Raw genomic sequence first — 279981 nt, 5'->3', positions numbered from 1 at the left:
GGCATCACCAGGATGGGCTGGTGGTGAAGCTTCTCCCCGGAGAGACCCATGGCTAGAGGAACTGAAGATACATCCTGGAACTCGACATACGCCAGACCTTTTGAAAGCCGTGTTTTGTTGTCAGTGATGATTCTCACATCCTGCACCTGAAAGTGATGGAATGGATGTTTTTAAACTTTTGCTTCAGATTATTAAATGTTGTCAATTTTTATCAGATGACAATTCCTATCGAAAGGTTGATCATCAGCAAAACATTTCTCCTCTCCACAGCATCTATTCCAGAGAGTGACTGGAAGAATTGCCAGTTGTGAAATACTAACCTTTCCAACAGAGGAGAAAAATGTTTCAAGGTCCCTTGGTCGTATCTTTGGAGCCAACTGCATGATAAACACGGTCCTGGCATCTCTTTCTTCGGGGGTCAACTCATTGTCAGTTCTGAAATAAATGATAACATGTCAACTTTGAAAGAGCAGGAAAGAAGGGCATTGAAGTATCACTGTGATCTTATGGCAACTAAGCACCACTTTGTCACAGCAAAGGTACAAACAGATGTGCACTTACCTGGCAGCTAAGCCTTTGTCCATATTCAGAGTCCATGTACCAGTCTTATTTGGTCCAGTTCCGCCCCTAGAAACGACATGAAAAGAATTTATGTGTGGGTAGGAAAAAACATCAGTTTCAAATCATGGACGTCAAAATAACGTCCAACAGGCAAAGGAGAAAATTCAGAAGTTATAATGTACAAGACAAATTTCGACCAGTACCTGGGTGGTGAGTTGGATCGACGACCTCCTCGGTTTCTCCAGGCTGGAGGTGATCTACGTCTGAAATCTCGGTCACGGGACCTACTGCGACGACGGCGGTCCCGGTTGATGTCACGGTCTCGGCTACGACTGCGCCTACGAGTGTCACCACGGTCACGACTCCGCCTCCTATCCCTGTCTCTTGACCTTGACCTGAAATTGAAGAGGGATGGTTAAAACATCGCAGAGATCACATAAAGGAGAAGGGCGAAGGAGAGGTATCAAGTCAATCTTTATTGTGCTTCGAGCAATTGTGTTTATCACTGTAAATTGTATAACACCTACTTCAGACTTCAGACCGATAGAATTTTTTTAAAGATTCGAGTTGAGTCAACCGCATGTGGCACACATACTTAGATCTTATTTCGCACAAGCATTCAGCCACCGAGTCACACCTAGACACAATTAGACAGAAAAGTACATGGTGATGTTTTAAGTCATGCTTCAGAATATAAAGCGTCATCAAATCTTATCAGACGGCAATTCCTATCAAAAAGGTTCATCATAAGCACAACACTTCTTTCTCACAAGTTATTTATTTTAAGTGGATGAAGCACCTAAAACAACTTGGAACCTACCTCCTCCTCTCCCGACTTCCGGCCCTTTTCCTATCACCGTCTCTGCTTCGGCTTCTCCTTCTGAAAGCCAAGATAACAAGACATGTTAACTGTTGAAGAAATCACCAATACGAGAGCCCCATAATACAAACTGTGGGGCAAGACTTGACACTAAGACCGGTGACCAAGGAAGAGTCCATCTGATCAAGAATAGATCAACCAAAGTCCACCAGCAGCTTATGTACTCACAGCTGGTCACGTTTTGTCTAGACAGACAGGCAGTGACTGTAGTACACATTGTGATAATGTCTATTGTTGTGGTGCCCTGCAGAACTCCCAGTACAGAGCGTAAAAGAAACTCCTCACTGAAGTTTGCTTCTTGGTTGGTGGGGCAAGTTTCCTCATCCGGCTATCACACATCCTTTGTTGATAGACCCCGTCTCGCATCCATGGACTTGGGTTGTCATGACCTTAGCCCTACAAGGGATATAACATCAATAGATGTTTCTGAATGGAGCAAGCTCTGTCGAAATTTGTGACGCATTCCTGTGCGCAATCTCAATCGTTGTGCTGATGCAGGGCCAAGGTCAGTGACTGCGGACAATGAACCGGAAGTAACCATCCGGTATAGTCATCATCATCTGCCGCCTGTATAACATACCTGTCTTCAGTTCTTGGTGTAGAAACGACATTCCTTCGCAATATATTGACCAAAACCGTTACCTACGATTTACACAAATTAGCAATACTTTAAAATTGTGCTACCAATTAGATCTAGTAATGAAGGTTTCTTGAATTACTTTCCGTAATGTATTTTACTGATCATGTTGTGTGTACAGGGAGAGTCTTGATATCAGAAAAGAAAACCACCACATTTCAGTCATCAACAGACAATGTTGAAATCCTTACCTAGACGGTTATATAATCTGAACTCATGGGCAACTAAAAATATTGGCCACTTTAAAGTAGAACTAAAGTTCAAAAGTTTCCTTGACAATGAAAATGATACTGTGGTGGTTTTCCTGTCTGCTGGTAGATATGTCATCAGTCGTCTCCAAATCTGAATAACCAGTAAGTTTATTTTTAAGGTGTTTAATTGGCAGCAGCAAAAAAACTGAGTATCACATAATCTTGATGCAGACATTTCATCATATAGACGTAATGAAATAGTAAAAGACATCACTTACTTCCTGTCTCGATCACGATCTCGGTCTCTGTCACCACGATCCCTGTCACGTCCACCTCGATCTTCAGAAGACCTCCGTCCGTCATCCTACGATGGCCAAAACAACAAAGTGATGAAAACAGCAACACACCAGACCAGCCGCAGGTTCGTCAAAACAAAAGGGGAAATAATGGAAGACTTGCATTAGTGTGATGTCATAATGCTAAAAATGACCACAACCTTTGTTGGCTGAAGATTAGTCAGAAAAGAAAAGATACGTAGCCACCAACTTAATTCTGCCACCATCAGAACATGTCACTGGAAAATTATTCAGCGTAGTTGGAGCAGTTTCTATGACCCAGACCCAGTGACAGTGTTTATCAATATCATCGCCTAAGAATATACTTAAGCAATAACCCGAAGTCCACGCATTCCCCTAGAAAAAAAAAATACTGTTAAACTCGAACTGGAAATAACAATAACAGTGACTGTAATGTTGAGGTGGCAAAATAAAATTTGTCAGCTGCAGGGACTTGAAAGGGTCATAAAATTTAGTTATAAATGGTCCAGTTAAATTACCTGTATGCCTGTTCCTGGGTCAGGTGAATGGTCGGGGCATAGTGTGGAACTCGAGAAGACATGTAAGATAATGCAGTACACCAACCAAATGCACCAAACTGTGGTAGTGTCAGATTAGGGCAGATAGCTGTGAGGTCCCTACCCATAAATCCCCTGGAAATATGCGTGCCACAGACACTGACTACTTAAGGCACACTTCTAAACACCAGTGTACCTTTTCAAACACACCCAGTACACTTCTTGTTCTATCTGATCCAGAACAAGTCTCAGAATCCATGGTGTATGTTTTGATCCAATCAGCCAGGATCCTCTAGGTGGCTGCCGTAGTTTTGACCAAGCCGGGATGACCGTCCACATCTCTTAACCCGCTGCATGGCTTACCCTGGCACGAGACAGGATTGACAAATATTCAGAGGTAGGTTTGAAATAGAGGATTATAAATGACTGAATAGGAAAGAAAACAACTGGCATTATCAATATCATGGGATTCATGCAATCTTCCAAAAGATTCTTCTTCATCTAATCATTCGTTTTACACAGAAATTTTCATACAGAAGTTGAACAAAGGAAAAATTCAGCTGTTTCATTTTAAACAGTACATGCAGTAACATACACCTACTCCTGTCCTATTCAGCCATTTTGAAATGTAAGATTTGCTACTTTTTCAATACATTAACTAGTGGATTATTTGGGTACTGTTTATATTTCTTCAGTATCCCTATTTAAAAACTCACATTACAAATATGAGTAGGAGCAAAGTATCAGTTATATTTGATTTTCTTGTGTGCAGTTAATAAATGCTATTGGAGGAGTAATTTTTACTGTGTAAACCAACCCAAAGATGGAAGTTGAGTTGTAAATGTTTTGTTTTATGTACGAAATGGAGCTGGATTGAAAGTCATATCAATATTCGAATGGTTATTGTACAACTACAAATAACCTTTTGATAAATATTTGAAGGCACCAGAAGATAAAGCGTTTGTCTTGAATGCGCCAGATCGACATCCTAGATTCCAACATCACTGTACCGACAAACCACACATCTGTGTCACTAATGATGAGACTCAGTATACCTGATGGTCTTGATAGAACATCAAAAGCAACAAAGAAATATGCTGATGTACCTTATCTCATGTTGGCGTGGAGACAGCCACGGGCGGGCTGTACCTACATGTATTTGGTATCTACGGTAAGAATAAAAGGGACATATCAAGTGGGTTATGCCATCATCACCTGTCAAATAGAGGCAAGGTAAAATATGTACATCTGGATGTAAGTCTAGGGAATCAACAAAGGAAACATCGAGATCCTGTGAAGAATAAACTGAAATGGGTTTTTTTCGAACTAGCACAGGGTATTTAAAAAGATGACTGGATTGGACACAAAGTCTTAGTGATCATGTTCAAAGACCCTAATCCGCACAACAAAAGTCAAAAATATCTTCAACAAAGGTTCAACCAGCACGTTGAAAGGTTTCCTGTCCTGAGAAGCAAAACTTATCACACAAAGAAATGTTTAGCATCACCATCCACTCAGTTAAGCCGATTTGGGCTTTGAACCTTGCATGCAACAGACCCTCCATTACTATGGTTAAGGTTAGGAAGTTAGCTGAAGCACAACCTTTTGCAACATTTTGAAATCCTTGATTTATTCCGGAAAAGTTTTCACCTTTGCAAAAGGAAACTTCTCTTTCAAACCCTACCAAACATTTTAGCAGAACAAAACACTTATTCATGGCAAGCTAAGCAAGAGAAGCAGCATCATCGCTCTACACGGAACTTTTGACCAATCATCAACATACTGTGCCAATGTGCAACAACGGACCTCCTCAAGGTAAATTTTAGTGCCATTTTGGCCTTGGAAGAGAGGGCATGAAAGACATTTTTGATGGGTGCCAACTGCCACGGCAACTGCAGTTAAATTTGAAGCCTGCTCCTCCTTAAGTAGGGATAAAGTAAGCAGTTCATTGGTTTGTGGGTTGCTATTTATTAAGGATAGCTGTTCTTTAGCACACACTACCAAGCTTTCCCCATTTGGTGTGAAAATTTTATAGAAAATATTTATGTAATTTGTAATTCTTCGAGTTTTACTATTCTGCCTTCTGAATGCTTCTGTTAAAATTAAGAGTTAAAATGATTATCCCCTCAATCCTCACCTCTTTCCGATATGGAGCTTCAAGCATTGCCTCAACGTCAAAATCATCAGCCATTTTGGACTAGTAGTTGCACCAAGCTGAAACAAAATTGGAAAAATGTTATACACTCCCAGAAAAATACTTTTACTGATAAACACAAACAGAAAAAAGAACTAACATATGGGTACTCACTATCATACAGACGAGAAGTTTATCTCAGGCCGCGTTCACCGGCAAATGAAAATGAACTCTGGTCTTAACATTGCAAAAATTAACGTTTCCAGTATTTCAGGACTCCTCGGCACTACTGCAGGATCCCTTACAAAAAGTATAACCCTAACCCTAACCCTAACCCTTGACATGATGGTTTCACTGAATAAAAATGTTTTTGTAAGGGATCCTGCAGTCAAGCCGAGGAGTTTTCATGGTAGTGGGACCAACCACATTATTCCCTGCACCAGCCTGGGACTTGTGGAGGTGACGACGGCCACATCATCACTACTGTCTACTACATCAGCCATCACCATCATGATCATCATGGATCATCATCGCATTGCAATACGACAATCAAGATGTACAGACCGGGGGAGCTGGCTGTACGTACCCATAAGTCTTTGCGGTAGTCTCGCGCGTACCGGATAGAACCTATCAAGCTTTTCTCCTTCAGAGAAATACTGCGTTGCGCTCAACTGCCAATTATGCATTAGTCTGGTGGACACGAGGTTGGCCTTAAACTTGCTTGAAATCGAAAATTTGGACAGCACACGTGTACTACAGCGCAAACGGCAGCATTCTGACATATAGAAACATGTGGTCTGATTCTATTTTTACTTGTCATTTAGTGATCACGCGTCCAACCTCGTATGCAGGGTAATGTGGCTTTCTCATTGGTCGAACGTTAATTTTGTTCACAGCCTTATAAGGCACTTGAGCGCAACGCAGTATTTCTCTGAAGGAGAAAAGCTTGATGGGTTATATCCGGTACGCGCGAGACTACCGCAAAGACTTATGGGTACGTACAGCCAGCTCCCCCGGTCTGTACATCTTGATTGTAGTATTTGCATAGCAGATTTGGGCATGCATTTGAGACAGTAGCTGACATGCGACTGATCAGAATGGTATTGAAGCAGACTGCAACACTGTGCTGTAGGGGTTAACAGTCTTGATGAAGCAAGAAAGTTCTGCGGCCTTGGCCTAGTTCAGAATGTGCACACGAACACATCCGATTGTCGGATATTTCCCATGGAAAACAGTCGGACGATGCCATTTTCTAGAAAACAACACTAAAATACCTAAAATATTCACGCACCAGACAGTTCTAGAACACACACGCAATATATCTGTTGATGTGAGGTGATTTGTTGTGAACACTGAAGCGCCACAATCGTCTTTTATTTCAGCAAGAAAACGTAAACACAACGAATATCCGGGGGAGGAAGTTCAAACAACATGGCTTCCTGATGTACGGGGCTTGATTTTCGTAATGCACGGAGGATTAGTTTATAAGCTCTGTGTAGATGGCAGCAGTGAAGTCGGCCCGATGCAAGTCAGATGCTGCCACCTAATATTTGGTTGTCATACTAAAAGTTCATGCTATGTCCTGAATGAGAGACAAGACCACAATTGATTTTTTAAGCCTTTTAGCAGTTAAATTGTCAATGTTCGACCGCGACGCATCAAATACTGCGTGCGGTTGTGAATCTGAAATTTAGATTATGTTATTCCGGACAGTCGGGCAAGTAAATGGTGAAAAATAAACTGGTGATTGACCACGGAAATTTTTTGATAATCGACAAATTAGACAGACTTTGATATTTCCACTCTTTTCAGCCAACTGGCAGAAAAAACTCAAAACACGCCCCCTATTACTGAATTAGCAAAATTCGAAATTAATTTTTTCATCAAATAATTTCTTTATATCTGTAGACTTGCCACAGCAAATATTTTTTTCAATACCTCTCCAAATATGTACTTGAGAGTTAAAAACATGCACTCGTCTAATTGATAGGCCTCCAACCTATGAATATTCATTAGTGGTCTTGTCTCGTGAAGAGTGTAACCCTGGCCATCTGAAGCCTAATATGAGGAAGGCTCAGGCCTTGATAGGGAGCTCTTCGTTAATAGGGCTGGTGAGCGAGAAGACTCGGGTGGTGGTGGTGGTTGGGGGTGGTGGTGGGTGGTGGTGGTGGTGGTGGTGGTGGTGAGGGGGGGGGGGGTATATAGCTGACCGAAGAAGCAGTTGGCTAGCACGTCAATGTCAATGATGGCGAGTAGTTGGTGGTTGGGAGGGGGGGGGGTATAGTTAGGATGATGCCATCATGGCAGTTGACCCAATAGACGCTATCGCAGTATAGAAAATAGGTGGGGAGAATTCGGGAAACTAAACACAACAGGAGAATGATAGGTATTTTTGCCCGGAGATAAGCATAATGATCCCAAGACCCAAGTGTAGGATTTGAATTCAAAAAGACATTAGCCGACCCGCTGTCCTGAATAGTTTGAGGTCTCACTAGCCAGTGGTGATCAGGTGTTAATCTTGAAGTTATAAGGCATAGAGGGATTTTTTTTCAAATTTGCGTTATACAGGGTGTCTCATGCATTGTGCTACATCAGTCGTTGCATGACTGTATGTCTAGAGGACGTTGAAACTTGGTCAGATGTATTCTACAAGAGACAAGCTATTCAGAAATGTATAGGTTTGTGTGAGAGTAACGTACTGCCAAGTCTACAGCCGCTGGAACAGGGGTATGCATGAAATGACGTCGCGTCATTTTTGGCGGCAGGTAGGCCTGGCCTCCGCACCGGCTAGTGAGACCTGAGGGTAGCGCGTGCGTTTGAGTTAGTGCGCATGCGCTTTCTACGGAAAATTGAAAAGGCTAGTGTTGTGGAGGAGTGGTTTGAGGTTTCACAGTAGGATTTTGTCTTGGAAACGGGAAAATAGACATTGAGACCAATGTGCTTTCAAGATTATTGCATTATAAATGGGACCAGACCGTCGACAGCTTCCTACACCCCATGATATTGACGAAATCGTCGTCGAAACGGGCAGCCCCGGACCGATCATGTTGGTGCGCATGCGTACTACGGAAGAGTTAGCAGACGGAAAATCTTTTGCGGAATTTTGCCAGTTCAAAGCACGAGTTCTTCGCGGAAAGAGAAAAAAAACTCTGGCAGCGATGCAGGCCAGAGTCCTCTATTAAAACATGTGTACATTACGTGTACATTGTTGTGCATAAGTTTTGGTAAAAAAAGTACTCATTGGACCAATCAATCTGCACAAAATTTCAAGAAGAACCCTTTGCCAATAGCATAATAAAGTTTAAAAACATTCCAATACCGATTGCATGAGAAAAAGAGATTTCCGTACACCATATCCATCAAAACGTCACTTGCGCATTGATATGGCCCTGTCAAAGTACAAGTTCTAAACTGACCAGTGAGACCACATTTTTTATCAAAAAGCATATTTCTGTGATGTCCTGACTCTGTAAGAATCAACCACAGATTGAGAATTAATTCCACTTTGGTCCATCCCAGCCATGTATTTACCACAACTTGACATTTTGATAAGCTCTATGTGACTCTGCCCTGCAGATTGTTGTTTAATGCATTTCGATTCGCCCCAGGGTATCGTTACACTTTGATTCGGCCCTGTTTTGACGAAATCTCCAACCTAACAGTGGCTACTCTGCGTATAAACATCATCGCGTCCCGCTGAATTGTTTGGAAAAGAAAATCTCTCCCCAGGTAAATTGCTGTGCATTGGCGTATACGATTCGCGTGCAAAAATGTCACCTGGGCGTGGAGGTTTTCTGGTTCCGGGTCAAGTTTTTTCGTTGACGGTATACACACACATTCGACTCTAACCATATAGCTCGCTCAAGAGCTCCCTATAAATCGTCCCCCGCCCTAAAAAACGGGCGTAATTTTTTATTTCAAGAAATTGCCTGGTTCCACTTTCTTAGCTCAGATGGCAGCACCTGCTAGCTGGGCTCCTGTCAAAATCATTCGCCTACCTGAGGCTGGTGAGGAAACTCACGAAACACTACAGGGTGGCCCAGAAAGGTTTTCCCTTGCCAATTAGAATTCTATTGTCTATTTATTGTATGAGGGAAAATAATTCTGGGCTAAGAGGAACGTGGTTGGTGTGAGGTGATAGCTAGGGGCATCCTGGACTAACATGCCGTACCAGTCGCTACAATAAACAACTCGAATTTTTAGTTCCAGCCTCACCCGAAATTCACCTCATTTTCCACCTTTGTAGCGACTGGTATGGTATGTATAGGAGCGATCCTATCGGCGATTTCGTGTAACTTAATCTTGCCTATACTTGCCTATCTTGGCTGCTGCCTTTAGTCTCCCTTTATGGGTCAGCTAAAACTGGCTTGATTTTTTTCAATAAACCAGTCCGGACTGATTCCAAAATGTTAAATCCAGTGTGGTCAAATAAAATTTTGGCAACAGTACAAAACAAACTTTTCTGCAACTAGGAATTACATGCAGTTGGCAAGAAAACGCATCTAAGCACTTTTGGCAGTGATCGCCGGCACATACAGTCCCTTTTCATAAAGGTTGCACCCCTCCTTCCTATAATCCTGGATCCGCGCATGAGCTACTGCAATACCACTTTATCACATAGCCCTGAAGATGCGTTCACGTTTTCCGGGCGTCAGATAGGGCAAGAGGGCTGAAGTGTTGGCTTCTTTACGCCTTTAGACTCAGTACGGCCCATGTTGTCTCGGGATATCGATGGTACAACTTGTAAGATATAGAAATATATCAAAATATCATTAACGCTGTATTAATATGTACGACCAGTTAACTTAAATCCGGGTTTACGAAGTTCCCTCCATGTGAACGGCTCACGTGGACATGGATACAAAAAAAACCGTGTGGTAAATTAAGAAAACAATAAACAAAATAACAACAACAAAAGGTTCTGCATTCCAAACAACACGAAATTGCTTTAAATTTTGAATTGGATTTGGAAACCACTCATTGAGGCCTCTTATACACATGGTGTCCGACGGGGCGATTTCATTATGTTAAGGTTAGACAGGTTGCGCTCTTTGATCCGTCCGAATGGTTTATTAGTTTGCGCTACTGGATTTTCCGGTTCAGCACCCCCATCATTTAAAGTGTGCAGCGAGCGGGTTAATCAGCCTCCGTTCGCGGGAACCAGGTGTGCCAATGATTCAGTCCTTAAGAGAAGACGACTAGTGAATTCTAGCAGACGATCAAGGAAACTGGTACCCGCAAGTTGTAACCAAGAATATCTCATTAACCGCCACACGAAACAAGGAGCAACGCATATCAATTTAAAGTCTCGTTTCCTAATTCTGTATTCAATATAAAGACGGTTGGGACAATGAAACGTTTAGCACGACCCGTTTTGAACGATTTCCGCAGGAGGAGTCTTCGGCATTCTTCCAAGGCAACTGCAGAAGAGGAGACCGATGTCACAGAATGTCCAATGCACGACAACCGCGCTTCCTCCCACGCCGCCGGATGCCCGGTGAGACATGACAATCATGATCCGGAGAATACTCGCGTACCGAGCCACAACCAACCGATCAAAGACTTCACCGATATCCCCGGCCCAAAAGGCCTACCTATTCTTGGGTCGGCACTAGACTTTATGGTTTCTACGAGACATAAAATACTGGAGAGGAACCGTGCGCAATATGGTCCTATCTTTCGTGAAAAAGTTGGTCCGATGCAATCAGTAAATCTTTGTGACCCTCAAGATGTTCGAGAAATGTACAGAAAGGAAGGCTCCTTCCCTCACAGACTGGAGGTGCCCCCGTGGAAACTTTACAGAGAATTGAAGGGACTTCCTTTTGGAATTGTCATGGGGTAAGTTTGATTCTTTCTGGGAATTCGGATGCAGGTGCAATCCTTTAGCGTCTTTGTCAGAGAGCCGTGGCAGTTCTTAGTTCATAATAGCCTGCATTGGCTGGTTTGTTCAAAACAACGTGAAAATTGAAAGGGATTTAACTGAAAGAGATAACGTCCTTTAGGATACAAAGTAACGTAACAGTTAGGGATAACGCTGGGGATAACGTGACATTTATGCTTTCGAACAACCGGGCCCTGGTCGAAAATTAGGATCATGACGCTTTTTTGTAGCATCTTGAACAAATGACATAAGTTATCTTCAGGCTAAATACAAATCTTTAAAAAGATCGTCTTCGAGTAAAATAGTGCCTATGGATATTAGGGAGCTTTCGCAAAGTCCCCGAAACGCCAACGCGAACGCCTATACCATTGTTCGAGTTCCTGATCACGACGTCGAACAATGGTACAGGTGTTCACCGCGTGAACGTTTCGGGGACTTCGCGAAAACTCCCTTATGTCCTCTCTATCTATGCATGAATATCTTCTGAAATAGGCTAACATTAAAGATTCCTGTCCAGTTTTCCTACAGCTTAGATATATAATAGATGCCATCGCGGAATCACCAAGACTCAGTGATACGTTGATCGTAAAACGTAAACGGTAAAAACATGAACCTTATATAAACTCCAAGGGGTGCTATCATAGCACCCAACCAGTACTGAGGGTGCTCTGGAGCACATTATTAGCAAAGAGATGCTTTGAAGCACCTTCATCATGGAATCTCTCAAGAACCCTTTCTTCTAAGACTGTATGCCAACGTACACTTCCTTTTGAGTCAGGCAAGGAAGCCAATGTCAACACGTTGCTACCCGACGCGACACTGGCCTAATCCCTTTCTTGCATGAATATAATTCTTTTTAAAACGTATTTCTGATCAAAGCAGTGCACTAACAACAGCTCAGAATTTGTGTGAAGACATGAGAGTTTTTATATTCCTAAAGCCATTTTGTTACTCTTCCTGACGGAAATGGTAGATATATCAATTTCATGGTCATTAGGAAGGGAATCACAGCAATTCTGATATCTGATTCAAATATATTTATTTCCCATATATATTTTGGATTGAAGCAAGATAAACATTTTTAGATCAAGGTCAATACCTAATTTTACCACATGTCTTATGCCATGCTATGCAAGTTCGACCAGGAAAATTCCGAGGGAATTTCTGTGACAGATTATTTAGAGGATTTGTTAAACGGACAACTCGGGCATGAGAATTATGTTTCATGCCAATTGGATAGCTTCGTGACCGACGAATGAGTTCGGCAAAGCTCAAATCATTGTCGTGTGATTGTAAGATACTGGCATACTGGGCAATTTAGACACGTATCATCGAGGTTGGAATGCTTAAATAGAAATAACTTTACATTTCCAACACAATGTCTTTGAAAGTTCAAATTAGAGAAATTATGCTTTTATATCGAACTACGATAGAGGCGATCGGTTACAAAGTGTAATCTCTAATCGTTTGAGGCAGAATAGTCCTTGTGAAGTGTAAACCGTTTACCCCCTGCCCCCTCCCCGGCGACGTTTTTGTTCACGGTAACGTTTCTGGGTGTTCTCTTTTCTGAATGTTTCTCTCATTGTTTGAGTGAACGCTGAAAGACTGGCTGACACGTTTTTTCCTTGAAAATTCATGGTCTCTTCAGCTGTCTATTTAAACACTGAAATATGGGGGAAGAACTACGTGTAAAAACATTACAAAAGTTGACAGCAAACATTTACATTAAAACAATGAGATCTTCGGAACTATTGATATTCCTTCATTCCAATGTCTGCGCTCGTTTAGCAGACGATACGCAATTGACTGACGTGTGCAAACATGCTTTTTATTGAAAGAAAGTTGGAGAGTATTTTTAATCGTTTCTACTATTTTCTGTAAAGCGTTTTTCCTTGCTTTGTGTGGTCGTCAGATTTCTCTAATGCGCTCTATTCCGTAGCAAGGAGAACCGCTCAAGTGCAAATAACTCGTCTGGAAGCCAAATGAATCCCCGTTTAAAAAAGACGGCTATTAAGTCTTGCGTAAAACCATAATTTCCCCAATTCCCGCAAAGTTGTCATTATCAATCAATCATATCTATCTCAAACCACTCACTACAACGCAGTGATCAGTGGTGATGTTATACGATACCAATGCAAGAATGTCCTTCATTTTGTTGAATAGCGTGTGAATGTCATAGACGAAAAAAACACCCAAATTCAATGTCAATGGTTCACACTGATAGGGGGTTGGTGGTGGTGGTATAGTAGTGGTGGTGGTGGTGGGGGGGGGGGGGAGCTTTTGCTTTCGCACCTTTTTTGGTCTAAACAGCATTATAATTGGTCACTTGATATAATCCCAGATGAGTGACTTTTCAGGACAGGTTAGGCAGATGATATCGTTACTGAAATCGACACCCGATTTAATGCAAAAACATTTTTTTAAAGTGTTTTTATTGATACACTCTGTACATTATTGGTATGCGAAAACGTCTATACTTTTCTATGCTGCATGTATTTTAGATTGCAGATAACGAAAAACGTCTATACGCTAAGAATATAATACTTGCAAGACCGGTTTTTGACATTCTGCGAGAGCAGACGTATCAATACTTGCCGATAAGCTAATCATGCTGCAGACGGGTGAGGTATACTGAGATGAATATCAGCCAGTGTGGGTTCGCTTTCTTTTATCTTTCCCTCATTAGGCGTTCATTGGTAATTGAATGCAATTGTAACGGAACCGGAATGACCTGAATGCACTCATACTCATATGATTGCTGGGGGTTTTATTTTAGCAAAGTAGCCGACAGAAACTTACTAATGATGGCTAGACTATGTTAATCAAACAACCGCTAGTTTTTCCGACGCAAACATATGATTTCTTTAGTTTGTTTCGTTAATTTTGTTGATTAAAAGCCGGCGCTTTCAAAGCTATCATGCAACCCATTTCTCTTTTGACGCGTTTAACACAACCCTATGATTGACTCTTTATCTAAAAAAAGTTGTCAGAATGATCTACCTTAAACGAAGGCGAAATATCTTTTAATTCAGTTGTGGATCAGAGGACAACTCTCATCATAATGGTATTAGCGGTACCGACTTCCTTACGAGGTTTGTAATCAAGCCACAGACGGTTAGAGGTAGCTCTTAAACATTAGTGGCCACCAAAGTAGCCTTTCTTCTTCGTAATGAGATGTTTAATTGACGGACGCGGAGTTAGTTATCTATATTTTCAGCAGCCCTTGATTGGAAATACTCGTATTTTGCAGGTTTAGGAAAGTCACTGCCAAAAAATAAAAATTCCAGGAAGCAGTGAGTCTGTGCTGCGCTCCTTTCATATCAAACGTCTTGAGGATATTTTTGATAACACGTTTTTGATATACATGTACTATATCCGTCAAAAAAGAGGGGAATTGATGCTAATTTTGAATGCAGACATATATATTTTCGCCCATAATCATCCGTCGAAATGGACTGACCGGACACTTTTTCCAGAGGGACAATTTCTTCATCTACAGCGGCCTTGTTGAGGTGGCCGTCTTGTTCAAACATGAAGAGGCCCCTGCATACATGTGGCCGAGTTTCAAGACACACCGCCGGTGATATCACTCTCGCTGAGAGTAGCCTCCTATATCATCATCAGCGCTTTAGAAATCAGTGTGAAAATCATGCAAAATTCGACAGACATGTTTTACTTCCTCTCGGGTTAACTTCCGCCGTCGATATAAGACTTTGATGTTCGCTTCATCAATGCTTTATCTGCAGTAATTCAGTAATAAAACTGCAACTCGGCATCATAACATGTTCGGAGAAGGTAGAGTTGGACTAAATCCCGACTTTTTTTAGCGTACTTGGATTCCGCCGACTCCTGTTTTGACGTTAGTCGGCCCTTAAATCATACAGCTCTCTTTGTCAGCGGCTGCTCTTCAGCGTTCCTCTGCCATAAACTTATAAGTTATGTCCATCGTTTGGTTTTTATTGCTCCCTCTCTTTACCTAGACCACACAGGTGTATAACCCAGTTAATCAAGGCCTTTGGGTGCAAGATGACTTTCGCTTACTTCGATTACATAACACGGCTTATACACCGCGATTAAATAAGAGAAAATGACTGTGACAATGAAAGTGTCAGTTCAAATGATATTTACACGCCCCGCCCAACAACGCACTAACAGAATGATTCTGACGAATCATCTCACTCGCTTTGAACATCGGAGAAAACCAAAAGGTTTTTCGGCCAACACAAATATGCATCCAGTAGAAGGTTTTTCGGAATAGAATGAAAAACCAAAAATGGTTGTTGAGATTGTGAAAATCCTCTAACGCTAAGGGCTTTTCACTTCGTTGAAACACCTTTATTTCTAAGATTGTCGTCCTATATCCTGTAAAAAAAGCTTTTGTCTGTGCCACAGGTAAATAGAACACTGTATACATTTTAAACCATTAGACATGTCGACGTGACATATTCAATGTCAATAGAAAAATCTAAAATTAGATCTAAAATTGTGATCGAATGTCACAATTTGCTCCGTCGTTGATGCTTGCCCGGGACGGGAGGATGGAACTTCAGTGGTGATCGTTTGGTATAGTCGTTACTGGTGATGACTAATCAAGAAGCTGGTAAAGAGGACGGGGGTATTGTTTTGCCTACAGGTGCCTGACCACCAGCGCAAGTCGGTAGAGCTCTCACTCATATTACCACGCAAACTAATTTTTCTTCGAAACAAGCGCTATCCGATTCACCAGCCTACATAGATTTTGTTAATTTCCTCTGGTCTGCTTAATGAGTTTATGATGTCACTTCATTCCTGGTATGCCTTTCTATAGAGGCCTCGTTAAAGTTCCCCCGCAGAGAGTCTTGTGCTGCACCTCGGTGCAGAAAGATAGCATGACCGAAAATGAAACCTCTCCATTTCTTTCAGCTGTGGATTCAGAGACCACCTCCGAATTTCCTCGCGGGATGGGCCTGGGCTTTTTTAGTGTTTCCGCGCTTCTGTCTGTTTCCCCTCATTCGACAGCATCGCATTGCAAAAGATCCGAGGTTTAGAAAAGTCTAAGGATGCATGGACTGTCTTGGGCTTGGACCGTCAAGCTGTCTTTGACTAAAACGATACTGGCCTATATCTAGCCCATTATAGCCTCGACCCGCTACGCTGTACATCGAGCTTATGTGCTACCTCGAAAAAAGCCAGGAATTCCAGCCCAAACGCATTTAAGCTTGAGCCATAATGAAAAACAGGAAAACCCCTCGGTGTAAAAATAGTTTGACGTCACAAGGCTAGCTAACCAATCAGGCCATTATTTCGTCAACCTATCATACCTCGCACTTCGTCCCTTTTGGGGACGAAGCATTGGTCTTGCCAATATCGACTAGCCGCACCTTGATTGACCAACAACGGGGTCCCCTTCCATCGCGGAGGTCTGCCTGACGGCTTAGCTAACTTTCTAACATTGTATTCGGATTATACGGATTAATCGTCCTGAAAAATGACCTCGTTTAAACAAATCTCGTATGAATAGGAATCATCATACGGGTTTAGACCGGATTGGGACACCTCTGGACATATCATCTATAGTGCTCTGGTATACGTAGGGGTATACAGGTCCTATTCCATAGCCCTTTGAATGAGACGATGTCTGCGTGAAAAAACCTCGACTTTAGTCGATCGTTAGGGGTTAACTATTGATGAAAACGAGCTATGACTAGGCCTGTTTTAATTGCGAAACTCGGCTCGCCATTCAAAGCGCCGAGTTTACGTTTTAGCTTCTCGTTTTTAACCAATAGGTTCACCTTAGTACAATAATTAGCCTGAACAGTAATTGTTTGCCTATAGTCATCTTCATTTCAATGTTCCAGACGTTCTATAATAAGAACGGAGAAGATCCAAGTCTTTCGAATTAATTGTTTCTCGAAATATTACGACACTTCAGACTGGAACCTTCACGCTCATGGGTCGATCTTATTTGGCGTCTTTTTCTTGGCCAATCTAATCATTCTAATTCAATAGTATTGCGAAATTTCAATTTCAATTAATCTCTTTTACAAACAGATGACTTTAAAGGACCATTGGCATTATCAAGGGCAATAATACCCAGCTGTCGGCTGCCCAGTCACCTCCTATTCTACATAAGTAGTTTCGATCAACAAATTGTACAAAAAAGGAAAATTTCAAAAATCTGTCTGAATTATCGCGCTTGTCGTTTCACGTGGAAAGGGTCGACGCGTCCTTCAAATGATCACATGCGGCGCTTTGAAATGTTGTTTTTTTTACATTTACTTCATAATAACACAATGGTTCATAAAATATATATCTGTAGTCCGAGCCGTTTAACACAGGTCATAGTTTTTTTATCATCGGCGAGACGCCCGTAGATGTATCGGCAAGCAAGGTAACACAAGGTTGAGATTCGCTCTTCTTGTCTTGGCAGAGTTCCATCGTTTCTTCCTTCACTAAACAAACCAATGCCAAGATCAGAGATGCCGCCTTAACTTGCGCACGCGCGTTATTATTACCCTAGGATGTTTATGATTGACATAATCCCGTCAAACCCGCTGACGTTTATGACCGGGGAAATTGCGCAGTGGAAAAAATTAGAGTTGCAAGTTGCCTTTATGGCTCGTTATTTATTCTGTAGAATCGGCAAGTAACCCACGCTCTACATTACAACCACGATTGCTGTGATGACGCGATGACTTCGAAATAGGCAAATAATAAAAACTACTGAATGGGAAACTCTAACGGAAATTTACTCAAGTGTGAAACTGCGATTTTATGACTTTATGAGAATTCAGTATATAACTGGACTGTGTTGTTGGCAAGGGATATAAACGTGTCGTCACGCAGAATCACCATTGTGAACGCTGTGTTGATATCAGCCAGAGAGTTGTAAGAGACATAACCTGATATCGGCATTGTAAAATAAGTCATATATCTGTTACTTTGACAGAATTTGGACATAAACCTAGTTTTCGATTTGAATGAGACGGCGCCACCTTTGATCATTTGACTGACCCCAGTCCATGCAAGTGGCCGGTCATTGTGTAGACGCGAGTTGCATAACTCCATCACTCGGCTTTAACCCGCGGCCATAATGGCGGCTTTCTCAGAAGCCATCGAGTGCGGTGCGCGGTAAATATAAACAAAAGAAGAAAAAAATGTACAACCATGTAAACAACGGGACTAAACGCACCAAAACCATTGCCCATGAACCGCGAACGCATGTAATAAAATAATTTGAAAAGCAACTGCGATATTTTACCGGGAGCAACGGGATGATTAAGGTGCCCACTGACGGCGGTATAGATGGTTTCACACTTCTGTTCCGGCAGCCTTGCCAAGCTCGCCTTTTACCTGAAGCCGCCACACAAATAGTCTGCGCCGCCGATCCATTTGAATGAGTTGGTTATGTTGATAAATCAACAGCCGGGAACCACAACAGTTCCTTCATTCTTGGGAAAACCAAGTTCACTCACCCTTCCGCGTGCACTGACTATGATTTTCCATTCATTCTAAACGGATACTCTTCTTCATAATATTGTAATATTTATTGGTGGTTTTATCCTGAAAATTATCTCCCAACGCATGCACTCCCATCGCATCATGACCAGGGTGGCCACGGGCCATTTTGAAGTGCGTTTCTTTTCCAAGTGAATTAACTATAGATGCGACTGTTGCAATCCCACGCCACTTAATCGAGACCATTTAGTAACGTTTTAGTCATAAATGTATGGTGGTGCAGTGCGGTCCACTGCCGACACGCTGAGTATCGACCAACACCTGTTACACCCTTGAAAAATAAAAAAAATTGAGCTAACGAAAAACTTTAACGGGTTTTTCGGCCAACACAAATATGTTAGCCTAAACAGTGAAATGAAAAACCCATTCAGGACCTCAAAACCATTTGGGGCTTTTCATTTCCCTTAAAATTGCCGTCAGCAACGATCGTCATCGGATCTTCTGAACCATCGACATACCCATAGTCCGAGCCAATGAAGAACGATCATCTTGACTTCTGCAGGTATTTAGCAGTACAAGTCTTGGCCTATACCGTCTGCTGAGGACTGTTTTCGCCTAGTCAAGAAAAACATGAAATTAGTGACTCGAGACGCTCCCCCCCCCCCCCTCTCAGTAACGGCCCTTTATGGCTGGATCGGCCTTGCTTTTACGATACTTCTTCCACATTCGAACAGTGGCCCAGCGACTTACTTTCCAATTACCTTTCCATGAAATAAAAGAAGAATGAATGTCTCAGGTAAAAGCATTCTTCGTCGATACCTGTGGATCTTGGCGAACCTTCATTTAGATCGTTGTTTCGTAGAACCAACTCCGTCACAACGTATCGTCATCTGAACGCACTGCCGAGAAGCAAAAGTCATTGTTTTTTTATATGATTCACTTCCAAACGTCATAATACCGAGCTTTGTTCATATTCCAGAACAATACCATGATAATGTTACATTATGGATCTTTTACTATTGATACGATATTAAATTCCATGTTGAAAAATAATCATTGGTATCACAAATTAATAAAGAATTCCACACCTTTTTTATTCAGAAATGGCCCAGAATGGCAACATGCCCGTAGCGCAGTCAACAAACCCATGATGCGACCAAAAACATTACTGAAGTACGTCGACGAACTGAGTCAAATAGCGGACGACCTTGTTGAGAGAGCCCGAAGGCGGCGGAGAGGCAATACCATGGTTACCTTAGATCAAGAGTTATTTCGGTGGTCCATCGAATGTAAGCATTTTATAAAATTCTCACACCTCGTTCTGCATGGTGCATTGTTTATTGCAGTTTTCCTAGAGAAATCACGATCTTGCTAGATGCCATTTTTGTATGAAAATGACCAACATATCTCCTGCCCGAGTTGTCCCTTTAATATGATGATGAGTGAAACTACTGCTGTGAAGAAGAGTCAGCGATTGTAAAACGGACGGCGTGTGACCGGTCATTGAATCACGCTGCATATTCCATCCTTTTTCAGCGGTTGGCCAAGTGATGTTCGAAACGAGGTTGGGATGCCTTGCTTCCGAAGATAAACCAGAGATAGCCGAGTTCATCAGAAGTGTTAAGACAATTCTCTCTCCAACAAAGCTCCTCTTCGTTAATGCGCGGATAGCACGGACACTCGGATTGCCAAGCTGGACCAAACACGAGCAGGCCTGGGACAATATCTACGCAATAGGTAAAGATCTCGATCGAATGTCACAGGCAATGTCAAAGAATAGATTCCCATGAAGATCATCAGGAAGGGACCTATACTCATGATCTCGGCTCAAGAATCTGAGAATCTAAATCAAGAATATGCGTCACAAGAAGGCGTCCGAATCAAAGTTTCGGCAATGCTGCATGCCGTGCGATCGTTTCAGTTCCACGCAATACCAAAGCTACAAGCAGATGTGCTTAATGCCAAACAAGGTATAGTGGTAAGCCTGCAGAAATATTGTAGGACGAGGCATAGGCGAGTTTGTCGGGGTTGCCAACGACGCCCCTCCGCGATGAGGCAAAACTATCTCCCCTCTCGAAATCCTGGCTACGCCTATACCTGACCAACTCATCACTCCCCTGCTTGCTGTTGCGACGTAAGCAATGACGAATATAACTCAGATATGTCTCTTTATTGGCTTTCAGGAAAGCAAATGGTTGAGAAACGTACTAAAGAGATTTCGGCCGAGACCAAAAATGGCGTCGAAGTTGAAGGTGTTCTGACGAGTTTGTTACGGAACAAGTTTAGTGAAGACCCCATGGAACTGAATACACTCGTGACCGACCTGTTTCTTGGGGCAGTTGATACGGTAGGTAAAGTCGGGGGAATATACATGTACCTCGTTAGAGGAGAAGCGGCGCCACTGAGACTTAGAGAAACCTTTTTCGGCCAACACAAATATCGTATCACAAACCAGTTCTTTTTTCTCAAGATTTATAGACATTTAGATCGATGCATATCTTTTTTATTTTTAAAACAACCCATCTTTACTTTGCAGTCCCCCAACACGATGCAATTCGCGTTGCTGTTACTTGCCAACCATCCTGAGAAGCAGCAGCAACTTCGAGAAGAGGTGGATTCGGTGGTGCCCGCTGGTCAACCCATCACCGAGGAGCACCTCCAATCGTTACCCTATCTGAAAGCTGTGTTCAAGGAGACACTGCGCATGTACCCGACTGTGCCGGTCTATGGCAAGGTGACAGAGGAAGAGCTGGAGATCGGTGGATACAGAATACCAGCAAAAGTAAGGCGTATTCTGAGGCACCCCTCTGCATTCATCTATAGATTCGATCGCCTGGGAAGGGTAAAGGTTGCTGCAGATGGACCATTCTAAAGACAAATGTTCTCAGTGATACATGACAGCAGGAATACAGCAAGCATGTGGAAAGATCATAACCTCCCTCTTCATGAAAAATAGAGTGTCAGCCTACTTGATATGCTGATACCATATCTTTTTTTAATCATTTTTTACAAATACAATAAAATTTACATCTTTAGACACTCTGTCATGGCTGCTTTCTTGCATTTTAGACGATGATCAACGTAGTATGCTGCGCCATGGGTCGGGATCCAAACCTGTTCGAGGAGCCAGAGGCATTCAAGCCAGAAAGATGGCTGAAGGAAAACCGAGAGGAGATCCACCCATTTTCAAGTCTTCCTTTCGGACATGGCAGGCGATCATGCGTTGGTAGGTATGGACAATTGCTAGTCAGTCTTTCGTGTGAGAATAGGCATGCTTTTTTATGGGAGGCAAAAATCAGTCTGATGTTCTTAGGCAGAAGCCAATGTTGTCTCCTCCACCTTAACAGGTTTCATTATTTTGTTCAAACAGGGAGAAGAATAGCTGAACTGCAGATGTACTTGCTGATGACAAAGCTCATGCAATCATTTGAGATTGAACAAGTAGCTGACAGGCCGATAGAAGCCAAGGTAAAACTGCTGATGTTTCCCAAGACGCCACCACGACTCAACTTCATCGAGAGGAATGCAACCAGCTGAACGTGGAGAAAGGCCGGCCTGAAGTACTGTGATTGCGTGCTTCCGCTTCGTGTCAAACTATCGTAGTTCACAAAACCGGTGTAAACTGCCGAAGAAAGAAATAGGATCAGGAACCGTGTTCTAGTCACAAAGACGAATTCCACCCTTCTTGCACTTGAACAAGGAACGGCTCAGCAACACGAGACTGTCTCCTCAAAACACACTCATATCGCAAGGTACCAGTGTAGTGATGCCAGGGGAATATCTCGAAACCAACAACCAAACATTTTCTCAGATTATGTGGAGCAGAATGTGGAGAGCAAACGGCAATATACTCCCGCATTAAAAACGGACGGGCATGATTATGATAATAGTAATAACAATAACAATAATGATAATGAAATTGAATATAATTTATTATAATAATGAGATAGGACCTTTTGGCCACCTTACATCAAATGGCGGTCAATTTCATATTCATCCAATGTGTAGTTCATAATAACTCACTCGTCATCCCGCTCGTCATGAGGCAAATGCTGGATATGTAGACAGAGTGATTTCGCCGTTGACATTGTCATTGCATCCAGGGATCACTATTCACCAAAGACACATCATTTGTGATGTAATTAGGAGCATTACTGTCGCATTCTTGCTATACATGTAGCCACTTGTAATGTTTTAATGAAGCTCAATTTACCAGTACATGTCATGATGTGTCTTTTACAATATGTAAGGCAGAATGGGACTTGTAGACCCGGTTTATTTGTAGTCGGCCCTGCATCGTTTGATGCATGGGGATATCAATCAAATATCAAAAGGGCAGGGGCTACAATTAAACTGGGGCGACAAATACCCCATTCTCCCTGATATGAATGGCTGCCATAAATACCTATGAGATTGATGCGCAGAGTACATAGAAATGTAGATTATAACATCATTTTAGAAGCAGGGATAATCGGAATGACACTCTTAAAGGGAAACTATCGGCAGAAACTAGGCAACCTCGCCCCAGGGCCGAAATTTAAAAAATTCAGACACTGGAATTGATCAATTGCCGCCATCTTGGATGTCAGCAACCTGAGATTCAGGGTTTTTGACAATCCTACGTCGTCGCCAGTTCAGCCTGTAAATCTTATTCAGGCCGAATAAGTGCCACTTTCTCTCATAAAACTTTTTTTTTAATTAATAAATAACAAAATATCATCTTTATGAATAAAATTTGTCACTTACTAGTGGATTTTAAGATGATTGAACGGAGAACTACAAACGCAGCGAAGGGCATTGCGGGCTTTGTGGTGTTACAATAGCCTCACAGCAATAAGAAAGATTCTTTCCTGATCTACATCCGCGGTACTGCTTTTCAAGATGGTGGCAACCTACTAGTTCCAGAGGCGTTGAAAGAAACGAAATCAGCGCCTCTAGTGTCAAGATTTATAAACTAGGGTGTAGGAACGTGCCATATACAGGCGACCTTGACATGCAGTCAGGGGACTAGGTTGCATTTTTAAATGCTTTCCTCTGTCTGATGGGAGAAACACCTATTGCGACTTCGTGTCACATCACTGCCTATAGACTCCCTTTAAGCGGAGACACACGTGGTTCACTCCAGATGGAGGACATGAATTTGTCAACTCCATCTTTGAGTATACAATTCTAGTCATTATGAATTCAGATGAATATAGGGCCTATTTAATATTTATTGTAAACCAAAATGTTTTGTCAGCTAACTGGAATGAAATGAGACAAGGCGGTTAATGTGTCTTCCTGACGTTAAATTACCCATATTGGACTGATTTTCCTGTAAATTTTTCTGTACATTCTGTAAAAAGAGTATTTAAGTTTATTTTATGCATTAATTCTGCATATTCAAGAAGTGACAACTAAATCAAGCTTCCCTGATTGAAGCAGGTGTCCACATCAAATGATGCCACAAAAAGCTGATAAGTTGTGTCACTTACGTACATGTACATTTATAATAAATGATGCCCGGTGGGTAGGCTTTAAATACCCTTTTCAAATAAAGCAATAAAGAATATAGTTCATCCAATATACCATGTTCAGATGTTTTTTTCTTTCCATTGGCATTCGCGAGTGATAACTCACGACTCATAACTGCTAGTTTCGATCCGATACTCGCCATTCGTGGAGTAGACAGTTACATGAAGACAGCTTTTAATTAGACCAGCCACGTCTGTCCCATCCTGATGTAACCAGTGATTTTCAATATACTCTCCATCTCAATATAAAAACATCACCTTGTTACCTTATCATTGGGGGACAGCAGCCAGTCAAATTGGGGAATCCACTCGTGGGAAATACAGTGGAACCTCCCTAGCAAGGACAACCTCTCTATTAAGGACACTAGTTTTGGTCCTAAATTGGTTGTTTCCATTCAATTTGACCTCTCTAATCAGGACACCTCCCTACAGCATTTGTCAGTCCCGAGGGTGTCCTTAATAGAGAGATTCTACTGTACCTAGGTACATTCAGACATAACTTAAGGGGCTGAACTTGATAAGCCAGTCCATGTTCTGCCTTATAAATCAATGATATTGATGGCAGTCGTTGTTTTGCATTTTCCTGGTTCTTATCTCCAGCTGGGTCCCTGACTGAGTGAACCAGGTTGCCTCACAACCTGGCGAAATGTAGTAAACAACCCGGTCAATATAGCCTCTTTTGCTATTGATGTGGAGAAATCAATCAAGAGTTGAAGAGCTGTGTCTGAGTACAAATCCAAATAATTAACTTGTTTTCACTGCAGCCATAAGCTGGGTCCTCTTTCAACATCACCATCATGGTAAGAATTGGAAAACTATCTGCATTTCAAAGTTTATTTCATAACACTAAAATAGAATTGATGCGACCCCTCTGTTGTCATTCAGACAGAACACATTGATATTTCTACATAATTACAAATTAACTGATTTACACTTTATCATGATGGTTCATGATATTCTCTTGTCAGTAAAATGTAGGTGCTGAACAACTAAAGGAGGCTCAGAGCAGGAAATAGAGGTTTAATTGATGGTCTTTAGCTGACATGTGTATAGTTATAAAATGGAGTCTGGTTTGATATTAGCCCAGATGATTATAAATAAACTCTGGGTTCTCGGGTCTAATGTCACCATGGTAATATGTTCCTGTTTATGCCCCCTTTAAAAGAACACCCCAACTTTAAGGCCAATGATGTTCATGTACTGCATTCTACTTACTTGTGCCAAAAGTAAAACTAAATTAACACTGCCACTCAGGCTGTAGCCTACCTGACCAGACACGTGGGGAAAATTGTCTCACAGATAACTGGAATAACTATAACAGTCTACACTGTTGCACTGTTGAAAATGTTAAACAATGAACAACATAGACCTTCCACAACAATCAATCGCATATCTCGACCAGGCTTTTGTCTTTCTACGCTGTGTTGCCTATGAACAAAGGCCTTGTAGATGATATGTAGGGTGAAAGTATATATCAGATATATATATGATGTATATACAACTAAAAAGCTTCTAAACTTTGTTTTAGACAAAACATATTGTGACCTGCAAACAAGCAGGGCCACATAATACATATCCCTTTATAAAAAATATACAACAATTAAAAAACTACAGTCGACGGCTTCAATTTTGGAAAGGTTTCATGAAAGGACTATTTAAAGCAATAAACCCTTTCCATGAAGCAAACCTGTACAACAATTTTTTTCTCAACCAGGAAAATCCTGTTGATTGGAGTGTATCGAATGGACAGAATCATTTTGCAATCAATGTACAACATATGCAATCAACAACATGAATAAGGAATGTTTGAAGCTCCAAAACAAAAATATAGGATTTTAAAGATGTTTGTGAGATGATATCGCTGTGAACTCCCAGCTTCACACCACAGAAATATAACAGGACGGAGGAAAATACAATGACGATTAGGAATTGACAACTACATGTAACTATTTCTTCAGAAAAACTCACTGTAAGCCTATTAAAGCTTCAAAATATACGAATCATTACTTGTTAGGAAAATATATTTTGGGGGGATTTTTACCAACTTTGCAAATGGGGGGATTTCTACTTGAGGGATATTTACCTACATTCCTTTCTGGTCATGTAGTGGACCTACATGTACACAGTTTAAGATGTAGAAAGGTTCAGAACTCACAGTGCCAGTGGGTTCTATCAAGGCTTGGTAGGAAAGGTAGTTAGTGGTGGGAGATTTTCAGTGTCCATTTGGACATGTTCTGTTATGCTGTTTACTTATTTTTGGCACCCGAGTTATCAGACTGCAAGGCATTCCAGCAAGCACTTGGGCACCCAATTTGTTTAGCCCTGCACTGCCGCTGTCGGTGGCAATTAGTGTAAAACCATTAGACAGGCGCTCTTCAGAAGAGGGCTTTAAGTGTCATTGACACAAATGCTTCTGAAATGAGGTAAACACTTGGGCTGAGAATGGTCATGACCTGTAGTATATTATGTCAATAGTGAGGTTACGCTCTCAATGAAAACCAATTCACCAAGAATGGCTCTTGTCCCCTTCACCTCACTATTATTACCAATCATCTTCAAAGAACCAAAGGCTCCCACTCTTAACAATAGCATGGAAAATTGCATTTTTTAAAAATTCTATAACATAAAATTCTATAAATGTTGATGTGACAGAGGAAAGCAAACTGAGCCACTGTGACCAGAAAATGTAAATTCATCAACCACCAAATTTTCCAACCTCTTTTTATTTTTATTCACAAAAAAGAAATTTTTATTAGTCACATAGGTTTAAGTTTGGATATGGGAGCAATTCAGTCAGACACAGTCAAATCAATGTTACGTTGCAAAATCCCAGACAGCGAGATGGAATTTGTAAACAACATGACATCTGCATTATTCGTCAATAACTTTCCAATAAAATCAGAGCTGCTAGTTAATCATAACAAGAGCATGTGCGTGTAAGCATCATTATGGACTGAGGAAGGTCAAGGGACTAGTGAATTGAACATGCACGAGTGGATTCCGGTAAAAAATCAATGGTGCACAATAAGGGACAACAAAACAGGTCCTTCAGACTTGAACCATTCGAACTATTCAAGAAAAACAAGTATCCAGTTACTCGAATTGGTCACTGGATTATTTTCCAACAAATTTTTGAAAAAGGTTAAATGGTTCGATAAAAAAACATAATTTCATGGAAAGGCCAAGGGCCATGTGCTCACATAGTGTCAATGGGAGGAATTTGACAACCATTGTGGTCACACTGAGTTTGACCTCAGTGACCTTGGAAATGATGTCAAGCTCCAATGTTTCAGCCACTCTATCAAGCCTGATAACGAATGACCTACATTTGAAAATCATAGTGAATGTTCTTGCGATATGGCCCACATCGGATTTTAAGACCTACATGGAGACCTATTTACACTTTTGAGGAAGATCAAACTGTCCTAAATCTTTGTCAGTGCGTGTTGATGCCTAATAGGCGTCTACATATCAAATTTGAAAGAGTCTGGGACAATAATGACGAAACTCAACACGGTGGGCTCACTTAAAATAACGCAAGACTTATGGCCGCTGTACACGGTCAATCATTTTCATCAAACTTTTTCATCAATCTTTTTGGTCAAATTTGTATGTAGAGGGTCCCGCCATACACGGTCAATCATTTTCATCCAATCATTCACAAAATGGCTCCCGTGCAGTCAAGACTGCTTGTGGCCGTTGCTGCGTCAGCTGCCGTTGCTGCTATGGCAATAGCCATGGCCGCATTGAAGAAGAAACGACGACGACGACGCCGATATTGGACACGGCCATGGATCCTTCGAAGAGCATCCAAAGGGGCATATGCCATGCTAAACGAGGAGCTCAGGCTGGAAGACCCCGCTTCTTACAAAAACTATCTGCGTATGGATGAAGAGATATTTGCTGATCGTTAAGAAAGAGCAGCTTCTGGAACCACCATACGGTTGGCTTGTGCACATCCTTTGCCGCAGCACCACTTCTTTTGGTCTTTTTTATCTTCTCCATTTCCCAAGCAAAGTTGCTACGTAGCCCGTTCATTTTTTTCTTCACGTCATCAACCGTGCAGTCACTCTTTTCCTTGCAGACATCCTCAAGTACCTCTTGGTAGGCCAGTTCCTTCTTAACGCGATTGTGGTACAGGGCATCTTTGGTGTTGTATAGGATTGGGTGGGCCCTATACGACTCTATCATGATTTCCACTGCCCTCTGCGTCCAGCCCATGTTGTCGTCTATGAGAGGCAAACTGTGGAATCTAGGCCTTGCATTACAAATTGCATAACCACCGTCATCATGAAGGAGGAATGGACGATCATTGATTTCGGTGAACCCACGAACAATTCAATTCAATAGGGTTAATTGTTCAATAAATATCCATGCCCGCTGTACACGGTCAAATTTTATCAATTCGTCATTCAAAAATAGGACCGGCTCTATTCCATCAATCTTTGATTGATGGAAAATATTTCATCCAATTTCCCACCATACACGATCAATCTTTTCGGTCAAATTTTTTTCATCCAATTTTGAGGGATCGTGTACAGCGGGCATTACCTGTTAGTTGAAGTTTGATTAAGATTCTATTGAACCCTCAATCAGGAATGAAGTAATAAGGTTAACAATGGTTACCTAGCAGTGACTATATTGATGGGTGAAATAGAAGACAGAGAGTGAGATAACATCATTGTTTTTTAGAACACAACAAGTTTGTTATGCAAGGCGAGCAGTTATTCAGTGCATTGCCCTCTCTAATAGTGGTTGAACACGCCCAGCCTGATAGCCCATTTATTTTTAACATGGCCTTGAAGGTATGTCAGGTCCTCAAGACCTTTGTAGGATCAGACTACTTCAAAATAAATTGAGCCCAATTGAGTGTTGAAGTTGTGGAATAAGAATGACTAGGCCAGCTGCAGACATCATAACAGAGATGTGAAGAGTATGCCTTGGTCAACTTGAAGGCAAGACAGGTCGTGACAATTTGGCGATTAGCGTGTGGGTTCGTGGGGATGAGATTACTGAAGAACAGAACATTTTCGCGAGTCAAGGCAATATTTTTTTAACAAAATTTAAAATGTTCTGTTTTGAAATAGAGCACAGGGTGAGTATACATGTGCAAAATATTTCTGTTCTACAATATGTCACATCACAAGTAGGCCCTATTCTATCAAACAGGTCTTCTCGGAACATTTAGTGGCGGCTGTTATCAATAATCTCACAACATTGTCTCATGCTCTGGGCCATATAAAGAAAGCAAGATGAAATGCCGACAGGGCACATGAGGGATTATGCCATTTAAGATACCAGAGCTTACACTATCAAACTATTGAGATATCATTTAGTGTGTTAAATCACTTACAAAGGTTGGCCACTGAATTTTCCACCACAAGTGCTGCTGTCTATTACTGAAATAGTAAACTGCTTTTTTGATTGCATGCTTATGCAAAGATTTACCAACCAATCAAACTGCCTTACTTAAAAAAAGTTTGTAACACACAAACACATGTGAACTCATCAGAATCAGCTCACAAAATCGCCTGACCTAATATAGTGACAAAGAAATATTGATAACTACATCTATTTCTTTCCATCCCCGATCCAACAATCATACAGCATGTAATACTGGTCATGTCACAAAAGACAACTGAAAAGTACATGTCACATTTGAAAATGAGATTCATATATAACCCCAGACTCAGGTGACCTAATATCACTAAAGGTCTTTCACTTCTACTCACGAGTTGGGTCAGCGGAACCCGCAGCAGTACCCAATAATAGCACTTTCTCACAACAGCAAATTATTTCCATAACATTTAAAACGCAAAAGGCATGAAAAACATATTACAATTAGCAAAGAGAGCAAAAATACTGTAAATTAGGAATGTTGTATGTGTTATGCATTTTTCACAATAAACAAAATTCAGGATTTAAAGTGATACTATGATGTGATTACAACTTTGCGGAAATTCGTCCGTTTTTAATAGTTGATCACAAATGTAAAGCTCAAATTTTCCATTTTTGATTAGATTTATTATAAAATCGCTGAATGTAAACCACCGCGACCACGAAGACGTCATCAACGAAAACGTCGTCAGCGTAGCGCAATTTCAACCATCAATTTCTAGAAAATGTGCATTTCGATTCGAAAACCTTACCGATTTATGAGAAAGTGACGTAGTCATGTGTCAAAAACAGCTAAAACATTATAATGGTGAAATTTGACACGAGTTACCCTTTAAGCAGACAGATTCGACATTAAACTGCTGTTTATACACAGCATACAAATGCTAAAAGAAATCGAAATGAAAGCTACAATTTCACAAATCACTAAATCACTAAATCACTGACAGAGTTCCTTAAAGATGAAGTCAGAATTAGAACAATATAAACTCTGACAATCTTAAACCATCTCCTAAATCTTAGCACAAGCCTCTAAAAACGAGACAATTAACAAATGGTACAAAATCTTGCGTATCATAACCCCATTTTCAAAAAAATCTTCTCTGAATCATTTCAATTGTACCTTTTATGACTGTCAATAAGCACCAATGATGTAATGCCCAGAGACATGATCCTTAACTAAGAAATAAGAATGTCCCAATAATTCCTAATAAATATATGAAGTGCTTTTCTAAAAGAATTACCGAGCTGAATGTCAACAAGGACATGCTTCAATATTTGCAATCAAAGACAACAGTCATTTCCCTTTGGGCCTATACTATAGTGCTCGGCTTTAGGCCTCACATGGGAAAGTATAATTCATGTGTCGGCTTAAAATATTAATCATTCAAATCAAACATATGAGGCACTAGAGCCAATATCTGATCCAACATCTACAGCACCTTGACTTGATTCCACAAATGCCAATGGAACCCCATCTTCCGAAGCAGATCCTCTCTCCTGTATTGTATTTTGCCCTGAATCAGGACATGGTTCTCCGAATTCCTCTGGTTTCGTAGCATCCATCAATCTTTGGCCTGGCTTAGATTCGGTTGACTGAGAGTCTCCACTGCCTGGAATGTGACTACGAGGTAAGCACGCTCCTGGTCTTGGTGCTACTGGTGGACGCACCTGACGGGTGTTGGACGCCTGATGTCCGTTTGAGGAACCGATCCTTGGGGCTGTTACACGCTTCCTTGCTGCAGTAACGGGCATAGTCCCTTCTGCCTCACAACTCTGCAAGTTCGTATCACACACCGATTCATGAAGCAGCGACGGCAGTAAATGCTGCCGCCCTCTATTCGATAAATTCAGAGTTAGTTGTTGGGGCTGACCTTGACTTAATGAATTTCCATTGTTCGAAACAGACCCCTCACGAGTATCTTCCGAATCGCTAGACCTACTCAAATTTGACAAACTACTGTGGAGTGGCCTGTTACGGTAACGAGATAGTCCTCCACTCAAATCCCGAGAGTTTCCATGATGCACAGGACGACTTGCAACAGAAAATTCTGATCCTGCTCGTCGCGCAGGAACTGACAGCACCTCATCTGCCGATGGTGTTCTGTATGAGATACTCCGTGAAGGACGGTATGGCGCTGGCACAGCTCTATCGTTGGTGTTCCTTTCTCTGTCCGGATTCTCTTGATGCTTCACCCTACTCACAGGATCATTTTCAGGCACATGGCCAGCATCATTGTGCACATTCCCTCTTGCTGAGTCCTGGCGTATCCAAGGAAGTGGCAGTCGTAAGTGCTGACTTCTCACCATTCCAGGAGAGTTAGACGAGTCAAGTGACGCCGACCTCCCATGAGATGAACTGAGCAGGCTGCTGGCAGAGGCACCCTTATGATCACTAGAATTACATCGCAGCAAACGAGTGGGTTGTGGAGACGGTTGTCCATATGCTTCCACATGTCTTGAATGATTCGACTCCGGTTGATGCAAGTCTCTATGACCAACCAAATTAGACTGTTCTTGACCTGGACTAATTCGACCTTCACTATTATTTGGCCTTAGCCCATCTGGGCATGACCTTAGGGACACTGACCGAGATGCATCATTCTGCGGCAGGTGTGCCCTAGAATCTGAAAAAGATCCACGTGATATTGTAAAGGGGGCATTCCCTTGGTTTCTTGGAAGATCACCATGCACTCCCCGGGCCGATTCCAACGGATTTTGTGACTGAACTTGACCATTAGACACTGTTCCATTTCCTGCATCATCAGCACCTGACCCACTCAACCGAGGCATCATGGTCCAACGTGAGAGTCTCTGCAGCAAAGTTGGTCGGTCATCATTAGTTTCTCGATTCTGTTGATTGGCACCAGGGTTCGCAGCACTAGGTGATCGACCTCCTGAAGTCCCATCAGCATCTGCACTCAGGCGTTGAGTTTCCGAAAAGAGTTGGGTTTGAATGTGGAAAACGCTTTCATAAGCAGGTGGTGGTTCCATGTCTACAGGCTTCGTTTCAACCTAGAAGGGAAAGGTCAACAAAATACATTCATTATAACTCTTTGACTCCAAAGTTACCGCCAGATGGCAATAGAGGACGGTCAGTGTCATGATTTGGGCATCGATTTTGGATGTCAATTCAAACAAAATCTGAATAAACTGTTTGAGCTCAAAAGAGACAATAGTGCAGAAGTGTTTGTTACTAAAAATGGCTTTGATAATATACATACGACAGAGAGCCTGTAGTTGCTGGGGTGGCTCAGCACTGCACGGTACGACGGAGGTCGATCCTGAAGAAAGTATTGTTCTCGCTCATCAAGTGGCGAGACTAGTGTATGATATGATGGTGGTGGGATTCCTCGCATCGTTGGGGTCACATGGTCATCGATGAAACGCGAAGTACCAGGCCGACGAAAGACGCCATCATCTCCAAGTCGAAATGCTGGGTTGTCATGGTTTTCTCGGTCACGATTATTGGCATCTAAAATTACAAAAAAAGAAGTAATCAAATGGTGTTGATGATGATGATTATCCCTGCTCATAACACTGTAATTAGACTTACATTGTCTTAATAGATTCCGCCTCCTTCGAACGCGCTGGTCTACTCGCCGCTTGACGCAGTGTTTAACGATGAGGAAGATGGGTATAACAATGATCGGTACACCCAAGAATAGCACAATGACTGGCACTATGATCTGCACGTTGAATGAGCCTTCTCCTTGATTGCTATCTGTAAGTGTAAGAGGAATAGAATAACCAGTCTAGACAACACATTATATTGACTAAAATCGTGTTTGCTGCTAAAGGATTTATGGTTAAAGTGATACTATGATGTGATTTACAACTTTGCGGAAATACGTCCGTTTTTAATTGATCACAAAGGTAAAGCTCAAATTTTCCATTGATTAGATTTATTATAAAATCGCTGAATGTAAACCACCGCAACCGCGAAAATGTTCATGTTGTGACGTCATCAACGAAAACGGCATCAAAGCGAGCCGTCCGGGCGGGATTAAACCATCAATTTCTAGAAAATGTGCATTTCGATTCGAAAACCTTACCGATTTATGAGAAAGTGACGTAGTCATTTATCAAAACAGCTAAAACATTATAATGGTGTAATTTGACACGAGTTACCCATTAATGCATTTGAATTGAAATTTTCATGGCTTTTTTAGTTTGCAAATTATCACTCACAAAAATTTCATGGTTTGCAGTCAACTTCAAATGTAAATCGCTTGAGATTAATCTATGCTTGGTCACACCTTACCTGCAGGACAATTCTCCTCATCAGCTTTATCAGGACATTGAGCAACACCATCACACCAAGAGTAGCATGTCTTCCCGTCATTGCATAACCGTCCCCAGCAGCTAAAATCTGAAAACATTAAAGGGGTACGCCATTCGTACTTACTGTTGGTCCAGGAAAATAGAAATGCAGTTAAAGTAGCGGTGTACACAATGCCAAAGTGCTGTTATAATGCATACGAATTTGCTGGAACTTGGTATCTCTAGTATCGACAGGTGTCAGTTAGAAATGCTCAGGATATAACAGAGACTGAGCAGCTCATCTGAGTTCTGAATGGTTTTAAGACGGACCTGGCTTTATGTCTTTAGTAACCTCTACTGCAGTTGATAACAGATTATAAACCCAAAACTTCAAACCAGACAATAACATTTCTTTGTCCTCTAGCCAGACTCTCGAACCACGTACTCACCTGTAGCTGTAGGCCGTGAAGTTATTCCACATCTCTTATCCCATTCAGTGCTGGACAGGGTATCGGAGACACAAACACTTCCAAAGTCTGTACAAAGCACAGTTGGAGCAATACAATGGCCTATAACAAGAAAGCATTGGTCTAAAATCAAGGGCGTTGCCAGGATTTTCAAATGGGATTGTTTTCCAAAAGCTAGTCATTAAGTTGCAACAAGGGAATTTCAAAGAAAAGAAGTAACAAATGATGCAATCCAGCCTTCTTTTGCCCTGTCACCCATCATCAATCCAACATAAGACAGGTAACCATCTTGACTTCAATCCAGCCTTCTTAGCCCGGTCACCTACCCATTGTTAATGTGACATAAGACAGGTAAGCCATCTTGACGTCGACCCAGTCCACTTTTCCTTGTAGGCGGATGAACAGCCCATCACTGGTTGTGCGGCGTGTATCAATGATGGACAAGGGCTCATCCACCACTAGTGGCATGCCATTCGATGTCATACCACCGTAGATTGTCATCGTAAGTGACACTGGAACAAGACAAAAGCAAATGAAAAGTCGGTTGCATTTTTTATTGTTTTTTTTCATTCCCCTCAGGCAGAAATGTGCATTACTGCTATTTCTAGCACAGTGATAAGACCCCCTTTCCAGCAGACTTCATAAAGCTAATAAACTGAATCTCATCAGAAGCTTTGAAGTCAAATAATCGGGTTATTCATATTATTTGATACTTACAGTGCCTTTCCATGACCATGGTGAAGTACCTCGCTCAAAGCACTTTATGATGATCATTATCTTACTCTCAACAGAAAACTTACTAGAATTTCAAAGAGATGCTGGAAAGAGCTCATTTGAACTCATACAATAGGTTAGGGAACCAAGCTGTGGCTCAGATTGGAGTCGAACCCATGACCTCTCGATCTAATAGGCCAAATCTCGTTCACCGCACAGAAGCTGCTTCTCATGTCTTGGTGAGGTCATTTACTAAGGGATCACTCACAGGTGCATTCAGGCTCACTCCTGTTCAGGAGAACAAGAAACAAACAACTTACTGTAGGATGGTGAGAAAGAGTATGATTCCATCCTGACCATGAGGTTGGTGAACGATGGTGGACGAGGTATGACCCAGACACAATCTATGTAATCACTCAGCCTGTTCCTGTAGAGTTTGATCTCACCACCATAAGCTTTAGACATCGAAAGATATTCACCACAATCTGCATGAAATTGATGTCATGAATTACATCCGAAGCATGAATGATGAAGCCACAACGTCCATGCATGCCACATTGACACTCACATTTGAAAATACTGAAGAATCAAGTTATTATGCTTCGCACATGTATTTCTGCATCGTGATTCCAAGATGACAATGGCGGAAGAGCCAATCTGCCCTACTCCTTATCACTCATTGCAAGAGTACAGGCTTTCTTGATATTACATTATGGTTTTGAAGTTTTGTCACTCACAGATTAATTTTTAAAGCAAAAAACGTGTCTAATATAAACGGATGCTGAATATCCAGCTAATAAAATATTTACCTGTCTTGGGGAGGTCAACTCTCATAGCTGAAAGCAAGAGAAACCACATGAGAGGAATAAGAATCAAAGGTTGGTGCCAAACAGGAACCATGACCTGACTGCCAATCCATAAGTCTTACACTTACTAAATGGCACTATAAGTTTTCTTGGACAAATGCTTCATTATGTTTTGAAGAGAGCTTCACATCATAAATGCTCTCAGAATGATATCAGTCTCCCTGATAACAGAAGACTGAACTCAAATTCCTTTGAAATAAACCCATTTCAAGGACAGGCCTGTTCAAGTATGTTCAGTATAGCGAGCTGCAGTGCATTACCGCTCACCACGATTCCAGGCTTGACTGTATCAAGAACTTACCACTAGTGAACTCGTACTGAATCTTGAAGCCATAGTACTTGTCACCACCGCTTAGAGAGCCTTGAGTGGAACCAGCAGAAAATGTCAGATTCACTTGGTTTCCCGTAAGAAATAACATCGGACGGAAGTCTTTGGCATAAAATGTTTTATCAAATGTGCTGAAACCATTGTTGAAAGATTCAACCTAGAAGGAAATTTTATATCATAAGATGTAAGGGTATTTATATCTGTAGATGACTATGATAATAGCATAGTCTTGTGATATATGTTCAATCATGTCAAAGTAAAGCAAAGTTAGTTTTTCTCACAGACATGATAAAAATTTGAAAATACACACCTCAAAAGACATTCTAGGCATCATTCTTGGCATTTTAAGCCCAAAATAATATTTGTGCACATTCGTTGAAAGACCAGAAGGCCCTATGCCATTTGTAATATAGAATATAACAGTAGCCAAACTTAGGTTCCTACGATGAATAAAAACCCCTCACTGAGATCATAAGGCTACAAACCCGAAGTTTGCTGTCGGCATTATGGTTTAGTTCCCAATCAATAAACTTGAGGACGGCATGATTTTTACTGCCTGGAGACTCGATCATGTAGGTGTAGATCTCTTTCCTTGCATAATAACCAAAGGGAAAGTTTGGCGAAACAATCAGGCCATCATCCGAGTGGTATAAAGTTTCCTTTTCTGAAAATGTAACAAATATTGCATTTGATATACATGGTCTCATGTCAATCACAGTGGCATTACTGACGAGGTTTGTGGGGATGATGACTGGAGGCAATCAATCAATGCAAAAACTAACTGAATGCAAATGACGACCACCAAATTTCAACTAATGTTTTGTTTCTCATTGACACTCACCTACTGTATAGACAGTGATATTAAACTTCACATTTCCACTCAGTAGGTATTTACAGTAGTCTAAAGTGATGAAGTTGGACGTTGTCAAAAAGATGCTGGGGAAAGCTGCCTGTCCCCCCGACACACGGACGGCTTCTGTATCGCGGTAAACTGTGTCATAGATCAGTAGGGTTCGGCACCTGTAATGATGATACGTTTTTTGATAATAATTTTTTTTCTCAACGTCAAGATGTCAATGTGTCCCCCTTCGTCTATTCACAGTGGCAGGGATGATACCCTGTAAGGGACTTTGCTAGTAATCAAGCAGAAAAAGATCCAGAAATAGACCTGACTGTTTTTTACAGCGATAATATATGCAAAAATTTGACCCAGTTTGGGAAGTGGAGTACACAGATGAACTGTCATTATATAGGCCTAGACCAATTTCAGTTTAGATGTAGAAAAAGATCACACATTTACCGTATGTGCATCTGTACATCCAAATAATTTGACATTTCAACATACAAAAACATGCAAGAAAAGGTGTGTATTACAATAGTGAAAATGATACATATTGATTGGTGACATTTACGATGAACGATATTTTCATTGATCAGGTTTTAATATCTACAGGTATGGTTCGTATGTTATAGATACATATAAATGTCAATGAAAATGTTCATGAATGTTTCACGTCAATGCAGTGGGTCCATTGAGCTCTGACAAACCCATGACATTACAATTTTCAGGGCAGGCAACTTCTTTAGTAGTGAGGTTGCCCTACTGGCAACCAGATATGACTATTTCACTTTTTTCCGAAAAATACATGATTAGATGACTTCCTGGTTTGTAAGGTAGGACAACCAGCATGACTTGGCAAGCTGCCTTATTGGCAACTAGACCGAAAGCCTTATTGTTGACACCTTGGCCAGCTCTTAAGCAAAGAAATGACTTAACTGAGTACTGACAATTTATTCTGTAAAGAAGGTGGATGAATATTTTAAACTCTCTCAAAGCACACACAGGAAATTCTTAAGAACTCTTGGATTGAAAAGGGGCTATAAAGCTAAAAAGAAATTGTAATGTAGATCATGAGACTCCACTCACCATTGTTGCGAGCAGATACTTTTGCTTGTTGTGTGAGGGCCAGTGTTGCACACTGGGAAGTCGGCACGGATCTCTACTCTGAATCGACACCTCAAACATGATTCAAGAGTGATTTTGCAACCAGGTTGTGGGATGGCAGTCTCATAGTCTGGATATCCATCTGAGTAAACGCTGATGACGTCTCCCACTTGTTTCCCTAGGTAGGCCCCATTCTCACTGCACGAAACCTGCATCGAAGTTCCTTCAGAAGAAATAGAAAGTTCATGAGTTAGGGTGTCAGAATTGATATCGTGGCAAAATAGTTTTGAATTATGAACATAACTTTCCAGAATGGAAGTACATTGGAATAAAAATTTAGAAACCCAGGAAAAAGGCAAATATTTGCTTTCAATGAAGATATCAAGTGACCTCATGTGATACCATGTTCAGTTTTTATTGTTGAGGTGAATGCCTTCAGTTGTACATCGACCTTTTCGAAGAAGTTGGTTAGGGCGCTGACCAGTCATGCGTTTCACCTGGAACAAAGGATTTCAGTGGCTTATGGCATGATCCAAAGACGTGTCCTGAATGTGAGCATTTGATTTGTTTAGGCTCTGATTTGTCTCGGTTGAAAAAAGGCCTATTCAAGAGAGAAAACATCCATTGGATCTCACCTTTCTGGCCATCCACGTACTGTACTAGGAACAGGATGAGAGCGACAGTAACTACGGTGGCCAATGACCTCCTCAAGCTTTTACCAAGACTCATCCTCCCAAGGATCAAATCAGCTCCAGCAGCAGCGGGCTCCAGTTATATCACCTCAATCATGCAAATTGCTCCCATTCTCAAAAAGTTCCTTCTACGAGAGCTTGATTTCAAATGTATGATTATTCATAATGTACATCACAAACCAAGGCAGTACTAACTAAATATATCGTAAGTTATCAACTTTTTCTCCAGGCTTTTAAACAATCTGAAAAAGAATAGAAGGTTGGTCGAATCAGTTTTTTTAATGGTACAGTGTATGATCACAAGCCAAAGCATTATATAGGGTTATTCATGGCAATGCCCCTCACTGAGTGTGAGCATTTGTTTTGTTGGATGACAGATGCCAGATAGATCAGATGGCCCTGGCCAGCCCCTGTCTTTGTCATTGTATTATATGTAAACTGTCGAGTGCTGTATAATTCACTTTATCTTTTCGCATGATCTTTTCGAGTTATTCTTTTGTTTTCAGTTCAGTAGACTTTATCTACAACAATGCATGCAACCTGCATCTCATGATCTCATGACATTGTTAATGTTTTGTTTATGTTTGTATGCATATTGTGTTGTGATCATGTCATGAACAGTTATGGTTGTAGTGGTATCAGGCTGTTTCGCTACATTGCCAGTTCGCTACAAGTCGTTTCGCTACATGTGGCGGTCGTTTCGCAACATGGTAGGTCGTTTCGCTACATGGGTGGAGTCGTTTCGCTACATGATGGGTATGGTCGTTTCGCTACATGGAGGACGTTTCGCTACATGGGTGGAGTTGTTTCGCTACATGGATGTAGTCATTATTTTTACTCTATTTTACCCTACTATAGTTCCCGGTGGTGACTACAAATTTATTATAGCACAGTTTGCCGGTAAAAAAACTTATACGGTTTGATGGCGCGCAAGGGGTTCTTGTCGTTTGTTCGCACTTGAATGGACCAGTAACCTCATAGACATCCATTCGCGTTGGCTCGCTCAATTACGTACTTATTATTGATTGACAGGGGTCATTCAACCGCACTTCAACGCAGATTTGGAGGCCTTTGCAAGGCCTTCGCATTGGCTTGCTCAACCGTCTGTATCCGTGTATACGTACTTATTATTGATTGACAGGGGTCATTCAAACTCACTTCAACGCAGATTTGGAGGCCTTTGCAAGGCCTTCGCGTTGGCTCGCTCGTCTCACCCATGTAGCGAAACGTCCTCCATGTAGCGAAACGACCATACCCATCATGTAGCGAAACGACTCCACCCATGTAGCGAAACGACCTACCATGTAGCGAAACGACTTGTAGCGAACTGGCAATGTAGCGAATCGACAGTAATTCCTTGGCTGGAATGAAGACGACATCGATGATGTCAATCTATGGGATGCCGCCGATGGACATGTTGGATGACCTAATGAAAAGTACATTCACGATAATCTTTTGAAGCATTGTCCAACCTGTGTTCACTTATGTGTTACGTTCCTGTGATGTGTGGCGAACAATTAGATTTCAGAAAAAAGATCAGGTTGGGGGAAATGACAAATGTGTGCATTAGCCCATGTCTGATTGTCGGATGCCATTGATTGAATGACCAAATGTAGTCATACCAAGTGTGTATTATGATTGTAGAAACTACGTGAATAATAAGTTATTGTATATAATTACCAGATTCGATGCATGTTTGAAAAGATCACCGTATATGGGATCTTTACAGAGTATTTCAACTCGAATCTTATATTTTTTAACAAAACACGAGCCGCTTATTGGCGGATCATTCTGCAATGTTCTGTGGACAGTTCCAAGGACAGACGATGAAGTATGCTCCGCGGTGCTGAACGGGTGGGGATATATCACTCAAAATAACACTAGAAACAATAGAAATATTATCATGCTAAAGCTAAACAAAAACGTAATAAGTGCCAATAAACTCTCAAACTTGCTGTGCCACAAACTGCACACTACGCGAGACATTAAGATAAACGAAAAACTACTTGCAGTCCAGGATGTGGTGAGCGTTGACGGACTGAGGAATTCCCTCTGTCGTGTCTGTCATGTGACCGTCCCATTCTTCTGGCGGGAAACTCTGACGCACGTGGCAGTACTGTAAATCTGATAGGAACCGTAGTTACTTCATTCGTTACTCCATCCGTTACTTTCAAGTGGAATCACTTGCAGTTGAAAGAATTACATCTCATGGGCAGAAAGAACGGTAGGGTGGAGTCCTGATGCATCCTGTTGTTGGTCTTTGACTGGAGATCATAATCACTCGGGGTAGTTCTGTGATCCTTTTTTATGATGTGAGCATTTGCACAAAGACTTAGTGGTAGATGCCGCAGGGAGGGACAATGTCACAACGTCTGATGATGCTCCAGGGTAAACTTGATGTGGATGCATGAAATCTCGACCCCCCCTACAAAATGAGTAGTCCTTTGTGGACCCAAACTGTTCAAGCGATGCTGCAAGGACAATGTTGCCACCTGTGGACAGCCCATGCTGGTGTTGAACAGATTGTGACATTGTCCCTGGGGGGTTTGAAGCTGAGAAGCGAACATTAACCCCCGATTTCCTCAGAATGAGATTTCGGGGAACACGATAATCTGTATCAAAACAAAGGGACTTTTTTTAGCATGACTAGGATTGTAGTTCGGGGCTTATCTTATAATGAATGCCACTGGTTTTTTACCCAGCATGAAAACAGCTCGAGTGGTAGTGAACTACCATGCAAACAAATATTATGATCAATGGACTCTTCCCCTTGGGTGCAAAGGTCAGTATGCGCTTGTAGTCCAAGACAGTGGTTCTGGTCGTTGCAACCTTATGCATAATCCACTTGGTAAGATGACCTCGGGGGGGGGGGGATTTTTTATTTGACCAATTTTTAAGGTCAATATCTGGTAAGCACAACAGTGGCTCCGATGAAAAGTTTCGATTAGTGATGGTGTGTCAACAGGCGAGTCAATAAGAAAAAAAATGTTTCTCTTTCAAAAAAACTTTATTGCTGTACATTACAAAGAAAACAGATGACGATTTGGAATGTAGTGTAGGAGGAAACCCGCATACCGGGAGAAAACCTACGCAGTCGGAGGGAGTCGCCATCTCCATCACACAGGTGACAGGTGCTTATGTTTGAAATGACTTAATACATTGTATATTATAGTTCATACAATGATCGTAGTACATTATTTTTTGGCTGCACCACTCCGAAAGCCCAATACAAGAAGAGGACCGGGAGATATGATAGTTTTTCTATCCCTTTAAGACGTGGTCAACTTCTTTACAAGATGTCACAAAGAAACACTGATAAGTGTCCTTGCAACACAATGCTAAATTGAGATAAAAAACAATAGACTCAACTACATGTACTCCACCACAATGGTTTGAGTTAGCACTAAACCTCTCCATGCATTCATCATGTTTATAATACATGAATAGCTATTGTATTAAAACCTATTGTTCATGCCTGAGGTGAGCCATGTGAGCTTACAATAGATTTGGTCACTGCTGATGATTTGAATAACAAAGGAACCACATTTGTCATGGCCACTGGACAGAGCTGGCTGCCACTTAGCATAACAAAGGGAGCAGTTATGACATGTCGTTTGCATGACAAAAGAGGTGACCTCGACAGGGCAAAGATTAAAAGTTGGCTTTGCAATACTTATGCCAAGTCATGGAGTCTAGATCTCATTAGACATTTTACAAAATATTTACATGCAAGATTTACAAATACATTCATACAGGACAAAAGTTTTAAAACGTCTAAAAGTTGACGTTTTTAAGCTACACTTTTCTCAATCAATTCAGTATCATGTAAAAAATTGTCATCAAGGAACCATTGTGATCACTCATTGCCCAAGGTGATGTACCCATGGACAACATCATCATCAACAATTTGGGGTCCCTGGTAAGCCATAACAAAACATGCATGCATGCCACCATTGTCGAATGACATGCTTTGACAACGGCTCACAGTGTGACCACTAGGGAAGGATCAGTCTTTAAATTTCGAATAAAACAGTGAGAGTTTTAAATCTGACTGTTTTAGTTCAACTGGAAAGATGTTTTGGTATTTCTTCAAGGAGGAAATTCAAATTCAACAATTCACTGTTGGTCATTTGTCTCGAACATGATAGTACATGTATTGAGCAACTGAACCAGCCAGTGTGATGTAAGGTCATGGGCATCAGAGCCCAGGCCATGTCAGTTGATTCTGTGGTACTGATGAGATTGAGAAACAGTATGAAAGGCCTACAGTTCCATCAGACACATGTGTTCTTGTTTCGTGGGGTCAGCGAAACAAGAACACATGGACCCCATGTCAAAAGTGATGGATATACCAGTAAATATCTGATGAATTCTGTGATTTTTAAGCATACAAATAACTTTTGCCTGAAAAGAATTTCAGGGTCCTCATCTGGCAGCTTTTGGCTTCTCTGGTAGCCACAAACAACCCATCCCCCAAATTGTTATTCCTTCTTATCTTAAGAACAAAACTTATCTTGAAAATTATTTTGTTTGGGTTCTGGAGCGACTTATCATTGGCTCCCTTGTTAGCCATAAACAAGCCATAATGATAATTTCAATCCCTTCTTTGAAAAGTGTAAGATTTTGAACCATGGCACAAGTCATGATCATAACCAAACATAGATTAAAACAATCTATGCTTGTCATAAGCAGAGTAAATATTTGCCTTCTCACCATCAGAAAAATTTGAATTTTCATTAAATCACCTTTCAATCAGATATTTTGCTAAAACGATAAAGCCTACGGTGACAAAATACAATCTAACCATCGTACTGTTACTTGACGGCGATGGGAGCATGGTTGGGATGTGCTGGGTCAACAACATCCTTCTCCCTTCTGTGGGACGGCTCATCATGCTGAAAAGAAAAAGACAACATAAAATTAAGGTTGTTCATTCATGCTCAAGTTGATAATTCAATGTCAAGGGGCCGGGCCATTGTGCTGACCGTATAATCTTGTGGTAGTAGACAATTCATGCTGGTTAAGAAAAGTGCTATAGGTTTCAGACGAAGAACTTTTCGAAAACATCTTCTCTATTAAACCTTCATTTAGGACTCTCACGCTGAGCGCTGCTTTGAATGAGCAAGAGACACAAATCTGTGTTCCTCCCCGACATGCCTGATTTCATTACAATGACTAATTCTATCCTTAATCAGCAGTTTCAGAGGGAGGTAAAGGACTAGAATTTGGGAAGTTTTGTCAAAAGGGCGGTTTGGTTAAGGAGCATTTTCCAAGTCATTATTTTGAGCCGAGGTTTAGCTCCACCCTTGTGGTTTTGGTTAGTCAATCAATACCGACATTGCACCAACCCAAGCGGCCTAACCATAACCGCTGAACTCAAAACGAGGCTTTGTTGGCACATGGTGCATTTACACAAGTGCGGTTCATTCTAAATCCAGGTATTTTAGAATACTAACAACGCGATTTTCATCAGAATTGCACAGATGATAGTTTTAACCATTCTTTATATTGAGTGCAAAAAGGTGTTGCCATAATACTGCTTTTGTAATAAAACAACACACTTTTACTTTTATTTAATACTTGCAACCAGACCCTGACCATCACTACCAAAGGGTTTCTACCGAGTCTTCAGCTATTGTTTATCAGCAACAGTTGATATTCTTGCTCATTACAAATAAGTGCCTGGGCAGCTTTCCAAAGAGGAATCAAAAGGCAGCCGCAAGGTAGGCAAGATAAGTTTAACACAAAGTCACCAATAGGGGTCTCTCACCTCTCAGAGTATGTCGAAACTATTCACGCTGTATGAGGGATACATTTAGTGCTGAATATAACCTGACCCAGTGCTCTTACTTTGCATATTAGTCACCTGAAGATGGCCAATTTAACCCCCCCCCCCTCCTGCTTATAGTCCCCCTTCAACGTGATTAAAGCTTTTGACTTTGCATGTACACAACTAAATTATCCTGTTTACAACCAAGAACATTCTTTATCGTCCAGTTCTTTTTGCAACATTTTATTGTTTTACTAATTGAGATTGGTCCAAACTATCATCACCGCGAGTTTGATGAAAATTGCACTGTAATTGGTGTCGCAAAAATAACATTTGAAAATTGTTCCTCAACAGAGAGCTCACGATCTCTAAATCAGGCCAATGGCTATACCTAAGGGGGCTAAACTTTAGAATCCCCGATCGGAAATGACGTAGTTTGATCGCATTCAACTATAAATCCATTGAACAGTGGTGCTTGGTTAGTCAACCGATGACCTTTTTTTGGGGTGTGATCGGGGATTGTAAACTCGTTCCCCTAAGGGCATTTGAAAAACTGAAATTGATTTGTTTATATTACCGTGTGATGGCATCCTTCCGTAGGTATGAGATAGGCTGTCCTCATGGTGGCTGCAGGGTATCATGTCAGGGCTCTATGTCCGTAGCTTTCTGTAAGTCCAGAGAGTCCCTTTCGAGTTAAGATTGTCATTCTAGTCAATTAGAATATTGTCATAATAGTCTATTAGAATGACGGACATTTAAGTGTCCTTCCCATCCACACAGTAAACACGTTCCCTTCTTCATCTTAGCGAAGGTTCTCCTTGAATTGGTCTGTCAAGGCATCGTTTGCTGAACTGTGGTTCATCACTCCTGCACATGGATATCCCTCAGCGCAACCATTCGATCCACTGAATCCACTCGAATCTCCGTCGTCTGCCCGTATCTGTGAGCGACTGGAAAACAAAATTTAAGGTTACTCCATTATCCTACCATGATTGATGCATGTGCCGTAGGGCCTTTCATTCAGTTTTAACAAATTTACCAGTTAATTTTCTAAAAGGCTTAGAATACTGACGACCACAACGCTAGAGTACTTGACACTTGATTAGCAATTCAATTCCAAACTGAGGTTGCTCGTGCAGTTTGAAGATAAAATCAACCATTTTGCGACTTGATGAAACGAACTCAGCCCATGGCGTGTTCACCCATTTACCGTCTTGTCATCTGTTTATATTTACCATATATGCATTGGATTCCTTTGTCATCCAAAATCGTTGAGAGTCACATCTACCATAGCACGAATTGTAGACTGTGGTTGAGTGGTTGGATCTTCTCGACAGCCATCATCTCAATCTGCAGAGGGCTAGATAACAGGAAAAATACATTCAAGGACCTATCTCAAAATGAATAGATTGAAACCAAAAGATTTTCTTCTTTTCATATGGCCGAGATGGTTGTCAGTTGACAGCGTTTTCTTGGGAATAAAATGTTGATCGGCAAACTCTTTGGCAGGCGTAATCTTCATGAATCCTGGCCAATTTCATTTGTTGAAGACATGAAGACAGTGTCTTCAGTTTTTAGTCATAATATTAATAAGGGGGTAGAGGGTTCACAGAAAAGAAATAATTTCTTTTGGCTTCAGTCTATTTGGGATGATTCCTATGTATAAGTTGACATTAATTTCAATGACACCCTTTAAGTTCTACTTCTTTTTTTATTATTTTTCTCTGATCGACTCCTAATTATTTGGTCGTCAAGATTCAGATCAAAATTTCACCCTGTAGACTGCAACATCGTCTTTTGTGTCCCTTGTCCCTGTGTCCTTCATGTCCTTGTGTCCCTTGTCCTTGTGGCCCTTGTACAATGTTGGCTCGGGCTGCCTAAAAAGAATCATATATTTTGTTGAGGGGTTTATCTAATTTCTGTGTGTTTCTACTGCATGCTGCGTTCACACTGAATCCGATTTAAAACTGTTTTCCAGAGAGCACTCTCCGGAATACGAATTGGCTACACCAGTTTCGAAACGGCTGCACCACACTTGGCCTAATGCGCATGCAATTCGATTTGAAAAGTGCAACTCTTGCCACGTATTGTAGTAACGTGCCTTTCGCGGATGAGTGTCCCTGCCCTTTGTTGTAATTAGTAGATAATCAAGACAGAACACAAGCTTGTGTGCATGACCCCTGTCAACGGACTGTTTTGATATGTATTAACGCGCACACCACAAGTTTTAATGAGAATCAGTCAATACGAATTCAACAAAGCACATTCAATTGCATTCTTGAACCAAATTGGTTGAAGAGGTTTCAAAACAGATTGAACAGAATTGAGTGTAGCACCCCAATACGTATAAAGTTGAAATTGTACGACAGATTGATACTTTTTTCAGAGTTATTTTGACATCTTCTTTTAATCCAGACATAACTGACGACTAAGTGATGCTTACCCTGTATGGCTCCAACATTGGCAGCAACATCTTCTTGGGGTCCATCCAGTGTCTTCTCGGCTGACGAGTTGGAGGCCGGCTCTCCTTCTTCATCGCCGTCTTGTCGATTTCAGGGGGTGTATATTATTAGCTTTGTGAGGCACAAGGAGGTGAAGAACACTGTTGTTATCCAAAGAGCCCAATGTCTTCGTTATTTGTACTAAACAGGTTCAGCACAAGTCCCACACGGACACGCCTGACATTTCATCCGACGAAATTCCGCAGGTTAACAACAGGTCTTAACCCCAGTCATTCCATCCCCCTCGAGATCAGGTAGGGGATCGCTGGCCAGCTATTGCTTACTATTGTTAACAGTCGTAAGACTTATCCCGCCAACACTCTAAAACAAGGGGACCAATTGAATGACTAGCGACACGCAACTGTTTATTCCCCCCATCAATCAACCACAATGACTCAAAGGGAACACGTACTTTGAACCTAAGTCCATGTCATCACCGTCTAAACTTAGATGAGGACCGCAGAACAAAGTGGCAAGCATGCCTGGGACCCAGCCACCGCGCTTTGGACATGAGATGAGATAGACTCAAGTCGCCAGTCACGATAACCAAATACACCAAGCGTATAGCTTGAATCGAACCCAATCTATCATCGTCATTGGTCACCTGGCCTGGCCTGGACAACTGAAAGCTGAATAGGTTCAAATAGATGATAAGCAGGAAACAAAAGAATAACAACTATAATAGCTAGATAACTACGATAGCTAGATAACTACGATAACTACTCTAACAACTAGAATAACAACAATAGCTACAAAATGAGCAAGTCGGTCATCAGACACACTTCCAACTCTCACAACAGTCACCATAGTCTCTCCCCCCCGCCCCACATGACCTCCCGCACCCTTTTCCTATCCCGTCTCAAACACACACACACACACGCACACACACACAAAACATCTTACTATGGTTACAACTTTTGAATAACCCGCCTGATTTGGAGAGAGAAGTGTCACTGTCAATTCATTTTTAATTACATGACCAAAACATGATATGGAAAAATTAGTACCGAATTTATTACGGCATTTTATAAACATTTCTTGGTATAAAAATCTTTCATTTTGAAATTCAAATTATGGATATGTTGAAAGTTTTAATATCTTTGATTAGTTAGGAGAGTGCACATAATAAAGTTGCAATGGCGATAACAGTTAGAATGTGTTTCGTAATTTGTATTCTTCATGCCAAAATAAATTGTTTCATCCTTTTTCCATATAACTCGCCAATTATAAGTCTGGAATATTTTCACTGCCTTGAGGATCTGTGGGAGTCAAGTTACAAGTTTATTTTACCAACAATAACACAGATTTGACAGTGGCACCTCTGTTGACAAGGCAGACGAGTCATAACCAGATACTATACCTACCCTTCTTCTTGGAAATCAAACAAGAATCTTCGAATGCAATTGCGGACAAGGTTGTGTCATCTGAAATAATAAATTGGCACAAATGTGTTATAAAATTACAGCATTTCTGCTTGTATTTGTATTAGTACTCAGCAGTCATTATACTAAATGCCGAAAAATTATGGTTGAATCTCAATTTTTCACATGATTTGCTTTCCTTTGGCAGAGGTTGACCTTATTATGGAAATAAATGTGAGCTAGGTCATGGCATATCATGCCGATCCATCGTCGTGCTGATATACATACCCTTGCGAATCATACAAGATTCTTCAGTTGCAATCGCGGAGAGGGTTTTTAGCATCTGGAATGAGAAATTGAAACAGATACATAATATCATCAATTCTACAAGAAGTCATGAAAAAAGCAACTTTCAGCCAGATCCAATGAAAGTACCAGATTTTGCCTGATTCTCTCATGCAATGACTCCTAAAAATACATATTTTCCACAAAAAAATAATCAAAGGAAAGTTGGGCTCTCTTCCAAAATCCCTTTTGCCTGTAAAACGATATAATGTCAAGATTTAGTAGGTGACACCCACCTTTTGGAACATTGATGCTGAACACATGTAATTTGGCTATTTCATCATAATGTTGAAATGAGTCAAAGTGTGCACACCCTGCCAGAAAGAATATTCTGCTTGCACTGCATGCTTGAACCAAGCATTGGAAGGTATAAAATGTGACAGGTAGTGGTTTTATGTAACAAACGCAAACTTTCCTTCAAGGTTGACTGAGTCTGTTGTTGCCTTAGATAACCAAACAAAGGTGTCAGATGTAATACACTGATAGGCCGTGAAGCCAGATTGGTAATGAGATTGGCCATAAGCCATGAATAAATAACCTTTTTGATTATTGTGGATTGGGTCTAATAGAAATCGTATGGGGTATTAATCACAGAGTGGAGTTGCTAGTTTTTCCTAAAACAGATCTTGCAATGAAAACTGGTAGAAAAAAGTCATAATGGTGAACTTGGTGGATACCAACTTTTCGAATTCTGGTGAATTTAGAATAAAAAACCCATAAAAGTCCTGTAGTTTCATGGACGAGGAATTTCATCACATACAGATTTGAGAACGAGAAGTTGAATACACCCTTAGAGTTCATACCGTAGAGAATGCTATTATAGACCAGTCGTAGTACCAAGCACTCAGACCAAAGTATTAAGAGGGCACGTCATCATTGCGTAAATTCAGGAAAGAACCCTTAAGATGGAATGACAACATTTTCATGAGCTCAGAAACAATTAATTTCATATTAAACATGACTTAGCTAGGAATAATTTCCAACAAATATCTATATGATTATGAAATACGCAATGTTGGTGAACAGAGCGCCGTTCGAAACAACAGTGAAACTCGGCTCCTTTTCATCAAATTTGGTAACTCATGACAACGGAGCCTCAGAGGTGTCCTATTTATAGCGAATCCAGTCAGACTTTTAGCACATACGCGTACATTCAGGGAAGACTCCCTAACGAGACCCGAGGCGAATTGGCACTGTGATCAGTCGTGCTGTCACCTGATCACGGCAACACTGGACGCTCGTGACTGCGCCATTCATCATTAAAATCTATATCTTTACGCATCTGTTTGACACAAAAACATTGTTGCTGTTGTGAAAACTATATCACACATGCACGACATCCTTAAACTGTCTTTTATCTATCGAAACATAACATTAACAAGGAGGCTTTACATCCATGTTACAAGCAGCGCACTATGCCTAGGCCGACTATATATTAATATAGGCTACACTGGATCAGTGTGTGGACGATCAAACTCATGGATTGTAGTAGGCCTGGAGGGACTATATGTGAGAAATTCAACGGGTGTAGGCCTACTGTATCAGTGTATGTAATTTTCGACATTGTACGGACCGAAGATCGGGAGATTGTTAATTCACACATAACACACACACCGACACAGGTGACAGTGTGAGCACTGAGTGAGTGACACTACTGAAGTGAGTGTACAACAGTACATAGGCCTACACGTCACGGTATCAGGCTGTTTCGCTACATTGCCAGTTCGCTACAAGTCGTTTCGCTACATGTGGCGGTCGTTTCGCTACATGGTAGGTCGTTTCGCTACATGGGTGGAGTCGTTTCGCTACATGATGGGTATGGTCGTTTCGCTACATGGAGGACGTTTCGCTACATGGGTGGAGTCGTTTCGCTACATGGATGTAGTCATTATATTTACTCTATTTTACCCTACTATAATTCCCGGTGGTGACTACAAATTTATTATAGCACAGTTTGCCGGTAAAAAAACTTGTACGGTTTGATGGCGCGCAAGGGGTTCTTGTCGTTTGTTCGCACTTGAATGGACCAGTAACCTCATAGACATCCATTCGCGTTGGCTCGCTCAATTACGTACTTATTATTGACTGACAGGGGTCATTCAACCGCACTTCAACGCAGATTTGGAGGCCTTTCTTTGCAAGGCCTTCGCGTTGGCTCGCTCAACCGTCTGTATCCGTGTATACGTACTTATTATTGATTGACAGGGGTCATTCAAACGCACTCCAACGCAGATTTGGAGGCCTTTGCAAGGCCTTCGCGTTGGCTCGCTCGTCTCACCCATGTAGCGAAACGTCCTCCATGTAGCGAAACGACCATACCCATCATGTAGCGAAACGACTCCACCCATGTAGCGAAACGACCTACCATGTAGCGAAACGACCGCCACATGTAGCGAAACGACTTGTAGCGAACTGGCAATGTAGCGAAACGACAGTAATTCGTTGTAGTCATGCAATGCATGCAAGACGGTAGACCACTCGGACCACTCCCACTTCAGGCAGTTTAAAAGATTTATTACAACCCTACCTAACTTACAATATATAAGTATATATACTTCGGCCTATGTAAACTCACCTTCAGCTCGTAAAAAAAACAGGAATTTCACATGAAGCGAGATAAAACAAGAGTTAGACTGCTTAAAACCATTAAACATGATTAACCTAACACTGTTTACGTTTACGCGATATGTTACATCCTCGATGTACACGCACACATTGAGGGATGTCCGAGTTTTTCTAGTAATACCGCCACCTACTAGGTGACGCCACCATTACAACAACGCGGGAAATACGAATGCGTAGGTATGGCCTATAAAGGTGATTTACATGCTGAAGAGGTTTTAAAAAGGATGCCCGCTCCGTAGGATTTGTAGGATTTGTTACTTGTAAAGAAGGGGGTCCTGAGGAGGGATGAGGAGGTCCTAGCATCCGCCCATGGGCTTCTGTTGGCCACGATTCATACTGGTGATAAACCATTCAATGGGAACTCAAGTTCTGAGGGATAAGGATTCCTACAGGTGATAAACCATCCAATGGGACGTGTGGTCATCTGAGGGATATGGATTCATACTGGTGATAAACCATTAAATGCTAACTCTAGTGAGTGGAGTCATCTAAGAGATAAGTATTCGTACTGGTGATAAACCATTCAATGGGAAAACTCAAGTGAATGAACCAGTTTGTGGACCTGACGTTGCACTGTCAATACTTAGTCAAGAATTTATATAGCGGATTTTACTTTTGAGGGGCACGAAGTTGGGAGACCCATATTGGTCCCTGATGTTATCATGTTGGTCCCTGGATGCTATATGGCCCCCCAACCCAACCATTCGAGGCGCCTGGTGCCTAGATTTGAAACTAATTTAACTGGGTTTCAACGTTGGGACCAACTTAGACCTCCTACACACGTGAGAACCTCGTGTAGGTTCCCAGACAATCAATTTTGTGAACTATTAATCCCTCCTAGTAGGGGGAGGGGGGGATCCAGGTCAATCCCAGCTTCCGGATGTAAACCTGAGGGGTGTGGGGTGTGGGGCAAATATTTCCAGCAACAAAACCATAGACACTTTATACGACTTCGCAATTTATTGCTGCTTGATTTGAGGACACCGAATTCGATTTGATATTGAGGGAAACATCCGTATATCCTGGAATGTTATCAATGTTAAACCTATTTCTGTGATGCACTCGGTGTCTAACCTTGAGGTTGTATACTTAACCAAGAGAAATTTTGATATGGGTTGAAAGTCTTATCGAATCACATGCTCTCCATCCATGGCACGAAAGCGATGAAACGGACCATGCTTTTTCTGCTCCGCATAAGTGTAGGATCTATGAAAAGGCACCTAGAGTGGTGCCTTTATTTTCAGGCCATGCATAAACAGCAAAAATTCGTACTTTTTATCACTTCCATCAATGGTTACATATTGAGAAAAACAAATTCAGCAAAGTCGAATGCGGAATGGAAAATACCTTGAGGTCTTTCAAAGGTAGTCATCACCTAAATGTCCAACACCATAGCTTTAAAATGCTATTTTTGAAGAAATGTAACACATTCTACAATAAAAATGGATAGAAACTTAAAGTATATATATACATGTATACACGTTATTACCATTAAATCATGTATCTGAGGGAGGCGGAGCTTATTGCTATTAGACGTTTGTACGTTTTCGGCAAACCTATCGTTCTGTTCGACGCCAAAACTACTTTCAATAGTCAGGCTCTATGTGGTTAAAACATTGTACTGTATAATGTGATACAGCTGACAGATTTCAGTTGTTCACCTTTTTTTAAACTATGGTTTAGAACAATAACATTAATGTCATACTTGTGATAAGATGCCTTACTTTGAGTTGTCTACTTGTGTTTATGATCTATCCAATTTTCCTATGCGCCCATCCGCTAAGGTAGCCATATGTATCTAAATGCATGGTTGTTCTGATCACAACCAGAACAAAGGGTGACTTTTTCTTCCAAGATCTTCGGCAACAAGGACCACAGAACCTGGCGAACCTCTCGTGCATAAGCATAGCCACCTCCAGGCGGCGGAGCGAGGTGATGCATTCCCTGTAGGTGGAGATTAGTGTCATGTTTTCCATCATGACCGCGACCAGCAGGTTGACCAACATCACTGCCGACAGATACCAGAACGCCTGGTGAATGAAGTGAATATAGAATGGTGGGTTCGGGGCGAAGTCCATTGTTCCGATATCCAGAAGGAAGATTCCATAAAATGCTTGACCGATGTTGGCGAAGTTGGACTTGTTGCCTTGGTAGCGCGTGCTATGTAGGAATATCATGAAGACGAAGTTGATGACGGTATGAATGGCTGTGAAGTATACCAAGGTGACAATCATCTTCTGTAGACAAATGGCGAAACCCGAAATCCCCGGGAGCATCTCTAGGATTTGCAAGAAGCAGAGGAGAGCGAAGGGGATGGTGAGAGCTTTGAAGGTCATAAAGACTATCTCTGGTGCGCGGAAGATGACAAGGAAGAACTGGGTCAGGCACAGGACACACAGAATGAACTGGGTGTATCGGTAGAACGAGGTGTGGGTAATATAGGGTACACTTCCCTCCAAGTCCATGTGGACAAGTCGCCTGTCCTTATCGCAGATGTTGATCATGAACTCGACTATATCAAATATGATGATACAGATAGATATGATCCCGAGCATGATAGCAAGGACAAGGATCTCAAGTGACGGACTCTTCATCCGTGCCTGGTCGTTTGCGTACGAGGGAGAGGTGAAGTTGCTTGACGCCTCTCCGCTACCTCCGCGACCCTCACCTGCTGTAGGATCATGGTGGTGATCGTCGTGATGGTCATGATGGTCATGATGGTCATGAGGATCATCCCTCTTCCTACGGGATGTTTTGGTACCGGGGTTACTCAAATCAATGGAGCCCAGGTATAATATCAGACAGACAAAGATTAGACGAAACAGGAACCACGTGATCAACAACGGCAAACTATGACGCATTGTCTTTTTCCGCCATGCCTTGACGAGTGGGAAATCCTGCACCTTGTTTTCCTGATAACTCTGGAGATGAGAAGATTGAACTAACGACATCATTCGCAGCGGGTGTCGAAGGTCTCTTGTGTGGGACACACGGTTATGGTATTCCGTGAGGTCATACTTGACCAGGGTGTGTAAGCCTTGTTTACCAACAATTTCCTCATGAAGGTAGACGCCCCTTGTATCCAAGATGGCACGGAATAGGCCATAAAGACCGCGCTTCGCCGCCAACTCCAGCGGCCTGAATCTATCAGCTTCCTCTCCATAGAGAAGCTGCTTGCGAACGGTCGCACTCAAACCGCTCATGACTTCAACATAGATCTCCACATACTTGGACTCAATCGATCTGTGTTCGAAGGCAGCCAGTATCATAGCGTGGACGAAATTGGCCCTGCCTTTGTCAACCACTGTGACGTCTACTCCATCTTGAATCATCCTCTTCACCACATTAATGGAAGTACTAACGCAAGCTAGGACAAACGGAAACTCGAACGCACATTGGTATTTTGGGTATTTCCCTGACTTGGCGACACTAGGATTCTGAGGGTAGAGGAATCTACTGTGCAGGAAACGCTCTTTTTCAAAAGGGTCGTGTTTGCTTAGAATTCTATCATAGGCGTCGACGTCATCTTTCTGTATTGCAAGGAACCAATCCAAGTGTTGGGAATAGTCAAGCTCAGCAGTCCTGCTGGATGACACCTTGTAAGGCATGGGGGCTTGGTATGTTTGAGTCACCACCTGGGCGGTACCTCCATGATGCACCGTTTTCTCAGTCCAAACTGATGTTGTGGCAGCACTACTTGGCGCTATGTGGTGAGACCTTTGAACATGGTGCATAGTCCTGACCGGTGGTGCTGTTTCAATTACGTGGTGCGTCTTCTGTGTATTTGTATGATGCAAAGGTTCCTCTTCCTTGATGGAGAATTCAGCACTCGGAGTGATAGATTCCGTGGTGTAATTGGTTTCTCTGGTGACGTCCACGTGATGCAAGCCCAAGGCGGTATCGGTATGAAGATCCGATGTTCTGACGGACGATGTCGCTGATGTCACGGAAGGCGTGACCTGCGTTTCGCCGTCAACACAATGGACAACTTGGGCTGCGATATCAATGTGCTCCGCTCTTTCAGGGACAAACACCGTCCTTTCATCAATGACTTCATGAATGTGGACAGGCTCTTCTTCTTTGGCAATGACATGATGAACGTCCTCAACTCTGGGGGAGACATGATCTACCCTGGCGACGCGAATAGTCTCCTCCGTCTTTCGTTCATGAATGGGGCTGGGACTGCTCCCTCTCACCTCCAACGTGGCCGTGCTGTAATGATCGCCATCATGGCGACTCCTGTACGTCTTATCAGTAACATTACGATATGGAGTCTCGAGGGTGGAGCCATGTTGTGTAGGACTTCTCCTGTTATCATCAGCAGTTTGATAGCTGACGTTCAATCGATCAAGACTCTGGTAAAGACGATCAACTTCTGCATCGTCGCTCTCATGTTGTAAGTGGGGGCTCGAACTTCTGCTCCTGTTGGTCTCTAACACGTTTTTAACTTCATTGACCTTAACGGACGATCGACCGTCACTTCTGTCTATGATGACAAAGACCTTCTCTATATCTTTGTGTGGAGAATGGTTCTCACTCTTTCTCAAGCTATGGTCATGATGAGAGACATTCTCGTAGGTGTGGTCATCATGAATATTAGTAGTTGTCTCCGTGACGTGTGTTGAGACAGATACCCCATCCATCGCAAGAGGCAATTTCACTTCTTCCGGGGTATGCAGCGGTCTTTCCGCCAGGTCAAAGATGTGATTATAAGGATGGACGACACTCTTCACGCGGCCTTCGGACCCTAGGTGGACGTCATGACTTGTGGATCCGAGGATGCGTGGAGACGACCTTGCCAGAGGTGATGGGTGGTGAGGGACCTGAAGCTCGTTACGGTAATGGTAGCCAGACTCCGACCTCGAATCGTGAGGATAGTGTGTATCTCGAGTATCTCTGCCAATATGGCGCCAGGCTCCCGGCTGGCCTGAATCTGAGGCGGACATGATCTTCAATCCAGCAGTTTAGTTTGGAGGAGAAGGTGGAAAATTGACGACTGTAGTGTAGAAATGAACAATGGAAAATGATCCTTACTCACGAAGTCTGTCAAAGTTGTTTCGACTTAACGATGCACTTTTACACAATAATGAGTCCTTATCCTAAATGAAACACTTCTTGAGTGAGGGATTGCTGAGAAAGTCAATTAATGGAAGTCCAGGTTAATTGGTCACGTCTTCATATTGCCGCAAAAGAAATGTTGTGCTATTCGGGGTTATACCCGAACTGGTCTCAGTTTATAACGTTTGGGAATAAAAGTCCAAATAAATCGTCACGAATGTTATCCGAATTAATCCACAGCCTCGCCTTTCTTCAAGCCATCTGTTATTCCCTTCATAGAAAGAGCGATTCTCTACATATATTTTGAAATCTTGCCAATGTGACTTTGTAAGAGAAGGAGGAAAGTCGTTACGACAACGCTCTTCATGAGCAGCACATAACTGATGAACGAAGAAAGGCGTTCGCTTTGTAGCTCCGCGTGGAAAAGGTGTGCATCACACAGTAGGAATATTCATGAGATAAGTTAAGAGGCTCACCTGCTCGGAGTATGCAAAACTGGCCCTTCATACCCTCTGATATAATACAACATGCTTAATCGATTCCTCCGAAGTAAGAGCCGTCAGCCGTTTGACAGCAAATGCGACCGTTAAAAATCTGTTAAAGGGAGAATATACTCATGCGCAAGTTTTTGAAATATAAGCCCCGGCGTATAGATGCTACTTCAGGCCAATGCAGAAAATCGTTGGATCGCATCGCACGAGCGGGGGCGGCGAAAAGGGAGGGGCTGGGAGATATGCTCTGCCAATCCCCCTCCCGCCGCACTCCTCGGTCTTCAGAACTTTCACATTCACGTCTTCATCCGAATATGATGGGGTAACCAATGACGTGCTCTTGGAGGTTTTCAGGACTGCCACAATCACGTCTCCATCTAAATTATTGTTGTTGGGAATCAATAACCAGCTCTGGAAGGTCTTCAAGACTGTCACAATCACGTCTCTATGTGATTATGAAGGGGGATTCACTTGATGGAGAATCAATAACCAGCTCTGGGAGGTCTTCAAGACTGTCACAATCACGTCTCTATGTGATTATGAAGGGGGATTCACTTGATGGAGAATCAATAACCAGCTCTGGGAGATCTTCAAGACTGTCACAATCACGTCTCTATGTGATTATGAAGGGGGGTTCACTTGATGGAGAATCAATAACCAGCTCTGGGAGGTCTTCAAGACTGTCACAATCACGTCTCTATTTGATTATGAAGAGGGATTCACTTGATGGAGAATCAATAACCAGCTCTGGGAAGTCTTTAAGACTGTCACAATCACATCTCTATGTGATTATGAAGGGGGATTCACTTGGTGGGGACAACCCATCACCTCTTTTTAGGTTCAAATATAATAAGTTTAACATTAACAGCAACCTAAATCACTATTTCTTCCACAATACTCAACATAAGTTGATTTTTATTAAAAGACCCGCATTAAAAATGGTGGCAAGGCGCCTCAGGTCTGTCCATAGAGCGGTCACGTGATGAGTTGACCTGAAGTCTAATGTATTTGCTCCATGCATCCTGAAATCACAGTTACAGCAAAGCTAAGTCTGTAAATTAGCTTTTGATCAGCAGACAGAATGCTCCACAGTTGGCCAAGAGTCTACAGCAAACAGTACTTATTTATTCCAACCTTAAGATTTTGGCACATTTGTTGTGATGCGTATACCATGCATGTCCTTTATTTCCTCTTTTAATGCCTGGAAAACAAAGATCAAGAGTTTAAGGTCCCATATACTCTATAAATCAATGGTTTTAACTTTATAAATATCTAAATGACAACAGTTTTTAGCACCAGTATATATACATCAAATAGATATTTATCCTGGTGTCCAACAGAAAGGTAGGTAGTCAATAATTACCATCCATCACGGAGATGGTGTGCAAGCAAGACAGTTTAGTCCAAATATCAGACTGAGAAAAATATTGCAAATATTTTTCATTAAATATGCTTTCAAAAAATATAAAAATGATGCGGATTGCTCACCTCGTTAACCATCCTATGCTGCATAACAGTTCTTTTCCCTTCAAATTCGGGAGATTCTATGAGTACTTCGAACATGGCACCACATCCCCCTGCAAAAAAAGTTTTTTTTAATCACCCTTTCTTTCAAAACTCTTGGGTAAACTTCTGCGCCCCAGAGTTGACATCTTGCTAACTTTTACTTGGAGTTTTACTCTGTTCACCTTTTGATGATAATAATGTGCTTCATCATACTGTCTGAACTCAAATATTCACCGGATATATCTTGAACTTGAATAGCTGTGGCCATCGGAAATTTCGTCTTGAGCAACTGGGATAGTTTCTGTTCTCCCTGCGTTAATCTGGCAGGGGCGTCACAGTAGAATCTTCTTGACACTGCAAGGGCAGGTCGTAACTGAAAGCATAGTAGTAGCAGTGTACATACAATGTAGAAGACATTGAATATACACCAGTCAGAGGAAGTCACTGCCACTGAGTGCCAGCCCAAAAAAAACCCACCTAAATAAATAATTCACAACCACACTGTCCACAGGAGCGTGAAGTGAAGTGTACTTTTTACCCTCCTGCGAGCACAAATTCATAAAAAGCACTTATTTGACTTAAATTTCAAGCTCCTGGGGGCACAACGAACAAAATAACTTATGGTATGTGAACAGTGGTCTTTTGTTAGCTGCTTACAGCTTTGTAGCCCCGTTTGTTGTAGACAGAAAAAGCATGTCTTCTCTAGTGAAGCAATCTTTTTAATTTACCTTCGATATCACCGACTTAAACATAATTGTATATTACTCCTTAATCGATTCAACATTTAAATGCAAAAATTCCAACGGTCAGCATGTAATAAAATTTACATAAATAGGATTTTGTTACGAAATTCTCTGAAGGTCAGATATGATCGGCCATGTTTTGTAAGTCGTGCCGCGATTGGAAAGAAAGTACCAAGGCTGCAGTCGGGAAGGAGATGGATTTCCATACCTACCCTCGAGTCTTTCAATTTTCTGCCGCGAGACAGCGCCACTGTCGCCTAAGACAATTTCACATTGTGTGTCCTGGAATTGATTGGTTTTCATCCCTTTGGAAGGTCATCAGTCTCAAACAAAGCGAATTTGATAGAAATAATTACTAAAGTTTAAGTAATTACAGTTACTCCTTTATTTCGTTTTTTGTCTAAAGTAACTAATCACACTTTGACATCAGTGGACCGAGTACGAAATGAAAGGACAGGACATGTTTATGTTAGAAAATCTATCCATTGTGTCAAATCAATCGACAAAACAAGAAAATTTAAAATGCAGGCACGAAATCCAGCACATTCATCCAATGATAAAACAGATACCACTGTGAATGATAACATATTTTTGTACTGCTAAAAGCAGGAAAATTCTGTCGTGCCCTTTCCCTAACAAAGGATGCACTTTTCTGAAGCTGAGCTCAACACTTTAAACACTGGGCCATGGTAAAACCGTAGTGCCAACAAAAACACACCTTTATCCTTTCATCGATAATATACATTTTTATGTCAGTGATCATGATACACACAGAGGACAGTTTGGACACAAAAACCTAAGAAAACAGTAAAACTTATCACAAATAACACAGAGTTTAAGGCCAGCCAAAGACGAGACATGTTCATTGCATGCAACTGGAAATGAAAATCACAACCAATGCATGTTGGCATCATCAATGACATCATCCAAAAATCTCTATCCTATGTTTTTAGCTTCTGGTATCATACTGTGACATCATCACAAACACACAATAGAAAGATTGTTTAATATAGAATAACTTCTTGCTTTATTTGTGATGAGGAACTGTCATGTCAGAATTCTGCTTCACATAGTTATTTTTGCATGTGATGAAAATTGCTAGTCAGTGGCTGGCTTAAAACAACTACATACACCCACTAAAAATAAAACAAGGACAAAGTCACACCAAAATACTAGTAACATAGACATTTTAAAGAACTCTCAGGGATAAAAAACTCGAAATTTCTTTTAAATTTTTCTCTACTTCAATAATACATGGTTCAAGTTGCTTAGATTGGAGTTGTCACCCTCCAAAAATCTCGAGACGCACTTTTCCAGGTGGAACTAGAGATTTTCATCATATTTTTTTACTTTGAAATGACCTTTAGGGCCCTAAGAAGTCATAATTGATAAGTTTTTAAAAGTTCAACAAAACAACTGACGGGTCATTTTCGCCTTCAAGTTCTTTCAAAGATTACTTCCTCCCGACTCTTGACAATTCTCATCCATAACCTCAAGTGTTTTCCAAACCACCGATTTTGAACTGCATTATAAGAAGCACCCATTTTCAAATATTGAAGCCTGATCGCCATTGATAATAAACCCGGTGATAGAGGTGACCATGTATCTCCCTTTACCCCAGCTATGATTCAACCATCACCTTAAAACGTGTGTTATGCTAATGCATTTTGATATTTACAGGAGAAACCATTGGCTTGTCTCCTGTCGCTCAAAGTAGCAAGCTTACCGGCTGATTTTTCAGTTTCACACAGCTTTCCCTCTCAAAGATACTTTGGCACCGTGTGACAAACATGCTTGGATATGCAATTAAGTAAAATGGCCATTTGTAGCACATTCCTGTCAATGAAAACCCACAAATATGCTGTTTTTATGAATTATGAGGAATGAGATTCCACAATTGTCATCAAAACAGCCTTTTTATCCAGCTTTTCAAAGGATCTCTTTGATATATTGCTATGCCATTGTGATCAGGTTCAACAGGAAACACACGGGTACAGGAGTTGTTTGGATAAGATATTGAAATCATTTCCATCGACCAACCTCAACCATAAACCTTGTCGGCACACTGCGCATTGCAATGCTATAGAAACTGGTCACACAGAGTAGGTATCTCTTCATTATTTGTTACCTAATCCTCAGGAAGAAAGTGATTGCCTTGCTCATTACACAAAAATAAGGTTTTATGCAATCATCTTTTCACCCAGCACCAAATTACAAAATGGTCATTGGATACACACAGACGATGGGTTAAAACTTACTCACTCAGATCTAGCACCCTCCAATTCATAATGGTTATGTGGTATCATTTTAAAAGAAATTGAGCACATTGGTAGGTGCAGATGATGAGACGGAACTCTTCATGAACTAAATGTAAACTATAAAGCGAACTAAATCTGTGTTCTTAGAATCCGAACCAGACGCCACATTGGATTTTAACAGAGCGTGGTAGAAACTAGACCAACACAGAGCTGATCCTGATTCCAACTGTCGAGTGGTTAAGGCATCGAACTCATGAACAAAATGTCGAAGGGTTGGTTGGCTGCTTGAATACAGGGCACAAATGGCCCTCTCGCAGACACCTGGCATTATAGAGATGGAAGTTAAGCGTCTCAACAGCCAAATCTGATTGCCTTTCATTCGGGACGACAACACCATAAACAAATGTTTTATACACATTGTTACATTTTTCTACAAGGCACCAACACAGTAACCAACCAGTGAATAATGGTGAAAGAACAATTTTTACACATTTTCACCCTACATGTGGGATTTTAAACTTTTTGTACAAACTATTTACAAAGCGACGATCTGGCAATGCATATGAATAGTTTCACCCATCTTAGATTGCTGTATTCTTATAAATACTAAATTATAAATCATCACAAAGGCCATGATGGAAAATGATGTCATTACCATTAGACCATTTAGTGTAACCAAACTTAACATGGTGGATGAAATCAAGTCATGTGCATCTTGTTGGTCTTGACTTCAATGTTTGGAAGCAGTCTTGCATTGTAGATCGGTGAAACTAGAGTCTATACATTGTCCCATACATGACGCAATATTGGAAGATATTGATTGATTTGATTACCAGGTCTTGGCTTACTGAGGACCAATTTTTCACTTAAAAACACATTTTAATGGAGAGAAGTTTAAAACTTTTAAAGACAAAAAGAAAAGCTGCCATACCTTACAAACCTTCCTCCTCTCTCAATCTGTTGCAGCAAAAAGCACTCCAGATCAAACTTTCAAGACAGGGCCAATATACAATATACTATGGATTGGGCCACTATACAACTTCTTTTAAACTATATCAAGTACCTGGAACTTGAGAAAGTTGCAATGGTTATCAGCATATCCATACCGGCAAAACAAGCTGTTAAACACCAAATGTCCAACAGAACTACATTTAAACATTATAATTTTTTTTTTCTTACAACTATCAATATCTCCTGAAAATCATTACAATTATCGAAGTTTGATTGTTGTTTTTTTCTTTTTTCATCTTTTTTTTCTTCTATTTTGTATCTCTTAAAAAATTTCAAAATGGGCATTGTTATTTGACATCAACTACTGTAAACCTGGAAAATTGCACGTGTTATAATTTTGCATTTTTCGCAACCCGAGATTTAGCAAAAATAAAACTCTGCACAGAACAAAATCAAATGACTAATACAGCGTTCTCAAACCCAAAGTTAAAACTATGCCAAAAAAGCAATTTCACGAAAATGCAACCTATAATAGCCACAAATATTTCCTGGTTTACAGTTACCAGCAAAAACCTTAGAATATGGGCACCAAGGATGAACTATCACTTCAGATATAATGATGGAAAAAGGAAAAATACATAGGAAGGAGTCATCTTTCTGAAATATACACCAAACTGAGCTTGAACTTTCACAGAATAATCCCACAGAGAGTGGTAGTACATATGTCTCTTTCCATAGTTATGTTGACTTTGTTTGGGAAACAATGGATCAAGACTGATGTCTCAAGACCAACCTCAGAAAAGTATCCTGGTAAAAATGACATCTTTGTGATGCTTTGAAATGTTTGTAAAAAGTACAATTTTGCGGCAATGAAAGAGTTCAAAACACACATCGCAAAGAATGCAGATGCAATAACTGAAGACACAATACAGGTTTTAATTCTTTTTCATCAGTCTGGATAAAACAGGTTCAAGTTTTATGCCGGTTACAGTTGATGTCCTTGCCTGTTCTCAAAAGCAGTTTTGTCACTAACTCTGGCATCAACTGGATCCAAGCGCTTGCATGATGGAGGCAACGCGGCGTTAATGACAGTGTTAGTGACAAAACTTGCTTTTGAACCAGGCCCTACTAGCTGCTAACAATCAATAAGAGAAACTGTTATTTACAAAATATATGTACGTACATTAACAGCAAAAAATGTCCATTTCCACCAAGTCACACATTATGATTGTTACTTTTGAATAACTACCAAAGACTAGCAGCAACTACTAATTTTGAGAGGTGGAGTCAGAAGATGCCAACCTATCATAAGATAGCATACTCGAATATCATTACAGTCACTCAATAGCTACAGCGTATTTCCATTTCCAAAGAATGGCCAATTAACCACAAAAAATGGAAAATTCTAAAGTTGGACTGAGGTTGTTATTCAAAATTTAGAACCTATGGTAATCATATGCGCGCAGTTAGTATCAACAGATGAGCAATATAATATTCATGACAGGTGTTATAAAATGATTTGAAGTTTCTCTATCTACATGTATAAATGATATACAAACAGTATTACATATATTTGATACTTACAAATGAGAGTAACAGGGACCCGATGTCTCCTTTCCCCAGGAGGGAGTGCATCCAGCCGTTCTGCATTTTTTCTAAAACTAGCCAGACTGGCCTTTTAGTTTGCAACGTTGAATATGAGATGAGGCAAATTGGTTTTAAAATGGTTTAGGTATAAGCACTATACATTTGATATCCCAGCGCAGATGGGAGTATTCTAGTACTTGCATGTCCTCATGCATGGACAAATTAAGTAGCTGATGGAGGGTGATATTGGTTTATATGAACAAAGACTATAGTTTGCCCCCAGATGATGAACGTTTGTCAACATCTTGGATCATTCAAACTGTAGAAAATGCTTTTTCTAAAAACTAAAAGCATTAACTACTTGATGCCTTTTATTAATTTAGTATCAGCTGCAATGATGCAGTATATCTCAAGCCATGTAATAGTAAAAATGTGATGGAAAGCAGCAGTGGCAGTGTTCGAGTACCGGTATCAAGAGTCTGGCTTAAAAGCCAGGAAGGTCAGATCTGGTTCACAAAGTCACCAATAGGGGTCTCTCCTATTTCACCAAAAAAGAGGTCAATACATCTGGAATAACATAAGCGATGCTATTTATAGAATAAAAAAATAATGAACAACTGTGCCACTGTCTGGTGTCCTCAAAACTGTTCTAATTTATAAACAAGATCTTATCAAGACACTTTTATGCTTTTACCTGGCCTAATTTCCTGACCCATAATTAATTATGAATGACGTACTCCTTTAATCGTTGAAGTTGATCAAGTTAGCACTTGCATAGGTAGGAGAATACTGTTCTACACGTCTCTAAAAATACACCAGCCAGCGTATAAGCCTGATAAACAAATTGCATTGGTTGTGCAGCTAGAGTTTTATGAAGAGGAACTATTAAAAAAAACAGTTGTATTCATGACGAGTGAACAGGGAGCAGAATGGGAAAGGGTTAAAGGAATCCTGCAGGCAACACTCATCTTTCTGGACTTGTACGCCGATAAGGTATGTTGCAGCTGAGAATGAGATACGCATCCTTAAGACGTTTAAAAAATTTAACATTTTTGTTGATGTTTAGAAATCTCTCACAGGCCTACCATTTGTGAATGTAGTTTTTTGCTATGACAATAGTAAATAAAACGTAGTTATTACCGCTGAACAGTAAACAGAAATATCAAAGTAATGAAAATTGACCTGCAGAGTATATCTTTATTGGTGAACATTTATTATATTCATTGCCTTTTGTTAAAATATATAAAATCAAATTTGAAATCAAATTTTGAACAATGTTGGCCTTTAAACAGTAACAGCCGAGGAAGTTTTTTAGAAACTGGGGCAATCATAACAATGGTGAAAGACAAACAGAAAAAAACCCAACAAAACAATAATAAAGGATGAAAACCGACAAAATGTCTGCGGGACACTCTGTCAATACTACTCAGAAACAGACTTAAATCGGAATAACTAAAGCAACCTCTTTGCTCAATGATATGATGGCCATCTCCCACGTTTGAGTGCTTTACCAAGTACAGGTACTCCCTTTCCTACAAGAATAACAAGAATTGACTGATGAAAATACAGTGGAACCTCTGTTAGCGGACACCTATCTATTAAGGACAACCTCTCTATTAAGGACACTAGTTTTGGTCCCAAATTGGTTGTTTCCATTCAATTTCACCTCTCTAATCAGGACACCTCTCTATTAAGGACAGCACTTGTCAGTCCCGAGGGTGTCCTTAATAGAGAGGTTCTACTGTATTCTACATAAAACACTATCACGCTATTACATTTTTCCTGATTCTCTGTCAGCATCAGCCATAACCTTTTTTCATAACAGGTATCATCTTATACACATATTGTTCTCCCATAACCAAATAAATGACCTATCTTAGAATAAATCATCAATTTCTTTACGAGTATGAGGATTTTCAGTTTGATGATACGTAGCGAAAAAAACTTTCTTGACCACTAGGGGAAGAACCAAGACACTTTCTGAGAATGTGACTTGACTGGTCACGAAATGTCAAGATAAAAATGTTTTAACTGTTTCGTGAAAAGAAATAGACTTGGCTTATTTCCTGCAGGCTGGATATAAACAGTGGACAATACCTTTAATGAGGACATACATGTACAATGCATTGTAAGGCACAGTTAGCAGATTGGAATGGGTCATTCCAAGTCATTTCACTCATGTCATTAACTGGCAAAACCTGAAGTTGGAAGCTTTAACTACCACTCAACTCATGATTTCTAGGAACTGAATTACGATTGCTTCTTGAGGTAAAATTACTGTTGTGCATGGAAAATGCCATGGATCCTGTACAGTGTCGATATATTGGGTGATATGAATAAAGACTAGCAAATGCTTTTATCTAAATCTCCATGTACATTTACACTAGGCCTTCCTGTACAAAACCGGAGTAAAAGCATTTGCTAGTCTTTATTCATATCACCCATTGTAAGCTCTTTGAGAAATATGCTTATCCTACATAATATCGAAGAGGATTTTCTTCCATTGTTCATCCAATGACTTTGCAGCAAGTTTTTACCAACTGGCCTTCTGTTTACCTGGGAAAGCACTCTTTCCTCAACATTGTTTTTTGTACTGCGTCGCATGTAGCAATATCTGTACATGCTTTACATAACAATGAACAGGAACTGTGCTTCAGTAGGCAAGGAGGCGGCAAGTAAGTAAAAATTGGCTGCCAAGTCAATGTTTGATAAATAACAGCAGAAAATCTCAGATATCATTTAGAATGACCTTAATACCTATTCAAAATGTCCCAACATGACAATAGGAGATTTCTTTGTCGTTGTCAAATTTTGCTGGAATTTGAAGGGTCTTCCATATGGTTTCCCCGACATGTATGCGTATCCATGTGACAGTGACCTAATTTTGCATTGCCCAGCCATCCACTTTCAAATCAACCATGGATTGCAGGTAAATGTACAAAATTAAGCCAAATTCTTTCATCTTGTCGTACAAGAACATATTTTTCGTAAAGGATTTTGTTTTCAAACAGGAAAGGCATTTTTTATGGACAGCAGTACAGGATTGTTACACACTCTGTGGTTTTTCTTGCATAATGAATATTGACACAGAACGACCCACATATGCAAAAAAAATCAATCATCATCAAATGTCACTGTTAAACTGCCATTGTCCAGCCGTGGCGTATAATTCACTGTCAAGTTGTCATCCGAGATGATTGACTGATCGACCAAATCGGGCATAATTGCAGAGGTTGATTGTGTCGTTCCACCGGTTGCACTCACAGCTGCCTTTGCGGAGTCCATACTCATACAACCAAATCTTCTGAGGACAGCTACAAGGGGGATACTAATAACTGATGAACCAACAAGAAGAGTGATGACAATACCACACCACCACGGATAGGGAGCTTCTTTCATCAAACCCTGAAGAAAAAAGCCGAGTTGTAATCACTACAAAACTCTCACAGATTCATGGAAAATGCTTTCACAACTTTACATTAAATTTATATGTGACCTGCTCTGGTAAAGCAAGTCGAATGTTGCCAGGGAACATTCAGAATAAACTGCAAATAACCTGTTGTCATTCATTTGCAAATTGGTAATGCCATCAGGCTGCTCTTTTTTGAAGCCAGATGGGAGATAAGTGGTTGGAGCGCTTGACCCACTATCAAGAGGTCAGGGTTCGTCTTCCAGAAGGATCACTGCTGTTTTGTCTTGGTGTCAATGAGCAAGGCACCTGACCCTACTTAGGAGTAAATCGGTAACTAGCTGGCAGAGATAGCCAAACGCGAATAAGGACGATGATTGGTACTTACGACACTTTTGTCATAGACAGGATACGTGACTGGGACGATAATCTTGCTTATCACGGATGCTATAAGGACGGTGAACATAATAATTGGGGCCACGAATCGCCACGTTATTTGCCAATACAATCCTGGCTTTTCACCGGTAATGAACTCGATATCCTTATTAAATCTGAAAAGATGACAATAACATTCGAATAAAAGTTTGAATTTGAAAAATTAAATGCATGAAGAGTATGAGTGAAGAATAGTCCACTGATTTCTCTATTTTGAATTTTCTAACCAAATATACATTTGGACATAAGATGAAAGGATACTTACTTATTCATTCCCCGCAAATACACCACACCAATAACTTCAAAGAAGGCTATCGTCATGAAGGGAAAACTGCCAGCAAATGTGTCAAAGAGTTTAACCCAGTATTGGCCACTTCCAAGAGTGAAAATGAACCCGATCAGATACGAAATGATGCACAGAAAGGCTGAAAAAAGACAAACCCAAATGTACTTTTTCTCGACATTCTCTACCGACACTTATGCTATCAAATTAGTACTACATGCTTGTACACTGTCACACCATTTGAAGCATGTATTTCATGACAAAAATCAAGCAACAGACAGCAAATAGCAGAATTGGCCATTGAATAGTTAGTCGATCGCTATGATTCTGGTGTCCTCACGTACCAGTGTCTAGTCCACAAACTGTAGAGCAGCGGATCCAAAATGGCGGCTTGCCGTGGCAGTCACATACATGTAATGATGTAGAAAGGTGACTGTGTAGGAGAAGTGTCTATCTAAAGTGTTAGCCTGAAGGTTTTACTGAAATCTTTGACAATTACCTGCAGTTAGCTCTTTTCGCTTCATCCACTTGAAAAGCTGAAGATCACATAAGGAGGTTGATACCCCTTCTAGAGTCCCGAACTGACTGCCAAGTCCTAACATGAGCAACATAAGGAAGAACATGACTGACCAAAACTGTGATCCTGGGAATTCAATGATGGCCTGTGTGAACACAACAAAAGCGAGACCGGTGCCTTCAGCAGCCTGAAATGTACCAAGGTGAAAAAATTATTTATATATTATTGATGAGAGCCATGTCACATGTGACGTCTGGTGGAGACCTCGGAAATGATTGCACTGCAACGAAGCAATTTCACCATTCGATGACAGAAACAATGGAAAAATTGTAACCAAACGATTTCATTGTATTTGCCTGATCCTCTTTTAAATGATTTTTCGTATGTAACGTCGTTGCTCTGCATAAACTTTATATTTCTCAGAAAGACTTTGTGACTACATTATCAATTGTGGCCCTTATATCATGTTCGTATCATATGGTATATTCCTAGAATAGACTAATTATGTTTGAGCTTTGGGTCAATTATGACTTATAAAATGTGAGATCTGAGGGATTGATTCCAAGACATGATTACTCGGTCCCTTCCAATATACATGTACAATTTTGAATTCTGACGAGAAGGTGATTTTCGCAAAGGTCTCCTTTCACTTACATGCTCGAGATTTTTTTCCAAACTACAGGTTTTCAAATGCAGTACTTTTGAGATGTTGGTTAGATTAAAGTCCAAAACATATTGGTCAAAGCTGTTGTTATGATGGCCTTGGATATCAATGGAGGTATTCCACTGGCTTTCAAGGTGCGCAGTGATTGTGGCATTGTTGCTGAAAATAAAATTAGTCAATGATATTATTAAATTGCAAGGGGCCAGGGCCAACCGTTCTGACAACGGATTCCCCGACATACCGGTCCCCAAGTTTGCCACCAGGTCCCATTTAAAGTAACAGATACGGATGCAAGTCAACCCTAACCACCCTGATAAAGCATAGAGGAGCAGAAACATGTGTCATTGGAGAAAATAAACAGCCCAACAATAGGGACCAGTGGCAGTGTTGTAAACTACAGTTAAAATATCCAGTTTTACTCTACTCCGGGAAGACCGTTGAACACAATGTTGATGAATAACTAGAATCACACACTGCAGACTTTCTGATGTGGCAGACTGCCAAACAGCTGCAATGTGTCTGAAGGCCACCAATGCGAGCATGTGAACACTTCGAAATAACAAGATTAGTCTGAAACTCATACTTACTGTTCTTCACATTTATCGAAGAGAAGATTGGCTTTGAAGCCCAGGACAGCAAAAATGATGATACTGGCGAACAAGGAAGTACTGCAGTTTGTCACAGACACCATTAACGCATCCCGCTTGCAGTTGTTTTTTGGAGGGTTATAACTGGCATAAGCAATTAGGCCTCCAAATGCTAGACCCAAACTGTAAAATATTTGAGTTGCCGCATCAAGCCACACTTGAGGATCTAGGAGACGGTGCATCTGCAATGAAATAAATTAGTTGAAATTACCTAATTTCTAGCTGTGCTCAAGAGGACTTTGACTAAGACATGCAGGAGTTCCTGGGTTTATCTCGATTGTTTGTTTGTTGACTTCCTAACAAACCTACCTTGGGCGTGAACATGTGTCTCAATCCATCTCCAGCTCCTTTTAATGTCATAGCTCGACCAAAAAATATGATCAGCACCACGTAAGGGAAAGTGGCCGTCACATACACCACCTGCAAATAGAATGAACTGATACAATAACCATGCGTTTCAGAAAGTACTTTAAACTAAAGATACACTTTGAAAGTCTGGAAGTGGGACATGCCAACTTTGGGAGTCAAACTATTTTTTTTCTCTTGTTGTTTTCATTGTGTACTGTTCCATTTTATTTATTTTCGTTTTAGGATGCTGAAGGTCTGAAGAAATCAGTAATAACCCCTACAGTCTAAGAAATGTGGATTGTTGCCTCTAGACCAAATCACCACTGTAATGTGAAGGGTAAATAATGAAATAGATTGTACCTTTCCCTGAGATTTAATTCCCCTGCACATGCAGAGGTACACAATAATCCACGCCACTGTCAAAGCCACCAGAATCTTCCATTTAATCCCATCAGAATGTTCAATGCCATCCGAAATATCCAATGTCTCGCGATACCAAAAATATGATGTTGAGTCACTTATGTCACATTCCTCCACTATTTTAGTTTGGTTAAACTCGTCCACATATTTCGGGCATTCAGCCCACGGTAACACGGTACGGAACGAGAAAAACAGGTAGTAAAGACACCATGTTATAATGACGTTATAATACAACGAGACAATGAAGGAAACCATGGCGCTGGCATAGCCTAGGCCACCGAGATAAGGGTTAATTTCATCCCATACTCCAATTGAACCTTTCCTCAGCCGTTGTCCAATGGCAAGCTCCAGGTAGAACAAGGGAATACCCTCGGCAAACAGCATGATGACATAAGGGATAAGAAAGGCACCTGCAATAAAGGGCAAAAAATAAAACCTGCATTGAAATGAAAATATGGGCATGCAACATGGATGGATGGATGGATGGATGGAGTGGACCTTCTGGGCAAGGAGCTGCGTGATCAGTTTAACCAAGTAACTTTTCAATCATCCGTTTACCAGTACCTTTTATATATTGTGTGATTTATAACAGTCTATTGGAGTTATTTGTCGCTCTCTGATATACTGATCACCAACAAAAAAGCCTGCTGTGTAATAGCCAATTACATGCCTTATGCAAAGCATCTATTCTAACACAAATAATAGCAATTTTGACAAATTTATATTGCCTACAGTAGAAATGTCACAAGGTAATAAGTGATTAATTCAAAGGGGTTTGTTGCAACATGACCTCCCTATTGAATTGAGGACACCAACCCCAATACCTGAAAAATGAAATTTTCACAGATGAATTGGCATTTTAACTGGGCCCGGTAGCATACTTCTGGGGATGGAAAATTAAGGTGAAATAGCTGAAAACCACAACCGTGCGGGTGACAATACCCTTCTTAATCTTGATGAACAAATTCTTGTCTCCAGGTAAGCATTCAATCTATGTACAGTGCCTGGAATGGACATAAGGTTCCACATGGCCTGGATACTAATTTCCAACAGGCCTTGTGTCCAGGCCAAGCAATGTACATTTCATCACACTTCCACCTGGAACCAAGAATTTGTTTATCAACAAGGGTGCCTATGGCCTAAACTGGGGGATTGTGTGATTGGAGGAATGATATCATAACTCGGTCATATACTGATCAACCCCACATCAAATAAAAATACCATGGCAATAGCCCAAGTTTCTTGTCTGGGTTATGTGCAAGGCGTATGACGTGTGTAAGTTCAGCTTGTATACAATAATGGCGTACAATGTATACGTAGGCCGATACGATAAATTCCAGACATCATTTCCACAATGCATACAATGCACAACGTTCCTTCACATTACCTCACTCACCATGATCATGATTGGCCACGTGTGTTCTGCGATACCGAACGAGCAGTCATCATAAATACTCAAAACAAAAGCCAGACACACCATCAAGCTTCCTTTCACAGCAGACATCTTGACAATGACGAATCAATACATGAAACCAATATGGTGAAAAGGGGAAAATTAGAGTCTTACCCCCTCCATTCTGCTGGCAGAGGTACGGAAATCGCCAGACATTTCCAAGCCCAACAGCGTAGCCGATTACCGAGAGTAAAAACTGGACTTTACTGTCCCAAGCAGCTCGAGGTGCCCCTCCATTTCCCTCGTTTTCACCTTCCAGATTGAGTGGACTCAATTCCATACCACCTTCATCGGCATTTTCTGATGAATTATCATCTGATGATTCCCCTCCTCTATTTTCCTCGCTCATCTTGCTTTCGTCAACAATACATTCATTCAATGGCTGCCACTCGCGCAAGCGAGGGGTGATAGGTCGGTGCGTATATCAGTATAACGCGGGAAACATGATGGCATTGGTTATTGCAAGGGTTTCCAACCCCAACCCCCTCCCCTGCTTCTATTTGTTCTGTTAGATATACCAGAAGATCTTGTCTTTTGCACTGAGAACTAAATTTCAGAATAATCCGACCATTAGTTCGCACTCCAGCGCCCGAAAACAAATATTCATGAATGAAAGGACTCAGTCAGGAAGAGGCTCGTTTACCATACTATTATCAGGTCTGTGGCAGCATGTTATGGCATGGTTGTTGCAGTGGTATCTGCTGTCTCATCAGGTCTGCTGTTCTGATTTCATGCAATCCCTTATGAAAATGATTAGACTGTGTTCGCCATGTGAAAATGAAACACATTTTTCCCACCCTGTACAGGGTGGACCTTGCAATAGCATTCCGCGAAGTTACTATTTATAGCTCACAAGGTCATTTGCATAAGATATTGATGACGTTTTAGTCACGTGACAGTCGGACATCGACACTTATTTCACGCATTTGAGCTTATTTCAAAGTCAATTATCTTTGACCCTGCATTGTTTTTAGCATGAATGATACCATAGAGTCAGAGAAAGAAATATTCAGAACAATTATGTAGTATTTCCAACACTCGGACATGTGCCAGATATAATCTAACTGCCCTAGTTAGAAAGCCTGAATCCATTACGAAACCGCATGTTTGTCCGACATTGCCTGTAATTCAGCGATGGGGAAATAGAGGGCAGCAGCTGCAGTAACGTCATCTTCGCGGGATGCTATTTCCTTAAAATTTCGTTAGTTGTAGATATTTTGGTAAAATAAGGTGTAGATTTTTCTGTGTTACCCTGAGCTTAACCTTCAACAAGTCCATGTTGTTTTAATTTGTACATGATGTTATATCATATACTGTAAACAGTGTAATCATACTTTGTGTATGGAAAGTGATTCCTTCCCGATTGCAAACGAGTTTCGTTCAACTATCAACCGCTAGGTGTCTCTTTGGCAAGTGAACAGTAATGATATCCAGCTACATATATCAATAATCTCATTGCTAGTTCATCATCCATCGATCGAGGCTTGTTCGAGGTATTTAATGATCATTTGGAACTGAAGAATAACCTGTGGTAAACTTCCCATACTGTGATCTCAGTATCTCTCTGTGTCACTTGATTTGTTGGACATGACGTTGGTCATGGTGACGTTTCAATGTTTCAATGTACAACCTACAACATGTACAATACTGTAAAATTACTGTTACTGTTACTGTTGTAATGATTGTTAGGCTGGCAGGTGAGACTGGTTCCCAGCTGTCTCGGCAAGGCTACTTACATACGATCGGAGTAATAAGAAGAGTAAGAGCATAAACTGACAAGGCCGCATTATAGGCTTATGGCAGGTAGAGGGAACCGAGGCTAACCGTCCTTGTTTAGATAAATAAATTCAGGCCCTTTATAATATGTGGTGTTCTATGATATTCATTCCATCATGTTCATTGACTTTTGTCCTGGTCCATTCATGTACTGGTACATCTTTCTTAATCTGACAGGTCCTGAGATTCAAGACTTTTGAACGGGGTATTTAATTCTCTCTCACTTTTGTGGAAGTAAAGATGGCCGATGATCACCACAATATATCCGTCCAGCTGAGTGAAGAACGGCTGACTGAGTTGGTGGACTTTGCTAAAGATTATGCTGTTGGACATGGTATGTAATCCCTATTCATGGCTAGAACCGGATGCCAAGTTGGTCCTATATACAGTGGAACCTCCCTTAGCGGACACCTCTCTATTAAGGACAACCTCTCTATTAAGGACAATAGTTTTGGTCCCAAATTGGTACTTTCCATTCAATTTGACCTCTCTAATCAGGACACCTCTCTATTAAGGACAGCATTTGTCACATCAGAGGGTGTCCTTAATAGAGAGGTTCTACTGTACTACGAAAGTGGCTGTTTATTGTTGCCCTCTGGCAGTGGGCAAAGAACGTTGGAGGGCGAGCACTTTGACGATATGACTCAATGTCAGTGTCAGTGATGTCATAGTGTTGGGGATACTAAGTAGTCTCATGGCGATGTCACTATCACTATTGTCCTAACTTTCTGGCCTTCTTTTTTCAGGAGTAATCATGAGATTACAAGACCAACAAGACGAACCGGAGAAAGTGACCATACCACCAATGACTTTATTGCCTTCACCAATCAAACGCACATTGTTCAACTTTGGTAAACAGATTCAAACAGACTATAATCTGTTATATCACAGGGTTGCACATGATTATGACTTTCTCAAAGATGCTTTTGGGAAAATTAGAGAAACTGATGACTTTATTCGAAGACTTTTTGAACTTTACCAAATTGTTTTAGACGAGGGGGGTATGCCTTCTATATGCTTGGAAATAAGTCGTTCAGATTATATGGTTGATAGAAGAAAGGAGGATGGACCGGGTATGATAAAGCAGATAGAATACAATACTATAGCGTGTTCAATGGCGGGTCTGGCCACAGCAGCCTATGACTGTCACAAGTAAGTTGGTCTCATGTGACTCATTTAGCAATCACTGACAATATCAATTGTGTAAGTTTGATCCACTTGTTGCCCTAAATGCGAATTACTACTCATTTGGTTGTGTTGGGTCACATATCTAACCAGTCTTATCATATCACCGTATTCATTTATGAACTTTTGTTGACAGCTATAATCTTTCTGGAACAATGGCAAGGGGGGGGGGATGATCATGGGAGAGATAACCCTCTACCCAGGAAATTTACATTACATCAGCACTGGTCCAGCTGTAACTGACTACGCCATCTCCTTTGAAGTTTCACTTCAGCCACACAAATTTTGTTTTTTTATGGTGATTTTTTCTTCTTCAGGTTCCTTTTGGAAAAGTTAGGTAGAAGTGGCCTGGCGACACATGTAAGTTACAAGGCAACAAATTTTATAATATTAGTTTTGTCTAAATAAATACAAATAGACATGGCTGTTGCTGCAGATAGTCAGTAACCAAACCAGCCCTGACAATGTGGTGAAAACTGACCTAAAGAGTTAACTATATCAGTGTACATTTCAACTTCTTAAAAGTAGGCATTCAGGAAATGGCAATCATATACATTACGGAACGCACCATTCAATTCTTATTGAGAAAACTCCTCTATTATATCGTAAAGATACATTTCTAAGGATAAAAACCATTAATTTCTGTCCTATAATTGTTACATTTTCAGCTGCCAGTGAACACAGCAAATGATGGTCTGGCTGAGGGTATGGTGTCTGCTTGGGAGCTATATAATGCTGAAGAGTAAGTAATTAAAAAAAGCATAATTATAGCATTTATTATTTGCAAGACAAATGGCCAATACGTTCAAAAGTTATCTTTTACCAAAGTAAAGGGAATACACATCTCACAAACACTCCACTGACTAGAGTAGCCATTCTAAGAACAATAATAGACCGCAAGTAGCATGATGTAAAACTCTTTGTTTGTTTTCAGATCTGTGATATTGTTTTTGGTAGAACCTTTTGTTTATAATATTTATGACGTGCAGCAAGTAGAGACAGCAATCAAGAAGGTGAATGAGAAGGTGCAAGTTGTCCTCGCAACATTTTTAGAAGTCAACGAAAAGGCAACCCTGACAGAAGATAAGAGACTTATTTTGTGAGTGGTTTTATTTTCTCTCTTTACATATGACTTGTTTCTCTGATGTTTACTTTTATTTAGTTTGATTGAATGACTGTACCATACAGACACTCACACATGAATCAAAATCATCCTATGAAGAATACAATGTATACTGAAATTGTTTTTCAGAAATGGACAAGAAGTTGCTGTGGTGTATTACAGAACTGGTTATGTCCCACAAAATTATTGCACTGAAAAGGTAAGTTATACCACTATGCTGGTTTAACATTGAATTCATTGCTGCAAAATTGACTTGAAAGGAATTACATAATTACATCTACCTCTTACATCTGTCTGTCTCTGAGTTCTAGAGCCTGCTTTTGAACTATTCATGTTACATGTTCATCAGATTTCCGATGAGCTCACTGCAGTAGCTAAGTCATTACTAAGCAGCCATCAACTATGGTAATGTTACTTTTTCTTACAGGAGTGGAATGCAAAGACGATGATGGAACGCTCCAAAGCTGTCAAATGTCCAGCTGTTAATTATCAGCTGGCGGGCATGAAGAAGATTCAACAAGTGCTGTGTGAGCCTGGCATGGTGGAGAAGTTCATTGAAGATCCTGACGCTGCGTCTGATGTCCGGGAGACGTTTGCTTATCAGTATTCATTAGATGCAAGTATTTTTTGAATGATTATTGTGTAACCTTCTTCTGTCGTACCTTTAGCTAGCCCAGAACTGCCATGTCAGTCAGGATTTTTATTTCCATGTTGGCGAGAAATCACAATATTATTCAAGTGGTCGTGTTTTTCTCTTGCCATTCCAGGGCCCAGAAGGGGACAGTGCCATACAACTTGCCATGGAAAGTCCGGAAAAGTATGTGTTAAAGCCCCAGAGAGAAGGAGGTGGTCATAACATCTACAGTGATGATATTCCTAAACTTCTCGACAAGATCAAAGACACAGAGGAGAGAAATAACTACATTCTAATGGAGTTGATCCATCCATTAGAAAATCACAACTATATCATGAAAGCAAATGCTCTCGCGTATTCTGGTGATGTTATAAGTGAACTTGGAATATTTGGAGTTTTGATAAGGTTAGTTGTCATTTTAGCCTCTTGCAGAGAAAAGATTCCTTGACCCCTTGAACTAACATGTACTTTGGAAACCACATCTGAGTGAGAACGGGTACAAGGGAAGAGAGTTTTAGGGAAATAGTTTATGAATGGAGCAGGAGAGAGGAAAGACTCATTCAAGCAATTCTACTTTCCAGCAAGACTTCCAGCTTTACTCTAGGTAAAAATCTTTAAAAAGACTTGTGGAGAATTTTGACCAAACTGTTGCAAAGTACTATTCTTTTGATTATCGAAACTTCACGGTATTCCCTTTATTCTTTAGTTCCGGTGATACAATACTGAGGAACAACACCGTGGGGCATCTCCTTCGAACGAAACCAGTTGGTATATCGGAAGGGGGAATCGCTTCAGGAGCTGCTGGACTGGACTCGCCTTATCTTGTTTGAACTGGATTCATGGGACGCTTCTTTAACAGGGTCTACCCTTTATGCCTCATCTAGATGCAGGTTTGGGAATGTTCTATCGAACCTACATATGTACAGTCAAAGATCTACGCCATTCTGTAAAAAATATGAAATTTGAAAATGACTGTTGAATATGAATTCAATGTGACTTTGCTGTTTTATACAACATTCGTATCCTCTGATCTTTACAGGGGAACTTTTATTATGTTGATATGTCTGCTTACTCTAAAGCAGCAGTGTTGATTTGTATTTACTTGTGGCACAGACAGAATCAATCTACAATGTACGAACAGCATATTTCTTTTCATGCCGATCTGCCGGGTGCTGTGCAGGGACTTTATGACTGATGCTCACCGCCGGTAAGTCAGCATGATGGCTTTTAGGTGTGACAATATGCACCAACATAATTATGCTTCCAAGAGTTTAATCTGTTGACATGGTTTGCGGCAATCGAAAGGGAGTAGTCAGAAACTCAAAATCGATGTTGATCTCTGTAATTTGAAATCGTGAAGAATTATGTAGGATTGAGCTGACCTACCTATGTGACCTATTGACCTACTTAAATACCATCAGAGCTGCATGTAAGGTACATGTAATGTTTTGTATCTAACTTTGAGCTTATAAAGTGTAGGGTTGAGCTGACCCGCTGACCTCCCTGAAGGCTGTTAGCCCCGAGTCCATCATGTTAAAGCCTCTCAAGAGAAGCACTCAGATTTTATGAATTTCTCACTTTTACCTTTTAACCCATGTACCCATGTACGGTATTTCAGTCGAGTGCCAGGTGCTTGGACCTCTGAAAATAATAATGGGAACTAAATAGCCAAAGAATGTATGTGTGCTTCTACTGTATATTATCATGTGCATTTTCATTTGAATATACACATTGTAAGTGGATGTCCTAATAAATAGATGTTCGCCTAAATGGTAGTTTTATTTTAGTGTATATAGGTTTGAAACCGAATGGGATTGTTTCTGAAAGGGCAAGGGGTGATCGTGCTCAACTCTTCAGCCTGGCACAACCTCGAAGACACCACTTCCTCAGTTCAAAATCTGGGCATCCACATTGACTATGTTTATAGCTGGCTTTATAGGCAGTGGCCAACTGCTTGGGGAGAGATGGTTCCAATCTTTGATTGTTTGTGGCAGAAAGTTTTGGTCATATGTTGCAGTGATGAACATCTCCAATTGGAGAGGTAGTCCTGCCAGGCTGTTCACCAAGGGAGGGTCCACTGTTAAAGCACATTATCGGGGAACATTCAGCAATTTTGTAAAAATGCTATGGATTCCTCCAAGCATGATGAGAATGGGAACCGAATGAAAGAGGTTTGAGAACTACATATACACAGACAGTGGGCTAAAATGGAGTGTGCATCTTGTCCATGCGAAGTACCAAATAGAGTTGGATTTCATACATATATCTTTCTGTGGGGCCAGTGCGGATATGAATGACCATAACACCCTCATCCTGATTTGGCGCAAACAAAAGGTTTGTAGTGTTGTCAGCACTGTGCTGACCAGTGTAATTTTTATGAACTGTTGTAGCAACATATTAGTCAAGTGAAAACTGAAGACCCAAAATTGGTTACGTAGATAACCAAGGCCTGGGAGATTTCAAAGGTTTGACATTTGACCCCAGTGACTTAGATGATTACCCAATTCTAAAGAATGAAGAGCTGATTCAGCTACGACGTACATGTACAAATAACATAAAAAGACTACACCAGTGCATATCTGCTTAACACCATATTTTATTTCAGAAATAATTTACATGTCAAGATAATGTACTATAATTTCATTAAGTAAAACTGCAATAGCACTTTAAATGACTTATCCAGTCAGGATTTAAATGGGCACCTACGTATACATGGCAACATACTGAAAATCGTCTGTTAAGATGTGCAAGAATTCTAGACTAAGAGCAGATTTTTTAGTTGAACAATATTGCATAATGCACCTAACGAAGACAGAGGATGATAAATGATTCTAAGAATCCAGGATTCGTTACAAGGTTTGCTTATTGCAACTGTATCATGTTGTAGCAAATAAAGTCAAGAGTCCTTTTGCATACTGAATCATCTCATTTCCTCCAAGTTTAGATTCTCCATAGACACGATCCACAAACGTGATAGGTACCTGAAGTTAAAAATAAGATGTTTAAAAACTGATACTGACTAGTAGGAAGATGTGCGCCTGAAATAAACTAGATAATAAAAACAAAACTGTGCCAAGCTCCTGCAGTGGCCTTTTGTTCGTTCAATGTTCAATCTCCTTCTCATCCCACAGAATAAATAATCGCTGGCAAGTTTTCACAGCAGTGTTTCCCTCACTAAGGTCTCAGTTACACACGCCACCAAGGCACTCGGGAGTAAGTCTGGCCTTCATCTTACCTCCCCAATCGTGAATCCAAACTGCCTTGCTCTCACCAACAACTCCATCTGAAACACATAGCCTTTGGAAACACAGCTGTTGACCAACTTCTCAAGCACTTCTTTCCTGTAAAGTCTGCAAAGGAAAAAATAGATACATACTAGCAAGTATTCATTATGAATACTTGATACTAGCAAGCATTTTCTTGGAGCTGAGACAAGTATTCGATTGCAAGTATGCAAGATTGAATACACAAAGCTGACCTTACCTAAAACTGCCTGTCAAATCTGAAGCACCAGGTCGCAACAATATCTGAGCAAGTATATTTGCTCCTCGGCTGAAATAACAAGAGACATGTTGACATTTTACAATCAGGCACTCAGGGATCATATCTGGTTGTGGTTGGCATTGGTGGAACCAAAACCGATTTTTTGTTTTTTTCATCCTTTCGGCGAAATTCACTTCACCATGGTCAAGTTCATTTCTAATTTAATGATATAGTCAAACATAAATGGCCTTGAAAGTCAGAACTGGCTGATAAGAGACATCGTTGTCCGATGTGTACCTTATAATTTTTCTTTTCAAATCCCATCCATATACACCACCATTGCCTCTATAGCGTGTACCAGACACCACATCATAATCTCCCTCCTTCTGTTTGCTGAAATTTTTTAAAGATTGCTGAATATGTGCAGTAGGATTAAACATAAGAGAGACAACTCATCTGGGATAACAAAATGAATAAAGATACTGGAACTCCCATATTTAACTAGTCATTATTATGTAAAGTGTCATCGATCGCTTAAAATGACAAGATCCCAATTTCAAACCGTAATACATGAGTGACTATTCCATCTTAATTTCAATCACAACTTGCTGCTCAGCAAATCAATACTTACACAATCAACTCCGGAATAAACTTTGGCTAAAAAAGAAACAATCAAGTCTGTCTTAGTTTATAGTTTGTAAGGCAAATGGCTATGTTGATCATAACATTAATATAGCAAGACCTATTGAGGGAATCAAAGTACATTGGTATGGAAAGCATGCAAATCAATAGTTTTGTGGTGCAATAAATCCACACGCCCTAGTTCCCATACATGTATGCAAGAGCAAAAGTCACAGCTGTGTTATGTCAACAAACCGGATGGCAAAGCATGTCAATCAAAACAATTGTAGGTTTGAAGTGACTCACATGATGAGAGAGATCAGCATCCATGATGATGATGAAGGTACCAGTAGCATACTTCACACCATGAATGTAGGCAGTTCCAAGGCCCAACTTCTTCTCACGAGGACGCAAAACCTGTAACGTAAGAACATGCAACTTTCACATGGGTGAACCAACCAGTATACTTCAAATGAATGAGGACACATCTGGATATTTTGCTCGTTTAAGTTAATGGAAAACGCATCAAATTGCGGTGATAAACCTATTGCACTGCACATTACTTACTATTTTATCATTTCCATAAATTTTTTGCAACTGCTTGGCAACATCCAAAGTACCATCTGGGCTCCCATCATCGATTACAATGATCTCATATGCAATGCCACTAAAAAAGTACAAGGACCACAATTACGATTAGCCTTAGCAAAATTAAATGTCCCTGCATGGGTCATTGTGCTCAAATAGGGCAAGAAGAGACAATTCGGATGAAAGTGTGCCAAGATAAACAGAAAAAAATAACCACTTTCTACCACTCAGTAGTACTGCAGCGCCATCTACCCAATTCAGACGAAACTAAAAAACAAAATTTCATGCACTCTGCGAGATTCCTGAGAAACAAGGGTGACCTACAATGGTTTTTAGGTGGGGATGTTGGACACGCGACGTGTACCTTTCGTTGAAATACTTGACAAGCAGCCAAATAATGAGGGGAAGGTTTTCTCGCTCATTATATGTCGGCAAAAGAACAGAATATTTTTCCTTCGACAACATAGTTGTTGTTCCAGTCGCTTCAGATAAACTGTTCATCCCAACTGACCGTAACCATGTGCTATACCTGAGAGCGCATCTCATATTACGCCTCCCGAGGATTTTATCTATTAGTTGAAGGGATAACCAAGGAGATTTATTATTCATTTATTAAAACCTCTTACACATTAGAGACCAATAGGTACAATCGTTACACAACATTTATGGAGAGAAGACCAAAAGACACAGGCCTAAAGCCCGGGGCTAAGTTTCTTTCTCGTCAGGTCCCTACTGCTGGCCTAGCTAAATCCGGATTGTCTGTTGAGTTCATCTTACAATGCGTGAGGCCTACAGTCCAATCTTACAATGCGCATGCCAGTAACTATTTTCTCGGGACCTCGACCGTTAATCTCTCAGATCGACAGGCACGGTCTCTAAAGAACCATATTCCCTAATCCGTCACCATTCAACAGGGATGGACAATCGGGGGACCGCATAGTAATTCTTCGCAAATGCGCCTGCTGCTGAACCGGGAATTCTTACAACACGTATAGTCAAATTTAATCGCCACGGCATGGGCCAGGGCGATTTACTCCGAGCGTACCATGCAAGTGACGAGCACTGCACTCCTGACTTTGGTATGTGAGGATGGTGACCAAGGATCTGCGCATAGGCCGACGACGTATATATTAGCATTGGAAAAGTGATTGTAGTCGACGATGTGTGGACATTACTCCGCTTTCAACCAATACGCTGGGCAAATGAGTAAGGTTGCGACTTTTATTGCGAATAGGCTACTGACCTCTGAAAGTTTACAATGCACCTCAACCCATCCGAACGTTTATGACAGCTTGTTACAATCCATTTTATCTGGCCAAGAGAAGTTGTACTGTTTTAGCACAGGGAGGCACCCAGCTTTAGACCGCTCACAGAGTTGCCTGCTTGGGTGTCGCACCCGGCCGTTGCGACATTCGGGGACGTAGAGACCACACAAAAACTCTTTCAGTTCAGGTGCACAGTTGATCTCGATCAGGGGCCAGAATTGGTGCACTTCGCTGGCCGCCTCCTCCTGCGTCTCGTGTCCGAGACGATTGGGGAACTGCGTGAACCTGTAGCCTATATCTCTACACATTGGCACACGAATCCTCTGGCAGTTCCGACCAACTTTTTTGTCTTCCTTGCCGAATTTCTTACACTTGAATCTCCAGCGCAACCCGAAACGTTTCATTAAAGGTGCACAGCCCTTCCTTGCCCGCTTGCACATAGAGCGAGAAGGTTTCTTGACCTTACCATTTTCACATCTCGGAACATAGACGCTGCACAGAAACTCTCTTAATTCTGACGAGCAGCCGAATTGTATGATTGGCAGAAATTCGTTAAGTTTGAAACCAGCTTCACTTTGTGACTGGTGTCCGTAACTGTTTGGCATCTTTGTGTATTCGTAACTAATACTGCGACAGGCTGGTAGTTCGACGGCCTCACACTTACCGGCTGTTTGGACTACCTTGTCCTTTGGTGAACTGTTATAGGTGTACTTAGCGCATTCAAAGGGCCATCGAAACCCAAACTTATTCATCAAAGACTCACAACCGTTTTTTGACATTTCACAAAGCGTCCGACTCGGCTTCTCAACCTTTCCCCCGTCGCAGCGCGGCGCGTAGACGCTGCAGAGAAACTTTCTCAGGTGCGGCGAACATTTGATTTTCACCAATGGAAGAAATTGTGTTATGTCCAATCCTGCTTCGTACTGAGACGAATTTTCGTTGAAATTAGGAAACTTCGTTCGATGGTATCCCAATGATTTGCACAGAGGAATGGTCATCTTCTGGCATCCATGACCACGCCGAGTGTCTCTATGTTTTCGTTTCGCCTCCGAACTCTGAAAACCCGCCAACACGAAAATGGCCAGAAGCGCATACGACCACAGAATTGTTTTCACACGCAACATAATATATTTGAGTCCTGCTGCCTTAAAATCCTTGAAACGACATAATTTTAATACAGGAGACAAACATTCATCGGGTCCACAGAAGATTCCACAGGCTGAAAGACTTTCGGACTGAAAGACTTGCGTGATCCTTCCGAGTACGACGATTCTTTCGCCTTGTCCAAGGGTGATCCTGAAGTCTTGATGTCCACTCCCTCACAAATTACTGAATTTTATGATGATTTCAGAGATGTCAACTCGATGGTATTAGTATGTCCCTTCATTTTTGAATCACCTTTTCGTCGTCTGCGCCTGTTTTGGAAGTGAGAACAAAGATAACGTCTTCTGCTTCTTTGGAAACTGAAAGTGAATAGAGCCTTCCGATTATGACAAATGTTGCGAAAAGTTTAGCTGCTAGGAATATATATCGAACTCACAAACTTCCTTTCGTCCGCTCCAGGCAAGTATTACGTAGTATTGCAAGCCAGAAGCTAGAAAACATTGAGTGCGGTCGACAGTTTCTTCTTGGTTTTAAGGTAGAAAGAGGCCTACGCAAAGTGCACCCCGAGAACAGCATGAGTAATGACGAACTAACGAGGGTTGTTCATCAGCTCTATAGCTCTAAGATCGCGAAGCTTCCTGATACCTAACCTGATGGATATTCTATTAGTATCTAGGAGCTATTAATCTTGGTCATGTTGGTATGCCTACAGCAGAAAACACCGTTTAAGGTGACAGGCCATGGCATCGCAATGGATCACCGGGTGCGAAATCGTTTACCACGAGAGTTCTGACCACCGTTCACCATCACTATTTTAAGCTCTAGCGGACCCCGGTAGCGGACTGTCAACGTTGGTTTGTTACTGTCATGGTAATCCTAACCATCCTGAGGAAATTAGGGGTTAATGTTCGCGATTTCTTACAGGGCCGGAGAGGCGATCATTAAATAGCTAGATCTAGCTACGCAGTGGACCGGCCTCGTCCTGTTGCTCGGTTGGATACATAAGGGACGGTCATGATAACGAAATGGACTGCCCCGGGAGTCTAGCCAAATAACAAGTCCTCTTTCTTTTCTGGAATGTCAGTTTAACGAACGGGTAAAAGTAGGCAATGAGGACCTCCATGTTTTACACCAAATGTACGGATGACTTGGGAATATTCCTATGGTCTTACCTTTCGAATAGGCCCTTCACTCATTCCAATGTCCGTTTAATCAACTACACACATCCCAGATCAAAACTGTCCTATTTGTATGACAGTTACAACGACTTTAATCAAATTTGAAATTCCTATAATCCCAAACTATGTCACAAGCCTAGAATCATATTAACCTGTTGATAAGTGGCAATGATATTGTCTTCTAGCAATTAAAATGTTTGATTCTTGATAACCAAAATGATATCACATTGCCCTACCCTTGGGACTGACAAGTGCCGTCCTTTAAAGAGAGGTGCCCTTATTAGAGAGGTCGAATTGAATGGAAACAACCAATTTGGGCCAAAACGAGTGTCATTAGTACAGATATTGTCCTTCATTGAGGGTTGTCCGCTAATAGAGGTTCCACTGTAATTTGTCATAGAAGCACCTCCTGGAGTTGTTATTCAGTTAGTCAGAGAAGGTGAGCAATGCGTTTAATGTTTCCTTCATCATTATTTACTACTTACAAGTGGCCATACCTCGTCCCAGTAATGAAACCTAGATATTTTCATATTTCAGTGGAGTTTATGTTAGGCCTACCAGGTAGGGATATCATCCAGTCTTTGGAGATTGTGATGGCTCCTGGCAGAGTTCACAGCTTTGTTCTCCTTCAGCTTTGATGTGCACCGACGATGAGTTATTCTCCAGAGTGTTCCTTCTCCAATACCCTAACATCCCGGGATTCATGGCTTTATAGAGGCGGAGTGTACTGAAAACCCCATATCTAGTGTACGGAGATGGTGCCCTGAATGTAGGAGCAGCAATATCTGCAACTATTAGGAACTGATCTCAGCACCCCAAGGAGTACTGAACTATGCTATCACAGTGCTGCACTCAATGAAGTGCCTTGATAATCCTCAAATTTAAAGGAATTCAGGTCATTTTGACTACAGCAATCACTTTTCATCTTAGTCCCCAAAGGACTTGGGCCCAATCAATAATTTATCCTGGGACATCAAGTAATTGGCACTCAACTTGATGGACCCTGGAAATGTATATAAAAAAACAAAGTTTACAAAATATTCATTGTTTATTTTGCCCTAACACCATGGCTTCTTTATAAATAGACTTCACCATAACCAATACATGCATTCCTTCATATCAGGTTGGGTCGAACTAGAGAACCCAACTGTACTCTCGATTGTTTTTGCACACAGCCAAAATTTACATCAAATTGTGCAAAATCACTCCACCTTAAGCACTCCACAAATGAGTGATTAAAATCACTGCTACCTGCGATTACAAAATCAAGTTTGGGGGCGGAGCTTAAGAAAAGTTGGGTTCTCGAGTTCGACAGAGCTGCATATATACTTAACAAATTAAAATAGGATAAATAAAATTTGACAAAATCAAACTGTAACCCAGCAGAAGTTCTGCAAGAAACATTTCAGGCACACCCTGTAAGGTTTTTAACACTGTTGCTTTTGCATCTGAACTCTTCAAATGAACTTTAGTAAATGAATTTAAATAATTGTAGTTGCACTCTTTATTTCTTTCAAAAAGATGTGAGAATCGGCTAACTCTCTGATCCTTTTCCTTTCCCGGACGGTTCCTCGATTTGGACAAGTTTATTCCGCTCTGCATTTCTACTCCATGCCTCAACATCTCCATCACTCTCATCCGCAGAACTATGGGATGGACTATCCACATACGTCATGTGACTCGTGACCGTTGAAAATGGCGCTCCAAGTTGTTGGTATTTCGTGCGGGATCGATTTGTACCACATTTGGAATAGTAGCACACTAGCGATATATTTACGACGAGACTAATAGCAGCAATCACAGAGAGGCAGACAAGACTTATTATCCACAGTCTACAAAATAAAAATAAGTGGTCTTAGTCCAAAAAAGATTAAACGTAACCATCACCATTGAAAAGCAGAAAGATTCAGATATAAATGCAAGTATCTTGGAAATGACCTGAAATGGGCAAAACTTCAGAAAGTAATTCGTGAGAATGTCTACTGAGGTGTTTGTCAAACTGTGTCTGTGGTACTCTGACAGCCAATCTTGAAACATTCCACTGGAAAGAACATAATGATTACATAACACGTAAAGCAGCCTTCACCTCAAGAGCGCTTGCCCAACTCAATAAGATATTTCTCTAGAATTCAAAGTCTGGTCCGTCCGACATATTTGTGAGCGACTCCGGCAGAGAATGTAGCGCCACATCAGCAATATATTAAGGACAATGCTAAGCACAGCCACCACACTGATACAAGAAACCGTCTCAACCCAGTGGCTAAAAAATAGAAAACAAGAGATGCTTAGCTGAACAGGCGATCTGAAATAATCTCAATATTCTATGATGCCAACACTCGGAGGCCTTAAGTTTTACCAAGTATTCATGACGACTAGTCTTTATGAGTTGTTGGGTTTACTCTATGGAACAAAAGCCACAACCCTCAGCCTAAATAAATCCAACATTAAGTACATTTTTCCCATTCTTGGTGTATTTTGTGAAAAAAGAAAATGTTTCCTCTAGTGGAAAGGATTCAACATGCAGGTAAAGATAAATCTTACGTACTTATAATCTGGGACGGTTCGTTCTCTCACCAAGTGTTCCTTTTTAATGATCTTCTTAGCAAGGCACGCCCCAGCTGAAAAACAGTCAAACTGAATTTGCATGGCAATTTTAGCATATTTCCTCATTTCTGAGCATTTTTCGTCCGTGAATGTGCTGATTTTTATCATGTCAGGCAGTGACATATTTAAACCCCTTCAGTCAGATTGGTCAACAAGGTGTGATGGTACAAATTTATTCACTCACACTTACAAATACAGGCATTCGCACTTACTTTGAAGGAATGTAATATCGACCAGTGTTTCATTGCAGGCACCAGTGAAGGCATCACAAATACAGGTATCTGGGCAATAGCATATACCACGACACTTGGCTCCATAGTGACCATGAGGACAGGCTAAAAGAAAAATAAAACCATTCACATGCCTACAAAAAAGCAGTTGGACAGCCACTTCATGTTGCACAGCAAACAAACCATTCATGGTTAACAATTCAAGTGCCCCCAAGTTTGATTAGGGCATCTAGATAAGCAAGACAACATATTTTTGCCTCAGCGATAGTCAAAAGAAAACACAGTCAAAACAACACTGAAGAGGTATCTTTTGACAAGAATGTAATGATAGTTGAGAAGAGGCATCAGATAGACTGTGGTTCAGGTAACTTACGCAGCTCACATCTAGGCCTGGACCAGCCTGGCTTACAGTCACAGGACCCATCAGCAGGATCACACTTTCCTCCATTGGCACAGGAACAAGTCATATTGCACTGGACACCATAGCTGCCAGGCGAACACTTCTTATCACAAAGTGATCCTGCCCAACCAGCTTTACAGGCACAGCCATCTAGACAACAAACAAAATGAAAGTTGAATTTTGCAATTCACATACAAATATACTTTGGAGTCTGGCATTGTGTGAGAGGAATTTGTTGAAGTCATTTGGAATTACAGAGGCAAAATTTTAGAGTATGAATCTGTTATTGCTATCTCCACCAAAAAATTACATAGTTTTTCCCACCTGCTGTACAGTCACCGTTTCCACTACAATTACTCGCACACTTGAGGACATCACACGCAGCACCAGTCCATGGGTATCGACACACACACCTCCCAGCAACGCAATTACCATGGCCGCTGCAATTGGCTGACGGCCGACATTCTGGTTCATGTGCGCACACGATGGTCGTGATCTTACGATCGCAGACAAAGGGATGGGTTGAACTGAAAAATATACAGATACGTGGGACCGATTGCTGATGTAAAGACAGACTGTACCTTTAAAGGGTCCTTACCCCCCCCCCCCCCAAAGTTTATGGAAAGATATCACAACTCATCTTTAAAATTGCGGTGTTGCAAGGAGAGAGATTCTGTGGTGTTGGAGCCAGGGTGGCCTAACCTTAATTCTTACCATTCATCCGAGGGATAGTTAATGGTTGTTCCATTCAGTACCATAGATGCTGAGCCACCTCCATCAAGATTGATGGCATTATACACACCCATCTTGATCAGGAAGTCGGCATACTCTCGCAGGTTCACCCTAAGGACAACAAGAATCATCTTAATCCTGATATCCATGGAAGACAGAGGAACTAGGCTGACATGGTACAGTACTAGACACAGCATAATGTGCATCAGTAGTGTGGATGACCCAGTTTAGTGCCTCATTTTAAAACACCTTGGGGACAATATCATGGTCCTGTTAATAAAGCATAATGCACTGAGCCTCATTTTTGCTGCAGCGGTCTTGGATATGTGCAAAAGACTGTAGAAGCCAAAATTCGTTACAGTTTTTAGTTTCAAAATCAACTAGCTTTGAATTGAGTGATCAAATTGGCTGCCAGACATGCTAATAGCTGCTAGAGGGTCTCTTCTCTAATTCTATCGCAGATAAATCTCACCCAGCTTGATCAGTTTTTCCCTCTACGGTCACCATGATGATCTTCCCAAACTTATCATGACCAATGGACGTCCTAGCTGACACAACATCAACAAAGCGCTGCAACGTACCTGAAAATTAACAAAAGGGCAAAACATAATTTCACCAATACTAAACACATTACTTTCCTAAGTTTGATGCCAGGATTTGACCAAATTTCAATTTCATACCTGTTTCTTCCGTGTCCTGACATTCTACCTTCATTGACTCATCGACGTAACTCTCTCCTCTCCGTACCAGCCATATAACACCGCCAACAAGGTTTGCAAACTTGAATCTGGTCAGGTCTGCCTCACTCATATACCTGAAAGAGGTGTAACCAGTTTTTTATTTTTACTTGTGCTGTCAGATACAATGAAGGTAATTTCCGATAGTCAAATACCAGCCTAGGTAAATTATTTCAGGTCCTAAGCCAAGATCCCCGCTATTAACAACACCACTCTGTATTCAGGGCTCCTCAATTTCGGCATGATGTCTGTCCTAAGGTCATCAACGACCTCATTTTACATGTACTTGGCCAGAGCCAGGTAAATTTTTCTTTTAGCAAGTTAACTAGCAAAACTGTTCATGTACATGCATCTGACATTTTGCACTGGACTCACCCAACAAATATTTTACCATCTTGTGTAATGCCAAAATGGGCATTTTGGATTCCATTAGAACTTTGGACAAGTTTTCCTTCAGAAAACACATTACCTGAAATACAACCAAGCAAATTTCTAAATTGAGAAATTTTATCGTTAGCACAATATTGACTGATGACAGATCAGAATGCAATGGGTTAATAATATGTTATGTGAACAAATGCATTTCCAATAAAAGACGTAAGTGCAGGAAAACCACTTGTTAATGATGTACTGCCTGCACCATACTAGTCAATATGAATATGATCAATATGACTAATGGGCTCACAATATAAATACTGGGCCAATGTATATGAATTATCATTAAGCTATGAGTGTTCTACTTTGTTAAAATATAGTTGAAATGGTCAAGACAATTTGTTCATTCTACCTACATGTACTTAAAGAAAAAGATAAGCTTTAATGATGAAAGAAAAACTGGTCATCTAAAACTCAACTTTAGCATCACATGGTGCCTATACAGTGCAAGCTCCCTAATAAGCAGACTGGCTCTTTATCCATGTGTCCACACCTGTCACTGCACTAAAATTCAATATTTGCCATGTAGTCAGTTGTACTTCATCCTTACTTAGAGGACCTATGAATTCAACAGCAGCTGGGATCAATTACAGTGGGTCTGATTACAATTATTACCTCTAGGCAAACATATTATTTACTCATCTGTGCCTGAAATGGCAATGCTTTGAAAACGTACATTTAGTTCTAGCCAGGCCTAGTTTGTCAATGTAGGTTCTCTTGAAAAGTAAAATAGCACACCCGAGGGGTAGGCGCAAGTCAACGAAAGTGAGACATCGGTCATCCCTCTGCTCAATTCATTGGCCACCATACCAACTCACCTAAACAAGCACCAGTTTTGGTATTGAAAAACCCTGCATTAGTTGAAACAATGCACTTTTTCTTCTTTGCAGTATTTTTGACAGTTTCTCTAGTATGATTAGCACAACCACCTGGTCCCCCAGGTTCAATTACAGACAGCGTCCTCTTTGGATTATTTACATAACTAATGTGACCGTATATCGTTTTTTGATGATAATACGGGCCAACTTTAGTCCGGAAATATTTTGTAGTGACTATCGGTAGGACGACTGTGCCATTGCTTGTGCCATGGGCGGCGAAAAGTTCATGGGTGACATTTTTGTATTTGATGTGCTGACAATCACGGATTTGACGGTGGAGAAGTTTTGATCCATGTCGTTTGTTGATGTTGTATGGAAGGAGCCAGTCTTCTTTACCCCATGCCTCCCTGAAAGTGAAGTGAGAATTAGATGTAGTGAATGTTATGCCACTTCAAAGTGGAAATGTGACGTCTCCAAGCTATTACTAAAGGCGTGTTGTTGGGCGTAGCACGCTGTAGCCCGTTGTAATGCGCAATATTGTATCGCCACATCGTGAGAAGACTGTGCGTAATATCGCCACTTTTTGAAGCGAATTAACATCATCAGTGACGTAAATACTAAATGATGAAATAAGTGCCGATACGTTTCAACAATACACGCATCCTCATCAAGACTGCTGCAGAAAATTTCCATTGCTCTTTCTTTAATTAGTGTGTGTGTGTACTGTATCCAACATGCTCATGCTGGTCTCCCAAAAGCCGATAGGGAAATGAGGAAATGGATCAGATTCTCACTCAAATACATAGGCCTACATCAGTACATGGCCTAGGCTAGCCTACTCAGTCATACTCATTAGGCCTGCGCCTAGTCACTCTAATAGTCATACTGCCTTACTGGGCGTTTGGCAAAATCCAAGCCATATACACATTACTTAAGTTAGGGGTACTTCTGATTCTACACACCCTTCTGAACAAGTTATGACTATTGTCACAATAATTAGAACGGCAACAAGCACTGAATTCCAAGAAAGTTTCGTCTGCAAAATCGCCATCTTCCGTCATGCTGTCTTCAAATTCAAATTCAAATTCAATGATTTTCAGTTCTACCAATTATCGCCAGATAGCACCACTGTACGGGCACCTGTTTCGACCTTGACCTCAGTTTGACCTTTGAACCTGTGGCGTCACATACCAACCACCATTGCATCAAAAATGTCTGACAGAAATCAAGAACTCGCTCTTCAAGCGGCAGATCCCAAGACAATCCAGGATTTAACTGGATATGTAAGTATAGCACCGTCTTCCTAATTCACTGAAGATCCAATTGAACCGACATTTATCACCAGAATACGTAATCTGACTTGTTGTGCAGTAAATTGCTGGAGGACCCAACCAAAATGAAGACCAAAGTCCAAGTTAAGTTGCCACAAGTCAGTCATGTACAGTGAGTGGAGTCCGCCCGTGAGATTGAGCGTGCATGCGACAATCGGACGATGAAGAAGGCCTACGTCCCAAATATTACTGCAGTTTTTTCCGTCTATGTTGTTCTTTAATGAATTTCTGCCACATTAGATTACAGGAGATATCTAATCTAGTACTATTCTATATAAGCATTTATGATTTTATTAGTTAGAATTTGCATTAAGGCCGACACCTTTCATGTTCTTTGCGATGTATTTTCCTTGTGGCTCCGGTGTATAGAAATAAACGATAGTGCAGTGGTTTCCTCAGTTTTAAACAAGTCCCCATTTTAAATTTACTGTTCTATTTCACTGTTGGTTATTTTCAGTTCAATTCTTTGTTAACCAAATGTATTATCCTTATTCAAGAATCAACACATATTGTGTTCAACCTGTCCAAATCAATTGTTAGTGCTCTTACTGTTTATTTAGCCATTGAAAGGGTATTTGCGCTAATCCTAATCTGGGTAAATTCAAATATGGACAGTAAGAGTAGAAGCAAGCCTGGACAAGATGATTCTAATCCATGCATGATATAAATGGGTCTGTGTTGGTCTGTAAATCTAATGTGTACATGGCTCTAGCTGTCCTAATAGGTTGAGGGAATACACTTGGGGCAGCAGTAGTGCAGTGGAAGAGAGGCGGCCTCATGATCAAGAGGTTGTGGGTTCCCTTTATGGCCAAATCACTGCTTGGTTCCCCTGCTAGTTGAGTTCAAGTGAGCGCCTTCTATCTTGTTACTAGCTGAAACCCCTGTTCTCAGCGATGGATGTTCCCAACATCAGCAGGGTGCCAGTGTCAGTGGAATGAAATGAAATGAAAAGTTGCTAAAATTGTCTGACAATACATGTGGTTTTCTCTTCGTTGCAGGTCCAAACAATGCTACAACAGATGCAAGACAAGTTCCAGAATATGTCCGACAGAATCGTTGATAGAAATATCCTTTTTTAAACAATCATGAATTCATCTCGAAGGTTGATCAGCTCTTCAATGAAAATCTAAACGATGATTCCAAACTATGGCGACAGCTTTTAAAACATTCGTGACCAAATCTTTGCAAGTGCTATTTTGCACTCTGATTCCAATCTGTAGTGACAGCTTTAAAAAAATAATTCTTGCACTTATAATATTTTTCTGCTTTGATGATATCAACTGCTCTCAAGTATAACGAAGTACAAATTAACTTATCAAAGAAAAATTCCTGGAATTGAGGTAAGACATTTAAAACTAAAGGCTTATTTGATTTATTTGCTTGAACTTGCGTGTTATTTCTAGTATAGTATTAAATTAGTATAGTAGCTGCATGTGCATGAAATCGCAACATGTAATCTTGCATGATTTTGCTTGCTTTGTCTATCATTTTCTCAAATTCAACTTAAAGAAAAGTGTTTATTTTCACCACCACCTTCCACAACTCTTCTTTGTTAACATATTTCATGATTTAGGTCTGATAAGGTAATCATAAAGCTGACTTAATACTCTGAGCTGACACATGACCATGGTGATGTCCATCGGTGTTGGACATGTGATCAAAATCTTTTCGCCAATCGCCAATCTCAATCTCGGGGCCTTGTTTTCATCAACTGGGCTCAGAATAGTAAACATCTTCCTTAACGTTGGCCACTGGACGACGTCGGCGGTAACATCGACAAGCTGGAGAAGAGCGTCGCTGACCTGATGACGCAAGCTGGAGTCGATAATCAATGATGAGTGGAGCGGTGGCTTGTCCGAGGAGATAAACGTTATAGACAATCTTATTCATTCAGGACTTAGTAGAATAGATGTTTTTGTTCAAGTGTCAAATGTCATCTTTTCCCATCAGAGTTAACAGAATGCTGGAGAAGTCAGTTACACCAGGTTGTTGAAATGAAATATTATGGGAATCACACATGCTCAATTCTGACGTACGCATCTTGATAACTCTCAAGCAAGGAAAGTTGTAAATGAGTTTGACGCTTTTGGGCTTGAGACGCCTTGAAAGACTCAGTGAATATTTAGCCATGTTAGTATCCGTAGATTCAACGGGTCTGATAGATTTTTAACAGAACATTACTATCTTCATCAAAAATTGCAAGGCTAGTCTTTAGAATTCGTGGTTTTAAGGACATTAGAAAATCATGTCATGTGGAATGTAAACAACAAAATGAACATCTGAATGATAAAATTAGCACGAGGAATGGCTTTGTTTATTCTGAAACGTGGAAAAATTAAAATTGAATAAAAATCTTGCAATTTCTTGTAAATGTAAATTTTGTTGTGATGTTGAAATCACACCTACATGATTGGTGTTTGTCCAATGTAATATAAGTCTCGTAAATCTCAAAAGAAAGCTTGGTCGTATATTTTGTAAGTCGTATTGTAAACTTCTCAGTAATAAACTATAGACTTTTTATGTTTCGTAAATATTTGTTTCTTTGTTTAGTCTTTCTAGTTTCTCAAAACTCACTGCTGTGCATGTCATTTAGTTAGCCTATTGCCGTGGTGGTGGTGAAACAGATATTTTTCAAGCTTTTAGTTTTTAGTTTTAGTATCTGTAGACCACATTGGTGCTGGGCTGGCATTATCTCATTAAAAACCAAGACACCTTAGCTAGAATCATGGCAGGAGATTAAATCATATTGCTTGCAATAAACATGAAAAATCCTTCATGAAAGACCCATGTCTTTCATGAAGAGCCCCGTGAACAAGTGTTTTTGTCTGCTACCTGCAATCATGATGGCATGCAACAAAAATTGTCTGCCTACTCTGCACTTCTCTGTTCAAAGTAACTAAATACAGCCTCACCCCACAACATCCTTAACCAATAAATTCGAACCTCACTTTTAAAAATCTACCCTCTTTATAACAACACTGTGTTTTCCTTAACCAGTAATCACTCGACGTAATGGGACATAACATCGATGACCTTGAAAAAAATATCGCTGATCTTATGACACAAGCCGGTGTCGAGGGGGAAGGATATTAATCGACGCTGCTGTGATGTCATCGAAGAACTGACCAATCAATTCCATCGCATAATCGTCGTCATCTTGCACATTATGACATCACTATTTCTACGTCAAGACGCACCTGTCCGGACAGCTGGACTGACCATGCATCACTAGTTACGGAACAGCACTGTCATATGACATAATGAGACAGTTTGACAGCATCACAGTCTGTCAATCATTCGTAATCGCAGAGAATACTGTCCATTTAGACTTACATTTTCAGGGGCTTTTGATTAGCTGAGTTTGGCCTTTTGCTGCTTTCGTCCTTATAGACGCAGTGATAATTGTATTATTTCAGGCCAAATAGTCATCATTGATCAATGATGTATCCTTCAGTGTCTCGGTCATACTGAGACATGCTGTGTCAACTTGTTTTTATAAGTGAGTTATCGGTCATCAGTTTCACATAGGCCTAGGTCTACTTTACAGGCACCATTCAACCTGCGTAAATACATCGACACAATACATGCATGTAATGGGATGTATTCGGAGGAGTGCATGCAGGCCTTCCTTGCTTTAATCAACCTGTACCAGCATTTCATTATAGTGAGGTTATGGACTGTATTGCTGATTTTTGGCTCACCGTAGGGGAGTCTATACAATACCGCAGTGTCCGTCGTCGTCCGTCGTCGTCGTCGTCGTCGTCGTCGTCGTCGTCGTATCCTAGTTCAAAAACAGTGGCACGTTTCTTAACCGCTAGGCCTATGAACTTAAAACTTTGTACACATGACCCCCTAGGTCAGATGACCCGTGACACTAAATTTCTCTCCGATCTGATTCTCTACTTGGCCACCAGGGGGCCAAATGTGGATATCTAAAAAGTGTGATATCTCGCTTATTAGTGACTTGTTTTCGATGAAACTTTTGTTGTAGGTACTCATAGCAAATATACATCTTATATCATACGGGTTTTTAATTTGACCTACTTTTCAAGGTCACAGAGGTCATATGGCGTAAATTGGCCGTTAGAGTGTAAACTATGGCACGTTTCTTAACCACTAAAGCTATGAACTTGAAACTTGGTACATATAACCCCCTATATCACATAGCCTCTGGTGCTGAATTTCAGTTTGATCTGATTCTCAACTTTGCCACCAGGGGGCCAAATGTGGATATCTAAAAAGTGTGATATCTCGCTTATAAGTGACTTGTTTTCGATAAAATTTTTATGGTAGGTATCCTTAGGAAGAATACATCACATATCTTACGGGTTTTCAATTTGACCTACTTTTCAAGGTCACAGAGGTCATATGGCGTAAATTGGCCGTTAGAGTGTAAACTATGGCACGTTTCTTAACCACTAAAGCTATGAACTTGAAACTTGGTACATATAACCCCCTATATCACATAGCCTCTGGTGCTGAATTTCAGTTTGATCTGATTCTCAACTTTGCCACCAGGGGGCCAAAAGTGGAAATCTAAAAAGTGTGATATCTCGCTTATAAGTGACTTGTTTTCGATAAAATTTTTATGGTAGGTACCCTTAGGAAGAATACATCACATATCTTACGGGTTTTCAATTTGACCTACTTTTCAAGGTCACAGAGGTCATATGGCGTAAATTGGCCGTTAGAGTGTAAACTATGGCACGTTTCTTAACCAGTAAAGCTATGAACTTGAAACTTGGTGCATATAACCCCCTACATCAGATAACCTCTGATGCCAAATTTTGGCTCGATCTGATTCTTTATTCGGCCACCAGGGGGCCATAATGGAAAAAGTAAGAAGTGCAATATCTTGCTTATTTTTAGTGATTCGTTTTCAATAACATTTTTATGGTAGGTTCTCCTAGCAAGGATACATCACATATCATATGAGTTTTTGATCTGACCTGCTTTTCAAGGTCACAGAGGTCAAATGGCGTAAATTTGTCGTTTGATTGTAACTATGGCACGTTTCTTAACCACTAAAGCTTTGAACTTGAAATTTGATACACATGACTCCCTACGTCATGTAACCTCGGACACCGAATTTCGATCTGATCTGGTACTCAACTCGGCCACCAGGAGGCCAAAACTAAAATAGGTAAAAAGTGCAATATCTCGTTTATTATTGACTTGTTTTTGATGATATTCTTATGGTACTTACTCCAAGCAACGATACATCACATGTCATACCGACTTTGGTTTGACCTATATACTATACATGTACAATGTTTCTTAATCTGGATGAATTACAAAGCACCAAATATCTATACGGTGAGCACAATGGCCCCTGGCCGTTTCATTTCTCTCAACCACTTGTTTGACAGTCTAACTATATGTCAACCTCGCGATTAAAGTCGGGTCTATATTTATGATGCTATATTGTGCAAGATGAAGTTATGATTTACTGTTCTTTCATAAAAATTTCTCTGGTGGTCATCCATGTGAAACATGTCCTTATCAATTGTATGTATGTTTATGTAGAAAGAATAGGAGAACAAAGAAATATCAAATCATTGTTTTAATTGTCCATGTATAGATTATGAATATGTGTATTTGTATTCAAAGTTGAAATGATAGAATTTAGTCTTAGAATCTCCAAATGTGTTGGGTGCAGTTTTTGCCAAAAAGTTGTTGTTCCTGATCAAATCGCAAATTAAACCACGATAGGAGAAGAGCTTTTCACATCATGCTTAAAATAATAGAAGTTTTCTCAACTTTTTATCCATAAAACTAAGAACTAAGAAGGTCTCTTTGTCATTCGCAGTACCGGTATTTGGCATTTCAGTCCTTTGGCCCTATAACCCAAAGGTCCATGGTCATAAAATATTGCCGCAATTTACGCTCTCCAGGCATTTGACACGTTCTGAACGACAAAGATACAGGTGAGCTATTGGCTCCAGTCCTCTGCTTGTGGAAATTGAGCGTCAAATTGAAATCATGGCGATAAGCACTTATGGAGATGGCCCTTTTCAGGGAGGCAGGAAAGATTGAAACGCTTGGATATGCATGGCACTGGTCTGCTGGTCATTTTGGTATGAAGATCGCCTGTAGATATTGTTGTATCGGATATTTGAATGGAGAAATAAAGTATTTACTAGTATTAGTGATATAATTATCGTGTTGTGTTGTAATTTTGAGCCAGGGAAGCTTGGTTCACTTCCCTTCAAACAAGATGGTCTTGCTGATCAACCATCAAGTGTAGTTGTCGTCTCAAAACAAGGAGACTACTGTCTGATCTGAAAGGAGACTACTGTCTGATCTGAAATCCAACCCTTGACCAAAGGTTGTGAAAGGCATTGATGTTCGCTTCCACCAGTCTCCGATCTGCTCCTGATAGTCACACTGCTGTAGGCCTTTAATGCAAGCATTCCATATCATTGGTCTTGTAGCTCAGTTTCGGGCCATGAGAAAATCTGAATCTCCAGCTAACAGACAACAATGAACAATAAACTTTTGAATGAAACAAGTTTATTTTTCCAAGTCTTCTGGGACATTTTACAAAACAGACAAAGGACTTTACATAGATTTGAGGACTCGGGGAAACCCTGTGCATATATCTGGATATCATTCAAATAAGATATAGCAATGAATAAAATTGAAGAATCGTTCTTAATTAAGTTTGATTTCACCGGATTCATCAGAAAGATCGACTTTTATGGAATGAATTCAGCCTCAGTTTATAATTGCCTCATTCATATACGTGTAGATTGAAAATTGGTAAAGAAATGGCAGCGTTCAAGCAAATTGCGAAATGTTTCAGTGAACACAAAGTGTGTTGCAGTGACGAAGCCTTTACAATGCTGTCACAGCCATCGCCAATATCCACTGATTGAAAGCGATGCTATCCTGATGAAACTGGTGCAAATCAAGTTAAAAACTTAGTCGATAAAAGCTTATTACAACACAAAAGAACTTCTGGGAAGGGTATAATTCACACAGAAAAATAAAAGCTAGTTTATGGACCTTCCATCTGTAAAAAAAAGATTAAAAATCATAGCCAAATTTGTTCAAAATTTGATAATGTTTAGTTGGTTTCACTTCAGTCTATTATATATTTTCCGATTTTGTTAACTATGCATTTTCTTAGACTTTCATTTCATTCAGGTCATTTTATATCTCAACATGGACACTACAGGAGTAAAAGCTAAGTTGTGTACATTAATAAAATAAGAGGATTTTTTCTTTAAGAAACTCAACACATTTTCAAAACATTTCCTTTGGGTTATTAACCTGGAGCAGAAATATCATTTTATTTGTCCCAAATGTCTAATAAGTAGATGCACTGGCATTTTTATTGGAAGTTTTCGATTGGTACACCTTATTTTATGAGTAAGTTCATGCAATACGTCAAAGTGAAAGAAAACTTTTGGAAGCTATATGCAATTTTCTCATGCGAGCAATCCAGAAATACAATTGATTTGAACTGAAATCATATACGACCACCAATTTATCCTTGCAGCAGATTTTTTTGGTTTGTGACTGACTCAAATTTATTTGTGTTTTTTTTTCATGACATATGAGTCTCCATAAATTCATTTTATAGATTTTTTACTTTTGTGTTTTCTTACCATAATTTATGTACATTTGGATAGTTATCCATAAGTCACTAAGTCTTCCCCTGTGCTTCTGGTTTATTGCATTTAATACTGTAGTCATGGTAACATATAAGTACTTGAGTTCAAGTGACAGTACACAGACCCAAAAAACTGAAATTATGAATAATACTTTTGGGGGGGGGGGGGCAATGGCATTCCAAGTCTGTGCTGATGTTAACATTCAAAACGGTTGTTTTCAGTCAAAGGAATTATTAGGCTATTAAAATATTTCAGAGCAACCAAATTACACAAACAACTTAGTTATACGTAGTATGCAGATGATGCAACCTTTTTCTGCTTGTTGGCCAATGAGATTTCTTAATGATTATTAACAAAGGCATATGGATGACTCAGGAAACAGACAAGCTCTCACCAGAGCAGTTCCGACAAACCTTTAATGTCAATGCCAATTCTATGAAACATTTTTCTTTCCTCCAAATTTAACCCTCATGATTATTTTTAAGCTCCAACACATATTTTAAGACATAAAATCTAGCATTTTTGAACTTTTTTGTATTTTTTTTGTTGTTTTCTTTTTATACTTTTTTTAAACGGAATGTTTTAAAAACATTATGCACCTTCAATTATGTGACATGTTCATACACATACAAAATGTACAAAAACGACTACAGGTATTTAAAACACGCTATTGAGTTTTTAACAGAAAGTATCGCAAGTTTATATGTCATACATGTATATTGAAAACTGTAGTCTGCACAACGAAATCTAAAACCAGAGCTGCCAACTTTATTCTAACACTCTCCAAAACCAAGTCAACAAGCACTGACAACAGAACCCTACCCACCAGTGTCTCAAAAACTTCTCAGAGATGGATTAACTCCCAGACGGCACTACCCATGTCGTCAGTGACACTTCACACACATCAGGACAATGTCAACCACAATTTTTTTGCCAGTTCTTATTCTGAAACCATGACAAGTTTTACATCATCTTGCCCCGTTCAACTGTACATTACGCAACAGTCATTTAAGAAAATCTTAAAATATATACAAAGATATTTTACACATGTACAGATTAACCCAGTCTTTAAATAAACTTGACAAAATCCCCTGTTTACATGCTAAAATCCAAACGATGAGCAAGTTTTAAACCACATATTTTTGCCGGTTGGCAGCTCTGCTGATAAAACCACTGACTTGGTCTCAGAAACGAAACGCTTCACTCATTGGTGAACAACATTATGGAATGATGAGAATTGTAACAATATCGCTGATGAAAAATACAATTTGAACATTTATTGTCACTGTGGTGGATGAGGTTCAAAAGACAGGCATGATAAAGGTCCGAGAGTGATACTAGGCCTTGCTATTGCACAAGTTTCATCCCATCTTCTCTTTTAACAGTGATATGGGTACCTTACATGGGGCCAGTTTTATTTCATTATTCGCATCACTGGTCTGAAAAATGCATTTCCCGCCGCCAAAAGTTTGTTTCTATGCCTTGTTACATGTCTCCTGGGATTAAGAAGCAGATCTGAAGTCCAATAGGTGAAAAACTTGCTTCAGAGAGGGAAATTTACCTTCTAAATTTGACACAGAGGTGGCATTAAATGCTGTGAACGTCATGCAATTGAAAGACATGGATATGCAATCACAGACACCTAGAATGCTGCATTTTTCCTTTAAAAACGTGCAGCTGGAGTGATATGGGTACATATTTTTACATGTAGTACAAGAGGTTACAAAATAATACATAGTCATGATAAAGAATAATAGTAATACTAATGTGTAATACAGGTATTACAAGGACGAGCACATACGCGTGCAGCTAAGTTTTTCCAGAACTTCCCAGCTCAACTGGGACGGTATTCTGGCATCGTAAGTGAACTGTACACAGGAGAGATATTCTGTGTACAACCACAGGGAAGACACTGACCAAATGCAACTGTGGGAATACTAAGTACTGCAACATATCCTGTCCTGCCCTCATCCACCAGAGCAAATAATAAACAAACAGAACATAAGGATGAACAGGCGTCAATCTTTTCCAGACTGGGACTTTCTCCAGCAAATAACATGAAAATAACAGTTAGTAGCTTTGACATGTACATGGCTGAATGGTTTTGAGGTTTCCTCAGTCTGGAAAAGGTTGCTATAATAAAAATGCATCTTACATCACAAGAAGCAAATGCAGTACAAGAAAGATCTTACGTTATGGCATTGTTTAGCCAAGGCATATGGCCGACTGCACCCTAGATTGTCTGAAACCAAAATGTGGCAAAATTTCACACAGTTCCCTTAAAATCTTATAACATTTTCTACCAAACTTAGGTTGCACCAAGCCACATATATACGATCTGCCGAATACCTCAGACGGACAGCACACATTTAGGAAGTCAGACCAGGTAGTCTTGTTTTTGGAGCACATACCATGAGAGCCTCTGTCTACACTCACTTTAAAGGCAATACACTGCCTCTCTTTACCTGTACCTGTTCACCTTTTTTTCGCAATTCTTCTTCATGAACTGCCCCCACTGGCATCCCACAAACCCCTTGTCCATCATTCCTGCCATCTAAAGAAGACAGTTTATAGACTATATAGAACATGATTGACTTATGGCTTGCCTACCTCGAGTGATACAAGAAAACAGACATGTCTCCAGTTCTCTCCACCAAAATTATTTTCGGCTATAAATCAATTTCAGGAGTTGGATTAGCCCTGTAAGGGAAAATCTCAAAGCAAGGTATACATTTGCTTGAGAGAAGAACGCAATCACAGTATGGCAAGCAAACTAAAAAATATCACTGCAATCAATTGGACAGCAAGTGGCTGCGTGTTTATATTATCAACAAGCTTTGCGACCAAAGAATAAAATAATACCAGCCACAGCCAGCTGTTTTAAAACACTCAAGAAGGGTCAGTCTCAGCTTGGCCCGTGGATGCAACTCCAAGATCTAGTCTAGTTGATAGACTTCTACTGGAATGCACTTTCCACGAGACAGTCAGCCAGATGAGGCCAAACTGTCTATGACAGATAGGACCTTTGATCACACTTCCCAAAATCCCAGTCTAACACTGACAACACTTCCCAAATCCCAGTGTGTCAGACGAGGTGTGTGACCACTATTCCCAAATCCCACTTTGACACTGACAACACTTCTAAAATCCCAGTCAGACACTTTTAACATGAATCAAGCTCAGCAAAAAATCGCCATGGAGTGTTCAGACAGAAATGGCCAAATGGACCCGATCCTTACACAGTCATAATGTGACGAAAGCTATTTACACCAACCATAGCAATAGCTGCAGGCCCTGTATCTCTTTTATTTACACTTGGAAGAGAACCAGCGAAATTACTTTTGTTCATTTTTTTCTGCAGCATAAGGATCAAAGAGTTAAGTTTACAACTTTTAAATGCCTCACTTGAAACTTTTTTTGAGGGATATCCTCCTTATTCCTGTAGGGTTCATGGTCAATAAAAGCTCAAGTCCAAGATACTTTGCGGAGTGAGGCCTACGAAATTAGGACTTGAAATTGAATGACTTTACCGACAGCACCTCCACTTCCGCTGGCAACATGCTGCGGAGGCGACCCTAGTTCATTCTTGAAAGAACTACTCAGCTCCATCGCATACAACTCATTCGCGAAATTCTGCACACGTATCCAAACCAGGCACCATGGAACGTTTCCTTGCTGCTCGATTTCTCCACAAACATTTCCTCAATCTGTCCACAAATATACCAAACATTCACTCAGTATTTGGAAATCACCGAAAGATCACAAGTTTACAGTCAGAACTCCTTACACGGAGAGAGCCACAATCATCGGACACGGTTGCGACTATTTTCCCTGCTGTTTTTCCGTCGCTTACCGCCGTTGAAGGTTTTATTGTCATGGGAGGCCCCCCGTGCACCACGGTTCGTCCAAACAGTGTTTGAATTTTTAAAAGGTTGTGTTCTGACCTCGTGTAAGCTGCCAGTAGAGGAGTGACTGTGACTCACAGTGCGCTGCTGGGGCCCGCCCCGATAACTACGAGCCGAGTGCGAAGAATTCATATTCTGACTACGATTGACGTCATTGTGTCTTGTCGTCTCACGACTCCTAGAGAGATCTTTGTGCTGAGGCTTGTTTTCACGTACATTGCCAGATGGCGCTACGTTCCGCTTCTTCTGAATATCTGTGTTTGCATCAGAATCCTGGAAAGAGAGAGTAGACGTTTGGGGTTTTCATCATGTAGCGAATAAGTGTACATTGACGTCATTAGGGTCTAACATACAGGAAACTAAGTTTGATGTCTGTAATGTTTTGGAGCTACCAATTAACCACCATCAACATAAAAATATTACGCAACATAACGATTGTGTGAAGATTTTTAAAGATGGGGTTGAAGAAATGCTGCAAAAAGGAGATGCCAGGTACAATAACATACGAACAACCAAGAAAAGGCAACTTGCAAAACGAAAAGATACAATTGAAAATGCACCGCCAAGAAATCACTTACTGTATCACTTGAACATGTAGAAATACTAGAGCTCGAACTGGAGCCTGAACTAGCAGAAAAAGATGGCGAGGAAGCACAGATGGAGCTACCGCTGCAGTTGCTGCTGTTGTCAGACTCTCCCTCACGCTCGCTCAGCTGCTGGCTGCTCTCAATGCTGAAAACACAATGAAAATGTCAGAGAAAAATGTTGCTGTGAAATTCCCAGGTAACCATTACACTACAGGGGTTATAAGGATGCCACAACAGTGATTTACACTACTTGATTTTTCTTTCAAATGATGACCAACTTAAGATCTACTGATAGCATTTGACAGCCTACTCCACAATTTGTACAGAGATACCATGGATGGTTTCCAATTAAAATCAATGTTGTTCAATCGTCGTGTGAAATAGACTGAATTACCTCTGTTTCTCTTCTCCTAGGCGGTTATTATTAGTTGAAGTGGCAACACTGGCATAGGAGCGCATGTTATTGTTGTTGACAACTGGGTTATCCTGTATCTTTTGGGAAAACTGCGACTGGATCCACTCCCTGTACTGAACTACCTCACCTGTCACGCGGACTATCCGTCCCAGTATGCTGGAACAGATAAGGAAATAAGTGAATTTTTTTCTGACAAAGACACTTGCGTCTCATGAGATGTCTAAAACTAAAGGCCATCCTAATATTAGACCAGCCAAACCCTGACTGATCGACTTGCTTACCTATCATTTCTGTTATAAAGATGTTTGTTGGTCGGTGTGACGGCATAGACGAGCGAGAGAAATGCGTAATCAAATGCTTGTTTAACTTGTAGAGCACCATAAGAACTGCGTCCAATGTCGTTACCTGCAACACAACAAAATTGAGTTAACGTTGGATCTACAAACTCAAATGCTTTGTTAACAGCCAAACTTATAAATACAATCAGCACTAGACACTGATCCGTGGATTCCGCGGCGATTATTTTAAACAAGATAATCGGACATAATTGGTCTGCAATATTATGGGTTCTCCCTGTTTTAAGGCCAGTTCGGTAACGACCACACTTGAAAATGTGAAGGACACTGTTCCACTTCCAATAATTCAATTATTTAAGTATGACTGCTATTATCAGAGGACAATCCTCTGGTACATGTACTGACTGCCTTACCAGGTGTGAGTGGGTCTTCAATGCAGAGCAGAGAGGGCCGGTGTCCATTCTCCATGTCTTTCTGCATGTCGTCTTTTGATATGTAGCTTCCACCGCCTTTTATACGGATTCCCGTTTTTAAGTAATTGAAATTTCGCCCGTACAATTCGAAGAACTCAATCAGCAAGGTTCCGAGATTCGCATCTGAAGTCGTGGCATCTATTCTTGGATGCAACTTAAAAGCACCAAAAAATCAATTAAATACGATATGAACAAGAGCGGTGATGGGTTTCATTTTACATTGAGTCACTCCTCCCAACCACAAGACAAAAACGTTTTTACAGAAGGCGCAGAAGTTGTGGTGTAGGTGTCCCCACTTGAAACCAGGCTGTAAAAGAGCCACTCCAACCTTTCAAACAGCCATCTCGTGCTGCCCTCTAGTGGATGCTACTTGTACTTACCTGGAGGAAACTGATAGTCAGTAGAATAAGGCTGTAAGAACTAATGCCACCCGTGAACACTTCATTAAGGTCTCTCTGCAGAAGGAACTGCTTCAGCACAAGGACGAGGTACTTCAGGTTTGGGAACTTCTCCATGTATTGCTGCAAAACACGAACATTTATCATCAGTTTTTCTGGCAACATGGCAGTCATATAAGTCCCTGGGCCATTGGAGTGTTGCAGTGGAAAGATTAGTGCACCGTCTCCTCTGAGGTTCGATTCTCTGTTGCTCCCAGTACACTCATGTGATAAAGAGGGCGCCTCAATTTCAATGGTTGTAAGTTGAACTCACATATATCTGATATGGTAACCCTGTCAGAAACAGACTTTTAAAAGACAATTTTTTAGTATGACTTGAACTCAAGACCTCCTAGTCTCTCACCTTTATTAACTTGGCACTCTGTACACCACTGTTCATGTTGAAGCTGATATCCACTTTTACTTCTGTTTTCTTGTCGGTGAGTTTCACAATCGGGACGGACGCTTTGTCGAGTACTTTGATATCAGACGGTTCGGCAATCCCCTTGTCCAGCACAGCTTTTTCGAGCGTTCTCAGGGGGAGGGATTCCCAGTTTCCGAAGACAACTAGATCTATGTCACTGAAAAGATGGAAAAATCAAAAGTTCAAAATTCTGAAAGGTATGTGTCATGGAAAAGGAGATTTTCTTTGTCATGTACCGAGTAACTTCTGCCTAACTCAAATATTTTCTTAGTTGGGCAATCACCCAGCATGATACATCGTATATAGTCATCAAACTATTGCTTGTCCAATAGGCCAACACACCAACTCACCTTGTAGGGAGAAAAAGTCCAGTTTTGAAGCTGCCAAATATCTCAACCTGAAAAAAGAGGAACACAATGAATATGACAATGTGTAGTTCATGTTTCATGATAGTACAAGTTATCTAGTCGACATAGACAGCAGGCGACTTTATATCTTAGTAACCTGCAATTATCATTGAGCTGCAATGAGAGATGATACGTCAGCTTGTCTGGTGGTCCAATGTAGGTCCTACAGTATGTAGTATCTCTCATTGCAGAGTGATTGCATGTCGTATGCACCAGCTAACAAGCCATTATTTTTGTGAAATAATACTTTCTTTACTTTTTTACTTCATTAAGATCTTTCCATTTTACAAATTGTTATGGCGAATTTGTTTGACAGACCGCCAAAAACTTGGGATTTGTGCTTCTTTAAAAAAAACCGGAATAGACAATGCATGCAATAGGCTTCTCTATTTAAATTGATGGCATTGGCAATAATATGACCTACATGTATGCATGCTTTTAAAACATTTTGCTCAATTTGCATCAACATGTAATGATTTTTTCTCATGATTATGACTATTTATCACCTGTGACAGTCACTGTCACATTGAACTGATTCGGTGAATCATCTTCAATACAATCAACCAGATTCAGTGAAACCTGTTGATTCGGTGAAACCTTCATTTGTTCATACATGTATAAAATGCTCATCGTCGAGATCAATGAACCAATAGGGACAATTCTCGCACAACACAAAAGTTACTGAATTTATGGATTTGCACAAAAACTTTTTTTACAATGCACTATTTACACAGTAGACTAGAAGGCGTCTTGCACGAACTTTTTTTCAGTGCCGACAGATAATGTACAAAAATGCGATTTATGCAAATTTACAGTTTCTGACCAAATCTTTTCAACTTCCAAAATATTCCATTCCCGCAATAATCAGCTTAGTTTCCCTTCGAACTTGCAGTTTGAGATTATCACTATCAGGCAATGACGTCAATGACTAGGCCTATGTTGCAGGCCTACATGTACATTATTGATATAACACTAACAGTCCAACAACCATGACATATTTACTACTACTTCACCATTGAAAAATGCACTATGTCATAAATGTATGTATAAGCCAGGACTTCGGGGTTATTCCATTCAATCAATCAATGAGTGAATGGGTACCAGGTACGTCACTGTCGCCTTCCCTGACCCTGAGCCATGAATTTATATTGCACAACCCAGTTCAAATGAGCAGGAGTGTACAAAATTTGGGCAGACAGAGGGCAGGGCCTTATTTTTTGGCATTAGATTGATTTATTCTGAATGAATATTGCTCTAAATAATGCATGTATAATGAGAAAGAAACAATAAGTCAAGTTCAGACAATGACTATAACAATAGAGGTAATGCCAGTTTGGCTAATGTAAGGATCAGAGATTACAAATCTCAACAAGTCCAAGAAAAAAGACATATTTTTGCTCTCACATTTTAGAAAATGTCGGCAGACAGGGTTATTCTAAAGCCCTTCTTATTCCATTCAGTATGTAAGGTAAAGAGACACAACTATAGCCTTCAACAGTGTTGTACTAGTACAGTTTCTAATCTTATCCAATATATTTCCCTCCGAATAAACAATACCACCACTTCCAACCACCACTACCCTACAAAATTCCTACAAAGTGTAGAGAGCACCCAGTGAAAATGCATACATAGATTCCAACCACATGCCTGAAATACAGCGCCCACCTTACTGTTTCAGGTTACAGAAAGTCTTCACTGAACCCAACCTGTAGTGTAGCAGGCTCTGCTTTTGATCCTGATCGGGCAATTTCTTAGCAGCCAAGTCCAGACAAGATACCAGACATTGCTCAGACAATAGAAACTTTCGATTCAATTCATAAAAGCCAAGGCCTAGCTTTTGAGCAAACTCACCACATTAACATTTGATGGTTTTGTGGGTTTCAAAATTTATGTGTATGATAATTACCTCGTAAACTACTTCGTGACACTGACAGTGACAGTAGGACACTAACCACTGTTGAAAAAAACATTTTTGAGAGATTGTCTGAAGAGAACTGTAACAACCCTTATTTTCTTCACAATCATGACAGTCGTCTTGAGACATTGCATTGGGCAATTGGTAGTTTGTCCTGGTAAAGAGTTATATGTCTCGGTTTCTATTTTGTAAACCTGATTATTTTAAGGTCAAGTTTGTACTCGACCAGAATAAGAAAAGAACCCTATGAGATCATTCATCCTCCTACAGCAGGTACTTGCATCGTTTCATTGGATTCTATTTTAGTCTTGAAATCTATGTGTGAGAGTATGAAACAATCAAAAGCCTTGCTATAATAAAGGATAGTTGAGATCAACTTTTAAAAGTTACCTGGGCAGCTGGCCAAAGTTCGCTGATGATGTTCTTGATCCGCCTGACGACGCTATCCCGCATGGCATACTCTTCAGGACGTGGGGACATGAACGCGAAAAAGTCTTTGATTTCATCATGTAAACTGAAAGTGAAATAAATTGGAGGATCATGGTCAATTTTGAGATCTATTTATTGAATTGAGGAATGCTATATAATGTTGCAGGAGTGGATGTTTAACTGTTCAGTAGTGACTTAGAAGATTTTAATCCAGCCATGAGTATGTACATACAGAACCAGACAGACATGGCTCCAAAAAAAGAGGTTGTTTGTGACCCAATTTCAGATATTGATGACAAAACCTGACAATGCATAGAGAATTAATGAACATGTAGGGGCCTACACATACATTTAAATATGCCGACGGATGGGCTGCAATCATGCAGGCAGACGAGGATGCTATTGCTACTTTTACTACTTGCTGTAAAACAAAATGTAGGGCCAATTTGTAAAAAGGCACACAGGATCAGGAGTATATCTCATTAAATCTATGATTCTTAACGTCATCTCCCGTCATTTAAACCATTCCAAAACTTCACTATGACAACGAACGCTCCGCAAATGATGACTTTTGCCTTGACTAAGGCCTTATTCTGATGTGTTCTGAGTGAGGGCATTTCATAAGTTTGGGCTCTTGTTTGTTTATGTCGCAATCATCCATTGTAAAATGTGACCCGTCACAGCAAAAGCAGGCGCATGTCGCTCTGAGCTTGGCAGGTTGAGACGGACTGTTTGTTCATTTCTCTATTGTCTGCCTATTGTGAAATATGAGCACATCAATTTCTTCCATTATCTCCTGGTGTCATTTAGGCTCATCTTCTGTGCGACATGCGCCTGGTTTTGCTGTGATGGGTCACAAATCGTGAAGAATAGGACCGAAAGAAACTTAGGCCTAGGTAGGCCTACATCATACATGTAGCAGCAGTAGCACAAATAACGCCACACTAGAAATCGACAGATGTATTGTATAGTGAAGCAAAAAAAACCACATGTCTGCGACACCCATGCACTAATGATAAGAGATGAAAGTGAAAAGTCATTATGGTCCAGCAGATATAATATTTGGGCCATACATGTAATGTAGTGTATGTGAAGGTCTGCCCTGTACAGCGCTAGTGTACATTCGTGTACATCGTAAAGTGTACAAATACACTGCCTGGTGCTGCTGTTGCGCCGGTATACGCATGCGAATTTTGCCCGTTTTATATTGAAAACGAAAGCTACAGGAAAATTTCAAAAACAGATTTATTAGATCATACTGTCAATATGACTATGATTGAATTTGAAGGTATTATTTCAAGGAAAACTCACCGAACGCAGGGTTCAGGTTGATAGAGTTTTGCTGACGGCCTCCAGGGCGTGAGACCGCCGCCATTTTCTCCCGTCAAAAGATGAACACAGGACGAATGATTCAAGCCGTATGTACTGGCCCTGTTCTCTTTTTTATGTCTCTCTTTATCCTGACTAAGTTGCCGCTGTCTATTTGAAGGACCCTGCTTTTGGTCCAGGTTGTTCGTGTAATCCAGAGGAATAAATTCCTGTGCTTTTTGCTCCAGATTTGGATTCGAGTTGTTGAGACTCACGTTAGACCTATCCATTATCAGTTGTGTCTCCCAGATTCTAGTCCACACTTCGTGTGATTTTCCCAGTTGTTCGGGTGGACACCAAGCAATTCTTGGATCCATGCACCTAGTCTAGCGTTGTCACTTCGTTTCTCGAAATCAAATTGGCCAAATATCCCTGTCAAACCGAAAAATAAGTGGCCGACTTTCAAAATCGAGAAAGAAGGATTGACGAGACGCGCATGCGCTAAGAGATGTGTGTCGCCGTCTATTGAAAGTGTGATGAACTCTAAAAGTTCTGGAAAAAACCAGATGGTCCCGGTGTAGAAGTTTAAAATGTCCTAGGATAAAATGTCCGGGAACAAAGGATTCTATTATGCGCTTCAATCTCTGAGCTATTGACGGTTAGGGTCTCTATAGAACTATATTGCAGAATACAATAGGGCCGGACACTTTTTCCAGGGGGGGGACACTTTTTACTTTTACACCGGTCCTCAACATCCAACAGTTGGTTCAGTATCAGCATATTATTGTATTGTGTAATGTGAAAGCCAATTTATTCTAATTATTAATTCATTCCAATCATTCCTAGACCTTTCTACGCAGTGACAATGACTCATTCCAATGCGACTCATCCGTATAAAGCCGAAGTGGCACCTACCCGAGTTTACAGTATTTAACGACCACATCGTTTGAGGTAAAATTCCCTATTGACTGTACGGCACCCGGTTACATGGGTTATGGTTCTAGGGACTCAAGCATTTTAATACATCAGAGATTAAAAGCTCATAAAATGTAAACCATTTGTCCTGGTGATGCCTAGATACATGTAGTTATATTTTCCTGCCACACGTGCCAAGGGATTGTTGTCGCATGGTCCTCTTCCATCCAAGTCTTGTCTTCGTCTTAGTCTATTCCAAGCTTAATTTTGAAGGATTTAAACCCCCGTAAAAGATTTTATCTACTGTTCTACATTAAATATACAGTAACTAAGTACGGTAACTAAGAGCTGTCTTGGAAGCGATGTAGATTATCGTGGATTAATCCTCACTTTGATTCAAAGTGTTCTTGTCCAAGCAGGTCACAACCTGGTCACACCTTGAACCGTACAGTGGCGCCATCTATTCATAGCTATAGCAGGTGTCCGGAAGTAAAACTGAAACACTGAGCAGGCGCAGAAGGAAACATAGCAACGTCAAGAAAGCAAGTCAAAATGGTAAGTCTCTCACAAATTTGCTTTTTAGACCAAATTTTATTATTTTTCCCGATAAATTCTTTTGACGTATTGGTAATTTAAATGTTCTAGAAAACAGTGATATAAGATTTATGTCGATTATCTTTCTCTAATAGAATATAATTGTTCAATAAATCTCTTGAATTTTTGTGTTGTCAAAACATTCCTCATTCCTGGCCGGCTGTGTGATCTACAACAATGTACAATGCAATGCACTGCATGAATTCTAGATAGTAGATGTCAGATGTCTACTATCAATTTGGCTTAAAAAAATACAATTATTTGATTAACACTGAGGATCACAGGTTACAATTTTGAAATGATTTTACGGCCCCAGTCCCCTCTTGGCCTCGGACTCTGTGACTAGACTAGTAGTGTGAGTGTGTGAGTGACTTTTCCCCCCCGTTTTGCCAGCCCATGGCCGAGGGTCCGTACGGCGTAAGCACAAGATCTTTACAGCTTTACTCAACAAACTTTGTCTTTTTTTTCAGTCTGAAGTAGAAGAGTGTCTCAAGAGGATCCAGGTCCATCGTGGGGTGACTGGAGTTATTGTTGTAAATTCGGATGGTAAGTAGTACTAAGTTCATGAGTTTGTGGGTTTACACTACAGTAACAATACATTCATTCAAAAGATATATCACGTTGGACTTCTTGGTCCTGGTTATTGTTGATCGCTATGATGATAGTACATGTAAGTTTCACAATTCTTGCTATACAAACAGAGGGAATTTTTGATCTGAACATTTGAGTAATTTGTTCTATTTTCACAGGAATTCCAATCAAGACCACTCTGGACAATTCAACAACAGTGCAATGTGCTGGGCTAATTCATCAGCTGACGTCAAAAGCTAAGGCTACAGTGCGAGATATTGATCCACAAAATGACCTCACATTCCTGCGAATCCGATCGAAAAAAAATGAAATCATGGTAGCCCCAGGTAAGAAAAATTGATCATTTCTGACCAATTTTACATGTATGTAATTTTGTTTATGGAGTGTGACATGAAAATTGTGCTTGGCAATCAAAATAGAAGTACATCATACAAGAGATTGTTGTTCTTAAGTCTTCCTCAGTGTGTGAAATTCTTTTCTCTAGAAAAAGAGTTTACATTGATTTGCCTGAAAAGTGTAACGTAGTACAAATAAAAAGGTTGGTGTCTGTGGATACACTTTACGACATATTCCTACTTGTTTATTTTTGCTTTCCTCTTGGTTTGGTAATTGGTACTTTCTATCAGTTTGTGGCGGTCTTCATACATTGTAACTGGGAGAGTTTTTTTTATGTATTTTGAGTTTCCTATGTTGGCATGGTTACAGGAGACTTGGGTCAAAGACTTTTATGGATTATTTCGTTTATTTGAGAAATAGTTGATGAAGATAATGTTTCTATTATTTTGTCGGAGAGTTTGTGGGTTTGAATTACAGTTGTTCTGGTCGGGTATGCCTTACGTGGAATTTACAACGTCCCGGGTTAGGTTAGAAAGAATTCTGATGGATTGAGAATGTCATGATCTGAAAGAGAATACATAGATTTCTGGAGGAGCTTTCCTTTCCAAAATTCTGTTTCTCTTGGGCAAAGAAACCTGCTTTAAATTGATACCGTTGTGTAGCTTGTCTGATGATCGATTTATTTTCGAATTGGGTTACTGCTCGATATGTTCATGTTTTTAACCCCTTTCTCTCCTCTGTCTTTCAGAAAAGGATTACATGCTGATCGTTATCCAGAATCCAATGGAATCATAAACAGCATGCGATATAGGACAACATGACAGACATTTTGTAAATAAACTGCTTTGAGATTGTGGTCCACAAGGGATGAAGGCTTTTGTAGGTGGACCGTGGTGATTGGAATCTAAGGTGTTTTAGAGGAAACACGTGACTATTCTTGCAGTCTTGGTAATGGTATTCAGCTTAGAGAAATCCTGTCACCTGTAGTCATCTTTAACTGGGCGAAATAGGGGGCCTCTGTTGTATCTGCAAAACCATTAGCAGTCATTTCAGAAATTCTGCATGAATAAAATCTTTCTCAAGAGCAGTTATCATCTGTAATATATTGTATAATGTTATTTTTTATGTAAAGTACTTGTGGGATTCACTTTGGGCGGGTGGGAAATGTATGGTGTTTTCATTTATGTATTGTTGTAGTTGGGTTTGGTTTCGTTAAAATCTCGTACTTAATTTAATTTAATCTTTAAATAAAATTGGGTTGATGGAAGTTATTTTGTTGTTGTTCTGTATGTTCTATATGTCAGGACAGGATGATGCTGCTGGAACTATTGCACCAATTTTGCAACTTAAATTCGTCCCATTCCCCAAGCAAAATTAGGAGACCAGTGGAAGTACTCTTATGACAAAAATCCCGACCAGTATGGTCCCAGAAGTGTTGGAATTACTTTGAACTTTTTGAATATATGAATTGAGGACAGACATTTGTATCGGCAACTGTCACTCTTGGAAGCGCAGCAGTAGTGTTGAAAAGTGTCCCAATATCTGCTCGAAACGTCATTTGGTTGAAGGCTTTGCCAGCGCCACTCTGTATTTTTAACTAGTCGTAAGGCACCCAGTTACCTGGACGATATAGTACAGCTGTTGGTTCAAGATCCTGCTCCTGCTCGTCGTGGGAAAGGCACCCAGCTACCCAATATGGTATAACTGCACCATCTAACAGCACAGGTTGACAAGCAGCTGGTCAGCCGCTGCAAATCTTACCCTTTACACATTGCGTTATGGTACTCTTGGTGATGGGGTCTTGGCTCCAGGGTCCGACAATGTAAACTATCCAGAAACGAGTAAAATCTCTTGAGCACCTTAAAACACTGTAAAGTGCTCTTGGGCTGAAGATTGCAACTGATTGATTGATCAGCCAGCTTAAGAACAGTACTAGTCCTCATTGACTGAAGACCAAGGTACAGCAGCAAATTGGCCAGTGAAACTGGACCAGTCATCCTGACATGAAAGAGAATGCAAGACAAGTACATATATTTTGTGGTGTGTATCCTCCTTTATTATTAATTTATCACGATACAATATTACCATAATCGCTACGAAAACTATCAAGTTAAACCAAGAGGAATGTCTTTAAAATGCTAACAAACTGGCTAGCAATGTCATAGGACTTGTGGCCTTGGAATCATTTTGGAACAACAAGAACTAAAGGAAATTGAAGAAGGAATGACCAAGGTCAGGTAACGCTGTAAGCAGTAGTAAACGTGATGGTTTACATACTTTTAGCGTAAGAAGCCTACATAGAGCAATTATAAGATACCACTAACTAAAGTGTACCCTTTATGGACATATAATAAACTTGAATAAAATATTTTTTAATGAATTGATGAAGAAATAAGCAGAAATTGTTTTTGAACTGGAATGGTGTGGTTAGACTTTTATGAATGATGATACTGATAACTACCGGTTGAAAGCGAAACCCTACGGCAACATTTTTGTGTCAACATCTCTGGAATTTCTGGACAACATGCCAAACTTTTAAGGTAGTTCACCTTATGTTGCACATTTTTTGTAGTAGGATGACACATCAACCAGAGGTACTTTTCTAATAATAATATGGGGCGATGCTGGATGCCTTGTGTTATGGCATACTATACACCCCAAGCCTAATGAATATATATGGACTGAAATATCTACATTTGGAACACTTTGTCGGTGGTGGAGAGCCCTCTATATTGATGTGCGATAACTACACATCTCGTTATTGGATGATTGGTACATTACATTACTTGTGGATTATTAGAATGTAGTAGTGTTGTGAGTCTATCAGTTATGATGATGTGATTGGAACAAACCCTACTCTGTGAATTGTGCCTGTTTTTCTTTCAACCAGCACTTCACCAGCTTACGCTAATTCCTTGTCTTAAGGCACATGCCATTGAAGTTTTTTATCAACTTTTGGTGCCCACATTGATAGGGTCTGGCCTTAAGATTCATAGACACTCAGTTCAAATGAACAGGTTGCAGAACTGCAGCACAGGGTTGGGACCAACTATTACTATATGGTATGGAATCGTATAATGTTGCCAAACATGGCCACAAGATCATGCTACATAAAACAAAGTACATTTCCTTGTTCACTCCCAATTCTAGTAGTTCCAAATGATGACCATAGACTTGGCTGAAATAAGCCACAATTAAAGTTTGGTGAGTTTCCTTACAGCTACCACTAGATGCCGTTGACAGGAAAACGCAAGCATTGGTAATTTCAACAATATATCTCTACATGCAACTAAATTGAGTAATACACACTTTGAAAATGAGAGACATTTAAACATTATCACATACACAACAGTAACCCTATCAGGCTAGCTCCATGGATACATGTATCTGCCGGTTTTGAAGACGCAAAAACACAAACCACCTTTTGTGGAATTTTTGGAAATCCACCCCAAATAGGCTCACTGAGAAGCAGACTAGATAATATGATGATGAAAGATATCCCATTCCCATCCAAGACATCCCATTCATCCGTCTTTTACCAAAACGTTTAATAAACAGGGGCATAGCCTGGGCCAAGTCATGAGGGTTACATCTTAGGAAGGTCAAACACAACTGAAGACTAAGCATGAAACTTCGTGCTGCCGCCCCCCTGCCCCCTCAACCAATTTTTTGAATGGCAACAGGAATGCCAGCAGATGTTGGAAACTGAACAGTAAGAATAGTTTGTCACTACCATTAACTGATAAACTAAATTTCATGTTTGCTTGATTAGCACAATAAACTGGACTTGACACCTCATCAATGACGAACACTAACAGCTATACTTATCTAAATAATTCTACAATGTAAACCCCTTCATTTTTATGGCCCCAAATTGAAGCGAAAATGTAATTTTCAGATTTCAAATGTTAGGGTCATGAAAACAGAGGAGTTTACAGTTCACATTTAACAATTTCTGGCTGGAATTCCCAGGATATTATGAATTCAGTTGAGACAACTTAAGGGATCAAGCCGCCCTATAGGGCCTGTTATATTCAGGCCCTAATCATCACAACACACTTAGTGCATATAGAATAAATATACATCAATATATACATTAGTATCTGTTTGTGTCCGTCCATCTGTTCTGCTACCAATACTATCATTTAATATTTGTTCAACATGTTCAACAACCAAAAATTTACATATTTACATGCACTTACTCTAACACATATTATGAAACCTACAGTCACTATTGCATTGTACTAGTCTGTCGTCAAATTAACACATAATTCTAATTACACTGGTCGGTAGGAGCAATGTTAGACGTGTTTTATTTTGAAATCACACAGAAAAGGACATACTATTACACTTCAACTTCTCATAAGGAATTGGGGATGAGAACACGTTCTTAAAAGTAAAATTTCAAAACTTCCCAACAAATAGCACCGAATATTACAATATAGGAATGTAGCTGTCAATTTTTGCTCGATGGCGTTGGGCGACACACTCCGATATCCAGATGATATTACGACATTCCTGCTCTTTTAATTTGACGTAAGAGTAGAAGACGCCGTGATGGAACTGTTGCAGGAACGAGTACACGTTCAACTTGACCTGAAAGTGGACAGAAAATCATGTCAGGCCTCAATGTGTTTAGTGTCAGATCATAGCAATGCTCACATTGTCATTTATCAAATACTCACCGCTATTGTGAAATGCAGTGGCACGACTTCAACCAAGACCTGATCTACACTTGAGTGCCTTGGGGTATTGGCTTGCAAAAATAATGCAAGAGAGAAATTACTGGCAATAATTCCTCCAATGACTCGGCAAGAGTTTGAAGCGGTAAGGTTGAACATGAAACTGTCTTAACTGCTCACCTCATGTTCGAAGAAGCGATCCTCAAGTGTTTTCTCTCCCGGGTTGTTGCCAGCTCCCTCAAACAAGGCACGGTACTCCTGCAATAATCACAGGGACATCAGAGATAAGCAATGCAATCCAATGTTGACAGGAGGACTCAAAACTACACAAGTTACCCCACTGGTGGGATCTTTAGTAAGCCTGTGCAGTCAGGTTATGCTGATCTATGAATTAAGTTTCACTTTGTCAAGTTCATATAGAAACAACTCATCTTTTTTTCTGAATAATTTCTTTGGCAAAATCAAATGAATTCATAATAACAAATAACGAAATACATACAGCATAATATTCTGCTACTGCTCTGACTTGATCTTGATCATCAGCCCGTGCGAGGGCCGCCAGACCATCTGGGTAAAGCTTGCCACATGTGGGATATAGCTTATTGCGGTCGTCCTTGGTCAGTTCTGTGCCAAACGAGTTGATCGTGATGATGAATGCCCTGCGATCAGCCTCAAACTAAAAGGAAAGATGGATTATGATAGCAAGGTATGAGAGGGGACATTATTGTCGCTGATTACAACAGACACCGATGTTAATAACGGCCGCCTAGGCCATCCGTGGGTAATTCTCAAGCAAATAAATGTAAACATAAAACCTTATGATCATGTTACTTTCTCATCAAGGCACACAAAGTGATTGTTGTAGTTTTACTTACTGCAAGTATTTCACACATGGTGTCACCCGTTGACCCTCCGATTTGCTCACAGAAGTTGTAGAAGGCCTCTAAATATGCCTGAAAATAAGAAAGGCCACGCCAATTTTAGTAAGTGGATAGTTTGGGTCCAAAAAAAACAAAAAATTGTTGGTATTTTTTATTAAATAATGAAAAAAGACCTGACCTACCAACCGATTTCATCTCATGTAGACATCAGCAATTCTGGATATTGCGCAAGAGCCAACACAGAAGAAAAAGATGAACTCGGCACGATGAAGGATAGGAGAGGCTCACCTTATATAGTGTATTCCTAATGATCTCAATATTCATTTCATCTAAATCTTGCTCAGATATGCAGTCAATGAAGTAGGGAGCTGAAAATTAATCAAAAGACAGAAACTGTTACACCACAAATTCTCAAAGTCAAAACCTCATGAGGAGTAGAAAGATGTAACTTCTTTTGGCTGTCAAGTGGAAGCTATAAAGTTTCTCTCCGATTCTGAAATTTAGATGCTCCGAGTCTGATGATATGCGAGTTTTGTGGAACATATCCGACTTATTCTCTCACTCCTAAAATTCCTACTTCTTACCTAGGGGCGTATCAACAAGTACAGCGTTGTAAAGTTCAGCTGGAGTGGCTGCAATATGGATGGCTTCCATTTGTTCGAAGCTTCCAAGCGGGTGACATTTTGGAATGAGTTCGGATATAGATCGCTGATGTAGCGTGCCAGTGATGAGAAGGATGATGTTGTCTATCATGTAACTGTACCTAAAATCAAGCAGATTGAAATTTGGTAAAAAAACTAAGTTGAACAGTAACCAAGCTTTACCAAGACTTCACCAAGCTTGTTCCGTCTGTTTGTTTGCCTCACATTTAGACTCAGCAAATATATAGTTTTTACTGCCATTACAGATGTAACTTCCTGGGGTGTATCAGACATGACAGATGACATCTGCTTGCCAACCAGCTGTTGTTTCACACCTTTTGATATGTCAATTCAGTAGAATTAACCTTACGTGATGTAGTCAAGGAATGTGGCAAGTGGTTCCACAGCCTGGTTTCTCATGTGTTGGAACTCCACAACCAACTTCTCTTTTAGTTTATCATCGATGACTGAGACAGAGAGAGGACTGGCTTCATTTGCAAGAAATGTGCCATAATCTGTGCTTTGGAGATGAAGTTTCAGGTCTGAAATGATAGAAGTGGTTTTTTAGTACAATATCCATTGAAATATCAATCAACTGGAAGAAAAAAACCAAACATGCCTCTCCTTGAACACCACCAATGTTGCGATCCTGCACATTTCAATTGTTTTGTTTGGTCCCTTGAAGACAAACGAACCAGGGCCATGTTCATTTAGTGAGCAGCAACATCAGGCTACTGCAATTATCATGTCTGATGTCATGAGGTCATCATGTCTCTTGCCAGTATTTGCCTTTTTTGACTGGTTAGTTACCTTCTAAAGACTCGCACTGGACCAGATTGAGATAATCGGTCTGTTTCAAGATTCCTCCCTTGAATCCTCGAACAAGGCCTTCCAAATAACCGCAATCCACATTAAAATATGCCTCTGACATGATAAAAAATCTTGTTTTCTTCCCAAATCTGTGAAAATTTTGCTTCCTGGTTGAAAAATGGCCGAGTTTGCCGGAGTCACATGACTCGAGCAAAGGTTCGTAGAAGAGCTTATAGGATTGGCTGAAGTGCTGAACAAGGAGCCAATCATTCGGTCTTTTACAAATCTATGCTAATGAGCACAGCATAAATAATGGTGAAACTTTGACTCTGCCTCTCTTTAGCATATTCCATTGCCGAGGTCAGATCACGCCATACAAAATGCCTTCAGCACCAGGACCCGGCGATAACAAGCCTCCGTTCAAAGTTGGTGAGAACACCGATATTTTTATATGTCATTAATTTTCAATGTTGTTGTCAATATGTATTCCGTGTTTAAATTCAATACCCATCGATCAAAGAAATGTTACTTCATTATTTTGCGGAAATTTAGTGGTTGAAAAATATTGATGATGCTCTCTCTTAGTCTGTGTGTACGTGTGTGTGCACATACATCATACATGTACATTTGTATGTGCTTCATACACTGTGAGATTTGAGTCCTACTTTGACATTTGTGTTCTGTAGTGGAATGTCGCTTTTGCTACTAGGTCAGATAGGTGGGTGTGATTAGGCCTGCCTTATAGTTGTAAATCATTCAAACCGAACCCAGCTTGGCAGCTTGACGGCCATCGTCATTCATCATCAAGGACGGTCGACGAGTTGTGATGTTATGCTGTCATCCGACCACGTCATCATGCCATTACCAGCCAGCCAGCCATGTGCATGCATGCCGTGGTCTTCTTCCACTGTTCCTGATGACCTGTTAGTGTTAGCGCTCAGAATGTTGTGCTCGACGTGGCGACAATGTCTTCATCAGACGTCGGGCCAATGTAGTAGGTGTATAACTATAATTACTGCAGTCTATAGCCCACCATTCTTTATAAGACCGTGTAGGCTTACAACACACTCAGTGGGCGTCGACGCGACCTCTGACCGTGTTATCTTGCTGCCTAGCCACCAGCGATGTCGGGGACGCTGGTATCGTTATGTCATTAGCAGCAATATTCCTGGTTTTTGCATCCTGCATGAGGACGCCCTCGTCCCAATTAGGTTAGGTCAGGTGGATGTCCCTAAACTAGACAGAAATTTCCGACCCATCCCAGCGTAACGAAAAGTCTTGTCCCAGTTATATGCCTGTCTGGTGTCAATCAAGCTGCTGGGGTGGAGTTGCTCCCCTGAAATCTATTCTGATTGGCAAGCTGTAATGCGGATGACATCTGCACTGCTTATAATACTGTGACAGCACTTGTCAATTTTCTTAATGGGAAATTTGCAAGCCTGTCCCATGGACCCTGTGAAGTGACTTTTATGTCATTGAAAGAAAGGCTAGTTTCTTCTGGATCTGTTGACCTGCATTGATCTCTGATCAAACCGGTCTTGTTACAAAACATGACCAGTTCTGTTATCTTGTCATTTGAGACCAGATTAGACTGGTCATCTAGCTTGTCGCTAATTTCAATCATATCGCACAACTAAGATAAACTTTATATAATGTCATTGTCTAAACCAGATTTTTTTGTTTGCGTTGCTTATCCTTTGATTGGCATTATGTTATACCAATCTATATGGGTTGTTGTAGGCCTACCTTGCCTGGCTTTGCTAGAATTGAAATTGTGACTGGGGGGGGGGGGGGGGGTAAGGGCTATGCTTAAAATTTTGCAATAAGACTTGATAGAATACGTGCATGTATATCTGAAAAAAGGTTTGTCTGCATGGTGTAATTGGTATGGGTACGTACTGGTGCCGACTAATTGTTAGAACACATATGGTAAGAAGAGACAGTTGTGGTTTGCTGTTAAATTTGATTTGGTTTGTGATTTCAGCGAACATGGATCTCGCAGAAATGGGACGCAGTTCCATCACGATCGCCGAGAATGAGATGCCTGGCCTGATGGAGATGAGGCGGCGTCACGGCCCTGCTAAACCACTGAAGGGCGCCAGGATTGCAGGATGTCTTCACATGACTGTCCAGACAGCTGTCCTGATTGAGACTCTTACAGAATTAGGCGCTGATGTTAGTATAGATTAATCGTACGATGATAATACTTATTTAAAACTAAAACACTTCATCAGTACCCATTGTACTCATTGCCCTGTATGTCCACTATATCAATACGTTTTGGTTTGTTGGACCCTTTTATTTGAGGTTTGAAGTTGGTTCCTTCATTCAATAGTTTACCAAAAAGTGGGTTGATTTCAGGGGGTGGATCTCTTGAGACCATGGGTCAGCCAGTGAGAAGGGGGTTAACAATTCAAAGTGCAAGATTTTGCCTGATTCTCTCATGCTTTGACCCTTGACTATTTCTACAGGTTCAGTGGTCTAGCTGCAATATCTTCTCCACCCAAGACTTCGCTGCTGCAGCCATTGCCAAAACTGGCGTGCCCGTCTATGCATGGAAGGGCGAGACTGACGAGGAATATGCCTGGTGTATCGAACAGACGCTCATCTTCGCTGATGGTCAACCTCTCAACCTGATCTTGGACGACGGTGGTGATCTCACAAATCTTGTTCACGAAAAATACCCCCAATATCTTAAAGGTGAGGACACTTACTTTCAGCCCCATGTAAGAGATGTTCGTCATCCTGTTTGGATGAGACTTTTACTCATTTGTTTATTCCAATAACCTTGCTCTGAAGAAAAATCTACATTCCTTGTGTCTGTGATTCCACCTCTTAAAAGGTATGCATCCAACGCACAGCGTAGAGATTAACAAGGCCACAAGAGCTCACTGTAATATTCTTCATATTCTCTCATTGCAGGCATCAAAGGTCTCTCTGAAGAAACCACCACTGGTGTCCATAATCTTTACAAAATGATGAAGGCTGGAAAACTTAAAGTCCCTGCCATCAATGTCAATGATTCAGTAACAAAGGTTCGTATTGATCGAGTTCAATAGGGGTTCAATAATACATAATTTCAATGATTGTCATAATCTGATTGAATAAATCAGGAACCGAAACTAGTGTCCCTAATCAGTTGCGTTAATAGAGAGGTGTCCGCTATAGGGGGGTTCCACTGTAGGTGAATCGTATGACTGTACAAAAGGTATTTGAATACACTTAACTGTTATTGCTGGATATTACATACTACTGTTACTTTTTCAGAGTAAATTTGACAACTTGTACGGGTGCCGTGAGTCGCTTGTGGATGGAATCAAGCGGGCCACCGATGTTATGTTGGCGGGCAAGGTGTGCGTCGTCGCTGGTTATGGTGATGTAGGAAAGGGCAGCGCGCATGCTCTTCGAGCTTTCGGAGCCCGAGTGCTCGTCACAGAAATTGATCCCATCAATGCTCTGCAGGCAGCTATGGAAGGTGAGGGCTTCAATCAATCCGTCACTGGTTTCATGAAGAGGCCTGTCCGCCCAAATCCAGAACATATTAATAAATTATAAATGGAGATTATTTCAGATGAATTTAATGAGAATCTGTTTTTTTTCAGGCTTTGAAGTCACTACGATAGATGAAGCCGTCAAAGAGGCCAGAATCTTCGTCACAGCCACCGGATGCAAGGGTATCCTTGGGCCAGAACATTTTAAACAGATGCTGGAGGATTCCATCGTGTGTAACATCGGCCATTTCGATTGTGAAATCAATGTTGCATGGCTGCAAGAAAATTGTAAGAAGACCGAAGTGAAACCACAGGTGAGAAAAACAACTGCATAGCTTCTTGATTTGACTGTGGCTTTAGTCCAGGGTCGTCTTATCAAGCAGTAGGGGAGGGGACACACTACTACAACAAAAATGTGTCTTTCATGCCGAGTTAGGACAAAAAATAGTGCTCAGCATTCATATAAACTCCACATTATTGGTTCAATCTTTTTTAATTCGTGATTTTTCTTTCAGGTTGAACGATACACACTTCCCAATGGCCGCCATATCATCCTGCTCGCAGAAGGCCGTCTTGTCAATCTCGGCTGTGCCCACGGACATCCCAGTTTTGTCATGAGCAACTCTTTCACCAATCAAGTCTTGGCTCAGATAGAGCTGTGGACCAGGGCAGATCAGTATGCGCTTGGAGTTCACTTCTTGCCCAAAAATGTAAGTTCACCTCCTCAGGAAAATACCCAACTGTATCTCCGTTATTTTTTTGTACCCACTTGTTTGGGAAACCTACTATCTTGCCTTCACCTGTGCTGCCATCCTTCATATTTAGCGCTTATGTCAATTCCTTACATCGAGACATGTTGTCACAATTGACGTTCAGAAATTTTCCAACAGGGTTGTTTTGGCTCCAGTAAGAGTAAAGGATAGGTGGTGGCCATCAATTACATCACAAGACTTTCTGACTTTCCAAACTTTCTGACATTGAAATGTTCTATTCTTTTCCAGTTGGATGAGGAAGTAGCCCGTCTCCATCTTGATCATCTCGGTGTCAAACTGACGAAGCTCAGCTCAGATCAGGCAGAATACCTCGGCCTCCCACAAGCTGGACCTTTCAAGCCCGACCATTACAGATACTAAAATCAAATGACATTTCCATGTACGTGCGCGAACTCTGTCTTCGGCATCCAATTGATCTCGGTAGAAAAAGCGCTCAAAGCTGTATTACAGAACGGGCCTATTTGATTATGATCCTTTGGTCCGGCAGAGATAAACCAAGTGTTGGACATGAGATATTTCTTTTTGTCCCACAGACACGCCAGAGAATATCTTCCCAAGGAATGCTTCCATTCTGTAATATTACTTTGTTCCTTTCTCCATTGATGCCGTTACCATGTTGAGGGATACAGTACCTTGCCTGACTATCGTAAACGAACATTCCGGTGGAGTGCGTTTTATTGTTGTAGTCGTATTGGCTAGTGGTATCCTAATTCCCAAGTAGGTGGCAGCACTGCCTTTGGCAGGATCATGTAATTACTGAAATATTGATCAATTAAATTTTAACAGAATTATGTTAAAGTTAATGATTTTACCAGACTCATAATCATATGATACACATTCAGTTTGTAACAAGACTTTGTTGAGATACTATGCTTAGCAATTTTCGTCTAATGAACATCATTGGTCTGTTGGTGCTACCACTCTGTATCATGTAATATGTGAAGCCCCAGAATGTGCAATTCACAGATGTCGGTGGATAAAAAAAGTTGATTGTACTCAATATAACTTACATAGTTGGTAAATACAGGTATATTGACAATAAGTTGTTGTATTGACTTTTAAAAAAGTTATCATCCTTTGGTCCGGCAGAGATAAACCAAGTGTTGGACATGAGATATTTCCTTTTGTTCTACAGACACGCTAAAGAATATCTTCCAATGAGCCCCCCCCCCCACACACACACACACACACACAACCTTTTTCTACACTCTGGATGCAGTGGACCGGACTCGTGCCTCGCACTAACAAAAGGAGTGTGGAGGAGATCAAATTAAGAAGACGCCATGAACCTCCCCGGGAGTCCACTCCCCAGACAAGCTCTCCGTTAACACAAGTGATCATGTACTGTACATCGTCGGACAGGGGATATTCCATGGCTTATTGATAGAGCTAATTTACCTTCAAACCCAATTGGTTCCAAGGAGGACAAAGTCACAACCAGAAGATCGTGCTAAGACAATTTTAGCAAGTTGAGATATCATTACTAGATAATTGACTGTGTCACAACTGATTCTATGCGTATGGACTGACGGGATGGGCGCTTTATGGGGGCTTTTTCATTCTATGAAAGCCTGGCAGCGGCTCGGGCCATCATAGCATGTTTAGCTGGTCCTGAAGAATATCGCTCAACAAAAAGAAAATCAAACTAAGTACAAAATTAATCTTTATTGCTGTATATGTACTCTTCGAATTGACGTCTGACGGTAATGCAGACCCAACGTCGCAGCCGACGCATGCTCTGCAATCATCTATCTATGGTATTCACTTTTTGTGCGCCCTCTGTTGTTCCTCCACTACAACGAAAAGGTGACCCTTTTCTTCTCCTGCCCTGGCGTTCGTCCTACACCTGGAGTTCTAACCTCATTATCTGTTTCATGGGCAGTACTTTGTAAAATCGGCGTTCCAGTAATTCTGAGTCGTCCGGTATCATCGCCTGTAGATACCGGATGTTGTGCGTCTTCCAAAAAGTAAAGTGCGTCTGATGAAACGTCCTGTCCCGACGCCTTCTTCTTTATGTTCTCTTTCGAAATACCTAACATTGGGCATGTCTTTTGCCCATGTGTTCCCGACGTCTGCGCATCTGGTGGTGACGTATGCGCGTCTTCACCTGTCGTACCAGAGTGCATCTCGCCAGTTTCTTCATCTACTTGCTCTTCATCTACTTTCTTTTGCACCTCAGTCACAGTAACATCATCTTTCGGTTGTTTTATAACAATATGATCTAATTCTTTCTCGACATATTTGTTCCACTTGCGCTGTTCCAAATTGACCTTGCCAGTTCTAAAGGTCGTTTCATCTGACAGCCATTGCCGATTCTTTGCTGCCTCTGCACATTTCTCCTCCTCAGCCAACCTCTTTAATCTCATCACTTCCAAATCCTTCAATTTCAAATGGACATAATCCAACCATTTCCGTTCTCCTGCATTCCGACGCCTGGCATTCTCTTTTATCTCTGTTTCAAGCAGTTCGACATCCTGGGTCAATTTCTGGATCAATCTCTGTCTGGTTTCATTGATACCTAGCTCCACAACTGAGGAGAATCCGTCTCCTTTTTGCACCGAATCGCACACTCCTTTCACGCCTCGTTTCGCCCGGACCAACCTGATGTTCCGTTCGCCGATGCCTCCGGCCTCATTTGCCATGATGTAATCTGGCATACCAGGCGGAGATGTTGCAAGCTCAACTTCAACTTTTACATCTTTCACAACTTTGACTTTCGCCTCACTTTGTACCCCTTCGTCCCATTTTTCCGTCGTCTCATTACTTTCTGAACCACCGCCCTTCTTCACACCCATCATGCGGGCACCCCAGGACAAACGTCTCACATTCTCTTTTTCGTCCCCTTCTCCCGGGCTCAACCACAAGCCAGATTCAATTTGATCCTCAGGCAGTGTGTCCTCCAACCTAGCAGCGCCGTCAAGATCTCCCCCAAACAATAACTCTCCAGAGATACACCGCTTTGTCTCTTCAGTGTCACCAATTTCGAACCTGTGAGTGTATCTTAGTTTCATACATTCGGAACCTGCTCCGAGCGTGTCGCCAAAACTGTCCACCGCGGTGTTCTCTCCTGAAGCGTTCGAAATGTTCTTCTTCATTTCAGCGAAATCTTCGCTGTTATTCTCAGCATTCCGGTGGTACTCCCAAGCCCCATGCTCGAAGTCAGCTGCGCCGAGGATAAGCACCTCTTTCAAGTACTTCTTGCTGTCGCTTTCTACGACATCTTCGAAAGTCCTTCCAAACTCATCTCTCAGTTTCAGCGGATCAGTCAGATCTTCTTGTCCGCTCCTCTTGGAAACATTGCTGACTTCTGACTGTCTTTCCATTGTCTAAAATTATGTTGAAATCATTGCATTAACTTCAGTGTGTCATGCCATAATAGCAGGGTACAGGTTACGAAGACATACAAAATAACATGCTGCAGACACAGCCAGAGGCCGTCACAACTCCCCAAGGACCGGGAGGACAACCTGGGTTGCGGTCTTAGTTCAGTCATACTTCTCCGACTGTGTGGTGACCATTGGCCTTGACGCCAGTCAAGTCGCAGTTAGAATCTTAGATCATCTGTTCAGAGGTGAATAGACCCTGGTTTTGAGTCCTCCCTTGCGACTTCTATTCTTTGAATTTGACTTCTTCTTACCATCAATCAAATTCAAAATACAAATATCTTCTGGGTAAAATCATTGAATATCACTTCAAGGCTCTCATGTATTAGCCGTCTCAGGTATTAACCGTTTTTATCAAAATAACCAAAAAGTTGGTACTTACCGATTAACGCAGGCTGATGATAGGCAATAATCTAATCAGGAGTGAGACGAAATGAACGCAGGCCATGTAGGCTTTTGCATCGATTGGCGCGAGGACGGTGACGTTTGTTGCGTGACGTGATTGGCCCCACTGCATGCAGCGCTCTGCCTCCCGAAAATCTGGCGGGTGCACAAAAAGTTTCGATTGATATTTTTCATCCTGAACCTCATGGCCTATACTCTCTTTAAACATAGTCGGGGTATAAATCTTGATAAGATGCAATAAGCTTGGTGGTCAAGGTGTATTTTTTATCCTAATTCGTTTTTGGCTGGATTCCTAAACTATTCCAACGATATTATCTTGCGCCGCTTCCCATATCGCCCTGGAACATTGACTAACAAAACATCAGAAATACCCGCTGGCGTGGCTTACATATCTTTAGCCATTGACTGTGACGACCTGTGCATACAATAACATTTAAATAACACTGTTCATGGAGTATAAATAACCAATTATAATACATGCAATATATGGCACCCCAAGAGGCCTCTTCGAAATGGCACCCGATACCGATATTCACGAGGACGACCTGTATCTTGGCCTAGCAAGCACATCTCGCCATGTAATATAATGGGAACTACTCCCAAAATCATACTCCTTCGTCTTCCGGTATTGATACATGTATATCATTTCAATTCCTGCTGTCGTCTGCTCAAACTGATAGATGGAGTTTCAGGTGGCAATCACACATGGATCAGCGACAACCTCAACGGGTTCCTGCTCAAATTTGTTTTCGGCCGGGCGCGTTCTCCGACAATTTATCTCCATTAATTACCAAATTCTGAAGTAATTTGTGGCCTTCCTTTGGCAAGAAGACTCTCCGACTAGTCAAAACCAACAGGTAACTTTAGGAGGGTTCTCTTTCAGCATCTGACGTTTCGTCAGAACGGTGAGTTCGGTCAGTTTTGATTCGGTAGTTAACGGTGTGTGTTATGCCATGACAACGCACGTGGTTCCTACAATGTATTTCCCACAGTAACTGCCAGTGTGGAAAGAAAAATCTGTCCCAGGATAGAGTGTCCGGTCCGTGGACAATTTTTTTGTTGCATTTAATCTCCGAGGTTGGTAATCTTCCCACTCAACCAATATTCTTTCATTTTTCAAGTAGGCCCTATCCATGCCCTATCAACATTTGAAACGTACCATGATTGTAAGCTTGGTTTATTGAACATTTCATTCAGTCCCTATAAACTGTTTCAGCATCTCTGATGACATGTTAGTGTAATCCCTTTAACATTTGCCCACAACAGTGGCTTATTGTCCTTTTAAATCCATAAAAAGAAGTCACCGGAACCATATATGGGTGGGCGTGAACAGTGAACAGCGGAATCGATATTCTATAATCTTGCGTATATAGTTTTATCTTGTGCAGCAGCCCATGTTCCCGTATTGATCAGCAGCGCACGCATATTCAAGTAGCTAGCGGGGACGGATCAATAGCTAGCATAGCCGGCCATGTTGGGGAATCTGTGCTAGCCATAGCACGTCATCTATACTTGCCTTTGACATTTCGTGCCGACAGTGCGGATCTGTACACTCGCAGATATTCTTATTCGATCCGTTTCCTCATTTGGATGAAACTGATAACATGGAAATGTGGTTTTTCAAATAAGGTGGGTGGTTGTCGTATTTTTGTACGAAACTGTTGTCGCTTACTCATAATTGTGTCTCACGTAGAAAATGCTATATCTGCTATGTGTATAGCATAGATAGCTATGTTAATAATTGATATGTACTTTTTTCCTTGTTGGTTATAGGATGGACTTATTTTGGTCAGTGATGGTGTCAAATGGAGATGATGAATTTTGTAAACTCAAATATCTGCCCTTAATTTTCGCAAATTATATGCTTTGGAGATTCACTAAATTTTGCAAACCGATGGACTTCCCATTGAGAACAGCTTTTCATTTACGTTTGCATCATTTTAAGTGATAGCATTTTGACCCTCTTACGCAAAACTGCTAAAAATATAATGCTTGTTTATCCTTGTGTCATTTTGGTGGTTTTTCCAATGGTAAATGACGTGCGGACTTATAAAGATTTGATGCTCTATATGTTTTGTTACTGTAAATGTCAGAATTACAGTCAATTCATTGTCATAAATGATATTGAACATTAGAAAAACATTTGCAGTGATAATAATAGGTTCATCATTTTAATGGTGAGCAGAGATAATAACCAATCATCATGTCGCAATAATGGCATCTATTTGCGGACAATCTTCTATTCATTAAATTGTGAGTCACAATAAAGACCTGCTAAAGCAAACTATCATGACTGGTCCCAACAATGTCACAACAATGTCCTCGCTTTTCTTCTACAGCATCTCACAAGTATCAGGTAACCATCCTGGATCTGATCAAACATCCTGTTTTCTGCCTCTCGATTCCCTTCCTTTTATTCTGTCATGACTAAAATACATACCAGCATGCACTCTAAAACTAGGGTTGCCAAAAAGGTGCTATGAATTACAGAGCACCCTAAGTGCCACTGTGGCACCCTTATGTGCCACCATGACACCCCTATGCTACCTCAATTCGACATGGGGTGCTATGAAACAAAATTGAATGACTCGTGGTAAAATGAGGTTCCAGTGCTTGGATATTGCTACACCCATTCATCAGTTAGCCAGAAGAAATAAGTCAAGGTAATTCGTACTGCAAGTGCATCCCTAAAGAAAGATTTCTATGGCAACCTTATGCTAGGGTGCCCTGTGGGTGGTACTAGCACCCTATATAGCACCCAAGTAGGATGCGCAGTATTCGCTTCCAACAGGGCACCCTAGGGTGCAATAGAAACTTCTCAAGATTGCAGTTTGAAATATCTTGACTTATTTCATCTGGCTAACTTGAAGGCCAGACGGTGATAAATGAGTGGAGCAACACATAAGCGTTGGGACTTCAAACTTTGTTTCATGGCACCCTTCTTCTCATAGCACCCCAAAGTGTGCCATTGTAGCATCTTAGGGTGCTATATCAGGCTGAAGCACCCTTGTTTTTAGAGTGCAAGCCTTTCTGATGCTGATAATGGTGTCATGCCTCTGGCAAATAAGAAACCGGTCTATTTTGCACCCTCTCTATGATTCGTATGACATGTTCCTTTTATTTCAATGATATTTTTTGTAACAATGGATTAAAGATCGCCTCAATGCTCCATTCATTCCTGTTCTTGTAGGTGTTTATATCCGAGTGTATCATCATTGAGGCTACAATTCTACAATTCTGATGGATTGTCTTCAGTGTTCTGATCAATTGGCTATTGTCAGTCCATTGTGCAATCTCTAAGTAACAGTTATTCTCATTCATTCATCAGCTTACAAACACAACAATTAGCTTGGCATTCACGGAGGCAAATGTAATCGATTTAGGCATAGTATAGCCCTTTTGCTGTGGATGTCAGTTGCGTCTTGGCAGCACGTGATCTACACAGCTCTTAATGAATCCACCCTCAAGCTCTTTGTATGAACATGACTTTCCTTTCCGTATGTTTGACTAATTGACGAAAAATTAAAGATGGCCTCCGACACCGACAGTTTGACTTCTGATCACTTTCTGCCATTGTGGTAACTTTTCATTGATATTGTATAGTCTTTACTTGTGGGGAAATTATTGGATATTTCTAATGATGTCTTACTGGCTAAGCGTCTGCTGCGATCATGTTCCCATCCGCCACAGCTCGTTATTGATCTTTCTCTGTTCATATTCATTACTTTTGCTTATGGCGAGATTTTTTACAGGCATTACGCCCACGCAAGTAGTATCTGGGCTACTTCAGGCTACAATTGACCTGTTTATCATTGACCTAGTAACCTTTTCAAGTCAAGGGCATTGGACATCAAGGGCACATGTCAGTACCATGTAATTAGGTCAAACTGAGGGGTATAGGGATGATTCATTTCAAGGACAAAACCCAAAATAACGTTCTGACACATTCTTAGTCAAGGTTATAGACCTATCTTTCCTTCACCTCAAGGTCAAGGTACTTGGAACTCAAGGATAGCCCTAATTAGCTACTGAGACCGCTCATTAGCATACTAAGTAGGTCAATTGTAGCCTGCAGTAGCCTAGATACTACTCACGCCATTGCAGCTGCCATGACAGTGTTTAAAAATAAAGCTTTTTCGAAAATCATAAGAATCCATGGTTGAAACTGACAGCTTGCTCGTTTGGACAGCTAGTTGATACTACAGATTAAATGTCATCCGAGCTGAAACGTCAGACTAATCACCTTTTGACATTTAGAGAAGGTTCGGTCACCGGGCTGTAGCCATCATAAGATGGGAATCATGCGGATGAGGAGGAGGGAGATGAGGCCAATGTCCTCAATAGAAACTAAGCCCTCTCAGTCACTGAGTCAGGATGGCCCTCATAGGGCATGTCTTTGTCTGATTTTCTTGCTTGGGGGTAATTTTGATTCCAAATTTGAATGCCCAGAGGTACATTTCTGCTTTTTATAACTTCCTTTTTAGTTTGCACGGACATCATCAACAAGAAATAAAGACTAAGAATCTATAAGCATGACCTCCATTCATAATAGGTATGCATTCTTTTGTCATGTATTTGCCTGTTTGTTTGAAACATCACTTCCTACTCTCGCAAGAGAAAACTGTCAGCAGAATCCTTTGAAATCAGTGCTTAGAAGGCACAGTGCATGTCATTCAAATGGTGACATTTGTCTTGGGAAGCCAGAGAAATCACCTCCACCATGAATAAGACGGGGATAGAATGTTTAATGAAGGTATGTCGTCGTTACTCTGCAGAATATCTTGTGCCTTGCCGGAAGCCACTAATGTACTGTATGAATCAGTGTTAAAAGTATTGATCGAAAATTTTATCAAACTAAAGAAGGAAAGCAAGGAAGAAAAAACGATCAGAACCACCAGTCCGTGGCCACGCATCTCCAAACCCCATATCCGCTGAAGTCTTATGTTGTGCAAACCTATTAAACACAAATGATGTCCAGCCTCTACTGTTTGCGTGACTGGAGTCAGACGTGCCAAACCACCTAACTGCATCCTCTGCTCTTCAAAACTTCTCCATATACGAGATGTCCTCGTGTATACCGGTAGCCTATCCTTTCTGTACTATAAAAGTAGGACCATAAATTTCGGAGGTCCACAAAAGGGTGCCAGTAAGACTAAGTAGGCCCTGTTCCTTCCTTTATTGTGACATGTCATGCACAATCTGCAAAGCCCCGCTTCCCATACCGCCATGGACTATTAAACAAAACATTAGAAATATCCACTGGTATGGCTTACAGATCTTTAGCCAATGACTGTGACGACCTGTGCATACAACCAACATTTGAATAACACTGTTCATAGAGTATAAATAGCCAATTATAATACATGCGATAATTATATGGCACCCCAAGCCTCTTCAAAATGGCACCCGATACCGGTATTCACGAGGATGAGCTGTATTTTATGATTAATGAATGAAATGCGCTTTGCTTTTAACTTCCATTCTTTGTGTAGCTGCAGCAAACATTACTAAATCCACCAGACCATGCCTTTCCCTAGGAATTGATCCTGGACTGAGAAAGAAGGGGCATCAGCCTTCACATTTCAAAAGATCTTGGTGAAATTCAAAAAAAGATGCTTACCAAACTGGTTTGATATCAAAGATTTTTGTCAGAAATTAGGATTGGACTTTTGGGCCCTGGAGCTCTTCTGGATATACACCAGCTGGCTCTTCTCCAAACCACCTATCCACGACTTGTAAGGCAAGCTGTGCTGAACCACCATCTCACTTGGCTGCAGTTGGACATTACCGAATATTGATCTGCTAAATCTCCCATCGAGGAAACCAGGCAAGCAAAGACTGAGGGAATGTGCCAGCCTGATATTCTTGATGACGTGCGTATGCCAGGCTTTCTATAATTTATCAAAATGGAGATTGGAGTGCTACTCTATCATATCGTGCATGAAAGTAAATTGTGTCTCATTTAACCTGCATTGGTCGGTAGTTCTTTTACAGAGAACCAAATGCAACAGGCCAGGGCAACTGGAGTTTTGTCCTGGTGAGCAAGATACGAATGAAGGTGCCCTCTGGGGTAAGATATCTGGCACATGTCAGTTGGGTGCATTTGGGTTACAAACATGTTTAGGCAACTGATGACTGATGACTGATGATACTTCATCTAGACAACACAGCACCTGTTTATGACCTCTCTGATCTCAAGTGATCGTTTGATGTGACAATGGAGTCACTGCCACTACCTCAATTGCAGTTATCATCCCATGACAGCCTGGGGCTTTTGGAGAAAAAGAGTCTCTCTGGTTGTCTGTGAGGGTGGCTGGGTTGCTAATGGGTATCTGATAATAAACTGTGACCATCAGCCTACTGGTTTGATTCATTCTATCCGGGAGAGCAAAAAAGTGGGAAAAACGTGACTATGTGGTTATGTGGTGCTAATGAACTGTCTGGTAATAAGCCTGCTCCATTAGCATCAATGTCTATTTCTGTATCAGTGGCTGCCATCAGCATGAAAGTCTTGATATCACCGAATTAGGCAGCTGAGAGATGACACCATAGTATGCTCGTTGGAGTTGTGGACTGATTAGGGCTTGTGCTTTGGTCAACCATATATACTCTACCACAGGTTTCAGTAAGGATGGCAGAGAGTGCTTACAGAATATGAGGCCAGGTTTGTTCATTGAAATTTGGATTCGAGACATGTCATTTATTGAATATAGACTTCGACAAAGCAATTTTGATGAACACTTAGATATAAAACTACTCCATAGTTGTCAAATTGCCATTGGCTCCAAGCCAGATGATTGTTTTTCTAAAATGGCTTTGACGACCAAAAGTGGCAGTTGCAAAACTCTGCACTGTCTTGTATTTGTCTTGTAACTTTCTCTATTTTCAAGTTGGCTTTTTCATCGATTTCCATCATCTGATCGAGGGGCTTTGTTGCTGTCTGACGTATAGAATTGATCCAAATAGGATCATTTCTTGGCTGAGAAATGGTCTCCCATGGCTACAATCGAATCTCAATATCTTGTTATAGTTGGCTTTGTACTCTTAAAAGAGTGAATTTGTATCAGTCGGCTTTATTTTCACTGATGTGGCTCCAGATAGATATTGAGCTCGTACCCTGGTATTAGAAGGGGCTTTGTCATCATAAGAATCTTCTGGAAATTGTCCTCATCAGCCCCTACCGTCAGTAATTCCTGTGACTCCCCCTTTATTGTCAAAAACCTGCTTTGCCTGTTGCTATAACATATCCATATTCATAATTCAGACAGAATTTTATCAAAGTGATTGCGAGCCTTGCCAACATAGGCCAGGCTTAGCATTCATTATCGCTGAGGGAGATCCGCCGCAGACATAACTGCCAATAGTTTGATGGAGGAGATACCAAGCACGATCATGCAAATGATTCATGGCGCCGTGGCCACGAAAATATACAACTTGGCTTGCAATGGAATGTATGAATTCATGATTACCACAACCACAATGCATACTTGAGGACACGTTTTTATGGCTCGGGCCCCCCTCCTCTGAATTCTAGAGTTCCCCGTTAGCATAACCTCAGAAAGTGCAAGATGCTGACAATAGGTTCCACGTCTGCACTGTTGTACCTACAAAGCATCCATTGATAAGAAAGGGTTAATAATCAACCTAATGCCAATGGCGACCATTGCCTTCGTCATAGCAAAATGGTAGACATCACTACCGGTAATCAAACAATTAAGGCGATGATTTCAAATTTCCTTCATCTTCCTGTCGACACTTAGAATACCCGGCACATGAATACCCTAATCAGAAGCTGATGACACGTCCAGAGGGCCATATACATGTAGGTTTTACAGAATATACAATGATGCTTCGTCTTCTAGTGAGAAGTAAAAGCTAAATTCCACGCTCCTGATCGGGAGTGCATATGAATGGCACCTTCACCTTATCAGTTCGCTTCTATTTTCACATCGCTGGTTGCGTCATTTCAGCAGTCCCTTGGGCCTTCTTTGAATTCCTCTCAACCGATAATTAAAAGCAGAAGATCATTGAATCCACCTCATTCCTTTGGGAGCCTTGTTCCGCCTTATCAAATTCCTCTTCAGTCAGCGCCGTGTTCATTGTTTATTATATGGATCCTCCGATTAATCGTGATTTAAATTCATCCAATTCTTACATGTCTGCCCTGGATCTGTATATCATTGTCTTCTAAGATCCTCACCCGAGCCCAGCCCCAAAATCTCAAGATGAGAGTGCTTACCATGACTGCATTAGGGTATGTTTACGTATGTTGACAAAGCATGTCGTTTCCGCGATATATTAGAAATCAATCTATACATCACGATCGATGCCTAGTGAGTCACATAACCTCTCTGTTGCCATGCCAGCAAGCAATGGATTTTAGTGAGGAGAACTCAGGCAGAGGAATCGCGCTATTGGTAACGGGTGCTAGGATAGTGGATGTGGATCGAGAAAGAAAAGAACTATATCCAAACCATGCTTCATCCATTTTTTGGCGAACCATCGGAGGGCCAAGCAGTTATGTGTGAGGGTGGCAGAAAAATCTTGTTGTTGGTGATAGACGTTTGGCTGGGAGGATATGGGAATAAAGATGGTTATTGTTTAGTACAAATACTGTTCATTAGATGCTCAGATTGCCTGATGCTTGGCTGAGCAATGCACTCGCAGCTCAGAACAGCTCTTTTGTCATATAGGCTCCATTTGATGTAGTCTGGGGGGGGGGGGGGGGGGGTGATATTACTCTTTCATTGTTTACTCCCTATTTCCATTAGTAGCCAGGATGAGATGGAAGCCTGGCTAAGTAATGTACGTTCTCAACTCAAGCTTGGTAATCTGTGGGTGAAGGGCATTGCCATTATTGCTCGATCAACTTCATCTGGACGATTCTCTTGGAAGGCAATGTAAGTTTCTTCGAGTCCTCCGTGGCTCTGATGTCCTCCCACACAGTGTTGCTGAGATTATTATCTATTCAGTTAATAATGTTGTGAGTCAATACTCGGCCCTGATTACAATTAAACAAGGATTCTACGGTGCCTGCACAAAGCAGCTCATCCAAGGGTCTGGGAATTTATCCCAGTCATATGCTCACTCAATGTGGGCGATTCTCTCAGACAATGTAGCTCCTTATCCATGTATCTGATTTCCTCCCACAGTTTATTGACAATTTCCGAGAATTTTCTACATATTTGTTTATACTTGGATTTCAGTATGATACTTTGTAATTTGTTTTTATTACATTCAGGCAAAGAAGCACTTGGACCGTTATTTGTATGCACCCGAAGCCCTTGTCTCTAGCTTAAAATTGATCCCTTTCACGACGCATGTTTCATGTTGGTGTGACAGCCGTTTCTGGCTTATTAGTTTCAACATTACAAATTAACTTTCAGTAAATTTCAGTATTGTGGCAGATTTTTTAAAGAATTAAGGACTGAATCAGTGACAAGGTTAGGTTAACCTGGATTTCATACGGGGGCAATTTCTGTGTTTATTCATATCAATTCAGCACAACCATGCCTTATTCAGATGGCTGAGGCACGCCACAACAATCCATGACCGTTTAAAACTGCATTAAGATTTTCGATAAAATTAATGAAAGAAATTAGGAAGTCCAATAACCAAAGATGATGTATAGTATTGGCATATCTCGATCAATGGACCATTCCATGAATTGCTGGTATCAGTCACTGTTCACTGGAAAACAAAAATGGAACTTGTAAGATTAGAGGCAACACGTACACGCCCAATTGCCTGCTTTTCAAATCAGATTTCATCGACAAGAAATACATTTAAGGCATTATTTAAACGGCATGTCATTGAACATTGACTAACAAAACATTAGAAATACCCGCTGGTATGGCTTACAGATTTTTAGCCAATGACTGTGACGACCTGGGCATACAATAACATTTAAATAACACTGTTCATGGAGTATAAATAGCCAATTATAATACATGCAATATATGGCACCCCAAGAGGCCTCTTCAAAATGGCACCCGATACCGGTATTCACGAGGACGAACTGTATTTTTCTTGCATGATCCGAATTTTCACAGCAAGCTTTCTATCTGTTTTTTTTGCAGATGACCAGTCCACGGGAATGATTTGACCCACATCCACAGCCACCTTGAGCAAAACCAAAATGGATTTCACAGGGAAATTTTTTCGACGCAAGTCTCAAGATGAAGAGGCTATAAAAGAGGTGGAGTCGGTCGAGAGCAAGCGATCTTTGCGCTCCAGCATTTCAGAGGGAACCTCGAGTTTTTTCGGTACTGTGCTTGCAAAGAAAAATGGCCTTATGAGTGATATCAGTTCCAAGTTTGAAACTTTGGGTAGAAGTGAGGATATGAATATGAGTCAGTCACGTGCACAGGAAAAACGGGAAAAATTACGCGATTCACATCCGAAAAATATGAACAGTTTTCCAGCTAACCATGTGAATGGTGGGAATACCATGCAAGATGGGGAAGTGAAGGTACATAATGCAAATATGAGTTTTGATGAGCCATTGTACCAGCGGCGTGGCTCTAAGGAAAGTATTGCAGAGAAAAAAGACTCTATGGAGAAAACGGAGCGTTACGAGGCTCAGCGAGCTGGGTCAGACAGTGGTGCATCTTCTATGACGGAGGAGCGTGCACCGGGTGATCCACCATTTCGGATACGGCGCCATTCCATAGTCGAAGATATCGAAACAGAACCACCATATCGTAGAGATTCCATAATTGACGACTTCGGCTTCAGCACGGAGGAAGAAAACGACAAAGTACCTGACCTTCCGACCGCTGAAGAAATCCAGCCGAAACCGGAAACTTCAAAAACCGGGGAAAGATCAGAAGTGAGGAGAATTATTCATGCAATGGGAGATTTAATAAGTTTTGATGATGACGCTTTTGAGCGGGGCAGTGTTAGCTCGCAGTCGGACTACGGTGCAAACCCGGTGTATGATCAGTCGCCGTCAGAATGTTCTGAAAAATCTTGGAATTCTGCTTATAGCTCTGAATCTTTACTTGACGAATTCTCCGCTGAATGTAAGGAATTCATGGCACGATTCGTCGATGGAATATTTAATCCTCGGTAAGTGTAGATAATAACGGTATGTTATTTGTTTTTCAGAATAGACAGAATGAGCAGAGCCTGGTTGTTTAAACCAAGTTAAGTTACTAACTTGGCGTTATCTCTTTCAGTTAAAAGGAGATTAGGCTTAACGCCCAGTTGAAGTTATTGAGTTATTGCCAAGTTAGTGACTAACTTATTTTGAACAATCTTGCCCTATGTATACCATACTTCGGCGAATGGTCTATTCCCCCCTAGGTGTCATCCACTGGCATCACAGCCTCAGCAGTTTGTGACACCCCGAATAAATTTGTCATCACCTCATTTACAACTAATCAAAACGGGATAAGTGACCGAACTCTTTAACAAATTTCTGAAAGTATACATGAATGTATACGCTACCAGTCATGAACTAGTCATGTATCATGCACATCAATCATCGCCACCTACCAATACCGTTAATGCTGTATAGTTATCCTCAATTGATGTAGTCTCACGGATCAGAAAAGTTGCCTCAAGCCACTTATAATAGAATCTGACGTTCTTTTTGTTAACCTAGACTAGAGCACTTTGATGTAGGTTTCACCTCGGCAGTATTGATGCTGAGAGTATGACATCATCAGTTGGAGGATTTAAAAGGCAATCCTCTCATGGAAGCATAGATAATGCAATCAGTGAAGTTACTTGGGTGAACCGGTAATTATCTCATCTGACTTCAACTGACGTCATATCACTCACATTCTGTGCTGAGTACTATCTCGAAAATTCCATCTTTGCTCATCAAATCTTCTAACACTAAGCTACTTAAAATCTTTGTCTTTACTTAGTAAAAGGAAAATTTATAAATTCCCTATTTTAATGCCATGTGGGCTTATGAAGCTGGGCTTGCAATATATCTTTCTGAAGGTATAGATGATTTATCTGCAAATGATATTTTATGGTTGAATAAGGGGAGCTTTCAGAAAACTCGGTTATGGTTCCTTCACCATGATTGCTGCCTAATAGTAACTAATAGCTCCAGTTCGGTATCAGTTCCCTCAGCCTGTAATCAACAAATCATTCATCAGTGTGTTTGATTAATTCACTGTGATATAAATAAGAATCACTTGTTCATCACTTAATATCAAGTTTGAAATTATACAGGTCGTCCTCGTGAATACCGGTATCGGGTGCCGTTTTGAAGAGGCCTCTTGGGGTGCCATATATTGCATGTACTATAATTGGCTATTTATACTCCATGAACAGTGTTATTTAAATGTTATTGTATGCACAGGTCGTCACAGTTATCGGCTGAAGATCTGCAAGCCACACCAGCGGGTATTTCTAATGTTTTGTTAGTCAATGGGTGACATGAATAAAGACTAGCGAATGCTTTTACTTCAGTTTTGTACAGAAAGGCCTGGTGTAAATGTACGCGGAGTTTTAGAAAAAAGCATTTTCTAGTCTTTATTCATATCACCCAATGTTCCAGGGCGGTATGGGAAGCGGCGCTTTGCAGATTGTGCATGACAAGTCACAATGGAGGCGGGACCAGGGCCTACTTAGTCCTACTGGTACCCTTTTGTGGACCTCCGAAATGTATGGTCCTAATTTTATATTACAGAAAGGATAGGCTACCGGTATTCACGAGGACATCCCGTATTTTCTGCATGGCCAACTTAGAAAATGAGTGTTTTCATGATGGTCATTGATAATCGCTTTGGGGGGGGGGGGGCCGGGGGGGAGAGATGTAGCCAGCATTGAGGGAGAATAGTGCTTCCACTTGTGGCAGTTATTTTGTGCAGCCAGATTTTGACGTTTGGAAATTGATTCAGAAATATGCCCAAAGAACATCACAAACCAATATTAAAATAGCACGCATCCTGTGTACAGTGGCTGTCTGCTTTATTGATCACTCGATGTTGCTCTAATGAAAGGAAGAGATTTTGAAAAGGTCAGAGAGTAGTAAAATAGTAATAAATGAACTGAACATGCTGAATAAAATTGCCTCTCAATAGCAATTACAGCCGAACGTGTTCTTGTCGAAAGAATTCAAGCCATCAAAATGTTGCTCATGCTTTTTGAGTGGGAGTTATGGTTGTAATAGCAACATGAGCCTTGCGGTTCAATTAGAGTGGTTTCTTGTGACGTCATCGCCTGCCAGACAGACAAAAGAGACACACAAAAGAGAAATGAGCAAAACAGCACTTGAGTCAGGCATGACGAATCATTGTTCTGCCCTCCGACTTGGCTGACAATGGAAACACTATTACGCATGCCACAATATAAAAACCTGTAGCAAACGATCGGCAGGATGCTCACCATGAGGTGAAAGCATTGTTCGAACCTGTATAACTTTACATTTATATAATGCATACCTTGCTGTGCGGCTCATAGGCATGACTGTGCTCTTCGGGTGTAATTTTATGACCCACTGCATGCTGTGTGAGTCACTGGCACTGAAGGGGTTAAGCTCCCAACACTTGCGATGACTCAGGAAACAAATCTAAAGTATACTGTATTCTCAACTGCCGTGCATGTCTCTTCATGTTCAAAGAAGCAGCCACAAAGAGACAAACTCAATAGATGGGCCACCTTCGACATTTACCAGAATGGTTGGCCGTCTAAGAGGTACATCTGGGAATGACAAAGATAGATTGGCACGCTTGATATGTCACCTTGTTTCGTCTCTACATTTTCTCGACGGTGAAGTTGGGTTTTGGATAAAACTGGGGCTGGTGGCCAATCTGATTTGCCAGAGTGATTGGGATGAGAAGTTTTGGTCCCAGAATAAGTGTTATAGTGACAAGATGACACTGTCTGTCTTGCCGTCTTCTTCAATGCAACCCTAGCAAACTTAGCACTATCAATTCCCTACCAGTGTTCCTGCGAGAGAGTGATAATTAGCTTAAATGGATTAGGGATGAACTGACTACTTGAATACCAAGTAGAGAGTCGCCCATTAGAGCATCTTATATAGAGCTGTAAGTCTGATTTATTTCCTTCGCCGAGGGAAGGAAAGAATTTCAAAACTGGTCGAGGTCTTCTGCGCTTTGACTGCGTATTGTCCAGTTCACTAATCTGCTCATTTCCATGTGTAATGAGCATATACGAAAAGTGTGAATCTTCAAGATGGTAAGCTGCTGCCTGCCATATACACCAGTCCAGAGTAATGCAAAGTAGGACAGGTGTGCAAGGGATAGTAGTCCTAGGGCTGATAGTCCGTGTAACAATAGCCCGCATTGCTAAATGTTTTGGTTAGGGTTAGCGGTACAATAGATCATGCTGCTTAATTGGTCAAATACAATCCTACCGGACTATGACTCCAGGGGGACTATATCCGCTGTCACACCGGTTTATTTCATTTGCCATTCAAGGAAGCAAAAAAGCACCACACATAGCAGCGATTAAGTCGCCTAGACCTGCTATTATAGATGATGCTATGTGTGACAAAACTATTTTTCGACTGCGGGTAGAACCAGTAATTGCTGAGTTCGATGTTGATCACATGTCCCCCAGGGCTTTGTATTGTCTGTATTCGCACAAAACGTACCATGCGTGGATCCTAATAAGAGGAATGCACCCAATATGTGCCCCCTGAATGCCTGAATTACTGCAATTGACGACAGACTGTTGACTGAAACTGAGGAGATATAATGTTAAAGTTCATAATTCTCATGTCGCTTTCTTTTTATCCACGCCAGTGGCAAGGATGGGTATGTGTACTTTCTCTTGACATCAATTCAATTAGTTTTTCTCTTTGATGTTCTACTTAGGTTGAATTAGAATCTGTTGAATTAGGTTTCTTCATTCTTGATTGTTGCATCAAATGGTGTTAATTTTTCTTTTCGGTCACATTTTGATGAGTTGCTTTGCTGATCTTTTACAGACACTTTTAAATGTTTTTTTATAGGATTCTTTTATCATTATGTCTGTCATGCACATATCTATCTATGCATTTTCAGGTTTTATGATGTTTTTATGTCTTAGGTTGATATATGAGACATGATATACGTGGAATAAATACTTTAATTTTAACGGTTATTCAAAAACGCATTCTTCAAAGGTTAACTTCGCAAACTGATCTGCTTAAAAAGCACATCAGAATTGTGTGAATTTTAACCCTTGAAGCCTCAAGATGGTTTTAGGTGTTCTAGAATAATCTTATATTGTTTTCTCAATTACGCGATGTCCTCGTGAATGCCGGTAGCCTATCCTTTCTGTACTATAAAAGTAGGACCGTACATTACGGAGGTCCACAAAATTGTACCAGTAGGACTACGTTGGCCCTGGTCCGGCCTTTACTGTGACGTGTCATGCACAATCTGCAAAGCGCCCGCTGATGTGGCTTACAGATCTTTAGCCAATGACTGTGACGACCTGTGCATACAATAACATTTAAATAACACTGTTCATGAAGTATGAATATAGCCAATTATAATGCATGCAATATATGGCACCCCAAGAGGCCTCTTCAAATTGGCACCCGATATCGGTATTCACGAGGACGACCTGTATGATCATTTTTTTTCATTCTCAGCATTATTATTTTCAAAGAATAATGTTTTACCGAAAATTGTTCGTTTCAGATTAAGATCTTTGTGAACCTAAAAAATATCTTTGTTTTCAAACTTCTTCTAAATTCTTGATGCACTTGCCAAGGTTTTTCTATTGTTTATAAAAAATATTATTTTCTATATTGCTTGTTAGAAGAGTGTTATCGATGTAAGCTAGGACATGGGGTGTGGATGTTACTGTAGACCGTGACTGCACATTTGCACAGTAGTGGTCAAAAGTAATGAGTCAGGTCTTCCAAAGGTCAAATCTGTGTAATGCTGGTCAGAGGTAGAGAAGTCTCCTGTGGACCTGAGATTTAACTCTTTTTTAGGACAGCTCAACCTTAGTGGCACTTAGGCAATGCTTGTTTCTGTTACCTGAGCCACAGGAAAATGCAATCAACATAAATGGATTAGACCGTTAAAGTTCCTGTAGTCTGGAAGTCAAATTGCAAATACCGATGTTTTCGATGGAGAGGCCATTTCGATTTTTATCTTGATAACATAATTGAAATGAAACTGTGTCTCAATGAATCATTGTTTGTGCTAATTATTACTACATATACTGGTTTCCATAGCAACAAATGATAATGATTTTGATGGATATTTGTATAGTTACCGAATGCTTCCTGTGGTAACGTCAATTCAGACAATTATAGGTTGGATGACTTTCAACCTTCGGCTAAATGATGATGACTTTTAAAATGGTTTTGGAATGAGATAATTACCTGAAAAATGGCAGGAAGTGAAGTGGGACTGGGTGTATCATCTTGTGGTTAAAGGGGGTGTAAGAAAATTAAAAAAATCATCAAATAGGAAATTATCATCTCTATATCCGTATTTGGCAATATCTGCTTTCATTCCAAAATGCACCCCCAAATTTTTTTCAGAGAAGTAAAAACCCCTCAATGTTTTTAAGTTTGTGAAAACCCTTTCTATTTTAATTGCAGGTTAACAATATCGCAACAAGAGAAAGCAAAGTTTGGGGAATATACACAGGTAAGCAAAGCGGGAACAAAACCGGCCATGGTTCCCATTCGAACCTAAACCACCGTTTTAACAAACCATGATCGGTGCAAATTATCCAACGCAAAATCTGAGTGTATCTTGCTGGAAGCTGAGCATCAAGCCATTTTATCATCAGACTGTTCTATTGACGCTGTGACAGTGTCGCTGGATCACAGATAAATTACCTCGGCAGAATCAATACCAATATCACTAAACCATCTCACTGGAGAAGTGATGCATTGAGAATATTTCTATGCAGCGGTGTCTTATTTTGTGTGAAAAGGCACCTCGTGGGAGTAACACGGATGAAACAAACGATTAGCACTACACAGACAAGTCTTGTATCGCAGAGACACTGCTTGCATTGCATTGCACATCATATATCCATATATGTAAAAGCCTTAAATGAATTTTTTGTATTGAATGTTAACATGTCATGGTAAAATACAGGTCGTCCTCGTGAATACCGGTATCGGGTGCCATTTTGAAGAGGCTTGGGGTGCCATATATTGCATGTATCTTAATTGGCTATTTATACTCTATGAACAGTATTATTTAAATGTTATTGTATGCACAGGGTGTCACAGTCATTGGCTAAAGATATGTAAGCCACAGTACACCAGCGGGTATTTCTGATGTTTTGTTAGTCAATGTTCCAGGGCGGTATGGGAAGCGGCGCTTTGCAGATTGTGCATGACAAGCCACAATAAAGGCGGGCCCTACTTTTATAGTACAGAAAGGATAGACTACTGGTATTCACGAGGACATCCCGTATTGAAAACAGAAAAATGTCACAAAAAACTTTATCAACTTTGATCAATTTTCATACTCATTCTCAGTACATTTTTTTAGGTTCATTTTGCCGAGAACTATAATTAACTGTAAATATTTTTTTATTTATAGCATGGACCTGGGAGATTATGGTTTGCCCGGATAGTCAACTCACAGGTAGGTTCTTTTTCTTCTACTTGATTCACACTAAAAAAACGCAAAAAGTATTTAAACACGCAAAAAGTATTTAAATCGCTGTGACCTGTATACTTGTAGTAGTCAGTTTTCATATTTGCCCGACCCGTATCATACAGTCGTCAGATTCCAATGTAGCCTTAACTGTTCTGGCAGTCAAAGAATCCATGCTGTACTATTGATGGCTTTGCATTAGAACTCATTGTTGAAAAAAGAAGTCACCAAAGCTCATACTTTAAATTCTTTGGAGAACACTGATTTCTCAAGACAAGGCATGTAAAAAATGGTGAGCCAAATCTATCAAGCCTGAGGCGAAATACGCAAAACATGCAGCGAGAATCTTCTAAAAGGTCAAGGGTTCGCAAAAAGGATCTGAGGCTATTGTTGACATGCGTAACCATGACGATGACTTTCTGTTGTCTTGCTGACAAGTGCCAAGTGCACAATCTGTGAATCTTATCAGGGTGTTCTTTATCATAAGCATAGTAAAAGAAGGTAGTATCTCTCAGAGTTGTCACTTCAGTATACTGTTCCCAGCATTTTTATTCATATATCACCAATAATTCCAATAATCAAAACGAGGATATGCATAATTCGTTATAAAGATGAATCATTTAACCAAGGTATTTTGGAATAACGAATTAAGATGAACAATGCCAAATTATGCTTGTATGGCTTGATGTGATTGATTAACAAAACGTGTGGGGTAGGATAATTGTATAATCAATGAGGGTGAGGTAAATTTTATGGCTTCATGGTTGTTGATATTGTTAGGTCTGTCCAGGCAAAGTACTTCAGCAGGGTTCAGCTTCGACCAGGGAATAAATGAAAAGTACTTTGTGAATGTTGTACATTATAAAGCGCTAAATTTGACCTGCATATCATGCTTACTTAGATATATCAAAACACTACGTAGCTAAGTAGTGCTGCGAGATTGATTCCAGTTGCTTATGGTTTATGAATTTTCATCACACGGCAGGGAGATAAGGTTGGAAGTGGTTAAGTAATGTGGACATAATTCTTCCCCAGTCGGACATCAGATAATCTCGGGTCTGGTCGATAGCGAGCTAGCGTGGAAATGCTTGTCGATATATCGATCATGGTTGGTTGTATGGCATGATGTTGGCAGGTTATCAGTACAAGTTGTCCACGATTGGATATGTTGGAAAATAACTGCGTTGCGAGTTTGTTTGAAATCAGAGACTGCTGGGTTGGTGCGACATCTGAGACTGTCGTTGGTTTGGTCAATCGCGGATCTCAAGTTCTAAGCTTGGCAAATTAATCCGCCTAATGAGAAGTGCAATGCTGGATTAACAATCTCCAAGAGCCATTCAAAGACCGGACCAAGAGGGGTATAGTTTGCTTCTTCATATCAATTGGCAGATCCAGAAATCTATGCTCAATTAGTAAAAGTTAATTTCACCTGAGAAGTGCAAGGCCCCTCCACTTGATGATCATATAGCTGCAGTGGCAGGCCATTTTGAAAATATGCTACAGGTAAAAATTGTTGGTCGCCATGAGCAGAGAGGGGTCTGGACCTCGAAGCAACCACCAGAATATACACTGCTTTTTTCGACCATAATTGGTGCCAACTGTAATTGACATGGATACACACACCATCACCTATGTAAGCGCCAGAATAAAGAATACAAATATTGATCCAAAAACTACTGGAGCAGCTCTAATCAATACATGTGAAATCGGCACTCCCCGGAGAGCTGTTCTTCATCTTAGAACCGACGTCTCACTCTAACACGTCAGTTGGTATCACGGATGACTGGATCATCAAATTCACCATGTCTGATCGATTCCGCCAAGGTGAAAAACACCGAGACGAAGTTTGGTTTGGTATTGGACAAGACGTACTGACGTTGTGTACACAGGCAAGACTTCGTTGAAAATCTATATAGAAATCCTTTCCAAAATCTATGTAAAAATGGTAAACTCAAAATCGTTATAGAAATTTCAATATAGAATTTTTATAGACAACTCAGAGGCAGATCCAGTAGCTGGAAAAAGAGGGGCTGCATATCTCATAACAATTCCTGGTGGGTTCAACTCAAAATTTCATGGTCAATTTCAAAGATTTTTTACGAAGTACAATGTACAATGTATGGGGGCGTCCGTCTGGTGCACCCCCCTTTGGATCCGCGCCTGCTACTTTTGGAAATAGCAGTACCATTAATAATGACCAAAATATTCTCAGCAAGTTAATTATCTGCCTGCAACGATCTCAATAATTAAATCACAACCGAGGAGAACCTAATGACAAAATTCATAATTTACTAGGTGAACCAGTGTGGGAGATAGTCAGCGTAATTTCATTAGTGTTGAGAAATTTGAAGTAGCAGGCTGAGGACGTTGCCTTGGGGTTTGGGGGAATTAACAGAATTAGTGGAGCAGCGAACGGATGCTGCAATGCAATGATGGATTGCTAGCATTCCCGAGTTCAACTAAGTAACTTTGGCCAGAACAATATGAAAAACACTCTTAACAACCGACACAGAATACAAAATGAATATTGGAATAATCAGGGGTATTCCAGTCTCCTTGTTCTCATTAGGATGGCTGTGGATTCAACGCCAGGGGAAATTAGATCAGCTGCCCAAGATGAGGTGCGACTCCTGACCTTTCATGCAGGTGGCTATCAGCTCTTGTGGAGACATAACCACATTCAACATACGATATCAAAACAGTTCTTTCCGGGCCACCGGCAGGTGTCTTCGACAAGACAAAGTCAGCAATGTAACTTGCCATAAATATCTTCAACTGGACCTCTCAAAAAGTCTAAGTCTGACAGATTTTCACCCTGACAAACCTCTGCCCCCAGAAAGCCCATGAAAATCAATAATATCGCAGATTGCTTTGAAGCGCTTTTACCTGCAGACAAGCAGTCTTTTTATTGATCATTGTTGAGACAATTATCATAATATCTCCCAGAAATGTTTCCTTGTTTGGTCGATGCAGATGTTTCTCACACATTAATCCAATGAATTTTTACCTTTCCCGCCAGGCCAACTTGTCGTCAAGATTATTTCTCTGTTCAGAAAAGTAGCCTGTTCAAAACCATTTGCGCGTCTGGCATTTCACTTCTAGTTCAGGGACTTGTAATTCTTTTAAACCTTCAGTTTGAGGTACTTTGTTCACTTAATAATGGTCATAGGTAAATTATTTCTTAGTGTCAGCTAGTCGGTGGACACCTTTCTGAAATCCATCAAATCTACGAAGTGAATTGTTTTCAATGCACTCCGTTACTAGTGCCAGATTCTGACTGTAATGTTGAAAATCAGCTGATCACCAGGATGATATCTTTTCAGAGGGTGATCAACCATAATGTTGAGATGGTGATCTTCTACCAACTTATATAATACTTTCCCGTTGTATTATTTGAATGTCTCAAAGCCGAGGATATTCTACATGCCAGATAATGGCTGTGGTATCCATATCCATTCACGTGTCATATTATGTCTTTTCAGAGAGTGAATAACAAAAAGGTTGATGAAGAGATCTTCTACCAACTCGTACAATACTTTGCCGTGGTTTTATTTGAATGTCACGAAGCCGAGGATTTCTCGCCGGCCAAGACGCTGATGAACATGTGTTTCACTTTCTTCTATGAAGGTAAGTCATTGTCTTGTCTTTTATTTGCAGTGTACTGTTCTGTCAATAAGGATCCTAACTGACAAAGCGTAACCGGCTAGCATAGTCAGAGTTCTTTCCGAAACACAAGTCTTACATGCGATTTGCTCAAGCGAGGTCTATGTCTCAATTACTTATATCAAAAACACTCAATAGAATGTATTGCGCATGCAGCGAGCAAGATTTTAAGGACAGAACTGTGCACTTGTAAAATACTATGTTGACGCTATTTGGCAGTGTGTGGTTAATGCATGACTGTATATTCAAAAAAATTACTAATTTTGTGTAATCAGTAGGCTTTTTTGCAAATTTTTGATTTTCTATTAAAAAAACAGTGACATTTTTGTGAGCAGTTTTTGCAAATACACAATCTAACACATTCTCAAAAAAGTTTCAACTGACCTACTCTTCAAGGTCACAGATCGAGGTCACCCCCTCATCCCACCGATAGTGGCACCTTTTGTCATTATTTGTCCAAAGAATCTTATCAGAGATCACTAAATTGAACAAGTTTAGCACTCTGTTAGAAAGATTTTGACATTTACCGACTCTTTATGACCAGACAGATAAGAATCGAAAGCTTTATAAGGCTCGTGTGATCTGCTTTTTAGGGGTGAGCACATAGCTACTGGCTATTTCATTTACTAACAAATCTTGGTACTGCTCACTCTGCCGCAATGTGGCTATAAACATCCAGACATCAAAGATGGCACTATGAACCACCAACAAAGAAGTATCGATAAAGCTGTCGTGAAAAAAAGTCGCATATTGGGTGAAACTTAGTGTGTTTTGCTCTGATGTCATGGCAGGAAGATCATCATGATGGCTGAAAAACTTGTGGGACTATCCAACCAAGAGTAATATTTGCTTGCAGTTTAATTTCTGTTTGACTCTTCACTCAGATACATCATGTTTCATGAGCAAGTTTCCAGCAAGTTTCCAGCTTTTGTTCCAGTTAGGGATATGCATGAATATGCCTTGGTTAGAAACAAATTGATTCAATGTCCTTATAGATGACATCCTTTTTACTGTAGATGTCAGTTTCCGTGTTTTCAACGGTAGGTTGTCATTTTAAATAAATGTGCAAAAATGTGCGTGGTGACAAAGGTGCTGTCGGTAATGGTTATGCATTGTGATGAAAGTTAAGATTATAATGGTGGTGGTGTGATGGTAACTTGGTTCTTGTATAATTCCCATTTTCTGTGCCAGTTCCAAGTTCTGTCTTCTGATTGGTATGTTCATCCTTTACTGTTTTGTCAAAAGAATCCAAAGTTTTGGTATATGTTTACTTGTGCATAAGTCAACAATATCGTATAGTTACATTGCATGTGGTAGGTGCATACAAATATGCACTGAAAACATTATGTTGCATGCAGTGAGGGATGTTACTTTTGAATATACTGTAAATTGTCTCTGTATCTTTATGTGTGCTTGGTCTGTCATGCTAAACAGTGAGTCCACTCCTACATACGGAAATAGTTAATGCCCCCAGACAGAATCTCGATCCTTACTTATGTTGACGGCCAGGATTGAGCAATCATAAATATTCATACAAATGGATCTATCTTCCACCAGTAACACAAAAATATCGCCTCTAAATATTCTCTGGCGGTACTTTTAAAAAGCTGGTCTTATCTGGTGGCCAAGTTAGGTTGATATGGCAGAAAATCGTTAAAGCCGGTGGCCAGTAATCCAGTTTTCTGCCACTGCTTCAGGTGGTTACTAATTTCGGATAGATTATTGATGCCCACTTCCACCAAGAGAGTCACCTCAAAGAAATAATCGTAGCACTTTCGGTGGTTTTAGTAATACTCTGATGTTTTGTCATTTTTAGTCGACGTTTCTCTTTCGTTTTGCTTCTGTGTTTCTTGTTTTGCAATCTGATTTATCTTTGACCTTTTGGTGATGGTGCCCAAAGCAAGGACTGGAGTCGCGAATGCTGACACAAAGCTCAGCGGATTTTCATCCCTTATGGCAAAAAAACAGTTCTTCCCTGTATTTCCCTGTATTGCCCCTTGTAAGAGGATGGAGTCCATGGCGACTAGATGCCGATAAACAGAGCATTGGATTTCAGCTGTGAGGTTGGAGTCGTTGGCTGTGTTCAAAATGTGTGCATTATTGTTAAACTCAAACCACATGTACACTAAATGCACATGTACTGATGACAGCTTATGTAACTATGGGATGTCCTCGTGAATACCGGTAGCCTATCCTTTGTGTACTACTATAAAAGTAGGATCATACATTTCGGAGGTCCACAAGAGGGTACCAGTAGGACCAAGTAGGCCCTGCTCCCGCCTTTATTGTGGCTTGTCATGCATAATCTGCAGAGCGCCACTTCTCATACCGCCCTGGAACATTGACAAACAAAATATTAGAAATACCTGCTGTTGTGGCTTAAGCCAATGACTGTGACGACCTGTGCAAACAATAACATTTAAATAACACTGTTCATGGAGTATAAATAGCCAATTATAATGCATGCAATATATGGCACCCCAAGAGGCCTCTTCAAAATTGCACCCGATACCGATATTCACGAGGACGACCTGTATATCTAAGTGACTGTGTTTTGCAATGTGGAATTACCTGCTGGATAAACATTTCAGTGATTTTTTGCATCAGGACTGGTTCCAGCTATGGTATTTTAGTAGACACATCATCTTGGAAATCAGAACGAACAAAAAACACATTTAAAAATCTTATTTTAAGTAGCAAAAATACATCATTTTGGTTATAAAAAATTAAGTTTCTTTTTCACACTTTTACTTTTTAGTAATAAGACTATAGTATTTGTGATTTTTAGTAATGTGATGTTAAACTGTAGTATTTGTGATTTGTTTGTTTAATAGTTAGTAGTGTTTACTTTCAGCATTGCAGCCTGATTGTGATGGCCTTAACCTTGCTGTCACAGATAAAGGTATCCCAGATTCATGCATGCACGTTCACCTTTCCTAAACATTTCTTCTAGATATAATCTTAGAATCATGAAGTGTTACTTTTCTTTTATTCATTGCACTTTTTTGGCTTTCGCTTCAAACATAACCTTTGATCCTAACTATAGTCGTGAAAGCCTTTCTTAAGAGCAGATTTTCAGATATCCTGCTGCAATATTTACTTGCCCTTGCCAGTTTAGGCCACCGAACCCCCGTTAAAACTGTTTCGTGGGGGTCGGTGTTATAGATATTTGCCCTGATGACCATTTGATAAGATGTAGAACAAGGGAATTTAGGCCTAGGTGCGAGCTGGCTTTGTTTCTAGACAATAGGCCGTGTATTAGATTTTTACCGGAAATCTTTTAACTGCAAGGTAAGGGGCAAAATAACGTTATGACTGGAGTAACACCATTGACTGTGCCACGAAGAAGTGGTCAGAGCCATTGAGCATGTCTCCATGTTTTAATACAGAAACAAAATTGTTGCCATAAGGTGAAAAATAGAACTCATATGACGTCCAAGATGAATCAATGGTTGATCAGTTTCGATCAGTGGTGATAAATGGGATATATAATATATAGATCTGGGCTTATTGATTAATAATTTGTAATGATACGTATAAGAACTAATCAATAAAATTAGATTGTGTTGGTGTCATGTGTGATCAAAAGTAATTTTCCAAACTCAATTTATTTCTTTTCATTCATAAATTTTCCTTTTTTATTTTCTGTATTTCAATCTATTTTTTTTCTTCTTCTAAAAATGTTAAGCCAACAGATTTGATATACTTTTTGCTTTCTGTTCTTCTGCATTAGATGTTTTGAGAGTCATTTAAGCCGGTGCTGCTGGACACCAATTGGTTGTGTAGGCCTCGTACCCAATCGAATGAATGTACCATGGGCCACGATAGACAAAATTTTGAGAGATGTGATGCACTTCACCAGTGACAAAGGATTGAGCTGGCCTGTCGTTACTCGAAATATCTTCCCCACTCTTGGTCACCCTGAATCGGGAATCTTTCTCGGAAGACCAGTGTGGACTAAAAACTGCCAGTGTTTTAGGGATTGGCACCCATATCGAGTAGGAATTCGGAAAATTCAGGAGAAGTAAAAAATAGTATTGGTATTTGCCGAAATGGCCTGTCGGGATTTGGGACTAGGCCTTTTCTATAACGTCCTTCCCCCTTTGAGTATGGTTCCTTCACACGCAATGAACAATATCAAAATTATAAATATTTTTTCTCAATCATTCCTTTCCAGCTTCTGGCCATGCAGGTGTTCGCTACAAGCATTTCCTGTACAGTTACCTGAAGGACCAACCAATATGGCAGTCACTGCGATTCTGGAATGCTGCATTCTTTGATGCGGTACAGAGCGAACGCTCACACAAACCACTTTGCACAAGGTAGGATGTTGATGATCGGAGCTTGAAACTTTGATACAGAGTAGGTATGTGAGGCGATGCAGTTATTAAAGTTGATTTGAGGGTGTTAGTTTGCTGCTCGAGTGCTGCAATCATGGAAAAATAACTTTCTTTAGAATTTCAAATGGCTAAAAGCTAAAAGCTGATCTGTTCTTTTCAGGAAAGACAACAGGGAGGCGAGAACAACTGACAAGGAGTTCCAGGAGAATATTACATTTGGACAGTTAGGGTAGGTGATTAACCCAATCTTCTGAGTGTGGAGACAATAGCTGGGGAGGGAGTTTGTCGGATGCAGTGTTCTCATATGACAGATGATGTTGTGAGAAAGTAGCATGCAGAGACATTTGGTGGATCAAAAAATATATAGGGTCTAGGTTATTTCGAATGTGAGTTCTTTCCTGCAAAAACCTCAGTTTAATTTTCTTGTTTTTTCAGAACTTTCACGTGTAACATGCGGGCGTTTGGTCTGCAGAAAGATCTGTGCCTTGAGTTTCTAAGGAAACAGTCAACTATAGCCAATCTCAGAGAAGGTAAGCTGGGTCTTCCTGACTTTAGGAAATAAGCATCTCGTCAAATAATCATTAAATACAACTTGAAAAACTAGCATAAATACGTATCACTAGATAAGCAGGATAAAATCGGGTGAAACTCTGCTTTGCAGCAACTTCAACAAAAATCCTCTTTCATGGACTTAAAGTGCTTCCCGATCTGCACAACTGCCTTTGGTTCAAATGCTGATGTCTCCATCTATTAGCGTGAGCTTTTATCATTGCCACTGTGTGACTGTAGAATCGCGACTGGAGAACAATGTCGAGTTTGGAAAACACTTGTGTTGCCATCTTTAAAACTATTGCATAATGACGATTATGAATAATGCATGGACATATTTTACATCTTTCTACTGCAATCCTTGAGTGATTTTCTACTACAATGTATATTTTCAGAACAGGTACACATGCTGCGAGAGAATGTCGAGAAATGGAAAGAGTGAATTTCTTGGCCAGCCCTTGTCTTACCATGACAGAAAAGAAAGACCTCTATAACCAAGACGTCATTTGTCATTCTAAGTGCAAAGCAATTATCACAATCTGGTGACTGGCAAGCGACCAAACTAAACATTCGTGTCTTGCGTATAGAAAAATCTGCTATGATTTTAAAAAGTAATAATAATTTTATCATGAAATTTGAGCCATCCATCTTTAATAAATAAAAAGGAAAATTATAACAATATCAGTATTTGTTCATACAATGTTAGATTCGATAACATTTTTGGACGATCTATGTCACAGTTTGATTAACATGAATAATGCACTTCAAAACCTGGATATGTGTACATTTCACTCTTGGATGTATTGATACTGAAGACGCCTTTAATCTGTGGAGGACAGCATTGTATATTTCAAATTTATCGGGACTTTTAGCAGGAGGTAAATTTATTGAAAATGTATCGGATTGCATAGTAAATCCTTAGTGATGAAGAATGAATAGTTGGATGTTCTATGTTTCTGTGTATGTATGTATATAAAAAATAAACTCATTAACTTAGCCCACTTCTGTCTAAAGTCACCTTCTTAAAAAACAGTTTTCGGCCTAAATTCTTTTGGTCATAGAAGAAGACAGCCTCATCGGCTTATATCGCTACCTTATCGAAATAGTATGCAAGGCAGCCCAGGCCTATAGTTTGTTTGAAATATCCCAAAACATAAATGGTGTGTTATTACACCTTAAACCCCCATCTCCACATTACACTAATGGTGAAAATAAACAAAACTGGATGCTGCAACCACTTGTTGGTGTTGGTCAGCAATCCACCTCAGATCACCCAAAGTTCAAGGCTGCGTGAATCCATCATTGCCAGGTGTTTTTACTGCTGAACTGTCATGTTTCAGGAGGCCTCAAACACGGTATACACTAACCAGGAATTGAAATGCCAAATCATTTGTACTTTTTGAATATTACATAATCTGCCAGTAATTATCTTCTGTTGCATTTATGTATACAAAGTGTTTATAAGTAGTGTTAAGTTTTTATTTGATAATCTAATGATAGTATTTTAATGGGAGTAAATGTTGTTATCTGTGGGAAAACCATCATTTGAATATGCTAACCTTGTCAAAATGGGCTCGCTTCATCACTCCTTAAAATATCTCTAAAAAGGTCAACCAAGGGTTATATCAAAAAGTATTGCCATTGTCCTAATGAAATGATTTTCATCACACTTTAGAAATACATTTTGATAATACTCCATAACTGTCTTTCAACTGATGTTTTTTGGGGTGGCTAAGGTACCATCATGTTGGCATTTAGGGCGGCATGTCATGCTGTACAACAGTTGGTTGTCCAAAGAAGTCTGTTTTAGGATTTTCTTGCTGAGAAGAAAATCGTAAATTCTTTAGTTGTTATCTCGTTAAGAAGGTTTTTTTGAAGTAATGAGTTTTTGGTCTTACTTAGACCTCATTATAAGAATAAAAATTTTACTAAGAAAATACAGAAGACCGCAGATGGCAAAATCCTGAAGTAATGTCAGTGTTACACCACTCGTGCTCATGTACAGTCTGTCAATCGGTTTATGATTTCACTGAGCACCTTGCTGTTGAGCTGAGCTGACGTAATAATGACATTGTTTTCCGTACAAAACCAATAGTCATTGGTGATAACTATTGAAATAATAAGTAGAGGGTGCACTGTGTTCACGATTGTTCTTGTATATGGATGTATTGTTACTTGTAATGTAGAGATATGTGTGTACATGTAAATGTATTTGACGATCATTTCGTCTTGAAAGCTATCAAATTCAATTACTCTTAGGAAGCAGACGAGCAAAGAACTTGTATCATTTGTAAATACTTTGTGCAATAATTTATTCATCAATAGCATTTACGTTTGACTCAGAATGTAAATAATAGTGTTAGTAATTCAATGGTTTAGCATTTGGCGCGATAGGGGATTGTTAGGGACAGTGTCAAGAGTTTATTGTGCACAACTCTCAAGTTAGATAATCTAATTACTTGGATAGGATGTCTTCGTAAAGCCAAGTTTTCAATGTATCATTGAGGCTGGATCTATTCTTTCTTCACCAAACAACCCATAGTACATGTATGTCGGCCATACAACACCCAGACAAAAATAAAATAAATTTTTAAAACAGCATTACTTGAGAGGAGAATCTTCACTAAAGGATATGTGTGGGTCCACTGTTTTCGATGCAATGACATGTTATATTCATACTTAGGGTACTTTAAATAAGGGAGCCCACACTTAGTGATGTGAAACCACATTTTACGACACACCTGTCACCATGATACTGGTTCCCAATACATGACTCGAGTCCACATTTCAGGACATGTGTTGGCATTTTGTGATGCGGGTCCTCATTTCATAATACGAGTCCTCATTTAATAATGTGATAGTAGTCATTAGTTTGATGTATATGCATTTGTAGATGTGTTATGGTAATATTTGTAAAATGCCACAGTGGTAATCAAAACCAATAGTGTTTGAGGCAGTTACTGTGTTACGTGTGACGAAAGGATTTTATAAGTGATGACAGATGGTACAACCTATATCATGGACTTTTGGCTAAGAAAATGTCCGCCTCAGAACATTTCCATTTGTTTACTTTTCACTGAGACTTATACGAGCGTTCTCACAGTTCGAAGTTAAAACTGCTCTTGGTCAGAAGGAACATGATTTGCAACATCCAGGCAAAATTGTAATGTCTCAGTAGGTTTCCTCAGTTGGTGAAACTATGAACAGGGAGATATCGAATATGCTCTATCGATTGGTGTAAAACTGCGTGAAGTTGATAAAGAAATATCAAGGGAGATATTTATTGATTTCACTCTGTCAACTGGTGTAAAACTGTGTGAAGTCAATAAGATAATGGGGATATCTATAGTTTCACTCTGTAGATTGGTGTAAAACTGTGAAGTTATTAAGATTAAGGGGTATATCATACACGTTTGTCAAGATAAGTCTTACCAGACACACCAGGCCTTTAAACTTGATATGGTATATTGCCATCCATTTATAATAATGGTGCCAAGTTCACTAGTGATAGTCCTGTTGTTATATCAATATAGTTATCAAATGAATGTTGTGACTGTTGTTATACACTCTACGAGGAATAGAACTGTAGATTATTACTATAACGCATCAGGGTGAAGGCATTCGAATGAGTTATGTCGGCAACATTGAAACGAAAATGGTTTTGGTTGTATTTGGCCTTTTTAACTTGATCTTTGGTGTATTGACATCCGTTTATAACACTGTTCATAGAGTGTAAATAGCCAATTATAATACATGCAATATATGGCACCCCAAGAGGCCTCTTCAAAATTGCACCCGATACCAGTATTCACGAGGGCGACCTGTATATAGTGGTGCCGAGTTGGTATTTGGCCTATGATGGATGGCCTTATTTTACGATGACTAAAAAGTTTACCGAAACCTTACCATTCATTAAATGAGTGATTCGTGAAACCATCATCATTTATGCTCGCAGTTTGGCCATAATATCCTTAAAAAATCCACCACGGTGAATGAGGTCGTCATCGAGCTACTATGTATAACAGAATATACTGCCACAAGGAGTCTGGAGTCATGACTGAATTACTGAAAATCTATAAAGGCTGTGGCTGTCTGTGACTGTACAGATACATAATGTAAACCCTCTTCATCTGAAATTTCTACGCTCGCCCCTGGGTTTTTAGAAACTAATCTCACAGTCTCACAGTTTAGCTGCCAGCATTTTTTTCAAACTTGGGAAAGCATTTATTGTTGATTCAAGATCCGAGAAGGTTTGAACATTGTTCTGTCTGGACTTAAATGCCTGTCACTATAAGGTGATGTGATGCATGTTGTTGATGCGGTTATGGTCTAGATATATTGCAATAAAGTAGACGATGAAGAACATACATATTTTGATTACTTTATGTAAAATTCTGCAAAGCACAGGCCATCAACTGTCATTATGTCAATAGATCACGTTGTTTTCCACGTATGGTAGATATTCTGCTGTTTAAATATCACCTCCATCCATTCATCCCAAATTGGTCATTTGAGGGCAAAGTCACAATCGACTGGAGGGATAAATTCTCTTTGATAGGAGATTTGCAGCTGCACACCACTACCGCATATCACAGCTTATTATTTTGCCACTTTCCGAGTGTTCCTAGTAAAAGACTAATTGCTTGGCATGACCGAATTTCAATTCAACTTGCAATATTCATATTCTGCAATTTATTAAGATAGTGTACTATACACAAATAAACGCTACTATCTGTACCACAATTAATCGGCATTAGGAAAACACTCTCTAAGATTCTGCTGCTCAGTTGGCGGAGAAGTTTTGACACCTTCGGGTGAAGACACCCGCTGGGGAATAGCTGAGGACGCGATCACGGACCCAGTGAGACTTAACTTAGGATCAGATTCGTCCATGTGTGGATGATAGTCTACATCCAACCCGGCCTCTCTGCACATTTCTACTAAAGTTTTGATGTTGTTTGACGACAAACGGAGGTATGTGCAGCTGAGCATTTCGTACGGGTCGAAGGTGGCGTCTTGGTCTTGGATTTGTTTCTTGATGGTTGGCATTTGTTTTAGAAGGAGCTCCAGGGCCATCATGCGGCGTCGTGTCTTGTAGTCTCTGCTGCACACCGGTCCCACTACATCGGGGATACATTCGAACCTAAAACAGAAAATACGGGGAGGCGATAAATAGTAAAATGTTAGCCAAATGTCAGAATCTCATTAATGTAGGGCTACACCCCTACCCTGTATGCCTTCATTCCCTTGTAAAATGCGTAAATGTTGCGATAGCCATATTTATGATCTTTGTAAAGAGCAGCTCCACAACAAGAATCTATTCCAGAAGGGTTGCACCGAGCCTAATAATTACCCTATTGTCGTGGAATATGTGTAATACAGTGTTTCACGTGACCATCATTAAGTCCTGCTGTCTTGTAAGTAGATGTTGATAGGGTACCATACATCAGAAATAAATCTTACCTCAAACAGAATGAGGGGTCCCTGATCAGTTCCCTGAATTCTTCCATAGCTTCTGCGGTCAAGCTGACGTGATGGGCCTCGGCGGCCTTGTGGGAAGTGCGACCACTCCGATGGCGCTGGAAATAGGATTGATAGTGATACATTACAGATGAGCGCCGTAGCTATAGAGGGGGGAGACAATACCAAGCACCAAAAAATGTGTTTTCCATGCATGCTGTTTTGCCCCCCCCCCCCCGTCCTGTGAATAGTGCCAATTGCTTGAAGTTGATTGAAGTTGTATGACAAATATATTGATACTGTTTCTCCGACCACAACATTTGTTGCTGAAAAGGTAATTGATGGGTGCAAGTCAAAACATGAAATTTCAATAAAAACACACAGACTGGTGCTTGTGAGACCGATATTTTTGGATTCAACACTCATTATCTTTTAAGAACACAAAGCCAGAATTTCGCACCAACATAAATAAAGTGGTCTCATCTTCTTGACCATGTAGAACGTACCGATACTACAAGGCGCAATGGAGCAACCAATACAGATCATTCACTCACCTTTTCGCGAAGTTGCTCTACCTTCACGCTTTCCGAAGGCCTACAGTGAGAGAGATCGGCAAACTTTTGATTCGACGAAGCCAATTGACTGGGTATGATCGGCGCCCAGGAATGTTTGCCATTTTCAGCTTGTCCTAGGGAACCCTCGGGTTCATCGTGCGGCTTACTGCTCTTCGCTCCAACTCCTAAATTCTTCCTGATATGATTAGAGTTCCCATTCTTCAGTAGTTTGTCATGACGTCCATCCATGCTTATAAAACTGCTATGACTTGAAGGCGAACTCTCAGAATCCGATGCAATTCTGCTGCTTAAACCAGGATCCGTGGAGGAGTTTTTTCTCGCATGACTAGATGAGGAGCCTTGATACTCCCCTGTGGGATTCCAGTTGAGAGAATGCCTTCGCGGTAGCGTTTCGGTGGAACTCTCAAACCAAGAATCTGAAGAGGACTTCGAACCAGAGGTACCATTCAGCTGCACACGGTGTGAGTTGTTTAGGTTTTCTACAAAATGAAGGAATGGGACAAGTTTTTTAAGGGAGAATTGGTATGATTGGTGGTGATCTATGTACATTGTAATTAGGTTACTCATTGCACCAGTGAAGACCTTCTACAGGCAACCTCTACTGTCACAGTGGCGCTGCAATCGCTATTTGTTTTTTTAGATCGGCAGCGACCATCTGCATCTCCGATAACGACGAGCGACGCGGTCAGAACTCGGAGATTGACGGAGCCTGTGTAGCATAATACGAATGGAACAGTATGAACATCCTGTGTGAATAACGCCACAGACTTGCCCTACTCACGTTTGCGGTGATCGGACGTCAACAAATGCATAGCATACTCGTGACGCGTGAGCGTGTCCGGCCGTACACCACGGGACGAGTGCTGCCGCTCCGAATCAGCACCAAAAGAATACCTCCTATGGCTCTCGTCTGCGAGGCTCTGGCGTCTGATTGCAGCAGAAGACCCCGTTTCATTCAAATTTCGAGCTGCTGAGCCCCCATTGGCCGTGCCAACGTTGTGAATGTTCGGAACTGATCCGGCCCCGTAGGTGTACGGGTCTTCGTTCTGGTGGCCAAGCATCCTTCGCCGGCTTCGTCCTTGAGATTGCTCATAGTCGAACAGTTTAGACCGAACGTTCTTTTTCTTCTTTACTGGTTTGAGAGATGCGGATTCTCTCATCCTGGAATTGGGATGTCAAAAAAATGATGCATTTTCTTGACTAAACTGGCATGACTCCAAAGCTAAGCTTCTGTGAATGGATTTCCAAACGGTCATTAGTATCTGGACGAATAAGGAGTTCATGTTTCTGATAGAACAACGTTATACTGTTATTTTAGCCACCATAATATTAGAACTAAGATCTAAGATCTTTCCGTGTATTCAATGAGTAAAACATCAATGATAATGGGTGAGCAATATCGAATTTACTGTCCCTATCTATCATACTTGTACATGTATACTGTATGCAATTCTATTTTTTAGTTGTGTAGTCTTTTTTTTTGTTGCCCATCCGATTGTGCTTTTTAATACTTTATAAAAACAAGTGTCTCATCGTCAAAAAAGAGCACTTACGATAACTCTCTCAGGCCACTTTGACGTCTGTTTCCAACTGACAAAGCAATCTTCTGTGACTAAAATGTATATACATGCATACAATATTTAGTTAAAGTTGCTAACCATGAGCCATATGCACAAACGCGCAAGATCTTGTACGCGTACTCAGTATTGAACCTGATCGGCACAAAGGCGTAGCGATATATCAAATCACGGATCTTTAGTGACCTTATCACGATGCTAAGAGTGCACCCGACGTCGAAACGACATCGGGGGTTCACGGCTTTCAAAGACCGCTGCATCAGCAAGAAAAATTTCACCACTTCTCGCCACGCACACGCTACTTACCTCTGACTCGCTGATTTCTGCCTCATCATCCGCATCCATAGCGTAGTGTGACCTTCGCATTCCCTGGAGATGTTGATGACGGCGGATCATGTCAAGAGCACCGTGTCTGAAACGAATAACGAGATTTTTACATTTTCAGCGGCAGATGAGATAGTAAATTATCCGGAAATTGCTGACTAAAATCAAGGCCAAGCTATTTCATTGAGGGGGAAACACTTAACACCTTATTCTAAACTTACGTTTCGCTTTTATTAAAGCTTCATGGTTACATTATTCACACGAAAGTGCATCGCTCGTGAATTTGGGCAAGGAAATATTGCATGATAGGCTTAGCTTACTTCTTCGATCGTTTCTTTTAGCTTGAATGAGTCGACTGAGATGATTTGCATTGTAGGCCTACCTGGCTGCCAGGACCAGAGAAAGCAAAAGGCGCTTTTTTGATGGAAGTCCGGTTAAGAGAAAAGGAGAGAGATAAAAAAATGGATTCATTATGTCATGTAGGCTAAAAGTTGTCGGTTTGGCATTTTTACGTGCTACTAGAAAGGAGGGGGACTGCTATGCTAGACAGTTTAACAATCTATACGGTATTTTCAGTTCATGTCGTGTTGTGTCCGAGTCGAGAAAGGGGTTACCTGAAATTTGACTCCGCAATGTGTCTGCCTACATTAAGCCCGTGTTCCTTTTTCCCCAGCTCAACTTTCTCCTTCTTATTGGCGGCCAAAGCAGTCGACCTACCATCACGCGTATTTCCGTAACTATTCATTCGCCACGCTAGGGTAGTTCACGATTCAGGGAGAATTTATGTATTGATGGCCGGGCATTTTTACTGCCGCGCCTATCAACTACGCTTGCTGGTTGCCAGGTATGGCGTCACGTCAGGGTGACTATGACAACGCTCCACCATGACGTCACTTCTTGGTGACGGACATCTTATGACGTCATGTTTTTCCATCTGCAGCGGTGCACCGTCAATTTTCGCAATATCATGATATTTTTCCTTACAATTGGTTTAAAATTTTCCGGCCATGTTTTTTATTCAAGTACTGGGGAGACAATTCGAGAATGCGAATACATTTATCTGCCTCGCAGTAGATGCCGCCGGAGGCGTTATTGTTCACGTCTGCAACGAACTTGACCACAACTTCTTCCTCCTCACATGAGGACAATACTCTCGTTATCGTGTCTCAGGAACCTTTTTCACTCGTACTCTGTTGAAATCAAGAATACATCATTAAACTTCAGTCAAACTGTACAATCTTATCTGAAGTACATGTATATTGTCAAAGAAACTCTTCAGAAAACATAAGTTGTTTGACTAACTGCTGCGGCGTCGAGATCGCTTGACTGGTATCTCGAACCAGGTCATTCGCCAACAACAAAAGACACGAAAAGAATTTAAAAAATGTCGGCAAATATTTGGACGAAGTGATATCGATATGGAAAGCTTTTCTTAAAGGTAGAATGCATCAATTTCTTGATAGCAACTGAAAGTATCCGGCAATATCATGTTTTCTGGATCAAAAATCCCAACAACCCTGACGACTGCGAACGGAGAGGCATTCCGCCCGTTTTGCCAACAGTAGGCAGATAAATACTCTAGTTTCGCACGCCTTACGACCACTGTAGTAAGCCAGTGTATGTGTACATTTCGGTAGGCCCACGGCGGGTGATTGACCAGCAGCGTCAATGGCAATAGTGGCTTGAATAGAAGGCCTAAAAATTATCCCACTGCGGGCCTAGATCTGGCTGGACGTTAGAAGTGAGAAACGAGAGTATTTCTCTCGGACATTACCGTCGCCCTATCTATCAATTGTAAATCGAAATTCGTATTCAGTGTTGGCCTATATGCCTGCTGGGCTGTGCCCCAACTCCGAAGTCGATGCATTGGTTTATCACGGCTTTCGGCACATGATGATAAGATATCAGAGTGATCATGTCCACATTCTTAACCGCCAAAGATAATCGCAGGGGGACTCCGAAGTTTTCGTGATTTTCTATTGGTCGCGTCGAACAAGTGCCGACACCAGGCCCTGTTTTGGATTGCGGGTATTTTAAGCGCATTTCGACCTCGATTCTCCTCTGGGCTGGTTGATACACTACGATGGGAAAGGGAGCAGCCAAAATCTCCGGGCGTGTCTGGATAGTTGTTGCAGTCGCTGCATGCGTGCTCATTGTCGCCATCGGAGTAGGTGTGGGTGTGCCGCTGGCCCGCCGGGCGGCCGACAGCAGCACGTCGTTGTACCGGGCTAAGGAGATACTGAAGAAATACCCTCTTGTTGATGGGTAAGTAGTGACACCAGTCCCTGATGAGTTGTATTTTCAAGTAGCAGTTCGGGGGTGCGTCCAACAGCTTTCCTCAGCCCCCTGGCTGCTCACATTTCATATTGCCAGCGAAATGTAGTCTAGGTCGAGGGCGCGGTTGAAGCCAGGCCCGTAGCGAGTCTTTTTTGGTCGTGGGAGGCTGGTCGGAAAATGAGGTCCAAAAGCGTACCAGAATATCTTAAATATCACTGTTAAACTACTCCCGACCTGACGCGTGCGTCGCAGTAGGCCCCGGCGCATACGAAATGTTGTATTTATATCCTCTTGATTAACATGAGCTGTAGTCTGTTATGTATAGGCCTATGAAAAGAGATATGCCATTGTTCTTTCAACATGCCGGTAAATCTCGAATGCTGATCATGGTACGGTACATTTTATAGAATTAACACAAGACTGTTGGCGGTGGTGGTTCACGTAAGGCAAGGCCTCTGACCATCGTGGAAGGAACCTAAGACCCGGCTAGGAAGCCTCAGTGAGTCACAAATTATGCTAGGCTACGGTCTTAATCCGAAGGAATAATTTTCCAAGAGACTAAATTTTCTTTCACACCGCCCTTTTTCTTTTTCAGGCACAATGATCTGCCTTGGGGTTTTAACAAATACGCGCAGAATCACGTTAGGAGCGTTGACTTGGAATCGGACCTCAGGGTCACTGCCAAGTGGAACGTGACCCATACAGACATCCCTAGACTGAGGGAGGGCCTCTTAGGAGCACAGGTAGGTAGTAGCCCCCCCCCCCCCCCCATAGATTACGTACACTCGTAACTCGAAATATACCATGCCGGAGGAACACAGTGTTGACGACATTTTTGTCGAAGCGTTTTTGCGAATTCTAAAGTATGGACATAAATGAAAAGAAAGCTGCAGCCAGTAAAAAGAAGCAACGACATACTATTTTGGCTAATAAAATGTGTGTTAGAATCGACGCGATCGCGCGAATATAGGTCAATGATAATGCTGCAGTGTAGTTTTTAAATTTGGTACTTGTTCATAGCCTGATAAGTTAATGCATGTATGAACAATGATATTGACTAAATTGATCATGACTGATTTCCACAAAAACGCCAATTACATGAATTTACATATTATTTGCAGAATAACGAGTTTTTAATTTTGTGCCAATTCATAGTCTGCATGGGGATAATTTGAGGATGGGCCATGATGGCCACTGTTGGTGAAATAATTTCAGGAAGCCCGGCGCAGGTGGAGGACCACGGCTACCGATTGACAACAAAACAAATCGCAATCAGATCGGGATCAGACTAGACGATCGAACAAGTCTGCCATGTTTTTATGTAAATGTCTTCGATATCGTCCACTTATCAGACGACCAATGTCACATTGCACATGTCACGGCAGCAAACGCTGAATTAGTTATGACACGTGATGTCCACATTGCCCAAAACATGTGCATGTGACGCAATAAAAACATAGCAGACATGACCGATCGTCTTTTTTGTCGTGCCACTATCAATGAGACGATTGAGTGCCAATTTAGTTTTTTTGAAAACGACTTTCTCTTCAGTTCTGGGCAAACTATGTGCCCTGTAGCGCTCAGTACAAAGACGCCACAAAGCTGGCATTGGACCAGATGGACACCATCAAGAGATTCGTAGCCATGTACCCCGATACATTTAAGTTTGTTACTACAGCGCAAGGTATGTTTATGTTTGTTATATTGTTTGTTTTCATTTGTTATACCAGAGTCTTTCAAATAAAGAGTCAGGCAACTGGAGAACGTATGGTTTCAACATCAAAGCCACCGCCCGTTCTGAAAGAATTTGAAAGACTCTGTTTACAACGAGTTCCGAGTATCATTGAGTCCCAAAATGTAAAAGTTATTCAAATTATTAAAAAAAGGTACGTTTTCAACGTGAAGATGCGGGTAGTATAGTTGATGCTCGAAAACGCTATACTGAAAAAATTAACATCATGTTTTAGTGGTGATGTCGCCATTTTTATTTCAGGAATTCTTGATGCGTTCGAAGAGGGTAAAATCGGCAGTCTGATTGGCCTAGAAGGTGGTCACATGATCGACAGTAGCTTGGCAACCCTCAGGATGATGTATGATATGGGTGTACGCTACATGACCTTGACCCACAGCTGTAATACTCCATGGTAAGATTGACTAAATGTGCGCGACACCGGCGGGTGACTAAACTGAGATTGACGTTCGGAGCGTTAGAGCAAAATCGTCCTACTGATCCAAGAGTAACTAGAAGATTCATTGGAGCACGTCGCTTTACTTGAACCCGGCGAATGTCTATCGCACCTGATCCCGGGGCCTGATCACGCCGCGCCTTTTAGTGGCTTCTTTTTATATCGTTGGAACTATCATCTGTGATCCCGTTGGCCGCTGATGACGTATGGAGCGCTGCAGTCCGACTAGTGCTGATGATTTTTAAAGTGATTTTTATTTTTATGTGGTATTCAATATTATCTTGGACAATAAATCGGCATGTGTTTTAATGGCCGAAAATCTTGATAAATTCTTAATTCATTAATGACAATATTCTGATAAATTTTGTTGATAACAAAATAAAATAAAAGCCAATTCAGATAGCGGTATAAATCATATCTTATGTTGACATGGCCCACTTCTGAGATCAGTTCACACAATATGTCACACTGCCGTAATGTCGTTATATATAGTATATATAGTGTATATGTACTTTATATTTTACTGAGGGCGAGCCGGATGATATTAAAAGCAGAGATAGTGCAAATCTTTGTTAACAATACCAAAGTTAAACAAAAAAAGTTTTACAGTATGGCCTTACATGAACTTAAAACCATCCGTGGACCAAACATTCAATCAAACACGAAACTTTTAAATGAATTTGCCTTATCCGTGATTTCTATCTGATATCCGAAATCACGGAAAAACGCACATGCTCTGTTCTCATTGGCTTGCATCGTTTATGACTGCAAATCTGTCTAATTCCAGGGCTGATAACTGGTTGGTGGACACCCCAGATGAGCAACCACAATTTAATGGCCTGACAAAGTTTGGAGAGGTATAGATAACCTTACCTATTTCCTGCTAATGAGTCAATCATTTCCGAGTTGCTGCGGCTGCGTCTCTTCTGACACACACTTGTCCTCCCTCAGTGCAAAAATGCTGGGGTCATATACTCTTGAAAATAAATGTTTTTGAGCTTTCTGAAGATGTCGGGGGGGGGGGGGGCAGTATCTCTTCAGGACTCCTGGGCCCGGTTGTTCAAAACATATTTTGTCACTAACGCTGGCGTTAATTTGCCTTGGCATTAAGTCTAAAAGGGCTTAAATGCAGGAGATAACGCCAAGTTAATTTAACGCCAGCGTTAGTGACAAATTTTTTTGGAACAATCAGGCCCTGGTCAAGAATACTGTACTCTCAGTAAGAATAATATTTTTTGAGCTTTTGATAAATCTTTCAGGTCTTTTCACCAACACAAATATGCACCCAGTGGAGGTTCTTCACGGAAATAAAACTCTTTGAGCCCTTTTGACCAAATCGTTAATACGGCCCTGTTGTCATTACAATAACAGAGGTAAGATACTGCCCTGATACAATGTACATGTATAGCTTATATATTGTCGTCTTGTTCCAGCTGGTTGTAAAAGAGATGAACCGGATTGGCATGCTGGTCGATCTGTCCCATGTGTCTGTAGATACGATGATGAAAGCCCTGGAGATCGCAGTGGCGCCGGTCATTTACAGCCACTCCTCCGCCTTTGCCTTATGTAACAGCAGAAGAAATGTACCCGACGATGTCTTGAAACTTGTAGTAAGTCACAGACCAACTCTTGCCAATAACAAACACAATGTCCAGTCCTGACGTCTGAATAAAGAGTCCTTGACGGGACATTGTACATGTACTGCCTTTGTAACGTGTTGGCGAGGGAGGACTCGGTCTCCAATTCGAGTTGTGGTCAACTCCAGCGCTATATAAGGACTGAACATGAAAAAAGCTACCCTTATTCTTGAAGAGTCATCATTTAGTATGGAATTGCTTTCCTGATGTTGAATTATGTTGAGACCAGACTTTGGTCGAGACCACCTTTGACAGAAGCGCCAGGAAGATGAGAATATGACAATTTGGCGGTATATTCAATTTCGGGCATACACGAGACCAATCTCCCTTTTTTCGTTTTCTTAAGGCAGACAATGGTGGAGTGGTGATGGTGAATTTCTATAGTAATTACATCAACTGCGGCCCGGCGTACAACCAAACTTTAGCAAATATCTCGCAGGTCGCAGGTAAAATGACAATTGACTCCTGAATGGCATGATTCAGAACTCTTATGAAGTGATTGTCATGTGTAAAAATTCAAATCCTTAGTTTCCGAATTCGTAAAAACATTTTGTAGGCAGAGTAAAAATGCTCATGTCCAGTAAAGGTGATAAGAGCATTTTTTCTTTTCCAGCGTAGCAAAAGACAGCTTGTTGGATCTGGCCCAGGGCCTATCGATCTTTGACAGAATATCAGTGATTAATTTGCTAACCAAAACAGAATTTCCGAAATATACAACTGGCATATTTATCTCGTAAACTGCAATGTTAAAAGAAATGTAACGAAAGTGAATATGAATATTTTCCCTCCAGATCACATCGAGCATATCAAGAATACTGCGGGCTCAGACCACGTGGGAATAGGGGCGGATTACGATGGTGTTGACGTGTAGGTATACAGAGACACAGCCGCAGTCTTTAGACGAGAAAAGTAAAGTTGAGACCCTTTAGGAATCCGGTATTCTCTCTGATTACCTGCGGAATAGACGAAGACAAAACACGAACAACTGAGGCCTTTTAGATCCATTCGTCCAACTGCTGTTTGGTTTGACAATTCTCGAGAGCCTTCAAGAGTATGTAATGTTTGACCAACCAATCGTTCTTATTCCAGCCTCCCAGAAGGCCTCGAGGATGTGTCGAAATACCCTGACCTCTTCGCCGAGTTGATAGACAGAGGATGGAATGATGAGGATTTACAGAAACTCGCCGGCAAGAACTTGGTGCGCGTCTTCAAGAAAGCCGAGGAGGTAACTTGAAATTTGGATGCTTCCCGATCACCCCTATGCTGCCTTATTGCCATTTTTTAGAATACGAGTCATTTGTGGCTGGCGACATTAAGCGGCGAAAGGAACTTAAACGAGTCGGGCATCTTTGACCCCCTTTGAAAATATTTTCACAAAAGATTCCGGCGAATATATTACAATGGAACGGTATATCAATTTCCATCAACTACCGTTATGAGGTTGCTTTAGGGTCAAGGCTGTATAGCCTAAATTTCAAAATGTCATCTGTACCTTTCTTCTAGGTCCGTGATCAGATGGCCCAAGGCACCCAGAAGAAGTATCCAGATGACACGAGAATCGACCCATCCGAGTTAAAGAATACAACTTGTCACACGGATCAACCAGTTTAGAATGTTTTATACAAATTTGTTCAAGTGGTGTGGGACGGCTTTGATATCCTTCCAAGTGAAATATCCAACTCTTTACCCCAAATTTAATTTAGGCTAAACTTGCGCTGTTTTCGAATGGGGGAATTGTCTCTTATGACAGAATTATTGGGATTGAAAAGGTAAATCAAAAACATGTAGTGAAATGATCTATTGGGTGTTCGGTGAACAGTACTTGAGACCAACTGCAGCATGGTAGATATATTGTATTTCAACAGGATTTTGTACATTTAAAAGAAGAATAAAACTTAGTACATTCTGTCTAAATCACGTCTTCACCTGTCCCCAAATATTTTTGAGACACTCTTTTTCCACACACTATGCAAATCAAAGATGCAGACTGAACATTGTCTGCTCATAGCATATATGCACTATTCACGCTTTGATGGATGTTTTTTTCCAACGAGTCGAACCAGGCTCAGTTTTCTAACATGGCGTGGTACAGTCACGTAGAGGTCAGCAGCTGGGCCCACTCGCTCCACAATTAGTAAAACAAAGCCTATAGAAGTTCCTTTTCGAGCCTGAGCTCCTTGATAAGTTGTTTGTATCTGCTTGGCCCTGCAAGGAGTTTAAACTTCGTAAACAGATCTTCCATTTTTAGCAACTGGTCAGAATACTTCCCGCTTTCTATTGCCTCAATGTAAAAGGCAACAGTTTCTTGAATTGCCTCTTTCAGGGGTGTCGGTTCGAAACCCAAAACCCTCTTGATCTTGGAGACATCTAGTGGACCCTTCTGGACTGAGGGGTACAAGGCACGGGCATCAGTATCTTCGGCGTCAACGAAAGAATATATTGGGTCAATCAGACCCAAGGCATCCGCCATTTCCCGGAGTAGAAGCTCCAGGGTCAAATTTGTTTCCCGGAATGCTACATTATATACGGTATCATATACCTCAGGCTGTGGTTGTAAAAGCTTGATAACAACACGAGCAACGTCTTTCACGAAAACATAACTTGACGCCACATGTGCGGTGTCTTTTGGTATTCGAACAAACGTTGTCATCATTTGGGCATAGGTTTGCCATACTTGGTAAGTCAGCCATCTTGGACTGGTGTCACGTGGGCCGATGACATCAGGGAGCCGGAGAATAACGAATGGAAATCCTCCGCGGAGTCTTTGTTTGATGACATCGTTCTCAGAAACAAATTTCTTGTTGCCATACGCATCGGCATTAGCATACTCAGCCACTTTCGCCGTGGATGTTGGCCTGACGGCATCGCTTTCCTTCGTTGGATCAGAATGACTCTTGTTGCACACTTCGTAAACCGAATCAGAACTTATGTACACATACAATTTAGTGCGATTCCGCAAAGCGGTGATAGCGTCACGCACGTGATGATAATCCACACCGCTTACGTCAACAACGCTCTCAAAAATATTAAACTGGATGTACCGCATTAATTTTGGACAGCTTGTTTTCATTGGCCAGTCTCTGTCACATGTGATGGACATGACCTTGTCCTTAAACTTGGCACTGTCCCAGTACCAAGATCCTCGGTGGGTCAAGGTCACCTCGTAGCCATTATCAAGAAGTTGCTCCACAATATGAGAACCGATGAATCCAGTTCCTCCGAACACCAAAACCTTTCCCTTGGATCCTTCATCCTCTATGGTGCTGCCTGTTTTCGTTTTTGAAACACCAATATTTGCTAATAGCACCAGAATGCAGACGATTCTAGCAACGTTACGCACGGCCATTTCGTTATCCTGAAATAATGAAGAGGATGAACATTTAACGGAACTGATCACTGTCGGCACAATAGTACGACACTACAGTATCATGAACGATAACAAATTAATTAAATTTGCACGTTGGCATGCTTGCACTGTGGTGTCACCTCATAGAATATGCGGCAATCATTATCTTGATCTCAATAACGCAATTTACCTGCAAGTCTTGTTGGATATCCAGTCATGCACGTTGCATGTACAGTATGTATAACGACCGATATTTTGAGCCTATGGCGTAAATAGGCCCAGGTAGGTGTACGGCCTAAGTGACTGTGCTAAAACATGACGTGGCTTGGACTAACTTAATCCCTTTGAAGGATTAAAAGACAATGGAAAACTGTAAACCTTGATTTTTCAGGCATTTGATAAATGGGTCTCGTGTATGATTTTGCCATGCCTCGGGTGAAAGGAATCTTAGTCAAATAACAAGAAAAATCAGGAAATACAAGATAATCGTGATCATTAAGAAAGTGAAATCAAATCACATACATGTATTGTTTAATTGGTCATGCTGATCTACCCAATATTTGCCAAAGCGCCAATCCCGACGAAGGATATTTCAATGAAGAGTGTTCCGTATTGTCCAAACCTCCAGAACACCAGAGTGTAAAACTTGCCAATGACGAATTTTTCGAAGTATCATACCACGCAAATTAACTGACTTTGATTTATTTTGAACAACCGTCCCAAGTCGGAATATGTAGTCAAATCCTAAAGTAATGCCATACCTTAAGAGCTTGACATATGTTGGACGTCGGCATCATTCATAACGTTGGCAGGTCAACATTCCTATTAAAATTTCCCTAAACCTGTGGCCAGTAAAAAAGTAAATGAAAAAATTTATGAAAGAATTCATACCAGATACGGCATAGAGGGCGCCAAGTGTCACAGTAATACCGTCAAGGTCAAGGTTCAAAACGAGTACAGATAGGTTGACAAGTGTTGAGGGAACCTCTATGACAAAGAAATATACCACCAATAGTACGAGTCTCTTGGTGATGTAGTTGGTTTGATTGCCCCGCTTTCCTGACTCGTTTAAGCCGCGCGCATGCCGAGTTCGCAGAACGTGCACCATTCTTATCCCCGTGAAACCAAGGGCGAGTAGGGGTATAAAAAATAAGACAAGGTAAAAAAGAATATTAACATAGATCAACAAAAAATATGTATTGAACTCGGCAAGTTTGCTGTAAACCGACAAAGGTCTGACACGGTTGGTACACGGGTCACGTTTAAACTGAGTATCGCAGTACCAGAGTTTAGGGAAGTTGTAACAGAGAGAGAAAATGAGTATGAACGAAACGGCTTTCTTGTAGTTCTTGATCGTGCAAAGAGAAGTCGCCTTTAAAGGCATGCAAACTGCAACATATCTCTCCACTGCCACGAATATCATAACGTACGTTGAAACGGTCTTCCAATACCACGTAAGTGTCCAAAGATACCCGCGGGCGAGCTGAAAGAATTCGTGATATAACTCCAGATACCCCGTGTACGTATAGACTGCTGGTAGCGAGTACGTGATACCGTATGTTATGAGAACCCAGTTGTCAGATATTGCCAGCGCCTTGAGGAGAAATGATGTCGAGCCCTTCATTTCACGAGTCAGAACGACGATTGATAACGAGTTTCCAATAATACCGGATACGACGTAGAATAACATGAATGGTACGTAGAGGATGAATAACACTATGTCCTCAACTGTCTCGGTATAAACCGGATTGTACAGGCACTGAGGTGGAGACTCGGACATGTTATCATATACCCTAAATGCACTTATGCGTCAGACATGCTGTGAAAAACATCAAAATACAAACTTCTCCAAAATCATGGAAAGTGTCTGCAAGGAACGTTTTGCTTTAAAATGAAGTCTCTGCCAATTAAAATCCCATTAAAACTAATGTTTTAAAGAAAAAATGTGTAAAAGGGTTCGAAAGAATGACCGCACGAGCTAGGATGCAATCTGCGATGCAATAAAAATATCCGTATTGCACTCGGTGCAACATGGCAACTTCATTGTTGCTAATCCGGAGAAAAAACCTTCACATCTTCAGGTCATATTCTTTGTTACATCGTTAATTTTCTCCGGCCCGAAAGCCCTTGACCTGCAGTCTCGAGCTTTCTCCTTCAAGCTTTAGGCCGAAGAAAATCAACTCGTGCAATCTGGTGACTCGGATCACACACACGAGCAGTATTCTTTTTGTACTGACATACATGTCGGAATATGTCGTTTTTCATACTATGTAATTTGAGAACGTACATATTATGTGCTATTGTGCGTCTGAAACCTTTGTATCGCTGGCCTGAGGTCTCCAATTCCCGGTGATCAAAGGATTTTCGCTTATACAATACGTTCAGAATGAAAACAATACTTTGAACTTGGAATACATTAAACACATCGGCTGCTGCAAAGTATATACATTGAATTTTGATCCTAACCTCTACTGTCACAGGCGTGTTCCAGTAGCGAACTGCAATCACCTGTTGTATTATCCTCAACAGAACCGTCCCAGGGAACGAGTTTGATAATCCGCGGCATGCGTGGCCATTGACCAATGGTCCAGCTGTGACATGGCAGTAACTGAACAAATTAATTCTGCAATTTTGAAACGGAAAATATATCAATCACGAGGATTGCCATTCGTCACACTTACACAAGCTATTGAAATGATTTTAATTGACGGAGCCAATGAGCAGATTGGTTCTGACAACTACATTCGGAAACTGATATTTGACTTTGATGACAGACGATGTTCCGAAATTTGCCTTTAATACATTGTATCTAGGCAAGATAAATTTATCAGAAGGGAATTTTTGTGAGGCCATTGTCCAAAGGATTCGATTATGAAAAAGCGGTCACCTGAGCAAGCGGAAAACAAAGCCAGATTTGCGTAATCCTGTCCAACAAGACAAAGCTGATTTCAACATTTTGTTGCCGAGTTCCTTTGTGCACCAATAGGCCTACCTACAGCACTTGGATCTCCTTTTGAATATTCTGTTTCTGGTCCGAGAGGGAACAAAGCTCCGCCAGAATCATTTGGAATACCACCAAAGATGAGGAAGGGGATCAGTTTCAAATTATCAATTTGATAACGTTACTGTTGATTTCATTCGTGCGCCTGCAACTGGCATGAAAATTGAGTCACCTTTTTTCTACTTTCGGTCCAAGGAAACCCACCTTTTTCGGAGTGTCCGAGATGAGGAAGGGATACTACAGGTCCTTCTCGGGAGTGCCGGCTCACTTCTTGTTAGGACAGGTATATAAGGAGGAGGTAAGTGGTCAAGTTTATTGCATTCCGATATTTATCTCAAGCTATTTCGAAAAATTGACAACCGGTATTCGATTTGAACTCAGGATTCGATTAAACTACATCATGACGCTAATACTGGTAACCAGAGGTGGGTTTGAACTTCACCCAGAGAGCCACACTATCACTATATTGAGGGGCGTACTCTGAAGCTGACTCTGAATACAATTCCTTTACATCCTCTATATATTTTACAGGGGCAACAGATATTTATTGAGATGTATCAATGTATTCTTAATAATTTTTCCCATTATTTCAGCAATCGTGATCGTCCTGGTTTTGTCAGCTTCATATCACCACGTGACCTCATCCCCCATCAAAAAACGACCAACCAGAATGGAGAAGATATCAACTGTGGGTGTGACTACATCAGGGGTCGCCACTAGACCGCATCTCCTCCGCCATCTTCGCAGCGTCCCTGATGAAACGAGTCGGTTGGGAGTGATTGTTGGAAGACTGGAACACATATCATATCTAACGAACAGATTGTCAAACGAGTTTGTAAGTATTGGTAGCCTGGGCCTGATTGTTCAAAGTTTTGTCACTAACTCTGGCATTACTTGGCGTTATCTCCTTCAAAATACAGGGACCCGCGCAATGGTCCAATGCAATGTCTGTCGAATTAGATATCATGGATCTGGCGAAATCAGAATAATGGTCTGGAATGAAATGGCCAACTTTCAATGTCAGCCTGAGCAATTTATAAAAATTAGATGGCGCTTAGGATTAATCATGTGCATGTTTCTTAAATACAGTTGGCCAGATGTCGCCTTGGAAATGACCAGGATTTTATTTCCAACATTGCAAGATGTCACTTCCCCGGAACACCACATGTTGCAGAACTGACGCCTCGAGTTGAGCTGAATGGAACCTGTGGATACAAGGTACGCTATGGTAATTTAGTTTATTCACATGTCGGCGTTGCCGATCCCTAAGAAAAAATGTCGATCTCACCATTGTCAATTAGGACGGTAAAATATAGTGTTTTTACCATGATTTTCACCAAAATAAATTCTGAATTCACCATGGGAAATCGAATGCACCATGGTGAAATCTCGTTCACCTTCGATGATTACTCATGCGCAGCGAGGAGGCGTAAAATAACAAATGCCTTGTCGAGATACACTGCGTGGCACTTGTATTTGTAGCCAGGTTCATGTATAAATGTTCCTTAGAGACTCTATATAAGTACAAGCAATTACCTTTTAGGAATATTTATGTATTTTTACCATTTTAGATCGTCCGGATCGGATTCTGTGATGATGTCGCCACTGGCCCACAGTTCAATTGTCGACGAATCCGACTTGAAGTGGCTGAGAATCAAACTTCGCTGGTCAGAGTCGAAAGAGGATATCCAGGACTGGTGAGAGGAACGCTGCATAAAAAGCGTCTTATAACTATTATCAGGGGTCCCCAAAGTAAAAACAAACAGTTTGATGGTTCGCTTCTCAAAGCACTGGATTTTAACCCCCGAGGATAAGAACTTGACCTGGTTTCCATTCTCATTTGTCATACATATTTAGCCCTTACGTTTTCAAAATCTTCTTGAGCGTGACCTTAAAAATTTACTCGCCAAACCTCACACTTCGTGTACAACAGAGTTCCACCTTCCTAAGATGTGCATACTGAACTCCCAGTGGTATTGCCTCCGTAGCCACCGCCCCCCATACGCCCGTTGTCTGGAAACTGAGCAATGTCAATACATTGAGGGTCAAGATGAAGATGTACGGACCATGCTAAATGTCTTCCCATTGTGCCAAACTAGCTTAAATGGTCCTACCCCTTTCTAGTTCATAGTATTTTCTCAATGCCATATTGCTGTTATTATACCTGCGAATTCGCTGAAACGTGGCGAAAATTCATGAATTGTATCAAGCCCTTCACCACCACCCCTTTCATTACAGCTGAGGTTCGTCGTCAAGCAAACCTTAGCCACGGTGCAGGAATATCGCGTTCATCTGAGCCACGTTCAAGCTAGAGCAGTAAACTGCACACAGGACAGTGATGAAGTTTTCGGAAGTATTACAACAACAATGCAAGATCTATTGGAGTACCTTCAGATATATGTAAGGTTTACTGACGGAGGTGACACCAATGGGCATCTCAATGAAAAACCTTTACCCGACTTCCGGCAGGAGAGAGCTAGAGGAAACGATTATGACTACATGGTCGTTAGGGACTTTAAGAAAGCAGTAGACTATATTTTGGAAATGTATGCTCATATCAACAATATCATCCCGCAAACTCGTCAAAGAAATAGGCCTAGGACTACTCATAGGCATATATAGTAAGTGAGTTATGCAAGTGATCCGCCAGCTTCCCAGAACGTTGCTGATACATTCCAGATAAGAAAAACTTCACCGTCAAATCCTTTTCGACACCTTCCCGTACATTTTTGCAAATTCATGCGGTGAGTGCATTTGCGCGACGATGATATTAATGGGATCGTGTCGGGATAGTGACGGGAACGTATCGGGAGCCGGATTAACCTCATTCGGAATGAAACTGTCCTCTGTATAGTAAGACTAATCATCTTATTTTTATTTTGGTGGTGAAGGGTGGTGGGTTTACCTGTGGCCTCACTGGCAACGAAACCAAAAAACCGGAGGAAGTGCCGTAACGTACACAAAATCGAGATGAAATATTCACTCAATCTTGGCAGCTCTGAGTCAAATAGAGCTAATTAAAATGTCGAGTTTTGGTAAATACATGGCTCGGATGGATCCAAGTGGAATTAATTCTCAATATGTGGTTGATTCTAAATCTACAGAGAAATATGCTTGCTGATAATATATTTACGAAAATGTGGTCTCACTAGTCAGTTTAGAACAGTTTAATATTTTAATGGGCCATATCAATGCAAGTGACAATTTGACGGATTTGCTGTACAGATGTCATTTTTTCTCAGGCATTTGGTATTGGAATGTTGTAAAATGTTATCGTGATATTGGTAAAGGTTATTTTTAACACAAATAAAATTTGGTGAGGATTTATTGGCCCTATGGGTACTTACCAAAACCCATGTATAGCAATGCACACGTGATCTACAGTGTCTAATACAGGGCTCGCCTCTATTTGGCCCGGCATTTTTCTTTGGACCCGTTATAAAATTAGTAGTGGCGGTATAATTGTACTGGAGATAATTTGATACGGTGACAGCAACATTATTTCATAGCAGGCCATTACACTACCATGTATAATTCAATTTCAGTTAAGGCGTTATTAAAAAAAAACAACCTTGGATTGCATATGGTACACGAGATACATGTATATAGCAGTAATATTTTCTGTCATAAAAAAATATAAAGTTGAATCGTTCACTTGTGTTATTTCTGTGTATTCCCTGTATTGTAAAATGTTTAGACGCTCGTACGCGTCTGATATGATTTGACAAGCTCTGACTACAACATTCTGAGGATATTTAACTATTTCCAAAGGACAAGGGATTATTCCTTAATCCTCTTCTCCAGTTTCATGTTTGATATTTTTTCCTTTTTTTAATTGTAATGGGAAAACAAGTTATCCGTTCCTTCAAAAACAGCCGAGACTGATGTGATCCTAACATGATCCCGCTGTGACAGAAATCCATAAACAACGATCACCGGCAGAATTTCATTCGCAAGATTCGTGAAACTCGTTACGAAAATTAGCAGCTTAGTCAAAGACAACTTAGTATGACTACATTTCTCGGTGTAATTGATAGGTTAGACAACACAAATCTCACTGGAACAAACAAACACATCAGGTGACTAGACCGGAAGAAGTATTTGTTGCAAAATGCCAACATTTCGTGCAATACAGAATATAGGTTATTGCTGCAGCGAAAGGCATTGGCGTCGAAAGCCTGGATTTTTGCCATCAGTGAGAAAGCATATTTTTGGATGATTGGAAGAAATAATATTTTAACTGAAGTCGGACCGGACAAAGACAGCGAAGGTAAGCAACAAAACGAGGAACATCGAAATTTCATATCAGAAAATACGTTCGAAAGATCGGACTTTTACAATAGTACATTGTATATGATATACAATGTACTTTGGCTATAGAATTGATCAAAAGGTCATAGTCTCTGGTCCGTACTAATATCGCCGGTGACTGGAACCAAATTACACCCCAGTGTCTTCAGAACCAAGTAGTTAATGTTTCGCCCAACGAAAAATAGATAACCTGACAGTTTTTATCCTTCCGAAAATCAAACCCATAACCTCTTGAACTCCATCCATTTTCCATGAATCTCCCTTGGTAGACAAGTCTACAAAAGTAATTCTTCCAATTTCAGATAACGAAGACAGTTGAGATGTCACGCTTCAATTGTAGGGAACCTACAGCCCCTCCACAGGAACGATCGACAAGGCGAGGTTCTAACGTCGCCTGCCAACCCCACCCATTAATACACTTGCCTGGGGCCGCGTTCTACGACCATCCGCCTCCGCCATATCACATCTCTGACCCACATCCGACGGTCAGTTGTCAAACAGGATATGCACGTGACCTAAGAGCAGCACCGCAGCCTGGATGCACTCAAAATGAGGACAATGAACATATCTGGACAACGTCCAATCACCCATCAGCATCGAACAGACGCAACCAATCAGGATGGAGGCGACTCGGAAGCAACCTTGACCTTGGCCTTAGAGATGATAAAGTCACATCAGATTCAAACAAGAGAATCGACATCCATGGCTGTAACCTTTCGACTTCTGGTCGGTTTGGTCAAAATGCTCCGAGTTCAGACCGTGATAGACTCCGCGTCGAACAAGGTGCAACAGATCGTTGCGAGAGAAGTAGACGGGCGATGGTCAGTGTCGTCACATCCGGTGGTCGGGGGCGTGTCGAAAATGGGGACTCATGTTTGTCCAAAATGATTGATGTCTGTCCTTGTTTGATGATTCTGACGGGAATAACAGTGGCGGTCCTCGGGGCTCTTTCTCTGGTCTACCAACCGTTTGGATACTACATTGGAGCAGGCTTGTGGTGCGGTGTGGTATTTATCATAGCCGGGATGGCCAACAGCAATCTTTCAGGCGATCAGCAAAGCCCACAGGACGCTCACGTCTGCTCCATCGCTATTGTCATCGGAGCGGCCATTTTGGCGGCTTTTTTCCTGTGCTGGTGCGTGGCTGGGCTAATTCTTGACAGCCAATACTTGGGCTCCTGTTATATAGAGCGACACCGATGGTCTTCGAGCTATATTTGCCGAGTTTATGTAGACGGAACGAACGAACCCAGTTCGGATTCAGAAATATCAGCAAGACTCTGTATCGAGGTATTCGGCGGGGTTTTATCGTTAGCTTCGATTGTATTTTTTTGTATTCAAATCCACGGAATATTTGGCAAAGATGAGAGTCGCGTCTAAGCTTTATGGAATTAATCCCGGGTCATTGATAAATACATTTATACGAACGCTCGCAGCACACTTTGACTACATCAACTTCCGGAAGTGGAAGCGACCAAGAAGTGAATCCTTCGTGTTACGTCTGGTCTGTGATTTCACGGCTGCCTTCATGGTCAAAGGTCATTGCTCTGATGCATCGCATGCCGATCTACCGTCGTTGTGCGACTTCAGGATTGATGTTCACCGCCGGCAAGTCGGCATGATGCATCGAAATCAATCTGGATATATACTTGGCCAGATTTAATGTCAATAGCGTAAACCACTTGTTGCTCTTCGGTAAACTATTGCGGCGACGGGAATAGTATAGTACTGGCATGACTGGTTAGAAGTATACCGGTAACGTTCCTAACCGCGCGGAACTTGTTAACGTTAGAAGTACCAGTAACGTTCCTAACCGCGCGGAACTTGTTAACGTTAGAAGTACCGGTAACGTTCCTAACCGTGCGTAACTTGCACGTAACTAAACGGTGTATAATGTACAATGTAGTTTACAATCGATTTCATCAGTTGCATTGGCAATCACACGCCACCATGCATAAGGGAGGTTTCGTCTGCTGACTAATCGTAGGGCCTTGATGTAAATATAAATTGACCACTGATTATTTTTAAAGACCTTTATTACGGTTTGCTACAGGTGACGGCATCACAACCAGAATGGCCGTGTCATTCTTTACTGAAGTTTACTCTCCGTTGCCGCATCGCTCCAAATGGTTTCGTTTCCATCCGCTTTTGGCTACATGGCAAAACGACCACAACGATACAAAACTTGCGTCAGATGAGCGGCGACGCCCCGTCCTTGTGATGACGTCACTTAGTAGTGCTCTATGTAATGTATTGTACATAAAAATGTACATACATGAGTATTATATTATTTTTATGTCAAAGCGACATGATCAAGATATTTATCAGTAAACTGTATCGCATTGTATTAACTTAAATTATGCTCAATATGGAACTTAAATAGACTATTATTACATTTATTTAGTACTAAAGCACGGTAGGACCAGGGCTCATTAAACGACCTCCTACTGTTTATTCATTTCCAATGTGAATCACTGTCTCGAATACGCAATGGTACATCTCATTTAATGTCAATTATAGCCTCGAAAACTGCATCTTGACCACCGCGGTTTTCGCATCTCATTCTGGATTCGGAGGAATAGGGGACCAGGATGCGCAATTGTCGCACAAGAAAAATTCTTGTTGAACCAATAGATGTCTTCTGGAGCTCACAACGTTTTCGTTACTGGACCATGTTGACTATTGGCAAGCCCTCTATAGCAGCACATGCTCCTTCCATCTCTTCTTCGAACTGTGCAGTCTCGGCGACCTTGACCTGAAAATGGAACTAGAATCTTCATCTACTGTAAAGGTCAAGAACATAAGAGCGGTAAATTGCGCTTCACTCCGGACGCATTGGACCGACCTCGGAGTATAAATTACGCATGAATTGTTTTATCTTCATTGCAAAGGTGAATTTTTGTATGGAAAATTTTGTGAATTCATTCTCCTATCTTTATTCCCATGGAAATAATGTGACGGCATTTTAACCAGGGTTGAGTTGTTCAAAACCACGTTAGCTTTAACGAAAGCGTTAAGTCATAACATGAACATTCTAATGGGTTTAACTGAAAGAGATAACGTAACCGTTAGGAATAACGTGACTTTGACTTTGATCGTGGATTTGACGACCGGTGTATATTGGCCAACTTGATTACTCACAGACAGTCGTTTTAAGCGCTTATGAGTGAGCAAGAATAACGTTTTCATTTGAAAGAGTCGTTGTACATGTGTAAATGTACGTCATGTAAAGTCCGTCATATTCCCAAAGCGTTTTGGGTCACTGAATCATCAGACTGTGGAACCTACATGTATAAATAAATGTTTTGGGATGGACGCTTCAATCACAGAACTTACGCTCCCCAGTTGGGACCAACTGTAGCAATGGACGACCATTAAATTCATGTAGCACTTGTTGATGGGCTTCGACAGGGACCAATTTTCGCCCAGACTAAACAGGATACTGACGCTTGGCCGTTCACCACTGTTCTCATTCTTTTCCCAGTCGGCCAGCTTCTTGTTGAAGGCGTCCTTGTCAAACACTTTTACTGACTGTCTCCTTGGCAACAATTGTGGTTCAGCAGCCTTTTTGAGAGTAGGATCAGCATAGTATATTCGGCAACTAAAAAATCCAATATGATGATAATAATATTGAGTTGGGAGGGGAGGAATTTATCGGAGGATAGTGGTGGTTATCAGGGATTCCCTTCTGCACCAAGGTCGTCATGATTAAATGTATTTGGTAGCTTATAACCATACCTTTGACATCCGTTATCATTTATAGGGATATTTGTCGAGAGACCAGCTTTTAGCCCCGATTTACTGACCGGGCAATGAAGCAGTTGCTGACGGAATATTGGTTAAATTATTTCACGTGCGAAGGCTGATTTTTGAATGATATGGGTTACCTGGTGAGTCTCGTAGCGGATATGTTTCCATCTTTGTCGCAGAATAGATGCAGTCCGTTCCCTATAAATTTTATGATACGCTCAGTGTTTTCAATATTGCGGTGGGCATGGAAACATGCAGCAGGGGTGCCGAGCAACGAGCATCCACTAAACTGGAAGATATGAATCGCGAAGTTTTTCAAGTGGTACATGTACTTTACTAACGTGTAACGGGAACACTCTGATTTTGTAATATACTTATATCTCAAACAAAAAATGTTTCAGACAACGTTACAATTATAAAATTGCCTTCAATTCATATGTGCTCCAAGTCAACCTAAAATCAAGACTGCAGCTTATAGCTTTTTGATGTCTGTATTGTTATTGTTTTTCTGAAAAGGGCGAGGGGCAATCCCCCTCTCCGTCCCCATCCAGTCAAGGTAAGCCCTTAAATTGTAATTCCTTATTACACACACAATAAACCAGAAGTATTAAGGTAGCAAGAAGGGGTGGGCGTTTGTGGTTTCCGAGTGTGAGGGGGTATAGGGGTGTCTGTTGACTGTGCTTTAAGAGAGACTAGGCATGTGCCAGTCTCCCTTAAAGCACAGTCAACAGACAACCATGCCGTCCCGAGCTTTGCGCGATATGGGCCATTCTGGGAAAACTCAATGAGGAAGGTATGCTCATTAGCATAATCTATTATTAGCACCTGCTCGAGGTAATCTTGCGCAGTGTTGCTTCTGCCCACATACATCGTGCTGGAAAACGTCTCGAATAAAGAAAGGCTGGCATGCGCCAGACTTATAAGTAAAGAACTTCTGGCTGCGCGAGACTACTGTGATAAAATGACCATTGCAGAGACTCTGTGACGTAGGCATATATTTTTTACAATTAAAAATGCTCTCAAAAGACGATATGGAATGATTATTTATTAACATTTCCTGAACTATTAACCTTCTAATTATCACTTTACATAAATAGGTCGGCGTTAGGTCGCGTGCTTTTCTTTCCTCGTGACAATATACAGCAAAATAGTTACAACCCCATAATCGCGCAATAAGTCCATAATGAGAACACGGTGACCCGTTACATACATAAACAAATGTAATTGTACTAGCCTATTATTAAGGAAATAACATCTTACAAGCTGGAAATATTGTTTTTTAAGTAATCTTTTCTTCAGATAATTACCTTTTCTGGTATCTGTGATCGTCTCTCTCCATCAGCGTTCATAAGTCTGAAACCTCTGTCGCACCGGATGTACTTCTTTTCAACTACTTTCTCCCTGTACCGCAACCAAGCAATCATGTCGATCACTAAAAGAAACATAGGTGCATGGCGTTCAAGAGATCTCCCTTCAAATACGAATCTGAACCCGGAAGAAAATTTCATTCTGATAGTCGACCAACGGCATTTCCAAGCACTTATAGGCCAATAAATAAACAGAACACAAGATAGAGGAGGGAGAGACAAAAACGATAAAAAAGGGTATCATTACCAAGCCATCGGCTGCCATCACCTTCCACTCTACCGAAGTAGTTACCTTCTCATCAAAATGCACATAGAATAGAAAAGTTCAGTGCGTTTGACTATTCCGATTTCAATCCCGACTGGACCCACTGCTATATCAGAATCTTGCAGGCCAAGATGCCCTAGCTTTGATACTTACTTTCAGGTTTGGTGTTAACGAAGCGTACCAGAGAGAGGGAATCTGGTAAAGAGACGTTGGAACCTGCATGCTGTGGATCTGTTACGAAATGATATTGACAGGTCAATAACTTGTTGTAAATGTACATGTACAGCGTGTCAAAAACATTGCCGTAATATTAGTTCTGGGGTTATTATTTTTGGTTTGGAATAATAGTGGCCTAAGAAAACAGTATCATCATTAAGCTTTAGGTATTAATATGTTTGAAAGAAGTTGGATGCAATGAAATACCTTGTCATGTTGATACCCCTTTTTCAAAAGCTTGTAATTAAATTGCAAATACATCAAAAATTTTGATGTATATTTTGGGTGCAACTTTTTTCAAACATATTCCTACAGCTCCTAGTTTATCATGGTATGATCTTTATCAGCCACTGTTATTTTACACAAATAACATTTATACCCTACCAAAATGGCAATTCTTTGACACCCTGCATCAACTGATCGCTTAATCAAGTGGGCATATTGTATACATGTATTCGTAATATGAAACTTTGAAGTTTTCATGTTGATTAAACATACAATTAAAAAAAAAGTCCAATAGTTTGTTGAGTAAGCCATATGAGGCCTACCTATGCCAGGTGCTTCGATAGAAGCCAGGTCCATCAGGCTGTTCACGTTTCTTTCATTATCATCAACACTTTGGCATTGAAGCAGGTCTAGTAAACCATTTTCGTTTATCATCTGCTGGAGGAGGTCCAGTTGATGAGGACTGGGAATCTCAAAGTTATAATCATCTGTAGGTAGAGATGCGGGAGGGCTCACTGCAATTAAAATGACCAGTATATTGGACGAATGGTGACAGACCTTGAATCTCAATGCTATTTCACTTTCTGATATTTCTGTCATTGCCGGCCGTTCCTCCCTTTACTCCCTGTTAACAATATTTTGGTAAAGATTCTCCCAAACTTAGCTTCTTCCATTTTCTAGGTCGAAGCACAGTCGGCATCAGATGCTGACTTTCGAATGGTTTCACGTCAGAAATTCACGTGAATAGGAGAGACGGGCAAAGCGACCGATCATCCACGCCGTTATTTGGCATGCTTCAAAATTGTAAGAGGTTAATAAATTTTGCCGTGGTCATTTACCTGGTAACTTTTCCAAGACTTCTGGCAGATACTGGGCTTCTGCATCACTGACGAATGCCACAGTAGCGTAGGGGTCCTGCATGGAAATACAAAAAAAACATACGTACTACATTTTTATACATAAACGTCAAAATGCACCGCCATGCAATCCGTGGGACTATAAAATAATGTCTCTGCAGTCTTCCAAATCCAGATTCAATATATATCCTAATCTAAACTTACGATGTCATAGTCACTCACTGACAGTGACAGTCATTGCTATAATTTTTGCACTTTAACCCTCCAGCTAATGTGTTGTATTGATTATATTACATGTATATGATTGAGAAATTGAACTGAAACAGCTCTCTCTTTTTTTGAAATGGAGGGTAATTGGGAAGAAAAACTAACACAATTTATATTAATTTCCCTGAGAAAGTACATTTGCGAGTAGAGTTGGAACGTATACTATGGTTTATGATTCTGTGAAATTGTCGGCACCACACAGAGAACTTTTGTGGTGACCTACCGTGTTTACCGGCATTCGAGCTTGGTATGACAGTGGTGTGGTACTCTGGCTGGTTGGGGTAGTATAAACTACGTTTTTCTCATCACCGTCTTCATTTCGCCAGGTTGAGTTTGGGAACGGTTGATATATTTCCCATTGATCTATACAACAAAATGTTGAGCAAATGAATGTTCCGGTTTATTCGGGGGCAATCAACTTTAGTCGGGTCCTCCTCGCGATCGTCTCCAGACATCTTTGCCCAGTGCGATATACGGGCCTCTGGAAGCATTCTCACGAGCAAAACATCGACATGCGTAGGCCTTGAAGTGGGCCTGCTCAATAACTGTCCGATCGCGAGTTCAGGTGTGTATCAGGTTTCACCTGAGATCGGCACTATCCTAACGAAGAACTTTCATTTTTGTTCTCCAACACTAACGACATTTGATTGTCAAAACAAGGTACAATGTAAAGATGAAAAAATCCCTTACAAATTCCAATCAGTTTGGATGCGTTTTTTAATGTAAGCTTATTTATACATAACATTCCCAACAGAACGAACTTTCATCTTGAAGGTATACATATGTTGTCAAACAATTGAGTACCCTGGTTGCGTTACCTTCATGCCTTCTTGGAATAAACATGTAAGTTTTCAAGTCCTTATTTCCAGTGTCCATTTTGATCTCTTTGATATCGTTACATCTGTTTATAGCGCACCGGAAGTTGGCCTTCCAATTCGTATAATCATCAGGTGGCATCGTTCCGTCAGGTTGTTGCTGATACCGTCCTTTGTAGATGGCCCATTCCTAAATGAATTAGAATTGTTTACACGTTTGGCCGTTGAGAACGTCGAAAACGGTATGAGGTATTTAAAGGCAAATCTATCATAACTTTTGCGCTTAAAAAAGATGTCGGCTCCCGGGACTGATTCGCGTCAGAGACAAGACCACTAATGAATATTCATAGGTTGGAGGGTCCAGGCCTATCTATTAGACGAGTGCATGTTTTTTACTCTCAAGTACATATTTGGAGAGGTATTGAAAAAATATTTGTTGTGGCAAGTCTACAGATATAAAGAAATTATTTGATGAAAAAATTAATTTCGAATTTTGCTAATTGGGTAATAGGGGGCGTGTTTTGAGTTTTTTCTGCCAGTTGGCTGAAAAGAGTGGAAATATCAAAGTCTGTCTAATTTGTCGATTAAAAAAAAATTTCCGTGGTCAATCACCATTTTATTTTTCACCATTTACTTGCCCGACTGTCCGGAATAACATATCTAAATTTCAGATTCACAACACCACGCGTTCTTTGATGCGTCGCGGTCAAACATTGACAATTTAACTGCTAAAAGGCTTAAAAAATCAATTGTGGTCTTGTCTCGTCAGGAGACAAGACCACCAATGAATATTCATAGGTTGGAGGTTCGAGGCCTATCAATTAGACGAGTGCATGTTTTTAACTCTCAAGTACATATTTGGAGAGGTATTGAAAAAATATTTGCTGTGGCAAGTCTACAGATATAAAGAAATTATTTGATGAAAAAATTAATTTCGAATTTTGCTAATTGGGTAATAGGGGGCGTGTTTTGAGATTTTTCTGCCAGTTGGCTGAAAAGAGTGGAAATATCAATGTCTGTCTAATTTGTCGATTATCAAAAAAATCCGTGGCTTAAAAAATCAATGGTGGTCTTGCCTCGCCACGAGGCAAGACCACCATTTAGTTTTAAGCCTTTTAGCAGTTCAATTGTCAATGTTTGACCGCGACGCTTCAAATACTGCGTGGGGTTGTGAATCTGAAATTTTGTTATGATATTCCGGACAGTCGGGTAAGTAAATGGTGAAAAGTAAACTGATAATCGACAGATTGGACAGACATTGATATTTCCACTCTTTTCAGCCAACTGGCAGAAAAATCTCAAAACACGCCCCCTATTACCAAATTAGCAAAATTCAAATTAATTTTTTCATCAAACAATTTCTTTATATCTGTAGACTTGCCACAGCAAATATCTTTTCAATACCTCTCCAAATATGTACTTGAGAGTTAAAAACATGCACTCGTCTAATTGATAGGCCTCGACCCTCGTTGTGGAGCATAAAGTTTCTCTCTGAAAAGTTGGCTCTAGGCCCATTTTCTCCCTTTGCGTAACTTCCAACTCAGGAGACAACGCGCCAACCATTAGGCCATAAAGGAATTCCTCCATGGGCCGGCGGGTTAAGCCGTGCCATTACTGGGGTAGGCCTATACAGTAGGCCGACACGTATTATCCAACATGTATTGTCATCACTTCTCATAACCTGAAACGAATTTCAACAAACGACATTTCAGAATTAAGACCTGTCCTTTCTGTACATTTCTAAATTGAAGGCAATAATAATTGTCAATAAAGGTAAAAAGTTAACCTTGAACAATGCGCCATTTTCTTCACACCATTCTGGACTGTTGGCATGCAACCATAGCAACTGAAAAGTCTTCTCATCCCTATTCATCCATCTTATTCCCTTCATGTGTCCTTCATCGAGGCACTTGAACAAAAACCTCCGGAGTAGCTTCTTTTCTTTGGGAGGCATCTAGCGTTGTCACTGAAGTTGAGAAGTTCTAGTTAAGAAAACCGCCAATGCATGCATGAAAAGTTACAGGTCTCAATGGAGAATTATTACAGTGTCCTATATCCTATCGTGTTCACTCCTGTCGGATAACGGTAAGGGGTCGAATCAGGAGGCTGAGGAGAGCAGGACCTTTCACCCCTTATTTCCTCAGGATGCAAGGCCGGAGGCGATCATTAAACCCTGATTTCCTCAGGGTGAGTGGCACTTCCAATGAAAGACCGAGATTGGACGTGAACACTCATAGACTGTAAGCTTTATGAAAATCGTCTTGAAAATCGGAGGAAGTAAAATTTGCTCTTGGTACAATACGGTGGACTTTACATCGATAACTATTAATAAAAATTACAATTAGATGATGATACAGAATACGTGACTATCGGAAAACAATTTTATCAAAATAATATGCTGTTTTATGCATTTACTTACCTCTAATACCAGGAACAAAAGGATCATTTCGGTTTCTCTGAAACTAATTATGATACCACTACCAGTATCGATACCACACATCAAATCTAATACCGATACCCGTACCGAAACTAAACACTTAAGCGTTCAAGTGTGTGTCATGGGACAAACGGGAATTGCGTGCTTGCATGCATACTCAAACTATTGAGGATATCTTGTCTAATCTTTATAGGTAACCGATTTCCACTGTATAGAGATTATAAATAAAGCAATACCCTAATAAACTGTTAAAAGAATTCTATATCGTCTATCTTTCTGCTGTACTCCTACCTCGTATACAAAATAAACATCGAAATATCGAGAGGGGGAGTATATTGAAAATCACTGGTTACGTCAGGATGATCGTCTATTATAGTGTTGCACTGCGTTTCGTTACACATCCCCCCGAAGCGTCAACGAACGTGGACGTTATATCAATTCAATTCAATTCAATTCAATTCAATTTATTGCACAACTATCAAAGGATAAGACAGTATGGCAGCACATATATACAAATACAACACATACAAAAATATTTTTAAAAGAAAGTTACATGTATATGGTAATTAAAATGAGACCACAATGACTTATTAATTAGTGCCCCTGAAGAGCTGTTTGTCTTTCTTCAAAGGCTTTCGAGATAAAAATAGCAGTATCTAAAATAGTCTTGTTGTCAGTACTACTCATAATAGAAAAAAAATCCAGATTTGAAAATAATTGACTACATTTATAAAAATTTATATTTGTGAGAAACTCGTCTCTTAATTTAAGGAATTGAACCCGAGGCGGAGGACCTTGGTTGAGTTACCAAGACACTCGAGGGTGGAGCTAAAATACAGTCCAAACCCGAGCCGACAGGCGAGGGTTTGGACGAAATTTTAGCTCCACCCGAGAGTGTCTTGGTAACTCAACCAAGGTCCGAAGCCGAGGGTTCAATTTCTATTCTAAAATACCTCAAACTTAAAAAGATAGGCCACGAAATAACTTGAATATGTGCGAATTTGGCAAATTCCATCCATCGCCTGCCCGGAGCGCCGGTAGCGCCGTTGTTTACATTATGTTACGGCAGCCCGTATAGGAAGTCCGGATCGGCTCGCTCAAGTGACGCTAAAATCCGCGCAAATGGGCTATTTGGAGCGTTTTTCTCAGCAAATATGTGTAGTGCTCATTAAAAAACTTAGGGTGGTTGATGCTTCCTTGGCTGATTTGTGTTTGAAGCAGTGTTTTGAGAGCCTCAAACTTCTGAAGTGAGCTGTGTGCATGGTTCCACATTTTAGTGCAACCCGAGGGAACTTTGGTAGAGCATCTTGGTTGCGTGTCCAAAACACTCCACTCTCAGAACGAGGCTTATGCATTTTCCATTTAAAAGTTGACTTTACGGTACCAAGGTATTTTAGAATAATGTATCAAATTCACTCGAATTATTGTATCATTCTCATTTCTTCTCTGTATTACAAAATGACAAAAGGTCAAATTCTAGTCAAAAAAACAAACTCAGAACCTACAGAACTTTTAAAACTGAGTACCAACTTGAGCCCCACCTTAATGTTCTAAAAAACAGGGGGTTGTTTTCAAAAATGGCTAAGTTTCGCCTTAGCAATCACAACCTACTCATCGAAAAAGGTAGACATTTTGGTACTCAGTTAGAAAAGCGTCTCTGTCCTTTTGGGTGTAACGTTATTGAGGACGAGTTCCACTTTTTTGCACGATGTCCCTCTAACAATAATTCTAAAATACCTTGGTACCGTAAAGTCAACTTTTAAATGGAAAATGCATAAGCCTCGTTCTGAGAGTGGAGTGTTTTGGACACGCAACCAAGTTCCCTCGGGTTGCACTAAAATGTGGAACCATGCACACAGCTCACTTCAGAAGTTTGAGGCTCTCAAAACACTGCTTCAAACACAAATCAGCCAAGGAAGCATCAACCACCCTAAGTTTTTTAATGAGCACTACACATATTTGCTGAGAAAAACGCTCCAAATAGCCCATTTGCGCGGATTTTAGCGTCACTTGAGCGAGCCGATCCGGACTTCCTATACGGGCTGCCGTAACATAATGTAAACAACGGCGCTACCGGCGCTCCGGGCAGGCGATGGATGGAATTTGCCAAATTCGCACATATTCAAGTTATTTCGTGGCCTATCTTTTTAAGTTTGAGGTATTTTAGAATAGAAATTGAACCCTCGGCTTCGGACCTTGGTTGAGTTACCAAGACACTCTCGGGTGGAGCTAAAATTTCGTCCAAACCCTCGCCTGTCGGCTCGGGTTTGGACTGTATTTTAGCTCCACCCTCGAGTGTCTTGGTAACTCAACCAAGGTCCTCCGCCTCGGGTTCAATTCCTTAAGTACTACTAGACGAGAGATCGAGATTTTTCTGAAATTTAGTGTTTAACACATCAATAGTTGCCGATACAGATTTGTTGATACTACAGGACGAAGTGAGCTTTTTGTCAACTTCATAAGCTTCATTAAGGATTGTATTACTGGAGTTTTTAACATGAGATAGGTAATCAAAAGTATGTTTGAACATAAATACAAGGAAAGGATATTGTCCAAGTTCTGCCTTCACTCCGCAGTTTGATGTAAATCTATTAACACCCAAGATCCATTTACAAAATTTAGACAATAATTGCTCAAATGGAAAACGATCCAGTTGTTTGACAAATTTATTGCTGTCGTTAATAAGTAGTGACTTGAGAAAAGCGAAACTCCAAATTTCACAGTTATACATGAGAATTGGCCTGATAAAGCTATTAAACAAACGAATAGCAGTACGAGGTTCTATTCGATTGGAGTTAATTGTTTTCATCAGAACATAAAAAGCTTTGGAGCCTTTTTTGGTAAGCACTTCATGAGGTCGAATAATGCACGTTCCGGGGGATATGCGAAACGAAGAACTCCTGCATTGCACACCTCATCCTAAGCTTAGGTTTTTGATACTCACTCCTACGGGCGTCCTTATTCATCCTATATCGAAATATCGAGACACGGGGTATATTGAAAACCACTGGTGCTAGGATGTACACTTGCGCGTGTTCCAGTAGCGGGGCTTTCTTCCCAGTTGGCTGTAGAATTCATTTAACGGCGTAGGCCTATTACCAAGTTAATTTTCAAAAGAGGGCCGGAGGGACCAGAAAATAACCTTTATGGGGGCCCCGCCAGGAATATTTCCTCTCCACCTTCACCTAATAGGCCTACCACCCTGGGGTGGGTATATACACTCCGGATGCAGTAGACCGACCACGGGCATGTCGACTTACCGGTGTAGAAGTTTAAAATGTCCTAGGATAGAATGCCCGGGAAACAAAGGATTCTAATATGCGCTTCAATCTCTGAGCTATTGACGGTCAGCTGGGTCTCTATAGAACCATATTGCAGAATACAATAGGGCCAGGGGGGGGGGGGCATTTGTTACTGTTACACCGGTAGTGAACGTCAGTCCTAATCTTGACACTAGAGGCGCTGATTTCGTTCCTTACAACGCCTCTGGAACTAGTCGGTTGCCACCATCTTGAAAAGCAGTACCACGGAAGGAGATCAGGAAAGAATCTTTCTTTTGCTGTGAGGCTATCGCAGCACCACAAATCCTGCGATGCCCTACGCTGCATTTGTAGTTCTCCATATAATCATCTTAAAATCGACTAGTAAGTGTCAAATTTTATTTATAAAGATCATATTTTTTATTTATTAATAAAATAAAACTTTTTATGAGAGAAAGTAGTTCGAATTCGACCCAAATAAGATTTACAGTCTGAACTAGCAACACAGTTTATGACGTAGGATGTCAAAACCCTTCAGGAATATGGACCCTCTAAGCAAAATACTGGTTCGTGCCCTAACTATAGGGTCTTCCCTACATGCAACGGGTTGAACCGTTAGATCCTCGGATAGGCTAAATTTATATCCAGTTGGAGATTGGTTGTAGTCCGATCATCGATAGATCTTTAATGGGCCCGAAAAATCCATATTCCCTATATGTGGATGTTATGGGCACCCATATGGGGTTAACATGGATCTGAGTCCATATTACCCCAATAACGCTATCAATATTACCCAGTATATGATAGCTATTAACATTAACAAAACAGGTTTTAAACATCGAACTGATTTTATTCAAACCATTTTTGCACAAAATTTTCTCATTCATCCACTGTCGGATAGCCCTTATACTCTCACGAACTCGGAACTGGCCAAAGGGATCTGGCTGGAAAAAATCGCATTGCAAACAGACCCTTTGGTTTTCGACCTTATTTTAATAGACTCCTTATCCTGGGTTGAGGACAACGGCAGGATTAAGATTCCTGCACAAAGACCCGCATCGAGAAGGTATTGTTAAAATAGAACCTCCTTGGTTGGAACCATGGACAATGCTTCGGTTAGGTCTGCCGGGATTTAACATTGTACGAGTCCGACGCCCATCGTTCCATTTGGGTCCGTCATGTGCAGTCCGAAAACCAATGCAAAATGTCCCTATCTGATAATCCGTGATCGATTAGTTTTGCCTGACGCATTTGCTCCCACTGGATAAGTACACGAGAAATAAGTACATTTATGCTGGGTCAAGGTCATTTTTGGAACAGCTGATAACAGAAGGATGGGAATGCCAAAAGGGTTCCAATTTGCGATTGACCGGGGTGGAACATTCACTGATGTGTGGGCGAAATGTCCAGATGGTAAAACAAGGGTCCTGAAATTGCTGTCAGAAGATCCTGTCAATTATTCTGATGCCCCGAGGGAAGGAATTAGGCGGATTCTCGAACAGGTTAATTTCAAAATTATACAGGGTGGTTCAAAAAAAGTCATGCCTCAGATTTTGAATTAGTGATGGGAGACAGCTCTCAGTCCTTATGTCATAATGCATGGCATTATGCACTACGAGAACCTATCACTGCTGTACCCAAGAGCAAATGATAAGGTGATCTGTTTACCTTGACCTTGTATACCCCAGGTGGGGGTTTAAGATTACAAAAAAAAACAAACTAATTGTCATTTTCTTGATTGGCGTCTGCAGGAAGTCGGCCTACCTTTGATTTTATGATTTCAGGAAACAGGCAGACCATTCCCACCATCAGATGGTGTGGACACCTCGAGCATTGGATGGATCCGGATGGGAACCACTGTTGCTACCAATGCGTTACTGGAAAGGAAGGGGGAAAAGATGGCCCTAGTCATCACCAAGGGCTTCAAAGACCTTTTACACATTGGCAACCAGGCCAGGCCAAATATATTTGATTTGGTAAATAGATACTTAACTTACAGATATTGGTTGTCTCAGCAAAAAAACCAAAAAGTTCTGTTGTCCAAATGAGGGAGTAATGCATAGTCTGGCACTGCAATTGAAAACCCTTACAACAATTTCATCCACTTTTTATAGGAGATAATCACACCAGATGTTCTCTATGAAGATGTGGTTGAAGTTGAAGAGAGAGTCATCCTTTCTCAGGAAAAATGTGAAATCAAGGAAGAAAATGCTGAACATGTCACAGGGCGGACAGGAGAAGGTGTTGAAATTTGGCAAAGAGTTGATGAAGACAAGCTGAAGGTTGACTTAAAGAGACTCCTCCAAAAAGGCATTCGTAGTATTGCAGTTGTGTTGATGCATTCGTATATGTAAGTTGAGCAGAAATAAGTTGATCAAGATAGCGAGGGGGAATGTAAGTGTGTAAACTGATGAAGGCACGCTTCTCTAAGACGTCAACAAATAATATTGTATCTCCGGATATACCATGGGGTTATAAAATTCAAAAATGTGATCTTAAAGCAATTGCGGAAGTGTGTTGAGAATAGCTGTGTGGCATGACATATTTTAAAATGTATTTTTTCAGGGTGTTGTCGCCCTCTTCTGTCAAAAAGTTTACCATAATTCACAGTTCCTACCTTGTTATGTCTAGTAATTTTGAAAATCTTCCCTCTTTTAGTTATGATGACCACGAGAAGCAGGTTGGTACCATTGCTGAACAGATGGGATTTAGCCATGTGTCCCTTTCCTCTCAGATTATGCCGATGGTCCGTATTGTCCCCAGAGGATATACAGGTAATACCAGAACACAGTAGAACCTCTCTATTAACTTTCAGTTATGTTGAGACACTCCTCTTTTGCCTCCTGAACAAATTGGCCTATTGTTCTAACGTTCACTTTGAACTTTTTTCAGCAAGTGCCGATGCATACCTGACACCCTGCATCAGGAAATATGTCAATGGTTTCTGTTCAGGCTTCAAGGAAAACCTGAAGGTATGCTTACTAAGAGTGTGGTTGTTTTTACTAGCCTTTCACTCTTGACAAGTAAATTTTTGCCTGTTGCGGGTTAAGTATCAGATGTTTAAGGCCAAGGGAACTGGACTGGAGCTTGTGGGATCAAATTTGTTCTTTAGATGACAAGTATGAAAAGTCAGGGATCTGAGTTAAGTTTCTCTTAGCGATGATTATACCCCTCACACCAGAGGGTTGATTTTTAGCAACTTTATCTAACTTAATCTGACCTTTCAGTTTATGACTATAGTCTCCCTAATAATACCGTATCTTTCTTTCTGTGACCACAGCCAGGTCTTTCATTGATTTGATTGCAATTTTGCAATACTACTTGGAATATATCCCACTCGGGGAACTCTCATCCTAAAAAAATACTGAGTTGAGCGCTTAGGGTTAATGACATGATAAGCTCTAACACATCCATTGGGAGATTTTTAAGGAAAATCTCAAGGGAATACTTCTCAAACCACAAACATTGTCAAAGTGCTTTTGTCACATTTTTATTTTATGTAGGATATCCAAGTGCTTTTCATGCAGTCCGATGGAGGCCTAACCCCTGTGGAAAAGTGAGTTGTCTATGAATCTCGTAGACCTATTGGAATCAGAAAAAATTTGCTTGTTCAAGATGTTGGATAGGTTTAGCCCTGACTTCATGATGCATGCTTATCCCCCCTGAAATCACTCAGTAACTTTAGATGTATTTATCTTTGAGGCGAATTTGGCAACTTCTAAAAGAATATTATCATCAAGACAAACTTTTGACATAAATTAAGGAGGAGGGGAAGAGCCACTTTTATATAACTATAAATACCTGTACTTATAGGTTCTACGGGTCACGTGCCATCCTTTCTGGGCCTGCTGGAGGTGTAATCGGCTATGCAATCACAACTTACGGGAAGGAAACTGAGCTGCCAGTAATTGGATTTGACATGGGTGGTGAGTTGAACAATTTTGTATCGCTTATATTTTTCATTTTGAAGTCTTTGCATGAGATATCGGCATGTCTTCCTCTACCCTCTTCCACTTCTCTGTTGGACAGCTGGGTCGTTCTTCTTGGAAGATTCACCACAAGAGGCTCCTGTTGAGTATGTGGTTGCTGTGCAGTTATGATTTTCATTGCCCTGTAAATGTTCAGTCTTCCAGTCAAACTTTTGTGCGGGAAGATTTACTATCACTGACCTCTGTTTTCGTAGGGACATCAACTGATGTGAGCCGTTATGCCGGAAACTATGAACATGTCTTTGAGACTAGCACTGCTGGTATTACGATACAGGCACCGCAGGTAGGACAAAATGTTCTTGAAAAAGATTGATATTTTTAGAAGCTGATCATGAAACCAATTCTTTGAGCCGGGATGGGTTGTATCTGATCTTCCCCTATACTTTGGCAGGACTTGATCCTCAGAATAACAGCTACCACTGTTGTTGACTCCGATCCCAGGATAACGGCGTGAATGTTTTTGGCAAGCATTGCATGAATAAAAGGCATTGAAAGTTCCAAAGGTTTAAAACTCTTAACATTCCTAATCTATGTCTCAATCTTTTCTAGCTGGATATAAATACAGTGGCGGCAGGTGGAGGATCCCGTCTCTTCTTTAGATCCGGCCTGTTTGTCGTCGGACCAGAATCTGCTGGAGCTCATCCTGGACCAGTGTGCTACAAAAAAGGTAAATTGTTTTCATAAACAAATGTTGTGTTTGTATTTGGATCTTCAGAATAACAACAGTCTGTTATGCACCATGCACTCTTCTATGTGTCTGATCAAAAATATGTCATATCGCAGGTGGGCCCCTAGCTGTGACTGATGCCAACCTCTGCCTTGGACGTCTCCTGCCGCGTTACTTCCCCACGATATTTGGACCAAATGAAGATGAGCCCCTTGACAAGGAGACCACAATGGCAGCATTCAGGAAACTTACACTTGAGGTACATGTTTGCCGATTAGTTTTTTCGTTATTGTCATGGACTAACTTGATTTGGCTTACGAATTGATGATAATTTGGGCTGCAAAAATTCATCAAATTACAGGGCACTGGTTTCGAAATTACTAACATAGTTTTACATTTCACACTTCTAAGATTTTAAAAAGTATTATTTTCACTTGTTATTTTAGGTAAACGAATTCTTGAAGAGTCAGCCTGAGAAACATGATTCTATGACCACTGAAGAGGTTGCTATGGGTTTCATCACGGTTGCTAATGAAGCCATGTGTAGACCAATCAGGGCTTTAACTCAGGTAGGTGCATAACATACGTCACCAGTGAATTTGATAGTGAGGTTGTTTATTGCTGCATTGTGACAAATGCCAGGTAACAAATGATGTAGGACTGTTTATTTCATCTCAACGAGTTAAAATGTATACCCTCTTTGCTGTGAAAGATATAAAAAAGTTAAACCTTTTCTTTTTTTAGGCGAAGGGGTACGACACATCCCGTCATGTCCTGGCTTGCTTTGGAGGAGCCGGTGGTCAGCATGCCTGTTCTATCGCCAGGAGCCTTGGCATGAAGACCGTGTTCATTCACAGGTGAGCATGTCACATGGACACACCAGATGTTTACAAAAAGAAGCCCGAAGATTTATCAAACCTTTTGGTGCTGACGGTTTGACCAAACAAAATCATTCCGAGACTTCGATGCACTGATCAAAGTTGCCATCGTCTATTGTGGCTTACCATTGGTGATAAGCTGTTATGGACCATGCGTGTTTTGAGGAAGTGATGTAACACCGCGTGCCGCTGTCATCCGCAGTTACATGTTATTTCAGGTATGCTGGTATTCTGTCCGCCTTTGGTCTTGCCTTAGCTGATGTTGTCCACGAGGCCCAGGAACCTTGCGCATGTATTTACCAAAAAGGTCAGTGGTAGGCATTGATATTGATAAATGAAGCAAGAACACAATCAAATTCAAAGGATCACTTATGACTTGCGGGATAAATAATACACTGGACCCAAGCACCCTATCAAAGCTCGGGTTTTGTGCAGTTAGCGCAGATGATTTGTAGCCATAACTAGCATTTTATAAGAGACCACCTATCGGGAAACTACAAGGAATCTGTATGAAAACATTGCAGATGCAGGAGACAGTGTATCCCAAATGACTGTCTCACTGAGTGAATGGAAAAACAAGACAATTTTCATTATTTTGTTTATTCAGGACGCATTGTTTTGTGCTTCCAGATAGCTTTGCGCACATTGATGAGCGAATAAAATATCTCAAGGATGAGTCTGTGGCAGAATTGAAGACGCAAGGTTTTGAAAGGTATTCTATTATCTGACTCTTGTTTTCACGTTCTTGAAACAGCCGTGTGTATGATGAGGTGAAGTGGTCAGCGAAGATAAGAAAGTTTTATTTGTGAAGTCCTCTCTGGTGAAAATTGCTAATGTGTTGTCATCAAAATTCGATTTACTCTGTACATGATCGTAAAAGTTGGAAGTGTTCTCCAAACAAATTTTGTTATTCTGATACCACTACATCGTTGGTCGGAGCTTTGGCATCATAACTTTTCAAAAATAACTCTTCTTCTGACAATATGATTGACACATTTCAGCTCCCAAATACAAGCAGAGGCCTTTCTGCATCTGCGTTACCAAGGAACAGACTGTGCTCTGATGTGTTCAGCTGAAGGCTACCCAGCAGACAAGAATTCCTCATCTTATGGAGACTTTGCCAAAGGTTTTACGGACAGGTAAATTTCAGAACTTGGCTCCCTTGTAATGAAAATCTTAGCCCTTCTTTGGAAATGTTGTCAACTCTTGTTTCAACTTTTAAGGGGATGGTAGAGTAATGATGTCTGTTACATCCAACGAGGTTGATTTATTTCTAGGTATAACAGGGAGTTTGGGTTCACGATGCCAGATCGCGTGGTCATCGTTGATGACATTAGAGTAAGAGGGGTTGGGAAGTCTGCCATTGATACAGAAACGCCGATACCTGATGCAACAACACCAGCCGTGAAAGAGGGGGTGAGTGAGAAGTGTCAATTTTACCATAACGCAACCAACAGGAATATTTAAAACTACCTACGTAGCCCTTTCCAAAAAACAGCATTTGTCAATCTCAAGGGTGTCCTTTGAATAGAGCGGTTCAACAGTACTGTCAAGGAGATTTTGATGTTGAGTAGTGTGATGATAGTTATCATTGTACCAGAGGTCACCAAAGAAATGGCTGTTTGAGGGACATTTTGAGGAGTTGGAGCTTTGAACACGTTTACACAGTGGAAAGGCACCCTATATAAATCTGTACATGTATGTTATGTCATGTTGTAATTGTGCTTATGTTCTCGACAGGTTACCCAGTGTTACTTTGAACAAGGTTACTGCGAGACGTCCATCTATAATCTCGAGAAATTGCTTGCTGGTCATGTCCTACCGGGTCCTGCGATCATCGTGTCCTCAAATAGGTGAGTATACTCGTTAAAATTGAGGAGGAACTACTAGAGAAGGACCTCACATGGTAGTCAGGTCAATAGTTAAGTGGGGAGGACTCTAATTGAGGTCCACACATGCTACCTAGTGTACTACATGTGTAAACCATGATGAGTGTGATTCTACCTATCTACCTGTTCTGCAGCCATACAGAAGGTTTAATTGCCTGTATTTCTGTAAAGGGGGAAGGGAGGCCATTTTATTAGCTGTCACAATGGGAAAGCCACTTAGTCATCTTGAGAGGAAGTTTATTTCTTTTTCAGCACAATTTTAGTGGAGCCTGATTGTATAGCTACTGTTACCAGAAATGGAGATATCAAAATCAAGGTAGGGAACTGCTTTTGAAAATGTGCTTCTTGGTCAAAAGCGAATACATGTACATGCCCATCACATTATTTGTACCAACTGCTCTACTCCATAACATGCCTTGCCTACACTCAATATCCTGACTGTACACGCTCTACTTGATAAATGCAAAGTTTCATTTATTATTTGAGAGGTGATGATGTGATTACCTGTTACTCAATAATTGAAAAACTATTCAGACAACCTGTGAGAAATGTTTGAAGCCGGGTGCTGATAGTTTAACTTAGAAATAGTTATTGATTGTTATCTTTGTGTGTCTGTTTAGATAGGTCAAGGCCACCATAAGAAGATCGAAGCCGAACTGGATCCAATCCATCTCTCCATCTTCTCACATCGTTTCATGAGTACGGCGGAACAAATGGGACGGGTGTTGCAGAGGACAGCCATTTCAACAAACATTAAGGTACATGATGATCAGTAGCTGTCTGTCTGTCCATAGTCTGTCCATTTCTACCAAAGTCATTATCAACTAGTCCAATGTATAACCCTTTACTTTCATTAGCTTCAAGCTTGTCCGGCATGAATCTGGCCGGTGACATCTGCAAACAAACCTCTCTTTCCTCAGTATTCTCATGTGAAGTGACATCAAATCGAGTGGCTGGATGATTGTGCCTCACCCAGTGAATCCATAACAACATTTGTAATCAAGATTCTACACAGGCAGATATACAGAAGATCAGTGTCTCTTTGCATATGGCAGAACCTCCTAGAATATTTTCCTCTTTTCAAGGACTTAACATTATTACCTCAAATATGAAATGATTATTTTCTCTATTCAAGGAAAGACTGGACTTCTCGTGTGCTTTGTTTGGCCCGGACGGAGGTCTCGTGGCCAATGCCCCCCACATTCCTGTACACCTTGGTGCTATGCAGGAGACTGTCCAATATCAAATGAGGGCCATGGCCGGTAATATTCACCGTGGCGATGTGTTGCTAAGTAACCATCCCCAAGCAGGCGGCAGCCATCTTCCTGACTTAACTGTGATAACACCAGTAAGTAGACCATGCAAGTTTCTCAGCCAAAGAAGGGCTTTCGAATGTGTCTTAAATCCTGAAAGTAAAATTAGCAGAAGTCATGGGACGTGTAGGCTCAAGGTTAGAAACTGCAGTGAATACATAAATGATCAAGAAAACACTGGAGGAGAACATTTTATATTCATGGTTGATTTGCAGGTATTTTACCAAGATATAGAGGAACCTGTCTTCTTTGTTGCGAGTCGGGGTCACCATGCTGATATAGGAGGGATCACGCCTGGGTCTATGCCACCACATTCCAAGTCCATCCATGAGGAGGGTGCTGTATTTAAGTCGTTTAAACTCGTGGAGAAGGGTGTTTTCCAAGAGCAAGGTAGGCCTGGGCGACACTTTTAAAAATTTTATGTGTAGATCCAAAAATATATAGCACATCTCATGTATTTTGATGGAACACTGTTCAAGTTATACAGTGCAGGAGTTCAAATAATGAAAAAGATGTTTGCCACACCAAGCTAGTGAAAAAATGAAGTCATGTGCTTGCCCGAGGTTGCAGCCAATTACACAGATTTATTTTATTTTTTTCAAGCTGTGATAGACAAGTTCAATGAACCTGCTAAATATCCAGGCAGTAGCGGAACCAGGAACCTACATGATAACCTCAGTGACCTCAAAGCTCAAGTTGCAGCCAACCACAAGGGGATCAAACTTGTTTGCGAGCTGATTGATGAGTACGGCTTGGATGTGGTCCAGGCTTACATGGCCCATATACAGGTATGATGGGGTCATGCATTTGAGGAGCCTCATAGCTTGGTGTAAACGCTGCTGTTTACCCCCACGCAATAGGGCCAGGCTTTACTTGCGGGGAAAACCAATCGTATTTCTGGATCAACCAGCGTGGCTTTCAAGGTCAAGGAACTAAATAATTAACTGTTGCTTCGTAATGGTCAAGTAGTTAGTCCCGTTAGTTAGAATTGTATAAATTGAAGGGTTCATGTAGTGAATTTAAAGGTGTTAACTGTAAAATGTCAACGATTTAGGAACAATTGCTGCATTTCACAATCTTCATTTTACTTTCAGGCCAACGCTGAGATAGCCGTCCGAGAGATGCTGCGGGAAATTGCCACGAAATCTGGAACGGATCAATTGTTTGCTGAGGATTTCATGGACGACGGGTCGAAGATTATGCTCAAGATAGATATCGACCATGAAAAGGTATTAATGATGTCATGTCCTTCAATCATCATTTAACTCGAGCAGTTAAAAGTTTTGTCAAACATGCAATGTCTTCCATAATAGTCATTGATCTAATAAGACACTACATGGTACCTAGGCAGGGACTAGGATCCCTTTAGGTTAAATACATGGGGATCGTAGTGCTTTCCACTTCTCCAGTCAAAGGAGAAAGCATTAAGCATATAAGCCAAATTGGTCTCTAATCAATGTGGCACACACAAGCATACACAGGACTTAACACAGAAATCTATCCCTTGCTAGTTGCTGCCCAGTTACATGATAGTCGTTATATTACAGGGTAGCGCGCTTTTCGACTTCACTGGTACTGGCTGTGAGGTGATTGGTAATTGTAACGCGCCTCGTGCCATAACCCTGTCAGCCCTGATCTATTGCCTGAGGTGCATGGTCGGACATGATGTTCCACTTAATCAGGTAAGACAATGAAAATACTTATAGTAGTCAGAAGTGATTGAGTGAGTTTGTTGTTCAGTATCTGAGCTCGAGCTGTTCGTGGGACTTCCCCTTAAACCATACCCTTGCCAACGAATCTCATTGATAAAAAAAGTCTGAAAATCTTAATACGAATGTATCTTACCACTTTTCAGGGCTGTTTGACTCCGGTCAGGGTGATCATTCCAAAGGGTAGCCTCCTCGATCCCTCAGAAACTGCAGCGGTTGTCGGTGGCAACGTATTGACATCACAGAGGATTGTTGATGTGGTCTTCAAGGCTTTTGGTGTCTGTGCGGCATCCCAGGTAAGATTTCTTCGGTTCGAATCACTCCGCGCATTGCCTAGATGGATAAGTGTAGTCTTGTCTAGTATAGTCCAGTCTTGTGTAGTATAATTCAGTCTTGTCTAGTCTTGTCTGGTGTAGTCTAGTCTTGTCTAGTCTTGCCTAGTCTAGATAGGCTATCAAGTGGTTGGCATCATCATGATCATGGCTATATGATTTAACTGCAATACATTGCCACTGCTGAGTTGCCATATATTTTCTACTTTTCAGGGTTGTATGAACAACATTACATTTGGGGACGAGTCTGTCGGATATTATGAGACAGTGGCTGGTGGATCTGGGGCGGTAAGAAGATGCCAATTTGATTGATTATATCTTGAAAATATGCGTAGAATTGCCTGAAGTTGGGCGTGTATAGTGTGTTATGTGGGCTCCTTTGTTTCAACAGAGACGTGTATAGTGTGTTATGTGGGCTCCTTTGTTTCAACAGAGACGTGTATAGTGTGTTATGTGGGCTCCTTTGTTTCAACAGAGACGTGTATAGTGTGTTATGTGGGCGCCTTTGTTTCAACAGAGACGTGTATAGTGTGTTATGTGGGCTCCTTTGTTTCAACAGAGACGTGTATAGTGTGTTATGTGGGCTCCTTTGTTTCAACAGAGACGTGTATAGTGTGTTATGTGGGCTCCTTTGTTTCAACAGAGACGTGTATAGTGTGTTATGTGGGCTCCTTTGTTTCAACAGAGACGTGTATAGTGTGTTATGTGGGCTCCTTTGTTTCTACAGAGAGGTTCTGGATAAAGCTTGGGGATTGATGTAAAACATTAAGAGGCATTGCAATTGTGCTGTATACAGCACTATAAGAACTTACACTTCAAATTATTTTGCTTTCCAGGGCCCCACTTGGGACGGTCGTAGTGGCATCCATACTCATATGACTAATACTCGAATAACAGACCCAGAGATCATTGAGAGAAGGTACTAGAGATATAACTTGCCAATCATAAGGGCGGTAGAATTGTTGAATAATGAACCCAGAATTTGTAGATTGTGATAGGCCTAATGCACATCTGGTAGCTAGGTCATTTACAAACTTGCCAAGAATAAGTGCATTTTTCGATCAAATCGTCACATTGTTATGTCTTCAAAAGAGAAATCTGACAAATTTGGTAGCTGCATTTATGTTCATTATTGCAGGTACCCTATCTTGCTGAGGCGATTTAGTCTCAACCCAGGTACTGGAGGTGCAGGGAAGTTCCGAGGAGGCGATGGCATAGTCAGGGAACTGCTTTTTAGGAAGACGCTGGAGTTATCCATACTCACAGAAAGGAGAGTGATGCAACCTTATGGCCTACAAGGTACACTAGAACCTCACTTAGCAAACACCTCTGTTAGCAGGACGCCCTACTTGAGTTTGGTCTCAAATTGGTCATTTCTGTGCAAATTGACTTGCGTAAACAGGACACATTTCTACAGCATTTTCTGTCGAAAGGGTTTCCTTAAAAGACTGATTCTACTTTACCTTTCTGTATCAGTTCCATTCAGGACTCAATTCCAGCCAAGGCCATTGAGGCCAGGGCAGTCCATGCCCTCCAAAATTTCCTTTGAACTGTCTGAAGTCTTCAGTCACATTTCCTTATAGGTTCAGTAGAGTTTTAAAGTCACAACTTTACCTCAACAATTTCAGGTGGTGGTTGTGGGATGCGAGGGCTGAACATCCTTGTTCACAGCGACGGGCGAAGTGTCAATCTTGGAGGCAAAACTTCAGTTACAGTCCGAGCTGGGGTAAGCATATAATGTCTGCAGCATTGTCAAGGCAACTGTATGTTTAGGACCGACATCTGCAGCTCGAGTTATTTCTACATTCGGCTTAAGGGTGTTGCAGGCAGCTGACTCGGTTAACTAGTGACTAAGTAATGGACAAAGTTACTCCAAGATGGAGAAGTCAAAACAAAACAGCAGATTCTCCGTTTTCCAGTCATTGATTATTCTGTCAGTCTGTTGTTGGGTAACAACTAAAAATCAAAAAGATTTTCTCATATTTTTAGGATCAATTCCAGCTCTTTACTCCTGGGGGTGGTGGCTTTGGCTGTCAAGATGACAACAGCATAGATGATCACGACGGTGGCTCCAAAAAACGTCGAACCGACCCAATATCAAGCCAGATGTACTTGCAGAAAGGGAGCGTCTATGCTTATAAACTTGCTCAGGAGTCCGCTTAAGGACAATCTGATGTCAGCGTTTAGGCAATGCAAGAAATGGACACAAATGCTTTAAGGGGGTGCTATAGGCCGGAAGCTAGGGGGTTGAATTGGTTGTCTCCAGCTGACTAATATGCAGTTAGTATGCAAGCTTTGTTGTACTGACAGATGAGATGGGAGTGACCTCAGTTGGTGACATTGGGTGATATGAATAAAGGCTAGCAAATGCTTTTACTTCAATTTTGTACAGAAAGGCCAAGTGTAAATGTACATGGAGATTTATATAAAAGCATTTACTACTCTTTATTCATATCACCCAGAGTGTCACTTTTAAATCTAACTATCCATGGCTCCCTGGCTTGTATATTTGTGGAATAGAGAAAATCACTTATTGATAGTATAATGGAAAAAAATTGTTGTGCAGCTCTATGATGTTTATTGTCAATTTTTAGAAACGGTGTCTATTTAAATTTGAATTATTAGTATGTTTGAGAATAATGGTAATGGAAAAGAGAAATTATTGAAGAAACAAACAAGAATAATGTTATTATATGATCACTTCTTGCGTAAGTCTGTCCAGCTGGTGTACCAGATAATAAGAAAACTTGACTCGCGTTTACCTCTTGAAAGTATCTACACGGACTGTACAGATCACAACCAGGTCAAAAGTGCTGTCGAAGCTAATAAGGACTGCAGTTATCACGAAGAATCAATGCAGTCTGCCCTTCTCAACTGCCGGTAATGCCTCGAATAATCATTCAGAAATACATACTGATATTTCATCAAGGACGATGGCAATTGTCCCTGTCACAATCAGTGGTCCGAGCCAGTCCAGGGCAGTGCCCAATGAAGGCATAAGACAATCAATGGTCCAATTCAGAGCCAGTCTAGGCTGAGGAAGACACTTCTGCACAGTGCAATTACATGTCTTAGATTGTCCAAGCCAGGTTTTAGTCACTGTCACAATCAATGAACTGTCCCAGACACTGATTGAGGTGGTTCCTGTCACAATCGGAGGTCTTGGATACGATCGGAGCTAAGGCATTCTCACCACTTCTGATGATACATAAGACCATCGCACTTATCTACTGCCACAATCATCTCTCTTGGACAGTGTTGATAGCCAGTCCTATATGAAGAAGGCATAGTCACATTCAACCACTTTCAGAACCATATCATGGCCGATCTCAACTGAGGAAGGCACTATCACGATCAAAGTTCCTAGCCACTGTCTGATGAAGGCATCATCACAGCCTATGGTCCCAGACAGTAAGAGCCAGATATTGGGTGTGGAAGGCAATGGTTCATATGAATAAAGTCTAGCAAATGCTTTTACTTCAATTTTGTACAGAAAGGCCTAGTGTAATTGTACATGGAGTTTTAGATAAAAGCATTTGCTAGTCTTTATTCAAATCACCCATTGTTGGAATCTAAAGCCCCAGAGGACACTGACAAGACTAGGAGTACATACTGATTTCATCAAGGCTGATAGTAATTCCGTTGAAGGCACTACTCCTAAAATCAATGGTTCTAAACACTCAGCCAGTCTTGTATAATGTTATAAAAGGGGCTATTAATTTTCTTTCTCACAATCGGTGGTCCTGGACATAAACCGAGCCAGTCCTTGACAATGGCTGATAAAGGCATTAGACAGCAAGTGGTCCTTTCTGCGGCCGCCAGGGTCATGCACGGTATGATCACTAGTCCAAGATTGTCTGAGCCAGTTCTGTCTATGGAGGCATTGTCACAATCAATGAATGGTCCGAGACACTTTCTGATTAATGCCATGATTCTTGTCACAATCAGTGGTCCTCGATATTATCAGAGCTGAGGCATCGTCTCTCCACCTCTGGATGTTGTCAAATCTAGTCCTGTCATATGGTTGAAGACACTGCTGCCACAATCGTCTCTCTTGGACACTGTTGCAGTCCTGACTGAATAAGGCACAGTCACAATAACCCCACTTTCAGAACCATGTTAGCTGCAGTAGGTGGTGTCAACCGTCAACAACTACACCCACCTGACTGCACAATGTCTATACAATGTCTCATAAAGTCACTGTCACAACCAATGGTCCTAGAGTCCTTGAGCCTGAAGTCATGTCTGATGACGGCCACGTTGATGGACATGTGCCTAAATTGTCCGAGCCAGTCCCTGGCACTGTCACAGCCAGTAGCCCGGGACACAGTCTGATGAATTGTATCGAAGACAGTCTCAACTGACGAAGGCACTGTCACAATCAATGGTGTCAGCCACTGTCTGATGAAGGCCATGTCATGGTCTATGATCCTAGACATTGAGAGCCAGTCGTAGGTGATAAAGGCATTGGCAGAGCAAATTCTGACTGGTGAAGCAGGTCACACAGTCTGTCAATGGTTTTTATATTGTGCTCATGATATTGGGTGATATGAATAAAGACTAGCAAATGCTTTTACTTCAATTTTGTACAGAAAGGCCTAGTGTAAATGTACATGGAGTTTTAGATAAAAGCATTTGCTAATCTTTATTCATATCACCCATTACTGTCACAGTCAGTGGTCCTAGATCACTGTTGGAGGAAATTCTGACTGATGAAGAAAGTCACAATCAATCATCTGGTCTTCATATTGTGCAGCAAGTTTCTTCAACTTGCAGCCACAAAGAGAATATTCCTGGAACAAGCGTATTTTAAGGTACTTGTGCACAATCAGCAATTCCATAAAAGTCACAATCACAGTCCATCCCATCCCAACTAAAGACAGGCAAAATCACTCATTCCAATAACATTTTAGAGCCAAAATGACTAAAGAACTCCCGATATCAACAGAAATATTTATTTCAATTTAAGACATAACCATAAATCTGTGAAAGAGGACATCAAGGCTGTACATAATCTACTGTCACAGACAGAATGACTGCAAGTTATAATCATTTTGCCAAAACTGTCGTCGTTCTGGAATGAAAATTCCAAAACATGACACGTTTTTTAATAATTCCAATCCAACTATTTTAGCAAAACAACAACCACTTAATAGACTGTGTCTACCAGGTAGGCCCTACTTCAATAGATAATTTACTTCACAACAGAAATAGAGAAATAGAAAGCGAACAGAAAATTGGCCGAGACCCTGAAAATATGCAAGCCCCACAGTCAGTAATGTGGCAGTTACAACGCTGATCAAAGGTGAGAAGACATCAACTAGAACTCCTTGTTGCACTGAGCTGAAGAATTTACCTTACACATACTGCCACTTGAAACAGTTCAAGATGCCAAAATTTGGTGAATTTGCTCATTTGCTCAAATTTTGTGGTTGCTGTCAAACTGGTCATGACGACTAGCAGTGACACTCCAAAATAGTGTGGATTGTCACATTTTGGGAAATTTCTAACAACCAGTTTTTTTTTCTTCAAGGCATTAAACTAAACAAGTTTAACATGTATTTTGAATATGCAATTGGGTTCCTGAGTGCAACAATGTACAAACATTTACAAAGTAGACAAGTTAGAAGAGTTTATTTTTCCTCTAACAGAAAGTAGCCATCAAAATAAATAGGTTGAAACATGAGATTATCGAAAGTTGATGCCAGCATAAAGCTGTGAAAAGTTTGAGCCAGCCTATGCATGCAAAGAATTACCGACAGGCAGTGGGGAAAAATTTGTAATCAAACTGAATACATTATTAAGGCATGCACGAGCTTTGATAATAGTACTTTTGTGTTCTGTTCAGCTATGATAACAAAAGCCCAAAAAGATGCAAGGAAAAAGCTATTGTGAATCAACTTAGGCTTCAAGAAGTTGAATGGACTGATGAATGGAAAATGCAATGTTTACATGATACTCTAGATTCATACACTTGATTGGGAACAACGTTTATATAGTGTTGGCCGTCGTCATGTCACGATAAATTGCAGCTCCGACAGTTTTACATTATAGTGATGTGATGCGACTTCTTCGGAAACGTTGTTCCCAATCAAGTGCATGAATCTATAGTCAGGTGCCCAGAGAATATTGGTCAAATTTCCAACAGTCCAAAAGTGGTAACGAAACTGATATTGATGAAGTCACTACACATGTATTTTGATGGTCCCTCTTGGTTCAGCCTCATAACAGCATGCCTCCTCCAGAATATTCCAATCTCTGAAAAATACAATGAAATGAAGAAGTTTCTAATCAAGAGTAGGCTGGACAAGGCCACATCTTGCTTGAAGCAAAATGATTTTAATGAAATGTAAGTTCTGAAAGCGCTGGTGAAAGTACAGTGATTTTCCAGCCTCATAAATGAATTGTACTACACACATCAGTTTTGATTCTAAATGTCGAAGGACCAAATGGTTACTTACTTTTTGTGGTTCCACAAACGCTAGCCAATCTGACGCATGTGTCGGTAATATTCCCATCCCATGACATTTATAAACAGCTAGCAGCACGCATAATACATTCCCAAGGAGATAAACAAATCGCTGTGCCAACTGTTGATTTCCCTCAATCATTTTAAAAGCTGAAACACAACAAAACAACCTTCATTGACAAAAGCAGGGCATGAGGCTACTTTCATGTTTTGTACAATTTTTGAGATAAGTTCAATTTGAATATCAAAACAAGAAGAATTTATTAAAATACACTCTAATCTGCTCAATGGATAGGGGTACAAGCTTCTCTCGGTGCAAATGAAAGGAAAACTTAACTTACTTTGCTGAGCACCCATCATTGCCTGGATCGGTCTGATGAACATCATGCCGACCATCATGATTGGGAAAATACCAATTGTACTGCCAGCCATCCACATGATGAACAGATTCATGGGCACCTGCTTAATTGGGCCAAGCGCTACATCCCATGACCTCTGCAAAAAGAACAGAGTCGATGCATTGGTGCCAGGTTGATAATGTTGCATGTTACATTGCACTTGGGCTAACCAATAGTTACCAGTTACCTACCCTCAAGAGTCAAGTCCAGAAACAAGTAAAACCCTTGGCAAAGAAAGTGTGAATTGGCCCCAGAAAAGGCTTAGCATTCCGGTTGTGGCAAACCATCTGTAGACTAACTCCAACTGGGGTCAAGTTCATATCTGTCCAAACTCTGTCCCATGATATAAAGACAGCTTTTTGATTTCAAGGGACTGTTCTCTTACCTTTACTAGCAAATCGGCATCAGATTCTCTGTGGCTATGTACACCTTGAACACTTGATGAATAACCGAGTGGAGCTGTCAGGTCTGTGTGCACAGGCATCAACTGTCGGTCACCTCCCCCTCGAGACCTGTGTAAGAAATAAGATTGCAAGAAAGCTTGAACGATTTAAAAGAACTTTGAAGTATTTTACTGACCCAGAGCCAGAGGATGTGGCTGTATCTCCCGCCATGCCATGGACGCCTAAGCACAGCAGTATCACCAGCAGTATTCTTCAATTTGAAAAATTTTCAACGGATTTTTCAAAACCTCTGAAAATTTCTTCAGGTTACATCCTTGTTCTAGGTCATAAGTAGAAACTGTGACTTCCTTGTCCGAAAATATGTATTAATGTAACATCCGAATATAGAACTGTAGTGCATTTTTATGCAATATTTTTTGGTTACCAACAGGTGTAATTTTCAGTTGGTGTTTATAAAATTAACAACGATCCCTGGCCTAAACTGGAGGTTACTACAGTTACAAAAGTATGTAAACTTCATTATTCAACTGGATCGTACATCTTACCTATTTGAGAAGTCGATTGCCCATTTACTTTTTCGGATATTTCGTCCAACAGGCCCCGATGACGACGCCATTTTGGCAAATTATGAATGATGCTGCGAGCTACCGAAAGGAGGGGTTTCTAGTTGGGTTTTAAGTTTCTAGCATCAATGGTCGTAGATTTCTAGCATCAAGGGTCTTAGGTCCCTAGAGGTCTTAGGTTTTAGATCTTAGGTCTTAGCTTTCTAGACATCCAAATACAGACTGACACTTTTTCGAAACACTGCATAACATTTTGCATAACATTTTGGCTTTGCGAGATCGATTAGTTTGTTCTGGGTTTATTTTGTCACATGGCCTGACGTCACATGACGTAAACATAGTCAGAAAATGGCGAACTGATCACACATTTTCACAAAAGATGCCTTGAAAAAAATCGGAATATTGGCCAAGTCTTTGCAAAATCGTACGTCCCCAGGACCTTGGGATACGTAGACGATATCACTGATTTAACATACTGACTATGGGAGCTAGAAATAGCACAAGTACTCGACCTCGTAGTTTTTCGAGTAGTGACGATGGTAGTGCAAGTGGAGCACTGGGTTTGAGTGCTGGGATGGCCATGGCAGGCTACCTTGGGGGCCCCAGCTCCAGCAATGGTGCTGCCAGGGCTAGGGCTAGTAGTATTCCTGGGTTTGGGCCGGGAAGGCACGGACATGGTGTTAGTATACCGACATCTAATGGGGGAGCCCATGGGGCAGGTTCCCCGGACTCTGATTCCAGCCCCGATGAGGGCCCGTTTCGTGGATTTATGCAAGCAAGTTCTTTGCCTCCTCTTGGTGGGCTGTTGATTCACGGTGAGTATAAGCAGAAGGATAAACATCTTGTTTAATGTGACATTACGTTGAATTCTAACTATTTATAATGCTTTCATTTTCAGGTGTTTATATTTAGAAAATTGTGTCTCTTAGACTTTGACCTTGTCCTTGGTCTTAGACTTTGAGTTTAACCAGGTTTAACGACCAGTCAGTCATGATCAGTCTAGTCTAGTCGGAGGAAGCCGTTGAGAGCAACAACCAATCAGCAGCTGTCAAAATGAACTGGTTTGGTGGTGTCATAGGGGAAACTGATAGTGCGCACTGACCACCCCCCCCCCCCCCCAATATTTGTGGCAAATAATATAGACCCCATTTTTGCATTATGTCACCAAATGATAATATACATGACATAGACGTGCCTGTTTTTTAAAAAAGTCTCTGTATCATGAATGGATAATGACCTGTCCTGAACACCATGTGGCATTTTTGCATAGTCATGTTTACAAAACAAACCTGTAAATGTAGGTCACGTATTATTATATTTATTTTATATAAGAGGAACTGCATAGAACATTAGTTAACACCGCTAGCTACCTCTCCAATGGGCAAAGTTGGACCCCCGGATATTCCGAGTTCACATTCACAGTTTTGTTTGATAAAAGGACACTTTGCTCAAGAGATGTCCACAATGAAGAGGTTCAATGGTAAACATCATGTACATGAGTGTCACATCCTTGGCCAAATGCCCCAACATCTTTTCCCCAATGACAAATTCTCATCCCAGTTTTATTCAGTATTTAAAATAATCCCGTCATTTTCCAGAACCGGGCTCAGGGGACAGATTGTCCAGGGATGATCTGTCGCAGTAACTTGTAATCATCCTCAAATCAATATGATATAGACTAAATGAGTCTCTTTCATACATGTAGGCATATCACGTAAGCCAAATTATCACTATCGGAGTGTTATACAAGAACAAAACTAAATGGGTACACTCCAGTACTTTTTATGTCATCTTTTCAAGGCCAGTGTGTTTACCTGTATTACTGAGTGCACCTGTCCTCCTCTGGTGTGGTAGTTACCTCAATGTGCCTGCTTGGAAAAATTCTTGCTCAGACACAAAAATTGTCCTAAGACACTGTAAACGGAAGTGTCTCAGTCACAATTTTACCTTTTTATGTGAGGAGACTGAGCCTACCCTGGTGCACCGTCATGCGGGCCCTCTAAAATTATGTGCTCTGTTTGTAGTGACAGTGTACCCTCAGTTGAATTAGCGTTATGATGTAAAATTGGGAATAATATTATGCAAACAATGCATGGAATACATCTGTGGTCATACATATATTTCTACGAATACTCCAACAGCATTCGAAGTACAATATAAGCCCAGAAGCCCAGCAGCATCAAGGGCCTGTAACTGCCCTGCACATATGGATAGTTCCATCTGCAATTTCCATGTTCAACACTTGGATTTAAAGTTAGATTTTATGTTGGCCGTATCATAGTGATTTATTTGGCAGCAGATTGTCAGCAAATGGGAAACTTTTTGGACATTTTTGACTCTAATCAAGATCCGCCAGTTATTCGAACTGTTGGTGAGTTTATAAGTGAATGACTTGAAATGGAGGGACATACTTACTGTTATTCATTTGCAACATTGTTATTGAAGTAGATGATGTTGTAGAGATGGAGGTCTGGCTTGTGTATCAAGGAGCAAGTGCATTATCAAATGGTCTCATCTTCCCTTCCGATCTACTGCTGCCTGATGTCATGACCTCTCCTTCAATTTGCACCTTGAATACCACGGTACATGTACATCATAACTTATTTGATCACATGAATCTCTTTCTTTGTCGTTTCAGGTATAAAATGTCCAGTGTGTTCGAAATATGTCCCACCCGATGATATCGAGTGTCATCTAGTTATGTGCCTCACCAAACCTAGAATCACTTACAACGGTATGTGACACCAGGGATTGACACTAGCGGAGGTGACAGTGGTAATGCCAGCGCTGCCCTCCTGTTTTGCCCGATTGCCGCCAATTTCATAATTGAGAAAAGGCAAAAGTGACCTGCCTCCCGTAGTTCTACATGTGCTGTCTCATACACTGTCCAGTAGTCATTACTCGCATTAGCATAAATCACTTTGAAACAAGAGCATAAACCTTGTTTTTACTGCATTTCCCACATTGGAATGCCCAGCCTTGCTAAGAACTTTACAGATGCCAGCTATTTGCCTTGGTGACCATGTTATGACGGCACATTTTGCCACTTTTTGTGTTGGTTTTAGTGTCTGTGTAATCAAATATCTTAGTGGTGTGCCCTTTAATGTTTTTGCATGTCACCCAGCACCAAATTGTGTGCAAACAGCGATATTTTTCCAATATTTCATTTCTATTTGTGATCGTGCCACCTCATCCAGCTTGTCAAGAACTGTTGGAGCACATGGGTGTCCAGTTCCCATGAATACTAGTCTACCTGCAGCAGATGCCTGCTGCTAATTACCCAACCTGTTCAATAAATATGTAAATATGTTGGCTGTGTGCTGTGTATTACTCTATAATAGACTGTGAAAATGAATCAATGGACCCACGAAGGGTGGCTTAATCAATCTCGTATGCCTGTGGCAGTTGCAATTATTTGTTGGAGATAACTACTAAGTCTGCCTTAAAGGCCCCTGTACTCTAATGAAAAATGTAGAGACTCCTAAAAAATTAAGTAAAATTTTAAAAATTCGCTAAACCTGGCCAGTAGCAGGAGCACCGAGAGCATTTTGTGTCTCCTGTATAAACAAACATTAATTTCAAAACACTCGGTGACCCAGAAACCACCTAAAGTGGCCAGTTATTTACAGTACAGTGTGAAAATTCCTCACTACCAGCCACCCTGTTCAAGTCCACTTACAGTAAACCTAAGCCATTTCAAATTGTATTAGGTGTATTGATTTCTTTGAACATATGTTACTCGCCCTGGTACATGGCGTTTTGGTCTCTGAAAAATCCGCTTTGTCAAGCATCATTACGAATAACACAAGCATAAAATATATATTTTCTTCCAAAACACATGGTCATTGCATAAAAGGTTCACACATCGCTGTGCTTTTGTCATGTTACTTTATGTATTCTACAACGGGCGTTCCAATACATTTATCAACTTACACTCATTTTAAGGTATCACTCTATTGAACTTTAATTAAACAATGATTTAGATGTTTTTTTTGTTCTTGATTCCAGAGGACATATTGCAAGAAGACAAAGGGGAATGTGTAATATGTTTAGATGATCTAGTACAAGGAGACACAATTGCCAGACTACCCTGTTTATGCATATATCACAAGAGGTAAGCAAAAAAAAACTCTTCAAAATATTGAAGCAGAAATCACTCGACCTACATTTTTGCACCTGGGGATGGCCATGAGATTGAGCCTTCATTTGACATAACTATGACCAAAAACTTTATACTTTGAATTAATAGCTTTTTGCTATAATCCTAGCCAAAATAACCACCAGGCTTGATAGCAGTAGTTCTGTAGAAAGATTCTTATGATATTGGTCCCAAATTAAAATCAGTTTCATTCCTCTCATAAATGTACAGACTTGTTTTTACTGGTACATCATGTACATTTGACAATGTTAATGCCCTCCATGACTAACTTCACCAGATATCTCAAGCCTTTCCTTCTCTTTTAGTTGTATAGACGCTTGGTTTGAACGAAATCGATCCTGCCCTGAGCATCCTCAAGAATGACGCTGCTCACATTGCGGAAAACGTTGAGGACTTGCTTTTCCTTCCGGCCTCGCCAAAGAACATTGATTTCTGCTACCCTGGAGATTAACGAGGGAAAATGAGATTTATACAAATTATGGACGATCGGGCTTCCTCGAGCTTAATCTTTGTGTGTTTGGAATCTGTCAGGGGGCGTTACTTGTCAGTGTGGCAGCACCAGGTCGGTTGTAATAGCAGAAAAACAACAACCTGGGTGAAACAACTAGGGCAAAACTCATCACGTCTCATGTTTTTCCTGTGCGTCATTGTGACATAATTTGCTGGCTCTGTTAGCGCTTACCGCCTGACTTCATATACGTCATCAGCAGTTAGCATTAGCGTCACGATATTCGCACAGTGCTCTTTATCACTGTCGTAATGACACCTGGCAGATTCCTCGAAACGGCACATTTGATCAAGGTCGAGACATATGACGGCACAATTGAATCCAATTCAAACTGTGCGACAAGCAAGTGTGCCATGTCAAATGTAACGATGGAAGCTGAGCTTTTTGACTTGTGATGCTGTGCTCAACTAGTAGGGCTCAACCTGTCTCCAGACTAAGTTGAATCATGGAGAAGACTCTCTTCAAATGACTGGATATTAAGGGTCATTGGGGCACTTCAAGAATAAATAAAGACTCGTCTTTATTCATTCATTCATGATTGCATACAGTATTAAAGGCAGTATGGACAAAATTCGGATGAATTTCTATTCTAGTCATTCAAATTCAAGAACTTTTATCTCACTTTCCTGGCTTGATGGAATAATTGGGCTTAAATTTGTGGGGGTCGCAAAGGTCAAGGTTAAAGTGAAGAGCTGTATGAGTAGCTTCCTGTTACCCAGAATGCCTCTGGAGACCAATTAATGACACTTAAAACCTGTCCTCATGACCAGTTTATTTTTAGGTATCGCCGAAGTTGGTTTGACAACATCTTTGACCGAGTTGAGTTTTCTTTTCACGTGACATGATGTACATGTATGTTTGCCTCACCTGGTTACGTCATGAATAATGAGCATGTTCATTGTTGGATTCAGATGTGACCCATGAAGGTGACAAGAGAACACCTCTGAAGTTGCGGTTGTTCATTCTTCTATTCAGATTCGCATGTTAGAAATGCCAAGCATGACATGTGACAAGTCAACTTCGAATGTAAAACTAAGCCTTACAAGTCGGGAAGGACAGACAGTCCTGTGCAGATCTCTTGAAAAAATCGTCGACATTTTTGTGATAGCAGATTAAAAGTCGAGTCAACCTTGATATTTGATGAGAAAGATTTATTAAATTTACTATAAATTGCTGGGCTGATTTGCCTGTATTGGCAGAATCTGTGTAAATATTCATGTATAATTCATGCCTGGTTTGCTTTAGTCCAATTTTTTACATAGATTTTTGACAGCAAAACATAAAAGGGGCATTTGAGAATATTTTGGACAACAAACAATTTGGAATGATTTGGAAATTTGGTCAATTTTTGAATTCACGTGTTTGTTTTTAGTGCTTGTCTGAAATTAAAATAGCTGATACATTTGCAGAAATTTTCATGCTATAAATGTTAGGATTTGCCACTCTTTGTGAAAATTATGAAGTGTTTTGTGTCTTTAAAAGACTTTTGCAGTTTGTAGTAATTGTCCATGGTTGTTTCGCCAAGGCATCTTGATAATCAGCCTATAGTCAGGACAAATACTGTGCAATTTCCCAAAGTATTCTCGAATGTCCCTAATGCACCTTGGTGCAGATTGCTACATGTGCACTCATGTACTTCATGAGGGATTCAGTCCATCGTATTTTGAATTGTAAATATAATTTATCAAGTTATGGGGAGAATTCACAGCAATTTTATAATGTTATCAGTTGGTCAGGGATACTGGTCTGGCAGTAGTGGCAAGCCAGTGGTCTCTCATTCTGAAGTTCTCACATGTATGGTGATTGGGCTATTTCTTCACATTTTTACACATATATAGAAATATGTTTGTATGCCAGAAACATATTTTGCATTTTAGACCAAGAAATATGTGTTCCTGATGATGTTAGGCATGTTAAGGATGATATTCACCAAGAAAACACTAATATAGGTCAATTGAAAGCATTTGATAACCCTCACTAATCGGTCTTCAAGACAACTCATGTATAAGAAAAATAATAATTGTGAGACCACGATGGATGAAATTTGGCATGTCAAGTCACTTGTTATTGCTTCTATCATTATTGCTGAATCTGTGACCCAGATGTACATTGTGTGAAATTTCGTCATTTCATTGCATCTGTGTGTGATGATGATGTCTTTTTCAGATGAAGTACATTTATACTAAATTGTAGGCACTGGAAATGTGTTCAGAAATGAACGACCAGAAGGACTTTACGGCATAGACACTTTGTGGCTTATTTGTTTCAATAATGAATGGTTTGATACGTGGGCCATTTAGATATTTAAGATATTTTGTTATATGTGTAGAGGCAAGAGGGTTGGTCCATTCTAAAGTATATGTATGTGTACGCCATAATGAGTTTCTCAGACCGATAAAAGGAGCGACGGATGTTAGCCGTTGAAAAATTCCAAAATAACAGTAGTTTGCCATTGATTAGCATGAAATTATGAAGTATAGAGAAATTTTCTTAATCATGTTTTACACTAATGAAATATTTTTTTATAGAAATGAAAAAGAAGATTTCCAAATGATTGGATCACCTTCAGTTTTATCTGTGATTATATTTACTTCCTTTTGTCCAAATGTAAAATATTTTCGCCGCAAAATTGTTTCATTTGTTGTGTTTTGGTGATGTTTTTGTGTTTTACATGATCACATGTTTGTGAAATAACAACTGTTTGTCCTAAACCGTAATGCAGACAAGTTACATTTATTACAGTGACGTGCAATAATAATTGCTGAGATGAACTTGTCCAGAGGTAAAATTGCTCGTCACCGTGATCTGAAATATTTATATAAGTTACCAGGATGGAGGGCTTTTATTGTGGGCACCCCATTCACTAGATAAATTTTGTGTTTAGAATTATCTTGCCTTCTACTTCACTGTACTGTAAGCTGTCACTCTGCGTGATTTCATCAAAACATCAATGCACACGACATGATGGGGTCAGTTTAAGTGTTCTCAACTGGAATACACTGGAATGAGGAAGCACTTTGAAAAATGGAAAAGCCCTGAATGAAACACGACTAATGTCATCTTGATTTTAGTCCCAACATTGTCTTTCTAATTCAATTTATTTGTAGTTATCAGGGCACCTAATAATATTAAGGTGTCCAGCATTTTACAGTCCCAATGGTGTTCCTTCTGTACCTTCAAGTGTACGTGTAGGTTACCTGTCTTGAACAACCTGTCTCTGTTCTTACTGATTTGGAATTACGGTACTGAAATAGTCATGGTCTTGTGAAACTTTTTTAAAATGTGAAGACCTCGTTATCTTGTATATAGATGCATTCTACGGCCTTACTGTAGTGTAAATGTGGCTAAAAAGCTGTGATGTGTACATTTTGAATGACACAATAAAGTGCTAGTAATCAAAGATTATGAAGTATGTAGTATGTGTTCTTTGTGTGACTTTTGTCGAGTGTCTTTTCAAGGCAGTATGTGTCACATCCTTGTCTTCAGATCGTCTTATGTGGCAGTTTCATCTTTCCACTGGAACATCTATATCGAATGCTGACAATTATCCCCAATTTTGAGATTAATCAACCTGTTGTATATCTATGGATAACCTCTGGTCCAAGCACTAGAATAATCTTTCCAGTAAGGTGTGTCACAACCAGTTGAAATGACGCCATGACAGTCCTCTTGCAGATTGTGATTCTGCGATTGTCCTTGTTGTGACTCAGTCCTGGTAAAAACAGGGAGCGAACTCCAGCAGTCTTAGACCAGTACTTCTATGCATGGGACATGGTCCTAACCATGGCACATGTGGTAGGGGTAGTTCTCTTGCTGACTGTCCTTGTTGTGACTTAGTCTCGATCCTACACTCACTGTCACAGCCTTTTGAACAACACCAGGGAATAACTAGGTGTCTTGGACCTGTCCTTCCCTGTATGCGACATTGTCATAATCATGGCACATGAGTTGGCAGAAGTTCTCTTGTTGATTGTCCTTGTAGTGACTTAGTCTTGGGAGAAATGAGGACTGAGCTCCAGTGGCAGTAAACAACAAAACATACAGGGTGTCTCTTGCGACAGCACAGGTGAACATGAGAATAGGTTTGACAAATGGACCTGCATTTCCGTGTGCCTTTTTGACAACCCCAAGGGGATAACTAGTTAAAAAAACGGACAGTCATGATAAAAAGGCATCTCTGTGTGTGTGACAGTATCACAGCGGTGAACAAGAGGACAATCTTGATGAATAGACCTGCATGTCTGCGAGTATAGTTCACTCTCACAGCCATGTGGACAACATCTCGGAATTGACAAATAGACTACAGATATGCACTTTTGTGCATGGGACTGTCACAACCATGAAGACATCACAAGGGAATTACCCGTTGAACACAAAGACAGTCTTAGTCAGTATGGATCACACATTTGGTCATGAGGACAATCTTGATGAATAGACCTGCACTTCAGTATATGGGACAGAGTCACAGCCTTGTGGGGTGCGCAGTGCCCACTGAATATCCAATTGAACACAAGGACAGTCTTGGTGAACTGGTGTTTACTGCTTTGAGAGAGATCATTTCAAGACACCAGTCCTGCAACAATTGTCACATTAACCAGGTGAATGTGAGGACAGGCTGGATGAATAACATACCTTCACATGTATGTATAGGTCACTGTCACAACCATGAGGACAACACCAGGGAATAATCAGTTGAAGACAAGGACAATCATTGTCCCAATGGTGAGCATGAGGACAGTCTTGATGAATAGACTTCCACTTCTAAGTATGGGACACTGTCATAACCATGTGGACATCACCAGGGAATAACCAGTCGAATACAAGGACAGTCATGGTCCCAACAGTGGTCAACACAGGTGAGTGTGAGGAGGGCTTGTTGAATAGACCTGCCCTTCTGTGAAGAGACACTGTCACAGCCATTTGGGCAATACCAGGGAGGTGAATGCGAGGACAGCCTTGGTGAATAGACCTGGACCTCTGTTTATAGTGTTAGGAAGAGTTCTCTTGTTGAGTGTCCTTCGTGTGACTTTCGTGTGACCTGCACTTCTGTGTATGAGACATTGTCACAGCCTTGTAGACAGTACCCAGTGAAGAACTAGTTGACCACACATGGACTGTCTAGATGAATAACCCTGTACTTGTGATTGGTACCCTGTCAGAGCCTTTTGGAGAACACCAGGGAATAATAAGGTGAATGCGAGGACAGGCTAAGGACTAGACCTGCATTTTTATCTGCATATTGGATACTGTCACAGCCATGTGGACTATACCAGGGATGATATAGGTGAATGCGAGGACAGTCTTCAGGAACAGACCTCCATTTATTTCTGTGTATAGGACACTGTCACAACCATGGAGACAACACTAGGGAATAACCAGTTGAACAGAAGGACAGTCTTTATCCCAACAGTGCAGATAACACAGGTGAGCATGAGGACAGTCTAATGAATAGACCTGGACTTCTGTCTATGGGACGTAGTGACAGTCTTGTGGATAACACCAATGAACAACTAACTAATGCGAGGACGTATTGATCAATCCCCCTGCACTTCTGTGTATGAGACACTCTCATAGCCTTGTGGACAACAGCAGGAAAAAACTAGGTGAATGCAAGGATCTTAGTGCTTCTGTGTATGGGACATGGTCTTAACCATGGGGCGTGCGGTTGGAGGAGTTCTCTTGTTGAATGTCCTTCTTTTGACTTAGTCTTCGACCTGCACATCTGTGTATGAGGTATTGCCACAGCCTTGTGGACAGTACCCAGTAAATGAGTATTTGAGCACAAAGACAGTCTTGGTCCCAACAGTATGGAACAACACATGTGGACGTGAGGACAGAGTTGATGAATATGCCTGCATTTCTGTGTATGTGACACTGTCACAGCCTTGCAGACCACATCAGGGAAAAGCGAGGACCTTAGACCTGAACTTCTGTTTATATACACATGGTCTTAACCATGAGACATGTGGTTGGAGGAGTTCTCTTATTGAATGTCCTTGTTGTGGCTTGTCCTCCTTCTGTGTAGGGGACATTGTCGCAGCCTCGAGGACAGCACCCAGTGAATAGCCATTTGAACACAAGGACAGCCTTGATAAATAAACCTGGACTTCTGTGATAGGGACATGGTCATGACCATATGGCGTATTCTCTTGTTGACTGTTGTTGCGAGTTAGTCTCAGGGACCTGCAGTTCTGAGATTAGAACATAGACAACACCAGACACTAATAGGGTGAATTCGGAGACAGCCTTGATGAAAAGTCCTCCACTTCTACCTATGGGACATGTCACAGTCCCTCGGTGTTTCCAAACTTTTGGCTTGTGCAGCAGGAGGAGTAGTCCCACCTTTCCCAACCTGTGGCTGGTTGTTGGAAGGGTACTACCCTTTCTTGCAGGTCTCATGCAGCAGGAGGAATAGTCCCGTCTCACACCCCTGCTCTTGAACAACCAGAGGAATAGCTTTGTTTGCCAATTCCATCAGCAAATGCCAGTTTGCCTCAACAGTGCATCCTTTCTTGTCCATGGGATGTTGCTCAAGTTGTCCTTCTGATGGTTGCAAGTAGTGTACGTACATGTAGTACAAACTAGTTTTACAGTAGGAGAGAAACTATATCAACGCCAGATTTATCTTATTCTATTTATTCATATAAAAAATGGCATGATATGTGATTTTTAGTGAACAAAAACTTCTAGCATGCGTATAGATAGAGATAGACTCCACCAACTGCGGCCAACAGCTTGCCTCAAGCTTCACCCTCAGTTATAATCCTGCCTCCTCGACTACAATTATCAGTTTTTCTAACACTTCCCGAAACATCTGCCTGCAATAACCATTTCACACTCATGATGAGACACCGACTTCTCCTTCGCCTCCAGTGGCTGTATCCTCCATTTCACACCAGTTGGCAGAGATCTCGTCACTTTGATTTCGTTCAGATAGAAATCTCTTCCTGGAAAATTCAAGGACGAATACTAAATTCTCAGACATTCTTGCAGACACACCCCTTAATCAAGTATGCCCTTGAGCCCCAAGCTTCTCTTCAAGGTTAGCAAGAATCTTCTCCGAGTCTCTGGAATGGACATGGTCGACTCATAAATCAGCATTGTTGAGATGTGTTCCATTGCATGAGGGGTCTACATGTATGTCGACCTGGATTACATGTACTTTGCCCCCAGTCACAAGTCAAAATGTCCCGATCAGTTTTGACTGATAACTCACCATGTTTGTGGGAACATGTCCATAACTTCACAGGAACTCAACCCTCCAGCCTCAAGCTCATGGATTAACCACCGTATATATTTTTCAGCAAGGGCCTGCAGGAAAAAAATGTTCATGAGGCACAGTTAGGGCATAGAAACTAATGCTCAGACCTAAAGAATGTTCTCGGTTTGACGAATCAAGTTCATCGGTCTTGCAAATAATACAAAACCTTAATTCAACTAAACTGTCACGTTCAACAGCTATTCTACCGAATACAGTAATGTAGCTCTTTAAAATCTATTCTGATATGTACCTTCCAAGCCCTTACTGCCTCTGCATCCAGACCTAGCCATTTCTGAATGTCATCAATCCTTTTGTCGACCTAGAAAGTAGAGATGTAAAAAACAGTTCATGAAAGGAAGTACACAGAGGGATTTCAAAGGATACATCATCATTGAGGCATTCAAAGGTTTTGGTGAAAGCAATCGTCCCGTCCGACACAGAAACAAATTCTGTTATCAGGCTCAATTGAAACGTTTTGAAAATCGCTCTTATATTCCAAGTTGGATATCGTCCGACCTGTGCAGAGCCTTGGCGTATTATTCACAGGGGACTCATTACCTTGTGCAGGGTCTTTGACACAGAATATGTACTTGAGCTCTTCACCCACTGAGTTGCGGCAACTTTAGCTTTTTCCCTTATGGCTCTACACAAAATATACCTACAATGAAAATCAACAGAACTGTCAGTAAAACACAACAAACATGACAACCATGCAGAACCCAATCATGCTGCAATTCCAGGTGCTCAACCATTCCTCCTCTCCCCCAATGTGTATGTACACATCCCTTTAATATTTGTCAGTGGTCTGCTTCCTTTCAAAACACAAGGCTGCTAGGCTTAACAATAGCTGTAATCACTTTGGTATAGGCTACTGCTTCAAGCAGATGCAGCAAGTGCGAGACCCAACAAATCTCACCATATAGTCTTTTTCTTGAGGAGTCCAATCACAGCATTGTCAGAATCAAGGAAGTATAGAACTTCGCCCTCATACCCATAGCCTAGACGAACCTGCTTCATTCTGTCATCCACTACAGATATGGGCAGAACTTCATACTGCACAGTATGGAGTCCAAGAGCTTTGGCAATCTAAAACGATAAGGTAAACAGGTGAGTTACTGTACATGACCACTAGCCCTTTAACCTCCCAACCATGCATTTTGTCATTCTACAGTAATCGTGACAGAAAATTTGGCCATATCACCTCCTACTCCCCAGTATTCAATCGCTTACCTCTTTGCTTTTTCGAGATAGTCATATCATCTCAGTTTTGTCCTAACCCCCCCTACCCTGAGCTCCTGCCTCGTAGCAAAGAAGTTATCAAGATGGTCGGCCTCTACAGCCACATGTTTCTCTTTTATTTATGGTAGGCTAAACTGACTTGCTTATGGTAACTATTCATTTGTTACCTCTATAGCCACATGGGGTGACATACAGCAAAGCTTAGACTTTGAGGATGGATCGACATCAGTACTGGTCCAAGTGATAAAACGGAGTTCAGATCTGAAATAAAAATGTCCAGAGGGTGGTTCACGACCACAGAAATCTGCAGGGACTACTCCAAGTCAGAGGAGAAGTATACACAGAAAACTGTCAGCAACCACACCCAACATAGGCAAGAGTTAATTTGGCTTTACACCAGAGCAGACCTGAAAACCAAGTCCGACTCAAAATCAGTTTTCCTTTATGGGTTTCTAGGATTAATCTTGAAATAAACACAGCCTAATATCATGAGAATATGTTTACCTTTCAAGAAAAGACAGATCCTCCACGTGTTGGCTGTTTGGCGAAAGGATTTCAAACGTGGCAGTGAACTTAGTCAGGCAGAGAAAGTCAAGTAACCTGCAAGTGAGAGTGGAAATGGATTGATACAAGCAGGTTTTATCAGGACCCAGAACCCAGAACCTTTACCAGCTCTGACGAACACTCAGGAATCAACGACCGACATCAAGCCTACCTATTTTTCTCCTCTTCCGGCATACTGTCCAAAGCTTCCACCACAGTACTGGCGACAACTTTGGCTATTCGGTAACGTGGCTCAGTGTAAAGTTCTACATCATCTTAAAGTACAAAGCAGATTAGACAATCAGGGCTCTGAAGGACCAAAAGGCAGAGAAAATAAGGGATGGTAAAAACTTCTTGGAGCTTTTCTTTCTCAACATCATCTGAGAGGTTTTGCAAATTTCCCAAAAAGAAAGCGAGGCAGGCCAAGTTGCACAGCTCTGGTTGAATCGCATTCACCATGTCTCTACATTTATTTAATTTGTGAGTTGTGCAGAACTTGTTGACAATTGGATCATATTCCTTTTCTTATAGATTTGTCAGTGGCATAGCTAAGGTTGAATCACATCATCTTTTTTCACTACTAGCAATATGTTGCTGACTATGTTGACACTTTCTTACTAAAACTGACCTTTTTTCCTCAACAGCATGTGAACATTCTTGGACCCAGCGCATATCACATGCTCACCATTCAGCCGAATGCAACTGAGATGGGCAGCCTCACCATTGGCTTTTCTGGTGGCTATCACAGTCTTGGCCTCATCTAAGGGCTGAACATATTGACTTATGAATATAACATGCCTAGGACGGGAGAGCGTAGTGTTACATCATCAACAGCACCTTGTTGCTGTGGGAAAAATGGTGTCAGCAGGTGCTACTGATATCCGATTTTATATCCAAACACCAACCTAGAACTTTGACAATTTTTTCAGTAAAGTTTCATCAAAATGGACTCATCTTCGCGTTTCCATAATGGAACTTTAAAATACAGAGGGATGTTGCAATGGACTTTCTTAATAAATCTGCTTGGCACTAAGATAAAAGGGCACCCAACCAAGGCAATTCAATAGACCTCCAGTTACCTTTGAGAAATATCTCTTCCATGTGAAATTATCGCCTTTGTCTCGGTCATCATCATCTCCAAGCCCACCTGTGAACTTTTTGAGAGCGTAAACTATGCAAGTGGTTCCAGCAGTCGGCCCATCTTTTATCTCTAGGAAGCAGTTTCCACGGGCAACCTGTAAGAATTGATGCAGTTTCAAATTAAGAGGGATAAGGTAGTTCCATTGATTACAACAAAGCCACAGGTCGACTTCATGTATGATGTAGCGGTATATTAGGATGTAACCAACTTGAGCTGAACTTACTCATACCTTTTCCCGAATGTCTGCATTTCTATCATAGATGGCATCATCAGGACCTCTTTTGGTGAAGACGCGCAAATCATGAAGTGCCCCCTTTTGACCAGTGGGTAACACACCATCAGGAATGTCGGCAGTGATAATCTTCAGATGCTCTCTTTTTCTGGCCCACTCGAGAAATCTGAAAAATCAAAGCAAAAGGTAAGGTTCACCTGCTTCTGCCAAGATAGCCGTACGTAGGGCCTATTTTATTCCTTAAGTCAATGAAGTAGCCTACTGCCTATAGAGGCATTTTTGCATGTCATCATCATAGGCAGACTAAAACCTACTCAAATGCTTGTTTTCTTCGAGAGACATTATCATTTATATCATCTTGGTAACAACACACGTTCTCTAGAGTTGATCTTAGCAGCTCAATGTCACTAAAGTCGCTGCATTTGGCCAAAATGTTAGAAATAATTGCTTGTCGTGACCAAGTAATTTGATGGTCTGCCATGGTCATACTAATTCCCGACCTACCCCGACTTTTCCCGACCTTTACCGACTTGCGGAAAATGCTGCCAAAATATAGTGTTCTTATCATCAGAATATTTATATTTGTACTGTTTACATACATATACAGTACGTCTGCTAATTTCAAGACTTTTGAACGATGCGAAGTTGAGCAAATCAACTCCAATAATTACATCTATTAACCGACCGCAATTTTTCTGCAGGTCGGCAATCTTTGTTAGTTGTGGTTGTTGCTTCTTGTAAACTGTACATGCATGCTCGTGTCCGGCCTTGTCTGAACCCAGCATTAATGGCGGGAAAATAGCACGTGGCTGGCTTCGGCGCTAGTTGCCAACAGCCTCAAAGAATATTTGATAGAACGTCACTGTACTGGGTCCCAGTAATAAATATTCCCATAAAGACATGTGATATTGTTTTGGGACTTATGTAAGATTAGTTTTCTCCACAAAACCCAAGACTGAAGAATTAACACCTTGTGTTTAACCTGCTTTCATTTCGCAGTCAATTCATTAGTTACCAACATATGCCTTAGAGGGGGCAGAATGGTACTGTTTAGACAAGAAGCCTCTCCAACAGCCCCAGGAATATTGGATAGAACGGCACTGTACTGGGTCCCAATAATAAATATTGCCATAAAGACATATGATATTGTTTTGGGACTTATGTAAGATTAGTTCTCTCCGCCAAACCCAAGACTGAAGGATTAAAATCTTGTGTTTATAGGCTAACAAATGCAAACACTTCCAAGTGAACCCCCTACAAGAGAAGAGTGGCTCTTCTTCTCCCCGACTTTGACACCATACTACGAACATATCAATAGATCAGCCAGCGGTCCTTGGTGTCCGCGCCGCGTGGGTTACGTCCAGTGAAATTGTTTGCAAAGGTCAGGGAACCACGATCTGACATCCATAACAAGCGTATCCCCTTTTCATGCCAGTTACAGTCGGGTGCTACACCACAGTCGGGATAGTGGCCGCCAAATGTAATGTTGTTGAATTTAAAACTGTTTACTGTTTACGTCAATTTACATCTCCACTGAATTCAGTGGAGATTTCCACATCACAGGATAGAAGAGCAGTGATGGGATCTCGCAGGTTTAACATGATCACTTCCATCTTCACCATCATGACTTGGACGTGCGCCTTTAGTTAATCTTTGAGCAAATGGTATTTTATTAGGGATGGCAATTAAAATTACCGTTGAACATGTACATGAAGTGCAGTGATGTACATACATGTAATTCAACATGTCTGGCTTAAAATTTCAAACTGCGCAGTTCATTCCCGCCTTGATTATATGACTATTTCTACAATAAAAACCCATTGAAACCAACCCATACCTTTATCAGGCATAGATACTGTGCCTTACCTTCTGCTGCAGCCGTTTTGATTTGTTTCGGAAAATTTGAACGCATTTTTACGTTTGAAATCGGAGAAAGCGTTCCCGCGATGTTCTCCGCATCTCACACACCAACCGACTGGCGTTCGAATCAACCGCGACTGATCATGACCAAAGACAATACATTTGACGTAACAGCATCCGGGCACCCCCTTGAACCAGGCCGGCTAGTAGTTATCTGCTCAAGCGAGACCTTTGTTCTGTCAATGATCAATATGACAGGCATTGTCAAAATGTGGGATTTGGTTTAGCATACATACTTGTACATGTTCATATGCTGAGCTGTGGAAATGCATTAGGCAGGTTCCGTAAGCCAAAAGACGATGTAAATGCATTTTATCGACGATTCTTTTTTAATCATTTCCCCAATTCCTTCTACAACCAATTATAAAATATGGTTCAGTGTCGTGTAAATCAAATAGCAGATAGAGGACTTGATGACTCTATAGACATTCGTACTTTGTAGTTCGTCGTTCGTAGGGCGCTCAGTTTGGAAACCTGCAATCATTCGAAACAGAATACAATTGCCAACTTTGATAGCATGATATCAAACTTGATTCGGTCGGGTCACGTTTAATGGGTTGTCCACACTCCTGTCTCCTGGGTAAGACGAACTAAAAATGAGTGATTCAATCTTGCCAGGCTTATTATAAAAGCTTCAGCCGTCATTGGATTGCCCCACCTGGAAAATATTGGCATGTGGGTATGTGGGTATGTGGTATGTGGTATGGGGTTTTAGATACTGCCTTTACCAGCAACATGTTGTGAGAGACAGGGGCCGACGTCATGAAAGACGGAAGACTGTTTCGACCCTCACACCCATTCTGAACCATCAGAGTTAATCGGTGCGCTGGTGTAACGGAGTCCGGGTCCGCATGTCGGTAAAGGTCGGGGTAGGTCGGGAATTAGTATAACCGTCACAATCTTGACACTAGAGGCGCTGATGTCGTCCCTCAGCGATGACCTTGACCCCAAACGTAAACTAAACATTCTCATCTTTTCTCTCAAAACTACCATAAAATCTCTCAGTTAAAGTATTCAAACCGCATTTATCAAAGTGTAAAGACAAGATGAATATCTTGCCGAAGAAAAGGTGCGTTGAAAGTGTTGTGAAACTGCTATTTTATGTACAAATTTGCATCCTAAACTTTTTCATGAATGATTTTATAGTCAACTACAGGGTGTCACAAAATAATGGCGCCTGCCAAACTTTGGCTTTTCAAAAATATTTTGGTGAAAGTCAAATAAAAATGAAAGGGGCTCGTTGGTGTTTCATGTCATCAGCATCTTATTACCTCTTGTATGTTGCCAGTAGTGCCATCGGCATATGGATGGAGTGACATCGCCTTGGCCAAGGGCGGCTAACTTAGTATAGGCCTAGTTATTAAGTTAAGGAAAGGAAAGGAATGAATTGGTTATGTAATTTGTTCTTTTGTAGTTGGCATGTTCGAACAAAGAAGAATATAGAACGTGTCCGTAGTGATGAAGCAAAGGCAGCTGAAGAAGAGAAAGAAGTTGAACGTCGCAAAGCTTTGGCAGTAAGTTGACTGTTGAGTTTTCCTGAAAAATGTGATTAAGCATTGAGAGAAAACTTCATAAAAAGTCTATGGCCCTCCTTATTAATTTTTGTATTGTCGTGCCCTATGATTGAGTGAGAAGGATCATAACATTATGTGAAAATTCATATGTGTTTATTTTAGGAACAAGAGGCTCGTATTGACCTTCTTCGACGACGAAAACTAGGTGATGGGTCTCATTCGAAAGATGAGCAAGATAGAGGGAAGTCTGAAATCATCCAGTTTGAGCCTGCTAAGCATATCAACTTCTTTGAGGCAGAAGAGGAAGGGGTAAGCATTATTTCTTTCAAATGATTATGTTAATTTGCAATAAATAATCGTTAGATATGCAGTGTTAAACCACGAGCTTACTGGTATTTAATTTGAAGATAATGCTTCTCAGCCTGATGAAGTTTTATTGTTCTCAGTATTTGATAGTGCAGTATTGTGTTGTTATTGATGTTTAAATAGTTAATTGATGTCAGTAATTCTTAGAAACATATCGTATGTGGTGGGATGAAATACAGTCTATAAAGGATATAATCGATTATTCATTATTTGGGGATCGCTCACTAAATGTTGATTTTTGCAGAAGAAACAGAAGACAACAAATGATGATTATGAAAAGGAGAAAAATGCAGAAAAAGAGAAATATGAGAAGAGTATTGGTCTGTTGACGTACCTTGGACAGAGCTCTATTGAATCACAGAGTAAGTTGCATGTATTGGTCTTTGGTTTTAGATATTAGATAGATTTTTAGGCCAGTTTTCGTAATACCAATGCCTTAAACCAAATAATCTGCGTTTTTCTGATTTTACTTTGTATATTTTAGCCGAGAAGACCTGGTATGATGCCCTGCCACCGCAGATCAGAAAGAGGAAAAGATCGCCTGAAGTAGAAACAACCCCTAATGAAAAGCGATACAAGTAAGAGGATCTCTTCAATACTCAAAATGTATATTTATGGTTCTCAATTACATGATTTTGGGTACACCCTCTATTTCATGGTTTGGGCTTATCAGTGGCCATGTCATGTCTTTCATTCCCTGGGGTTTCGTGAATTGAATAGGGATACATGTACAGTATTTTTCTCATTCTAAATGCTGAGAGAGGTGATTTTCTGTCAGTATCAATGTCAGTGTCTGTATCTAACAAGAGGTGTTCTTTTTCAGGAGGTTAAAAGAAGAAGAAGATAAGAAGAAGAAGGCTGCCTTGGACCCGATGATGACGATGGCTAAATATGTGGATATTACCAAAAAGGTGGATGATAAAAAGCATGGAAGAGACCGGTATGATGAAAAGGTAAGAACTGTTAAGATGTGATATCCTCGAGTCCTTCTGCGGGGACCTATAATAGTGATAGTCGTTGTGTAGCACTTTGGTGCAGGCCCTGGTCAGTGAAAAGTGCCATTATTACCTTACAGTTCAACTTGCACCCGGATGTGATGAAAAACTATCTGTGAAGAATCATGCCAGAATCCACCAATGACATGTATGTGCTAAAGAACATTTTCATTCTTATTTCAGTCAAAGAAACACAAGCACCAACACAAGGACAAAAATAACAAAAACTCTATAGAGTCTGGCAAAAAGACAATTGAACAATTACGGACGGAGCGTTTAAGACGAGAAAAAGCTGAACGGGAAAAAACAGAGAAACTTTTAGCAAAAATGCGAGGAGAAACTCCAAAGGAGGAGGAGAAGATCCCAGATGAACGAACTATGAAATATAATTCTCAATTTAATCCAGAGTTTGTTAGAAAGCCAAGGAAACCTAGAGATATGAGGGAGTTCTATTGAACTAGTCCTTTTTCCTGTGACTTTTCTCTATTAGTGGATTGTGGATGCACCAAGGCAGCAAACTGTGTATTGGCGATGCCAATGTGAATTGGTGTCTGTGTGTGTGGCAGGGGTTGGGGGTCAAAACACGCGGATGAATAATGAAAAAAGTTTATGTACTGATTGTAATGTTCTATTTGAATAAAATGTTAAGTTTTCAATCAGATTTCCGTCTTCTCATTTGTCATCATCTATTTGTCACCACTGACTCACCAAGGCGCTTACCAATTTTATCATATGGGATCAAGAACTAGTTGTCACCATGTCAACTCTGGCTGCATGACAGTTGTTGTGTTGCAACTACTGCCCTTTGCTGTTGTATAGAGTTGTGGTAATGCAGCCTGATCCTTGTCACAGCTGGACTTAAAATGACCGATTGGTTAGCAGTTGATGAGACCAGTGGACAAAGATGGCAGCACCAAGTCTTCTGTTTGGCTGAATGAACTCTGTTGTGACTTTGTCCACAGTCTTTTCTAAAGGCGAGAAACACTTTCTCAGCTGGTGTCCCTGGTTGTGGTTTTGTCCCCGGATACACTGCTGTTGCCTTTCAATAGGAGTGGATAGTGGTTTTGAGAAACCTATCCCATGTGACCCATCAAAACGAATCTGCAGTGTCAAGTGGCCAGGTCTAGCAGTGACTAAATTTCTGTCCACTTTCGGATTGTGACATTATTCGGTTGGCTTGTACAGTAGAACCACAGTAGCAAATACCTGGAAGCTTGACAGCCTCTCCATTATGAGGGACAGTGAGATCTGTTCTACAAGTAACATGGGTCATTTCTATACAATTGACCTCTATACTCAGGATGCTTTGTCTGGTCTATGGTGTGCATTGACCTTGGTGCTGTGGACGACATCGATGTCCCTTGAATGGAGAAAGTGTAGCCAGATCAAAGAAAACATGGTCTTTTTCTAGTCAATGATGCAATTGACCTCTATACTCAGGACGCTTTGTCCGGTCTATGGTGCGCATTGACCTTGGTGCTGTGGGCTGACAAGGACAGAATAATGACCCACTTTGATGTGTGTAGTTGGTCACATTTTTTGTTTCTGAAAGTTGAAGCCTTGTCTTAAAACAAGATCCCAGCTGCTCGCCTTTGAAACATAGCCATATGGCAGTGCGTCTTCAAAACAAGAACATGATTGTTCCACTGACCTGCTCCTACTTTAAGGAGAGATTGCAGTTCTGTCTGCCGGGATGTCCATCCAAAGTATGAAGTTGGATGCTGGTACTTCAATAAAAAAATTGAATCTCTTTGGTGCAGACGCATTGCGCAAACTATCTCAGCTGAGGAAGGGCAAATAGAGAAATGGGAATGTTTATCATGTCCTCAAATCTTCAAATCATGGTGTATGATGTGGCGTCCTTGAAGTCAACAGTAATGGTCTCAGTGTGGGATCAAAATAGGTGGCAACATCTTCTTCTGTCCAATATCCTATGAATGGAATTGATACCAGCTGGTCACAACCAGTCAGAGAAGAGTGAGCGACTGATGACCTATGAATGGAGACAGTACAACCTGGTCACAACCAGTCCATCTGAGATGAGCACCATATTGGACAAGACCGATGTCCCCTGAATGGAGGGAGAAAGTGTAGCCAGATCAGTTTTCTAGTCAAAGATGCAATGGGTAAATACGACGGGAGCTATCACTCTTGCACCTAAGGAGGAAGACACTCGTCAAATCATTTTCAGAAGAGCTTCTTATCTCCCCCAATATTTAGGTGCTTGTTGTTTCCATTGAAACATGGAATAGCTGTTGCAAGGCCTCTCCTCCAAACATGCACGAGAGACGAGCCATTGATAGCTCTAGCATCATTTTACCAGGAGGACAGGTAGCGTCTCTCTGGACAGACCAAACTTGGAAGGGAGAAAACAATATCTTGGCGATCATCAGGAGCTTGGAAGTATGAGTAGAGGTCACCGTGTCAACCTCATGCTGATGAGAAGTAAACAAGAAAAGTTTGGGATACGTAAAAGAGATTATTATTACATGTACAAATTACAGACAAACCTTATTTCTTGAATGGGAATGACAAAAGTACAAGTGTACCATACGAAAGAATGCAGATTGGATACCGAACATACAGATGTCTACATACAAATCTGGTGCAGACTTTGAATGAGGTGGTCACTAAAGAAGATAACCCGTTAGGATCCAATAAGTCTTATCAAATTGAAAAGACACTGCCAGACTCGTGCCCGAGTGACACTTCCTGTTCAGCTGGGTCGGATATTAATGGAGCCTAGGGTGCCGATGTAAACACTAACTTATATTTGGTTTGAGAAGGAGAGCTCCATTATGATGGAGACATAACTCGGCATATCAGTATTTACTGCAATTATAGTACTCCTTCAGCAAACAGTGCAGGCCCAGCTATAACTTAAACATGATTGACTTATTGATGCCGAAACTCCATTCAGCAATCACTCAAATATCAGCCCATTCCACTGTTCAGGGACTGCAGCTGGTCTGTGACCTCGGATTGTACAGCTACCAGAGTATCATGAACGTCAGCTATTTTATAAACGCAATTCATGATCTATGCACACATGAACACAGTCAATTTGTTGCATGGCTCACGCCACTGCCGAGACCTATCGTCGACCACCGTAATCGCGACCACCGCCGCCTCGATCTCCTCTTCCTCGTCCACCACCGCGACCGCCCCCACGACCTCGTCCCCTGCCTCCACGCCCTCCTCTTCCCCCTCGGCCTCCGGGACCACCTGAAAGAGAGAAAATAGTATCAAATGTCAGCATCAAAAATATGAGTATACAAAGATCAAGAACTTTTCACTCGCAATTTCATTTCAACCAGTTTCCAAGCGGCACTCAGCAGAGAAACCATTTTCCGATATCATTCTTGAACTCATTACTGACAATTACACAATCAATTGGACGACACATGTAACCCGCTTTGAGCTGAGGGAGCCTGCCTCGCCCCCAAGCAAGCAACTAACATATGGATAAAAATTACCTCGTCCTCCCCTGCTGCCTCCCATTTCCCTCTTCTTGGCTCGGGCTTTAGGTGTGTCATCAATCAGTAAGGTGTCTAATGGTAAACTCTCTGGTAGGATAAAGTAACGGATGTTGTTTCCCCGGATACTGAGAGAGTCTAACTGTACCGGATCCCGGTTCTTTTGTGTCATTTTGATATTCTTGAGATGCGTGTTCATACTGACGTCAACACCTGCAAAGAGAGAATGAGATTATGAAGGATAACAATTTGTGAAAGAGAGATTTGAAGACACATCAAACTTTCCAGAACAGTTGAAGGTCATTTTGTTAGTGACATCAATATGATACACAGCAAATACGTCAGAGGTGAGAGTCGTTCAAGCATTTGAATCAAAATGAGAGTACATTCAGTTATCAGTAAGCATCTCACCTGTGATTGTGCCATGTACTTGTGTTCCATTCTTCAACTCAATTGTAACTGTCTCATGGCTGAGCTTCATCAAAAACCTACAAACAGAAAGAGTCACTATTATTGTTTATTATACAGCATGGAGACTATAGGTGGTGTGGTGTGTGGCCGCAGGCAATCATTGCCTGCTGCAGCCGCACACCACACACCACACCACCTATAGGCCTACCTGGCAGCCAAGGCGAGGGCATTCTAGGAGTGGATGCGGCATTGAAATTATATCCAACTGACCTGCATCGTACACCTATACCTCGGTCGGGAAAATGAAACATTCAATGTCCATTTGGCATTCTGTAAACACTAAACAGTACACTGGGGTCGTGGGCTGGGAATGAATAACATGTCAATACAACTACAATGGGAATGGATTGAAATTGAATTGAAAAGGACTCTCTCACGCAATCATGGACTGTGCACAGGCTAGGCACGACAGTCTCCAAAGATACACTACATGACGGAGACGACCAACAATGATCGAGTGAAATGCTCGACGGTTTTTCAGAACAAACTCTGTATACACATAACATGGTATACAAAATGTACAGGCGAATGCGCGCAGTGGGTTGCAAGTCGCCGATGAAGACCCTTTGTTACAAAGTTAACTTCGTCTCATTTGTTTTGAAAATTCCTGCAAAACTAATGGCTGGAAATTAATAACGAATATCTTTTCTTTCATATTCTTTTACTTTTGCATTTATACCTACCTAACTAACTTCATGATGGCAGTGATTATAAATTGTTTACAACAAAATCAAGCCGGTTCAATGGCGGCTCACGCACTTCGCACGCGCGTTGTGGTTGTCGTTTTTGGATACCGCTAATACCGCATTATTCCGCCGATATTGTCTCAGGTTGTGTTCCACATTCGTGAAGGAGATACCGACGCGGCACAAAGGCGTAAGTGCGGTCAGAACTTGGGCTCAATATACTAGTGTAAGATTGGTCTTTATCCTGTGATTCAGTGAAACAGAGGTGCGGGGTACTTAGTCATTTTGAATCACCAGCTACCAATCCCTGTAGCAAATCATCAACCCAGATGTTGGCGAGCCAAAATTTCCAGGAAGGAGACTCAAGGTGATAACACGTAAATGACGTCGACCAACGCTGGGCGTTCGCATAACAGGCGTATAGTAGGCCTACCCTGTTCACTGCCACCCAACTCAACCCGTTAATAGGCCTAAATGTAAGAAGGTCTTTCAAATGGACACCACACACTTTCATGCAGCCTCAGAAACAAAAAAATTGAAAAAGGAAATCCCTATTTTTTAATTGTTTTATTCGACATGCTCTTACAAAGAATAATTTACGCCTTCTTTACAACTTATTTACAACTTATAAAAAAAATACATGTATATCATCCATATGTTTACCAAGATTTCTTCAGTGTATCTTGTGAGATGTAAATATTCTAATTCTGGACATCGTGTGCCAAACCATGGATGTATGTGCTAAACATCTGTGGACAAACTTGACTTTTTTCCGAAATATAACCAACCGCTCCGCTCTAATCGTCACTGAGAATGGCGACGTGAGTTCAGTGCGAAATCGGACAATAGAGTGCGACACAAGCTACATGTAGGCCCACTTCATCCTTATCCAATGACCTGGATAGGTCGTCATGATAGTGAAAGTGAAATAGGCAATCCCTCGATCCCAGCATGAAAAACATCATGGAATCAACAGACAAATAATAGGAAACAATAACGTTCCTGAGGGCAAATTGATAAACTACCTTCATAATCACCAAAGCCATGCGACTTGCAATCATGATCAAAGCGGGAAGTCTATTAGCTGTCAGTTGGATGGAAACATTGAATATGGGCAACAACCGAAGATGTTACCATCCTGAACTTCAGTGTACGTAACACTCGGGACTGATGACCGACCCTGTGCGACGGCGCATTCGACTGACTCTGGTATTCTACTAAAGGATGAGATGTTACCGGCACCTCGACTATCTGAACGGTCCTCTGTCGTTTACCAATAACTTCTCCACATTTTCTTCCACGTCGTCGTATTTATTTCTCTGAAAAAGGCAGAACATAAAATCATTAATGCATAAGTTTTGAATTCTTCATAAAAATCACAAACGCATGTTCGCTTGCCTGCCTTCAAATACAGTCATCATGGAGACATTGTATTTTCGACGTTGTGAACTGCATGGAAGGAATAAAGAACAAAACAAGTTTCATATTTGCAAGAAAAGGACGACGTGACAGAAAGAATTTGATGACAAATACCTTTGGGTTCAACACAGAGACCACCTGCGAGAGCTTGACCAATTTGCCGTGTCTGTGAGGCGTCTGGAAATACCGCTTGCCCTTGAAAACTCCGTCAGTATCCCCAACTGAAAAGTAGACATAGAAATTATATAGCAGTGCTGTGGGCTTTAAGCATTGCCGGACAATCGGGGAAAACTAAGTTGGTCCCCAACGTCGTGGACGGACGTCCATCCAGTTACCGTCGAAAAACATAGTCGCCCTGAACGACAACATGCGCTAAGGTAACTCTACACCACAAGGGAAAACACGAAATAGTTTTAACATTCTATTACGAGGCAACATCTTTACTTACTTGGTGTATCAAGCTTCAGACCAACATAGAGTCTATAACTAGCATACTCTTTGTCAACTCGACCCACGAATTTCACCACTCCGCATGTTAAGGGACCATTTTCTGGAAAGAAACAATTTGAAGTCAGCAACAAAGGGTAAATGATAGCATCGCAGTTTTGAAGTACAGCAAGACTTTACTTACCAAAAGTGCGCGTTGGGACAAAAATCAATCGATTTATCTCACAAGTCAAGGAACCCTGGGCATGGAACTCACCGCGGAAAGCAACTTCTGCTGCACTCTCTGCAGAGAAGATGGTAAAGTTTTTCATGGCCGCTCTATAGTATTTATTCCACTTACCTTTCTTCTTCCCGAGCCTCACCATCACACGGTCACCAACATGAACGAACTCCGCGGCCAACTTGTCCTTCTCGTATTTAGAAAGTCTCGACAGCATCACTTTAACCGTAGGCACCTTGTTCTCAGATGCGGTAGAGGAACCTGTCCCGTAGTCAGACACAGACTGCCTGCTTGTACCATTCCGTGATGCCATGGCATTCTTCCGTTGCTGTTCTTGCCTGAAGTCGTGGAAAGTCCCCATTTGCTTAGTCAACCTTGCCGTCGCAGTTTTTGGCCTCTCTAAGCCCTCCTTCTCCCTTGTCTCTAAATAGAGGTGCATAGCAGAATTTGTCCTTGGGACGCTTTCTTGTCTGCTCTGCAACCTGTCGTCGTCAGTGTAGGGAGCGTCTCCGTTGAGGAGGGTTTTGAAGAGTCTTCCCTGGGCTGGGATGTTTTGGAGGTTCTGGGGTGAAGCATGATACTCAATGAGGTCCATACTACTTGTCGTATAAGGTGGGGTGTTCACGTCGATCCGCTCGTTTGACTGAATAACAAATATTCTGACATTTAGCCTTCAAAACATAACCGATTCCCACGGGCACCCAGCAGAGCAAACTCTACGTAACATTAAATGTCGTGTCTGGCAAGGAATGATAGCATGGCGGAGGGTGCTGTCCGCAGGTTGACAGTGATCAGCTTAGGATCATGCCTCCATTTCTTATCACTGTTGCACTTTAATTATACCATGGGAGGTAGCCTCCCAAAGTATATTTAAAGTGTGATATAATGATAGGAAAACGAAGGAATAGGGGATAAAATCACCAAAAGCTGTTTAAGATAACCATCAACTTTTCAACTTTGAACGTCCATTATGACATGTAAAATACTTGCCTTGTGCGTCTTTGGAGGCACTGACGGCGACCTTGGGTATGCTTCAAAGAGGCTATTTGGTAGATCTTCAAAGCTCAGTTGACTGGAATAAAGTAAATGCTATGCAGAAAATGACAAGATCTTACGTGTTGACCAAAAACGAACGGCTGATGAACTACAGGTACAGCACAATGATCTCAGCCATCACCAAAGGTGTGGCCAGCAACGACCAAAGCAAGTATTCCTCTATAGTCCATGACACTGGACAACACTCAGCCAAGATGACAAAGCCTTACAACCACTGCGAAAGAGATTAGACCGTGGGGTAATTGTTGATTTTTCTTTGAAGTGGCTCATCTTCAAAATCTCACACTTTTCGTCAGATATTCGCCACCACTAGCTCTTTGGAGGGGCACAGCAGCTCTAAAGGACAGCATTATCAAATTTATCATCCTGACCAGCGAAGACAAAGAAGGAGATACACTCCTCTCCGGCTCACCCGTTGGTCTCTAATCGCCCATGAGGATACGTGGCCTGTACTGTGTTCTTGTTGATGGCTGTTTCTAATCTCTCAACAAGTTGTCCGGTGCTTTCAATCTCACAGATCACCTCCTGGAAAAGAGCATGAAAAGTATTCACGGAATTGCATTTAACGAGTTCCTTGATGTTGGGATTTTGGTATGGCAATTCCGCCAGTTTTTAATCTCTTTCGTTTTCAGGGCGATTTGGTGACGGAAACTTTAACTGTAGTGTGGAAGGTGACTTCACCTTACCAGCCGACAGCCGACAGCTTGGTAGTGCTTTCAATTACTCCGTTGGTCCTAACAGCTCTTACCTTTGCAAGTGACAGAGCCTGTGTCTTCTGAACAACTAAGGTGTCTTTGCCGACAAGCAGTTTCTTTAACGTCATATTTTCACAATGGGAGAATTCCATTTCTGTTTTGAGGTGGGGCAATGATAGCAGCTCTCGTTCTAAGACCTGCCAAGAGAATATAGAATAAACTGAATCAACTTCCCCATCATCTGCTGCAGTGGTGATGATTATGCCATGCTCTGTAAGTCGAAACTCCTGACCACCACGCTTTCCCCGAATTTCGTCGATGTTAACCGACATTTCTTTGATGTGGTTTAGCATATTTCCTTTATACTGTTATAACGCACGCTGGGAGTCTTTAAGGAAATTTTGAAGAAATCTGAAATCCATATTTTATCGGTATCGTAAGAGTCAGGCAACTATAGGGAACGTACGGTTTCAACATCAAAGCCACCGCCTGTTCTGAAAAACGCGCGTTTGGACAGAGCTCTCTCGGGTCACGCGTTGCCCAAGCCACTAAATTCCGCACCACTGGAACTTGAACAAATTCATCGATCAGCTGAACATAGCAATTAAAAGGCAAACACTAGCTTTAAATTCACTGTTTTCTTAAAACTATTTAGATATAGCGCCAAAGAAAACATTGATATGAAAAGCGACATGTTTCGTATTTTACTTTTCGACAGTTTTGAGAACTAGTGCTGGCATTGGTTTGAGAATAATTTTCGAAAAGTGTTTTCCTTCTCCACAATTTCATTGAACGATGACCATTTGCAATGCTTGTGAAAGAGGCATCGCCAAAAATATCACATTGGGATCGACGTGCCATAGAAAATGATTATAATGATAGATCAACTTTATAGGCTTTAGCTACATAAATCTCCGACAAGCAGACAACGGTTGCGAAAGCAGTTTGATTTGTGTGTGACCATTCTGCCAAATGGCCTTTCATCGCTTTTTCAAAATCCCAGATATCTGAATAACAGGCCCTTGCGCAAAAAGTGGAGGACCATTCTACTTTACGATCTTTCGAAACCATTGCGGTAGTCCGCTCTAAGAAAGAAGTGGCCAATTAGTGACATTTATTCGGGTGCCTGGGGCTATTTCAGCAAGACTTGTTTCGAACTTCCTTGAAGAGAACAAGACTTAGTGTTGAATACTTCATGTGATCAGAGATATCAAAAGCGCCCAAGATGTGCTTGTCTTCACACCTCTGACTTGTCTGGAAACCTCTCCATTGGTAGCGTCTATGATTCTCAAACTCGTAAAGTTGTATTAAGTGAAGTGGATCGAAACCTCCGGATCATCAAGGTAAACATTATTAGTTGAACGAGATTTTGATAGTTTGGCTCTTTGTCATCCACTGTCGTCGACCATTGTCTGTGTGAAAGTAATTGTACATCTGAGAGACGGAAAGACTTAAACGTTTGGCTATAGTCAGGAAGTCGCCGATGGAGGACTCAAGCTATCTCAATCTTGACACTAGAGGAGCTGATTTCGTTCCTTGTCTGAAATTTTTATTTCAAATTTCGTCACTGTTCGAATTTGAAGCTTGACACTTTTAAAAGAACATTGGCTGCCTTGTAAGCTTTTAACCGTGAACGTCAACTATAGCATTTATGCTATCAGTCTTTTATCAATACGGCACCAATCTCTGTTTCTTCTCATTCCAGGAATCCAAAATGGCATGCAGCACTCGTGCCGAGAGCAGGCTCCGCGGGAAGTTTTTGTGCAGCAAGTGCTACCGAGAGTTTGATCGGTCACACATCCTCTGGTGCGGGCAGTGTAACTGCGATCTTTTTTGTTACACATGTGGGGGGAACCACGTTGATCAAAGTGAACACGAAGTTGGGGACCTATGCGATATTCACGACCGTCTGTTGACTCGATACTGCAAAACCTGTCCTCGGCTGATATGTGATGACTGTGAGAGTTCAAATCATTCAGGGCAAGAACACGATGTGGTGGAATACAGGGACGTCATTGCCGAAACTATGAAGGAGCTTGATAATCACATTTATGAAACTGGTGAAACTCAGTTCACGGCACTTGTGGACCAGATTGCTAATGGCAATAAGTTTAGAAAAGAGACGGTGACGAAGAAGAGGCAATTGTGTAACGTCATCGAAGAGGTGTATCGCACAGACTCCAGTTCGATTGACAGAGAAATCATGATCTTGAAGGAAAAGATCGTAGATCACCAACATTCGATTGAACAGCTCAAACAGGATTACCAAGCACGGATTGAACGTCTCAGGCAGGATATAGCAGAAGCGGAACGGAGGAAGAGGAAAACAGACAGCGCGTTCCAGAAGAAGAAGACCCTCATTGACCAAATTGAGAAGGATTTTGACCTCAACCTCAGGAACATCGACATTGCCTTCGCAAATATGAAAGCTACCGAAGAACAGATGAGGACACTTTTGGGAAGGGCGTCGTTGATGGCCAAAGAGAAATTGCTGGCACCAAGTATTCTTGAGGACATCAAGAGGAGAAGGGATGATTTGGATGAACTGGTGGTTGCTGCTGAGAAGGACAAGATTACGCCACTGCAAAAGATGGTCAGGAAAGCTCCAGGGCGCTGTTTCACAGAGGAGTATATTCGCGCAGCTGGTCTGTTTTCTAGTGCTGCACTTTCATATGAGATACAAGGGGGAGGTTTTGTTATTCTTGGTGTTGCATTCATGTCTGAAAGTCTTTTAGCAGTATGTGGGGCGAATCATCATCTATCAGACGGTAAGATATACTCTCGATGGAAAATAATGCTGTTGGACAGACAATCAGATGAGCAGACAACAATCCTAAATGTTGCCTCAACCATTTTTGGCCCAAAGAAAATCAATGACGATGAGTTGGTCTTTCTCTGCAGGGAAGAACCTGTTCTTCGCGTCATAAATGTGCATACGGGAGTCATTCGAACCATCGACGTGCGTTTGCTCGAGACAGTGACATCTTGTTTGAGGCAGGTCGAGGTGGACGGGAGTGGACGTTTCATTGTGCTGTATGGTCAACCACTGAACAAGCATCTGGTTCTGATCAGCGGTGGTGGGACTGTTCGTGAAGACATTGAAGTTGGAGATGTGACTGCATTTACGCTCTCGAGGCTGAGCAATATGGTTATTACATGTAGCTTCCGGTCCGATGTGATTACGACGTATCATCTGGAGGAGAACGGATTCACTAAAATCGCCTCCGTCCATCACTGCGTGAAGGGGCTCAATTGCCGTAACATCTGTTCTGGTGTCCTCGGTGAAATATATGTTGTTGGCGATATCCCGCATGAAGTTGGGAAAACGGATGCCTCGCCGAACACTCGACAGAAAAAGCTATATCAGCTAGAATTGGAAGAGGACAGCAAAGTTGTAGGGCTACGACCTATTAGTGGTTTTACCTCTCCATCCAGCGAGTTTTTAGCTAGATGCTCGGTTTTTGCAAATAACATTGCATTTTGTTACTTGAACCGGGTCAAGGTTTTTACTTTAAAACCGTGAATGTCACCTGGTTGTGTTGTCAGCCGCACAGATTGATCATTTGGATTGTGAATGCGCTCATTTTGTGAATGTTGTAAAACGCTTTGTAGGTCATCCTTTACAAAACCTTTAAAAACATTTGTAAAATCCTATAAAATCTACTTAAGTCCATTCGCGCACTTTTATTGTTGTTGCTCTCTTTATACATACTCTTATTTTGTCCCTGTGGTCTCGGGCAGACTTTCTCGCGAGTTGTAACAATGCATTTTTCTGTTCCAATTCTTCCTTTAATTGAGCTATGAGTTTGTCTTTTTGGATTATCGATTCCTTCATTTCTGGTATGGAATGAAGATTCTGGAAGTATGATTAAAGAGAGAATAAGGGATGACCGAAATATAAAGCAAAACTGGCATTCACAATAATCGTCTTTCATTCTATACAGTATATACTCTCCATAAATAAGCTTGCAAGCGACGCTCAACACTACACTATTTTATTTCATCAGCCTAATGTGGCCCAAGGCCCTAATCAATTGCTGCGTCTGGAATGTTTGGAACGCAGGGATTACAGGGGTTTTCGTGGATTACGTCCTTGGTTTGGGGTGGGGTGTGCATCAGTGGAATTACCTTTTCTATCAATTCGTTTCGTCGCAGTTCTTCTTTTACTTGAACCTTGAGATCGTCTACTTTCACTTCTAATTGTTCTATGTTAGATTCAGCAAGCTGAAGAAAAAAAAAACAGCTTAAGGGTAACTCGTGTCAAATTTCACCATATGATGTTTTAGCTGTTTTTGACAAATGACTACGTCACTTTCTCATAAATCGGTAAGGTTTTCGAATCGAAATGCACATTTTCTAGAAATTGATGGTTTAATCCCGCCCGGACGGCTCGCTTCGATGCCGTTTTCGTTGATGACGTCACAACATGAACATTTTCGCGGTCGCGGTGGTTTATATTCAGCGATTTTATAATAAATCTAATCAAAAATGGAAAATTTGAGCTTTACATTTGTGATCAACAATAAAAAACGGACGTATTTCCGCAAAGTTGTAAATCACATCATAGTATCACTTCAACATGAATGCAACACTAGAGTTGCGCATTCAGTTGGGAGACGTGGGCATGAACAGGATCCCAGGCGGCGATAACCGCTCTTTGATATCAGGGATATACGCGGATTACTTTTAACCCACCCCGCCTAATTGGCTACCTCTTTTAACCGACTAAAGAAAAACGATATGAAATTGGTCATAACTTCTTTCTAGGGTTCTTTATGCATTACTTCAGCATTGGGAAGTCAACTATTTTGTATTTGCAAAGATATTTGAAAAATAAAGTAGCATATCAAACTAAACTTCTTACCGATAGATCTTTACTTGCTGCCTCGAAATTGCTAGTTATTGTTTTTAAATCGACCTCCTTCATTTTCAAACGACCTCTGAAAAAGAAAAGGCTTTTATGAAGAAAGGTATCGCTGTACAAATGTACTGGATAACTCCACTACGAGGAACATACCCAACACTGATGAAAATACTTGCCACCAGTACCTCCCCCCTCCGCCGAATCAACAATAGCTTCACGTAAACAACAGAACAAATTATGTACATCAGCAAACTTTTATATCTTCTAGGCGTATGTTTCTGCAAATACATTACATCATACTTTTCCAATTATGTATCTCGCCTATTCTCGCTTGCAGGGACGGGCCTACTTACTGCGTTAAATCTAATACTCTTCTTGTGGTCTCCAAGGTCAACTCCGCTTTCTCAAGGTCACTGGCTGCATGACAGAGAAGATCGTTAAAAACCGTTTACCAGTAAATAAATATATCTCGGTACACGCAATCGGGGAAAGGATGATCATTAACAGCGACTCTATATCAAATTCATGTATGATCTTTTCTTATCGGAAAAAACACATGGGTTCCCTTTTTTTTCATATTACAGATGTTTTACCATTTAGCATTTTTCACCTACCAAAGCCTCTCAAGTCAGTCAATCCGTAAATCGAACAAGTCGCGAACGGAATTCATCTGAGGAAAACACGGAATCGGTACTAATGTCCCAGTCACGCTTTAACACAATCTACCTTTTTCATCGGAATCTCGGAAAATACTGCAAAATCTCGGAAATTTCCGCCCACTTACTTTTTATTTCTAGATTTCGTATCTTATCCAACGAATGAGTTAAATCCTTTTCTTGTTGTTCACATTTTTCTGCCTTCTTTCTGAAGTCAAACTTGGACTTTTCTAAATGCGCGGCTGTCTTCTCTAATTGTGCACAGACTTCTTCATGCTTGGCCTTGAGCTTTGTCAACTCTTCTTCAAATATCTAAATATACATGCAAGTATAGAGAAAAATGTGACGAACTTTCGTTTTCGCAATGGCAATATATATTTAGGAGGAAGGAAAAAGCAGGGAAAGATGCATTGGCAAGGAACCATGAACTTACATGGCACTGCCATGAAGGAGGAAATCGATAGGCCATACGAGATGTCAGACAATTTGAGCAAAACGCACCATGTTTTAGCCAAGAGCAACTTTCATTGCGAATCCTTGGCCGCCTGCTGGTAATATTGCCGAGCTTCCGGTATCGCAATCCGAAAGCCTTTACATTGTACTTGCCTCTTTCTGCTTCTTCTCCTGCTCAACTTCATTCTTGGCTTTCTTGAGTTCCTCGACCTTCGTCAGGAAGGACTGTCGCTCTTTCTCTCTGCAAAATAGAAGGCACACGTATAGTATTTATTCCAGAAAACCTGTCTTCACCTACCATCCCGACAACAGTCATGAAGCAACGTGTTCTTGGCTTTCTCGAGTTCCGCGACTTTTGTCAGGAAAGGCCGACGTTCTTTCTCTCTGTATGATAGAACAAAAGTCAATTATTTACGGTGATCACGAAAAAAGTTATGGTACACTATCACTTCAAAGGAAAGGAGTTTAACGCATTTGGGATGCAAACAGTATTTACCCAGTGGCTTCTCTAGATGAAGGACCATGACATGCTGTGGCTGTTGCCATATCAAACCAGGAACGACATGTTTTGGTCAATTCTGTTACCCCTGAATGTCCTATAAAACTTACATGGCATAATTTTTAGTTAAGATTTTCAATATCTGTATTAGTTACAGTTCGACTCCATGTCTAGCTAACTCGAAGGAAACCCCTTATATAGGCAAACACAAAGTATCATTGTCTGTACATAGGGATTTAGGTCAAGTTGAAGTGACTCCACGTATTTAATTAGTGATATTTCCTACCGAGAAGCACAAAGGGATTTTGAGAACCACAAGTTAATGAACAGTAATTTCACCACTGGCTGTCGTATGATTTAGTTATAATTGCCTAAATCACGCAAGAGACCGCTAGTAAATCATACATGTAAGTTTCCAGAACGGCGAGTTGACGTTTATTCGGCGAGTTGTCGTTTTTGAATAACTCGCTTCTCGGGGATCCTTGCCCCACGTATCAAACTATACGATATCTCGCCCAGGTGGGATAATTTGAGGGAATTTTATCTTGCTTGCTCTTAGATGGGTCACCTTTTTTAGCAAATACATGTACATATTTAAATACTTGTATAGCGCACTTACAGCAATTCCTCTGTCTGCAGCGTCGACCGCCGCCGTGAGCCATGCGTCCCGTAAAGCGAGCTCGTGGAAGACCAGATGCTGAAGCTCTTTCGGCCCCGGGGTGAGGTAGGAGAAGACCAGCCGCGGGGTGAGGTGCAGGTCGGGCTACCAGGAGGGGCTTGGCCATTTTCTTGGATCTTCCTCGCCAAGCAGGCTGTCCGTGCCACCTTCTTCCACGTGTTCTTTATCTTAGACTTGTCCGCCGACATGCTCTTTTCAAACATTGGTATAACGTGGATTGGTCAAGAATTAAGGTTTAAAGCGTGGTATCACTCAATCCTGGATAAAATGTGCTGAAAGGTACCTCGATTTTTAATTTGCAACCCGCGAGCTCCACCCAATTCCTTGCTAACAGTAGGTGCTGTTCAATCTTAATCCACAATCCTCGCTGCCACTATATTATCATGTACATCATCTCAAACACATGTTATCATGACATCAACCTTCATATCCAATCGAATATATCTGAACTCACATAAAAAATGACCAATCGTTCCGCCACTGGCCATGGTCACTCCATATTGACCCACCAAACAACACATTGATTACTTCCTGATGAGCACACGCGGTCGTAATGTTGCTAAACACGGTATCGCTCAGTTCATACGAACAAAATCTCGCTCTTATGTTGCAGGAGACCTTTTGTTTAACCGTCAAATAGGCTATAGTTTGTTGCTCATTTATCAAATGCTAACACTGCGAAATTATATTTTACTGGAGTAGCGTCTATGTTGCCATGGCGACAAAATTCGCATCATCGCTTTCCTAGCTGAAAAATATAACACTGATACTAACCAATACGTCTCGATCAACAGAATGAAGGTGAATCAATAAGTTTCCATTTTCAATATAGGCCTACATGAATGTTATATACTGGTATATACATGTATCAAAATTCCAGGATCCCTTTTCTGAAAATAGGATAGATACGCCAATGTCTGAGTGGTGACGGAGCAGTGTATATCAGCATAACCGTCCTTTTACTAAAACCTATCAGCAGTATAAAAAAACAAACTACTAAGCTGCTGATAAGTTTAATTTATAGTTTTTGGAAATCTCTCTGTTAGTTTTTGTCTTCTTCGACGAAATGTACCTAATCGTTAAAGAAGACTCACCTGATATAAAGAGAGTTACGTAGGAATAGCCATTATCATAAATTGAAGAGGCTATCACGTATGGGAAGGCCTTCTTTAGATTTGTCTACGAATAAAAGGGGTCTTCCTCAGCCAACTTCACCACAATCTTTCCAATAGGCCTATCTTTTTCTAATCAGAATCCGTATCCTGATCGCGACTGGTGCACTCCGATGAATTGCTTGACTGCGACCGCCGCCTACGTTACCGCCACGAAAGATAAAGTTGAAGATCACCCTAGAAAACCACCAGCCTTTTCTTTTCAAGACACACATGCCGTAACGGTAGAGTCCCTGATCGAAACGTTAATGTATTCTTTTCGTGAAGCGCAAATCACACCTTAAGCAAAGACAATACGGAACGTGACTCCTAAACGCGATCACCTTAACTTGTTTGGCAAACATCAGATGTTGGTAGAGGCCTAGCAAACGATATGACACGCTCTCATGATACAAGAAGTAAGAACTTGATATTACTCTGATATGAATATTCAAAACAAGCTCAAGCCTTTTAAGGTTGAAAGTATCATGACGTAGATACCCACCCACAAAATGAGGTCACTTTCAGGAACTGATTTATTGGTTTTCAAATAAGGATCTCATCAGGTCACGGGGAACTTGTAAACATGGTGACGTCGGCAAGCCACTTGATTTTGGAAAGTCAAGTTGTATATACAAATAGTTGGAGTTGATCTTTAAATTCCTTATAAGCAGTTAACCAATCAAGCACACACACACAGCCAGCATCTTGGTGTGTCTGTCTGTGCCCCCCCCCCCCCCGATTACTATCTTTGTATATCAAATCTCAACCGATCTAAAATCTTTGATCTGAATGGACGAGAAAAAGAAACATTCCAATGGACCGAAGCAACGTGTGCAGATATTTACCTACGACGTTTAAAGAGAAGTGTTTGATATCGTTTGAATTAGCTGATTAAAGGTAACTAAGTAATTTCCGAGATCAATATTTGTTTCCCTGGGTAGATTACGAGAAACTAAATGGGAAGGTAAACTGTTCGCCTTGACCGGAGTGTGACGTTTCCGACATGTAGTCCCATTTAGAACACGAGCAAGTACCCATAATGCGGGTAGGTTAAAATGGGAGAAACCTTAAGTTGGCCGTTAAAGGATCAATTTGCAGTGCGAAATAGCGAATGCAATATATATGGAGGTCACAGTTTCAATGAACCATCTAAAATCTGAAAATCATCTCCGTTAAGGACATTAAAACGGGTTACTGCCTATGGTTGTCGGTCTATGAAACTAAACCTACCCTTATTGCTGCTGCACTACATAGCGCGTTATCGGTAAGCCCCTAAGCTAGTCAGTAACATGGTTCTGTTTCACAAAGATTCTTCGCTTCAATCGCTTGGCCTATAGCTAACACTATCACATCTCCTTGGTAACGTACATTGCCTGCATGTAAGCCTACTAGTAAGCCCTTAGCGATATATTGCCATACACTGAGCGGCTAATTCAAACTTAATTGGGATATAGTTGGAATTAATCGATTCATACCGAATCTATTGGAAATATCATATCCTTACTTTTTAAAAATAATCTTCTTACAAATACCGTTCAGATAAGGCAACAACAACTGGATATTTCTTTCATGGGAAAAAAAGCCAATAAATCGGGTCTTGATAAAGACGCAGACAAACCTTCTAATTCATCGCTTACCCATGGTACATGCATTAGTATTCAGCGCCATCTAAATTTTCCAGCCAGAATGAACATAGCCTAGCGAAACAATTTCTCAATACATGTATAAGCATCTTACAACTTCAGCCGAAAATCATGCTATTGATATTAAATGTCCAACATGGCTACTACACATTGGTCCGTGGCGATCCTTTGGCTCCTCAAGGTCACCGTGATCATGAATCGCAGCAGGACCTGGATCTTCATCGTTCGACTGGCGCTAGCCCGTCCCACATACTTCATCGTCTGCTCTGTATTCATCATGTCCCCCGGACTCCGCTCGCCATTGATTCGCGTTCATCGTTTACTTTCACAATTCGCTTCAAACTTTTGAAGAGTGAACTGGTCTTCCTTGTTGAACCACAATGAACCAACATCGAAGAGACGAGATGCCCTATAATTCACGCCAGAGTGGATCACTCAGTGATACAAATCACCGTGAACGCTGGAAAGGCTGAAAAGGAACCAAGAGCGGGGAGAGTCTCACCTGTCTTCAAGTTGATACTGCTGCCCCCTGATGACGCAGTGTGGAGGAAAGCGCCTCGCTTCTCCCGTCTTCTTGTTGAACCAGAATGTTCCCACCGCGAGTGTCGCAAGCATACACCAGTCAAACTGGGAAAGAAATAAGAGACTTTAAAAGGAAAACTCGGGTAGGGGATTTCGAAGGATAATACCCCTGCTTGCCTCTATGCGCCGCAACATGTAATGCCACAATAATGCAGCTTCTGATGATGATATTTAGCAAGTGTAAAGAGACGGCTTCGGATATGGCTTACGAATCTCAGGTAGGCCAACTGTTGTTACGTTTCGTTCTAGTTCACTGTGCTTACCGGTGAGGGGTCCCTCGCCTGGTATATGAGTAGCAAGAGTCGTTTAGCAATTGGCACGAACTCTTCATAAATCATCTTCAGACGATCGTTTCTGAAAATTTGAACAAACACTGACAATCAACCGGGTTTAAGTAAACGCACTGAATCCGCCGGCCCGTTTCAGGGGTCAGAGAAGGTGAGAACGTCGATGTTTCATCATGGACTTAGAAAGCGGTATTTTCAAAGGTTTTTGCTGGATTCGCCCTAAAATGGTTGGCGGAAGGAAGTTTGTCTTCAACTTACTTAAAAAGTCGTCTTATTTGTCTAACATCCTCCTGTGAGAGCATTAGACCGAAACTGATAGACTCCAGCAGCTGAAAGGTATAAATTGAACGATTAGATCAAAGAGACAGAGTATCCGAGGAATACACCAGGCTATCGACAGAGGCGGGCCAGTCTCAACATTGGTTCGAATCGACGCCTGGATTACGAGACTATGAATATCCAGATGAAGAGAGTAACAGTTCGCTATTTAGGTGTTGGTTGGAGCAGGCAGTAACAGAACATCTCACCTGGCGGAATGATCTGACCGTTACAAGACCCGTTTTCTTCTTGTCTTGTTGTTCAAGGAGAAAGAAAATGGCGTCCCCGAATACATCCGTCTGTATCAGCACGTGGTAGTCCTCCGGAACGTTGTAGCTTAAAATAGAAGAATACTGTTAAAACAATTTGAAGTGTTGTCCAAAGGCACTGTAAAGTTCGAAAATCAATGTTCTTCAAATTTGCATCTGTACACTAACTGTAGTATATATACTGGCTGTCTTTCCTCGGTGCTATCCCAGCCTTACCTTGCTTCGCCTGTAGCCTTATTGAAGTAGATAGTGGCGCCTTCATCTCCCTCAAGCTCAACCCAGCGGCCCTGAAACAGTCACGAAGACAACGGTTCATTCAACGATTCATCCACAGTTTCAACAACGCTCAGTAACGAAACCATCAAGGTGGACAACTGTGCAATTCACTTCTCGGGAAGGGTGTTGATCTGAAGTATCCGATGTCACAAAGATCTGTGAGAGTTTGACCTAACTTTTGACCAGAACTGCGCAGTGTTGAACTTCAAAGTGTTATCATTGCAGAAGCAACTATCGAAACCTTGTATGTCAATATGCTCGAGCTCCTACTTGATACTGCCCCACTGGCACTTACCTTACTCTCCTCGTGTTTACCGTAGACAAGCTTGAGAATTTCTTTAGAAAACTCCTTGAATTCGTCAAAACGCATCGTGTCATCGCTGGCGTCTTTCTGGAGAAGAAGACGAAAAAAGGGGGTAAAATGCAAAGGAGTGAGAGAAAAAACAGGTGAAAGGTGGGAAAAGCAAGAATACATCAATGGAGAATATCCAACTATGACATTTCACTGTCTAGAGCTAAGTACAAGTACCAATTTATGATAATAGATGGCTTTGAAGGATACTGGCCCACCCATGACTGTTACTCCTCTGACTTTGTCGCTGCTTTTGTTCTTCATATCGTGACAACTATAACAGCACGGAAGTAAAGTATAAGGCCCCTTCTCCAAACATGTTCTTTTTTTTCGATCAGTTGGCATATGCACTTACTATAATTACCAGATGTATAAACTGCGCAAGGTAAACCCCTCCCCCCTTCTCCATACACGTCCCCTTATTTTTGATTAGTTGACATCTGCACACTTATCATCAGATATACATGACACTGACTAAAGGAGAATGAATGGACATGTTAGAATATTCATTTTGAAGATACAAAAACCAAAAGCATACTGCAGAAACTTCTCAAAACCGTTCATTGCAAAACTACATATACTGTATAGTTGTTCAATCCTTTTAGGTGCATAACAACAACCTATCCATATGATGTAAGCGATAACTTACTTTGTATTCGTGGACGACTTTCTTCAATTTCATCATCTCGGCGGCAGAGAAGTCCAGGGCAAGAATTGGTGAGCGAAATAACTTGAAGAAAAAAAATCATAGCGATTTTGTCAAGAATACCAACAGTGATATATATAAAGATCTGTTAAGTTTTTCATGGTCACTGGAAATACCGAGTACTGATACCGAAATAAACAAGCAACTCATCAATCAGTTTTGATACCCGGCAGGGGTGTCTTATGCATGTACCATTTTACCACCAGATGGGCCGCTCGAAAACAATGTTACCCATCCAGTGTCTACGTCCCTGATGCTACAAACTGCAACTCTGTTGCTGATGATAGACTCACCAAGTCGATTTCTTCATCACTCAGAACGCCATCGCCATCCACGTCGGCCATCTTGAAAATGGCGTTCGCAATCTGAGTTTGGGCGTCCCCCATCTTCGAAGATTTCTTGATGCGGGGAAGATTAACTAGGACATCGTAATTTTTATCACCGGATTTTGGGACCTTTCTCGGCTGATATATTGGAGTCCTTGGCCTAGACTTTGGAACAACTTCTTCCACAGGAGGTTGGGTGATTTTCTTATCCTCTGCCGGCGCCACTTCGTCAGCGGAAGTTGTACCTTGGTTGTCGTCTGCGCCAACGCCCGAATCGTCGGTTTGGACGCAGTTCATTTCGTGTGCACCGACCTTCTCATTTGTTTCACCTCCGATTCCCTCATGCTTTTCACCATAATGTTTGTCTGATGACTCATTTTCACCTTCGCTAGACCCAGCGCTTGAAACACTAGACTGCGGTTCCATCCGCTTCCTTCGAAGTTTACTCCTCAATTTGACGGCAGCCATTGCCCTTGAGGAGACTTTGCCAAGCGCTGGTTGGCTATTGGTCCGTTTGAGCTTGGCATTGACATCTGCTTTCTCGCCAAAATATGAACATGTGTGTCGTCTGATTAGTGTTCCTGACTGTCTTCTGTCGTCTTTGCAAAGCGTCTCAGTCAGCTCAGCCTGTTTATTTTTGTCGATATTTTCGCTTGGGTCATTTAACACATTATCAATCTCACAAGAAACTCTATTAAAGTTCTTATCATCAGCTGATGCGTTTTGTTTATGTTCACCGTCTAACGTCTGCTGGCTTCCACCGTTCAAACTGACCGCAGAACCTTCACAGAATGCAACCATCGGATTACCACCTTTTCCATGATCAGTATCAATATCTTCGGGGACTGGTGAGGTCTTCTTCGATCCGCTCTGAATCACCATCCCGGGAAGCACACCCTGTAGAGATACCCCCTGTCCCACGAAACTCCCGCAAGATGCGGCCTCCCCCGATCTACTCTCCTCGTTTATTTTTCCATTCACAACCCTGCGCACCGACACAGCTACTTCTTGGCCATGCGACACCGACATTTGCTTGTCATCTTGTAGGTTGCTTTCAAATTTATGCCCAAAATCAAATATTGTCCCATTCACATCCTCAGCGGAAACAACATCAACAAAGCCGGACCCGGAAACAGCGCAGCCGTTCGTAGAACTCATATCACCAGCCATCTTGGATTCATCGGGCATCGTGAATTCACCGAATTCACCGGGTATTTTCTAAATCACCAATATCTTTCAGGTGACCAGAAGGTATCCACTTCAGGTCTATCAAAGGTTATCGTCAAACCTAGAAAAACGGCATGTACAAAGAAAGTTTATGCTTATAGTTTATGCTTATAGTTTCTTTCTCCGTTTGGTCGCAGAAGAAATCTGATAAAATCATTTCGACAGCGATTCTCACATGATCTGTAAATTCAATATGTGTCATTTGGCTAACCATGCAAAATTTCCTTTAAGGACTTTTCCGCTTAAAACCTGGTTTCGGAGAGAGATTCACCTGCCTCTATATAATATGCCGGGGCAAATGCGTAATCCAGTGAAACTTTGGCTCTTTGCGCGTGATTTGAAAAAGGAGCTAAATAATGAATTCGTTCTCTCTAAGTACAAATTAGCTTTCACTTGAACAAAATATTCTAAGTTGAACTGTGATTTTAGGAGCCCATTGGAAATGAAAATATTTGTTCCTTAAGTCAAAAGTCGAACGCAGTTCAAGAAAGAAGGTTTGATAGTTATTGTAGCGGTCAAAAGATTAGAACAGCTTTGCTTATAACAACACTTTCGCGTCAACTGATCAGCCAAGAAAGCTAAGGCATAAGTTTTCATGGCGAACGCAGTGCGCGGTGAATCTCAGACCGTGGCAATCGACGGAATATTGTCATTCGATGTTCGCGCTGCGGTCGCCGCCCAAAACTACGCTCGTCTCCAACGGATATCTGATAATTCAATTGCACAGTTATCAGAAATAATTTCAACTCGAAATGAAATACAAAATACATATTTCACTAAAACTTTTGGAATAATTGCAATGCTGCATGTCGCACGCTCTGTTGCAGGAGAATAGAACGAACCTTCAAACTCTATCATGACGGGTTCGATTCCCAGTCCGACTCGTTCCTCCCCTGACATATTAGATACGTTTAAACCCCTCGCAACAATTACCAATCTAATTGTGAGAGCAACAGTAATACATACCGCCTGACTACCTTTGATTTTCACGACGTGGCAGAAATTGTATCAACCATCCACTATAGCGTTACTTAGCGAAGTCAGAACACCGGCCACAAGTCTCAAAGTAATACCGTATCAATATCCCTATCGATTAAGCATCAATTCGTATTGAAGGCTTTATATATACCATCTTTAGCATAAGTCATAATCCAAGACCGACTTCTTCCACAGTAGCCGCAGAACATTTTCCGTAAGAGCATTAGTTTTTCACCAATGATTTTCCATGGTCGTAAACATGAATTATCATAACGGATCATCAGCATGAGAAGAAGTCATGCTAAAACTCCAGGACTCCATGCGAAAACCAACTCCATGTCTCAGCCCGAAGAATGCCAAATGAATATGACCATTTTGGATGAAGGAAAGCTCCAAACGAAACTGACCACCACCAGCCACAGGAGGGATTCCTGCGAAGTTTTGAATGCGCTCGGTCTTAAAATCAGGCTTATGGTTATTCCAATGTTACAGTTAAAATGCGTATACTATTTGATATTAATCCGCGGGGCACTTAGTCAAATTAACATGTGATTGGGATATGGTCAATATTGTTATCGATCGATGCAGTTAATGAAGAATCGGCAAGGGATGTTGGATTGAGAGGCTGCCTCAGTAATCGGCAAGGGATGTTAGATTGAGAGGCTGCCTCGATAATCGGCAAGGGATGTTGGACTGAGAGGCTGCGTCGATACAGTGGACAATGTTGACAACGACAGTTTATGCATGAAATTGTTAAGCTGTATATCCTTAAGTTATGGGTCTAAAAGAACTTTAGTATAGTTCTAACGATTCCAGTATTCCCTCTCATGACAATTATGAAATTTAGCCAGTGACACTTGCAACACAATCAAACAGGTTCTTTGGTTACAAACGACATTACATCTAATTATGATCTGTTTATCAAAATATCGTCTGCCAATGAATATTTCATCTTGTCAATATTGAATGTAATCACAGATAGCCAAGACACAGTATGATTTAGTGTGTCCAATGATTAGTCATAACTACAAGTGTTAATTACATCGTTATAATTGACCGATCTCTTTCATTTATATCCATGTGGGCTACAGAGCCATTGTAGTTTTGAGTCCGAAGTTTGCGGCCGTGGGCAGGTGTCTCACCGCTTCGTTGATGCCGGTTCGTTAATACACTCCGGGCGCAGTGGACTGTGGCGTCGTCCTGTCTACGATCAGGATGGCGAAATAGACTGCAGCGGAGTCTACAATGTGACGCCAGACCTCGTCTCGTCTCATACTTTGGCTAGTTGACTAGCTTCAATGCCATCATGATATCACTCTATTATTCATTAGGATGTGCTTGTTGCCACTCAGTAAGCAGTTTTTAATCAGACTGTCATATATGTGAATTAGATTTCTATAGATCCGAATCTGATTCAATGTAGTGAAAATTCTTCTACTTCTTCCCATCGCAAAAATATACTTTATTTGATAAAGGGTATTCTTGTGGTCTTGGTATGCACCTGCGTTTCCATTTTTTTGATGACCTCAAAAAACTCAATTCCTAATACTAAGTACTCCTTTGAAGTCAATATTTATGAATAAAAGATTATCTCTTTGTTGTAAACATAATGGCACAGTCTTGACCTGTTGGTCGCTACTTTGTGCTATAGATTTATCAACGCAAATAACATGTTATAAGCACATAATCTTGGCAATTACAAGGAATTAACGAACCATAATTGTCAAAACTTGCTTTATATTTCATATTAATTTGATTGATTTGAGAAATTTTCACATTTTTAATTCTTAATCGTACAGGTATATCTTTGATTTTAGAAAATTCGGAGGTTTTATATTCAAAAATGTATTCAAAAAGTACAATAGTTGTCAAAATTGTTTTCAATCCTCGGATTAAGATTTTGAACTCTTTCTTTGATTGCACGAAATAAATATACTGTAGCAACAATCAAGAGCCGTCAAGACCATCAAAGGTGAGTTGCAGTAGTGCCCTGAAATGACCAGATGCACGTTGCCATTTAAGTAGCAACAGCTCCTGCCCGATTTGACAGTACATATAGTATACGTCAATTAGATTACCCCACGTAGACAATGACCGTGATTGGCACTTCATTTAGAAAGATGGGCATAGTTTTGAGGGGGATAATTTGCAGCTGCCAAGGAAAGCTGTATGGAAACAGAAAATAGAAATCAGACGTTGTAACGCACAAGTTGAGTCTGCTGCACTCAGTAATTGAGTGCTCAGTAATGGAGTGTCATATTCCAACTTCGAAACCTGAGAACACAATTTTGAAGAAGTGAAAAAATAAAACAGATTTACTGCACAATAATTTATTACCTGCCGACTCAATTTCACAGCACACCGCAATTAGGACATTGGAGACCTAATTTTGAAGCAAATCACATCATGGAATCTGACCCAAGATGAAACATCACAGAAAATAGGTCTAACAAATTTCGTCCCAAAAGGTTGCAACAATAGTTAGTAGAAGTACAATACAGCAGAACCTCCCTAAGCAGAAGCTTCTATCAGCATGACACCGTTTCTCTTAGGGACACTGCTTTTGGTCCCATATAGGTAATTTCCATTCACTTTCACTTCTGTAATCAGGATACCTCTCTATTAAGGACATTCCTTGTCAGTTCAACGGTGTCCTCAATAGAGAGGTTCTACTGAACATCTACAGAGCCTTTTATGGATGGAGTTTGATTCTATTGGACCACTAACTATCGCAGCTGCCTTAGGGTCACATGCAACTTTGCCAAACTAGGCAAAACCAATAGCTGTATTTTTGACATTCCAGTCCAATCAAAATCTCCCGCAAACAGAGCACATAATATACTTTCAACTGCATTTTTTACTTCTGAGATCCATACCAATACTACAGATATAGTAATAATACATTTGAAGAAAACATTTCCACATTAGCACATATTTGTCTGGGGTCTTGTTCAGGGTAAAAAAGGATCTAACAGACCTAATAAACATATCAATCACCTGGTGGCCATTTTGAGGATAACTAATTCTAAATCTACCACAAAGAATCAGGGAAACTGACATTTCATGTCCATGTATCATGATGTTTTTACTACATCTACATACAGCTGCATTGCAACAATAGCATACAGTCCAATATTTGACAAAAGCATCCATGATAGAAATGACCCATTCGTGAGCTGACAGAGTCCAACCCATTGCATTATATTCACAAGATCCTCGTTTGAATGACGTCTTGTATATGATCTGTGTAAATCTGTGTAAAGATTTTCTTTTTTCGGAAAGAACCTTGGATTACATTTACATTTTTAATTAACGAAATAGGAGGCATTGTTTCATTAGAACAAAAAACTGGCAGTGAATTCTCTAGTCAGGCAATCTTTTGGAACAAGAATTGTTTTTGTGTAAAAGGGTTTGTCTGTTAGCAAAACACAAAATATGACGACAGCCTGGCAACAAGTCAAAAATCTTTAACCCAGTATGCACCATTTTTCTTCAACTTATGTTGCTATTGGAAAAACATGCGATTGATATCAGAGCGTACAAGACTTTCACACACTGAATCTGAAATAAACCAACCTCTAGCCGTAACAAACAATGGCATTTTTTGTGAGGCTACATGAAATCTATGTTAATATGCTGTGTAAATTATGCACATCTACATGTAATTAACATTACGCCAATAAAGCACGGACATTTTTTTCTTATAAAGACAGGAACCCTCAAGTTGGGTAAATATGGAGAGTGGTAAGCTTAAGAAATGAAGGGCGACACAACGTGGTGTCCTTATCGCGATGCTGTGAACTCGTCCCCGAGATAAAACCAACATTTGGGACGACGTTAAAACGACAACTGTGCCTTTAACATGTTTAACCTCATGAATGAATGATCGATTACCCACTGAGCATGATAAGCATACACGTACATGTACATGTTATCTAAGTTGGAAACAGGTGAAAACAACCAAAGTCACATGGTTACCTCAGTGTGGTCATATCAGAATCTATCACAATTCGTACTATAAAAGCAGCCAAATACAACTAAAGGAAGTCCTTCATTCTTCCAGAAAGCAATCTTGACGTATCAAGGATAACATTCACGAAATTCTTCTCTACTCATGAATCATATATATTTCCATGAAGAACATCAGAATGGGTGCAAATTAAAACCCTTGAAACTTCAAGATGCAAGTCAAGTATGAGTCCTTTCAAACTTGATAGTTTATTTTGTAACTTGATGCATGGCATGGGCAAGGTATTCCACATTGGTTGATGCGACCCCAGCAACAGAGATACGTCCATCTTTGGTCAAGTAGACGGAGAATTCATCCCAAAGACGTTCAACCTGCATAGAAAACAATGCATTTCATTTCATGGTTATACGATTTTTGTAGCCAGTAATGTGTTGCCTGTTTGTGGAGGAAGCCACCTTGGCTTAGCTGCCTTGGTGGCAAGCACTCTGAAAAATGATTCGTCTGGGCCTGCTCGCCCAGTAAAACTGCACATCTCAGTGTGTTGCCAGTTCCGGGAAGAAACGACAATGGCCAAGTTATGTCAGTCCGGGACTCTTGACGATGATGGTCATCGGGTCCCCTCTACGAAACTCCCCATTGCAACTGTTTTCCATGTTTACAATGGGGGAGAATTCTATTACGAGCTCTAGTTTATTCACAAAATTAAACATACCTGTTCTTTATTGAGGCCAGTGAAGCAGAACATGCCAATCTGGTCAGTAATGTGTTGCCAGTTCCTGGAGGAACCCTCCTTGGCCAAGTTGTCTCTCAACTGGGTTCTCATGGAGATGATGCGGTCAGCCATTTGCTTCACATCCTTCAGCCTGTAAGAGACAATTACATCAACTGAAAACAAGGCATATCCTTTGCCATTTTGACAAAAATGGCTTCAAATTTGGAATTTATTTGAAAATTCATAGAAATGTGTTCCATTTTCTACAAAATTACAAACTACCTTACAATATTTTAAGACTGGCATCATTGCCCCACAATTTGCAGGCCAACTGAGCTCTGATGGGAATCTTTAGCTGAGAGTACCACCTCCTCTGTACTGTCTTAGACCTCCAAATCTAACCATGAACGATCCAAACTTACCACTGTGCCTTAATCTCTGGAGTTCCAAGAACAGTCGATGCGATTCTTGCCCCATTGACGGGTGGGTTGGAATACATGGCTCTGATGAGAATCTTCAGCTGAGACATGCATCTGCTTGCCTCCTCCTCAGATGCACACACAAGGTTGAATGCACCAGCTCGCTCACCTGTATAAAAAGAATTAGACCAATCAATGAGACGACTGGCAGGACTGTGGCTATTGGGGCTAGGTATGCGTCTCACATTCTTGGCATGAGCCAGACGAACCTCAACTTGATCAATGAAATTCTGGACAACAGACAGCCATAGCGACACCTCTGCACTGATAAATCTCTTCAAGGCTAAAGGACTGACCATCAGGATATTCATCAAAGTCTATAAAACTTACCGTAAAGTCCCATATTCTTTGCAAAGGATTGGCAAAGTGCAACTTGGTGTCCTTGCTCTATGAAATATCGGACCGCATATGCGTCCTTGACCGTGTCACCACTGGCGAATCCCTGGTAGGCCATGTCGAAGAACGGGAAAAGCTTCTTGTCTTTGATGACCTGGCATATCTCTCTCCATTGCTCAGGCTGAAATTGTTAAAAGTCTATTCATCAAAAAGTAAGAAAACAACATGCCTAAAAGCCTTCTACCCTTTGACCCTCTTTTATTATTATTATTATTATTAAAACAATTTGTATAGCGCCTTTTGTAAAACACTTCAAGGCGCTTTACAAAAAAATTTTTGATGATATATTGTTGTTTGAGAACAACCTAGATTTTGGTGGATTGAGAGTGGGACACCATCACTGAGCGCACAGAGTTGCACCAAATCCTAGAATAACGAAAGAAGTATAATACACCTACCTTAGGGTCTACACCGGTTGGATTGTGGGCACAAGCATGCATCACTACCACAGAACCTTCTGGCATTTTCTGCAAATGAAAATATTACATTCATTAGGACTCTCGGGACTCTAGAATTGTGGAGCAAGAGGACAATTTCAGCAACTTAATGTCACTTTTCTTTTACTTACGGTCATATCTGATAGGGCTCCCTTGAAGTCAAACCCTATCGTCTTTGGGTCGTAGTACTTGTAATATTGTACATCTAGACCAGAGTGCCTGCAATGAAAACAGGAAATATGGATAAATACCACAACAAGGAAGCGTTCCTGTCGGGACATCAAGAATGTATTCATATGTCTCGCTTAATATCAAAGGATACAAGCTTTCAGTTACGAATTGATCACGTCACTTCGTATTCAACTTGCACCAGAGCATCTTGAGGACATCATTTATTTGTCTGCACTACGTGTGTCAGTGATAGAAAGGTTCCACAGTCCAAGCTTTCAGTTACGAATTGATCACTTCACTTCGTATTCAACTTGCACCAGAGCATCTTGAGGACATCATTTATCTGTCTGCACCACGTGTGTCAGTGATAGAAAGGTTCAACAGTACAGTCCTTACAGATGATCTCTTCCTAACATTAGTTCAGTCAATTACACCCAAGACAAATTATTTGGATGAGAGTCACTTATAACGGGTACAGTTATATAAGTTTATAAATCAGAATGTTAATTTTTACACAATCAATGGAAAGAGTCTTTACCTTAACAGTTTCGAGAAGTGACACTTCTCTTCCTCAGAAAGTTAGTTAGTTCTGAGTTTGATCGCTAGATGTAGCGGCCAAACTGGCGTCCCACACGTGACTCAGTTTGTATCCCCCCTCGTCTCTGTTCATGTTGGTGGTCTTGCGTATCCAGATTGCCTCCTTGACCCATCTGGTGAATCTTGTCGATTCCTTCTCCAACACTTTACTATTGTCCCAATCGATGTTATGGTTGACTTGGGCAACGTGGTCAGTGATTGCGTAAAAATTAACATTCTGATTTATATTCACTCACAATCAGATGAATATTTTCAATGTTATATAAGTTGACAATGCAAGAGCATCTGCTTGTGATAAACCCAAACTGTGTCCATGATCCCCCTACCTTAGTTTTTGGGCGATGTTTTTACATTCAGACTGAGCACTTAAAAATCTTGTGACTTACTTGAAAATTGGGATGTGGTTCCCCCACGTGGGTGTTGGTACGTACATCGTTTTACCAGGAGCGAACCATTTTGACTGCAAAATAAATCATGCCATTTTTACAGAAAAGACAAGGGAAAGTTATAAGTATAACATGACTTGTTGTAAAATCCTCCTTGAAATAAACAAAATGTGGCATCAGCATTTCTTCAACCTTCGATTACATGTGGACAGACTATGATGGCACTCAGTGTCAAAATAAGAAACTTACGAAAAACGCTGCTCCAATTCGCAGGGCACCAGTTCCAGAAATACTCTGTGTTGTGACATTCTGCAAAATAAAATAACGATCAGCTCGAAGGCAAATTATGCACAGGATCTTCACAAATAAACACATTTCTCCCTCACTAAGTGTTGCTTAATAAAGCATCTTACCAGTTTGTTCTTGAGGACTGGGCTGTCTTCACCAAAAGCCAGTTCAGCTGCATGCTTGCAGAATTCCGGGACACCAGTGATGCCAGCATATTCATGGTCGAGGTGGGATTCATACAATTTCTTCTCAGCCTGCAACGGAAGAGTAAGGTGAGAGTCAGACATCAAAAGATGTCTGTATTTTATAACACATTATTTCCGTTAAAAATTGGGTTGGGATTGGTTTTATTCAGTCTCTGATTTGATCGTACTTTATTTCAGTTTGTATTCTGCTTGAAAAAAAATGACATGAGATCTACAGTTACTTTCCTAACCAAATTAGCCAAATAGCCTGTCAAAATAGATGACATGACTTTCTTGAGATACAGCTACACATCATTTCCGGTACACTTATTTATTGGAAGACCACTTCATCCAGGCAGAGTAATTGACATCTCACCATTTTCACAGATGGCAAAACGAATGGTTTTCCCTGGTCATCTCTGTAGGCTCCAACACCCAAGTTGATCTTCTTCGGATTTTTATCCTTTTTGAAGGCTTCCGTCACTCCAAGAATGGCATCTGGTGGCCCCATCTCCACATTCGTCCACCATGTTCTGCAAGCATGAAGAAAATAGATGTCAACAGGAAGGGGTACAGCTTCAGACAGACTCGACTCCTCAGCCCACTTTCGTCTTTTCAAAATCAATTTATCAAATTTTTGCAGCTCAATCTGACTTTACCCTGCATAAATTCTCCTCCAATTCAACATAAACCTTTCATCTATATAGCCTAAACAGGACCTGGGTCATTATTTTACACTTGCAGTATTTTCATGCATTGTATACAGTACCCACCAATACACTACAACATCACGCTGTACAAAATGAAGGTCAAGTTCATGTGAATGTCAACATACAATACATTGGTGAAAAAGGACATCACAAAATGTGAATTTGTGAACAATCTGCATGTTGATTATCAATAAAACTTACTTGCATCTCAGCTGGAGAGGGGCAGCAATTCCAGAGGATTGCTTTGCCACGAATGAAATGTTGGAAAAAAGTTGCTTTGATGAAGTTTGCAAAGCCATTTCGATGGGATTTCTTGAACTTCCAAAATCAGAAAGGAAAGCGACATCTGGAGGAAGATGATTGAGTAATAATATTAGTTAAACATTTCTTTCAAATTCAACATTTGAAGCAGAAACTAAACTTTAATTAAGTCGCAAAATATCTATCAGATCAAATTTGATCTTACCATTGCCAGATATGCACTATTGCTGAGTAAAAAAGTGTAAATTTAACATTTTTGATATAAAGTATTCGAGGGTACCATCTGATTACACTCCAAACGCAGTGGACCGCCCACGTTCCTCGGACCAAATTAGGATGACGCGATAGGCTACCTAGGGAGTCTACCATCTGTCACGTTCTATTTTTGGAAAATTGGGCTTTCCCATGATGTTTAGTAAAGTGTGCACTGGGTGAGGAAAATATATATTTCATTGGCTTTATTTCGCTAATTGCCACTCACAGCTGCATAAAAATGATTGATAATATTCAAATCAATTATTTACTTGCTGAAATGTGGTAAAAAATTGGAAATATTAGCTTTATTCTGTTTCTGAAATAAACTTTCTGTCAATTTCTTTGCAACACCCCTACACTATTGTGAAAGTGCAATCCAAATTTCTTGTTTTTCTGTCGCTTTATTACACGATTAGACGCATCAAGCATTCGGCTATTGAGATAAACATTTCTGTATTCATGAAGCTTCAACTGTCAGTATTTATTTCAACGAATTTGTATGTTTTGGAGGTAAATTCATACATGGTAACGGTTTGAACATCCTCATCCTGGTTTAAAATCAGACAGCAATGCTGCAATCGGCAATGATATAGCAGATTGTCACCTAGCTATCGATTGAGATTTCTTGATTTTAGATTTTCTCTTCCTTCGTCAACTGGTCGGGTCTTTTTTACTTTCTTCCAATTCATGCAAGCTGCATTGATTGCTAAACTGTGGACCGACCATGATGATCTTGGCGATAACGTTAAGAACTTTATTTGAGAAGTGATAATATCGTAGAGTACATGGTTTTGTTATGAAGTTGAATCAATTTCAGATAACCTACCGAAAGTGATTGGTATATATCATGGCAGGACTACCCTCAAGAACAATGTCACAGTCGGCAATGAATCTGTCGACTCCAGGGCCGATGCAATCTAGTGCCATGCAAGCAACATTTTCAGACACACAAAGTCTGCATCAAGGTTGGGGCTTTGGTCAAAGAACTTACCCGTTCCCTGAAGGTAGTGCCGTGCCTCCCGGTCAGCCTTTCTTTGGAAGAGGACCCCCAATTTCACCAGTTCAAGGCCCGCCGACTCCGAGTCCCTTAAGACAGATATCTTCAACTTCTACTTCTAGTCAAGCCAGCAGCCTAACAGTTTCAGATCTTAAGAATCTTGTGGAATCTTTACAGGTAATAGTATGAGTACAATGTTATGATTCTAAAGTTGCCTTTGTCTGCAAAATACAATTTCTACTTCTGGTCTAGTTGGCTTCAAATGACCCATTCTAGGTCAAGCTTTGTCAGATTCTGGCCAAGTAAGTATTCTTGGATACTTCTGACTTTGAAGTTTCACATGAAATATAATCATTCTGTTCATACGTTTCATTTTCTGTGTGAAAATCACCAAAATTCAGAGTGATGTTTTCCTGCTATCCCAATTGAAATGATGTCTTGACTACTCTTCCAGATATCTCTTGCCCATGGTGAAGTGGAACAAGCAAAACATCTTACATCTCTTCTTGCTCAGTATAAGACAAAGATAGAGATGGTACTCAGTGAGAGTGAAGCTGAAAAGTCAGATTTAAGGTAGAGTATTGAGTTGGCCCCGACACGCATCCAAGAACCCTTTGTGATGTGGCCATGTCATGAATACAACACAACTACCGCTGTTATTGCATTAACCTTGTCGTTCAAGAAGCCAACATATGTTGTAGCCAATACCTAGCACTGTAGTTTGAACCAGTTCCAGTCACCTGATGGCATACCAACTTCCCGATAGTACCGTTTTAAAATAAATCTTCCTGGCCAGTGTTTCTGCCAGAAATAAATTCAAGGGGGGGCAAAACCATAATTTTGTAGAAAATCCTGGTCAAAACAACAAATTTTGCCTGTTTTTGGACAATTTATGGGGGGCAACTGCCCCCCTTGCCCCCCCTCTGGGGGAAACCCTGCTGGCTGTTTCATAAAGCGGGTAGGATCTGGCAGGGCAATAGAGTTGGAAATCACATGCTTTATTGTAATCAAACAATCTGATCTTTAAAACGTTTCCTATAAAGCATTCAAATATTTTATCTCTTGCTCTCCTCTCAGGTTGCGAGTCTACGTGGAATATAAGGAGAAGTCGGCTGGGTGTATCATACTAAAGGCAGGGATGAAGGACACAATTGCCGATTTGAAAAGAAGTGTAAGCTAAAACTTGGTCAGGTCTTGAGTATGGGGGTCACCATCACGAGAAGGGTGGCAGTCAGGTCAAGAGTTGAATGCAGGCGACTCCCATCTTTGGCTTTCACTTTCAGGCAATTTCATGCCATGATCTGGCATGTAAAATTCATTTGTTTGTGTCAATAATAGGATATTCCTGTCTATGTAGACCATAATTGTTATATATTTTCCTTTCCTTTCAGATGTTGTTCCAGTATCGCCTCCCCACAAAGCTCCAACGTTGGATCATCGGAAAGCGTCTCCCAGCCGATACGGATACCCTTGAGTCTTTGGGGGTCACGTCCAGCTCATCAGAATCACCCGTGTTCCTGTATATGATGTCTGCCAAGTTTGCTGGGATTGACAGAGAGCAAGTTGACAGAGAGTTTAGGCGAGCATCAGGTCAGTATTACACCTAGCATTAATAGGAGTACATGTAATTGTGGCTTTTTGCGCTCTTTGAATTTTGTTGAGGCTTTTGTTTGGCTGCAAGAAAGATGTAAAAATGTGATCAACTGCTTGTTTTTGGCAGTTTATCCATTTGAGAGCAGGCTTTGTAGTTCGTGTGGCAGGGTTGTAGAAGCACAAAGTGTTCAAAAACGTGATTCACCATTTTGTAGGTGACTTTGGCTTGGTATATCTCAATTAAGTTGGTTGCGTAAAAGTTTGTTTTTTCACTGCATTTGACTGATGTGGGGTTGCTGCAGCAATGTATGAGTAAGTTAACTGCATAGGTTAGTGCGCCATCTTACATGTACAACATGACTGACCAAACTGCATGAGCTAAGTGCCATCACGTTGCGCCTTTATAATGGGAAGATTCTGAAGTGCTTGCCCCATTTTCAGGAATGCCTGAACCTCATGACCCAGACATAGAAGGTAAGCCCCTGGCAACTAACTCAATCCTTTGTTTTTTGCATCAATATCATCACAGCAACATTTGATACCCAGTGCAGCATCCATTGTAAAAGCCTGGGGGGGGGGACTCTATAAGTGGGTACCCAATGTGCATTCCAGCCTAAAAAAATAGTTCACTTCTTTGTGACTAGACTACAAACCTTTCGCACGCTTTTATCCCAAACCGCACTTATTACCAGAGCAGGTAATCCTAACGAAAACGGATTTATTGCTAACATTGCATCTATTGGTACATGTAGTTGAATTTATTGCAGCATGACACCCCAGCTTTGACAGTGCTTTGGTAGTGGTGATGGTCACTTTATTTCAGATCAGTTCTTCTCTTAATGACTGTTCTTAAAATCTCTGAAACCATCATTTTCCCAAATAGATATCTTTTCATTCTCCTTCAGATTACGAAGTTGTTGGCCGTCCAGGTGAAGAAACAGTCCAAGCTGTGCCATCACCTGGTCCACCTGGTTCTGCTGCACAACCTCAACGGACGGGTCTACATGCAAGAGCTGCCACAATATCCGGGCATGGACATAGCAAGGCAATGAATTCACCCACAGCAGAATGGAAGAGGGGAAGTACTGGACAGATTGATGAAAATGTTGCTTCAATGGCTTTGGTACAACCTGAAGTAAGGCTTCTTTCCCTTTTGTGATGTACTAGGAAAAAAATTTCAAATCAGCAAATCATGTTCGTTTTATGGCATTGTTCACTGTGTCAGTGCTCGCATGTCTTAGAGAGGTTGTGGGACCTCATTTTACCATTTCATTTTTAGCTTTATCCTCTGTTGGCTTGCTCAACTTCGATTCAGCCCTGACCTCATGCCAGATTTCATTGCTCATTATTATTGTAAAGTGACTCTGTTCCAGCCAGAGCAAACTCAGCTGAAGTGGGAATGCCCCGGGTGCACATTCCGAAACTTCCCAACGTGGCCAGGATGTGAGATGTGCAACACGGAACGCCCAACCTCATTTAAAATTCCGACTGGTTATGTGCCTACACCGCGTGAAAGACAAAGAACGGCTCAAGAGAATGTGTCGGAGTCTCAGTTTCTGGAGGTATGTGCTGTTTTGCATGAATAGAGCAGGTCTGGTCTGAACTTGATTTCCTGAGAATGCACATGTTCTCAAGTAGTGAATTGCATTCATACTCGATAAACCAGGTGTACCCGTCCCTTCGGGCGTTTGTCGATATTGTGGACACGCCACTGCTCATAAATTCAAAAGTTCACTGCGCCCTCTCAACCCATGAGTGGTTGATCGATGGTAATATTGTCCACAGATGGGCAATATCAGTTTTTATGGACTGGTTTATCGTGGTCCTGGTTTATTGAGGGTCTTTCACTCGTCTCCCCTTCTCGTGTCTTGCAGGTGACAGCCCCAGGCCTGGGAACACGGGGGGAGATTGGTGGTGGAGACCCACCCCTGTTTACGACTCGTATTACCCCAGAATTGATGAAGCTTCTTGAGAAATTTAACACAGGCCTAAGGTTTCAGGTCGAACGCCATAGTCCCGATGAAAACAATGAAGACAGTGATGATGAAAATAATCATGCATAATCATAAGCCAAAGACACTGAGCTAGAGCTTTCGCATACCTTTGAGCAGGTCTTGAAAAATAGAATTCTCCGGCAAAATTCTTCTGGATGTCAGCACATAAAATCAGGGGCATAGCTTTCGAGGTGGCGAAGGTTGGGCAGGGGCCGAATGCCTTCCCAGAAGTCACCAAGTAATGTGATTTTGACCATGATCTTTGTGTGGCTTTGCCCCAGACCAAAGAGCTAGCTATGCCTCTGAAAATGGCTACATTTTGACAGGTACAGTTATGTGTAGCATGCATTATATTCAAATTATGCCATTGAAGAAGTCCAATGTAGCCTATTGTGATTACGCCATAGGCCTCGTGACCAACAAGGAGTCCTTGCAGATTAGTGCCGGAGTTCGGGACCGAGTCAGTCAACATGCCACTGTGGTGGTGGTAAACATTGTGCCGCTTTTGTGATTGAAGACTCTGACAATAAGACATTGATTTGGTGAAAACAACTCCCATCAATGCATGCTGATAACATGCATGAGCGTTAATCAGGCTTCCGATATCCTTCTTTCTTGGATGACGTACAGTGAGCCCAAGTTCCTGAAATTGACCGCTCCAACATCTGACTGCGATTTATGAAATCATGTGCAAAGATAGAATTATGTGTTATTCTTCTATAAATTTGTGTTCAGGTGAAGTTTTCTGTCCAGGGTTTCATTGGTTGAGGGTAAACACAGGGACATGAGGTATAAAATGTGAATGAGTTGGTCACAAAAGTTCTGTTCAGGCTTATTTGGTTTAAGTTTGCGAATTTAACTCACTCATAAATTATGCCTCACGTTTCAGCAATAGTAAAGCTTCACTTTAGATGAGTGAAAAAATGTATAAACGTTATGATATCATTGAATATATCTGTTTTGAAAATCTGCTGATTGTTGTTTTTTTTCACCAAGGCATTGTTGGTGGCTGATAGCCAGGAAGCGGGTAAAAACTCAGCTGATGATAATGCCGGTATAGTGCGAAAAAGCCCATCAGGCACAATCCTTAGCGACAACCCTGTCTGGCCAATATCAGTTCACATGTTCCAGTGAGCCTTCTGGTGACGTGCCAGTGTAACAGTCTTCATGTTTGGAAGTGCAGAAAATCTGTTTATTGGGTAAAAATGGCTGTTTTTATATCAACATTGTTTTGGAATTGATTTCCAGTCCCAGCAGCAGCAGAGGGAACGAGAACGGGCCGAGCAGACGCGCAACTACTTAGAACTTGTCGAGATGGATGATCGCGACCTGATTCGCAATACAACCATGATTGAATGTCCTGTGTGTTTTGATATGATACCAGCAGGTGACGGGGTCGTATTACGTGAATGTCTTCATGAAAGTTGTAGGTAGGTACAGAGTCCTGTATAGTGATGTCTGCTCCATAGAGGAAGGGGGATCTTATAGTTTAGAAAACTTGGCTGACCTGGGTTTGCCAAATTGGTTGTTAGAGGATTAGGTCCTCTGTACTGAGGTGCATGACTTGGGTTATCAAAAACTAGTAAAGCAACTCTTGTGCATTCATGGCATTGCCTCTTCAGACGGTCCCAAGAATTTTTTGTGGTGGTGGTGGTGGGGGAGGGGGGTTAGATACTTGGCCGGCTTGTGCCAACGATATGTGACGATTCAAGCATTGTTGGAGGGTACTGTAATCGATTCATACAACTCCATTTGCAGAGCTTGTCTTGCTGATTATGTGTTGAATTTCGATGGTGCACAGGTGCCCTGTCCTCATGAAGGCTGTGATGAGAATCTACAGGACAGAGAGGTTAAAGCGGTAAGCAGAGAGCACTCAAATGTCAAATTGAAATTTGGAACCAAGTCCCAAATGCCCCCATTAGTAGTATCAGAAAGGGTGACCTTCTGATGAATAAACTGCAAAGAAAAGTTCCCCTATAATTGTATTATCAAGAAATAATGAAGACGTTAAATCATGTGCTCTTAAAGTTTTTGAAGGGATCGAGCTCACACTGAATACAAGGTTCAAAGAGCATAAGCGACCCAGTTCAGGCAGGAGCTAAAAATGGTGCCACAATGCGACTTGTTGAAGTGATCCTGTGACTTTGAGTAACATAAGTTTCTTCCTTTTGCCAGCTCGTGACTCCTGAAGTCTTTATGAAATACCTACACCGCAGTGTCAGCATCGCCGAAAATCGCACACCGAATAGCTTCCACTGTAAAACACCCGATTGTCGTGGCTGGGTGATTTACGACGACGATGTCAACTTCTTCGAATGTAATGTCTGTGGCCATCGGAATTGTCTGACGTGTAAGGCAATCCATGAAGACTTGAATTGTCAGGAATATCAGTTAGAGTTACAGATGAGAGCACAGAATGATGAAAATGCTAGGAAAACACAAGATATGTTGATGGTGAGTGCGATGGCACAATGGTTGAGCGGGGGCCTTGTGATCGGGAGGTCCCGGGTCCGATACCCAGCTGGTGCCATGGTGAAACAGTAGACAATACAGTGAGAATCGCTGTATAGGAACTGGTTATTGTCATAAGTATTATGATCATTAAGTAAGAGATGGCTGTTGGCATTTTGTGAGAGTAAACTTTCACAGAATGATTGAGCAGATGAATGTACCAAATTTCTCTTCATGACCCATTTGAAACAAATGCTTATTTCTTGCAGAGCCTTTTGGCAAAGGGCGAGGCAATGAAGTGCCCGTCTTGTTTGATCGTGCTTCAGAAGAAAGATGGATGTGATTGGATGAGGTGTACCATGTGCCAGACGGAGATATGCTGGGCGACGAGAGGGCCACGATGGGGGCCTCGGGTAAGTGATATTATACTAGGCCAGCAAGGGAGAATGCCTGGGCTTTGCAGGGCTGTATTCAACCTTTTGTCCCGGGGTGGGGGCAGAACACCACTTTCTGTACCATGTTTTTAGATTTTCAACCAAGTGCATTTTCCAGTTATATAACAATCAGTTTGCAAATGTGTGTGACCAGACCCCCTCTGACAAAAACTGCAAAAATATTAGGCTTGTGAAAATAAATGGGTCTACAGTACTACCTCACCTTTGCCACGGTTGTGTTTTTATTCTTTTTTAGTACTCTTTTCCGTGTTTCAGGGTAGTGGTGATACAAGTGGTGGATGTGGATGTAGAGCCAATGGAAAGAAATGCCACCCTACGTGCCAGAATTGCCACTAGTGGCAGAGGTGCAGGTGGAGGTGCATTCTAAAGACATTAGAGGGGCTACTCAGTGAGGTTTGGGGACGGACATAGTCCCTCTAAAACCATTTGCCGTTGCTATATTGAAAAATCAGTCCGAGTCGTCACCACATGACAAATGTCTAAATAATCTTATATTTCCATATTTGTGTGCTCTTTTCTCCATACATCGTTTGTGTATACAGTGTAGTTCAATGAGTTAATAAAGAATGTTTGGAGTTGATTGTTTCGTTTGGATAGCCTTTGGCTTTTTGAAAAAGCTTTCTGAATTGAGGTAAAAAAAATAGCATCTCATGAGGAGACAAGACCACAATTGATTTTAGCAGTTAAATTGTCGATGTTTGACCGCGACGCATCAAATACTGCGTGGGGTTGTGAATCTGAAATTTTGATAAGATATTCCGGACAGTCGGGCAAGTAAATGGTGAAAAAAAAACTGGTAGTTGACCACGGAAATTTTTTGATAATCGACAAATTAGACAGACATTGATATTTCCACTCTTTTCAGCCAACTGGCAGAAAGATCTCAAAACACGTCCCCGATTACCAAATTAGCAAAATTCGAAATTATTTTTTTCATCAAATAATTTCTTTATATCTGTAGACTTGCCACAACAAATATTTTTTCAATACCTCTCCAAATATGTACTTCGAGAGTTAAAAACATGCACTCGTCTAATTGATAGGCCTCCAACCTATGAATATTCATTAGTGGTCTTGTCTCTGAGAGGGCCTAAAGGCGGCAAGCTGCCATTCGTCGGGGTGATTGAGATGCATCATTTGGGGACTGTTGTTTGACAGATAAATAAAGTATTAGTCGCACGACTTACTAAAGAAGCTTTGCCCAGAAAACTTTAAACGAATAAATTTGTCAGCGAGTGAAGTAAAGTTAGTTCCATCCTTTTAGTGTAGATGGCAGCACATCAGAGTTGTTAGGCGTGTCATTAGAGAGCATTTTTCTGTTATTTTGTAGTTGCCCTGCTTTTGCTGATCGATTTGTCATGATGTCACGCCTGTATATTTCTGGTATTGTACAATTCAAGGGGTAGTTGGTGCTTATTGCTTATTTTGACAGCTGTTTGTTATTAATGTTAATAGACTGTCCCCAAACCATGTACCCAAGACCAGCAGGAAAGCACTATGCCTACTTCATAATACCGGGAAAGTAACTCAACCAGTCGGGGTATGCACATCCTTTAACCAAAAGAGACGTCCCCTTCCTCCCAGGGAAAGTTATACTTAACTTAAGCCAACCTTATCTTTCTTGGTCTTTTAGGGTGTAAAACTACAGAATAGGTATGGTGTTTTCGTAATGATGATCATATGCTGTGATTTATCCTAGCAGGATATTGTAAATAATTGATGTGAATATGAATCTTATTCATTCTGATATTTGAAAATAAAATTGTGTTATTCTTACTTTGAAAAAGAACCTTTGCTACCTCATGGTTCCATGTTAAACATGTTTACATGGCCATTTGTTGGGAAGCTCTCGCCTGCACTTTCTGATGCTTCTGGTGTTACCGTTTGGAGACCAAGTGACATTGCCATCCATTGGAAATCTCTCAACCAACACTTTCTGATGGTACCATTAATAAACCTATTCACATGACCATGCGTTGGAAAGCTCTTAACCAACACTTTCTGATGGTACAATTTTCTCCATGATTGTTCCCATTTAAGGCCAAACGTGTATTTCTGAAATTATCTCAAAATTGCTCCCGCAATGAAGGGTTAAACTGTTTACTTCAGTATGAGTGTTCCAGCGACTGATCTAGCATTAGTAACCTCTTCATCATCATGTCCTCCCAGCAAGAACACCGTGTTCGATCCGCATAAAACAGACTCCCAAGAACATGATTTTCCTCTTATAGGTCCGTATTGATGTAGCCCTGAACAGGCGTACTCTAGAGTGGCTACCAGTGTTCTTAGCTTGTGGAACAAAAACCAACACCGCCCCGTCTTGCCGACAGAGTACCCGTCTTACATGGGCTCATTCTGTTCGTTTACATGGTTGTAATGTTAAGACGTTGCCTCACATCGCCTCTGAAATACGCCAGACATTGTTAAGTTGTATTTTACATCTTTTAGAACATGGGGAAAGTGAGGGAGACTTTGTTGTAATAATGATGTAGGCACAACCAGATCGAGTTTTTCATTGAGAAAAAGCGCTAGGAAAAGAACATGATACTAATCAGCCTTCAAAATGGCCTGTGATCGTTTTGGAACGCATTTCATTCATGGAGGCAAGGATGAGGCAGTGACGTTTCTTTTCTTTGACAGATTTTCCAGCCTTCAATCTTGACCACTTGGGATAAGAATGACTGAGGAGGGTTTTTGGGGGAGGGGGTTAACAAGATGCTAAAAAAGCTAAACTGAGGTTTATATTAAGCAACTGAGGATTTCCAACGATGAAACTGGCACTACTAAATGTATTTTACCAATTAAACATGTCATTTGTTGAAGAAACACTCGGATATGGAATAAGCCAGTCGTTGATACGCAATTAGCCCTATTCAATTTTCAGCGGAGGTTGGATTTAGGGATGGATGACATGCGTTACGGCGTGTGTCATCTCCATGGAAACATAGACTGAAAGAAACGAAAACAAAAGACGGCGCTACTCCAAGCAAGTGTTCGTTGATGATAAGTTTAATTGGAGTCAACTGGAGGGCGGTGGTTTGAATTCGTGACAGATAATTAAGTTTGAAAGGAAATGAACTTGTCAGATAGCTTAATTTTGAGTTGGGTGATGTCATGATTTGGGATGAATTTTAAGTTTCTCACCTTTAGTTACGAATGCGCGGGACGGAGGGTTGTGACAATTTGTGGTCCTTCCTATTTCTTATTGTCCCAAATAATCTATGAAGTTTGAAGTGATTACATTATGAAAATATTTCTTTGAAGGATCACGACGCGCATTGTGATCCTGTCCAACCGAACTGCCCCTGGCGCGCCTCTCCGAACCTTCGCTACGGCACTCATGTCTCCCTCGGGCGGCCTGGCCCATCCCGCTGGTACATGTCAGCTCATTTAGTTAGCTTCGGTCTCCCTGTTTGTTGTGAAACGAAAAGAATAACTTCTCCGCGGTGAGGACAATTGGCAAGGCCCTCGATTGTTTCAGAGTTTTATAAAGTTTCATAAAGACTGATCAACTGGCGCATTTCATGATTGGCGTCATTGAGAAAATTCAATGCGCGTCCTTTTGAATTTATCAAATGAAAACTTATGCGGATATCATTGCATACTTTGCTAATTTCAATGCTTTGATGTGTCGTGTGCGTGGAACCGTAACAGCACATATGTAACACTATAGTTCATTTCCGTAACGCAAGCGCGCCGGAAACTGCACAGGACTTGCAAGGATCAGTTCCCGCATTCAACAACCCGACCAACCAGAACGAATATTAATGTACTTTTCAAATCAGATTCTTGTAGCAATATTGTGGAGTTGTTAAAGAGCCATTAGGCGGCAAACACTGGCCATAGAAGGGCAAAAATTGCCGCCACGCGTCACCTCCGTGACATGGTAAAGACAATCGGCGACATCGTGAGCAATTCTGCCGAGACTGCGCAGGATGCGGGGCGAATTTGTGCCGATTATACAAAGTCAAGGCGCTTGAACGTCACACCGGTAATGCGTTAGTGACGGGTCTTTTTCCATCGATAAAGTGGTCTTATCGCGGCTTTCTGATTGTGACATGCCCTCAGTAGACCAGAATCTTCTCTATAGTCGTTACTAAGACAGACTGATTTTAATGGTTCAGATTTGCCCGTATACATTTACCATACTTAATTTGACTCTGAAACCTAATATGAGAACAGGCAATAAATTTTCTATTCAAACTTCATTTTAAAATACCTTCTCGGTAATCTGATTTGTATTTCACCCGATTGGATAAAGAGGATGACAGCTTTTATGTGTCGAAAAACCAAAACCTATTACACCACCAATTCGCAAATAATCGAATATAATCAAGGCTTGTTAAAATTAAGTGAAACGACATTTTCTTTGAATGCAAATGAATGAAACTTAGTGTCACTGTCATCTTAAACAATGCAAATATGATGACCTGTGCTGCTTAATATCAAATGAAACCAAATCGTGTCTGATAAGTTTAGGAAATCCATCATTGAAAACATTGGAAGTTGAAGTAAATGTTATAGAAAAATCACGTAGGAGGTATCATTTTTCCTTAAAATTCCTAAAGAGGACGACCGCCATTGTTTTGAAACATCCATTAAGCTTTATAGATAAAGCTCCATAAAACGTCGTGATTATTATTGGTTCATGTATTTTTCTAAATCGTGGGTTCAGTTTCGATATAAATTTTCGCAGTAATTGTAGTTCAATTTTCAACCGGGAGTACGCAGGAAATTCATCATAGACCAGACTTCATTTGGCATGTTGAGCTAAATTATGATATTGTGAAGTTTTTGATTCAGATATTGTTCGAGCGTAATCGGGTGATATTAAAAATGCGGTTGGATTACAAATCGATTAGATATCACGGGGTTACTGATGATCCGTCAGGTAGACCAGTGGCGCATATGGTGGTCAGAGCCCAAGCGGCTCAAAATCTGGAGATCGTGGTTCGACTCTCCAAATTATCACAGCGGTTTCACCTCTGTGTCCCTTGAGCAAGACACAGTAGTTGGGGTATACCAGGGCCTGTGAACCTTCAATGCTACTGATTCTGGTTTGTGAGACTACGTCTTCTAGCAAAGATTTCTCTAAACAAAGCATAAGTTTGTTTTTTACAAGTTTACATGTGTTTCGCGATGTGAGTTTTCTTAGCATTGTTGATGTTTTGGTATCGCACGGAGCGTCAGTGATTCGAATAGGAGGACAACCCTCATGTTGATACGGTGTATATACCTGAGATTTTACCTGAGATTTTTAGTTTTGATTTGCGTTTAAACGAAGCTAATTTTGGTTGTTTCGGACCCAGTGATACAATTTTCTAACAGAACTTTGGTTTGCCAACGCTGTAATTTATAGCATGCTTCTGTCTCTCACCAAATTGTGTATCGCGTCTAAAAAATTCAAATCATTGTCTGAAAGAAAGTATAACAACAAAATACGACATTTTTCACATATTCTGAGGTGACGTCACCACCGCCGTCGTCTGCTCAAGAAATGAAACAACAGAAATCAATCGATCAAAAACGGCATATGAAAAATGATAATCCAGGTAATTTCATTAAAATGCTAAGTCAGCCCAATGTCGTCTGCGTACATGTATTTGGAAGAATTAACCGCGCACGCTGGAATCACTTGTTTTCGTACCCGATGAAACTAGAAAATTAATCACAACTTTGTCATGATTAGCTTCATGATTTGAATAATTTTGAGCATCGCAAGCTTATTAATCATAAATATCATAGATTTTGACAGGACCTCATTTCGTCGCTACATCGTCTCTTGGCCGCCTTGATTAACTGAACATGGCGCGGCCGGTGCATTATGGCAGATTTTGTCATAAACATCCTGTCATCTTCTGCTGGAGACCATCGCGGAAAGGCTAATGAAGTACCGGAATTATCTGTATACATGTTCATAAAATCAGGCTGCATACAAGTAGCAAGCGAGCATTTTTGCGTTTGCAGTGCGGCTATTTTTGAGTCGATCCTGAATTCGATCCTATGTTAGGCAGCAAAGAAGCCCCTTTCAAATGCAGCTCAGGTTGATCAAGGAGTTACGCGTGGATCCTGCGCGTTGGGCAGAAAATGACGCTGGACCTGCTACCTCGGAGCTCACGAGAATACAATGAGATGACCAGTTCGGCCTACGACTGGTCGATCGGGGATCTTTCCTGACTGGTCAGTCTCACATGTAAAAAGGAGATTGAACTGAAATAGTTCAACATTCTTTCCTCTCCTAATCTTAGAAGTGGTTTTGCCCGTGAAGCTTTCTTTTTAACCTACTCCGCCCTTTCCAATATCTTTGGGAAGGCAATCAGAAAGATACAAGAGGTGTCTTAAAATGAAATATCACCACTTTTGATTATGCCACCCATGCCGTCATAAAACATTGGGCACTTATTAATAAGCATCATAGTGATTGATTATTCAACACTCCGATCATTTTGTTGCCTTGTCTTCTACGTGTCGACTTTTAGATACTATAGGCAGAAGCCTGCCTTGAAAATGTTTTCAATTCCAGGGTTTGCGTTTACTAACAATTTGTAACTGGCAATCTTGACATGCTGGTGGGCCCACCTCATGTGCTCGGACTTTGGAAGAAAGCTCTGAAAGAATGGTGAGATCACTGTCCATTGTCAAGCAGACGTTGTACTGCGTGACTTTACCATCTTCCCACACACTGTGTCAGATTCTCTCTCAAATGTTTGCCCAAGATCAGTGAGCAAAATAACGCATTGTTCGGCGCCCCCAACCTGAAAGTGCAACCAAAGCTGGGGGTAATTCGAACTCAAGCCTTAGCAATGACTCAGAGAATCCGTTGAAAAGCCTTCTTAAGAAATCCCGTGAATTATTTCGCAAACCTTTCACTCAACTCTGCCAAAAAGTCACCCGAATCTCCCCCTCAAGATGATTTCATCTCGCGTTTCCACTCCACTTCTGCACGGACCATGTATAGTGTCAATGACGGTTTCATATCGAGTGACTCTTACCTATTCAAGTCTACTTGAGGTCCTTCAGGTCCGTGTGTTGAACGGTCGAGCCCCATCGTGCGCGCCACTTGTGGCTGTATAGAGTATACCCGGCGGTTAGTGTTGCCATCTGGGTCTGCCGCCGCGCGCACATGGCCATTACAAACTTCACCTTTTTAAAGAAACAAAGATACAAAACAAGGACATAAAAAGTTAATTGAACTCATCGACTTGTAGCCTGAGATAGAGTGCAGAGAACATTTCAATTCTGGCTCCAGAATCGTGACTTGATTATACTTTTTTTCGGCGTTTTGCTATCATTCTCCGAATAAGGCGAGCGAGCTTGCCCTTCCTGCATGGGCTCTTGGCCGTAGCTGTCCGGAGATGCTGGCACAGCGTTATTCGTCATCTCCGGAGCTAACAAACACTACTTATCTAGTCTACTCTTCTTCGTGCTCTTCAAACATGAGATTGCTTTACTTTTGGGATGAGATTCTACTTGCGCCCGGAAACTGTTGACCCCAAGCATCGCGCACCTCTCTCGGTCAGATCCCAAATTCTGATCTGATCCGATCTGATTCTTGTATTTGCCACTAGGGGCCCTTTTCTCCTCAGTGCGGTTTATGACCTCTGATGGCCACCATGGGGACATGCATCAAAATAACTTATCAGGGACTTGCTGCAACTAAACCTGCTACGCGACCACCCTTGCCAAAGGTATAGCGCGCCATGCGATGCCAAGATAGCGATGCGAAAGCGCGAAGACCTTGTGTTGAGATTTCGGAAAATTTTATACGACGGACCCAAACAAAATCTCGCAGTAAGCGGATTATCACAACACATTTCGTTCACTAATGACCTGGAATTGTTTTATGGAGATGATAAAATGTTTTTTATGTCCTTGCCATTGTTTCGTGCGACTGGAACATAAATAGGGTTTATGCTGTAGGATTATTGAAATGGTGCGTTATGCGGTCGTTGCGTTAATGATTAAAAATTCACGAAACGACTCATTGTGAGGCGTTACGATTATAACCCTGGTACTAAAGCCTCGGTGTGCGATTTGTTTTCAACAATGCAGGGCTATATAATAATTGTACCGCTTTACCTTACGTGCAGGCTTGGTATACCCCAATCTAACCCTGAGTCCCTCTTTTGTCAGAAATAAACACCATGATTTGTTTGCAGGTCATTTTGTATATTTGCCCGACGAAATAGTTCCGTGTGAGGGAGGTGTGGTTTCAAGCGGATTACAGAACAATTTTCGTCACCAGACTAAATTTTGAGCAATGTCGAAAAGGTTTCCCTTGCGTCAAGGTTGTGATTGTTAACAACAAGTTGTCCTGTGCAAATGAAAGCACAGGAGAGGAAATATTCAAATAGTGAAGCCATGTTAAATATTGTCATTTTCTCAATTTCAACACTAACTTTGTCGAAAGCGGTTTTGGCACCATGTCAAAATTTCTTTTGTCAATATGTCTGACCCTTTTTGACAATATATGTGTACGCGCTTTCATCAACTATCTATACATTGGTGCTGCCGGGTACAGTTTGTAGCGCGTGCATTCTCAGATTTATCAATTCTTGATATTACGATTCAGTCTGATAAATATAAAAATGATTTACACCAATGTACATGTAATTCTTCCAAATTAAATTTGCCGAAATGTTAACGGATCATTCATGTATATAGATTGGGTTGGTCAAGGTCATCAGGCGAAAATGCGGCAATACCATTTAATACAAATGTTGGTCAGATATGCCAATATGGCTAAAGGGTCAACAAAATAAAGACGTTGTCAACACGCTTTGAAAACAATGCTTTGAGAGAAATACAAACGTTATGATTAAAAAACGACAGGGGCTTCCTACTGCAGCGGCCAAGTGGGCAAGGAATGCTTTGACGGTTTCCTCGAGGGCCGTGTTAACCATTCCCATTTTGGTTATGTTGTTGTTCCAAGTGGTGGAAAGCATGACTCAAGCCATTTAAAACACTCTTTGTCTCCACTCAAGTTAAAGGTGTCAAAACAATGTGCTTTAAGAACTTTACGAACGCTTTCTCAACCTCTCTACTATACCCGCAGCAAAACGTGCCGAAAA

At 41.0% G+C, this 279981-nt stretch overlaps 29 protein-coding genes and 3 long non-coding RNA genes across 52 annotated transcripts in view; 12 read left to right on the top strand and 20 right to left on the bottom strand.

The window, feature by feature from the left end:
* The window catches only part of LOC135495370 (RNA-binding protein 39-like), a 10198-nt gene extending 3508 nt beyond the window's left edge, over window positions 1-6690 (bottom strand). The window contains exons 1-9 of one of the 4 annotated variants that reach the window (XM_064783899.1): window positions 5260-5340; window positions 4229-4288; window positions 3319-3486; window positions 2548-2633; window positions 1382-1441; window positions 765-956; window positions 562-627; window positions 321-435; window positions 1-146 (exon numbers count right to left, since the gene is read on the bottom strand). The exon at window positions 1-146 is cut by the window's left edge and continues 145 nt beyond it. In XM_064783899.1, coding sequence (XP_064639969.1) covers window positions 1-146; window positions 321-435; window positions 562-627; window positions 765-956; window positions 1382-1441; window positions 2548-2633; window positions 3319-3381 — 728 coding nt within the window. In that variant the 5' untranslated portion in view covers window positions 3382-3486; window positions 4229-4288; window positions 5260-5340. The other 3 variants (XM_064783902.1, XM_064783901.1, XM_064783900.1) reach the window with 3 other exon arrangements.
* Window positions 6691-10460: 3770 nt separating this feature from the next.
* LOC135495240 (sterol 26-hydroxylase, mitochondrial-like) lies at window positions 10461-22771 on the top strand. The gene is made up of 7 exons (XM_064783699.1): window positions 10461-11094; window positions 19676-19863; window positions 20111-20311; window positions 20758-20921; window positions 21111-21356; window positions 21644-21800; window positions 21945-22771. The coding sequence occupies exons 1-7, from the start codon at window positions 10607-10609 to the stop codon at window positions 22109-22111; spliced, it is 1611 nt and encodes a 536-aa protein (XP_064639769.1). The 5' UTR covers window positions 10461-10606; the 3' UTR covers window positions 22112-22771.
* Window positions 22772-24899: 2128 nt separating this feature from the next.
* On the bottom strand, window positions 24900-40807 carry LOC135495239 (uncharacterized). Of its 3 annotated transcripts, none has more exons than XM_064783696.1 (14): window positions 40767-40807; window positions 38700-38998; window positions 38047-38287; window positions 36961-37139; window positions 36605-36783; window positions 36093-36276; window positions 35735-35761; window positions 35246-35410; window positions 34538-34723; window positions 34194-34313; window positions 33746-33853; window positions 33038-33205; window positions 32706-32956; window positions 24900-32496 (listed from the first exon to the last, which is right to left on the bottom strand). In XM_064783696.1, the coding sequence occupies exons 2-14, from the start codon at window positions 38791-38793 to the stop codon at window positions 30874-30876; spliced, it is 3525 nt and encodes a 1174-aa protein (XP_064639766.1). In that variant the 5' UTR covers window positions 38794-38998; window positions 40767-40807; the 3' UTR covers window positions 24900-30873. The 3 variants fall into 3 exon arrangements, with proteins under 3 accessions (XP_064639766.1, XP_064639767.1, XP_064639768.1); XM_064783697.1 differs by lacking the exon at window positions 40767-40807 and adding an exon at window positions 40437-40760; XM_064783698.1 differs by lacking the exon at window positions 40767-40807 and adding an exon at window positions 40229-40340.
* Window positions 27931-28308, bottom strand: LOC135495298 (uncharacterized). The gene has a single exon (XM_064783762.1). The coding sequence runs from the start codon at window positions 28306-28308 to the stop codon at window positions 27931-27933; it is 378 nt and encodes a 125-aa protein (XP_064639832.1).
* A 937-nt stretch (window positions 40808-41744) lies between the features above and the next one.
* Window positions 41745-51414, bottom strand: LOC135495654 (uncharacterized). Of its 3 annotated transcripts, none has more exons than XR_010448586.1 (8): window positions 51309-51414; window positions 48677-48731; window positions 48392-48451; window positions 46970-47656; window positions 46301-46403; window positions 45762-45886; window positions 45104-45476; window positions 41745-43651 (listed from the first exon to the last, which is right to left on the bottom strand). It is a non-coding gene; the product is annotated as an uncharacterized LOC135495654 (long non-coding RNA). The 3 variants fall into 3 exon arrangements; XR_010448588.1 differs by lacking the exon at window positions 51309-51414 and adding an exon at window positions 50307-50385; XR_010448587.1 differs by lacking the exon at window positions 51309-51414 and adding an exon at window positions 48970-48984.
* A 6366-nt stretch (window positions 51415-57780) lies between these two features.
* LOC135495975 (bolA-like protein 3) lies at window positions 57781-59306 on the bottom strand. The gene is made up of 4 exons (XM_064785041.1): window positions 59142-59306; window positions 58648-58786; window positions 58396-58484; window positions 57781-58108 (listed from the first exon to the last, which is right to left on the bottom strand). Exons 1-4 carry the CDS (start codon window positions 59163-59165, stop codon window positions 58043-58045), a joined length of 318 nt encoding a protein of 105 aa, XP_064641111.1. The 5' UTR covers window positions 59166-59306; the 3' UTR covers window positions 57781-58042.
* A 211-nt stretch (window positions 59307-59517) lies between these two features.
* LOC135495371 (sodium-dependent neutral amino acid transporter B(0)AT3-like) lies at window positions 59518-72740 on the bottom strand. Its single transcript, XM_064783903.1, has 9 exons — window positions 72243-72740; window positions 70616-71085; window positions 70217-70327; window positions 69848-70089; window positions 69251-69419; window positions 68579-68783; window positions 68062-68221; window positions 67750-67912; window positions 59518-67357 (listed from the first exon to the last, which is right to left on the bottom strand). Exons 1-9 carry the CDS (start codon window positions 72475-72477, stop codon window positions 67067-67069), a joined length of 2046 nt encoding a protein of 681 aa, XP_064639973.1. The 5' UTR covers window positions 72478-72740; the 3' UTR covers window positions 59518-67066.
* A 771-nt stretch (window positions 72741-73511) lies between these two features.
* Window positions 73512-78694, top strand: LOC135495429 (glutathione synthetase-like). 2 transcript variants are annotated; one of them, XM_064784056.1, is made up of 10 exons: window positions 73512-73621; window positions 74082-74238; window positions 74651-75056; window positions 75407-75449; window positions 75758-75831; window positions 76024-76188; window positions 76342-76411; window positions 76640-76828; window positions 76980-77251; window positions 77553-78694. In XM_064784056.1, the coding sequence occupies exons 2-10, from the start codon at window positions 74145-74147 to the stop codon at window positions 77674-77676; spliced, it is 1437 nt and encodes a 478-aa protein (XP_064640126.1). In that variant the 5' UTR covers window positions 73512-73621; window positions 74082-74144; the 3' UTR covers window positions 77677-78694. The 2 variants fall into 2 exon arrangements, with proteins under 2 accessions (XP_064640126.1, XP_064640125.1); XM_064784055.1 differs by having other exon boundaries at window positions 73515-73659.
* A 730-nt stretch (window positions 78695-79424) lies between these two features.
* Window positions 79425-82013, bottom strand: LOC135495430 (dolichol-phosphate mannosyltransferase subunit 1). The gene is made up of 8 exons (XM_064784057.1): window positions 81903-82013; window positions 81518-81617; window positions 81257-81367; window positions 80961-80986; window positions 80627-80722; window positions 80330-80398; window positions 80082-80196; window positions 79425-79827 (listed from the first exon to the last, which is right to left on the bottom strand). Exons 1-8 carry the CDS (start codon window positions 82001-82003, stop codon window positions 79723-79725), a joined length of 723 nt encoding a protein of 240 aa, XP_064640127.1. The 5' UTR covers window positions 82004-82013; the 3' UTR covers window positions 79425-79722.
* A 122-nt stretch (window positions 82014-82135) lies between these two features.
* LOC135495582 (uncharacterized) lies at window positions 82136-85227 on the bottom strand. Its single transcript, XR_010448582.1, has 2 exons — window positions 85080-85227; window positions 82136-84266 (listed from the first exon to the last, which is right to left on the bottom strand). It is a non-coding gene; the product is annotated as an uncharacterized LOC135495582 (long non-coding RNA).
* Window positions 85228-86114: 887 nt separating this feature from the next.
* Window positions 86115-92108, bottom strand: LOC135495428 (N-acetylglucosamine-1-phosphodiester alpha-N-acetylglucosaminidase-like). Of its 2 annotated transcripts, none has more exons than XM_064784052.1 (11): window positions 92004-92108; window positions 91042-91448; window positions 90164-90257; window positions 89732-89865; window positions 89524-89632; window positions 89034-89162; window positions 88644-88846; window positions 88293-88469; window positions 87902-88024; window positions 87631-87703; window positions 86115-86917 (listed from the first exon to the last, which is right to left on the bottom strand). In XM_064784052.1, the coding sequence occupies exons 1-11, from the start codon at window positions 92090-92092 to the stop codon at window positions 86620-86622; spliced, it is 1836 nt and encodes a 611-aa protein (XP_064640122.1). In that variant the 5' UTR covers window positions 92093-92108; the 3' UTR covers window positions 86115-86619. The 2 variants fall into 2 exon arrangements, with proteins under 2 accessions (XP_064640122.1, XP_064640123.1); XM_064784053.1 differs by lacking the exon at window positions 86115-86917 and adding an exon at window positions 86927-87345.
* Window positions 92109-98874: 6766 nt separating this feature from the next.
* LOC135496109 (terminal nucleotidyltransferase 4A-like) lies at window positions 98875-111181 on the bottom strand. Its single transcript, XM_064785246.1, has 10 exons — window positions 110591-111181; window positions 109241-109364; window positions 106879-106925; window positions 106469-106685; window positions 106048-106188; window positions 105608-105821; window positions 105180-105303; window positions 104878-105054; window positions 104475-104628; window positions 98875-104169 (listed from the first exon to the last, which is right to left on the bottom strand). Exons 1-10 carry the CDS (start codon window positions 110962-110964, stop codon window positions 103795-103797), a joined length of 1947 nt encoding a protein of 648 aa, XP_064641316.1. The 5' UTR covers window positions 110965-111181; the 3' UTR covers window positions 98875-103794.
* A 777-nt stretch (window positions 111182-111958) lies between these two features.
* Window positions 111959-114290, top strand: LOC135496111 (dynein light chain roadblock-type 2-like). The gene is made up of 4 exons (XM_064785248.1): window positions 111959-112057; window positions 112567-112642; window positions 112846-113013; window positions 113772-114290. The coding sequence occupies exons 1-4, from the start codon at window positions 112055-112057 to the stop codon at window positions 113816-113818; spliced, it is 294 nt and encodes a 97-aa protein (XP_064641318.1). The 5' UTR covers window positions 111959-112054; the 3' UTR covers window positions 113819-114290.
* A 764-nt stretch (window positions 114291-115054) lies between these two features.
* LOC135496110 (V-type proton ATPase subunit d) lies at window positions 115055-120232 on the bottom strand. The gene is made up of 8 exons (XM_064785247.1): window positions 120038-120232; window positions 119598-119769; window positions 119171-119349; window positions 118875-118954; window positions 118581-118658; window positions 118205-118381; window positions 117886-117963; window positions 115055-117619 (listed from the first exon to the last, which is right to left on the bottom strand). Exons 1-8 carry the CDS (start codon window positions 120156-120158, stop codon window positions 117458-117460), a joined length of 1047 nt encoding a protein of 348 aa, XP_064641317.1. The 5' UTR covers window positions 120159-120232; the 3' UTR covers window positions 115055-117457.
* A 141-nt stretch (window positions 120233-120373) lies between these two features.
* Window positions 120374-125343, top strand: LOC135495748 (adenosylhomocysteinase-like). Its single transcript, XM_064784631.1, has 8 exons — window positions 120374-120466; window positions 122022-122212; window positions 122509-122737; window positions 122960-123072; window positions 123305-123512; window positions 123640-123842; window positions 124044-124238; window positions 124530-125343. The coding sequence occupies exons 1-8, from the start codon at window positions 120418-120420 to the stop codon at window positions 124659-124661; spliced, it is 1320 nt and encodes a 439-aa protein (XP_064640701.1). The 5' UTR covers window positions 120374-120417; the 3' UTR covers window positions 124662-125343.
* Window positions 125344-128851: 3508 nt separating this feature from the next.
* LOC135495987 (uncharacterized protein KIAA0513-like) lies at window positions 128852-158551 on the top strand. 7 transcript variants are annotated; one of them, XM_064785057.1, is made up of 12 exons: window positions 128852-128946; window positions 129478-129718; window positions 138169-139159; window positions 142822-142833; window positions 144624-144672; window positions 145585-145629; window positions 149124-149268; window positions 150321-150344; window positions 153482-153626; window positions 153805-153873; window positions 154080-154174; window positions 154594-158551. In XM_064785057.1, the coding sequence occupies exons 3-12, from the start codon at window positions 138228-138230 to the stop codon at window positions 154737-154739; spliced, it is 1662 nt and encodes a 553-aa protein (XP_064641127.1). In that variant the 5' UTR covers window positions 128852-128946; window positions 129478-129718; window positions 138169-138227; the 3' UTR covers window positions 154740-158551. The 7 variants fall into 7 exon arrangements, with proteins under 7 accessions (XP_064641127.1, XP_064641126.1, XP_064641131.1 ...); XM_064785056.1 differs by having other exon boundaries at window positions 129463-129718; XM_064785061.1 differs by having other exon boundaries at window positions 129463-129718; window positions 154589-158551.
* Window positions 158552-158663: 112 nt separating this feature from the next.
* On the bottom strand, window positions 158664-160456 carry LOC135495297 (uncharacterized). Its single transcript, XM_064783760.1, has 3 exons — window positions 160208-160456; window positions 159657-159772; window positions 158664-159336 (listed from the first exon to the last, which is right to left on the bottom strand). Exons 1-3 carry the CDS (start codon window positions 160454-160456, stop codon window positions 158937-158939), a joined length of 765 nt encoding a protein of 254 aa, XP_064639830.1. The 3' UTR covers window positions 158664-158936.
* An 820-nt stretch (window positions 160457-161276) lies between these two features.
* LOC135495795 (uncharacterized) lies at window positions 161277-162153 on the bottom strand. The gene is made up of 3 exons (XR_010448597.1): window positions 162112-162153; window positions 161782-161840; window positions 161277-161389 (listed from the first exon to the last, which is right to left on the bottom strand). It is a non-coding gene; the product is annotated as an uncharacterized LOC135495795 (long non-coding RNA).
* Window positions 162154-163979: 1826 nt separating this feature from the next.
* Window positions 163980-170097, top strand: LOC135496023 (dipeptidase 1-like). The gene is made up of 10 exons (XM_064785126.1): window positions 163980-164394; window positions 165002-165149; window positions 165958-166090; window positions 166400-166550; window positions 167380-167449; window positions 168026-168202; window positions 168576-168675; window positions 169021-169096; window positions 169319-169454; window positions 169733-170097. The coding sequence occupies exons 1-10, from the start codon at window positions 164213-164215 to the stop codon at window positions 169838-169840; spliced, it is 1281 nt and encodes a 426-aa protein (XP_064641196.1). The 5' UTR covers window positions 163980-164212; the 3' UTR covers window positions 169841-170097.
* Window positions 170098-170170: 73 nt separating this feature from the next.
* LOC135496024 (uncharacterized) lies at window positions 170171-172026 on the bottom strand. The gene is made up of 2 exons (XM_064785127.1): window positions 171766-172026; window positions 170171-171584 (listed from the first exon to the last, which is right to left on the bottom strand). Exon 2 carries the CDS (start codon window positions 171573-171575, stop codon window positions 170376-170378), a length of 1200 nt encoding a protein of 399 aa, XP_064641197.1. The 5' UTR covers window positions 171576-171584; window positions 171766-172026; the 3' UTR covers window positions 170171-170375.
* A 2253-nt stretch (window positions 172027-174279) lies between these two features.
* LOC135496193 (uncharacterized) lies at window positions 174280-178177 on the top strand. Its single transcript, XM_064785367.1, has 5 exons — window positions 174280-174874; window positions 175170-175411; window positions 175666-175794; window positions 176148-176273; window positions 176815-178177. The coding sequence occupies exons 2-5, from the start codon at window positions 175247-175249 to the stop codon at window positions 177196-177198; spliced, it is 804 nt and encodes a 267-aa protein (XP_064641437.1). The 5' UTR covers window positions 174280-174874; window positions 175170-175246; the 3' UTR covers window positions 177199-178177.
* Window positions 178178-180904: 2727 nt separating this feature from the next.
* On the bottom strand, window positions 180905-189149 carry LOC135496059 (interferon regulatory factor 5-like). Its single transcript, XM_064785169.1, has 11 exons — window positions 189068-189149; window positions 188435-188614; window positions 186652-186838; window positions 186057-186196; window positions 185549-185624; window positions 185033-185224; window positions 184422-184499; window positions 183944-184068; window positions 182774-182925; window positions 182223-182487; window positions 180905-181641 (listed from the first exon to the last, which is right to left on the bottom strand). Exons 2-11 carry the CDS (start codon window positions 188600-188602, stop codon window positions 181549-181551), a joined length of 1476 nt encoding a protein of 491 aa, XP_064641239.1. The 5' UTR covers window positions 188603-188614; window positions 189068-189149; the 3' UTR covers window positions 180905-181548.
* A 4508-nt stretch (window positions 189150-193657) lies between these two features.
* On the top strand, window positions 193658-205814 carry LOC135495956 (5-oxoprolinase-like). Its single transcript, XM_064785005.1, has 30 exons — window positions 193658-193847; window positions 194130-194321; window positions 194460-194695; window positions 195004-195119; window positions 195238-195317; window positions 195849-195901; window positions 196159-196271; window positions 196529-196617; window positions 196884-197001; window positions 197118-197260; window positions 197448-197570; window positions 197746-197858; window positions 198098-198186; window positions 198510-198591; window positions 198881-199018; window positions 199157-199295; window positions 199620-199732; window positions 200021-200084; window positions 200389-200526; window positions 200904-201116; window positions 201297-201471; window positions 201685-201869; window positions 202176-202310; window positions 202629-202763; window positions 202937-203086; window positions 203336-203410; window positions 203959-204041; window positions 204261-204421; window positions 204751-204848; window positions 205112-205814. The coding sequence occupies exons 1-30, from the start codon at window positions 193680-193682 to the stop codon at window positions 205283-205285; spliced, it is 3891 nt and encodes a 1296-aa protein (XP_064641075.1). The 5' UTR covers window positions 193658-193679; the 3' UTR covers window positions 205286-205814.
* Window positions 205815-208063: 2249 nt separating this feature from the next.
* LOC135495600 (ER membrane protein complex subunit 4-like) lies at window positions 208064-211040 on the bottom strand. The gene is made up of 5 exons (XM_064784405.1): window positions 210939-211040; window positions 210375-210501; window positions 209933-210086; window positions 209584-209741; window positions 208064-209380 (listed from the first exon to the last, which is right to left on the bottom strand). The coding sequence occupies exons 1-5, from the start codon at window positions 211007-211009 to the stop codon at window positions 209345-209347; spliced, it is 546 nt and encodes a 181-aa protein (XP_064640475.1). The 5' UTR covers window positions 211010-211040; the 3' UTR covers window positions 208064-209344.
* A 264-nt stretch (window positions 211041-211304) lies between these two features.
* On the top strand, window positions 211305-219032 carry LOC135495701 (E3 ubiquitin-protein ligase ZNRF2-like). The gene is made up of 4 exons (XM_064784557.1): window positions 211305-211771; window positions 213595-213690; window positions 214965-215070; window positions 215421-219032. The coding sequence occupies exons 1-4, from the start codon at window positions 211438-211440 to the stop codon at window positions 215476-215478; spliced, it is 594 nt and encodes a 197-aa protein (XP_064640627.1). The 5' UTR covers window positions 211305-211437; the 3' UTR covers window positions 215479-219032.
* A 3221-nt stretch (window positions 219033-222253) lies between these two features.
* LOC135495658 (uncharacterized) lies at window positions 222254-226520 on the bottom strand. The gene is made up of 12 exons (XM_064784489.1): window positions 226354-226520; window positions 226037-226205; window positions 225746-225901; window positions 225295-225433; window positions 224839-224941; window positions 224628-224723; window positions 224291-224384; window positions 223801-223970; window positions 223443-223542; window positions 223135-223203; window positions 222840-222934; window positions 222254-222570 (listed from the first exon to the last, which is right to left on the bottom strand). Exons 1-12 carry the CDS (start codon window positions 226518-226520, stop codon window positions 222462-222464), a joined length of 1467 nt encoding a protein of 488 aa, XP_064640559.1. The 3' UTR covers window positions 222254-222461.
* A 2380-nt stretch (window positions 226521-228900) lies between these two features.
* On the top strand, window positions 228901-231445 carry LOC135495988 (leukocyte receptor cluster member 1 homolog). 2 transcript variants are annotated; one of them, XM_064785064.1, is made up of 7 exons: window positions 228901-229028; window positions 229374-229473; window positions 229636-229782; window positions 230087-230201; window positions 230324-230417; window positions 230663-230792; window positions 231018-231445. In XM_064785064.1, the coding sequence occupies exons 1-7, from the start codon at window positions 229006-229008 to the stop codon at window positions 231288-231290; spliced, it is 882 nt and encodes a 293-aa protein (XP_064641134.1). In that variant the 5' UTR covers window positions 228901-229005; the 3' UTR covers window positions 231291-231445. The 2 variants fall into 2 exon arrangements, with proteins under 2 accessions (XP_064641134.1, XP_064641133.1); XM_064785063.1 differs by having other exon boundaries at window positions 230084-230201.
* Window positions 231446-233293: 1848 nt separating this feature from the next.
* LOC135495814 (small nuclear ribonucleoprotein Sm D1-like) lies at window positions 233294-235550 on the bottom strand. The gene is made up of 4 exons (XM_064784778.1): window positions 235465-235550; window positions 234722-234798; window positions 234311-234523; window positions 233294-234059 (listed from the first exon to the last, which is right to left on the bottom strand). The coding sequence occupies exons 1-4, from the start codon at window positions 235476-235478 to the stop codon at window positions 233929-233931; spliced, it is 435 nt and encodes a 144-aa protein (XP_064640848.1). The 5' UTR covers window positions 235479-235550; the 3' UTR covers window positions 233294-233928.
* Window positions 235551-236058: 508 nt separating this feature from the next.
* LOC135496095 (interaptin-like) lies at window positions 236059-247111 on the bottom strand. Its single transcript, XM_064785230.1, has 14 exons — window positions 246396-247111; window positions 245431-245518; window positions 244953-245136; window positions 244522-244585; window positions 244169-244244; window positions 243433-243528; window positions 243017-243160; window positions 239358-239501; window positions 239022-239134; window positions 238544-238625; window positions 237674-238196; window positions 237335-237436; window positions 237001-237107; window positions 236059-236786 (listed from the first exon to the last, which is right to left on the bottom strand). The coding sequence occupies exons 1-14, from the start codon at window positions 246656-246658 to the stop codon at window positions 236715-236717; spliced, it is 2058 nt and encodes a 685-aa protein (XP_064641300.1). The 5' UTR covers window positions 246659-247111; the 3' UTR covers window positions 236059-236714.
* On the top strand, window positions 240467-244078 carry LOC135496096 (uncharacterized). The gene is made up of 2 exons (XM_064785231.1): window positions 240467-240647; window positions 241010-244078. The coding sequence occupies exon 2, from the start codon at window positions 241019-241021 to the stop codon at window positions 242825-242827; it is 1809 nt and encodes a 602-aa protein (XP_064641301.1). The 5' UTR covers window positions 240467-240647; window positions 241010-241018; the 3' UTR covers window positions 242828-244078.
* Window positions 247112-256887: 9776 nt separating the features above from the next.
* LOC135495655 (aspartate aminotransferase, mitochondrial-like) lies at window positions 256888-263243 on the bottom strand. The gene is made up of 11 exons (XM_064784485.1): window positions 263106-263243; window positions 262571-262727; window positions 262135-262263; window positions 261971-262030; window positions 261722-261795; window positions 260699-260786; window positions 260529-260597; window positions 260065-260251; window positions 259678-259843; window positions 259256-259406; window positions 256888-258914 (listed from the first exon to the last, which is right to left on the bottom strand). The coding sequence occupies exons 1-11, from the start codon at window positions 263201-263203 to the stop codon at window positions 258792-258794; spliced, it is 1302 nt and encodes a 433-aa protein (XP_064640555.1). The 5' UTR covers window positions 263204-263243; the 3' UTR covers window positions 256888-258791.
* Window positions 263244-263497: 254 nt separating this feature from the next.
* Window positions 263498-272672, top strand: LOC135495905 (ranBP-type and C3HC4-type zinc finger-containing protein 1-like). 5 transcript variants are annotated; one of them, XM_064784924.1, is made up of 13 exons: window positions 263498-263596; window positions 264238-264594; window positions 264872-264990; window positions 265495-265588; window positions 265809-266007; window positions 266452-266484; window positions 266916-267145; window positions 267384-267572; window positions 269253-269434; window positions 269763-269862; window positions 270180-270458; window positions 270725-270868; window positions 271166-272672. In XM_064784924.1, exons 2-13 carry the CDS (start codon window positions 264268-264270, stop codon window positions 271244-271246), a joined length of 1977 nt encoding a protein of 658 aa, XP_064640994.1. In that variant the 5' UTR covers window positions 263498-263596; window positions 264238-264267; the 3' UTR covers window positions 271247-272672. The 5 variants fall into 5 exon arrangements, with proteins under 5 accessions (XP_064640994.1, XP_064640993.1, XP_064640991.1 ...); XM_064784923.1 differs by lacking the exon at window positions 263498-263596 and adding an exon at window positions 263760-263893; XM_064784921.1 differs by lacking the exon at window positions 263498-263596 and adding an exon at window positions 263760-263930.
* The last annotated feature ends 7309 nt before the right edge of the window (window positions 272673-279981 follow it).

This window comes from Lineus longissimus, chromosome 11 (genome assembly GCF_910592395.1).
Source record: "Lineus longissimus chromosome 11, tnLinLong1.2, whole genome shotgun sequence".
NCBI classification, from domain to species: Eukaryota; Metazoa; Nemertea; class Pilidiophora; order Heteronemertea; family Lineidae; genus Lineus; species Lineus longissimus.
This window is presented reverse-complemented; position numbering and strand designations above follow the sequence as displayed.

What these genes read in the sequence shown, in the direction of transcription:
- LOC135495240 (XM_064783699.1), top strand. Translation starts at nt 10,607, where the DNA reads ATGAAACGTTTAGCACGACCCGTTTTGAACGATTTCCGCAGGAGGAGT. An exon ending in TTCTTGGGGCAGTTGATACG is followed by an intron (nt 20,922 to 21,110) that starts GTAGGTAAAGTC and finishes TTTACTTTGCAG; the next exon opens with TCCCCCAACACGATGCAATT. An exon ending in TGGCAGGCGATCATGCGTTG is followed by an intron (nt 21,801 to 21,944) that starts GTAGGTATGGAC and finishes TTGTTCAAACAG; the next exon opens with GGAGAAGAATAGCTGAACTG.
- LOC135495298 (XM_064783762.1), bottom strand. Translation starts at nt 28,308, where the DNA reads ATGGGCTGGACGCAGAGGGCAGTGGAAATCATGATAGAGTCGTATAGG.
- LOC135495239 (XM_064783696.1), bottom strand. Translation starts at nt 38,793, where the DNA reads ATGAGTCTTGGTAAAAGCTTGAGGAGGTCATTGGCCACCGTAGTTACT. An exon ending in TTCACGGCCTACAGCTACAG is followed by an intron (nt 33,854 to 34,193) that starts GTGAGTACGTGG and finishes TAATGTTTTCAG; the next exon opens with ATTTTAGCTGCTGGGGACGG. An exon ending in GCGGAATCTATTAAGACAAT is followed by an intron (nt 32,957 to 33,037) that starts GTAAGTCTAATT and finishes TTGTAATTTTAG; the next exon opens with ATGCCAATAATCGTGACCGA.
- LOC135495975 (XM_064785041.1), bottom strand. Translation starts at nt 59,165, where the DNA reads ATGTTTAAGTCGGTGATATCGAAG. An exon ending in TTAAGTCGGTGATATCGAAG is followed by an intron (nt 58,787 to 59,141) that starts GTAAATTAAAAA and finishes CTATGCTTTCAG; the next exon opens with TTACGACCTGCCCTTGCAGT. An exon ending in TCAAGTTCAAGATATATCCG is followed by an intron (nt 58,485 to 58,647) that starts GTGAATATTTGA and finishes CTTTTTTTGCAG; the next exon opens with GGGGATGTGGTGCCATGTTC.
- LOC135495371 (XM_064783903.1), bottom strand. Translation starts at nt 72,477, where the DNA reads ATGAGCGAGGAAAATAGAGGAGGGGAATCATCAGATGATAATTCATCA. An exon ending in CTGCCAGCAGAATGGAGGGG is followed by an intron (nt 71,086 to 72,242) that starts GTAAGACTCTAA and finishes CCTTTATTGCAG; the next exon opens with GTGCCTTTCTTATCCCTTAT. An exon ending in GCGAAAAGAGCTAACTGCAG is followed by an intron (nt 68,222 to 68,578) that starts GTAATTGTCAAA and finishes GTCTTTTTTCAG; the next exon opens with CCTTTCTGTGCATCATTTCG.
- LOC135495429 (XM_064784056.1), top strand. Translation starts at nt 74,145, where the DNA reads ATGGCCGATGATCACCACAATATATCCGTCCAGCTGAGTGAAGAACGG. An exon ending in GAAGTGGCCTGGCGACACAT is followed by an intron (nt 75,450 to 75,757) that starts GTAAGTTACAAG and finishes TTACATTTTCAG; the next exon opens with CTGCCAGTGAACACAGCAAA. An exon ending in CTTATCAGTATTCATTAGAT is followed by an intron (nt 76,829 to 76,979) that starts GCAAGTATTTTT and finishes TTGCCATTCCAG; the next exon opens with GGCCCAGAAGGGGACAGTGC.
- LOC135495430 (XM_064784057.1), bottom strand. Translation starts at nt 82,003, where the DNA reads ATGTTGTCGAAGGAAAAATATTCTGTTCTTTTGCCGACATATAATGAG. An exon ending in TTTATGGAAATGATAAAATA is followed by an intron (nt 81,368 to 81,517) that starts GTAAGTAATGTG and finishes CTTACGTTACAG; the next exon opens with GTTTTGCGTCCTCGTGAGAA. An exon ending in GATTTGACAGGCAGTTTTAG is followed by an intron (nt 80,197 to 80,329) that starts GTAAGGTCAGCT and finishes TTTCCTTTGCAG; the next exon opens with ACTTTACAGGAAAGAAGTGC.
- LOC135495428 (XM_064784052.1), bottom strand. Translation starts at nt 92,092, where the DNA reads ATGGCGATTTTGCAGACGAAACTTTCTTGGAATTCAGTGCTTGTTGCC. An exon ending in GTCATAACTTGTTCAGAAGG is followed by an intron (nt 91,449 to 92,003) that starts GTGTGTAGAATC and finishes CTTCACTTTCAG; the next exon opens with GGAGGCATGGGGTAAAGAAG. An exon ending in AACTATCCCTCGGATGAATG is followed by an intron (nt 88,847 to 89,033) that starts GTAAGAATTAAG and finishes TATATTTTTCAG; the next exon opens with TTCAACCCATCCCTTTGTCT.
- LOC135496109 (XM_064785246.1), bottom strand. Translation starts at nt 110,964, where the DNA reads ATGGATCCAAGAATTGCTTGGTGTCCACCCGAACAACTGGGAAAATCA. An exon ending in AACTTTGGCCAGCTGCCCAG is followed by an intron (nt 106,926 to 109,240) that starts GTAACTTTTAAA and finishes CTCTTTTTTCAG; the next exon opens with GTTGAGATATTTGGCAGCTT. An exon ending in CTACATGTTCAAGTGATACA is followed by an intron (nt 104,170 to 104,474) that starts GTAAGTGATTTC and finishes CTCTCTTTCCAG; the next exon opens with GATTCTGATGCAAACACAGA.
- LOC135496111 (XM_064785248.1), top strand. An exon ending in TATTGTTGTAAATTCGGATG is followed by an intron (nt 112,643 to 112,845) that starts GTAAGTAGTACT and finishes CTATTTTCACAG; the next exon opens with GAATTCCAATCAAGACCACT. An exon ending in TGAAATCATGGTAGCCCCAG is followed by an intron (nt 113,014 to 113,771) that starts GTAAGAAAAATT and finishes TCTGTCTTTCAG; the next exon opens with AAAAGGATTACATGCTGATC.
- LOC135496110 (XM_064785247.1), bottom strand. Translation starts at nt 120,158, where the DNA reads ATGTCAGAGGCATATTTTAATGTGGATTGCGGTTATTTGGAAGGCCTT. An exon ending in ACATTCCTTGACTACATCAC is followed by an intron (nt 119,350 to 119,597) that starts GTAAGGTTAATT and finishes GCTTGATTTTAG; the next exon opens with GTACAGTTACATGATAGACA. An exon ending in CAGTAGCAGAATATTATGCT is followed by an intron (nt 117,964 to 118,204) that starts GTATGTATTTCG and finishes TGATTATTGCAG; the next exon opens with GAGTACCGTGCCTTGTTTGA.
- LOC135495748 (XM_064784631.1), top strand. Translation starts at nt 120,418, where the DNA reads ATGCCTTCAGCACCAGGACCCGGCGATAACAAGCCTCCGTTCAAAGTT. An exon ending in TTACAGAATTAGGCGCTGAT is followed by an intron (nt 122,213 to 122,508) that starts GTTAGTATAGAT and finishes CTATTTCTACAG; the next exon opens with GTTCAGTGGTCTAGCTGCAA. An exon ending in TCTGCAGGCAGCTATGGAAG is followed by an intron (nt 123,513 to 123,639) that starts GTGAGGGCTTCA and finishes GTTTTTTTTCAG; the next exon opens with GCTTTGAAGTCACTACGATA.
- LOC135495987 (XM_064785058.1), top strand. Translation starts at nt 138,228, where the DNA reads ATGGATTTCACAGGGAAATTTTTTCGACGCAAGTCTCAAGATGAAGAG. An exon ending in CCCGGATAGTCAACTCACAG is followed by an intron (nt 145,630 to 149,123) that starts GTAGGTTCTTTT and finishes ATGTCTTTTCAG; the next exon opens with AGAGTGAATAACAAAAAGGT. An exon ending in ATTACATTTGGACAGTTAGG is followed by an intron (nt 153,874 to 154,079) that starts GTAGGTGATTAA and finishes TTGTTTTTTCAG; the next exon opens with AACTTTCACGTGTAACATGC.
- LOC135495297 (XM_064783760.1), bottom strand. Translation starts at nt 160,456, where the DNA reads ATGGATGGACGTCATGACAAACTACTGAAGAATGGGAACTCTAATCAT. An exon ending in TAGAGCAACTTCGCGAAAAG is followed by an intron (nt 159,773 to 160,207) that starts GTGAGTGAATGA and finishes TCCTATTTCCAG; the next exon opens with CGCCATCGGAGTGGTCGCAC. An exon ending in GACCCCTCATTCTGTTTGAG is followed by an intron (nt 159,337 to 159,656) that starts GTAAGATTTATT and finishes TTTCTGTTTTAG; the next exon opens with GTTCGAATGTATCCCCGATG.
- LOC135496023 (XM_064785126.1), top strand. Translation starts at nt 164,213, where the DNA reads ATGGGAAAGGGAGCAGCCAAAATCTCCGGGCGTGTCTGGATAGTTGTT. An exon ending in AGGGCCTCTTAGGAGCACAG is followed by an intron (nt 165,150 to 165,957) that starts GTAGGTAGTAGC and finishes CTTTCTCTTCAG; the next exon opens with TTCTGGGCAAACTATGTGCC. An exon ending in AAATATCTCGCAGGTCGCAG is followed by an intron (nt 168,676 to 169,020) that starts GTAAAATGACAA and finishes TTTTCCCTCCAG; the next exon opens with ATCACATCGAGCATATCAAG.
- LOC135496024 (XM_064785127.1), bottom strand. Translation starts at nt 171,575, where the DNA reads ATGGCCGTGCGTAACGTTGCTAGAATCGTCTGCATTCTGGTGCTATTA.
- LOC135496193 (XM_064785367.1), top strand. Translation starts at nt 175,247, where the DNA reads ATGGAGAAGATATCAACTGTGGGTGTGACTACATCAGGGGTCGCCACT. An exon ending in ACAGATTGTCAAACGAGTTT is followed by an intron (nt 175,412 to 175,665) that starts GTAAGTATTGGT and finishes TCTTAAATACAG; the next exon opens with TTGGCCAGATGTCGCCTTGG. An exon ending in ATGGAACCTGTGGATACAAG is followed by an intron (nt 175,795 to 176,147) that starts GTACGCTATGGT and finishes TTACCATTTTAG; the next exon opens with ATCGTCCGGATCGGATTCTG.
- LOC135496059 (XM_064785169.1), bottom strand. Translation starts at nt 188,602, where the DNA reads ATGCCTCCCAAAGAAAAGAAGCTACTCCGGAGGTTTTTGTTCAAGTGC. An exon ending in CGTTAACACCAAACCTGAAA is followed by an intron (nt 184,069 to 184,421) that starts GTAAGTATCAAA and finishes TGTTTCTTTTAG; the next exon opens with TGATCGACATGATTGCTTGG. An exon ending in TCCGCTACGAGACTCACCAG is followed by an intron (nt 182,488 to 182,773) that starts GTAACCCATATC and finishes TGGATTTTTTAG; the next exon opens with TTGCCGAATATACTATGCTG.
- LOC135495956 (XM_064785005.1), top strand. Translation starts at nt 193,680, where the DNA reads ATGGGAATGCCAAAAGGGTTCCAATTTGCGATTGACCGGGGTGGAACA. An exon ending in GCTTCAAGGAAAACCTGAAG is followed by an intron (nt 195,318 to 195,848) that starts GTATGCTTACTA and finishes TATTTTATGTAG; the next exon opens with GATATCCAAGTGCTTTTCAT. An exon ending in GTGTCTGTGCGGCATCCCAG is followed by an intron (nt 203,087 to 203,335) that starts GTAAGATTTCTT and finishes TCTACTTTTCAG; the next exon opens with GGTTGTATGAACAACATTAC.
- LOC135495600 (XM_064784405.1), bottom strand. Translation starts at nt 211,009, where the DNA reads ATGGCGTCGTCATCGGGGCCTGTTGGACGAAATATCCGAAAAAGTAAA. An exon ending in GCAATCGACTTCTCAAATAG is followed by an intron (nt 210,502 to 210,938) that starts GTAAGATGTACG and finishes TTTCTTACACAG; the next exon opens with GTCTCGAGGGGGAGGTGACC. An exon ending in ATGCCGATTTGCTAGTAAAG is followed by an intron (nt 210,087 to 210,374) that starts GTAAGAGAACAG and finishes TTCTTTTTGCAG; the next exon opens with AGGTCATGGGATGTAGCGCT.
- LOC135495701 (XM_064784557.1), top strand. Translation starts at nt 211,438, where the DNA reads ATGGGAGCTAGAAATAGCACAAGTACTCGACCTCGTAGTTTTTCGAGT. An exon ending in TGGTGGGCTGTTGATTCACG is followed by an intron (nt 211,772 to 213,594) that starts GTGAGTATAAGC and finishes TTGTCGTTTCAG; the next exon opens with GTATAAAATGTCCAGTGTGT. An exon ending in TTATGCATATATCACAAGAG is followed by an intron (nt 215,071 to 215,420) that starts GTAAGCAAAAAA and finishes CTTCTCTTTTAG; the next exon opens with TTGTATAGACGCTTGGTTTG.
- LOC135495658 (XM_064784489.1), bottom strand. Translation starts at nt 226,520, where the DNA reads ATGGCAGACCATCAAATTACTTGGTCACGACAAGCAATTATTTCTAAC. An exon ending in ATGCAGACATTCGGGAAAAG is followed by an intron (nt 225,902 to 226,036) that starts GTATGAGTAAGT and finishes CAATTCTTACAG; the next exon opens with GTTGCCCGTGGAAACTGCTT. An exon ending in AGGCAGTAAGGGCTTGGAAG is followed by an intron (nt 222,935 to 223,134) that starts GTACATATCAGA and finishes TTTTTCCTGCAG; the next exon opens with GCCCTTGCTGAAAAATATAT.
- LOC135495988 (XM_064785063.1), top strand. Translation starts at nt 229,006, where the DNA reads ATGAATATCTTGCCGAAGAAAAG. An exon ending in GAGCTCTATTGAATCACAGA is followed by an intron (nt 230,202 to 230,323) that starts GTAAGTTGCATG and finishes TGTATATTTTAG; the next exon opens with CCGAGAAGACCTGGTATGAT. An exon ending in GAGACCGGTATGATGAAAAG is followed by an intron (nt 230,793 to 231,017) that starts GTAAGAACTGTT and finishes TTCTTATTTCAG; the next exon opens with TCAAAGAAACACAAGCACCA.
- LOC135495814 (XM_064784778.1), bottom strand. An exon ending in AGTACATGGCACAATCACAG is followed by an intron (nt 234,524 to 234,721) that starts GTGAGATGCTTA and finishes CTCTCTTTGCAG; the next exon opens with GTGTTGACGTCAGTATGAAC. An exon ending in AGGCAGCAGGGGAGGACGAG is followed by an intron (nt 234,060 to 234,310) that starts GTAATTTTTATC and finishes TCTCTCTTTCAG; the next exon opens with GTGGTCCCGGAGGCCGAGGG.
- LOC135496096 (XM_064785231.1), top strand. Translation starts at nt 241,019, where the DNA reads ATGGCATGCAGCACTCGTGCCGAGAGCAGGCTCCGCGGGAAGTTTTTG.
- LOC135496095 (XM_064785230.1), bottom strand. Translation starts at nt 246,658, where the DNA reads ATGTTTGAAAAGAGCATGTCGGCGGACAAGTCTAAGATAAAGAACACG. An exon ending in GAAACGAATTGATAGAAAAG is followed by an intron (nt 243,161 to 243,432) that starts GTAATTCCACTG and finishes TCATACTTCCAG; the next exon opens with AATCTTCATTCCATACCAGA. An exon ending in ACCACAGGGACAAAATAAGA is followed by an intron (nt 239,502 to 243,016) that starts GTATGTATAAAG and finishes TTCTCTTGGCAG; the next exon opens with GTCTTAGAACGAGAGCTGCT.
- LOC135495655 (XM_064784485.1), bottom strand. Translation starts at nt 263,203, where the DNA reads ATGGCTTTGCAAACTTCATCAAAGCAACTTTTTTCCAACATTTCATTC. An exon ending in CAGTCCTCAAGAACAAACTG is followed by an intron (nt 262,031 to 262,134) that starts GTAAGATGCTTT and finishes TTTATTTTGCAG; the next exon opens with AATGTCACAACACAGAGTAT. An exon ending in CCAGAGATTAAGGCACAGTG is followed by an intron (nt 259,407 to 259,677) that starts GTAAGTTTGGAT and finishes TGTCTCTTACAG; the next exon opens with GCTGAAGGATGTGAAGCAAA.
- LOC135495905 (XM_064784924.1), top strand. Translation starts at nt 264,268, where the DNA reads ATGGCAGGACTACCCTCAAGAACAATGTCACAGTCGGCAATGAATCTG. An exon ending in AGGACAGAGAGGTTAAAGCG is followed by an intron (nt 269,863 to 270,179) that starts GTAAGCAGAGAG and finishes TCCTTTTGCCAG; the next exon opens with CTCGTGACTCCTGAAGTCTT. An exon ending in AAACACAAGATATGTTGATG is followed by an intron (nt 270,459 to 270,724) that starts GTGAGTGCGATG and finishes TATTTCTTGCAG; the next exon opens with AGCCTTTTGGCAAAGGGCGA.